This window comes from Parambassis ranga, chromosome 2, assembly GCF_900634625.1.
Source record: "Parambassis ranga chromosome 2, fParRan2.1, whole genome shotgun sequence".
Classification (NCBI taxonomy): Eukaryota; Metazoa; Chordata; class Actinopteri; family Ambassidae; genus Parambassis; species Parambassis ranga.
This window is the reverse complement of record NC_041023.1, coordinates 18413570-18615630: the sequence shown is the minus strand read 5'-3', so window position 1 is coordinate 18615630 and position 202061 is coordinate 18413570. Positions and strand designations below refer to the sequence as shown.

At 40.8% G+C, this 202061-nt stretch overlaps 10 protein-coding genes and 1 long non-coding RNA gene across 20 annotated transcripts; 5 read left to right on the top strand and 6 right to left on the bottom strand.

The window, feature by feature from the left end:
* Positions 1-3925: 3925 nt before the first annotated feature.
* On the top strand, positions 3926-38702 carry LOC114432507 (gamma-aminobutyric acid type B receptor subunit 1-like). The gene is made up of 7 exons (XM_028400559.1): positions 3926-3978; positions 4148-4227; positions 25971-26054; positions 33789-33853; positions 34258-34396; positions 38097-38282; positions 38572-38702. Exons 3-7 carry the CDS (start codon positions 25979-25981, stop codon positions 38661-38663), a joined length of 558 nt encoding a protein of 185 aa, XP_028256360.1. The 5' UTR covers positions 3926-3978; positions 4148-4227; positions 25971-25978; the 3' UTR covers positions 38664-38702.
* LOC114432506 (gamma-aminobutyric acid type B receptor subunit 1-like) lies at positions 38700-104553 on the top strand. Of its 2 annotated transcripts, XM_028400558.1 has the most exons (20): positions 38700-38751; positions 38976-39134; positions 58423-58583; positions 66146-66280; positions 70528-70698; positions 71223-71324; positions 73347-73412; positions 75265-75456; positions 79935-80180; positions 80311-80374; positions 84603-84680; positions 91214-91364; positions 92894-93026; positions 93716-93832; positions 95462-95569; positions 96119-96212; positions 96397-96524; positions 103059-103187; positions 103452-103595; positions 104266-104553. In XM_028400558.1, exons 2-20 carry the CDS (start codon positions 39068-39070, stop codon positions 104551-104553), a joined length of 2574 nt encoding a protein of 857 aa, XP_028256359.1. In that variant the 5' UTR covers positions 38700-38751; positions 38976-39067. The 2 variants fall into 2 exon arrangements, with proteins under 2 accessions (XP_028256359.1, XP_028256358.1); XM_028400557.1 differs by lacking the exons at positions 38700-38751; positions 38976-39134 and having other exon boundaries at positions 58284-58583.
* An 8128-nt stretch (positions 104554-112681) lies between these two features.
* tnfa (tumor necrosis factor a (TNF superfamily, member 2)) lies at positions 112682-114554 on the bottom strand. The gene is made up of 3 exons (XM_028399169.1): positions 114272-114554; positions 114018-114083; positions 112682-113689 (listed from the first exon to the last, which is right to left on the bottom strand). The coding sequence occupies exons 1-3, from the start codon at positions 114474-114476 to the stop codon at positions 113220-113222; spliced, it is 741 nt and encodes a 246-aa protein (XP_028254970.1). The 5' UTR covers positions 114477-114554; the 3' UTR covers positions 112682-113219.
* An 8455-nt stretch (positions 114555-123009) lies between these two features.
* atat1 (alpha tubulin acetyltransferase 1) lies at positions 123010-137433 on the top strand. Of its 4 annotated transcripts, XM_028399231.1 has the most exons (12): positions 123010-123387; positions 123817-123877; positions 125132-125223; positions 125481-125538; positions 125650-125763; positions 126232-126333; positions 127301-127346; positions 130708-130782; positions 130940-131153; positions 133719-133804; positions 135186-135270; positions 136037-137433. In XM_028399231.1, the coding sequence occupies exons 1-12, from the start codon at positions 123296-123298 to the stop codon at positions 136323-136325; spliced, it is 1314 nt and encodes a 437-aa protein (XP_028255032.1). In that variant the 5' UTR covers positions 123010-123295; the 3' UTR covers positions 136326-137433. The 4 variants fall into 4 exon arrangements, with proteins under 4 accessions (XP_028255032.1, XP_028255034.1, XP_028255033.1 ...); XM_028399233.1 differs by lacking the exon at positions 135186-135270 and having other exon boundaries at positions 136037-136227; XM_028399232.1 differs by having other exon boundaries at positions 135186-136174.
* A 764-nt stretch (positions 137434-138197) lies between these two features.
* LOC114447776 (regulator of G-protein signaling 1) lies at positions 138198-145294 on the bottom strand. 3 transcript variants are annotated; one of them, XM_028424242.1, is made up of 6 exons: positions 144989-145294; positions 143864-144392; positions 143170-143219; positions 142846-142979; positions 140354-140520; positions 138198-139047 (listed from the first exon to the last, which is right to left on the bottom strand). In XM_028424242.1, exons 2-6 carry the CDS (start codon positions 144347-144349, stop codon positions 138877-138879), a joined length of 1008 nt encoding a protein of 335 aa, XP_028280043.1. In that variant the 5' UTR covers positions 144350-144392; positions 144989-145294; the 3' UTR covers positions 138198-138876. The 3 variants fall into 3 exon arrangements, with proteins under 3 accessions (XP_028280043.1, XP_028280051.1, XP_028280035.1); XM_028424250.1 differs by having other exon boundaries at positions 143864-144354; XM_028424234.1 differs by having other exon boundaries at positions 143864-144430; positions 144989-145293.
* A 26-nt stretch (positions 145295-145320) lies between these two features.
* bag6l (BCL2 associated athanogene 6, like) lies at positions 145321-160905 on the top strand. 2 transcript variants are annotated; one of them, XM_028424222.1, is made up of 25 exons: positions 145321-145367; positions 146306-146390; positions 146482-146599; positions 147311-147522; positions 147620-147691; positions 147776-147898; positions 148813-149000; positions 151124-151253; positions 151336-151539; positions 151906-152131; positions 152489-152551; positions 152644-152951; positions 153207-153285; positions 153752-154065; positions 154166-154409; positions 154514-154683; positions 154770-154823; positions 154953-155055; positions 155205-155329; positions 155421-155555; positions 155935-155997; positions 156096-156293; positions 156402-156509; positions 159096-159242; positions 159940-160905. In XM_028424222.1, the coding sequence occupies exons 2-25, from the start codon at positions 146310-146312 to the stop codon at positions 160036-160038; spliced, it is 3564 nt and encodes a 1187-aa protein (XP_028280023.1). In that variant the 5' UTR covers positions 145321-145367; positions 146306-146309; the 3' UTR covers positions 160039-160905. The 2 variants fall into 2 exon arrangements, with proteins under 2 accessions (XP_028280023.1, XP_028280014.1); XM_028424213.1 differs by lacking the exon at positions 145321-145367 and adding an exon at positions 145814-145915.
* A 2167-nt stretch (positions 160906-163072) lies between these two features.
* Positions 163073-172104, bottom strand: recql4 (RecQ helicase-like 4). Its single transcript, XM_028397573.1, has 28 exons — positions 171884-172104; positions 171732-171765; positions 171549-171655; positions 171176-171322; positions 170909-171054; positions 169719-170739; positions 169560-169642; positions 169369-169468; positions 168936-169101; positions 168639-168749; positions 168287-168454; positions 168103-168195; positions 167891-168027; positions 167711-167794; positions 167337-167525; positions 166956-167138; positions 166177-166378; positions 165893-166086; positions 165707-165790; positions 165306-165443; positions 165106-165222; positions 164814-165030; positions 164567-164696; positions 164325-164491; positions 163940-164117; positions 163704-163857; positions 163518-163626; positions 163073-163253 (listed from the first exon to the last, which is right to left on the bottom strand). The coding sequence occupies exons 1-28, from the start codon at positions 171965-171967 to the stop codon at positions 163132-163134; spliced, it is 4665 nt and encodes a 1554-aa protein (XP_028253374.1). The 5' UTR covers positions 171968-172104; the 3' UTR covers positions 163073-163131.
* Positions 172105-173672: 1568 nt separating this feature from the next.
* Positions 173673-180539, bottom strand: c2h6orf136 (chromosome 2 C6orf136 homolog). 2 transcript variants are annotated; one of them, XM_028400790.1, is made up of 7 exons: positions 180459-180539; positions 178951-179182; positions 176968-177657; positions 176348-176436; positions 176069-176269; positions 175871-175940; positions 173673-175553 (listed from the first exon to the last, which is right to left on the bottom strand). In XM_028400790.1, exons 2-7 carry the CDS (start codon positions 179047-179049, stop codon positions 175362-175364), a joined length of 1341 nt encoding a protein of 446 aa, XP_028256591.1. In that variant the 5' UTR covers positions 179050-179182; positions 180459-180539; the 3' UTR covers positions 173673-175361. The 2 variants fall into 2 exon arrangements, with proteins under 2 accessions (XP_028256591.1, XP_028256590.1); XM_028400789.1 differs by having other exon boundaries at positions 180336-180520.
* Positions 180540-181377: 838 nt separating this feature from the next.
* Positions 181378-193147, top strand: abcf1 (ATP-binding cassette, sub-family F (GCN20), member 1). Of its 2 annotated transcripts, XM_028399014.1 has the most exons (26): positions 181378-181578; positions 182139-182185; positions 182271-182348; positions 182564-182687; positions 182777-182808; positions 182891-182989; positions 184021-184065; positions 184312-184407; positions 184523-184579; positions 184660-184755; positions 184998-185120; positions 185257-185357; positions 185493-185578; positions 185666-185805; positions 187992-188140; positions 188219-188302; positions 188690-188814; positions 188934-189046; positions 189190-189364; positions 189982-190056; positions 190350-190420; positions 190493-190525; positions 191452-191620; positions 191706-191770; positions 191847-191919; positions 192749-193147. In XM_028399014.1, exons 1-26 carry the CDS (start codon positions 181518-181520, stop codon positions 192913-192915), a joined length of 2484 nt encoding a protein of 827 aa, XP_028254815.1. In that variant the 5' UTR covers positions 181378-181517; the 3' UTR covers positions 192916-193147. The 2 variants fall into 2 exon arrangements, with proteins under 2 accessions (XP_028254815.1, XP_028254817.1); XM_028399016.1 differs by lacking the exon at positions 184021-184065.
* On the bottom strand, positions 193132-195705 carry mrps18b (mitochondrial ribosomal protein S18B). The gene is made up of 7 exons (XM_028399018.1): positions 195602-195705; positions 195154-195322; positions 194984-195081; positions 194838-194906; positions 193992-194058; positions 193844-193903; positions 193132-193440 (listed from the first exon to the last, which is right to left on the bottom strand). The coding sequence occupies exons 1-7, from the start codon at positions 195680-195682 to the stop codon at positions 193232-193234; spliced, it is 753 nt and encodes a 250-aa protein (XP_028254819.1). The 5' UTR covers positions 195683-195705; the 3' UTR covers positions 193132-193231.
* A 1725-nt stretch (positions 195706-197430) lies between these two features.
* LOC114431863 (uncharacterized) lies at positions 197431-200677 on the bottom strand. The gene is made up of 3 exons (XR_003670197.1): positions 200625-200677; positions 199711-199826; positions 197431-199312 (listed from the first exon to the last, which is right to left on the bottom strand). It is a non-coding gene; the product is annotated as an uncharacterized LOC114431863 (long non-coding RNA).
* Positions 200678-202061: the final 1384 nt, after the last annotated feature.

Genomic DNA, 202061 nt, shown 5'->3' with positions numbered 1-202061 from the left:
TGTCCCACACCTGGGACACAGCGCTGAGGAAGCCGGACTACAGGTGGCGCTGTTCCCCCCACTACCTGGAGTAGTGGGAGAATGGCGCCACAACCTGCATAAGATCAGCTGGCAGACACGTCACGTAACATCATGTGACTTCTGAGGAAGACTGCAGGAAGTAGTCGAAACATGTCAAGGTAAAACACAAGAAACACTGGTCTGACTAAAAAGAATTCTATCATGGTCTTTGTCTATGGCCAAACTCCTGTCATGACCAAATTTTTGTTTCAGCAACTGCCACCACAACCACCCACCTAGCCCGCTGATACCCAATAGGAGTTTCCTGGGTCCCAGAAGCCAACCAGGCTTGACAGGACTCCCTCTTTAGCTTGATAGCAGCCACAAAACACTCGCTGAAGGGGCCTGGCTTCAGGGTGGGGTCGCAGGTATCGCTAGAATCCTCTGAGCATGCAAACTACTCTACTATGTTAAGGTGGCAATTTCTGTCATTATTGATAATTGACTATACAGAAACAGCTTGAGTTTGTCAAAGAAATTTCTCAGTCATCCAGGACATGTTTATTTAAAAGTTGTAGTACGCTGATGAAGCTGCTTGGAGTTCAGTTGTGACGTAAAGCACTATGGGAAAAAGGCAAGCCAGCGGAGGCAGTGTGATGCTTTGGGTAATGTCCTGCTGGGAAAATTTGGGTCCTGCCATCCATGTGGATGTTACTTTGACATGAACCAAACCAAACATTGTTGCAGACCGTGTACCCCCCTCTTGTGGGGGGCTGTGGCTCAGGTGGTAGGGTGGTTGTCCACCAACTGGCTGCAGGCCAATGTGTCCTTGTGTGTATGTGTACTTAACCCTAAGTTGCTCCCAGTGGTTGCACCATTGGTGTGTGAATGTGTGTGCGAAAGGGGGAAATGTGAAGTAGTGTGAAGCGCTTTGAGTACCCAAGTAGGTAGAGAAGCACTATATAAGTACAGATCTCTTTCAGCAAGATAATGTGCCATGAAGAGCACAACAACGAGTTTGAGGTGTTGACTTCGCCTCCAAATTCCCCAGATCTCATCAAATCCAGCATCTGTGGGATGTACTGGACAAACATGTCTGATGCATGGAGGCCCCACCCTGCAACTTACAGAACTTAAAGGGTCTGCTGCTAACATCTTGGTGCCAGATACCCCAGGACAACTTCAGGGGTCCAGTGGGGTCCATGCCTCGACGGATCAGGGCTGTTTTGGCCGCCAAAGCAGGGCCAACACAATATTTATATATTTATTTACATTTTTACCATATAATGCAGCAGATTTAAACAATAAATTCAAAAAGAGGATATCAGGGTGGGATCAATATTGTACTCTAATCAATAATATTTGTTTCCTTAAAATGTTGAATGAATTTTACTGATGGTGTAGATTTAACAGAGAGCTAACTTTTGTTAGCTGTACCATCAGAGCTTATAAACAACCTCTATTTTATCCCTGTCATGCTACAGCTGAATAAATATATTGAAACAATAAATATATGATACATATGGATCGGTTCAATTCAGCTTTAACATCCAAACAGGCACATTCCGAACAGGGCAGTAAGAAGATACCGAGCTACTTCTTGCATGGTGATGCCAATTTTACAGCAGGCTGTCCGGGCTGACATTACCATTAAATGAAGCAGGAACCTCCAACCTATAAGAGGACATCCAATTTCACTATCCAATTTGTAACAAGGCCATTATTGTCATGTATTAGTGAGATAGCCTTCTTAGTCCAACCTGAGTGCACATGCACCTGTTCCGTGTCCAAATACATTTGTCTGAGGCAGGCAGTTCATCCAAAACTGGGGTGTGTGTGGAGTGTGAAAGGCAGGATTACACATCCCATTCTCCCACGCATGATAAAACAGGAGATGAGCGGAGGATAGAGACTGTGTGTTCTGTGAAGTGTCTGGAGACATGAGCTCACACAGGTCTACAAGTCTGTGCAGGAAATCCCAGACTACCCTACTAACTGCCTTCAAGGTTAGAACTGGATACAAGTCATCACCATGAAGAATTACAAACAGAACAGTTGCTTTTAATTCATGACCATCCTTATTAACTAGTAAAGGCCTTTCACAAATACTTTGCTCTTGCTCTCTTTCCTTTCTCTTATGCTGCTGATAGCTGGCCAGGTAGAGGAGGAGAAGAGGAGACAGGACAGAGAGGATGAAAGAGAGAGAGAGAGGAACCAACATGCAATAAACATCATAAATTACAGAACAAACATGACAGGACGTTGATGCTTTAAGACAAAAAACGGACAAAATACTGTTGTATTTTCTATAGCGGACACATTGTTAAGTGTAGTGTACAAAGAACAACATAGGTAGGTTTAGACAATAAACACTGGTGTTGGTGTGGATTGCAGGTCAGCAAACAGATTTGGAGACAGAGAGACCTGTAGAATGATACAGAGAGCGAGACACAGAGAGAGAGAGAACTAAGACAGGACACAAAGTTGACATAAAATGCTGGATCACAAATATGGGCCAACCTGATGAGAGGAGAAACAAGGAGAGAAGAGGCAGGCACAGGAGGAAGAGAGGGTGAGAAGAGGGGTGCCGTTAATGTTATGAATATGTATGCTTGAATCTAAACCTGATATTTACCTTTACCTAACCCTCTTTTTTAATGCCTGAGCTGAGTTTGTAATGCGTAACCCCAACAGTGAGTAGAAAAAAAGAGTTGTTTTATAAAACCAGGTTTCCATTGACTCTGGCCTTATGAGGGGTTTGTATAAAACATTGTAAGAAAAAAACATTAAAAATGTACCAAATAATTATTCAACAAACTAGGCTGCTTCTTCACATAAAAGGAGCCAGCTGCAAGGGGGTTTGGGTGCCTGATCATAATGTCCCCTGGGGGCCTCCCTTTAGAGGTTTACTACCACTGGATGGATAATGATTAAATTAAGCAAGCACATGTACATCCAAAGACACCAAGATGAGGCTCGTTCTTCATTTACCTCTGTGGTCTCCTTGCTAAAGTGTTTCAGCCAAAAGACTCAAAGGAGGGCATTTAGTTTGACTGTGAGAACCATCTTCTTTGGGTTAAACACCTCTGCTTTCTTTCCCCAAAGGAAAACACTTCCAGTCTGTGTAATCTGTCTCCAGGTTGTCTCTAGCAGACCAGTCTGTCTTGGAGGTGTCTTTTCTGCAGATGTGAAGTTATTCTTGGTCTCTGACTCTTCACTTCCAGACTTGGCTAAAGCAGTGTTCTCAGCTTTTTGGACACATCCATCACTAGTTTTCTTACCAGAGCCTTTCAAATGTTTATCTTATCCTTCTTCTGCTTTGTAGACACTAACAATATTTTTTTTTTGTCAGTCTAAACGTATTTCTTTCACTTCTGCCATGATTTGTGCACAAAATGTCATTTGTACTACATGATACCAATCCTTACTTAGAGCATACACTACATATATTTTAAAGAGTTCAATGAGGACCCAAATGCAGACACAAAAGGGGAACAAGTCCAATGGAAACAAAAACTTAACTGAAACCAACAAGATAAAAAAACACAGGGAACAACACCACTAGCAAAACAGACGAACTGACAGAGACAAAGGGGAGCATAAGACTTAGGAACCGGAACAGGCAGATCCTCAGCTGGCACCGTGACCCCAGGCTCTCTGTTTTAAATCATAACAGGCTTCAAAGTTTAATGTGTAATAAATTATTGGATGGATAAATGGACAGTCCAATTTAGAGCAGATAAACCATGTATTTTGCATGATACATTTTGGTGATCCTCTGATTGTTCAGCTACACTGATGAATATAAACAATATAAATCTGTTATCTACCAGCTGATATAATTGTACTTAGGCTTTATTTTCCTGTAGGAAGTGAATGCAGCATCTCAGCCTTCAGTCCCCTGTGACGTCACCAGAGAGAGTGAGGGAGGTGGGTGAGAAGGAGGAAGCTACTCCGTGAAACGACGTTGTCTATCAGGTGTGTATGTGTGTTCCCCTGTGTGTGTTTGTGTGTGTGTGTGTGTGTGTGCGCGCGTACGGCTCTACAACCGTCAGTCAGATGAGAGAATAACATTTCCGCGGAGCACGCGTGTTTGCAGCTCCGCTGGACGCTACGAGGACTAACACTCGACTTTTGCACTCTGCAGCAGAGACTGGAGGTTCGTCTTGTGCGCTGCCAGCAGCAGTCGATGGGAACCTGCTAATCCATCTGCCGTGTAGCAGCCTAGTGAGTATGACTCTCGTACAGGAGCCTGTGTGTGACTAACATGACATGATGAACTTTACTTTTAATGCTGAATTTCACTGACATGACAGCGACGTTATGGCACCGCGCGCGTCTCAAACAAACAGTCCGAGCGTCATTCATTCACTGTTGTTTGAGCAGCCTGTAGAGTTTAAACATAATGTTGCTACCGCGTTTGCTGACAGCAGCGTCGGGCTGCCATGTTTTTTTGTTTATTCTTCCATAATGCTTTGGAGGGAATTTGCATTTATTGTAATATAATGCATTTGCTTGCGAGGTAGTCCCCCCCTGCAGAGGCTGCTCATTGGCAGAATTCTGCGCTTGCACGTGCAGCTCTTATCGCCCGCGTCGCGACGCGATGTCACGCACGCGTGGCTTAGTCTCTCTCTCTCTGTCATCCTGGAGTACAGTAGAAGACTAACAGCATGGAGCCCTCAGTAGAATTCTGTGCCCACCTGTGAGCCATGTGCAGCTGTCACGCTGGCATCCTCTGCCTTAAAACTGCCAGCTTAATGTCTGATATAACAATAAAAACTTATATAGTACAATGAAACAATATTCCTTTACATTGAAAATGTGGCCCAACAAGAGAGGAGACGGTAGAGATCTGTTTCAGGGCCACTTGTTGTCATATACATTGCAACTTGATGATTTAGATGGGTGTTATTTACAGTAGTGAAATGACTTGGATGAACAGATGAGCCTCTTACTAACGGTAAAATAAAAATACCTTCACAGCTATAAATGGAGATTGGGACAAAGTCTGAGGACAGCTTGCTATGTAAGAAATCATAAGCCTGCACCAATTGTGCCCTGTGTGTGATATTTCTATTTATTAGTAGATCCTGTTGTGCCTAGCATGTGGAAGTCATTTGAAGTGATCAATGTTGTGCCACAAGCATTTTTAAAGAAGTAGAGGCAGATATTGCTGTTGGCATCATTGGCTCATGTCAAGAAGGTTCTGGGCTTTTTCTCACTTAAGGCCAATCTATCAGGTCTATTTGTATAGCAAGAAAACTGTGTGTGTGTACACTGCTCAAAAAATAAAGGGAACACAGGATGAGACCCTCAGACCCATTGTGAGACCATATGCTGGTGGGCCCTGGGTTTTTTTTTCTGATGCATGACAATGCTAGGCCTCATGTGGTTGAAGTGTGTCAGCAGTTCTTGCATGATGAAGGCATTGATGCTATGGACTGGCCTGCCCGTTCCCCAGACCTGAATTTAATTGAGCACATCTGGGACATCATGTCTCGTTACATCCACCAACGCCACGTTGCGTCCAGGAGTTGACCGATGCTTTAATCCAGGTCTGGGAGGAGATCCCTCAGGAGAACATCCACCACCTCATCAGGAGCATGGCCAGGCGTTGTAGGGAGGTCATAAACACTACTGAGCCTCATTTTGACTTGTCTTGAGGAATTTTCACTCAAGTTGGATCAGTCTGTAATGTGATTTTCCACTTTCATTTTGAGTATTGTTCCAAATCCAAATGGGATAATATTTTAGATTTACATTGATCATTTTTATGTTAGTTTGTTCTCAACTCTTCTATGTAATAAATGAAGATTTCAACTAGAATATTTAATTCTTTGAGATGTGTTATTTTAGTGTTCCCTTTATTTTTTTTAAAAGTGTATGTGTCTGCCTCTCACTTCTCTTGTATGTATTACTGGGGACAAAAATTATTGCTGTGTAGCATTTGAAGTAATTTCCATAAGATGCAACTTTCATAGCAGCAGGTCTGTTTGTGGACTTCTTTATTATGTTAGAGACATTATTAGTAACACCCTGTACAATTGACATTCTTCTTCTAATATTTCCCACATTCTTTTTAATAGTGCAAAGACATTTTAACACAACATTTCTAAACATATATTGTACGCACAGAACTTATTTCCTAAAACTTAAAGATAACAAGTAAATAAAATATTATGAGCCCATTAATGCTAACGGTCAATTGTGTATCATTTTTGTATTATACCAGTCTGGAATCCAGTCCAGTCTTGTCACAACAAGGTTGAGGCATGTCTCTTGAGGACTTCTGATCCATTGTTTTTTGGAGAATCACTCAAGCTCCTCCAGATTTGATAGTAATATTGACCATGTATTTGTATGGTTTGTATAAAAAAAAATACCCCATGCAAATTAAAATATTTAAAGTTTTGTTAAAGAAAATACTATGGTTAAAATTGTGTTCAAATTTCTTTGTACTATTAAGCAGCACTTGGCAAATTAAAAAAAAAAACATCTTTATGGGGGCTAATAATTTTGTCTACAACTGTAAATGTTAGATTAACACATTTAGAATTGCCACTTTTTTCACTTTTTTTGTCACTTTTTTTTAATGTGGCAATTTTCTTCTCAATGGGAAAAATATGAATCACAATATTTTAGAATCAATTGGCCAATGAAGTGCAGTATCAAAAACAGAATCATTTTGTACATAGAGCAGCACATTGTCTTTGATTGCTTTTAAGGCTTTCTGAACTATCACGATCACTCTACGAGCTTGCAACTTAGGCACCGATTCTGTGGGTGCTTCGGGTCAGAGCACCGACGGAGATTGCCGAGCACCCACGTGTGCCAGCCTACACTTGTCACTGATTTGCTGATGACCACTCACCTGCACTCACCTGCAACGCGTTGCATAGACTGTGTGTGTTTGTGAAATTGTACCTTGTGCATGCGTGCACACCATGTGGAATAGCATACGTGTTTTCATTGCAGCTGCTGTTGTTAATTGATTGATGTGTGTTTTACTGTGAGATGAATGTTCGCGCATGTCAAAATGGCAAGCACGGTGAGCACAGCCTATACAGCAAAACCAATGGCTTGTAGATAGTTGCTAGCTTTACTTGGGCTGGAAATCGAGAGACGCTCGTAATTCTCGTCCAGATTGGGAGCGCTTTTTGTGTTTCAGGGGATGTCCTGAAATCAAATCTAAACAGAAAATGTTGCAAATACTTTTGTTGTGGAGGTAACAAAGTAGAGAAAATGAGCACACGTAACACTGAAGTCATTTAAAAAAATGAATCGCGCACAGGGATGAAATGAGATCATGATCTAACCCTAACCCTAATGATTATTCGTGCAGGCCTACTGTACATTGCTGTAATACGTTGTAACGTATTTTATGGAGATTCTTTTTATCAACATTCGATAATATAGTGGTAAAATCTAATGAGGCACTAAGATGAAAGACCGATTGAAGGTGTTGAAGAGGTGATTTTGTGCAAGCTAAGCAACTGAAGACATTGAGTCAATAGCCTTATTTTTCCAGTGATATATTGGTATTATAGTGTAATCTAGACTAACCTCATGCTGTTGGGATTAGGTGCTCGGGTGTGGACATACCAGGAGCTGAATGGCTTCAAGTGCTTGTGGCTGAAGATGCTTCTTTATGACTCTGACTGGATATTCAGACTGATCTGCGTCTGTCTAATGACATAATCTGAAGAATAAGTCCCAATATTCAAATTGTAATGGGGGACTACATTGGGTGGTCACTGAGAGTAACAGGGGTTGGAAAGTTTACCCATAACTTAACTTAATAAAAATGTAAGGGCTGCAATAAGTTTGGTGGTATTAGGGACAATGATAACACATTTAAAGTACAGCTGCACAGCAGTTGTAGTGTGATATAAGTAAAAAGGACACAGTCCGACTTCAGTTCCAAAAACCCACTTATAATTAGTATGAGAGAAACCACGGGGATGTGTTAGTGGAGGTGTGGAAGATGTAACTGAGGGAATGCTATTACCAACACTAGTGCTGTTACACTGTCGGGTGCATCAGGGAATGATCCTGGACTGAACCTGCTAAGGACCTTGGAACTGTGTAAGAATTACCATCTGCTGAAATATTTGAAATAAAGTTGCTGTGTCAAAATATGCCAATAAAATTTCAGCTGATTGGCAATGAACAAGTTATATTTTTATTTTAGCATTTGGCATTCTTGTAAATAAAAGTGTGTTAAAAGAAAGATTTGGCAGTTTGTGTTGTTTTCTGTTTGTAGAGGCAGCATTCTAAGTTTGGCCTCTTCTTCTCAAAGAGTCAGAGAGAGAGAGAGCAGCCATGCTTGAGTGAGCTACTCAGGAAGGGATGTTGGGTGTGATGAACCCTTCCAAGTCAAATCCTTCAGAGGCCAGACAAGAGTCTTTTGTAGAGCACAAAATGGAATAGTCATGTGAGTGTGTGATTGTCAATAAAAAAGCCCAGTCTTTAAGTCCTTCAGTTTACTCACATTAAAAAATCTAACATTGTGTTCCTGCTGTAGACTTTCTACAGCCGTGAGCCAATACAATTGTAACAGTGAAATAAGTTGTTGTTTCAGTCATTGGAAGAAGCTTAGTTTGCGGATGGATGGGCATGGTTGTCAAGGACTGGTCCTCAGTGATGTGAACGCCAAAGAACTTGGTGCTCTTCATCCACTCTGCAGTGGTCCGATGATGCTTAGTGGTGTTGTGAGCGGAGGATAGAGGCTTTTTTCTTTGTTTTTTTTTAAAACATATTGCTAGCGTCAACTCAAAAGGAATCTTTCAGAAGATGCTTTGTTTTTATCTGCATATTTTAAAGCTTCACTGTGTTGTGTTTGGTGGTTTGGCGATGATTTAATGACACCACAGTCACCGCCTTCATTCAATAATTCAGAATATCCATTTGGTTCAGATACTTAGTGTCCACAGTGTATTTTCAGAGGACACATGACTGCAAATGACAATCACAGGTCAGGGAAAGAAGTCAGGACAGTGGAACAACAATATGATTAAGTGTGGGAATAGAAATGACAGGGGTTTTGTATGACCACATTGGTGGAGGGGTGCTTGATTTAAATTCATGATTTTATGGAGAGGGTTTGTTTTAGTTAGGATGATATTATGCTCAGTTAGTATGTAAAGCCAGAATTGGTAATTCCTGTATGCTAGATTTTACAGATAGGTAGTGTTAAGACAGCTTTCGGATCTTAGCAGAGAGAGGACCACAGTTATATTGAGCAATTCTGTATGCATTATTTAGCAATACAAATTACAAATGTTTAAACCGCAAACATGAATTCTGTTTGTACTCACAGTTGTCATAGTAGCCTGTTAGTATTGCCTAGCTGTGCCCAGGTAGCTGTTTTTACAGGTTTACAGCAGCTACAGATGACAAATCTTCTTTTTTAGAGCTCATATGTTATTTTTTCTTGTCTAGAAAGTAGGTGGCTATTGGAGTAAATTACCAACACTGGCTTTAAATGTGAACCTGCAGAGGAAGCTCCAAGCTCTATGTCACTGTAGTGCTAGACTACATGTGTTAAGTTGTTTGTTTATATGTGTATACTGTATATATGGAAACAGTGGTGCATAGTAAACACATTTCCTGTGAAGACATTTGGCCTTCGCTTCATAGACACAGACCTATAGGATGACAGGTAGGTGCTGTCAGGACCTTTCCTGGTATTAGTAAAGCTAGTAATTTACTAAATAAATCGGTAATTTACTTTAAACAGTGAATATGTATAGCCAATAGTTTGTGTGTTTCACAAACTATTGGCTCACAAAGCAAGCACAACTGCTTCTCAATATGTCTGAGCCAGGTGCAGCTGTCCTGAAACCACTGGCACTGTGTTTGTCAGAAAGTATGGAAAGGTGAATAAAGGTGAAAAAATAATTTTACCATTTAATCTGCTTTAACTTGCTGCTAATCATTTAGAGATACTACCGGATGGGTCTTGTCTGTTAGTTTGTCTCCCTCACTAGTCACTTCCTTTGTTGTTTTTGCATGTAATTTTACTGCATTTTAAGGTTTATATTCCAAGGATTTCGCTATTTGCAGTAGTCATTGACATTGCAATATCTATGGATATGCCAAAATCTGCAGTATATGCAAATAGTGTGTGTTTATTTGCATACAGAGAGATGAACTGAAACACATGGACACACCCTAATTTTTTTTAACTTTAGTTAAAGTAGTTCACCTCTCCGCCAGATAGCTGCATTCAGTAAAGGAGAAGAATCACTTGTATATCAGTTGTACAGAAACGGCAGTTGATGTGTAGCAGCTTGTACTCACAGCCCAGTTGACACATGATGGCCTTCCTTCTTTTCTGCAGTTTTGGCAGCATCTGTCCCAATACAGTGGCACTGCATTGGCATAGTGCCACAACTGCAGTAAAACGTTGCAGAGATACACTGACTGTAACATTAATAAAGTAAGCGGGAAACCCCAAATTAAAGTCTAAATTCTGAAATTAAAATCATAATTTCTAGGTAAGAAGCCCATTTTTGACAGTGGCCTTTATTCTTCTCTGTGGTTCTGTGCAGTGTCTGCATGATAAAAGCTATGACACAGGATGTATGATGGCCCTGTCCTTTGAGTAGAAGTCTAGCACATAATAATTGTGAGATGTGTAGTGTCTTCTCCTTCTATTTAGCTATTAAGTCAAAAGGTTAATGACAAACAATGTAAATGCTTTACTGTATTTTTAGTGAAAAATGCATGAGAGCAGGCTGCACCATGTGTATGTATTTCTTCTTTTAGGGGTGTACAGTATTTGTTTATTTGGCCAGAAATTTGTGTAAATATTGCACAGCACATTATGAAAGTAGCCTCTCAGGGCTTTTTAATAGAAACAAAACAGCAACCCCACTCCAGAGAACAGTGTAGAGATTACACATTTAATCAATTGCTCAAAGAGATTGGTTCACAAACTAAGGGGTGCAGCTGCTTTAGTTTTGGAAGACAGAATGGTCAAGTTAAGGGCATCTAGGAACTGTGCCACTGAAAACAACATAAAATGGCCTCTGCTCAAATTGCCCCCTGATGCTGAAAGTAATCAAATAATTCTGCTGCTGCATGTTTTACTTAGAAAGAGGTGGACAGATGTACAAAGAGCTGGCTGGCATACTGGATTTAAAAAATATTGACCTCAACATGGACTTGACACAGTACACAACTGCATAGATGTGTGGAAACATATTTACAGGTAGTTCATGAGATATAGGTTCTCTATGGGAAAGCAGACAGGAATGGATATACTGTCAACATTATGGATCATATGCATCATTTACAAGGTTTACATGTCTATGGGAAAGTTGGGTGGAGACACATTTCATGTCTAATCATAAAGCTGCACACCTAACTTTTCAACTGCAGAGAACATTACAGGATTTTCAGTGGTCAATTCTCCAATTGATTGGTTGTTATGTTTCAGATTCAGTATATGGCATTCAGTCAGCCACCTTGTCAATGTCCCCGTGCAAAGGCTTGAGAATGTATTTGAATCAGTATTATCAGGCTCATTGCAGCACTTTGAGGCTGTGAATGTGTTGGCAACACCTTACTGAAGAAGTCAACAAATAGCAGAATCTTTCCAAAAAACAATTGGCCTTTTTTATGTAGCTGTTGTGCAGAGCTTTCAATAGAAGAAGGGGGTGATAAGAGCTCATGGTCCTTGAGTTGCTTTATAATTGTGAATGTGAGCTCTTGGAGAACAGGTATAATAGGTGGCTTTAGCTGGGAGATTTAATTTAGATTTAAACGCAGGCTGACTGATGTGCTGAACACCGTGATGTTCCTATCAGCACACTGTCAAAGGAGAAGTTGGTAAGATGAGGTCACATCAGGATGCATTTTTTTTAATTCAAGGCAACTTGATATCTATATCAAGTTTACCTTTTCATAAAATTCAGCAGTTTGTATGTAGTCTTTGTATGCAAGGTGTATTATATGTATAACAATTTCCTCTCTCTATATATATCTTTATCAGCAGTGCCCCTTTTTTAGTAATACACATCACTGCAAGTAGAAAATTGATGATGGTTTGTTATGTTGAAGCATGTTGATGAGAGTCTCCTTTAAATCATTTGCTGGCATCTTTTGCAAGTTCTCAGATTAGTTAGATTTAAAGTTAGGGCCAGCTTGTGTTATTCATAACTGAATTATGTTAAGTTGTAGATTGTTTCATTATTTTAATCAAAATCTTAACTTGCTGTTGCAAAAACACAATTTCCCCACTGTGGGACATAATCTTAAACTTAATCTTAATTTTAAAAACAACCTTGTTGACCAAAGTGCTACAACATATGTGCAAAAAACAATAAGTGAAAGAAAATATTGGATGTGAGGATTAACTTCAGGTTTTAACTAAACAATTTGGACAAGTAGAGTCATTGTTGTGCTTCAGAGACCCATGTGCCTCCTTACTGGGTGATGGCAAATGTTTTTTTAGGCTAAGGTAATCCATTTTATGCGCATATGATTGTGCAGAAGATTTGCAGATACAATCAGGTCACTTTTTTTAAGGTCACTTTTTTCTCCCATTCCAAACACCTTGAAACAAGTTTTGGACACTGTCTTTAATCTTAATCTTTATTTTTAATAATCGTATGGGGCCCTAGATGGATGTCACATCTGTTAATTTACCCACACAAACATGTTTGCAAAAAGAACACTTTAAGGAGGAGGTGTGGTGGAGGTGGATTCAAATGGGCTTGCAGAAGAGGGGTAGACAGGCTAAAGCAGTTTAATCAGACACCCCTGTGTGAGCCTGACCTGTCAGATGTGTAAAAGGGAATCAGCTGAACCATCAGCTGATGGGGGGCTGGGCAATGAGATCAGCTGCAGTCAACTTGGATTTGGACTGAGCTGGACTCCATGGCCTGCCTCAGTCCAAACGCTCACTTAGGCACACCTTTCTGTTGTGTACTCTCAAATCCACCTCAAGGCAAACTCTTTTAGTTTTTCTGCTGGAATTGTCAATTCAAAGAGGGTCAAAAGGCCAAATGGTAATTCTGGCCCATTCTGAACAACCAACTTCACCAATGATGACTCCACAAATGGTATCAGACTGTAGCCCCAATGCCGCCCCCAAATGTCTCTTGGGCACTGTTTGCTGTCTTCTAATAACCAAGGGACAATGTCAGCATACATGGAACTTGGACCTAAAGCCAGTGTTCAGTTTCACTAGGATGGTCACATGCACAGACTTTTAGCGTCAAGAGAGACTATATTAGACTTTTAACAGGAATTGATTGAAGTATTTATTGCAACAGGTTAAGTAAAACAGGCAAGCAGTCCATGTGACAAACGAATCCTAAGAGGCAAGTCGATACTCCACAAGGAGAATGCAAAATTGTGGTCAAAGTCTGGCAAGGTCAAAATACTAGGAACACACTCGGAATGAAATACTAGAAGGCTTTCCACAAAGACAATCTGACTGAGTGGTGAGGGGAAAAGCACATCATGTTCATAGTGAAGAGGGAAGACAATGGCTGTGTCTGAAATTACCCCTATTCACCGTGTGTTCGTGTGTGCATGGTGCGTTCACCTTTCTGCAGTGCTGTCTAAATGTGTCATGAGAATCATTAAACCCTATATAGTGGACTTAATTTTCCCACAATGGATTGTGAAAAGTAGTTTACACCTGATGGGAAGTATTATGTAACTGTCATCATTCTGCTCAGTATTTATTTAGCCAGTGGCAAGAAGGCAAATTGTGCAGTAGTGTGTACTTTTTGTACTTTTGTTTCTCCTTTCATTTTGCTTGTAAGGTCACTACATAGTCCCCTACAGTAAATGCCCCACTAAGTAAGTTTGCAAGTAGCGAATGTGTGATTGATCACACACAGCCAACAGGACACAGGTGCAACACATGATGGCGGGGCAGCTCAGCATCACCTATAAAATTGTCATATTGTTGTGTGAAGAGAAGCCCCTCCCTTAACACAATCAGTAGCAGCAATACTGTGCCACACACTCAGACATTTTCCTGTGCATTTTCCCCTTCATTTCCATGTGAAATGGAGTCACTGCTCATCACAGAACAAAATCCTATTCATGTTTGACCTATTTTACTGTTCATAGAAAAACTACCTGTTTGAATGGCTTGTCTTATTAGTAATTTATTTTGTAAATATTTCATTTTTATAGTTGGAAGAAGACTATTATATTAATTGAAGAGAAGTCATTTTGATAATTGCAACCTCTTGATGAAATACATTCTGTGAAAAAAAATGTACAGAGTAGCCATGAAGAAGAAGGAAAAAAAAGCACATGCGTGAGAATTGATTGGGTTTTATGTTGATGGATTTAATTGTATGTGATGGGACTATTTCTAGCTCAGCAGATTAGACTAAATCCACACTTTATCTGCAAGTTGTCTCCCTCAGAAGGAAAAGGGCTTTGGTGTTTTCTCGTTGGCTGCAAGCTTTAGAAGGTGACAGGTATTTCAAGAGATAAATGATAACCTTGGTTCTGACCTATGTCCTTCTCTCACACCCACTCTAAGCTCCCCTCCTCCATCAGCTTTGGGGTGTAAAGCAGCAGGATCAGTTTTTATCTGTCTGTCTGTCTTTGCTCATGGCACTGATTTGCTGTACAGAGGAAGAATACATGATAATAAACACAGCCACCAGTGATGGTCATTGTTGCAGTCTTTCAGTAGTGTGCTGATTTATTGTACTATGTTAGTTGACCCTGAGCTTGAACAATAATAATAAATCAGTATGTACTTGAGTAAGAATTGACATTCCAAACATGTTAGCAATGCATTGTGTGAATTCAGTTTGTTGTGATGGGAACACATTTCCATTGGGGTGATTCACTGTATTACTGTATTTTCCAGACTATAGGTCGCACCAGAGTATAAGCCAGCCAAAAAATGCGCAATGCAGAAAAAAAAAACCGGGCTATTAGTCGCAACAACCAAAAAAAAAAAAAAGGATACGCGCTCCCCTGAAAGCCTACTTTGAGACATTTAGTGGGAGCTCTGAAATATTGTTTTTGGGTCACAGGTTACAGACTTTAGATTTTCTGTACAGTCAGATTCCTGAAATAAATATAGTAAAACGTGCCTGTGCGTGTTTGTTCACTGTCGGTAATAAACACAATGCAGTGTCTATTCTGTTGCCAACCATTAGAGGCGGGCCTACATAAATCACTACGTTTTTAGCGTTACGTTGCCCTTTTGAATTTCCCTCAACTTAAGTGGTGCTCATGCATTGAGAGTGAGACAAGTTATCACGTAGAGAAATAATTAGCCTTACCGCACAGAAATTCCTATAAACTATCCTATAAATGAGTAAAAGGCAGACTACTGTGCGCTCATATAGCTGTCTGGAATTAGCGACCAATCGACCAGCCAGAAAATAGAATTTCTTATTGCCGGATGAGGTCTGAGTCTCGGCTGCAAGCACACGTTCCTTAAACGTGTATGTCACCTATGCTCGGAATGCAGCCTGGAGGTGGAAGAGCTACCATTGAATTTGTAATGGGACACAAGGCTGACTAATTATATATTTTTATATATATAAGTCGCACCTGAGTATAAGTTGCATACCCAGCCAAAGGATGAAAAAAGTGCGACTTATAGTCCGGAAAATACGGTACTCAGGAAAGCTGTCAGTCAGGAGCTGTTTTAGCCAAAGTGCAGAGAAATAATGCATTCAGAAGAGTGTTATTTATATTCATACATTTTTATATCCCAAAGTATTAGTAGTAGTGACTATAGCAAACTCTCAAAAAATAGATATTAAGGCAATGGATGACCTGGATGTACCCTGCCTCATAAGGCAAGTGGAATTACAAGAAAAAAACCCTTGAGCACTTGAAGAAACAAGGGCCTAATATGTCTTCATATAAAGCACTGAATCAGTCTGTATGGATGTCTGAAATTCACTTTTCTTGACAACCGTTCATCTATGCTTCACACAGGTAAGTGCTGTGAAGTGTGAAGTTGTTTGGATCAGCTGTTGGGTCGGTTGTTATGCTATCAGAGCTGTTTGCCTTTTCTTCAGTGAGGCAGAGAGGCACGGGGTGATGATAGTGTTCACAGAAGCTGTAGCCAACAGTGGAGCACGCAGACCTACTATGACTAACTTGACTAACTATGTACAGACTGACTTGACTATATCAGAGCTGGCTGAACAGTGACCCGTATTATAAGAAGGTAATTACATAATATTGGCATTAACATGTTGCAAGTGGCTATGCTATGCAGTTAATGACTACAGCTCGTGTGTATCAGTTTCTGAAAAGACTTAATTCATATAGTGTTTACTATACTATACTGTTACTGTCACTGAGACACTGTACATTCATACTGGTACATTCATGTCATGCTCTTTACTATGTAAAGGTTTTTATACAATAGTAAACATGTTCTTCTTTAGATACAACACAGGGATTTAAACGCTATCTAGGTATTTAGATATTTATTATATATTTCAATTTCATATTTATAATTTATCTTTGATTTCTATTTGTCTTTAACAAAAAAGAATTTTGCCTCGAGGATAAATAAAGTAATTCCGATTCTGATTCTGATTACTCCTCTTCTTATAGAGCAGAAGGTATTTAGCGAGACCTTGTAGCGTCTCTGTCACAATGTGATTGTGATTAAAAATTGCACTTTCACTGAACTGATGTCAATGCACTCACTTGACAGCTAAATTGACGGTGGTCCAGACCTTATGTTCTTGACTGATTCCAGACCATGTTCCAGACCAGACCAGTATGAGGTCAGATTTGTTCAGTTATTCAAAGGTCTATGCTTGTGACAAGGCAGGTGAGATTAATATAGTCTCTGAGCAACCGCTTCTGCAGGTCTTTTGTGTGGCCTGACAAAGGCAGGATAAATACATTTTTTGGTGCTCATTGTCAGCACAACAGAATAGTCCTCACTGTGATTCTTGTGCTTGTGTTTTTTTCCCAATCTCTTCTGTTTAGCTTCTATTTCTTTTAACAGAGATGTTCAGGATGAATCATTGTTATTTAGCATTATTGTTATGCTGATCTGGCCCTGTAATTTTAGGTCATTTATGTTGCACACACAGTCTGTTGTTCCGATGCACTTCTATATGATTATTATACTTACTATACTTACTATATACTAAAGCATATAGCATTAGCTGGTGGTCAGATTGCAGGTTGCTCACATCAAAATCATATGTATGCCAAACAATGCCTTTAAGCCCAAAGTTGACAGATGGCTGAAAAGAAAGTCGGTGGAGTCTGGTGACATAATTATGTAGAAAAACATTAGGTCTGGCTGTTATAGTTTAGTCAAAAAGTGCCAAGGTCTGTAGAACCAGGCTGCGTTCCAAACAGCCCAATGACACCCTTTCTCCTCAAGGGCCTACTGTGCATACTGTGGGTTGGTGCGTTTCCCTCCTATTTCTCTGTAGAGGCACTGTCAGAGGAAGACATTTTGCAGAGGCATTTATGTGAAATGAAAATATTTCTGGTTGTATGTTTCCTTTTTGAGGCATTATTGAAGGCTCAAATCAGAGAGACCACTCTGCCTGTAAATAGTCCTTCATGTTCAGGATGCTGCTGCTGACATGCAGCCAGGATGGGAGCTCTCCAACCCGCCAAACACATGGCCACTCTCCTTTCTCTCTCAGAACACCAGCTCCACCAGAGAATGTTTCATTTAAATACTTAACAAGCAGGAAAAGTTATAGCATCATAGTTCTAGTAATTACATAAGCTAAACATAACCTTAATTAAACACTTTATTGCTGGATATTGATAATGCATTTCAGGCTTTTGCCTTTTAGCATTTCCCTATCATGTCACATTCAGAAGTGTGAATTATAGAATTGCTTAGGTTGTATGCAGCATGCTGATTAGGTTACTGCTACAAGGATACGCAGAGCACTGAGGAGAAGAGTGATGATGGTTGTTTATTGTCTGTTGTGATAAGAACACAACACGAGCATGATGTTCATCATTACCACCCTTGTCTAATAAAATGAACTAGAGCCTGACTGCTGTATTGAAGGTGAGCTGAGGTATCTTCACCGAGATGCAAAATCAAATATGTCAGATGTTTATATTTATAATAACAAGTCTTGCTTTGGTCTTGTACCAGACTTGTTCAGCATGAATAACGCTGTCCTCTGAAATGGCGTGCACAAATACATCGATTCTTACCCATGTATCATCTGGGCCATGAACCACAAAACTGTTATATTTGTGAGACTGAACTGCAGGTTGATGACACACAGCAAATACTTCACATAGGCAACAAAACCACATGGATTCCAATATATCTGTTCTTATGTTGCATGGCCACTAATCAGATATACAGTTTTGTACCACATACAGACGTGACTTAAATCTGATTAAAAATTGGAATTCAGGATTTGATTTGATGAGCAACAAAAGCTGTAAAATCACTTTGTATTAGGATATTAGGAGGACCCAGCCTGGGGGTAACTCATTATATCTGGGAAATAATCACTGGGAAGAATGATAAATAAAGATTTGGTTCAGAATCATTCAAACTTAGCTATCCCATGTATTCCCTCTGCCATATCCCTCTGCTTTGCTATCCCTTAGTGCAGAGTATTCCATTCAAGCAAGCAGTTTTAGTGGTTATCACAACTAACCATTTTATTTCCTGACTACACAAGTAAAGTTGTACTGGTATATCAGATATCAGCTTTGAACATTGACAGATTTTATCTAAAAGACCTAAAAGTCAAACTTACTAATTTATGTGACCGTTACATCACACTGAACTTTCTTTTGTTCTCCCATATGCATTAGTAATGTGTTATCTCATCTTTTCCTGCCATGATTTGACAGTCCTGTCCTCAGCTGTGGAGTTGGTTTGCTGACTCATTTTTACAGTCCTACAAAAGAACTGATTAAAATGTAAATGGCCTTACCTGGTCTGTCCTGGAAGGCTCTTCATTTAATGAATGAGTGTTTTTGTCTGTTTCTGCTATAATTCATGATAACATGGTTTTATTAAGTCTATGAGTCTGTTTCACTTTTACAAACCAACACTGTATAGTGTGAAGCATCACTTCAAACTTCAGGTAACACACAACAAGCCATTTCTTCCTGTTGTAAAACATGCTGCATCCCCTCAGTAAGGAATAAGTTTGAGGCCGGCGAAACACACAGTGCTCTTTTTGCCCTCTGAGGGTGCTTATTGCTCGTCCTTGTTCTGTGTGTTTGAACAGAGCTGGTTTGTTCTGCTCCAGGTTGGGGACCTGTGGAGACTGTTATGGCTTTGAAGTCTTTGAGTCCTGCCTCAGGCCAGCCTGACTCTAAAAGAGCACTTCATTCAAATTTTACATTTCTCCACACAGCCTAACAGTACAAGGTTCAACCACTGTTAACCCAAGGTGACTGTTCAAGAACAGCAGAAGCTGCTGCAGAAAATAAATGATTACAGTTATTTATTAGATTTTATGCAAGTTCTTTTTCCTTTAATATTCATCATGACCAGCAGCAGTAGATGGAGTTATTTCTGTTTTCCTGTAGCTCAGTCTGTATCCTCTGATGTGGACTAGGGACTCACTGTAAGCTCTTCTGCTAGTAGTCATAACATACTAACTTTCACTAAACAACACCCTGAGGTTCCCTTCTGTTCATCTGTGTGCAGAGCAAAGCAGCGCTTTCCTTTCCATGCTGTTGTTCCTCAATCTTCATTATTTTCTGTCTTTCTGCTGTTCCCTATCTTGGGCAGCACCCCCACCCGCCCCACCCCTTCCCTTTTCGCTTGCCCTTGTTTGCATAATATTGTTGCAGGAGAGGAGATCTCTTTCATCTTTTCGGTATCAGATTGGAAGGAGGGAAAATTACATTACCTTTCCTGTCATATTACAAAGAGCTCTATCTCAGAGTTCAGCAGATTACGACTGCCGGGCCTGTTCAAACAGCACAGTCAGGAGGTTTGGAAAGCATTCAACAGGAAGGAAATGATTTGTAGCGGACGCATGGGTCAACGTTATTGGTTTAGGTACAATTACATGACATGTTCAAAAGTTAGTACTCTCTCATAATTCTATGCTTTTGTAAGAGCATCATAAAAACACATCTGATGGTAGGTGGTGTCAGGCAGATGCAACTTTAAACAACAACATATTTTGTTATTGCTTCTTTTACAGTGCCATTATTTCATTTAGCAAAAATCAAGCCCAAAGGACAAAAAATGATCATAAACAATGGTGTTAGAGAAGCAACTGTTGCTGCACATCAATCTGGAAAGACTTATAAAACCATTTCAAACCATTTGGAGTTCAACGTTCTACAGTGAGAAAGATTATTCACAAGTGGAAACATTAGAGACAGATCAGATCAGAGAAATGCTAAAAAAACCAAGAACCATAATTTGGACCATAATTTCCTCCACAATAACGTGACAGACTGATGAAGTCATACAGGAAACCATTACTTCAAGTTATTGCTGCTAAAGGTGGATCTAAAAGCTATGAGTCATGGGGGTACTTTTTAATTTTTTTTTTATTTTTGGTTTCATTTTTACTAGATAAATAATGGCACAGTGAAAAAGGTTCTACAACCAGAAGATCTTTATTATGTATTTTTCCCTACAAAAACATAAGATTAAAATGGGGGATATTAACTTTTGAACATGACTATGTTAACAGTAAAACAAGTGTGACCATGGCTTTTGGTTTGTCTCATTTAAAGTACTTGTGTGTGTGTGTGTGTTTCAGAATGCTATGTGCCACTTGGGTGTGGGTGGACAATGAGAGCTGAATCTGAACACATTATCGTCTGGCTAATGTGCAGAGTTTTATTGGATTCACGTTGAGGCCGTTTCCCCTCTGTTGCCTCATGTCTAGTCACGTCCTGGAGCTGCTCTTTCCCTCTGAACTCAGACATCCCTGGTGATTTTGATGAAATGGGAATATGCATTTTGGAGTTTTCCTCAGAATCCAAAGAGATTTATCTTCAGCTAGAAGGACCAGAGCTGTTTAAAGTTGTCTCTAGATAAAAACAGTGTTGATAAGGAAGCGAAGGTGTTGGCAGACTGAATATTTAAAGCTGCTTTCCAGGACTTTTGTATGCAGAGCATCTTTCCACATAGCTGCAAAGTCAGAGTAAAACTAAGTCAGAACTGCCTTTACTCAGAACTCAGCTTTTGTTCATTACATCTCCTTAAACAATTAACAAGTGTCAAATGACATGGTCAGCACATGTGAAGAAAAACTGGTCTCTAATAAAGAGATTTTTTTTGATGATGTCAAAATGTGAGGGCATTCCTCATTTAGGCTTCATGCATCAAAACAGTAACAATCAAAGGGCAACTGGACTCTTCTGAGTCCCTTAAAGAGGTTTCACTGCTCTTCTAAGTGGCTTCATCAGGCCTAACTGATCGGAAGAAAATTTAGGTGCTGTCAGTGTGCTGCTCGTAGATTTGGGACAACTTGTTAAGATCGTTCGATTCTCTGATCCTGACAACAAAAAGGATGCGTGCCATGAATTTTGAAGTGTTTGTTTGAAAAACTGCTGTCTGCCGTGGTACTCGACTGAGCTGCAGTGATGCTCCATGGGAAGGAGAAAAGAGAAACTTGTATCAGCCAACCTCTCCTGTACTTCTGCCACCAGGCGCTGACGTCGGCTTACATCAACAAGAGTAGCTTGGCTGCTTCCATTGGCTGCAGCATCTCACAGAACACTGGCAGCTATTGTGGACAGTATAGACACTGTGACTCACAGTGAGGTTGTATTTTAATCTCTTTCATTAGCTTTAATGAATTACCATCTCATCAACTAAAACATGGGGAGCAGCAACATTATATAAGGATTAGCAATATGTTTAAAATCTTCTGTAAACAAATTACTCTCTCTAGTGTCAAATGTGCTGTGAAACCATTTCGGAAAACACTTCCAGAACTGTTACAACAATATCAAGAGTAAACTCACGATGATAAAAAAAAAAAAAAAAAATAACAAGTAAGACTTAAAAAAATGTTTTGTTTTGTTTTCACTTGCTGCTTTCATTTCTCAATGATGGATTTAACTGAACAAGGTATATACAGCAAATTTTATATTCTTTATATTATTTTTACTTGTGGCACTAGATTTTATCTTTAGTTGCTGCTCCTAGCTGCTGGATGAATAGGTTTGGAAATAACAAGAGGAGCACACAGAATCCAGAATTTTCAGTGATCATGCTGTAAACAGTGGTCTTGTGTATATGTGTGTAAAAGAGAGAGCACATAGGACCATGGCCTCTGATATTCAGCATGTGTGATCATAAAAGCAGAGAAGAAGTGGTGTGTGATGTTTTTTCAGCCTGTCAGTGCAGGGAGATGATGTGGTGATGGTTACTAGAGGAGACAAACCATCATTGGTGGTTAAATGTGGAGAACCCTCCACACACACACACACACACACACACACACACACACACACACACACACACACACACACACGGCAGAGAGTGTGAATGGTTGCCAGGCAACACAATTATCCAGCACTAGGTTCATTTTTATAGTCAGCCTGCCTTCTTCTGTTCCTAGATTTACTGTGTTGGTGCTCTCCAGGGAAATGAAAAGTTATAGTTTGATATTTTTTTCAGAACCTCTAATTGGGGCTGTTTTAATTCTGTACTGAGATACCTGTCTAACCTGGTCAGCTTCCAGACACACTACTATATCTAATGTGGACACATTCAAAAGATAACTACAATAGTTTAATAGTGGAAATACAACAATGGAACTTACATTTCTTGATGGATATAATGGAAATGTAATGTTAGAATTAACTTTCGTACTACATTGTTTTAAATGAGGTTTTGAGTGCTGTAATGCACTTAGTAGGGTGAATGTGTGTGTATATTTATCCTTAATTCCATGGGGCTGCCTACTGTGAAATGAAGTAGTGATGTAGTGACAGAATAAGCATGTCTTAGACAAATGTTGAAACTCTTCTCCTCAGTGGCTTTTAAATGGATTAAATTTATTTTGTACCAACATAAAAACAGCTCTGTTTAGTATCTCTCTTTGAGGCTTTGCCAACTGCATGCACTGCAGGAGCACTGTAACAGTCTTGCAACAGGAACCCTTGCTATTTCAGCCATTTCACATTTCCCTTCAGGGCAGGCAGCTATGAAAGCAGTTGCACACTCCAGTCATAGTCATTTAGTCATGGAGTCAGATAGATATGGCTGCATTTGGACACTAGAAAATACGGTAGTTCTTACATTGTTTCAGATGAGATAAAGCTGAAATTCATTTTTCACCGTTTTGTGGCAGACTGAGTGATGACCAAGGTAATGAAAACATTGTTTAATCAAAATCCCCAGTCCATTCCATCTTCCATTATGTGAACAGTAGCAGGGGGGGCATGAAGCAGGTAAATGAAAAGTAAAGCAAAGCCTATAGGATTCTCCAGATTTCAGCTGTCTGAAAAGCTGTGTGGGAGCGTTGGATCATTTACATGCAGTTTCTGGAGTCTGATATCACATTAGTCAGTCACTGCTTCTGTTGCTGCTGTCTCACTCTGTACCTTTTCACCATTTCTGATGTTTTTAAATTTCTAGTCTCCTAGATGGGAAGTATTGAAAAGGGAAAACCTAAGCAGCATTTTTTTAGTCACATTCTGACCCTGCCTTTAATCAAGCCACCACTGTTGGGTCCAAATAGGTGAACAGGCCCTTTGATAATACTGTAATTACACCTGCTGAATGAAGTAATATGTGTGGTGCTATGAGCTGGCTAATGCAAACCTGTAGGTTGACAGCTTCCTAATATACTGCCATCTTGAGTCAGTGAAGAGCTCATTCAGGTTATGTGCTTTCTAAACACATATATGAATATTTTTTCAGACTGCAGTGGTCCGTCAAACTATATTGTACAGTAAGCCATTATGAGTATGACGGGTCGTTTTTCAGTATAGAATGCTGTAGCCTAATGATGCTATTGGAGAATAGTTTTATTTTAGGTGCAGTATTGGACCTTAATATTTCAGATAAATAAAATATTATACATTACATGCAATCTCACACCAAAGGCAATGAGCCCTGAGTTTTAAGTGAGGTCTGTTCTACCATACATACAGCAATGTATTTTGATCTTCTGAGTACAATATAAAAGTAGTAATCACAATCAAGGCAAATAAATGATTATATAATGTAAGTAGTAAATTAATAACATGCACCAGTCATTTATGAGTAAAGTAGAAAAATATCTTTACATTTTTTCAGTTCTTTTCTCTGCATTGTCTTCCACTTCCACTGGGATCCAGTGGCAGGGGCAGCAGCAGTGAAGCCCAGACCTCCCTCTTCCCAGCCAAATCCTTCAGCTACTCCAGGAGGATGTCAATGCATTCTCAGGCCATCTGAATATATAGTCACAGGTCTGCCCTGGTGCCTCTTCCAACGTGCACATGCCCGAAACATCTCATCAAGGAGACGCCCAGGTGTGGCTTCACCCTGTCACTAAGAGAGAATCCGGCCACCCTGTTGAGGAAACGCATTTGACCTGCTTGTATTCACGTTCTAAATCTTTTGGTCGCTGCCCACAGCTCATTACCACAGGTGAACATGAGAACATAGATAGGCCAGTAAATCAAGAACCTTGCCTTTTCTTCCTTCTCTTTTCTTTGCTCTCCTAACCACATAAGACCAGAGGAGAGCTTGCATTACTGCAGTCAACTCCAGGATCTGTGAACAAGGCTCGGAGACACTTCTCTATTTGAGACAGTAACTCTTCCCCCAACCTATACACCCTTTCCCAGCTAAGTGCCCTGTCCTCACATTTAGAGCTGCTGATTCTCATCATACCTTGCTCTCCAGTGAGGAGTCTCACTCTTCAGCCTCCCCACTATAAGTCTATGCAGTGGTGCTGGATCAGTCAGAAGCTGAATCTCACACCTAAGATGATTTCCTCCATCCTGGCTGTAGAACACTGCACCAGCTCTTGACTAGGGTTGTAGAGGGTGCATGGGAATTGGCCTAACCACACACACGTGTGCTTTGTAGATTTAGAAAAGCATGTAATTTAGGCCATCCTGCCGATGTTGCTGTGGGAGTAGGGACAACTGTGTCTGTTGGACTAGTTAGGGCTGCCTGTTGTCACCAATTCTGTTGATAGTCTTCGCTAACTGGAAGGGGTCCAGTTTGGGGACCTCAGGAAAGTAATGGTTTTATATAACCTGGAACAAGAACTTTGACATAAATTCTCAAGTTGTTGCCTGCTTTGTGGTGCTTTGCTGGTAATCTGTACTTGTCTAAACCAGGTGGTGGACCGAGGGCCAGTAGTTACAGCAGTCACACCATGCAGCCTATCAGAAACAATGGTTGGTGTTCTCAGGCAGTAGGTGCTGGAACAATTTGTCTGGGTCCCTCATGTCAGGTTAATGACAAAGTTATTATTACTATCTTCATTTTTTTCTTTTCTAACTAGAATAGTCATTTGCCACATTAACAATGTCTAGACTGTATGTCTGATTACTTTAATGTTATCTTCATTGAAAACAATAAAGATATTTCCATTTATTGGACAGTGACTTTTGTTGCCATGAATAGGGGTTTGGAATGACAAAGCAGGGGGATCGTAGTAGGGTTTGTAGTACCTTACTCTGGGAAAGACTTCTGCCCTGTTTTGTTTTTATTTGTATAGGACTGTCAAAACAAATAAATGAGAGCTGACTGCTGCTTTGTTTTTCTAATGTCAGGTACTCTGTCTCATGATATATTTGCTACAGCAGACCATCTCATCTAATATCAGAATCAAAAATATCGACAAATACCTCTTCACAGTTTAAAAAAACTGTTTATATATGCAATGGAATCATCCCAATATTAAATGTAAAAACATTGAAATCATGTTTAGATCTCTTTTAGTATGTACCATGGAAGATACCACTTACAAAACCAACAATTAAAAATGTATGTACATGTAATGAATCATTTGTTTTTTTCTGTTCTTTAGAGATCTCCTAGTTTGGTCATCTTTTGCTTTGTTTTTCAGGTAGAGGGATGGCACAGTCCTTTCTTCTCATCTTCTTGGCCCTGTCACCTTTACTCAGCGTGTCTGCCTATAATACATCTGCAGGTAATGACTTTGCTGACCCAAACACACAGGTTGGTCTCTGACTCATTGCCTTTAGTTCTTTGTACTGCTATATTTCTATAGCAATTCAAAATGTCCTCTGTCCTTGGTTGTTGAATGTGTCCACTCATCATTGATTTGTGAAAGTGAGGTATGTTTATGTGTTGACATACTGTTATGACTTGGTTCAAGTTCAAAAGGGAGACACACTACCAATTACATAATAACATTTATATACACTGAGTTAAGTCTCTAAATGAAGGGTCAATGCATACAGTCAGTGGTGTATGGTGTGTTTGCTGCTTTAGACTTTCACTTATTAGGCTGGAGTTCCTGCGCCTTGTAGCTTTCTTTTATTTGAATACTTCATAAGCCAAAGTGAATGTCGGTTGCTACCAGATATCTTCCTTTCCATTCTCCTGCTGAGGTCAGGCTGACATTTATTGAAAATTACTTTTTGGACTTATGTTATAACTATTTGGAAACTATCTGGAGAGAACATTTACATTTTTCTCATCTGCACGTTTTTTGAAGGCACTGAAAGTCTGTCAGTCAGAGGACCTGTTACTGAATGGGTTCAGACAACTGTGAAGGTACTATCAGAGCACCAAATAAATATTTGTAGGCAGGGACTAGAGCTGCTGATCTTTGTATATATTCGGTATTTTACAGTCATGTCTCAGACCCTTTCCTTTCTTTCACATCAGTCAGCCTCTGAGCATGAAATTGCTGCCACAGCTCTGGAAGCTTATACTGGTCAAGCACCATTTCCCACCTCTAAGCGGCATGACAGGCAGGCCCGGCCCTGCATTTAAAAAACAATCTGCAACCAATGGAAGCTGAAAACACTAATGAATATTTGCTGTAAAGTCTTGTGCTTATTATGGTGCTTTTATAACCCAGCTCATGCTTCGACACTAATGCTCAGAGGCAGATGTCAGATCTCTGTAATACAGGCATAAACCTGCCGTCAGATTAGTGAGCTGTCATTTCCTCTTTGTGCTGAGCGTCGGGGGTGGTGGTGTGGTGGTGAGGGTGTTTGCTATGGGAGTCACGTCTACTCGTCTTTCCTGGCCTCCAGTGTGAAATGCGTTGAATGTTTAGTAATTAGGGTTTTACAGTGTGGTTGAACCTGAAAAGAGCGGCAGGCTCCAGATGTATTATTCCAAGGGAAAGGAGGCAGTAAGAGACATAGAGACTAGAGATAATCAGACATACAGAAAAGACTTTTGCTTATTGTTTCAATGAAATGGAGCTTTGCAGTGAACTGGCAGAGCATAAGAAATGCAAGCAGAGGAGGCTGCGTAGAGCTGGTTCCTTCCTGGGACAGATTGATTTCTTCTGCTTTAATGGATTACCATTGGCCTTGGTATGAAGTAAGGTAGTGGGTGGTATCAAGGTCACTTCCAATCTACATCAAAGCTCGGATGACATCTTCATCAAAGAGTTACCTTTTCCCTTCCTGTGTGTTGTCATTTATCCTTTTGTGGGGAAGGCAGTGTCTAAATTATGAATCCACACTATGTAATCAAGTTATAAAGGCAAATAACTAAATAAACAAACTGACTTACTGCATGTTCTGTAATATTTATAGCATTATATTTGTATAGTGTTTCTAGGTTTGTTAAGCTGTAAATTTGCCAGAATTACATCTTTAGACTACAGCTCTATCAATCTCATTCATTATGGGCTGTTTTTGGGTGCTCCAAATTACTCTAAAGGTATATATACCAGTAGTAGTTAATCTGTTTGCAGTTAGGAGTTGTAAAAATCTTTTCTCAAACTAACTAACTTTGATTGATCTCTTGCAACAACATATGGCATCATATATGGGATGCCAAGGGTTTTTATTCTGGGTCAAATGTGTGACAGCCATGTGAGATAGAAAATTGTGTTGATAGATTGGTAGACAATTTTAGTGTCATGTGCTGGTAGGTGTGAAGATCTTGATCCTGTTCACTTTCTGGACACCAGTGGTGGTTCTTCCTGTACTACATAAAAGTAGGGATGCACGATAACTGTTTTTTACAACCGATAACAATAACCGATAACTTCCTGCTTCTTGTACCCGATACCGATAACAAACAACAATAGTTCCAATTCTTCAAATGAACCTTTATTGTTATTTCAAGTTAGCAAAACTCTGTTAACAATAAAATAAAGGGTTCTACAGAACCAAAAGCCTATGGCTGCTTTAAATGCACAATAGACCAATGATTTCCAGTTACTTTTCAGTTACTTCTCTGAAATCAAAATGAAATGTGTGACTGTCAAATCAGTGTCAACGTTAACCCAGTCATATTAACAAGTGCATGATATAATACAAAATTAAAGCTTTCAGACATAAATGTAATGCACTAAAATCAAACATGCAATTGATAAATTTCGGTTTCTTTTATCATCAATCACATGTGCAGCAGCAGAAAACAAGCGCTCGTTGTCAACGCCAGTGCAAGGGGCAGAGAGGTATTTACGTGCAAGATGGGCAGGGGTTGGAAAACGGGACTTGTTGCTTCTCCAGTCTGGGCTCATGGGAAGCGTGGGCCCAGCGGTCTTGTCTCTAGTCAGCTGTTCACATGGATCGACGAGTGTCCATTGGTTTGCGCTCAGAGTTGCAGGTAGTTGATAATCTACTCCATAGACTGCAAGCGCTCGCTTTTGGTGCTCCTCAGCATGTAAAACGTGCTGTTTCATCGCGTGGATATGTCTGACTGCAGCCGTGCTGTTTTCACTCCTAGTCGTGTCTGCAACTCCGCCGGGAGTCGGAGACGGGAGGTAGCGACTTGGGAGAGGTTTTTTTTCGCCCAATTGACACACACTCAGATATACTCCTTTGGCTCAGCAAAGCCTCAGCCAGCTGTAAACTTCCGCAGAACAACAATTTGCGCAAATTGCAAATGCATCGTCTCTCTCTGAAACAGTGAAAAAGTCCGTTTGTTACCAAACCACTATAAAAACAAAGAAGAAGAAGAGGGCCGAGGTTAGGAGGGCAACAGCCAATGGCAACAGCCCTTTTCTTCTTCTTCTTTGTTTTTATGGTGGTTGGCCATGCAACAGCAGCATGTATCGTGTACTGTAATATGTGCGAAATCCAAACCCTTTAGTATTACTATTTTTCGTTCTATTTTATCGGTGAAAATTTTAATTATCGGAGTTATCTGAATGACGTCATTTTTTTCAATATCGGACCGATAATTATCGGTGGCGATAGTTATTGTGCATCCCTACATAAAAGTCCATCTGGAACCTGTGTTTTCCTGTGGCTGCAGGATTGTATAGTTCATGCCAACTGTCACTTTGCTCCTCTTGACATTTCACACACATTTGCTTGTTTTAAGCAAATGTGTGCTTGTTTGCTTGTTTTAATATACTTATATATACTATACATAATATACATATATACTTAATATACTATACTATACAGACCTTTCTTACAGCCTCTTTTGTAGAGTTTTTAGTTTTTCAGTACAGGCACCATTTGTCCCCCTGCAGTAGACCCAATAAGGTATGCAGATGGTGAGATGCTGTGAGGCTGGCAGTTTGATCCCCTGCCCTGTCTGGGTGACGATTTGGTTGGTTGACAGTGCTTGCGCTTTTTGTGTGTGTGCTTTTGTGCGCACAAGGGTAAATGTGAAGTAGCGTAAAGTGCTTTGAGTACATTTGAGTAGGTCGAAAAGCTCTATATAAGTACAGACCATTTACGTGCTGAAATACAAAGAATAAATCCATTATTTTCTTTGCTCCTTGGCTGACATGACTGTACCATGATGTCAATAGAATTTAATATCTCAGAGCTTTTTGACAGGACACAGCAGCGGCTGTATTTCTTAGCCATGGGGAAAAACATGGGTTCCCTAAAACAATCAGTAAATCCAGTAGTCAGCATCTCAATATGCAATTATTAATTTGACTGAGCATTTTACTAAGACCAGCATATACAACAAGTCATTTGTAGAACATTTAAATATGTGGTGGAATATTACCATGGGCATCACTGAAACAAGTAACAAAACTGAATCAGCTCATCTGATCAGAATGCATCATTGTAAATTACAACCTGAAGTGTTTTCTGAGGAATTCAGTAGAGCCTTGATTCAGCCGGGTGCTTAAACAGCCAGTCCTTGTGGCCATTACTAATCACTAATCTTCTGATTAAACAGTTTTACAACGTATAAAGCCTGTGAGGCAGAACTAATTGGGATGGCAGAATTAACTCTGCCCCTTTCCCACATTCCAAATCTCTGCTTTTTCTGAAGTCTAAATCTTTACACACATCCATCTCAGATTGCCTGAACATGCAAATCTGTCTCTTTCCTGCTAGCCCCAGCTGGCTTCATTAGCGGTGTTTCCATCCTGCTGAAAGCACAGTTTTTTTCCATGTGAAATCATTGCTCAGTTGACAAATAAGCTCTGCTGGCAGCAACAAACATAAACCTCATATGAATGCTTTCTTACAGGAGAAAAATCACTGATGTGGATAAGGAGTGAGCCTCCTGCTGCAAGCCAGAGCTGCTCCTTTTACATGTGCTGGAAACACTAAGGTTGCCATCTAGTGGTCAACATCTGAAATAGTGAGAAATCATTTTCTTAAAAGAGGAGGCATGTCTATGTTAACCCTGTGATCGTGCCCATAGCTAGGATAGGCTCCAGCCACTCGTACTACAGGACAAATCGGGTTCAGAAGATGGATGGATAGATGTGTTTTTGCAGTATAACATAGTTCTAGACATAAATAATAAAAACACAGCATTATTATTGCTAACTTTTTTTTCTGTATATTTTCTGTATATTATATATTTTTTGACAGTGAAGTGCACAGTTCAGTAAAACCTGGTCAATCCCTGCCACAAAAAACAAATGTGGGAATAATGCAGTATTTCTATTGTCATTCTCCCTGTATGTCTGTGTTCACATAAGCTACTCTACTTTTGGTTTTGGCACACAACCTCAACCTTTAAAAAAACTCATTACATATAATACAATACAATGTATTGTATGTAATTTGTTCTGTTTTGATTGAAATCAGGACACGTTTGGACATTTTCGTTTTCACTCTTAACATGTTTGTGATCTAGATCATGCAATTACATTTAACACTTTACCTTTTGTTGATGAAGATTCTCAGTCATCCAGGTCATCATACGTAGAGAAGATTGAAGCAAGGCGTCTGGACTTGTAGAGGGACCCCACCGGAAACTACAAGAAGAAACTAGTCAGCTACCTACAAAAACTGGAGAAGGACCAAATCATCAACCGCAAGCTCTATTTTCGACTGTATCCGGGGGAAGCCACTCCACGCCTGTATGGACTCCCCAAGATACACAAGGAAGGAGTCCCCCTCAGACCCATCGTCAGCAGCACAAACTCAGTCACATACAACGTGGCTAAGCACTTGGCTGAACTCCTGACACCACTGGTAGGTGACACACCACATCACATTCACAACTCGCAGGACTTTGTGAACAAGGTGGAGAAGATCCAAATGGACCCAGATGACACCATGGTCTCATTTGATGTCACCTCCTTGTTCACCTGCATCCCTACATCAGAAGCCACAGAGATGGTAAGGACGTGCCTCACACAAGACAGCACACTCAAGGAGAGAACCAACCTAACGCCAGACCACATCTGTGACCTGCTGGACCTCTGCCTGACCACCACTTATTTCCAGTACAATGGGAACTTTTACAGACAGAAGCACGGCTGTGCGATGGGATCACCTGTGTCTCCTATTGTGGCCAACCTCTACATGGAAGAAGTGGAGAGAAGAGCCCTGAGTTCCTATCCTGGAACCACCCCCACCCACTGGTTTAGATATGTGGATGACACCTGGGTCCAAATCAAGACCAACGAAGTGGAACGGTTCACAGAACACATCAACGCAGTGGATAACAACATCAAGTTCACTCGCGAGGACACCAGGGACAACAATCTGGCCTTCTTGGACTGCACAGTACATATTGAGGAGGACAGGAGCCTCAATGTGGAAGTGTACAGGAAACCCACACACACGGACCAGTACCTGTTGTTTGATTCACACCACCCACTGGAACACAAACTGGTCATCAGGACCCTGCAGCACAGAGCACAAACTGTACCCACCAGCTCAGAGGGGAAGAAGAAGGAGCAACACCACATCAGGAAGGCCCTGCAAACATGTGGCTACCCGAAGTGGGCACTCATCAAAGCCACAAAAACAAGACCCCCCAACAACAAGAAGAAGGACAACACCAGGCGGAGAAAGAACATCTCCATTCCATATGTGTCAGGAGTATCAGAGAAACTCCGCAGGATCTTCAACAACCATGACATCCCGGTCCATTTCAAACCTATGACAACAGTGAGACAGAGACTGGTTCACCCGAAGGATAAGATTCCCAGGGAGAAACACAGCAATGTGATATATGCAGTCCAGTGCAGTGAGGAATGCTCTGATCTGTACATTGGAGAAACTAAACAACCACTCCACAGAAGAATGGCTCAGCACAGGAGAGCCACCTCTTCAGGACAAGACTCAGCTGTTCACCTCCACCTCAAAGACAAAGGACACTCCTTTGAGGACAACAATGTTCACATTTTAGACAGGGAGAAAAGGTGGTATGAAAGAGGAGTTAAGGAAGCCATCCATGTTAAGCTGGAAAAACCTTCCCTTAACAGAGGTGGTGGCCTCAGACATCATCTTTCTACCACATACAATGCAGTGATTCCATCCATTCCCAGGAAGTTTGCACATACTCACAGTAAGAACAAAGGGCTGTCAATCAGTCCCCCTCCGGCAGTTTCATAGTCGTTAGCCAGTCGTTAGACTCACCTGGCCCAGTCAGCCAGAACATCACAGGTAAGTATGGAAACATTTAGTGCTATTGTTTGTAAGTTTTTTAAAGTTTTACCCAGACCCACCCACTGAGGTCTGTAACCACATATAAACCATGTTTCCCCACCAAACAGTTAGAACTGATGAAGCTGCTTGGATGAGCAGCGAAACGTCTTCTAGAAAACTCTACAAGTCCAGACGCCTTGCTTCAATCTTCTCTACTTTACCTTTTCTCTCTTTTTTCACTTTATAAATGTCATCTCACTGCATCTTCTGCACTCAAATTAGCACAATCTCACAGGAGTGTTTCTCAACATCATGGGAGCTTGAAGCATGTGTAGTCATTGAGGTTGCACACAGAAGCACACATAATCACTTATGTTTTTCCCCAATGAAGGGCTGTCTAAATAGGGATTCTTGTATGCTGCTGTTTTAATGGCGTATAGCTCCTCTTACACTGCACCTTGTAACCACTGCATCTGCTGTATTTTTACTCAAGGGCCAGTAGCTGACTGACTTTATCTTAAAGTTTCACATTCAGCTTTCTTGTGATAGGTACTTAATAATATTCATTAATAAAAATAGAAATCATTTTTTACTACCAATTCAAACTTGAAATTATGACCCATTTCATCATCCACAGAATCCAATGTTATTCTGCTATCAGTTCACTGTAAGTGTAACCCCAACCCTAACCCTAGTGTCCATCGCTATTTCCTACAGCTAGCAAAATTTGACTAGCTACTGGAACAGGAAGAAATGGTGGCTTTTGTTTCAGCCTATTCACCAGTGGTTTAATCCACAGTTTTGAGGCTACAGCCAGCTTCAGGGCTGGACAGCAGAGTTGTTTATCGTCTGTCTATCCCCTGATTGGAGAGTTTTCACAGTGTCATTCTTTCAGTCTGACAGTGTCTCTCTTTCAGGTTGTGCTATCATCCGCCCCCCTAGAGATGGAGGGATAAGGTACAGGGGGCTGACTCAGGAGCAGGTAAGAAATGCCATCTGCTACTCTGCTCACAGTTACATTAGTCTCATATAGCCAGACTTCACCATGCTGTAGAAGGGTCTCGTATGAGGGAAATAACCTCTGTGTCCTGTTTGCGTTTTGTTAAACCATACAGTATTGTGGGTGCATAAAATCTGCCCAGCACATCCCACAGAGTCTGGATGGGACTGAGATCTGAAAGTTGTTGTGTCCCTCAAACGGTTCTGGAACCATTGTTGCTTTGTGGGAGCATTATCTTGCTTAACAAGACTATTACCTTTAGGAACACAGAAAGGCTCCAAACTAAATTAGTTCTGAGCTTTATTGCATAGCCAAATGTATTTGCACTGTGTTGTACAGAATTTCCTGTGTGTCCTGTTTCTGATTGTGTGTGTGTCTGTGTGTAGATCCGCAGTGTGCAGGTGCTCCCTGTAGACTATGAAATAGAGTACATCTGCAGGGGCAGCAGGGTGATCGTGGGACCCAAAGTGAGGAAGTGTTTGCCTAATGGTACCTGGACAGACCTGAGCCAACGCAGCCATTGCTGTGAGTTTAACCCTTTTGACTACACTCTGACGTCCTTCACACGTGTATTTATCTCCACCTGAATGCAAACATAATACTAGACAATCACTGAGTACTTGAGTGGTTGCTTTAGGCACAAAGATGTCCTCATGTTATGGCAGCCCCTTAAGAATTAGTCATGTGACAAAAATCCATTGACTGATCTGCAGGCTTCCTATGATGTAGCCTACAGAGTAAAGAGAAAAACTGGTTTGTAGAGGCTGTAAAAATGCAAATAGCACGCTTTGCTCCATATTTTTTTTTTTGGCATTGGTGTAACACCTGTGGGCACAAGATTTGCCTTTTTCAATCATATGAATACAAAAACATGAATACACACACAGATTTGAGGATTAAAAGTAAAAATGTAATGTAATTACACAAAAAAAATGTAAAATGTTCATATTAATTTAAATGAAATCTGAACGTTTTGAAATATATTTGAAAATTAATTATTGCAGGAACGCTTTCGGTTTAACACACCACAGATTGATAGATTGACAGTTTGATACACTAGTGACTATGTCATAAAGACCAAAGACCATGTGGCTTTGGATTTGCTATGGGCCTGTAGCTGGTACAGAGAAGGAGGCGGCATCTCTGTTTTCTTCTTTGCATGATAGAGTTTCAGTTTAAGTTGTGGTGATGGCATTCACTAATTTAAAGATTCCTATCTGTTTTAGAACAGGCTTGAAGAATACAGCCTTCAATATCATTTTCAGCCTTTTCCCTTGGTTTTTTTTCCCTTTGGATTTTGCAGTAGTGTAAAATTAAATATTCAACAAAATACATCACATTTCTTCTTTTAACCATTACATTATTCCTACAATACCAACTTGTAATGTGGACTGCTTTACTTAGAAAAGGGTTTTATTTACAAAGAACATGAAAAAATGTAATGTAGGTTTCCTGTGCTTACAGATATGAACATCTGTATTCACTCTGCAATATTGTGGTACAACTCAAATATCCGATCATTGAAACAAACTACACGAAGGCTGGAGAGGAAGTGGCATTCCTCTAAATCAAATGAATCCCAGAGGGTCTGGAGAGACAGTTTTCTGATGTATATGAAGGCCCTTCGTAAAGCTAGGACAACTCACTACTCATCATTAATACAACAGAACAAGAACAACCCTCGCTTTCTCTTTAACACATTAACCAGGCTGACAGAGTTTCGTATTCCTGCAGCTCCTAGTAGTGAAGACGTCATGAGCTTCTTTACCAGTAAAATCACTAATATTAGAGAAAAAAAATCAATAATGATCTCTCCGTGAGCGCTGAGGATACAGCGCTACTTCTAGAAACAGATCCTAATCTAACTCTGGACTGCTCTGTGCCCATAGACCTCCCCGAACTGACCACCAGCATCAGTAAATCTAAGCCTACTACATGCCTTTTAGACTCCATCCCATCTCGGCTCCTAAAGGATTATTCCTCTGATAGGAGACTCCATATTAGGCCAGATTAGTCTATGGCAACAGGATATGTACCACAGGCTTTTAAACTGCTGTGATATACCTATACTTAAAACTGGATTCAGACATCTTAGGAAACTACAGGCCGATCTCCAACCTCACCTTTATTTCTAAGATACTCGAATGGTTGTAAGTCAGCTAAATGACCATAAACTTTCAGTTATGCTGATGATACCCAGCTGTATTTATCCATGAAACCTGAAGAAACAGAGCCGTTAGTCAGACTACAGGCATGATTCAGATCATTCCAATGCTTATTGCCTGCACCAGTCTCTGGTTTTAATTGCTATTATTTATTAAATGATGATTTATACATCCACTAGAATATAAACACAATAGTTTCGTCTTGCTTGACACCATCAACAACCTGTCATATTTATTCTCTGTAATGTATGATGTTTGCTGCATGTTTGTTCCACTCTCTCTCTCTCATTCTCTCTCTCTCTCTCCTTCATCCTCTCTGTCCTGTCTCCCTCTTCTTCTCCTCCTCTACCCGACTGACTGGCAGCAGGAAGGTTCTCCCTCATAATTCGGGTCCTGTCAAAGGTTTCTTCCTGTTAAAAGGGAGTTTTTTTCCTGCCACTGTTGCTTTTGAGGGGGTTCAGGCTCTGGGTCTCTGTGAAGTGCTTTGTGATTGTAAAATGCGCTATATAAATAAAATGAACTAATTAAATCCTATAGATATGCTGCCTCAACATTGTAAACAACATTCACTTTTCACAACACTGAGATAGTAATGTGGGTCTGAAGTGAAACTAGATGAGGGACCATCTTTGCAGTTGTACTAGTAACACACCTATTATTTAAAGGTAGGGTAGGAGATTTTGAAAACTCAGATTTTGAAAGTAAACACACGCCCCTTTCTCTCGGAGCTCATCCCGAAGCCACGCCTCCCAACCAGTCTGTGACTTCGGCCATCATGCACGTACCTCTCTGGTGCGCGCAGAGCAGGAAGAGAGTGACAACCAGCCAATACTCTGCGCAGGGGCCCCTCGTAGGATTGGCTGATGTTTTTAGCATTTTATAGCTTCCACAGATGATTAATATTCTTCGTTTTTATCGGATTGTAAAGAGAAGTTACACTAATTTATCAAAAAGTGCATCAGAATGAAATCTCCTACCCTACCTTTAACCACTGAAAATGATCATTGTAGAAAAGCTTTTTGTTACTATTTGCCTGAGTGTGAAAAGACAGAAAGCAGTCTGTGGTTAAACTAGTACAGCATTAACACATTAGCAGAGACACACGGCATGGCTCCAATGACATAAATAACATTTCTCTTTATGTCTGGAAAACTGGGTAAACATGTCTTACAGTGGGTACGGAAATAATTCAGACCCCCTTAAAATTCTTTACTCTTTGTTATATTGCAGCCATTTCATAAAATCATTTGTGTGGCTTTCCTAATCAAGTCCAATTGGTATCATAAAACACAGCTGGACTCAAATGAAGGTGTAGAACCATCTCAAGGATGATCAGAAGAAATGGACGCACCTGAGTTCAATATATGAGTGTCACAGCAAAGGCTCTGAATACTTAGGACCATGTCATGTTTCACTTTTTCTTTTTTAATAAATCTGCAGAAATGTCAACAATTGTGTTTTTCTGTCAATATGCTGTGTGTACATTTATGAGGAAAACAAATGAACCTAAAAGATTTTAGCAAATGGCTGCAATATAACAGAGTGAAAAATGTAACAGGGTCTGAAAACTTTCCGTACCCACTTTATATTGAGCTAAGCTTAACATAAGCTATAGAAGCTGTGCCAAGACATCGGTTAGTTTCATGTCACTTGAATATCAATATGCTGGAGAAATTGTGCAGTCTTCTTTGTATAGCTCCACCTTGAAGGTGTAAACAGGTGTAAATCCTACAAAGTCATGAATATGCAACTTGGTGGTAAAACACTATGCTGTTTGACTTTAACCACTCTCCTTGACACGTTTTATAAGTTTTTGCTGTACACTCTATAAGGTTGCATTCATTATGTGTCATCATATCCCAGCACCAGACAGAACAGTGCCTCCTGCAGTAGCACCAAATAATGACACATTATGTTGACGAGGCCTGAAGTCTGGTTTGTCATCTAAAAAAAAAAAATATTTGTCTTTTAGTTTTCAAATTTTCAATGTGTAAAGTAAAAAACATGTATCAAGAAAAACACTGTAGAGAAAAGTTATAACCTCTGTCTTTCTGTTCCAGTGTTGATGTGCCCTCGTGTGTGGACGTCATTAGAAAATGGCAGAGTGTCATCTTGGCCCCTGGGGCCCCCGGTGGAGGGGACAGTACTGTACTACAGTTGTCTGCCTGGCTTCATCCTGATGGGGCGAAACACATCACAGTGCAATAAGATGGGCAAGTGGGACACACCCAAACCTGTGTGTCATTGTAAGTCACTCTTCTATGTTTATGTGGCACGGCTGAGTGTAAACAAAACTAAATGAAAACGAAGAAATCTGCAGCCTTTCCACAGTTCATGTGCAGAGTAGAAAGAAATTGGGCTGAAATGATGCAATGTTTCCTTCCCTCACATAATATTTCCAAAGTCCATTTTTGGTGATTTGTAGTATGCTTTGCTGTTTGTGGAAACATACTCTAAAAGGAAGGTGTAATATATTTTTGAAGTGTAAATGTTCATGTGGGATATTCTTGTTTTGTCTGTCTTCTCTGCCTAAAGATGATCGGCACTACAAAGGTAAGACATGGTCATTTTTTTACTCCCATGATCTTTTTTGTAGTAAAATTTCTAAATGGATTAGAAGTGTATAAACTTTATTTTATAAATATTTTAGTTGCTGGAATGCAGGGATACCTATAAATTCAAGAATTGGCAGGTTGTTGACTGTGCTTTGTGACTGTACGTTTGTTTATGGAACATACTACAGAAAAAAGTTAATTCCACAAACCTAATAAATGATTTGGTTTACTTCCATCTGTAATGTGTGTTCTAAAATGATACAATACAGGCAGTATGGTTTTGCTGTGAGTGATTGTTTGAGAGAATAGGAAAAGTGCTTTGATCAGATCTAAATTTAATGAGAACTAAGAACTAATGCTAAGACAGCATTGTTTGTGTTATAGGTATTTGTTGATCTGTCCAACCATCCATCCATCCATCCATCCATCCATCAATCCATCAGACTGAACATAGAAAAAACAGCCAGACACAATTTATGTCAACCAGCACTTTTATCAGTGGCAGTGTGAAGCGACCCATTAACTACCAATGGAAGTTACATGGTATGTATGTGTAGTAGATAAAATAACAGTAAGCTATAAAGAGGTTGTTAAAGTAAACAGTATTCTCAGTCATTCTCCAGTGACAGTACTCCCTTCAGATCTCATGGTGGCAATATTGTGCCGCTTATAACACAGGCAGCTGCTTCCATCCCTGATAAGGACTCCTGGATTGTAGTCATGGTTATTAAACTGCCGCTCTTGCTCTCTGCTATTGCAATATCCTGTGATCAACCAGCAAACAGCTGCTTGGGGTAATATAGTTTTTGGCACACTCACAATCTCAAATGAGGACTTCCTTTGTCTCACTATGAGGTAATGTTTGGCTGTGAAAATCAATGTGATATCAATTCCAAAAGGGGTTTAGAACCACAATGACTGAAACTGTCCCTGATCATTATTTACCCTCATTTTGTCATTCTAAAGATACTGACCTTCATGATATTTTACCAATAGTAAAATGCCTTACAGTACCCTGACAACTTCTGAGGCTCTGTTCAGTGGTAAGGAGTGAGTCTGCAGAGATACTTGAACAAAACATTAAAACAGAGAGAGAGCCCTAGCAGCTCATTGTGTCTGAGGGTTCATTTGAATGTTGCTGTAGAGTTCTCACACCAACTGCTGCTAATACCACACAGGATGCTGCTTGGATTGTTTGGCCACAACCTCATGACGTGATGCTTAGCAACAAGGTTTGTCAGCTCGCTCATATTTATCACATGTTGTAACCACATGTTGACACAATGGTTTCCCTTTTGTATCACCAAAGATCATCATCTCCGGTAGTGCTTTTCCTGCCTCTAGGTATGAGGTTGGTTAAAGGCAGTGAGGAGGGGTGGTGCCTTTACACCCTGCATGGTTTAGAAAGAACATCACTGTTTAGGTCTTAGTTAATGCCCCTTCTTAAATATGATTCATTACTTAAAAAGGTCCTGAAAAGGAGGGGGTGAGGTGATCTTATGGCATCCATCCATCTCTTCTAAACATCCACTGAAGTAAAGATAGAACTGCTGAAATGCTACATTTAGCTTCATATTCTCCCTTCCGATCTCACTGCCTGGATTCACCTGCAGAACACACTGCTTTTAGACCCTCACACCATCCTTCCAGAGAATATGGGGCTTGTAACACTAGATGGCAGAATGAGACTGCCCCCAGCAGCACAAGATACAGATCTATGACCAAAGCACTAATCAGGGTGTAATTTCTTCGAAATATTTTAGAATATGTCATATCTCTCGTCACACTTTTTAGGATGAGAACAGGTTCAGACCTCTCTCTATCTGACTCGTTTGTATACAGTGAAGAATTGCAGTGTTTGTGCCACAGTCTGTCAGAGATTTGCAGGTATAAGAGGCAGGATCGGGTACAGAGACAAAGAGGATCAGGAGGAACAGAGGACGCCTGAGGAGGAGGGTGAATTAAGGAGCGAGATTAGGGACAGAAGGAGAAGGAAAGAGCCTGAGATTTATAGATTTTATGCAAATGTTACTGTGTTTGGATATTTCGAATGAGGCAGGAGGATACTCACCACACAGTCCAGCTGAGTGAGTCCTCTCTGCTCTCAGGTTCTGGGGGACACACTGTCCTCCGGTCTCATTCTAACTGATGAATTCTTACAACCAACACACATTGTCTATGCTAGATTCATATCAAAGGAAAGGAACTACTTTTCAGACTGTAGCTGTTCAAGATAAACAAGTCCACTAAGTAAAACATCTGACAGCAAAGTCTACCACAAACACATTTTTGCATCTCTCTGTGTGCAGCTGTACCAGTTGAGATTACAAGATGTTCAGAAGCAATGCTTAAAGTGGAAACGGAAAGTGGCTTCACATCTATCAGTGGAGGCCTGCATGTATACTGGTAGGCTGGGATTACACATTCAAAGCAATGTTCTGTATCGTCTGACTAAATATTATCAGTAGAAGAGCCAGCTGTGTGAGTGAGTTGGGGAAGTGGGTGTATGTGTTAACCATAATCAAACATGACATGAATATGTCCAGCAGTGTTTTTATGGCTCTGTGCTGGTGACAGCTGTGGCCGAAGACATTGTGTTTTTGGGCTGCCCATGTGTCTCATTTTTGTCCTGCATGTAATATAACAGCAATGCCTCAGTACTCAGTTGGATGACAGTGTATTGGGGTCATATGCAAAAAAAGAACTGAGGCGTAAGGGCGTAAGGTAGGGGGTTAGTATTTCAAGAAAAAAAAACATCAATCATCAATTGTAAAAGCAACAAAAAAAATCTGTTCTCTCATTTTGAGAGACAAGTCTGGATTGAAGTCAGCAAATGCTTGGTGGTTATCATGCCTGAATAATAGAAATGTGAAATTTTTCCCCTCGACCGTTGCTCCATCCAGCAGCCACTTCAGCCTCATCAGCACACATGAGAAAATACCAAGAGAGAAAAACCACTGCCAGCAGGCCATAAAAATCAACAGGCGCGATAAGACGTCACACCTGTGCATGTATTCTGTGGCTGCTCCAGCTTCCTCTGACGGTATGTGAGGTTAATTGTTCTGTATGTTTTGGCCATAGCAGTTCTACTTTAAGATGGACTCATCAGATTTTGGTGGTCAAAGCTTAATATCATCGTGACAGCAGTAATTCCTCTTTTTCTGTTTAGCGCGCTATATATCAGACCAAGACCTTTGCCTGAGTGTTTGTGTTTATTATTTAGAATATCTTACTGTTTCAGTATCTATCCAGACACATTCTGGATAGATTTTGCATGCCTCATTCAGGGCATCAAAATAATGTAACTGGGGCATCACCCACGGTGTGGCATGGGACTATAATACTACTACAAATATGAATAATATATTATTAAAAGAATCAATCTCGCATCTGAGGCTGTAAGTCCTCAGCTTTAGACACCTTAGTTCTCATGTATCAAAACAATGCACAGAACAACAACTTGGTCTAAAGGATCATATATTTATTAACTCTGGAATAAAATTGAGATTAAATACAGCATAAACATTAACATATGTACGGAGAGGAAATAAAAATTAAGAACATAAAAGAATGAATGAAATGAATGGTGTTGGAGTGATGGTGATAAAGAGAATGCAGTTTATATGATGAAAATAAATAAATCCTAAACTCTAAATTGGTGTAAAAATGTAATAATTATTAGAATATCGACATCAACCCTTATCAAGGTGCAGGTGTGAGGAGGTTGTAGCCTATTTGAGGAGGTTGTGGAGCTGAATGCTCAAAGATCAGAACCTCAGTGCTGGTGCGGCCGTCCTCTCACCATGGCTCTAGGTGGGTTCTCCCAAAGGCTCGTGTGTTGCTAGGCAGCAGATGTCAATGGGCTTAGTGCCATGCAGCAGCATGAAGTGGAGCAGACATCTTCCCGTCGTAACACTGGTTGGTGTGCTCAGGTTGTAGGCAGCTGGTTAACCTGCTGGATCCTTAGTTGTGCATTGATGTGAAGAACTTAGCTTCTGTAAAAGTTCAAAAATATTTGTGATTCAGAGACAAAGCTTAAGATGATGTTAGGAAAGAGTCAAAAAGAAAGTCACAGGCATATCTTCTGGGTGGAGAGAGCCCAGGGTCAAGTTGCAAATTCCTTTTGTCTCAAAATAATGTCTTAACTCTAGAGACATATATGGTGAGGTTTAAACTAAGATCACACACTCTGTATCACCATGACCCACTGATCAATAATTAAAATGATCGAAGACGTTGTTGTTTATGTCAAAACATGAAAGGCAAATTAGGCATGAAGCATATTGATAATGACAAACATAACTTATTTTAATATAACTTCTAATAATACTTGTAAGAGGTTAAATTAATCTGTGACACACATGCTTACATAAATAATAGCATTATAGTCAGACGATGAGTTTCTAAGCCAAAATGTAATATCTCAGCTGTGTGTTGCTGCAAAGAAGCTGTTTGTTAGCATGTTCCTGTAAAATCTGTGGAAAGAGCAGTAAGAACAAAGTTACAACAATACTTCAGATAGTATAAAACGAAGATCGCATTATAGTGTGATGTGTCTCTTGAAATGCACCAGAAGGTTGGAGAGAGGAGAGAGAATTGTAATTTTGGGGCAGTTGTCCTCTCGGTTGGTTCTTTCAGAGGTAGGCTACATGATGCAAATCAATGATTACTAGCTCTCCACATTTCTTGTGTGTCTGCTTTCTCAGCAGATTAGCCTTTAAAGTTTCACATTCTAGGGCTCAGCAAGAAATCTTATTGTCAGTTAGATGGTGGTTTCTTCCTGAGAAATGTTCATTTATTACTCTGTGGAGCATCAGAATTGACAGTTTTTAAGGTTTCCCAAAACAAGGTTGTCTCTTTGGATGAAGGTAAAATGCAGCCATGGTGTTACCGCTACAACTTACAGTTTGTAGGGTGTCAATCTGTGTCTTTGATGTTGACAAAGACACATGGTGATGAACTGCAGTAAGCACATCACTTTGGTGTTCTGCTGGTGATGGATATGTAAACAGAGAAATATAAACCTTTGAAAGTATGCTGGTCCTGGTGGAGCCTCCAAATTGCTAGGAACCTTCAGGGAGACTGTAGTACCTAACAGAGGAGTGTCTCTATGTGTGAGAGCTGAAATGTTTGGTCTGAGATTAATAAAGTGGGAACCAGTGTAATGTTGAATCTTGCTGGCCCTCTGACCTCTCTGTCACAGCACATGAATAATTAATGTGGCTGTCTTAAGTCATGAGGCTTTTGCAAATTAACTGTGCAGCCGCACTCAGCCTGCAGATAAGTGCTGCCTCTCCTGTTTTTTTTTTAAAGGACTTCTTTAAGTCTTCAATAGTTACAGGGACACAACATATGGCTTTTAAAGACAGGCAGACAGACCTGCCATGCAGCCTGTACACTGTAGCTGTACCCAACATTAGATGTTGTTTGCATTTAGAAGATTTAGCAAATGTATGAAACAGAGGAGCTCATAAGCAATGCATTATGTATACCCCATTCAATTAAGTATCCTCCAGTTACCGTTGATACAGGTTCATAAGTGCTGCATTTTATCCAGTAGACAGACAGCCCCAGCATTATTCATCCTGAGTGTTTGTAATGGATGAAAAACACATGGCTCCTTTAGTTGTAAAGTACCTCGCGATGTTCACCAGCTGTGTCTGTCTGCAATTTGCTGTGGGGCAGTGGGTGTATCGTGTTTTCAACAACCATGATCAATGTGAAGGTGTAGGGAGGTTGTAGCATTCTTTTAGATGTGAGTTGAGCTGGATGCTCACCATGATTGGTGCAGGGTGCTGATGCAGCTGTCACTCTCCTGAAGCTGTTGTGCATTGCTAGGCAGTGGTTCCTCAGTGCCTGTCTCCTGGCTCAGTGCCATGCAATGGCATGAAGTTCAGCAGTTGTATCCTCCAGTTGGTTATTATTAAGTTAATTATTATTATATTAAGTTTAAAAGTAAGTAAAAACAAAAGTCACGCATTAGGGTTGCAAAAGTTAAAAAGATAAAGACCATGGCTATATGAAACGGTCAGGCACATGTTGAAGAAAATGGACTCATGGTGAACAGTTTATTCTGGACTGACGTTGATACTGTTTCCAATCTTCAAAAACTTTGAAAGAGTTAAAACCTAAAAATAGAAAACACTAATGCTGGAAGAGAGAAAGTGAGAAGTTTTATTCAGGGGATTTGACCAAATGTTGTAGGCCCTGGTCCTAGCAGTGCACAAAAAAACAAAGCCTGCATACAGTGAGAGGTGGTGTAACTATGATCTGGGAGGGACGTGAAGGGGGGTTTGGATGGAGGTCATAAAGCACTGGAGTACTGGTTTTCATTCAAGTTGCGAGGCAACTGGAGTTGTAGCATTTTGCTGCTCCTCCAAGCAGCTTCATCGGTTCTAACTGTTTGTTTGGAATTACAGGTTTATATGTGTTAGAGGTCTGTGCCTGCCAAACTGCCTAATGACTATGAGACTGCAGAGGAGCTGTGGTGGTGGGACAGGTTAACGACTATTTGTTATTGCTGGACACGTGACTTGGAGTGAAACTTCCTGGGAATGGATGGAATCACTGCATTGTATGTGGTAGAAAGATGACGTCTGAGGCCACCACCTCTGTTAAGGGAAGGTTTTTCCAGCTTAACATAGATGGCTTCCTTGACTCCTCTTTCAAACCATCTGTCCTCTCTGTCCAAGATGTGGACATTGTTGTCCTCAAAAGAGTGTCCTTTCTCCTTGAGGTTGGATTCTAACTTCTGAGTCCTGTCCTGTGGAGGTGGCTCTCCTGTGCTGTGACATTCTTCTTGCTGCACTGAACTGCATGTATCACATTTCTTTGCTGACTGGGGGCAAAACTGAGTTTTTGTCCTTCAGGTATACCAGTTTACCAGTTATGTTTTAGTGTAGTCTTGGGTTTAAAGTGGAGCGGAATGTGGTGGATATTGAAGATCCTCCAGAGTTTCTCTGATACTCCTGAAACATGGGATGGCGATGTTCTTTCTTTGTAGGTTGCTGTCTACTCTCCTATCGGTTGGTTATCTTGTTTTTGTGGCTTTGATGAGCGCCTGTTGGGATAGACACATGTTTGCAGAGCTTTGCTGATGTGTTGTTGCTCTTTTTTCTTTATCCCGTCGCTGCTTTGTACTGCAGGGTTCTGATGACTCCAATCAAACAAGTACTGCTATGGGTGCCAGCTCAAAGATGCAGCAGGATGCCTTTACACCTTTCCAAATAGCCCTGGAATAGTTCTGGGTACAGAGGGTGACTTCCACATTCATTTGAGGCATTAGTTGGGTCATTTGACTCACCAGAGCCTGGTTGCCCTTAACAAGGGCACAGAGCATCTTCTCATGTTGACCAAAGAGAATTCCCTGGCTTGAGACATCTCTCTGAAGCATAGCTGGCAAAGGCACAAAATCAGCTCTGATCCAAGAAGAAAAAAAAAGAGAGAGAGGGCCCCCCTAGGACAATATCAGCAGAGGGGGAAAAAACAATTTAGACAATAATGACTTTTAGTTAATCACATTAACTTTTATCGATTTACTTTAATAATTTTACTTAATTTAATTAATTTTAAGGTAAATCAATATTTTGAAGATGACAAATATTTTGAGATTGTATATTTAGGTGTTGTTGTCATGAATCCTTATGTATTCATGACATACATTAACATAATTTTAAATGGTTATAGAGAAAAAATATTCTCCATCATGCCCTGTAAAGTGGGAGCAGCTTCACACATGTTGAAGATTTTCACTCAACATTGTATTCCAAGTTTGCTGTAGTGGATTGTTTAATAGCATACCAGTATACGGTGGACTTGCAATCACAGAGAGTGGGTCTGAGATGATAAGCCAACCCAGAGCAGCGGAAAGATACAGCCTTTATACAGGTGGGATAAGGGGGTAGTGGGTGTGTTCACAGGTAGGGGTCAATAAGAGATCTTACAAAGACAGGACGAGGGAACAAAGGAGTATAGGAGTCACAAGGTCTGGGAGACAGTTAACAATAGACAGGAGGAACACCTCCACCACTAGGGGGTAGGAAATAGGTCCAGGTTTAGACACTTTGTGACACCATAACAAAGAAATGTATATTAGCTTGATCAATAGGGGTAGTCAACAAAAGGTTAGCAAATGATCAAAACAGATTCTTCATCACGAGACAGATTCTTCATCACCCAGTTTACATATCTGATGTTCCTGTCTCATAAGCATGAGGAGGACAGAGTTCAGTGTTCAGAATGACCTGAGCAGCTTGTCAAATACATGTCTAATACAGCTATGTGTTGGCCTGTTGCACTAGCTTGATGCTGTTATTAATGCTGTGATTTATTGGCCTGTCAGATGCCTCTCTCCTCATCTAGCTGAAGCTTCAGTGGGTCAGTGGAGGTTAAGTACCTCGCCTGAGGGCAGGACAGATGTGATCTGAGCTGCATTCCAATGTCCAGCGCCAGCACTTGCAACAGTGAGGCAAAGGCTTTAGGTTTAACTCAAGGAAAAAGAAAAACATAGCAGTTTTAAGAGGGATCGATGCTTTATGGCAGCAGGTCAGCACTGCAGCGCTGTTACGTTTGAAGTTTCAAAACAAAAAATAATTTACATTTAATAGCTGTTATAGTTGATGTGGATATGCAAGGTTGTTATGTATAAAGATGTAGTTTCTGTAAAAACATATTTTTAAGAAAATTAAATTCTACCACTGGCAACAAACTAAACATGCAGCCACACTTGTCAGAGTGCTTGATTAGAACATAGCCTATGTTAGGCTATGACTCAGATACTGCCAACATGGCAGCTGTCGGAGCTAGTCAACAACCCTGCATGCCCATTTATATGATGAAGTTAGCACATTAATGAACATGGCCCTTTGCTTATATGCACGGATGCTCCACATTGTGTGATGTAGTAAATCACCTGTGCTAAAAATAAATTGCAGTATAGGTTGCTGGTCCTGCAGCAGTCTTATTAGTCCCAATTCTGCATCCCCATCAGCAAGGGTCTGATTTGTTGATTTTCTGACACACAAATGGTCGTCTGTGACTGAAACCAGGAGAAAACGCATTCCATAGCCTGGGCCAGCAGCCACAGCGACATGCTAATGCTACAGCATAGAAATAAGCTCTTTAGTGACAACACAGTCACTATAACCAGGAGAATTGGAGGAGCCAGAAATAGCAGGTTCAACTCCATGTTCACAGACAGCCAGGGAGATTAGTTTATGGACACACCGCAGATCACATTTGCATTATTACATTCAGCGGGAATGAGCTGAGATAACCATAGAGAGACAAGCTGGAGGGAGAGAATGGTGAGACAAAGGGGTAAGAGGGCAACAAGACAGTGGATGGGCAAACTGGAGGAGTGATATAGAGCAGTATAAGTTATGAACAAGTGTGAACAATAAAAGGAGCATCACAGTGAGAAGGAGGTGAAAGGTTAAAGCACTGAAAGTGAGAATCTGAAATGCTGATAAGGAGACAGTTGGATATTAGGTGGAGGGAGAGCCTGAATCACATGCTGTATCTGATCGTCTTCCAATTAACTGGAGACCAAGAGCTGAAGGCTGAGCCTTCAGGGAGGGTGACCCTCAGATAGAGGGTGGTCAGCTCCTGCTGCCTCCACAGCACACAATGAACCGCATGGATGGACCTCTGACTGTTATTACATTCAACTAGCAGTGCCAAGGCAGCAGAAAACAACAAGTTAAGAGAAGGCTGAAAGAGACTGTGACATGAACTTAATGCAGAGAATCATGGCTGCTTAACAAGTGTAAAAAGGCCTAAGACGAAATGTATGGCCAAGAAAAGGCTTCAACTCAGACCCTGCAGGGATTAACAAATACAAATTCAGAACAATGTAGTGTGCTTTCTTTTTACTTATCAGATGAGCAGATCTGATTATTAGTACTGTGTCATAAGCAGCCAAACAAAGAGTTCACTTTAGGTGAACTGAAGAAAATAAATGCTATTTGTCATACTGTATTACACTAGTGACTTCTTCTAGTAGCTTTTCCCAGTTGTGCAGGAGACTACTGATTGATTGTTAGATTCTTGGTCACCTTACTGGTGACTGGTGCTCCCGATTTTTAGCTTAGCATCTTATTAGACCATTGCGTGACACACTATGCGACGTGAATCTAATTAACTTTGGCACGACATCAAGTTTGATGCGTGCAGATTGTACGATGAATCTCAGGCGATCGCAGGTTACGACGTATGTCAACATGCGAGGAGGAGGGTGACAGGTCATAGCAGCTTTTAAACAGTCTAGAATTTTATCTCAGATTATCTTTGGTTGCTTCTTTGAACCTGTCTAAATAAACATGTAAAAAAAAATTATTTTAACCTTGATTTTAGCCAAAGTTTATTATCATGATTTTCATGACCAGATTGTTTGCTTTAGAGTCAGTTGGAGTCTGCTTGCAATGAATGGATATTGGTTTTTAAAAAAGTAATAAATCTGACATCCAGGCTGAGAGCTGATTAGAGTGGTGATGAGCAAATGCTGGCTGGAGAGCAGGAAAAAAGGATGTGTATGGGAAAGGTGAGAGGGAGGAGACAAGAAGAGACAAAGAGGAAATAACAGGCCTTAGACGGTGTAGAGGGGCTGATCAGGATTTAGAGGGACAGACGGTTCGAACAGCAGGTGTGCTGGAAAGCAGTGGCTCTTCATATTTCACACTCCAGTTTAACAGAGCAGATTGGGGGGGTAGGTTGATACAGAAAGGGGGGGGGGGTTAAAATCCAGTACTTGATCACTGAATTTTTGCTAATGTGTTGGCAAACCTACAATGCAGTTGTAGGTAGATGACTTCATTACTTGCCAGTGAACATCTTCTCTCCCTTTTGTTTTGCCTCCCACCACAGCATACGCTGTTAAAGAGAGAACGGGAGACTAGGGCCGATGTAATTTGTGCTCTGAAATATATGAGCAAATGCAATTTGGTGTCAAATTGAGCAAATGTGTCTGGAGACTGCACTCCATGGTGGAGTGATAAAAGGATTACTGCACTGATGAAATGAGAAAGCAGCTTTTTTTTTCTTTGCTCTGTTCTGATAAGAAATGATGTAGCTCATTGAGACAAATGTGAGGGAGGTGGGGACAGGTTTCCATGCTTTTAATATTTAATAAACAAACCTGAGGAGACAAAGGTGTAACAGAGGAATTACTAATCCATTTACATTTTTATTAATAAAGTCTTGGAGTATTTCAAGAGAAGGGTGCTGAACTAATCAACTTTAGTTTGTCCTGTCAGAATGATGTTTCCAGGTTTCCAAAGCAACCTGTGCCATGGCTGGTCACGTAGGACTGCTATTGACCTCATCCATCCCCAAACCATCCTCACCAAGACAGCATAAAGCCTTCAAAGTTTTTAATTTGATTCCCATATATTCCCAATATTAGGAACAGTGAGGTTAACATAGTATTGCTTAATAATTTCAAAAACACCTTTTGTGGCTTTTTTGTGTGTCTGGCCAGTGGCTGGGGGGCAGGATACACCCTGGACAGAACCACACAACCATTCACACACCTAGGGCCAATTAAGAGTCTTATTTACCTAACCAAGTAGTATCAATGCCTTCATTGGTACGTAAAAGTACTAAGGTAAATGACAGCAATAGTCCCACAGGGAACAAGAGTCCCAGCCTAAGATCCCACTCCCTTGGGTCACAGTCTGCAGCAATACTATTGCCCATCCCCATCTACCCCTCCACCTCCTACTGGGAACCTTTGGCAGTCTCTGTACATGTATATGCCAGCCTGTGGTCAGATGTGTTTACCTGGCCATCTGGCCTACACTTGACCATCTGTAATTATTCTGAGTAGGTGAAAATGAACTGAATAAATTACTCTGTGAGGATGTGTTGGTTTCAGTACAGGAACTAAGGAGATACAAACAGATGAACTAGGTAAAACCTGGACATGCTGCATATTTGTATAGTGTGCATAATGTACAATTAATTTCAAATGACCAGGATTGAGCTTTGTTTACAGGGACCAGTCACTGAAATCTGTAGCTGGTGAATTTGGAGATGAGTGGTAATTTTTAGCTCCCACCCTCAGCCAGCACATCCCTCTGCCCACAGTGATCTTGGCAGCCTGTTGAGCCAAAAGTGCCATCCTGCAGTGATCTAGGAAACTGCAAAGCCAAAATGTGCTGCCCTGTGCGACCTGGCAACCCAGGCAACCAATCACAGCACCCTGAAGAATCATTCGAGGCCACCACAGTAGACCCGCCTGCAAAGATGCCTGCAGTGCCATTCAGGAGCAGACTGCTAGTGGAAAAGAGGTCTCAAGACCAGATTTGTCCTTTTTTTGCCCTAATATGATGCAGATGGTGTGAAATGTTAATCAGGCTTGCTGGGTACTTTTGGCTGCTGAAGAAGAGACTCGCTGACCTCAAAATAGGACTCATCTCACTTTAAAGCTGCAAGCCTGCATAAGGAAAGTAACTTGCATCACAGGTGGGCTGCTTCAGAGTGCAGTACTTTAATTGAAATGATCTGAAGTACAAAGCAATACTTGTTATTTGACAGTGATTAAAACTCCTGGTTCTGAATGTTCCTCTCATCTCTAGGTTACTGTGCTTTATTTTATAACTCAAGGCTTACTGCTGAGCCAGGGACAGAAAGCCCATGAATATCAGATGTAGCCTGCAGCTTCTTAAGTCCTATCAGTGCCAGGCACAGGAGGCACTTATAGAGCTGCTCTTACATTCACCCACAACACTTTCTAACGGCCTCTGTTTAAAACGCTGAGCTCTACCAAGCCATTATTGCCATGAATAAATGTCATTCCTGGCCAGCATGTGGGAGGTATGAGACTCACTGGGGGGGGGCACTTCCTTCTAAAAGTCATTGTCTGAAGACACAATCCAGTAAGTAATGCTTAACCTTAATTCATGTCTCCTGGTAACAGAGTCACTTTAGACTGACTTTAATGACACTGTCAATGGTGCCGGCATGTTGCTTTTAAAAGAGAGGACTCAGATGGAAGGAAGGCCTGGTATGATCACTTAAAATCATTTATAAGATGTCAGACAGTGTACAGTTTTCTGTATGTAGCAGAGAAATGTAAAATGGAAAAATCCATTTCTGTATGTGTTTAACAGAAGCCTTGTGGCAGCTCCTGACTCCTAAGAACACTACATTTTATCATCGAATTTTATTTATTATAAACATGAAGTTTATTATTGGGCTTCTCTCACAGTGCTCCATGGCCTAGTGACATCATGCATTGTGGAGAAATAGAAGCCTGGACCCTGTAGTAAGCAGAGATCATGTAGCTTATGCAGCAGATGGCTGTATGAACACCAGTAACTCATACATATCAGTATTTCCTCATTGGGGCTGGCTAGACTTGACTCACTTGAACATCTTGTGGTACAAAGTGGCTAGCAGATAGCATGCTAACTTTAGTGAATATCTCTTTCATAATACAGATGTAGGAGCCCTCTTGGAACAGCAGCACCACATGCTGTGGGTAGTGATTTTTAATGATCTAAACTTTTGTTAAACTAGATCTATCATAGCTTTAATGACACATGCGGCAGTGGGATTAAATGCTGGAAGTGCTCTGCGCCCCCTGTGTTTTGTAGACATTTTCAGAGCCACAGATAGTTGCTTAGAGGAGCCGGTGCAGTCGCAAGTCAAGAATCAGAAAATGTATCAAGTACAGGAACTGTCATCAACTATCCTAATAAGTTCACTGAGGTCAAGAGCCTTCTGAAGCAGAATGTAACCCCAGATGTTTTGCATGTGCCTCAAAACTTTTTAAGGATGTTAACATAAATCATCTTCTCATTTTCTTAGATTAAATGAGAGGAACGTCTGTTGCTGTAGGAAAACTACTTTTAATGGGTAATGGAAAACAAGGTCACCTATGTGACCATATAAAAAGATCGGACTTATCCTTTAAGGTGTGTGCTGTCCATTTAGTAAAACAGCTTAAAACTTGTATAGCTGTAGCCCCAACAAGTTGGGTCCAACAATTAATTAGAATCTGTAGCCACCACAATGTACACAAAAGTACCAACTCTTTATGTCTACCTCCCTGTGCAGACCTTGTAGCTGCTGACAGTATTAATGGCCTGAGAAGGGTACAGAAAAACATGTTTTTTTTTACATTAATTAATTTTATGTGTGTGATAGATCTTCTCAGGTCCACTCCCATCTCTTGTAAGGAAAAAGTAGACTTGGCCATAACAAAGCTGGGCAGCTCAGGCACACCTGAGGGACCTCTGCTCTACCCTTCAGTGGAGTGTCAGATCTTTGCCCCTACATCACTACTAGAACAGTAGGCTGCACAGCAGTCTGCAGCTGTCAGCACTGTTCTCCCAGTAATTTTGGTTTTTGTGTTGTCATCCCCATGGCTGACACTTTTCTCTGGAGCTCTGCTGTAGGCTGCATGCCAATGTGGTTTCATGCAGTCAACCCTGACGGGACTCAGCTTTGACAGACAGCACTGGGAAATTGTTCCTCTGTGCATGAAACAGAATTACAGACAGAGATAGACCCATTTGAGTTTTTTTCATTTTGCCAAAATAAACTCCTTAAAATCAGCTAATCTGTAAATTAATTTGCGTTCTAATCAGTGTGTTCATCCATACCACGGTCCTTATTCAGTCTACATTCCGATTTTCTAGTCAGAGAGAGATGTTCTATTTACCAAATCACTAGATTACCAACAGGACTAAATGAATAACTGCCCTCTGTAACTGTGTTTACATTATCACCTAAACTCATTATGATAAGACCATTCGGACAGCTTTGATATAAAAGGTCTGTATTTGTTCTTTAGTGCTATATATATTTTATTATAACAAACCTCATTTGGCAGAGGACATGCACAATGCTAAAAACAATGATTGTTATTGTAGTGTTACACAACTCATTTTTTGCTCTTGTAACTTGAATTGGATGCGCTGCTGTGGTTGGTCTTCTTTGAACCTGGTCTTGACTCACATTAAGCTGGCCTGTCATGGATGTGAGCTGGATTTATGCATCCTCCCATGCTGTGCATGTTAGAGTGTATGGATTAGAGTGTAGCTCCATGCAGCTGTATCTGGAGCACAGCAGCAGCGGTAACATGTCGCATGTGATTTTGTTTGGAAGCTACCCTGCAGGGCTTTAGTGCCTGGGCAAATATAGAAATGTAAAACTTGGTTAAAGAAAGAAGAAGGGGGAAAATAAGAGATGGCAAGGAAAAGACATGAGAAGAACAAAACAAAGAGAGCAGATGAAGACGAACCGTCACTGCTGCTCTCTGTTTCTTTCTGTGTTCTTAGCCACAACAGAACTGACACTTTACTTTTTTTAACCACAACACTGCTTAAAATTAGAGTTAATCTGTGAAGCGGCACTAACTATTTTTTTTTTACTTTTATTTATTTTTATTTTGTCAAAGGTGAAGATTTGCTTTAGGTGTGTTAAATGATGACACTTTTATTATGTCAAATAACATTGTGTAGGTACTTTTTAACTGACCAAAGCAACCTTAAAGGGATATTTGCTAAACAATATCAAGCAGTTTTAACTACTGTGGAGCCGTTCTGCCACACCACACACCTGTAATCCTTCACTGCTTTTGTCACAAGGTCCTGGTTTATGTATTCAGGCTCTGATAAAAGCTTCATGATGAACAATGAGATGCCATGGTAACAATATTGGATGAAACAATCTTCACCATTTAATATAATCAATCAATCTAACTGAAACTCACCCTCTGCTTTATTCAGCCCTGTATATAAATCTGCTTGCATCTTCCAGCTAAATCATGCCGGCACATTAATGCCGTTGATTCATGCATTATGGAACAGGATTAGCAGAGTGAACAATGCTAAGCTTTTGCCCACTTGATTGTCAGTGTTCAGTTTAGCAGAATATATTATTTATAAATATTATTATTTGATCATATTTATACATGCATTTATGAGGCTGGGGATTCACTTATAGGCTCTTCTGAAAGTCTTATTCAAATTTATTGAGAAGGATAGGAGTGCTACATGTCCATGAAAAGTGGTTTTACAAATTGTGTGTGCAGAAGTGTGTACTCTGAAGTCACGGTAAATGACAGCACAGTTTGTTGATAGAAGAGGAGCTGATGGGATGTGGGAGGCACGGGAACATGCCTCTCTTCTTTTAGCAGCATGGATAATCCCAGAGAGATGGTGAAACAGATAGAAAGAGGCGCAGAGAGATACATATCAGCCCACCCAGGAAAATGAGAGCCAGTCAGGTAAGGGAGAGCTGCGCCTGGAAACAGAAATGGAACGGGACGCAGAAGACAGACATCACACTGCAACGACACATTGGAGGGAAGGAAGACGAAGAGTCGAGGCTCCGTTGCTGCTGAAAATGCAAATAATGAGAGAGAAGAGAGAAAGATCAGTGTCATCTCATCACTGTGCTGATACATTATTAAAGACACACTCTGTATTCACACACACATTCAGGGACAAAATGGAAGACATCACTACTCTCAGGAAGAGACAGTAATGAAGAAACGTGTAAATGTAGGAGTATGTGGGGGAGAGGCAGCACATGATTCATTACTGCTCAATACGCTCTCTCAAATGTAGTTTGCTAAATTAAAAGGTTACGTTAGGAGGCAACAATGAAAGAGCTACATTTTTTTTAAATACAAACATCAGCTGATTAATCACGTTTTCATCTGTGAATATCAGCCTCCCACCTCTTTTAGGAACATAGACATTTTGGAATGATATTAACATCAATACAATGATAATTTATTGAGTATTTTATGTCACAGTAAATAAATAGTGTTATCTCAGTGCTATGCACCAAATTAGACTAATTATGTATTAATTATAATGCTAAATAAAACTATGCAATGTTTACCAGGACTGTTTATTGGCAAGGAACTAGTGTGTTCTTTAGTTAGTTTGACTGATATATTGCAAAACAAGACAAAGTGGGTGTGACAATAACTGCATGTTACTCAAAGCAGTCGTGCCCTCAGTTCACCCCTCTCCCATTTTTTATTTTTCCTGGAATGTTGAGCCATTTTTCAACAGAGATCTGTTGGGACTGACTTTGGGTTCTGGCCATCTATTGAACTGCAGTTTTTAACACCTATGCATTGGCTTTTTCAACCTGTTAAATGTAACATTTGCCTATGTCAGTAAAAAAGTAACAGCAAGATTCTTTTGGGTAAACAAACTAATGATATTGCATGCAAACATCAAACTGTGATAGAGCAGGGTTGTCCAATAACCGGAAGGTTGGTGGTTCGATCCCAACTCCTCCCTAGTCACTGTTGCGCGTCCTTGGGCAAGGCACTTTACCTGCCTGCATAGCCTCCAGTGTACTCACTGGTGTAGGGCGCGCCTTGCCAGGTCATTGTATGACATCGCTTGGCAGCAGCCTCAAGAAATGTCCCCTCTGTGGGACTAATAAAGGATTATAAATGAATTAAATTAAAAAATTAAATTTACCTGTATTATTATGACAATAACTGTCTGAAGGTTTACTACAGTGCAGCCCTTTTTCTACATGACTTGACATTGGACACTGAGCAGATGCTGCCCTCTGACAGGCTCTGAGACATGGTGTCTCTTGGACCTGATTGTTTTCTGCTCATTAGAGCAGGGTATGCTGTGGACATTATATGTTAAGGAGGCACTGTGTCTACATGACCTGAAGAAATCTGTAGCATTTCAGAGCTTCCATGTGACAAGCATATGCCAATAACCAGAAACTAGCAGTGTGTGGCCACAAAGCCAAGTTGCCTGTGGCACAAATGTGTGGGTGGTACACAGATGACCACCACCACAAATAGACTGTTAGTGAGCTAATATCAGCCAGTGGGTTGGGTACATTGTGAACAAAACTGGATTTCCAATTGCTGTGAAAGTCTGGCGACCTGTCCATTGACAGATGGGATATCCCTCCACACGCCTGTACATGATAAAGCAAGTTAGACACCTTCCCAAAGGCCTTAGGCTGTGTGGTTTGTGGCAGCTCAATGTTTTTTTCTTATTAGTAATAATTTACTATTCTAAAGTAAAACAGTTCCTGTGTTTGTCCTGGAAGCCATGTGAGGATTGTGGGGGTAAGACAATTGTTGTGTCTGCAGAAAAAGAAAAAAATGGTGGCCTTTCCTAATTGGAATGCAATACTGCATGGAACCTAAATGCAAGAAAAATGTACATAATTCCAGCTGCCACTGTGGCCAGTGGCCATCATTTAGCCGGCAAATACACCCAATAATGTCCCTTATAAAAGACTATCCATTTAAAGGGTCCTACTTTCCATGCAGCTGTTCTCGTGCGATTAAAAGATCAGGCAGCAACAAAGCATTTGGCCACCTTAGCAACAAAAGATGATCTATAAATTCACTGCAGCCTTACTGGCAACAGGTCGCATACATGAATATCAGGTGGAATTCAGGATCAGTGGGTGCCCATGGCTCATTTAAACTTTATGAACCATGTGTGTTAATCCAGTCCCGGTCTTTTGAATTCAAATGGCTGAATGAGTTTTTGAGTTGGTGTTAATAAGGCTAGCAATTGTAGTTGTTTTTTAAAAGAGCCCACCATGTAAGGTTACTTTGACAGGTAGGCTAATTAACATTGGCCCGTGTAGGCTGGAGGTGTGGTGCAGGATGTAAAGGCAGGGAGGAGGTGGGGCAGGGGGGAGATGGGTGGTTCTTGTCGGTGGAGCGGGAGGAGGAAAGATAAATGAGCGGGGCTGTGTTAAGAGATTGCGAATTCAAAGTGGTTTGTGAAAACGGAGGGACTGAGCATCCTTTCTCCTCCCCCCCGTCTCTCTCTCTCTCTCTCTCTCTCTGCCTCACGCTCTCTCGCACGCTGCTGCAGTCGGGCTCAATCACAGACCTGCGAGCTCAGCGTCGTCTTTCTCTTTTCTCCTCTCGGTGGTCTGACCGCATTCCAACAACGCCGAGGGCCACTTTTTCATCCTGAGATCGACCTTGCGTCCTAATCGACCGCTCCCCGTTAGACTCCTGTGGATATTTGGAAAATGACGTTTCCTCGCGCTTTGCGGTGTCCCTGCACAACATGTTAGATAGGCTGCGTTTGGTGGGAGAGACGTGAGTAGGCGGGTAGATGGAAAAAAACAGATAAATGAGGAGAGGATCGGGACGCGTGTTCTCGCGGAATGTGTGTTGTTAATTTCTCATGAAGAGGGAAAGGGACGCAGTGATATCACGCTGTTATCTCCGCGTAACAGACGGAGCACCACGCAGCCTCCGCGAGTTTAGTTTCAGCACCCTGGACAGCGGAAAGAGCCCGAAGCCTGATCTCATCAGCAGTCTCCACTTACTGGTCAAGTTCAGTTAGGAAACAGGAACTTGTGAGCTGTTCATCTCTGAACTCTTTCCCACATGTTTACTGATTACATTCAATGAGCTGCATGACGATCGTTTTCTCCAGCAGCGCGCGTTTCAGCCTTGACGTTGAGACTTTATGATGATGATCATTAGCTGGAGTAGAACTGGATGAGGCTGTTTATGTACTGCGGGAGTGTTGGGCAGCTGTTTGATCCAAATTTTCGACAAAAAAACTGTCACATTAAAATGACTTACAGCAAGTAAATAGTTTTTTCTTTAAATGTGCTCCAATCTCTGAGGAACATCAGTCTGCTCATGGGAATTCATTCCTCTTGACCCACAACACACAGCAAACCCTGCTGACTCCCAGCCGAACAGTACAGGTGGACTAACTGTCACTTGATCGAACTCCGCTCAGCCTCCAGCATCCACCAGCTATGGCTCAACTCCGCCGAATCCTCCGCTGCTACTCTCTGACCCTCACTCTCACTGTCCTCCTCTCCTGCTCCTGCTTGGCTTTAGGGAAGAAGAAGCTGTACATTGGAGCCCTGTTTCCCATGAGTGGCGGCTGGCCCGGCGGACAAGCCTGCCTCCCTGCCGCTCAGATGGCCCTGGACCTGGTGAATAACAGGACCGACATACTGCCGGACTACGAGCTAGAGCTGATACACTATGATAGTATGGTGAGTAACTGGCAAGCCATGAGCTAGTACTCTAGTATGGTCTGTTTCCAGTTTACTGCAGACCTGCATGTTGTCTGAATTATTCTGATTTGTCACACCAAGACAGGGCTGTATGCTGTATTTTTTTTCACAGAACATAAAGCAGTTTAAACAGCGTTAAATCCAAAATTTACAATATATTTAGTCTGCAGCACAGAGCAGTATTTCTTCACAAAGTACAATTGTGAAATGCTGCTGAAAAGTTAACATTTTCTCTTCACTATCTCTCTAACATAACATTGTTCTTGCAAGTTAAATATGTCAATACATCTAAAAACTGTATTGGTATTATATATAAATCCGATGACATTCAGGCTCTACTGAACCTCCGTGGAAGTGATATTAATCCCTGAGCTGATGGATGCAGCCTGCTTTGGGGACACAGTGTAAAACACTTCACACACCACATGTAGTGTTTGTTTATTTGCATCCCCATTAACTCCAACCAGCAGTTCCAAGTAATTCTGGAAACCTTATCAAAAAGTACACAAACTGCACGCACATCAAAAAACATTTAAAAAAGTAAGCAGAGATTAAACTTAAACCACATCATTCTGGACTAAATAGGACAAGATTAGCAATATCTTTTATGTGTGATCAGTCATGTACTGGTGCTTATTTATTTCTTAAAGACAGGGCTGCTGGCTAATTCTCTGCTTACAACAGACGATGCTCTTCTTTTTTTGCAGCTGTATGAGGCTGTTTGTCCATATTGAGCTCTAGAAGAATATGTGGGGATTGATGCAGTGACTGAAATACTGACTACATACTGGTAGTATGCTTAATTTAAATTGTGTAGTCATATTGTGCTTCAATACTAAAGACAGAAATGCTGGATGTGATTTATATTAGCTGCATTTTTTGTTTTGGGACTTTCCTCCTGAACAGCTTTTTGCAGTTATGCTACCTGGTTGTGAAGGTGAAATTACAACAATTTCCAAAATAACTCTGGTTTAGTTAATAAGTGAAGTCCTAATTAATAGAGAAGTGTTGGACTTGTGTAGTGTAGCTCACCATGCTGAGAGTGTTTGCCAGTGTGAAGCATGCACTGTGCACATGATATTACTCGAAACCCCGTGAATGTTCTTGCTCTTCACGATTGCAGGCGCTGAGTGTGTGTAGACAAGAGAAATGTCACATTTTCCTCCACAGTTGTTTGCTTTAGTTTGGCTATAGGTCGACAACTAGACAGACACATTCCTAGGGAGAGCGTCTTTCTTTGCACATTCTTTGCTCATCGTGTTACACATTCAGGGGGATAAATGGCAGTCTCCAGTATAATGTGTGTTTTAAAATGCAGCATTCAGGCCATAAAATGGGTCGCAGCCCCGGAGAAATGTTCTCCTGTAATAGTGGTGTAATAACAGCATTAGTGTGTTTGCATAAGTACAGCACATATATAGCCTGTAACACACTCCCTGCTATATGGCTCTCTGTTTGTTCACCACATAAATTCCTTTTGTTCATTTATTTCACCACAAAGACAAAACAATATAAGAAGGTGTTATTTACAATACAGTTATCATGATAAACAATCTGTTTTAACACGAAGGTCGATGGGGATTGACTTTTGAGCCAGCTTTAAGTGTTCACTCAAACCTTCATCTTCATGGAAATTCTATGGCACACCTCTTCCTCCCTGAACACTTTTTTAGACACTCGTCTCTCAACTGGGACCAAAACCTCACACCTCAACTGTTCAACAGTAAGACTGCCACCCATCACACCTAGATTCTCACTGAATATGTACACCTTCCAGGGGTTTTCATTTAGCACCTACATCAGGAAACCTAACAGTCTGCCTGAGCTGAGCCTGTGCAAGTGAGACTTCACCAATGTGACGTGATGTGCAGTGTTGTGATATAGCTTGACCACATAATAAGCTGAGTATGTGCAACCCAATTCTGCTAATTGTTTCCACAGATAAAGGAATCATTCATCAATGAGCAGAGTAGCGCTCAAAGGTGTTCTTCTGATTCAGAGGTCAAAGACTAGTTCTCATTTGTCAGCCATTACAGAAACACAGTCCTTTGATGGCACAAACCTACACAACAACAACACGAATCATGACAACATACTGTATGACAAAGGAGGAGCAGCTGTTACAATCTAAACCTAACCAACAGGGGCATGATGTATTTAGAAAGCCTGTATTGGCATGACTGCTACACATGTTAGTATGAGCCGCCTTTGGAGAAGCAGATTAGTGTTTGTTTAACGTGACTCAGGGTTGGCATGTTATTTCAAAGTACCAAATGATTATATAATACAGGCCAGGGATTACAGGATGCTTTTCTTTTAACATTATTCAGGTTGACTGGTCCATACTTGTTTTTTCCTCCTCACCTTTAAATTGTCAGATGTTTAAGCCTCGTTTTGAAAGCTTGACATCTACCTATGAGTATAGTGCAGTTTAAGAGGGAACTCTTTCAGTGCTGGATTAGAGCTTTGTCTCATCACTGTTTCTCACCTGAGCATCACACATATATAATATATGCACACACACTCGAATTATTATTATTATAAAGTGTGATTCTGATTGGTTGGAGCAGTTCTGCATTGGATCAGATACTTGAAAGCTGGGCATGGGGTTAGAGGGGGGTGTAAAGGTTGGCATGACAACAGTAACCGTGACAACTGCAGTTCAAACAAACACATTTGGCTTGGCAAGAAAAAAGGAAGATCATGTGCCTTATATTATTTCACAAACAGGAGCCGACTGGCCGTGCTGGATGGTCATAGTTTGTCGCAGTGAGAAATTCACATGTAGTGCAGTCAGCCAGATGCAAGAAGTGCTGGCCAGAGCACTCATCGATCACAGATCTCTAAACCCTCCACTGCTCTGCCAGGACAGCTGCACATCACACTGTGCATTTACTGATGGATCTTCCACTGATCGCAGTCCATAGCATGAAGAGAGGCCTGGAAAAAAAAGCCTGCATCATCAGATGTTGAATGGAGGAGATTTTCTTTTTCCCAGGATTTAGCAAAAAGATGATTAAATGACTGTCCGGTCCCTATGACGCTGAAAGTTAAAGGTTCATTTGAATGTGCTGGTGATTTCCCCAGAGTGCCAAGGTTAATCAATGAGTCAGCTGTGAGGATACAGCTTCAGATAACTGTGGGGCCTGCTTTACACACCAATCTATTTGATTCAGGGCTGAAGAGTGCAGCTTTCTCCAAGCTGCTTATTACTAAGCTGTTGACTCAGTGTCATTAGGTGAAGAGAGGAAATCCTGCACACCCTTCTGCAGCAACCTTTAACTGCACAGAAATTGTACCCTTACATGACGGCATGGGTCAAGGGTTGCACACTTTCAGCCCTTGATGTTAGCAAACAGAAAACAGGAAATTAACATTATAACATTCTGATAGAGCTGCATCAAGGTGGTCTAAATTACACACATATTAATCTGAATGTAGCAATTTGTTGTCAGTTTTCAATGTGAAGTGTAGTCTGACCTTAGTCAACATGCTTTACCGTAAGGATTAGATGGTAGGCCTTAACCTGACCAAGTAGAGGCTGAGAGCAACAGAAAGACAGGGTTAAGTGCAACAATACTGCCTCTAATCACAGACATTTATGGGGTCTTTTGCAGCCTCCTTGTGCAGGGTTTCATTATTTTGCATTGAAGTGCTTCCTCTTTCTCTCTTTTGTGAAATTATCTTTTCTGTAACTTTCCTGTTGCCGTAATTATGACTGAAACTCAAGTGCTTTCAAAAGCTGCCATAATGGACAGTAACCACCTGTAAGTCATTGCACGTTAACACACAAACCTGGAACTGAAGAGTCCATTTTTCTGCAGGCAACAATAATGCAACTAATGTGAAACATTTCCAATTTTCAAAGGAAGGTTACATTGTTTGTGTTTATTTGTGTAAGCAGTGTCTTTAAGTGGGCATCCCAGCAGCAGTTGACGGAGTCACAGACACATTTTTAGACCCACAGGTCCACAGGTTACTCATCATCAGTGATGTAAGCTGTCCTTCCCTTTACTGTTAAGGGGAGGCGTGCAGTGATTTCCACAAGCTGTTGACTTAACTAGCCAACTGTTCTAGTCCAGCAGTGCCTCAGTACATTCATCCTGATGCCGAACTATGGAACTACCCTGTGCATAATTCTGTCAGTATTCCATCAGTATTTTTGCAGCACTGTCAGTACTTTCTCTCCCCGTTATCACATAAATTTGCTGTGGTAAGCTAAAATTAGCATTACTGTTGATACTTGCAGAATGCTTTCAGCATGTTTTTTTTATATAATTAATACATTTTAATGTGGAAGAAATGTCAGGTTGCAGCTAGATTCGTGAGATTTCTTCAAAGTGCACATGGTATACCTCAAGCCTGACACTTGTGGCCCAGCAATGGTGGTTTGGTCAAATCTTTTACTACTGGCAGCATTGTGTGGCTACAGTGCCATGACAGATGATATTTATGACAGAGAGAAGCAATCTGATTAGTTGAAAACTGTCTGTGATAGATGGCAACAGGCAGATGGCTCATCCAATCACCTGTCAAGTATTTTTTTCTTCCTGACCTTTTCCGAGCTTTCAAGGTTGACATTCCAGTTGGTTCTGTGTTTTGTTTCTCTCTCTCGCTGCAGTGAGAAAATAGTGGTACATAACGACATGTTAATAATTATGATGATATGATTATAAATTTCAATTCTCAGTCTTCCATGTGTCCTTTTCTCATATAACCGATGGTTATCACATCTCCACCCTTATCATTTAAATGGGTCATTGATTTTTCATTGACTATAAGCTGTAAATGGAAAGTGAGCCTCCATTCGCAGCATGTGGATCACCATAATGGGACTTGACTGCTGGGTAAATGTTTTCCATCACGTTACACAGATAAATACTGTGTCTGCCGCGCCAGACAAGCCTATCAGGGCTCAGGTTGAGGTGACCTTGGAATGTGCCTCACCCCTTGGCTGCTGCCTGGTGGCTCTGCCTGAGCTCTTTGCACACATACCGAAATGCAACCTTAGTATACTGGATAATAGTATAATAACAATACATCATTATATCTGTGGATGCTCTCATTCATCCAGGTCATAGTCATTTCCAAGAGTTTAAATCCAGGCAACTGGACTCAAGGATTGTTTTTGAAGACATTTCTCCACTCCCCCCGAGTGGCTTCTTTAGTTCTGCTAGTGTTCTGGTTGGGAATCTGTGTTTTTATGTGTTCAGGACCTCTTTGTGTGGCTCTTGAAGGAACTCACATGACTAAGATCCCTTTTGTTGGTTAATAGTCAGTTAACAACCAGAAACTGTCAGGGCCATGTGCACTAGTCCTTGGTTAATGGTCGTTAACTGACCATTAACCAAACAGGGATCTTAGTCATGTGAGTAACTCTTGGAAAAGAAAAAAGACAATACATCATGTTCATCACTTATGTTGAACAGTGTGTCAGTTTTCTTCTTTCTTCAACTCTGCCATTTCCCAAACAACTTCTTTTCTCTATGGTATGTTGAAAATCAGTTACCAGTAGCATGTAGGGGTTAATGTTACATTGGCTAACTACAGTGAATTATTTTCATATTATATTTTTCATATTTATTTTATTTTATTTTTTTTTTGCAACATGTCTATTTTCTCATTTTTTTGCAGCCTCTGGGAGATGGATTTAAAAGTGTTTTAGCAAAACCTGAACTGTAGAAAAAATATGAATGGACTTATTCCACATCACCCATAAGTTTGAACTGAAGTTTTGTTGATGATGATTATCAGTCATCCAGGTCATAATACGTAGAGAAGATTGAAGCAAGGCATCTGGACTTGTAGAGTTTTCTTGAAGACGTTTCATCCAAGCAGCTTCATCAGTTCTAACTGTTTGGTGGGGAAACATCGTTTATATGTGGTTGCAGACCTCAGTGCGTGGGTCTGGGTAAAACATACAAACAATAGAACTAAATGTTTCCATAATTACCTGTGATGATCTGGCTGCCTGTGCCAGGTGGCTAACGACTATGAGACTGCTGGAGGGGGACTGGTTGACAGCCCTTTGTTCTTGCTGTGAGTATGTGCAAACTTCCTGGGAATGGATGGAAGCTGCATTGTATGTGGTAGAAAGATGATGTCTGAGGCCACCACCTCTGTTAGGGGAAGGTTTTTCCAGCTTAACATAGATGCTTCCTTGACTCCTCTTTTAAACCATCTTTCCTCTCTGTATAGAATTTGTTGTCCTCAAAGGAGTGTTCTTTCTCTTTGAGGTGGAGGTGAACAGCTGAGTCTTGTCCTGAGGAGGTGGCTCTCCTGTGCTGAGCCATTCTTCTGTGGAGTGGTTGTTTAGTTTCTCCAATGTACAGATCAGAGCATTCCTGACTGCACTGGACTGCATATATCACATTGTTTCTCTGATACAGATTGTTGTTCCTGGTGTCCTCCCGAGTGAACTTGATGTTGTTGTCCACTGCGTTGATGTGTTCTGTGAACCGTTCCACTTCATTAGTCTTGATTTTGACCCAGGTGTCATCCACATATCTAAACCAGTGGGTGGGGGTGGTTCCAGGAAGGGAACTCAGGCCTCTTCTCTCCACTTCTTCCATGTAGAGGTTGGCCACAATTGGAGACACTGGTGATCCCATCGCACAGCCGTGCTTCTGTCTGTAAAAGTTCCCATTGTACTGGAAGTAAGTGGTGTTCAGGCAGAGGTCCAGCATGTCACAGATGTGTCTGGTGTAAGGTTGGTTCTTTCCTTGAGTGTGCTGTCTGAGTGTGTGTCAAGTCTTGAAACTGTAGTGCAGGCTGCCTTATGGCCTTTCTACACTGTGATTTTTAGCAATCTTATAAGACCATTGCATGACACACTATGCGACGTGAATCTAATAAACTTTGCTACGATCGCCAAGTTTGATGCATGCACATTGTACGATGACCATTTACTGAATCGCAGGCGATCACAGGTTACGTCGTACGTCAACATGCGAGGAGGAGGAAGATGTGGATGCGGGGTGACAGGTGGTAGCAGCTGTCACACTGTAAGTCAGTCATCCTAAATTTATGACACCGCTAGAATTTTATCTCAGCTCATCTTTGGTCGCAAGACGCTGACAATGGCCGTCGTGGAACCTGTCTCACAGTGCGACTTAAGACCACCGATTTAGAGCCGCAACCAAAGATATCTCAACGATTCTCCTACGATGCCCGTCTTTCGTCTGCGACAGCCCAAAATCACACAGTGTAAACAACGTTGACAACGTTGTTATTGCAACTTGCAACTTAAATTGAATCATACAAATGCAGCATGTCTTATGCCTTTACACCCCTATTTCATTACTTAACTTTGTGTTTTAACAACTTTTAAATGCTACAGTTTACTGTAAATCATGACCATTTTGTTGTTAGATTCATTAGATTTTATTCTAATCAAATAAGTGGCAACAATGTATTGTCTTTGTTCAAGAAAACCGGTCACCCTGCATATCTCCCTTGTTAACATGGTGTGGATGGTAAACGTTAGGAACAGCAAGCCTTTTACACTAACGATCATGCTGTTTGTATTTGTGTGTCCACAGTGTGATCCCGGTGAGGCTACCAAGCTGCTGTATGACCTTCTGTACACAGAGCCTATTAAAATTGTACTGATGCCAGGCTGCAGCTCCGTGTCCACACTGGTGGCTGAGGCTGCTCGTATGTGGAACCTCATAGTGGTAAGTAAATATTTTTAGCCCTTTTCTAAATGCAGAGAAGACAAGAAAAAAAATGCTGAAAGGATTAAGAAAATTAAGAAAAAGAAAAAAAGAGAAGAAACTTGTCTATTCATCGCGCAAAACCCAATGAATAGGCAAAGAAACAGTGGTACAAAGGAAAAAAAACAAAGGCTGCCCACACTGCTAAGGTGATAAGTGATCTCTGGATGCTTCTGTGTGAAAACACTATAGAGAACACTTAGCACCATAGGTGTCAACACAATACAAAAATATCTCCACAGGAAGACACTCAATGATACACAGCCAATATACACTTGAAGACAGTGAACTGAAGGGGTGTCACAGTGAGATTTCACAGTCAGATTAGGGAGTCTGCCATGTTATGCTTGGGTGCTGATTCATTCCTCCATAATAGATGACTAGGTTTTAGATGGAATTAAGATTGTGCTCAGTATATTCAATCGGTATTTTTTTTGTTGATGAAGATTCTCAGTCATCTAGGTCATTTTCACTCAAAAGCTTGAAGCGATGCAACTGGACTTGTAGAGTTCCTCTTTGATGGTTCTGTTTGGTGGGAAAAAATGAATCTATTATTATTGAACCTCTGCGGGATCAGTTAGGGTTGCCATATACATGACACATAATAAGAAGAGAAATGTGAACACTGGCTGCCAGACCACTCACATCACGGCACTATGCAGTCAATGAATTCATGTTTATTGTTGGACACAGATCATAACTTGAAGGAAAAGCAAGTTCATTAGAGTGTGGGAGTGTTATCAGTTTAAAGATCAGAACTTATGTCCTCTGTATGTGACTCTCATTTGTAATGTCTGGCTCCTGTGTCTTTAAATCTGACAGCCTAAAACTGGTGCAAAGAGGTGATGTGATGTTGCTGTAGCATCAGACGATATTAATTTTAGAACAATGAGTGAGAGTTATTCCAGCTAATGGCTACTTTTTACATTTTACAGATATAAATAATAATAATAAATAAATAATAATGACTTAAGTAATATGACTATTTAAAAACATAATAACAATCATCTGATTGCAGTGGGTCTTAGTATTAGGCAAACAACATATAACTTAGGGTCATGTGGCATTACTGAGTTACCCCCCCCCCCCCCCCCCCCCCCCCCATGATTTAATAGCCTATGGATCCATCCTTTAGCAGCAGCAACTTGAAGTAATGGTCTCCAGTATGGCTTTACTGCCAAAACATCTGCATTTATAGAGGTCTGCACACCTGCTGGTGAATGGTCTAATGATCAGCAGCACCTACTGCAGCTTGTAAAATAAATAATGGTGTAATGAAATTAAGTTGTGTGTTATTGTTTGTCTGAAGGTGTATTTACCTAAAACTAAGACCCACTACAATCAGATGATTGTTATTATGTTGGCAAGGGTACTAATGTGTGAACACTACATATGTACTGTATAACTGCAGGACAGTTGGTTAAATGTGTAACCAGACCCTTAGTGCTTATGTATGGACGTTTTCCGTTTCAAGTAATTGTTCTGTAGTTTCTGCTGCTAATCAACAGGCATGTCTTCATAATGTACTGAAGACAGTTCAGTCTCATAGATCAATTAAAACTTCACTCACTCCTTAGCACCATCTGTTCCTGCCTGTACTTTCCTTGGTGCTTTAATCTAACACAGCGACTCTACAACAGCTGCATCTTTTAATGAGTCTGAATCCTTGGCTGATTTCGATTCATTTTTGAAACTTGTACGTTTGGGATAAGGTAAACATTTAAGAAACGGGTTATATCAGAAGTGAGCCATTAAATAACCTTGTGCAGTTTTACTGCTGCTAATGCACTTGACAGCAGTCTGGGTGATACAAGTAGACTGTTAAGAGAAAGGCCAAATAGCATGTTTCTTTTTCAGAAAAGAAAAGAAAGTCTGTCAAAATTTGATGAACTTTAAACCTGACAAAACATGTTTTGCCAATTAATTAGAACAAGAGAGTGTACATCTTAAAGATTAGCCTGTTTTATACTGTTGAATATTCCCTCTTATGCTGGGTTCAAACACAGAGGTCAGAATTTCCCAGGTGAAGCTTACAGTCTCTGGCCTCCATGTGTTCTGGGAGCATTAATGCAAATGCACTCGGACTGTCCAGGAATAATCAAGGACTGCACAGCAGTCAGAGGTGAAGCTGTTCTCTCATCCAAAACAGATTCATCTGCTCCTCTGCTCTAACACTGATGTTATATTTACACAGCCGTTTATATAATACAGTACTATTTCTTCTGCTTCACTCTAAGGCAGCAGTACATATTTTTTTACGTTGTTTGCTAACGACTGATTTACGTTTTCGGGAATTTGCAGCAACATTGCTGGTTCAATCCATAGCAGCATCCAGCAATTATCAAAACAACTATTCACATTAAGCAGCCATTTCTGCAGGTTATACCACTGGATCAATTTAGGAGGGAGGGTGTCTATGATGAAGGACTGTGTAAAAAAGACCATATAATTACCTTAAGCTGATGCTGTCCAGAAACGTTCAGTTATGTATTCAACCAACGCTGGATATGTCAAATGTGTGTGTTCGATAAAGGCATGCTCGTGTTATTAGCTTAAAAACCTTGTGTTTTCATAGAGTCATCAAGCCCTCCTAATCTCTTCGCCAAGGTCTCTTTTGTTCCCTGGTATTGTGGGTGTTGTATTCAGGTGTTAGCGTGAAAGGTCTGGGCCTGCCTCCACATTCATGACTGCATATTGTGGCTTTTAAAATTGTCATCTGTTCAAAAACTCAAAAAATCATAATGCCTCTGTGACTCAGGTAATTCAGACACAGTCAGATGATTGGGCAAGAACTTAGTTTAGTTTTAATTAGATTTTCATCCCCCCCCACCACCACCCACAAATCCCTCATGGCATACAAGTTTACAAATGAAAAAATCTTCTGTTTTTAACATCCAATACCTGGAGGCCACTGCCATGTTTACACCATGCAACAACCAGATCTGTTACACATCAGCGTGGCTGTCTGAGGTCAATCTAACATCTCTGAGCTCAGAGTAAAGCACAGCATTAATGTCATTCTGCTCTTTGGGGAATTCTAGTGAGTGTGCTCACACTCAGTAGTTCCAGACACAGTCCTTAATTTTTCATACACACTGCTATTTCTGTGTCAAGAAAGAGCTTTTCCTCCGCTTCTTAAAGCAAGACTGTGACCCACTTCTATTGTCATTGTCCATTTATAAAAGAAACCAGAGACCATCTATAAAAGTGAATAACACAGCAGGTTTGATTTGATTTATCAGAAAGACATTGAAGTATAAGGGGTAATGTGATCTAAATATGGCCTTTGATCTACAGCTGCAGGCTCCTGTAAATTGAATTCAATAATGCCTCAGCTTTTTTTATAACAATGAATTCGGACTGAATGCCTTTATTTAAGAAACTAAAGATTTATTTCATTTTGAATTGTTACTCCCACTGCAATTGCTCATATTATGTCCACAGTGTAGTCCAGGGACGCTCTGTTATTTCTAACCCAGTATCCTTGCAGGCTAGCTAAATTGCTTCTATTCATTTTCATCATTTTTTTCCCATTTGCAGTTAGCTTTGCTGCCATCCTGCACCAAGATCATTGGTTTGTTATAAGAATACATGAATACATACTGTACACTGTCGACATGTAAATAGCTCCCCTTATCCTCAGCACACACTTTATGTCTCATTCAGAAGCCCAGCAGCCGCCTCATGCTCCAGGTGGAGCGGCTGCATCCCACAGTGTATCTAATACATACAGTATGTTTTATGTATATGTCTGTAAGATCATCGTAACATTATAGAGTGGAAGGTTTATCTCCCACTCCAGGTTGAACAGAGACATGCTCCATTCTAGATAAACTGCCACAGAGCCCCCTGCCAGCTGCCCCACTGAGGTCAGTCCCTGCACATGGAATATGCTGCAGTTACATGCGCACACAGTAAGGTAAAAACCACCATTCAAGGGTGATTTTTATTAGCAGTGATCCCTTAATGGTATCTAAAAGTCATCCTTACCCCTTCAGTATTAATTTTACAGATGATGTCATCTTAATAAAGGTCTTGGGGCTGATTGTAAAATGTAGTTAAAACATGAAGAACAAGTAACTAGTAATTATTCAAAAGATGTTTTAAAGAGAAGATACAGTATTACTTGATACTTGTTATTTTTTACTCACTTGTTAACAGTTTGACCATAACTCTAACATGGTTGCTCCTGTCTCCCTGTGTCTTAGCTGTCATATGGCTCCAGCTCTCCAGCTCTGTCCAACCGCCAGCGCTTCCCCACCTTCTTCCGCACTCATCCGTCTGCCACACTGCACAACCCCACTCGAGTGCAGCTCTTCCAGAAGTGGAAGTGGACTAAGATTGCCACCATTCAGCAAACAACAGAAGTTTTTACATCAGTGAGTCACTTCAGCTGAAAAAGTTATTTTTATAGCTTTACAATTCCATACATTGTAAGTGTACATAATCTATTTTGAACCGAACAGAGCAGAATTATCAACAGATTCCCTGTCACTGGATAACAGTGAAAGAATGTCATCGCAAGTTTGAAAATATGGGCAAGATAGGAGAGGGGGATTTGTTACCTCCCACAATTTGACATCCCTCTTATGAGTCAGTGGTGTAGTAGAGGGATATATTTTATTTAGTTGATCTGTTTCTATCCCATCTCTTGTCCTCATCTCCTATCTTGCCTACTTTACCTTGATAAGGTGCTGGTTTTTCTGATGAGAGGTATCATTACCCACCACTCACCAAACCCACCGTCTCATCTTCCTCCTCACTGCTTCAGTTGTTTACTGTTCCTTACATTTCTCCCTGGGCCCCACCATTTGATTGTCTCTTTCATTCCTGTTATTTCTATTACTTTTCTTATTTTCTCTCTTTCTGCATACTCATTATTGTGTGTGTCTCTTTTCCACAGACTCTGGATGATCTAGAGGAGAGGGTGAAGGAGGCCGGGATTGAAATCAGCGTTCGTCAGAGTTTCCTGACTGACCCTGCTGTGGCTGTCAAAAACCTCAAGGTGCGAGCGCTCACATTTCTTCTTACACATATAATGAAGCTAGACACCAATCAGTCAGGACTTGTTTCGGCCAGTCCACCACAGAGAGCTCCTGGATACTCTGCAACAATAGCCCAGAAATTACAGGAGCAGTCTCATGCCCAGAATGTGGCATAAGATGCTGACATGCTGCAGCTCCAGCTGAGCTGTCAAGTGTCCTCAGATACAACACTGTTAATGATCACTAATGTCCAGCTTCATTACAGTCACATGCAAATGTTAACCTGCCACAATAGCATAGGTGGTATTGTGTTCACTTTAAATAAAACTTCAGAATTAAGAAAGGATATAATAGCTTAACTGCTGTGGTATTGACAGTAAACTGAAGACTGATTTGAAACAAATAAAGGGGGTCCAAATATTCACAAATCAGGCAAAAAAAAGCAAAGTAAACCTAAACAGTCATATAACAAAATGTAATCATTCATTAAATCAATTAAAACAATGCAGCATTCACCAGGTGGATTCTTGCATCATGTTAGGGGCATCACTGCTGGTGCAATTCCATTTCTTAACACCCCCACCCACCCTTCACACCACTTCTTTAGTCTGCTGCCATCAGGAAAGAGACTGCGCAGCCTCTGGGCCAGGGCCAGCAGACTGAGGGACAGCTTCATCCACCAGGCTGTCAGGAACGTCCACTTTCTCCCCCTTACCTCTACAAAAGAACCCTGACCCTGACACCCCCCCTCCCCAAGATAGGAACTCTGTGTACCAGCCACTTTACCAAAAAAAGGAACTCTGTGCACCAGCCACTTTACCCTGTGCATTCTCTTGCACCTTAGTCATGTCATATCAGTCTCATATAAGCTGCTATAACTTAAACCATTCCTGGACTGTTTACATTATGCCAACTGCACTGTCTTGCACTATTACATCTTTTACACTCTCACTGCATTGTGCCTTCATTTTGTGCCTTGTATTTTGTGTGTGCCTTATTGTAGGTATATTTTTTTACACTTTATATTTATCTCAAGTTTTTAGTGATATGTTATATGTTCGATTCTCTGTATGTCCAGCACATATAGCAGATTTGACTTAACACACTGTGCAATAAAATAAAATACATGTGACATTGATATTCTTATTTCTCTGGTATATGAAGCTTCTATTTATATTTTTAAATGAGGTGGAAGTGCAGGTCTGTGATGAGTTCTTAAAATCCCTCTCATCTCATACTGGTAGAAGGCTAGTTTACAGACTTACAGTTCTAAATGAGTAGTGGAGAGTGAGTGTTTTGACTGACTCAGATATACTGTACATTATTAATACCGGTAGTTTTAATGACATCTCAGCAGTCTAAGTCTCACTCATTCTATTTATTGTCCCTATTTCAAACTTAAAAAAGTATTCTTTATAATCAGGAGAGTATGTGCTGGGGGCTATGAGTTTCTCTGGTTACAGTGTAATAATATTCCACAGCACCAAAATGGTTCTGTTGGTTGCAGTGTGCCCTGTTTGTATTTAATGTGGAAAGGTCCTTTTTGATGGATTCAGATCCATTATTTACCCGATGTTTTGTTCAATGGCAGCCTGTTGCAGGTAGTTACATTGAAAAACCGTAATAAAGAAAGAAAAACAGACATTTCAGAATATGAGTCACTGTCTCTGCACACTGTGTTTTTTGGCAGCATGTTGTACATCTTGTACAAATGCCGCTCTCTATCTCCCTTCCTTCCTTCCTCCTTTCCTTCTTCTCCTCTGTCTGTCAGGCTTACTTGCTTTCTTCCTGGCACACATACACACCTTTAAAAAGACCTTGCCCAGCATGTCGGCCTAGTTTTGGTGTGCGAGATTAATTGGCCATTGCTAGAGAAACCATGGTAACAGCATGAATGTAACCAAGTGGAGAGGAAGTCTACTGCTGTGAGGTGCAGCAGGGCTGAGAGGAGGGCTGGCTCCTTTGTCTCCCACAGTGCAGGGCCTTTAGCTTATATCTCCAGCACATGTATGACTCTGTCCTTTCTCTTTTTCTCTTTTTAGCGCCAAGATGCCAGAATTATTGTCGGCCTTTTCTATGAGACGGAGGCCAGGAAGGTCTTCTGTGAGGTAATTTCTCAGTCTCGCTCCTGTTCAAGTCCATTTGTTTTTTGTTCTCATAATAAATAAGAAGTGTTATTCAGAACACACAGAACACAGAACCTGGCTGGTTCAGAAGAGTTTTAAACCTCCAGATTGTTTTCCCTTAACCGCCTGAGGTTGTTTTCTCTGTATCTTTGTAGAAGTGACACACTTAACTGGTCTGGGGCCTGTCCTCTGTTAGACTAGTTGTCACAGCAACACATCCATGAGGTCACACTTTACTATAAGCGGGTATATTCAATGTATTCCTGCTTCACTTTGTTTGGTCCTGACCCTGGGTACACACAGTAGGCTGTCCCTGATGATCTCAGGGGTCTGGATGGTTCATAGGGAACCAATAAGTCCAGGATGTATTTTGGTCCAAGACCATTCAGTGCTTTTGTAAAGTGTAAAGTTTTGAAATGTATCATTTAACTCACAGGAAGCCAGTGCAGTGATTTGAGGACCTGTGTGATGTGGTCCATTTTTTCTGGTGTTACTCAGAACTCTAGCAGCAGCATTTTGGACCAGCTGCAGCTCAATGACTAGGTTTTCGCTAAGACCTGTGAGGACGCCGTTACAATAACCTAGCCTACTGAAAATGAATGCATGAAAAGGTTTTCTGTGAAATGTTTGGACAGAAAGCCCTTGATCCTAGCAATGTTTTTCAGGTGGTAATAGGCAGACTTAGTAATTGCTTTTACATGGGTGTTAAAATTTAGGTCTGAATTGTATTACACCGAGATTTCTGGCTTGGTTTGTAACCTTTAGTGACATGGAGTCAAGGTAAGCACTGATCTTAGCTCTTTCATTTTTGGGACCAAAAACAATCATCTCTGTTTTGTCAGCACTGAGCTGGAGAACTGACTCATTCACTCATTGATTTGTTGAGTACACTTACTTAGTGAATGTTAGGGACTGTAGTCATGTGATGACACTGAAATATAAAGTTGTGTGATAAGAGATGTTGTGATGTTCTATGATCTGAGCTAGAGGCAGCATGTAGATGTTGAACAGAAGTGGTCCAAGAATGGACCCTTAAGGAACCCTGCATGTGATCTTAGTTTGGTCAGACTCATAGTTACCAATTGACACAAAGTAGTCCCTATCATGTAAGTAAGATTTGAACCAGTTCAACACAGTGCCACCCACTGCTCCAGCCTGTCGAGCAGTATGTTGTGATCAACTGTATCAAATGTGGAACTAAGGTCCAGCAGCACTAAGACGGAGACTTTGGATGCATCATTATTCAGATGTATGTCATTTAAGACCTTATTAAGTGCAGTCTCAGTGCTGTGGTGCGCTTGAAATCCAGACATTAAAAAGATTGTTTTGCACCAAAAATGCATGAATTTGTTGAACAACAGCTTTTTCAATGACCTTTACCAGAAAAGGAAGGTTAGATACTTTATTGCTGAAGCATCCAGATTTGATTTTTTTGAGTAGAGGTTTGATTACTGCAGTTTTTAGGGCTTGGGGAAACTGCCCTGACTTTAGAGAATTGCAACACATCTGACGATATGCAGTTAAAAAGTAAAAACTTTTTAAAAAAATGTGTAGGCAGATTATCAAGTGAGCATGTTGTGGGTTTTAACTGTTTAACAGTTTCTGTCAGTGCTGTATTATCTAGAAGGTTAAAATGTGCCAGCTTAAACGTAGGGTAGGAGATTTCATTCTGATGCACTTTTTGTTAAATTAGTGTAACGTCTCTTTACAATCTGATAGCAACCAATTAGTTAGGCAGTTTCGCATTAAAACGAAGAATATTAATCATCTGTGGAAGCTATAAAACGCTAAAAGGTTTTAGGTTAATATCTTCTCCCTGCTTTCTTGTCTGCAGGTATACAAAGAGAAGCTGTATGGGAAAAAATATGTGTGGTTTCTTATCGGCTGGTATGCAGACAACTGGTTTAAGATCAAAGACCCATCCATCAACTGCACTGTGGGCCAGATGACGGAGGCTGTGGAGGGTCATGTGACCACAGAGATCGTCATGCTTAACCCAGAGACAGTAAGAGGAGCTTCCAACCTGGTAAGACATGCAGTGTTATAATGTGGCTTATCAAGAGCACACACAGAGTGTGCAGGGAATTCATGCTGAAAAGACTACAGTAGCTTTGGTCATACCAGTTAATATCCCCCTATAATATCACTACCATCTAAATATGTGTATGAATTCTTTTTGCACAGGTAGAGTAGGCATCATTCAACCTTGCCACATACCCATGTAGTTAGAATGACTTTACTTTGCATAAATTAAAATTATGTAGTTTTTGGGTTTTTTTATTCACATTGAGTATTTATAGTTAACTCCTATTCATTGATTAGGTTTTAGTGAAACCTTGATTTGTAGTGCACCTTCACCGTACTGTTAATGCAGTTTTTGGCACCTCTCAGTGTTGCTAGCATACAGAGTGAGGGACTTTTTCACTTGACGTACTTCCTGATTATTCAGGAGATCCAAAGTTTCACACCTTACTTTTCAAAACAACTTAAATCGTGTTTAGAACAGATCTTGTTGGATAGGATTTGTCAGGTTAATTCTGCACCTTCTTGTTGTAGAAAGCTTGTACATAATGTGTGGAATTATTAATCCATTGCTCATCCCAGTCTCCAGCGAAAGAAAGTCAATTTATTGATGCTTTCTGACAAGGTGACTTGACAAGGACTAACACGGCTTTGCAAAATGCTTTTTGGAAGATAAATGGAATGAATTCTTATGCTTAAATAGATGATGTAGCCCAACACAGCACTCTAATTTAAGTACAAAACAGCAAGACACCTTTAGTAGGGAGACGGAACTGTGATTCTCTTGTGCTGTATTTTTCTCCTACATTACATAATAGCAATACAGCAAATCTATGCTATACTGTTTTCGCCCAGATTGCACTGTTTACAGTACAAAACTATAGTAATACAGTGAAATTTCACTGTAAATTTATAGCAAAGTTTTATGGACATGCAGTGATTGTAAAGAGACAGACATGGACAACTATTAAAATGAAAACATTTTTTTTTGGCAAATAACATCTGTTGAAGAAACCTATCATTTCACCCTGCCTGGCGAAGTGATAGGTTTGTGTCAATGACAGGGTTGCAGTGCCATTTAACTCTTGTGTCAGAAAGATAGCTGGGAATCATACACTGTCACCAGGTGTAAAGTAGAGCTGTGTATCAGCAGAAATAATACTGTTGCTAAAATGTGTGGCCTGTTGTAAGAGAACACTGGTCTTTAATAAACATGCAGAGAACACTGGTAATAAACATGCAGACATAGAAAAGTCAAATAATAACATTGGATTTTACAGATTGTACAAGGTTGTACAATCAAAGGGTTCATACTGCATATATTTTGATGTATGTGTAAAAGATTTGTGTTCGACTTTTATTAAACGATGATAGATGGATTTTTTTAATAGCTCTGTAATTAAAACTGAGGAAGATTTTAAACGCCGTACCCCATGAGACAGTCTGAAATGAAGGTGATAATTGTCTTCACTTCAGACATAGGCGTTAGAGGAGCTGACAGGACGGGAGCAGTGGAGCTGCACCATGCTGGATGCATTTCTTTCAAAGAATCCCACAGAGAACACATGTAATATAGTTTCTATGAAATGAATGCACCTTGATGGCGTGTATATATATTCTAATATATTTTATGAGAGCAATTATGAGAAGCATTATGACATTGTGAGTTGTTTTGTCCTTGCTATCTGCTGCCATTCTGAAATATGACTTTGCAGCACACTTATTAAATATTGTTATTAAACGTGGTTCAGAGTGCCAGTGTTAAAACAGAAAATGAGGCCAACCGAGCCTTACATCATTGTCTTCCTGTTTTCACTTTCCTTTGTCCTGGTGTTGCTTCTGCTGCATTTTTTTAAGTGCACATTGTCTTCTGTGTACCTTCAAGTTTTATCCTAAGAGAGATGCAATGATGAGTTTAACCAATCACTGTCTGGCCGACACCTGCCATTTTTATGGCTGCTCAGAACAATGAGAAAGAGCTTTTACAGGAGAAGTTCTGGTGATGGAAGCACGAAACATCCTGACAGAGCCCAGGAGTTCCTGCATTTCAAACACACCCAATGTTCCTAATTACCACAATGCTCCTTTGGTACATCCCCCCCCGGGGAAAATACTTCTTTGGCATATAAATTGCTATAAAACGATGACTTTATGATCTATTCCTAGTCATGTGGTCAGTTATAGCTGACTAGTAGATGTAGACATGACACAGTAGGTGCAGTATTTAGTGTGTGTCTACTCATTTCTTCTCACCTCCATCATGCAGGTCTTTCAGAGCACCTCTGGGCAAAAAGGGAACTTAAAAATACTTTCATTCCCACTTCAGAACAACGAGTCAGACAGACTGCCACAGCCTTTAATATATACCTAGTCTTATTTATTGATGGGTTTTTGTTTGTTTGTGTCTTAATGCATGAACGAGCAATCTCACCTCCACCTCATTGTTTCACTGCTGTTATGCATAATCTGTAAAAATCTGCCACACTTAAAATTCCATTTCTGTGGTGGGTTTTCTATCGATCTTAATAAGAAGATAAATCTGATTAAGGTTTATCCGTGAGAATGAAAGCTGATGACAGATGATAAATCACTGCACAGAGGTTTGTAACAGGCTTTTGTGAGCCCAATTAAAGTGTCCCTGTTTGGATGATAAAGCTTGAATCTCTAACCAGTTGTTCAAATATATTATTTAGCTGTGACCTGACAGGAACTAAATGCAGAAAATATGGATCAAACACATCACACAGATTTTACCTAAGAAGCTCTGATTGTAAAGTCTTAGTCTGACCAACTTATTTATTTGATATTATTGTAATGTTTTGCATAACTTAGTGAGTATGTGTGTGATGTATACATTTTAGAACATTCATGCTATATATGCAGTGTGTATTCAAACAAATGATCTTTCTGCTAATTAAGTCACTGTGATATGTGCTGTGTAATCGACTGTTACTGGTCAGCCATCCTAATTCGTCTTCTGCTCTTTAGAAAGAATCAGCCGGGTCTCTGTGGGTCTGAGTATTTTTTGCCCAGCGGGCTACACAAACAGACACAGAACAAACTGCCTCTGGCCTATTTGGATAGACATATACCACCAATCAGAGAAATGAAGCATATGATGTAGACACAGCAAAAACCAGACTAGTGTCAACAAAAAGCAGCCTCAACAGCGTGCAGTGGAGTAATTAAACTTGTGCTGTTTCCTATAAATCCAAGGTGTTATAAGCAATTCGGCCTACCCATACTCCACATCATTGCCTGCATTTGGATTAACATGGTGGTGGTCAGAGCCTCCATTAGAGACTTAAAACAGCTCTTCAGACATTGTTAAAATTTAATGGGGTATCCTAATCCAGTATCATCTATTTTTATTACATACCACACAGACAACAATGGTCTTATTAAAATAAATGACTGCTGTTGTGAATACAATATGACGAACAAAGAGAGTTCCTAAAGTAAATTTATGAAACGGTGATTGTAGCTATAGCAATCAAGTATTAAGGCTGCAGATGGCTCTTTCCCATTAACTCTAAGCAAATACTTAATAAGAAGCTGGTCTGTGTTCAATATTATGTCCCTAAATAGCCCATTATTACATGACTGACCATTACTGCAGACCTGTTCATAACCCTGCAAGAGATTTACTAATTTGTGCTAATTGGATGGTAAAAATTTGGAACTCATTGAAGGTCCGCTGAAAACAGGGATGTGCTTAATGGGCGCACTAGGCACCTATTAGATTAAAAAAATAAAATCATGATTAAAGGATTAAAGTGTGCATGTTGCTCTGGGGGTATGATGAGTTATGAGATAATATGGAAGATTGATGGGTCCTGACATTGCTGTTGGAGAAAGGGCTGTTTGGAGTTGAGCTCCGCTGTGGCTCAAACTAGTAAAGAAGCTGGTGCAGGCACAGTGCGAAAGGGAGGAGGTAATAAGGTAATTGGCAATGGGAGATGGAGGAGATTGAAGGTTGAATTGTAAAGGTGGAACATGAAATATGCTGTGATAGAAGAGATCCTTTGTTGATGTGACAGGCAGCCTGAGATAGTAAACAGTGTGACTGTTTGACACATTTGTTGGGGCCTTTATATTCCTTTTTAAACCATGTTTCTGCATATTTACTCATGAAATGAAGCCTAGCTGAAGTGTGACGCCATCTTTATTGGAACTCTGAACATTTTGTTTTTTTTTTACGGGACACATAAAGCATCAAATATTTGTCCAATACTGCATGTAGCATCATGCATAACATTTTAATACCAAGGTATGTTCATGCATGGAAGTGATTCATTTTTACATGGACATCTGTAGACCTCACTCTTGGAGCCAGTCTGAACTGTACTGTACTGCTACAGCACTGTTTTTGTGCTAATGTAAAACCTCTAGTAGCACTTGTGTTTTGAAGAGTCTGACTCTTTAAAAGGGCCATTTAAATAGGTCTGTAGTGACCAGACTTCTATCATGTCCTCTCTTCAGACGTCCCAGGAGTTTCTGGCCCAGCTGATGTCTAAACTTGGAGGTAAAAATTCAGAGGAAACAGGTGGTTTCCAGGAGGCCCCGTTGGCCTACGACGCTGTGTGGGCTCTGGCCCTGGCCCTCAACAAGACTGTGGGACCCCTTAAGCGCAGAGGTCACCGTCTAGAAGATTTCAACTACAACAACCGACATATTACCGCTGAGATTTACCGAGCACTGAACACCAGCTCTTTCGAAGGAGTCTCAGTAAGTACAAGAGGAAGGAGGTTAGAGAGTAGCAGCAAAAAGTAAGAAAGTAGTGCTGCATGGTAATATGAGAGAGCGAATTATGGACTCAGATATTGAAACATTCAAATTGTGCCCTTTTTTCTTTCAGGGTCATGTTGTGTTTGACGCTCAAGGTTCTCGAATGGCCTGGACTCTAATTGAACAGCTTCAAGGTATGCCACAGCACACAGCTCTGCTCTGACATGAATTCATTATAATAATCAGCTTATATTAGATATATATAATATCTGATTAAGGATATATATATATGTATATGAGAAATCGTATACTGTATGTTTGGCCTGATTGTTTGGCAAAGCAGAACAAAAAATTAGAATCTGCATTAAAATTGAATTGGTTCTTGAATGTTTAATTGAGATAAGATTGTAGAAAAAACAACTGTCTAGCCCCAGTTTTAACAGCAGAACACCATTTGCCATTTCCATCAAGTCACTCCACCTCGTAGCAAACAGTTGTAAAGAAACATCATGTGCGCAGTGGCTCTGAATTGGATGGGACATCAAGGACAAGCCTTATAACAGATTCTCTTAACGCACTGTATGGCACGGTCAGTTGGTGCCAATTTGACATATATAATGCTGAAGGTCATCAACACTTGAGAGGGCTTTTTCATAACACACAGGCACAACAGCATTTATTAGGTTACTTGTAATTAACTATCAGCAACAGCATCAAGCAGGATCATAAAACCAATGATATCTGTTTACACAGGCAACAATATAAATATCTCAACAGGAACCTATTTTATATTATAATTCTTAGTGTTTTACTGCACAAGTCATTTAAATCAAATCAGATTAAAATGGCCTCCAATATGTCCAAAGAGCGAGATCTGAGTAAACCGTGATAGTATGTATAGTAATGTAATGTCCTGTTTCATCCTCCTTCAAGCCTACAAATGAAGCCTCTCCACTCTCCTGTTTCTCTCTGTTCACTGTCAGTTGCATTGATGTCTAGAATCAATTATTTGCCAACACTGCACTGAGATATATTTAGTGTGTGTGGTAGTGTTGAATGAGCTGGTATCATGTAGTTACTGTCTGATATGTACAGATTTTTGAGTGGACGTGTGGATGGATGTGTTTTTGATGGCTTCTTCTTGTTTATCTCAGGAAACAAATCTAACACAGTGTCTGTCTGTGCTGTAGCCTCCAGCCAGTGGAGACACTTCCCTGCAATAATCATTACTTACACAGGCTGCTGTTTTATGTTGGAAGGTTGCATCACTGTGTTTTTCATGGAATGGGATAGTGGTGCCTCCATGGCTGAGTGATCACATGGTGATGTAGTGTCCTCTATCTAGGCTTTGGAAGGCTGGCTGCCTTTTGATTACTGAGCCTGTGTAATGTCCTATTCGGTGTGCACTTTGTGTCTCTGTGACAGAGCTGAGATCTGTAACTATAGGCTGTTTGTGTTCATAAGAATGATTAAAAATTAAGCTTGTTTTGCTGATTTTCTTTGCGGCACTGGCCTCATCATTCCACAGGGGGGAGGGTCAGTGGAGAGTTGTAGTTTGTTTCATGGTAATTGGAACACTTCTGGTTCTGGGCAGTTGTTTTATTATGTAAAGCTAAGTGGATAAATAGAAATGGACATAAAATAATCATTTAAGCTTCTTCTCGGCATCCTAACATTAATTGGCTTTGCTCCACTTTGCATCTCGGCAGTTGCAGTAGTAAGTAGTTGTTGTTGTGTAGCTTTGACAGGAAGAAGTAGTTTGGAATCCCTCTAAGGAGGACACTTGGTGTGATGTGCAGAGGGATGATCTGTGCATAGGAAGTTTTACAATCCACAAATAAAAAAATAAGCTTTGGAGATGGACCACTTCTAGATGTGGCTCGGTCAATTCAGACTGTTTTCCCAGCGGAGCAGATACTATTATGTCCACTCATATAGTATTTATACTTGTGATACCAGCTCAATGTAATGTAGCTACACTACAATGATTTGCTGTAGTTTTTTGTAACATTAGCTAATAAGATAAATTATTAGCTTTTTGCTATAACTGCTCAGACCATATTTTGTTAATAATAATGAGAAAATAAGCTATGCTTATCCACCTACAAAAGTAACAAATAGCATGGCTATGAAAAACTATGAAACTACCTGATGGGAATTTGGATATATTAGATGCTGTTATCCACGCTGTACCTTTGTTACAGTATGTAGCAACATAGGAACACAGGCTGCTAAGACAGAAGACTCAGTAAGAGAAGGTAAATGCAACAGCTAACCCCTAGTGGTAGTGGTGCTGTATATAAACATACAGAGTCTATGCCATGACTGCTCCACTCTGGAACCTGTCAATCACAGCTGCTGACCTAGCCATTACTTCCTCTGTTTTTTTAGCCAACAATAACTAAGTCAATACAAACATATAGAGGGGAGCATTTGAACACAAACCAGTGTGATAAATGAAAAAAAAGCACCAGGGGACAATAGAGATGTTTTGGGATCACTGGGAGGGAGCACGTCCATCTCACATACAGTCTATAGTTTGCATCAGGTGTCTACCTTATGGGAGCAACTTACAGGTTACAGCTTTAAATTCCTGATTTATATTCTGATTTTTTGTGTGTGTGAGAAAAGCACTACAGTAAAGAGAAAATAAACAGTGTGCAGTGTGCATCGGACTGATATTAGATTCCCCGCCTGTATTATTACCCCTGTCCACCTGTGACACAGGGCAGCGCACTGTGCCGCTGATGACAGAATATAAATCACATCTTAGCTGTAGCAGTATAAACACACATTGTTAAGCAGCTCTATGTGGACTTTGTTATCTTATGACTGCAGTGGATTTGGATCCAGCAGTACAAGTTTGCTTAACCAGGGAGTGAACATTGTAGAACATTAAGCTGTGCGTGCTGTAGGAACAGCATGATCCACCGCACCATGCACTGTCCTCAGCTGCAGTTACATTATGGTAGAGATGGGAAACATTTCCACATGAATGACTTGCAGGCATTGCTGTTATGGGACACTGGGTGGTTGCATGACTGCACAAATGGTTGTGCGAGGGTTAAAAGTACAGTGCATTGATGGAATAAAAATTGATGGAAAAAAGATATTTATCATATTTATACATATGGGTATTACATTTGCTGTTATCATAAATATATATTCTTAATAAATTGGGAGTCAGATCTTCCAGACAAAAACATGCATTCTTGTTTGTATGATGTCTGAGTGTTTTAAAGTAGTATTTATTATTATTAAAAAAAATGAAGGGATCATAATTACTGTAAAAAAAAAAGAAAATTATGTGAGAAAAAAAACAGATAGAGGAATGTCAGTGTAGCAGGAAGACGAACATCAGCGCGGGGCAGATGTTGCATCTTTTCACTTTGAGGTCCATCTCTTTTTGTGATCTTTGCTTCAACACAATACATGGATGTCTTTGAAATAGCTAGCTGTTGCTTGTTCCCATGCTATGACAGCATGTAATTCAAGCCTAAGAGTTGTTCATGTTTCATTCCATTGTGTCGGTGTCAGTGCATAGCCTGCTGGTGATATTTAATATGATTTTTTTCCCCTTTTTCATTAAATGGAAAATTCTCTTGAGGTTTTTTGGTTTCACATCACACTGCAAAGCTTGCCCTCCATTCTTTATAATCTCTGCTATCCCCATAACATTACATTGGTTGACTTGACTTGATAGTGACACCAATATTTCAAAAGCCTAAAGTGCAGCAAATAAACAAGCAGATAAATAAATACCATTATTCTGCTAGAGATGAATGAATTTCCTCCGAGACCAGGTGTGTTCCACTTAAATGTCCTTGTATGGAGCCACACTTGGCCTGTAGAGACCAACACTCATTATCAAATCCAAGAATGGCATGTGTCAGAACTTGTGGACTCCATCTGCACATCTTCACAAGGCTGTCTTTTTTGTTTTTTGTTCACTGCTGGGGTATTGTCTCTGTTGTTATTCCTAGGAAGGCTTTGCCCACATAATAGTACCTATTTTTCTTCACCTGCTCTCTCACACAGTTTTGCGTGTGTTTTTTTTTTTTTTTTTTTTTTTTTTTTTAATTTTAGATACTTTAGTAATCCCAGAGGGAAATTCGTTATGGCTGCTGCCAAGCAGTGTCATACAATGACTAGCAAGGCGCGCCACAGGCTAGGGTGAAGTGTCTTGCCCAAGAGCTAGCTTCTTCGAACAGAGTTTACATACTTGGGTTTACAGGCTGCTTTTTTGTCTCAGTTAGCTTACTGGTAAGGTTAGCAATAATAATAATGATGATAATATGCTGAGCGATATTCCCTTCTGCACACATTTGGTTACAGCATGACCTGGTAAAACATTATAAATAAGCAGAATGTGAACCCCCCTCTCACTCCCTGTCTCCCTCCCTCTCTGTCTCTTTCCCTCAGGAGGAAGCTATAAGAAGATTGGATACTACGACAGCACTAAAGGCAATCTGTCCTGGTATGGAAATGACAAGTGGATAGGTGAGGGACATTCATCTTCCTCAGCCCCTTTATTTTTCTCTTTATCACTGTCTGTTGCACTCCTTCTAGTTTCCAATCTCCTGTTTTGCCCGACCCTGCAGCCTCGCCTCTCTCTCCTAATTCCTCTTTACTTTCTCCTTTATTGCCTTTTCCTCCCTCTCCTCTCTGCATACAAGGTTGCAAATGTTCATCAGTCAGTCCGTCACATTTGATTTGAATAGCTACACCCTCGCTCGCTTTTTTTTTTTTTTTTGTCCAGTTATCCAAGTGATTCAGCACTAAACAGAACAGCAGTGCTAAGAGGTAACACTTTGATTCCATTTACAATCATGAAAACTAGTTCAGACCCATGACAGTAACACAGTAATAGAGGGTGCTAGCTGACATTCCCAAACAAAAGAAGAGAAAGCGATCTGTGTGGTAGTTTAATGGGATTGGGCTCCGTGACCTTGACTTTGAGGAATGAAATTGTGTTCCCTAATCAGTACACAGGAGAGCTCTGTGTGTGTCTGCATCAGTTCTGCCTCCCCGAGCACTGACAAGATGCAGATCTAACAGCGGTTAATGCTCTGAAAATGTTGCAAGGCTGTGAAAGGTAAAACAAAATGCGGTGGGAGGGGGTGATGGCTGTGGATTGACCTTGGGTTGTTTATTGTTTGCCTGTTTGTTTGACTGTCTGTCATGAATGCTGTCTCACGCGCAGCTGTTTGGATTTCCTGTAGTCCCAAAGTTGCATCGATTGGTGTTAGGAGGGGGACGGGTGGGTAACTGTCACAGAAGGTGACACAGTGGTTACTGACTAGCAAGTGCAGGCATTAGGAATAAATGCTACATTGTCCAAAAACCGGTATTGCATATTCGTATTCTATAATTTAACATATTTACTGTAAAATGACTTTGAAATTAAATCACACAGGAGAGGACCAGGGGGTTTTGTCTCCTACATATTTTCATTACATCATTTCAGACTACCTAGTCATCTTTGTGTGTGAGTTAACCTTATGTGTGACAGTTGTGTGACCTTGTGTGTTCTTGCAAGTGACACTTGTGCATATGCAAGCAACTGAGTCATCTTTGTGTACGCACAAGCAACCGTCACTCTTGTTTTAATGTGAGGTTTGTGAGCATGCGAGCACCCGGCTCACCAACCTGGAGATACCTGTGCAGGCACAACACACACACTCATGGGCTCATCTGCGTGTGTGTGTGCACAAGAAATATAGTCAAAGATACAGTCTCCAGTCTAAAAACAAAATAAAATGTATATTCTTTGTGTTCTTTGTGCCTGGAAATTTCTAGAATTCATACTTTTTCATACTATGGAGGAACGACTTTCTATTTGTCTTAAAGGAACATCTGGGTTGTTCACACATACTCTGGATTCCTTTGACTATGCTAAGCTACCTAGACACTAAAATGTGTTTGTCCACTGATCTAACTCCAGGAGACAGTGAATAACCCAATTCCATAAACTGGTGTCCTGTTCCTTTAATGAGATACCAACCCTTCATTGCTAATTTCAGTACTTAATCATGTCTTTAATCATGTGCGTCTGGTGTTAAGCTGCAGTCTGGGAAACACAATAATTGCAGCATTTTAAAGAGCTTAAACTCTGTACATGCTTTCATTCCAAGCAGACTGTTGTTAAAAGGGACAGCAAACAGACTAACTCCATAAATGGATTAACCCCCCACTCTCTGAGGAGTTTTAGAGTTACCGTTAAAGTTTTAAAGAATGACTGAAGTCTCTTTAGTATGTCATACAACCATCCTCTAAAAAAGCAGGCTGAAGATTCTCAAACATTTGTCAATATTGCAGATACAGCCTAGGCTGTGAGACCTCCAGGTAAAGTGTGACGTTGCTCTCACCGTAAGTACTGATAAATTTCTGGCTGTACTCCCAAGACCATGTTTTTCTTATTTAAGCCAACAGACAGCAAGGTCTTTTAAGTGGCCTCTTGCTCTGGCATGCCATGAACCAAGAGGGGGTTGGAGGAAGTGTTGACATCCAATGTTTTTGTTGTCTGACCCTGTGCTCATGCTGCCTCCGTTGAGCCTGTCTGGGCCATCTGGACTGTTTTCAGACGTCCAATGATACTATCTGTGACAGTCAGTCACCCCCAGGCACCGTCAAGATGTCCTCCCTCCTCTTTACCCTTATACTTGGTCAGCATGCCCTTCCTGGCGGTGAACACCAAAAATAGCTGTAGTGGTGACGTGACAGATTGAGGCCTCCTCAAGGTGACCTGGATTTTGTTGTATATTTGTTGACGTGGCGTGTTCCCTTTGTTTCTTTACAGCCCCTCTTTATCCACTCTTTTTCCAACACTCACATCTGCTTCACTCCTTTCACCTCTCCTTCCTTCCTCTGTGTTCGATGTGTTTCCTGGTATTTGTTCTTAGTCTCCTTTCTTCTCCTTCCTCATTCTTTTGGTCTCCCTGGCAACCCCAGCTGCATCGTTGCTTCTCTTCCATATTGCCATGGTAACTATTATGGAGCCAGTCGCCATGGTAACATACTATCCTGATTCCACCATCAAGGGCAGGGAGAGGTATTAGTGTAGAAGAACACATTTTCCCAAAGGACACTCGCACACACACACACATGCACACACACTTACACAAACAGAGCGCACCCGCACTCTCTTTCTATAACCCACACACATCCACAGGTATACACTGTATCTGCCTTCAGCAAACACTTACACCCACTCACATGCATAATCTTTATGAGTTATGATTCTGGCGCCTTATTGTTTTTACTGCAAAGCACTTTGCTTTATTGACAAGGCATCGGAGGATGGGGGAGAGGTTCATGGAAAATGTGAGAATTGAGGGGAATTTATGTAGCAAACTGCATATACCACACGTTTGTTATTGTGAAGACAAAGCTTGTCTGTGACTGTCTCAATTTTACATGTAGGCCACTTTTAACTTCATTAAAAATATTTGGAAAAAAAGACAGTGCTGACTGTCTGAAGCAACAATACTTCCACAATCCAAGGGAGTACACTGACTTCATCAAGGTGGCAATAGTAGAGCAATACAGCTGCAATTGACTAGTATACAACTCAGTCACAAAGGTTGAAGAAACTGATAAATTACAGTCTGTCAGCTCTTCTGTGTTTCAGGATTGTGCAGACTCTCCTAGAACACGTTAGCTGTCTGTCAATACAAGGCTAAGCTGGAGGAGCAAACCATAAATGTCTTTACACTGAACATCAAACCAACAAATCCTAGCACATGTACATCACTGTAGTTGTATTGTTGTTGACACCAAAAACAGCGCATGGACTCCAGAAGCAATAAGTCTAGTCATGGGACCGAAATACTGTAGTAAAGGCAAAAGGGGTGGAGAGGTTGATGATGAATACATTGCTCCAAACCTTCACCAAGGGGGGTGGGCTTTATATCCTGCATGTTGTTTGTGTTAAGTGCTTCATGACATGTCACTTTACTTTTGATTTCACTTGTAAGCTGGGCAGGCATTAAAACTGCTGATTAAGTTCATAGTAGAAGCTTGGATTATTTTAAAGGTGTGAAATACCTTTAAAATTATCCAAGCTTCTGGATTCAATGTCATGTTAATCAGATTTTATAGAAGAAGAGGTTATCTGGTTATAGTTTACAAACTATGTTACTTCTTTTCTTTTCAGTAATACAATTTCTCAACTCACTCACCACTGATTATTAGATCTAAAAAAGTTTGAAAATAGAAGACGTTTAATGAGATAATCGGTGTTTTAGAAAGCTTTGATTCTGTTTTTTTCTTGGGATGTGTGCATCACTTTCTTGACCACTGTGTCAAGCCAGTAGATCAGTATACAATATCAATTAATATATTGATAAACACATAAAGATTCTTTGTTTCAGTCAGCTTGTCAGCCCACGATACATATTTCAACAGATGATCTACTGTTGTATTATTAAGAGAAATATGTTGCATCATTAATAACAACAAATGATACATTTTTCAAGGAAATTCTTCAACACTGATCAGTAATAGCATTAAGCTTTTGCGATGTGTGCTGCAAATGTTAAATATCCATGTTTTTTTACATTTTTTTCCTCCCATTGCTTCCATCTGCTTTACAGTTTTGAGTTGTGTTGCCTGAATAAGATTCTGAGGTGTGACACAACTGAATATGAACCAGCAGCTTCCATAGCAACGCTGTGCTGAAAGGAGATGCTCTTGTTACTATTTTGACCTTAGGACTCCATGGCAACATGGCTGCTATTAACATCCCAGCTCATTCAAACATGCCAACACTCACTGAGCTCTGTCACTGATCAAGCTTCAGATGAGAAAAAAAAAGTTGCTAAGAAGGCTGCAACAACACACAAACACACGCGCCGGCTGAGAATCTGAGAACGTTAGGAAGAGGAGCACATTATCTCAACAGCCAATACTTGCTGATGCACACATTTTGTCACACACTCTTCAGTGACTTCATCAGGAAAATGTTCCAAACAGTCTGTGACAGGGTGCAGCTAAAAGAAAAGGGAAGTGTCGACTAATGCGTGTGTGGGTGATTTACAGTCATGGGAATGAGCTGTGTTCATGCACTGCTTTCATGATCACTCATTGTTTGCAGCTTGGAGACAGTTCTGATTGTGAAACACGCTGTATAAATTTGAATTCCATTAACTGCATTACTGTAGACTTTTTTACAATCATGTGAAGCGGTCAAATGCACGATGGGTAAGGGTGGAAGTCAGGAGAATACCAGCTACTTCCTACTTTAACCGTCGTTGTTTTTTCTTTTACATATTGTTCCTGTGGCCTAGTGTGCTAAGAACAGTTTAAAACAACAGAATTAACTTAAGGACCAAGCTGCAGGTCAAATATTGGGCGTGACCACACCTCAGAAGGACTCTTCACAAATGAGATGTGTTTGAACAGCCACTACACAAACTAGGCAAATCTTTGGTCTGTGCAGAGTTTCAAAGGAGGGTATGCGAACATGATGGATTAAAGTTTTTTCCCCGTTCCCAGAGTCAGGAACTTCAGTCTTCAAACATCAATATTTGACCCCGACACATACGGCCAATACGCTGCATGCAGACCAGTTTGGCACAAATCAAAGGCAGTGTTCAAAACAAAAGGCGAGCTGGATCAAGTCACGATGTGTTGAGCCCTGCATCAATGCTATCCCAGGCCCTCAGATCTTTTCTCTCTTTCCTCTGCCTCTCTCTGTAGTTTGGTAATATTCTTTGGAGGGGTTTTAAAATCTGTGTGGCAGGTTTCCACTGTGTCAAAAACTGCAGTGCCTGCAGTCTCTAGGGGCACTGCCTGTAGACTCCTATGTTTTAAATGTCCAACCTTACAGAAGAAGTACATTTGTTTATAACTTGGTCTCTATTGATGAGCTTCCTTGTTGTGAATTGCAATAAGGTAGATACCTTAATGTTATTATGTTTTCATTTAGTTTAAGAACAGTGAGAGGGTATCTCAGCAAAGGCACTCAGTCTGCACACACTATAAGTAAAGGCCACGTACTCCATGTTGTTATTTTGGTTAATAGTTTTGGGCAGGGTTCCAAAGTTTGGTATCACCAGGCCAGTTCTACATCTTCTCTGATCCGCAAAACAGTTTCAGCTGTGCATTTCTAATCATCATTAGCCTTTTTAACATGATTAGCTAACACAATGTACCATTAGAACGTAGGAGTGGAAAAGTGCCTCTGTATACCTTTGTATATATTTCATTAAAAATCAGCCTTTTCTAACTAGAATAGTCATTTACCACATTAACAATGTCTAGACTGTATGTCTGATTACTTTAATGTTATCTTGATTGAAAAAAATTTTTTTAAAAAGAATAAAGACATTTCCAAATCAACATGCAGAATAGTTGATTTGCCTCAGAGCATGGGTTGTTTTATTGTGTTTAGGTGACAAATGGGAAGGGTGCATTGGAGAAAAGATAAGTGAAAGAGATGTTAGCCACTGAAAGTTCTTATAAAGACACATGTTTTAGACTTTATTGACAATAATAACTTTCTATTCACAGAGATTAGCCTCTACAGGTCTACCTTGCACACAACCAGCTGGGCAGAGGCCTTGGCGGCTATGATGGCCGTATTTTTAAGCAGGTCTAAAATGAACTGAGCTGTTCATATGATAATGAATGAATGATGACATATTTGACTGAGACTTCACATTAAGCAGGACTTGCTCTTCAGAGTGCCAAATGTGCTTTGTAGAACAGTGAAATGGCTCATAAATAATGCCAAATAGAGGTCAATGAATGAAATGAACCTAAAAGTGAAAGGCATCAATTGTCTTCCTTACTCCCGAGCTGTGACTGTGCACGGCACATTGTTAAATGAACCTCGGTAATGGAGTTCCTCACAAAGTGAATGTGTGATGCATTATGAAGATTATTTGGACAGTGGGGGTGGTCAATGGCTGACCACTGCACTGACAATGTGTACTGAGGATGCACTCAACTTTTCTGCTCCACTAAGTTTTTCTTGCCCTGTCTTACTGACGTTGTCATCCTCCACATTATGTGTCTGCTCTGCTTTTCAGGCTCGGAACCCCCCGCAGATCAGACAGTGGTCATCGAAGAGTTCCGTTACCTGTCCCAGAAGCTCTTTGTGTCTGTGTCTGTCTTTGCTGGTTTAGGAATCCTGCTGGGAATTGTCTGCCTCACCTTCAACATCTATAACAGCAATGTCAGGTACAAACATTCACACACACAACATTCAGTGTGTGTTTGAGACCAATCCGCATCACAAAAAAAACACCTACAACTTAAACCATGTACAATAATAACAAAGGAAAGAAAACTGCTATAGTAATTATATCATACTCAAACTGTAAACAACACATGTTGAGATAAGAAGGTGGAGCAGGGTGGAGGTGCTAAGGTTGGATGTGGACACAAATGAAACCAAATTAATTCAACATAATACATTTTCAAATAGAAGTCCAAGGATAACACCACAGGAAAATAGAAATAAGGATGCATAGAAAGTGGTCTGAAGACCCATTAGAAATGTCTCTGGGACTGTTTGACATATATATGACTGATAAACGTCCTTTAAAGGAGGCAGATTGTGGGAAGAAGCTGCACTTGTGCTGTGTGGTTTTGGTGCTCATTGATTTTTCACACCTGCTGGAAGGTAAGCATGCAGGTGGTGTGCAGGATGTGAAGTGTCAGTGAGGACCTGAATGGTGGGCTAATGCTTATTTTTTGCAGGCTGGTTGCTGCAAATGAGCTCTCATAACAAATAAGTCAGTTGGGTGCTGGTATTAAAAAGCATAGCTACTCCCTCGCCGCTCCGTGAACCCTGTCCTCAATTCCTTCTGGCTCTAACTGCCAGACACCTACAATTATATTAAGAACCAGTCTAAACTAGAAGCTGTATGATGGCATGTGTGAGCTGCAGATTTTCTGACAGACAGCAAATATTCTGGACTGGGCGACAGTCTGACTCTGACAGCAAGACGATGGCGGCGAGGAGCTGTGTGTCTGTTTGTATGGGCACCAGGAGTCTTTGACAGACATAAATTGGTTGTATGTGTCGTGTGGGCGGATGGTAACAAGCCTGTGCAAATTCTGCCTCCGTGCCCCCTAAGTTCTTTAGTTTTGCTGTTCTATTTTGGGCCATGTGCTTGCTTGTGTGTGTGTGTGCTTGTTAAGATCCAAGTGTAACAATAAGAAAGCGTCAGAAATGCTGGTTGATGTGCCGGTTCAAGTGTGGGTTTTAAATCAATAGAAATTGAAAAATTCAAAAACAGGCAAAGCCAGCTGAAATGGAAATACAGTGATATATAAAGTTGCTTTGTGAACTAAAACACAACAATACAGTTCTATACAATCCACTGATAATCTCACTTTGATGGAGTACTCTATTACAGCAGACAAGACACAGAGACTCAGTTGAAGAGATATGAATGTTTCTAAATGTGTAAGTCAGCTGAGCATTAATAATGAAAGCAGTTGAAGATAAAGTATGTGGCGTGGAGACAGGTCAACTCACATGCTGCGGTGTCAGTTGGTTTGCAGCTGCTCATAGTACTTCACATATGACAGATGAAAGCGGTTTAAGTTTAAGTGCAATGACCACAGTTGTGTGGTAAGATAATAGCACAGGTGAATAGATTTGTCTCTGGACACTATGTGCTAATTTCACTATGGCAGCTGTAAGCCTATTGTTTGCCATGTTTGTGGTTATGATATAAATAAATCTGTGTTTGCTTCAGGTACATCCAGAACTCTCAGCCCTACCTTAACAACATGACTGCAGTGGGCTGCATGATGGCTCTGGCTGCTGTCTTCCCTCTGGGCATTGATGGCCTTCATGTCCACCGCAGGCAGTTTCCTGTCGTCTGCCAGGTACACACTGAAAGTTGCTTCAGTGGTTGAGTTTTCAGGTTTGAATACAGCCAGAACTGAAAATTAGGACGGCAAATGATTAGAATTAGTGTAGAATATGAAAATAATGACAGAATTACAGTTGTAGTTGAACTTTGTGTTGTTCTGCAAAGCTATATCCTGCAACCAGGACATAGTGTTTTATATAAACTGGGCATACACTGTACAATTGTAGGCCACTTAATGAGGCCATGTCCCAAACACAAGCTTATGCGACACGGCATAGTTGAGCCTTAAAGAAATTTAAAATGTAATTATCAAACAAAGGTTATGCAAAGTCAAAGGACACAGGTTGAGGACAGAGGGGGGACATATCAGACTTTCTCTCAGGACTCTGAGGTTCGAGTTGGTTGGTGTTGGGCAAGAAAATTAAAGCCAGTGATCCACCCTGAGTTTGCCTTTGATACAACACTTACTTTCCCTATTGTTGTCAAATTTGTGATTCCTGTCCCCTTAACAAAGACACTTACTGCTCAACTCTGTTATATAGACAGTCTCAGAGAGGGTTATTTTCATTTGAAGGTCGTTTTAAAAAAGGCCATTAAAGTCGGGGCTTAATGATGGAGAATGACCGAAGAGCTGATTTGATTTATCTGCTTGATATATTAATCAGTGTAATTATGAACCCTTTCATTTCTTCTCTCTGCTAGTTCCGCCTGTGGCTGCTCGGTCTGGGTTTCAGCCTGGCATACGGCAGCATGTTCACCAAGATCTGGTGGGTCCACACTGTCTTTACCAAGAAGGATGAAAAGAAGGATAAGAGGAAGGTAAATGCAGGGGTGCGACTCTGAGTGCAAACAACAACAATAGGATTCATGTAATTCCCTCACTGAGTGTATATTGAGGTTTGTTTTTATCCTTCTACTCTCTGCTGCTGCTGTTGGCCTACCCCCACTGTTTGCCCTTGAGCATTGTGTAGCATGTATTTGTCTTACTGCCTGGCCAGACAACTATTCCATTTAGCTTCAGCAGTCAAGGACCTCCCTCCTTCTTCATTATGGTAGTTCTTTCACTGTAAAGACAGGAACTCCTGCTGCAAGACAAGAGCAAAACTGTTCCGCTTTATCAGATGACTTCATTTCATGTTATGCTTGACAACCATTATATTATTGTGGAATGGTTAATGGTGGGTGGATGTTAGGGGTAACTTCATTACATAGACTGTGTAACAGATGTGGGGCCATACAAATTGAGAGGCTAGCTTTGGGTGCTTGTGTTTTCTCCTTTGTTTTTGCTGCAGCAACATGTTAAGTAAGGGATAAGGATTTTAACCCAGCAGAGAAATTATTACGTTACACAAAATGTAGGCTTAAGTCATAATAATCATACTTATGTAGAGGTTGAACATGACCCTCGCCTTAAGGCACCAGATTAGCATTTTGAAATTGTTCAATGTAACTGTATAGGACAGGTGTTTTCTAAAGAACACTTGCCAGGTAGATGAAGCATCAGCCAGTCTAGCTAATCATTTTTACAGCAATGGGACTACATTCATCAGACAGCATATATGTGTTTTTTTTCCCTCAAGTTTAACCATCTTACAGAGTCCGACTCTGCATCATTGACTACATTTACATGCACACCATATTCTGATTAAGGTCCTTATTCTGCAGGATATATTTTTTTAAAAATTGTGCTTTGACTGTGAGATGCTAACCTGCTATTGTACTTAAATTACAAAATTTACATGCATACTGATACACTATAATGATCTCCCTGCTGCTTAGCAGCCAGGTCCTGATCTGTATTTGAGGACATAAATCTGCATATATAGATATAGATGTATATATATATATATATATATATAAATAAAAAAATGTGTGGGTGTGCGTGTGAGCTGTGCAGATATTTGCACATCTTCCTCTACTCTGTTGCTGCTTCAGTTTACAGAGTTGGTCAAGTGGTCAGCAACTACCTTGATGTGAGTGATGTGAAAGAGGACGTCTGCCACAGGCTAGCTACTGTAACTGTAGCTGTTAGTGTGTAGATGGTCTGGCCTCATCCCACTGTGGCTGTAGTATCCCTTTTCTCTCCTTTGGTGTAGTGGAATAATGCAACAAAATCAATAACCACTTTATGGAGTTGGATCTGGTCCCACACTGTCTTTTTTTTCCAAAGCAGAATACATAAAGGAACACCTTTATTTATTGACTGATTCAGGAGGCTGTGAGCTCTCATCAGTAAGGCCTCTTTGTCTCTTTGCCTGTCATGGCCCGCTGCTTGCAGGGCAGATTGAATTGGCCTCAGTTAGTGATGGATCATTGTTTTCTCGTCCAGCTTAGGTCAATCTATTTATGGTTTCATAAATCCCTCCAAATCAGAAAGAGAGGATTTAAGTTTTTTTTGTATGTGTGATCCCTCTGCTGTATTGAGCACCTTTATCTGTTTCCCAGCAGCACCTGGAACCATGGAAACTCTACGCTACTGTTGGTGTTCTGCTTGGCATCGACATCCTCTCTCTCATGATCTGGCAGATTGTGGATCCTTTACATATCACAGTGGAGGTATGGATGCAAATCTTACATTTGGTAGTGTGTTTTATGTGTTATAAACTGAATTAGGAGAGGTATAGTTTACAGTATATGACAGGATTTGTGTAATGTTTGTGAAATCTAATGACCCTCTGATATTGTAAGAAAAGGGAGATGGTGATTCTGATGACACCACTGTCATTTCACTTGTACTGTACTTGTTTCTATGACTTGTTAGTTAACCAATTAGTTAACTAATCTATTAGAGAGTTACACAATCCAATCAGAAGAGAGCCTACAGCCATCATTTTAAACTGAAAACTAATAAGCTGGAGGCTCCTTTTTTAGAGAAATGACTTCAGTAATTAATGTGCTGAGAGTTTTCTGATGAATATTTATCTAATTTTGACACATTAAAGTGGAAGTAATGACACCATTTGCTTTCTTGAAAATAAATTCACAAGTCACAGTATCTCGGCTAAATTTAAACTGAAGTGTGTGCTGAACTGAATGTTAGCTGTTGAAATAGTATGTTGCTGCTGTCCTTCACTGCTGTGTGTTCATGTTCATTTGTGTGAGCAGAAATTCACAAGAGAATCTCCCAAAGGAGACCTTGATGTCCTGATCCAGCCTTTACTGGAGCACTGTAGCTCGGAAAAAATGAACACCTGGCTGGGTAAGTATAGGCATCCAGCCAAAACCCATCTGCCTTTTACCCATCACTAACTTAACCCTTTGGTGTATCAACAAATCATGTTAAATGACTGTAAATGTCTTTTAGAATGTAAATGCATGTGCTATGAGGGTTTAAAATGAGCAGCATCAGTCCTCACAGCAGGCGCCTTGTCCTTTTTCTGCAGGGGTGGTGTATGGTTATAAAGGCTTACTGCTGCTGCTTGGCATCTTCCTGGCCTACGAGACCAAGTCCATCTCCACAGAGAAGATCAATGACCACCGAGCTGTGGGCATGGCCATTTATAATGTCGCTGTAAGTTTAGTGTGTGTGTGTGTGTGTGTGTTTGAGTACTTACCACTAACATTGGGAGACACCAGTGCTCTATTAATTACTCACTGCAAAGAACAAAGAGTTACATTTTCAGGGGTGCCTAAAGAATTTTGTACTAATTTATTATTCATTCCAAATTATTCTAATTATTATACACATTATCTAATTAACTTTCTAAGGGTTAGCTAAAGTCCTGAAGCTAACAGTTTGCCACACAAAGTAGGTAACATTAGTGGGTTCAATGATACAAGTACTGTAAGTTTATACTGAAAATCAAATAATAATACTTAAACTAAAATAAATGTTATGACAGATGGTGAGTTTTGTGTAACATTTCAAATAAAAGATTGAAATAACAATGTTTCTAGGATTTAGGCGATCCACCCATCATTTGAAGACTTGAGCTAGTCTAGATTTAAAACAATTTGGGAGACATGTAGACACCCCACTGTGTTTAAACACATGACCAAATCTCTGAGAGTATTGCTGCACTGTATGACATACAGTGCCTTGACTTCTGCAAACAGAACACAACGTACTGCAGTAAAGTAATTGCAGAAATAAATCTGAAATACCAAATGTCTGCTGTGAACTGCCTGGGCAGCCTGTCTATATATATTCACCTCAACAAAAGGATGATTAGTGTGTGTTTAGCTGTAGCTGCTGGCAGCAGGACCCATGTAAAGTCAGCATTGTGCCTCTCTGCAGGCTGTGTTAGTCTGCAGACTTCTGCTCCTTCACTTCCAATCCTTTACCAGTGCAGCTTTTTGAGCAGGCATGTCGACACTTTCCTTGCCTGCTCCTCCTGTGTTTCACGCTCTACTGAGGGGGCTCTGATGTCCTTGGTGGCAAGGCTCACCTCGAGCTTGATGTGTAAGCTTAAAGGAAGGCGTGGCTGGCTGGTAGGCACTGCACCCTGAAGTGTGTGTAAATGATGACAGGCTGCATGATGCTCTGCAATATGCCCAAAGATGACACATCTGGGATTTGTCCTCATCATCAAGAATAAAGTCACATGTCTGAGTTCCTCTTCAGGGCTCACATTCTATCATTCTGTTATTCTAGCAGCTCTTTATAGTAGTGTCTAAGATATAAATCTGATTGTTCACTGTTCAATCAATCAGTCAAATGACAACTATTACTATCTATTTGTTTAACCTGCTTTATGCTGTACAGGACAGTCACTGACAGCTGAAACCTATTCCAGCTGTCAATGGATGAGAGTAAGGGGTACACTAGATTGGCAGCCAGTCTATCACAGTGCTACTGTGCTAACACAGAGAGACACACAAGCTTGCACTCACACTCTGGTCAGTTTAGTTAAGATGCATGTGGAAGAAAAGCCCATGCAGGCTTGGGGAGAACATGAATATTCTACACAGAAAGGACCCAGCAGTGAGCACTTTCCAGGTGTAAGCTGTGAGATGACAGTGCTAATCCCTGCACCACCATGCTGCCCCACTTTGATAAATGAATGATTTAATAATATAATAAAAAAGTCCCATTTGTCTGCCATGGGGCTGTATAATCCAGTGATAAATATTTTTGTGTTTTGGACAGTTGTTTAGTTGGATTAAATAAGTAATTTGAATATCTCACCTTAGGCTGTGGGAAACATCTGTAACACTTTTATAATTAATGGAAGGAATAATTGGCAGGTTGTTGCACAGAAATCTGTGAAATATGTGTTGCAGCTGTACCTGCAAACTCAAAGGTGACAACACTGCACTTCACACAAGGTTTTTGTATATAACTACAGATGAAGCATCCCTGACGACACCTATACCGCTGTCACAGTTTGACCTTGCTCCTTTCTCCTGCTTCCTGACATCTGTCTTTTCCACGTGACAAGTGTAATTTCACCATTTTAATGCGCACAGGAACCATATTCAACAAACATTTTGTTTCAAGCCGAGGAGCTACTGATTCACAAACACTGCTGTCCGTAAAATGATTACGCTAACATATGGTATAATCATATACAACTGACAAAGTCAATAAAACATATGAATACATAATAGATCTATAGCATTTTGCAGTGTTAACATGTTCACACATATTTGGTTTGGACTTTGTTTGCAGTTGCCAAAGAACTGATATTTTAATATTATTTTTAGCGTGGCTGTGTACCATCTTCCACTCTAAAAAAAAGATGTCTCCGTGTGGTGCATTAGGAGGTACAGTAGGCAAAGTAGACTGGTCTAGTGCATACTGTACATTTTTTCTAAATCAGTATTCGTCTGGGTGCTTTTTATATATTCCAAAGTCTGGCTTTTTCATGCATATTGCATGCTAGCCTTGACCAGCCGCACCCATTCACCCTCTGTGTAATGGGTCTGGAATCCATCCCCTTCACAGCCAACCCCACCCTATTGTACCAATCATAACTGCATATCTGAAACACTGAGTGGCCTTTTTGTGATGACTCCTTATGAAGCAAGCAGGAAGGTCCTGGACCAGAGTCTGTCTGTCTGTTATGGAGCACAGGAGTTGGGTTGGAGGCACTGGTATTAGCATTATCACTTGTTATATGATGACCTTCAGTCTATCTGTGCTGCTTTTTATGTGAGCAGAGTCACACAGTGTCTGTTATCCCAGTTTCTTGCTGTGGCAGGTTGGTCTTAAATCAGAGAAAACAAATGTAAAACTGTGCAGTCTTGTAAAACCCCGAAAGGACCTCAGTGGGCCTGTTCATGTCAGCTTAAGCCTTCACTCGTGTGCTGTGAAGCCCAAATGGCAGTCTGATATCTACTAAATCTCATGTATTGTTTAACATAGACAAACTTTTCTTAAATAATTAAATTGTGACTCATATATCCAGTGACAGGGACATTACAAAATACAAGCATCAGTGCTCTCTGGTGGAGATCCCCTTGAGAATTAAGGGAAGACATATCTTCTGTATATCTTGTGATTTATATGAGCAGCTTTAACCTACACATAATATGCTACTGGTGAGATTTAATGTGCCGTGTTTTTAAAGTTCCTGTTTAAATGCAGACAGACAAGGTGTGACTGTCTCCAGGTTTTTCAGGAGCTTCATCTGCCTCATGTGAATAATTCTGACATTCTCAGATATCTTCAAAGACACCACAGCTCTCTGTGTCTATAATTGGCTGGGCCTGTCAGTTGTTCAGCTTTTAAATATGTATTCAAAAATAAGAAGAAGCAAAAGTTTACTTGACAAAGTGAGAGTATTTTACTCCATATACCAATTTAAAAGACAGGTGAGGCATCTACTGCTGGCCACTGACACACACACAGACACACAGAAAGTGACTTTAATCAGCAACACATCCTGTATGGCTGGGTTTGTGATTTCCGTTCCCATGGTTGTATTTCAATTCATCTCAGAGGATTATCCATTATGCAGTGAACCCAATTTAAGCCTAAGCCGAGTGGGTGAGATGCAAATTGCACCAAGGAAAATTTGCATGTGTTTATTGCTGCGTTTCCCCTTTTCCTCTTGCTTTAGTCTTGAGTTTTGTTGAAGAAGTGGCCTGCCAGATGCACCTGTGTCCCTCAAACAAATTAGTTTGATCTCAGCTAATTTGTTTGATCATTCGGAATATCTGGAAAGCGATGCTCCCGCTGAATTCCAAAATGCTTATGTATCAGCAAAATGAAGCGACAATGTCTTTGTTTATGTGACATTGGTGAACTAAGCGGAGCTGCAGACATTTTAATATTAACATCGCTCTGTTTTTGTACAGGAGCAAGATGATGTGGTCAATTCTGTTTTACTTATGGGCTATGTTAGAGATCACCCACTCATTCTCTACTGCCTACTCATTATTTGGGGAATTATTTGTAGATGAGCTCCTTAGTAACATGAGAAAACCCTTCTGGACACTGCTTGCATGATTTCCCAGCACTGCTTCTGGCATCATTGCTCTTGCATTAAAAGGCTTGAGCAGTAATTTTTGCAATGCATTGTGGTATTATACATTGAACTCTGTTCCTGTTTTAACCCTTTGTAGACAAATGTCGCAAATATACAACATACCACTTCCGGTCTTAATGCAGCCGAGGCGGTGTATGTATCCCACTATAAAAGAGTTAATGCAGATTCTGCACATACCAAGAATATCTCCATCCCCAATTTGCTTTAGTTACTACAATGCCAAACCATGCCTAATGTCTGCATCGTAACTAAGTTTATATATGTACTGTATGTGATACATTCAAATTAACATTCTCTACTTAATGTTGGATCTTTAGGACCGCCAAAACAATAATCTTTTATTTGATTTTATGAAAGTAAAGAAATTCAGGCAGTAAGGGGTTAAACTGTTACAGACAGAGGCACACTTTTTGTTGGCTTGTCCTCTGTCTCTGCTGTAATTGGTGTCACCTGTGTCTCATTACCCATGCCTCTTTGTGTGTTCCCGGTGCGCTCTGCTGACCGTGTCCTTGAAGTCGGTTTCTTTGGATTGCTGTCTGTGTTTTGTCTTCTTGAACGCTGCAGCTGTTTTTTTTTTTGTTATACTTGCCTTCTGGCCACTTCTTTATATCTACCTATCACCATGCTGTCCACTGAGGGATTAAGGTCTGGTCTGTACCCAGCTAAGATGAATCCATCCAACGTTAGACTAAAGTCAAAATGTGACCATGAGTTAAGTGTGAGCATGACCGGTCATCTGTCTCTCTGTGTCTGGTGATGTGTCCATGGTGTAGCCTGCCTGTTGCCCAGTGACAGCATTGATGGGCTCCAGTTTCATCTCAGGTTCAATATTTAGTTTATATTAATCACCAGTCACTTACAGTTGTTCTTCCTCCCACACTGAAACAACACTCCTCTAAAGTTGCAGACTGCTGAAAACAGCCTGTCTGTAGATAAATGGCTTTGAAAAGCTCTATCTCAAGATGCCCATGTGCAGCGAAAATGCTATTTGTTCTAGTGAGGTGGGTGAAATGAATTGGATTGGTTGTGTGTGAGTGGAGGGCAGGGTTGTGTTTGTGCATCACTGTGTGTAAGTAATGGCACGGCGGAGAAAACATGGCTGCAGTTGGTGTCGCCTGCTGCTTCCATTTTCCAAGCTGAATGACATTTTTCAGCTTTTGTGCAGAGATGACTGGCTATTGATCAGAATGTATTGATTTCCATCTTCACCTCCACCTCTCATGATTCACTGGCTGCCATGCTCTGTCTGTATCCCTCACTCCTCCCGTCTCATCCTATCTCATTCCTATTAATCTGCTCTCTGTTGGTAGGACAGAAATGATAGTTTTGTTGTCAAGACAACCATACATCCAATTAAATTACTGGCTGGTATTAAAGTAGCAAAGTAAGAAAGATAAAATGATCAAACTGTGCATTGTGTGATGTTGAGAACATAGCCCTTTCTCTGTACATTGATCTCTTTTACACAAACAAAAGCAATAGTCACCAAAACTGCTTCCTTTGTGTTCATGAGACAGTTGTGTGCAGATATGGCCAAAACCACACAAAGCCGATGAAGCATAAAACTCCTCAAACACCTCATCTGTGCAGCGGCTTGTCTCCTGTTCCACCAGAGCAATATTATATTATTGCTGTTAATAAATCAGTATCATATTTGATTGTAGTTTCTCTACTAATAGCCTGCTCATTAACTATTTAGATGTGAGCTGTAACTACCACCATTATGCTCTGGGTCTCTAAAGATTCTTCATAGTTAATAATGTATTGAGAACTGCAGTGTGTTGTAAATACATTCATTTTATTGTGGAGATATTTTGAACACCTGGTGCATAATTATGTTGCGCAACGTGTTATTTCCAACTTGTGTCTAAAGTGTGTCAATGACCATCAGCTTCTATTCCACTACCGCTTAGTCTAGTAGTTGAAACACTTTGTAAAGAGTGAGCGAGTGACAATCCTAACATGTGACACACAGTTTCCAGTACTCCATTAAGACAGGCAGCAAAGACTCTGACCCATTCCTGTACCCAATCTGGACCTGTTCATCAGCTACATAACTTAAGAACAAAAAATACAATACATTTACTTATTTGTACTGATGCACTGATTCAACACTCCCGACATTTAGGAGTTCAGATTTAGATTGGTTCAGTTTTTTAGTGTAATTTATTTTATTTTTTTTTACATTTTAGCATTTTTCATCAAAAATATTTACATAAACAATGTACATTTTATTAATATAGGCATTGAAGTGAAAGTGAAATTGCTAATAACAGAAAACAACACATTATCAGTGCATACAAAAGAAACTGTAGAGGGCGACATTGTCCAGCTTAGTCTTCAGAGGTATAATTCTGTTTTATTACATTACATACATTTATTACACATTTTATTACATTATAAGTGTATCTTCATTGTTTTCGGACTTTGACTTTTTTTGTACTGAAAGAACTAAATTTAGCTAAATTCAGTCCTTATATGTGGTGTCCATAGTAATGTCAGTGCCTTTTACTTTCTGACTTTTGATGACCTGTCATGTATCGGCCATGATTCTGTAATAAAATACAGCTAAAACAACTTAGCATGTTGTTTCTGTTTGCTCCTTCCCTTAGGTGCTGTGCATGATCACAGCTCCAGTCACTATGATACTGTCATCCCAGCAGGATGCCTCCTTTGCCTTCGCTTCTTTGGCCATCGTCTTCTCAGTCTACATCACCCTAGTGGTTCTGTTTGTTCCCAAGGTAATGCTGACATGTTGTTTTTTGTTTTTGTTACTCCTTCCACCCACCAGTCATCCTGTTTTCCTGTGTTCTCCTAAGTCTACTGATGCTTGCCTGGCTTAGCATCAGGCAAGCAACCTAAGTACTTTGGAACTGGTGGTGTCTGTTCCTTGGTCAGCTGACACTAGCGACCAGAACAAACAAAAAGTATTTCTACCTTTATACAAAGTGCCCCTCTAGTAAGGCCCTTCTGATGCCAGTACAGTAACTGTCCTGTAATTATAGATGCGGCGACTGATCACACGTGGTGAGTGGCAGTCTGATGCCCAGGAGACGATGAAGACCGGCTCATCCACCAATAACAATGATGAGGAAAAGTCCAGACAGCTGGAGAGAGAGAACAAGGAGCTGCAGAAGATCATTCAGGAGGTCAGCCTGGCCCTTTCCTATGTTAATACTGTGTTTCATAGCTTAGCTGTCACTACACCACCAGTCAGTTTACAAACTTACTTGATACTGTTCATCTCTTTCTCATTTGAGTCTTACATTGTCCAGCACAGTCTGAAACGGCTATTTCCCAGTCTAGCTGGCAGAGGTGACCACCAAAATAATCATAACTTCTTTCCTAACTAATCATAAGCTGCTCAAAATCCATTGGAGTGGCCCATTAACGTGTTAAACTAATACGGTAGTTCTTCATTTATTCTTGTTCCCTTGCTATATGGCCCTATATTGTGCCTCCACGTGTTGTTTTATGTTTTATTGTTTTATTGCATGTTTTATTATCAGAGACGGAGGATGACTATTTTGGATGAATATTTACTTAACAAGTTCACCATTTGGTGCCCTACATTGAACACATATGGGGAGTAGGGAGTGAGTGAGTGATTTTGGACACAGCATAAGAGTGCATGTCTTGGGAGATGTCTTCCCCAGAGCAACATGGCAGGCACTTTTTGTCACATTGAGGAGGAACTTTCAGCAGCTATGAATCAGAATATGGAACCCAAACAATTTGCATGGATAGATGGCAGTAATTGAGCCATGGCATAACAACCACCAAACATTGTTAAGTCTTTGTTACAATTTGCCTCCTCAGAAAGAAGAGCGTGTGTCAGAGCTGCGGAACCAGCTGTCTGAGCGCCAGGCCCTGCGATCGAGGAGAAGAGCATCCACCATTACCAATCAGAACCACAGCCCGCCTCACCTTGCCATTACCCAGAGTGACCCGAGGTCACTGGCCCCGCCTCCAGGATACCCTGTGCCCACCTCTGACCCACACCCCATCCCTCCTTCCTTTGCCAACTCATCCAGCCTCTACCAGCCAGACAGCAAGATCAGCAGAAATAACTGCCACACCAGCCGGCTGCAGCTGCTCTACAAGTGAGATGGTGGTGAACAGTGTAGGGATGAGGATAGTCATGATATTCATAGCTCCACAGAGTTGGAGAAATCACAAGCAGCAGATCGACTATAATACATCAAAACCTGGAAACGTCATTCCAGTAATCAGCAGAGACTGGCAGAGTATAACAAGTGGAGAGGTTCATGTTGAGGGCATCATCACATCCCCATCGCTTCACTGTCTGAGCTCACTCTGTCATCTTTTGTTTTTTACTGTTTTTTTCTAGTTATTTATACACAACCTTTCATCAGCCATTGATTTCCCATGTGCCACCCAGAGTATGATAAATAGCTTAACTTACATTTGCTAACCTGCCAAACGTTTCATTGCACACTGCAATTACAGCAATGGCAAATGTACAATTTACATTCAAATGACGGTGTCATTTCTAAAAAAAAAAAGACCAAAGCAACTTTTTTTTTAATTTTGGCAACCATTATATTTAGTGGGCAAAGTGAACATATAAGTCAGATCCATGGTCCGGCTGGCAGTAAAAGGCTCTTTAATATGCACACAATGGCTACATACTAGTTTGCTAAAAGATGGAGACTGAAACTGCATGTCCCAGCAACAATGAAAAAACAATGAAACAATGATATTGCACTGAAGTATGTTGTGTGCCCAAGGATCATGGTATGGCATGAAAAAAGAACATGTTTAATGCTCAAACCTATTCTAGCGTAGAGATCAGAAGATAAACAAACGACTCAAACAAATTTGTATCCAAAACTCTTAATGTGGATGTTCCAGGCCCTCTTTCGAAATACTTATATTTTTTACGTAGTTGGTAGTTCAGGTGGTAGAGCAGTCTATTAACTATTATTTAGTAGCCAAGGGCTCAATCCCAGACCCTGGCTGCATGCTGATGTCTCCAAGTAGCTTCCAGTGCTTTTGGTTTGTGAGGCGTTTAAAGTACCTTTGAGCAGGTACAAATAGATGCCATATAACATAAAAGTGCCAAAAAAGTGCAGTTTGAGTGGCCACATGAAAAAAATGGGTTAATCCCTGTTAAAGTTGTTATTCTACAACTTCACAGCAGAACGTTATTACAATGATGTAATGGTGGAAGCTTCATCCAGCTGTATTTACAGTCTGTGGTCCACAGGATGGAGTAACATGTAGCTTTTCACACTGCCACAACAATGGAGGGTGTCATACTCTTACAGTCAGCTTATATTTGGGTGCAATGATGGCTGAGTGGTGTCAGCTGTGCTCTGCTCCCCTGTTACACTGGAGCCAAGGGTGACATCTGAACACGAGAGAACAGAACACAACACACACCCCACAGCCCCATGGGGATGGGGGCTCTGGTTTTTTTTATCCATGGTATCATGTGTGTAGCTGTCAGATGCATGTTGAAATACCTTTACATGCAGTATTCTTTAAAATGACAGCTATGGGTTGATTGGGAGGAGGTTTAATACCAAATCATTTTTCATATCTGATCTTAAGTGTGTTTCGATACAGTTTTAACAGGCTGGTAAAAAATACAGGCTACATGATATTGCCATTTTGTGACCAAGTAACTGGATGCATCCATGATATAATTTTCTGTAGTTTAGTGTGATGATTTTTTTTTTTTGGTGTCCTCAGACAAAGACTGCAGAGATTTAATAGCTAGCTGTGTGTGTGTCCTTAACCCGTCACTGTGGATCAGTTCTGTTGGTTCAAAGAATAAAGGGAGCTAGGGACAGTGCTGTCATCTATCAGGTATTTTCAGGTATTTGCCCAACTCAAGAGCTGATACAGCATTACATGAGGTTAAAGCACCTTATCTGTGTCTGTGTCAGGCTCTAGCTCTGTCTCTAGATGGAACCAGGGATTAATTAAATACAATTAAATACAATGGAACAACTGACAAACTTAAATGTCAAAGCCATCAGAATGTGTCATTTTCTCCATCTAAACGAAGATGTTTGAAACATTACAACTGAAACATTCAACTGAATTTAAACTTTAATATAAGGTTAAATTATATAAGGTTACTTCTGTACGTTTATGAGGATGTGAATATTAATCCTTGTGATACTACACAAGCGATGCTGACCTGCTAAAAAAAGGTTTTCATTTTTCATGTCTAATAATTCTCTCACAAAAACTTCTTAAAAAATACACCATAGACATGTATGGTTTCCCCTGTATGTGCTCTTCTGCTTTCACTGAAAAACAACTCAAGTTTTTGTGGACAAAAAAAGTCTTTCGATATAAAAGTAGACTGAAACTACAGCACATGCTTGACTTCTGTATATCAAAAAAATTATTTTTTCTTCGTGTCTGTTTATAGGCACTGCTCAGGTGGCATGTGATTTATAAACTGGGAAGTCGTTTTTTTTTTTTTGATTTTTTTTTTAGTAATTTCCATGATTGAAGGATCTATTTTGTTTATTTCTGTAATAACTAAATTGTTACAGGTTTGATTATTAAATTAGGCTACAATTTCAAGTAACAGTCAATACATGTAAAAAAAAAAAAAGTGCCAAAAACCAATCCCCATTGACCTCCATATTAACATGTCCGATTTTAAAGCATGTTACAGGCATTTCACTCTCACCTGCAATCAAATAACAACCACTAGGTCAAGAAGGAGGTATAGCAAGAGAGTGAGACAGACCCCATAATATTCACTTATTCCTTTTTGAGAACAATCAAAGTAGAAAATCAGATATAAAATTTACAAAATAAAAAGTAATTTTTAAGACAATATATTCTTGTAGTACTTTGATTCTCTCTGTCTGTAGATTTAAATTGAGTTCATCATTACTGTGCTGGACTCAGTTTGCCCACTTAAGCACAAGGGGTTCACAGTAAGCTTGTTTGTTTGCTGGGCTGCTGTGGACCCACACCTTTATTAAAACTACAAGACTTATTTGGTTTCAGTGTAAAGAAGATGGAGGCACACTCTAATGGGTTGTTTAAAGCAGTGTTACTGTTAAATTACAAACATACACGTTATTAGTGCCTTGCAAAGTTGTTACACATCAGTAAATAGATACATATCATAATTCTCTGATCTACCAGCTCTGGTTAAAGGGACAGTTCACTGTGCAGCGCTACTTATCCATTAAGATTGTTTTGGTGTGCAAGGTTGCAAATTTAAATTTTAATTAAAATTACTGCCTTCTCTTCAAAATAAAGAACAAACAACCCTATAAATAAAAAATAAACTACACTAACTGAATTACATCAAAATAATCTTGATGGAACACATGCTCTGAAACATCTTCATTTTGCAGTGAACTGTCCCTTAAATTTTAAAAATGTTAGACTTATTCAAAGTGACGGTTAAGGACACTTGTAGTGACATATTACCCTACTTCACCACAGCCCCTCAATAGCAGAACTCACGCGGCTAAAAAGCTGCTTCTGAAATGATGTAAACGTCATGAAAGGAAAACATTTTGCATTTCCTCTTCTTGTAGCCTTTCACATCCCTCTTTTGGTGATAGCTCCTTGTTGTCACTGAGGATCTGCCTTTTCATTTTAAAGTCATGTGTGTTTCTTTCTGTGTAAGCGACTATTTTCACCCTCATGACAAGCACTTGATGTGTGGCTTCTACTGAGCCTCATGTTTTCTCTGTGTGGTAGCACAGGCTCTGAGCACTTCTGTTGGTTAGTGACTGCAGTGTGAGGCACAGGTGTATAAACCATGAAAACATTGTGTAGTGCTCCTGCTACATTCTTTCAAAGTGACCATGTGTAGATATCTACTGTATGTTTGTGTGTGATAATGTATTTTAACTGTCAGTAAAGCAGTGTAGATGTAATGTTGATCCACATGAGAATATGCACATAGACTGTAAATAATGATGATGTAAATACTTATGATGTTCGCATATACTGTACAAGCTGTTTCATGTGGTACAATATTCAGGATATATTTCTATATGCTATAATATCTGATATCGCAGATTATTTCAAATGCAAGAATGAAATAAAACTTGTTGTATTTCTCAAATATTGTGTTCAATGTAGACGATTTAATTGCAGCAAGCAGCAATACCCCTATTATATATATATATATATATATATATATATATAATATATATATATATTGCCCAGCAGGGGTTTACAAAAAAGCCTCTGGACACCTACTCAAAACTCCCACTGATTATTATAGTATTGTTTGGTACATGTTTGGTACGTTAAATGGTACCAAAAATTACGTATCAAACAAGCTTATGTTAGGAAAGTTAACTTTGTTAGCAGGAAGTTCATACAGGTTAGATTGAAGACAGGCCAGTGTAGGTGGACAGGTGTATAATCCTCATTTTAATGGTTTATTCGCTGCAGCTACACACCTCTTGTTCCATATGTGGTCATGTCTTGCTCTAAAATGTCAAGATGCCGACCAAGAAGTAAAGACACTGAAGCCTCAAAGTGGGAGCTGACAAACCAATGGGTGGCATCATGCTGGCTACATCAATTTTTTATATACAGTCTATAGAAATTGTCAAAAACTGTAGTGCCCCAAGGGACAACTTGAGGATCTGGAGGAATGTTAACCACTTTTCACGGCAAATAGGTGCTTTTTGTTTAACTCCCAGACCCAAATTTGGAAGAAAATTGTACAAAAAAAAAATAAACAATAAATTACAACATTGGGCATCTATCTTAATATTTACATAATCTAGGCATATCACTTATTACAGAAAAAAACATATTTCAAGCATTTACTTACTTACTTTCATTTTGTACACAGTTTTTCTCAGATATATATAGTCACATTATACATTTGTCATTCTTTTTTCAAATATTTCCCAAGTTCTGTTTTTCAGAGCAAAAAAAAAACGTAATTTACCTAGAAGGCTTATATTATTTGACCTTGTACAAAGAAACAAAATTACACATATGCTTTAAGTTGTTGTCATGTTAGAGGAGAAAAAGTCAAGAAGATCCAGTTTTGCTGCATCTTTTTTTTTCAAGATTTTCCAATGTCACTATCCTTCTATTCTGACAAGATTCACAGTTCCAGACACACTAAACTTTCCCCACAGCATCATTTCACTTATTTCACTTTTGTCATGATGCACACATTGTTATTGTTAGCCGTCAAGATAGACAAAACTATGTGTTTGCTTATTTAGTAGGAACAGAACAACAACCAGGCTTAACCAAAGAACAGGTTTACATGGCAGAAATAAAAAGTACTCGACAGTTCACAGTCACATCACAGACAGCTGCAGCATATGGAGAAAACCACACTGTAAAGGAAAAAACAGATCAGTGTCAACCACTGGATCCCACCCCTGTTTCTTGTCAGGAAGGTGCTGCACTGATACCAGCTGCATCAGTTGCACTGCACTGAGTAGGTGTCTGTGACCTTTTCAGTCACACAAATTAACTGTGCGTTGATTAAAAAGTCTTCTCAATGTTTATTTATTTATTTGTTTTTACCTTTCTGGTTTGCAGTGAATTTACACAGACATCCCTATGTTTTTCATTTCAATTTAATTTTATTTATACAGCACCTTTTACAATCAACATTATCTCTAGGTACTTTACAGAGACCCAGAACCTGAACCCCCAAGCAAGCAGACAGTGACTCATTTTTAACAGGAAAAAACCTTGAGCAGGATCCGGCTCATAAAGAGAATCTTACTGCTGACAGTCGGTCAGGTGAAGGAGGAGAAGAGGTAGACATGACAGGATGAAAGAGAGAGAGAGAGAAAGAGAGGGAGGGAGAATGGGAGAGATACAAAACTACAAGGAAGACTAGACACACATTTAGTGACATAAAATGCTGGATCATGAATATGGGTCAGCCTAATAAGTGAGAAGGAGAGAGGAAGAAGAAGAGAGGAGGTGGGGGAATAGAGATGGAGGTGTTGTGGGGGTGGGGGAACTGCTCAGTGGATCATGTTTGTGTCCCCTGTCAGTGTAGGCCTATAACCACATAGCTATAATAAAGATTAAAGACTAAGAGTTAGTCAAAGTGACTGTAACTATACCTCTTAGCCCACATCATAAACCTGCACTCTGTGATCTGAATGTTCTATTAGGAATATATGGGACTATTAAATCCTGCAGGTATAATGGAGCTAGTCCATGTAGAGCCTTATATGTAAGCAGTAGAGTTTTAAAGTCTATTCTAAATTTTACTGGGAACCAGTGAAGAGAAGCTAGAACAGGAAAGATATGATTCTTTTTGCTGATTCCAGTCAGACCGCTAGCTGCTGCGTTCTGGATCACCTGCAGGCTGTTAATGGAGTAATGGGGACATCCTGATATTAGTGAGTTGCAGTGATCCAGTATAGAAGTAACAAAAGCATGGACAGGTTTTCAGCATCACTCTGAGAGGGGATGCTCCTGATCTTAGCAATATTAGTAATTAGTAATAAAGATGGAAGTAATTCCATCCAGAGAGAGAATGTTATCAGATAATCTAGTTCTGAGATGTTTGGGTCCAAAAACAATGACCTCAGTTTTGTCCAAGTTTAACAGTAAAAAATTGGAGGTCATTCAGTCCTTTATGTCATTTAGACATGTCTGTAGTCTGACTAGCGGCTCTGTTTCTTCAGGCTTCATGGATAAATACAGCTGGGTGTCATCAGCATAACAATGAAAGTTTATGCTGTGCTTCTGAATTATAGTCCCTAGGGAGAGCATGTAGAGGATGGACAGGATCGGTCCAAGCAATGAACACTGTGGAACACCATGATTAACCCTTGTACGTAAAGAGGAAACCTACGTACAACCACTCTTTCAAGTATCTTAGGAATAAAGGTGAGGTTGGAGATTGGTCTATTCAATATGCTGTGATTTTATCATATACTGATGACTCGCTTTATGCTGATTATCAACCATTTCTACTGCAGAACATTATGATAATGTAGTACAGTAGTACCCATATAGTATAGAAAACACCCACACTAAGATAAATACTTTTAGCTATTGGTGTTGCTGCCCTGTGGGCTGATGGAAGAGGAAGCAGGGGGATTACCAGATCACTACGGAGTTCCCCCCCCCTTTCATTTACTCTACTGGAAACTTTGTCACTACATAAAATATGTTTTAAAAGTATGGTATGCCAAATATGTTATTATACACCCGATGATGCTACTAAAAATGGATTGATGACACAACACATCTAATTTACTACAGCCAGGATACCCAAATTTGGCAAACAAGCCTTAGCTGAGTTGACGTTGGTTGAGTAAGAGGTATGACTAAGTGAGACTCACAGCAAACTCAGGTAAAGTGAGATAACACTGCTGTCACATTTCCTATAAGGAAATGTTTCATTTCCCTTTATTATAGAGGAAACCAAAGTCAGTTTTATCCACCGAGAGAAGATATAGCTGTCAGGCCTGTATGCCATCTGTCTGTAGACCCTGCTGGATGTAGACTTTAGCTACATCCAGCAGGGTCTACGTCAATAAACGCCTCCAGCAAGCCTCTTCTCCAACAGCTTTTCTCCTGCAGGAGAGTGCAACACAAACACACCCAGAGTACCATTCTGTCATAAGCCCATAGTCAAGGCAGTCCCTCACATCTGTGGTCCATCCACTAATCAAGCACCATCAACCCTGACTCTTCTCTGCACCAGATGGCTCCTTCTGCTGAAAAAAAACAGCAAACAAGCAGTAAGTTCTAACTTCCACATCTGATACACAACCTGACCAGCATGTGTTTCTGTGTCAGTCTGACTGACACACTTCCCCTTATCAGCCATGTTAACAATAAACGTGATATCAGCACTAACAGGGCTTCTGCATCTAGGTCTCGTGGACTCCACCAGCCCTTATCAGGTGTGCTGTGGTGTAGATGTATTGGATTGGCAACAAAGGTTACAGCATCTGGTGTTAATGATGTGACATTTGTAATGGGAAGCATTCTTCCCCTACGCACAGTAAGAGGCCACAGAGCGGTGCACTTGTTTTCCGTGGTTGGCATTGTGACCGCAGTGTGCTCATTAAATGCTGCAACTTCCGCCCTACTAGCAGTGGTGGATGCTTCCTTCCGACCGTTTGTGATCAGCATTTGACCTCTTCTCTCTCCATGTCCCTTTTAAGTGAACACAGCTCTCACAGACTTTTTTTTTTTTGCAAAACAATTTTATTTAAATATTCTATAGCACCGCCAGCAACGTGTGAAGCTTGTTTCTTATTCTGCAAATTGCATTAAACTAAATTTGCATTGAAAAATGTTGATCAAACTGATTTTCTATTTCAATAAATGAATACATTCCAGTACAAATAGCACATCAATTAAAAACCACACAGAAACACACATAAATAAATAATTCAATAAATAATTCAATAAATAAAATAATATGATAATGTTATGTTAAATAAACACATAAAATCTTTCAGCCTGTAGTGACACAGTCAATGTGCAGCAGTCATAGTACAGTCATATAAAACTCACATTGAGCAATACAATGGGTACAATGGAAAAGGTCCTGACAGTAAGGCAGTAGTACATAGTACATAACATTATAGACCCATCTAAGGTCTTTACAATTAGCTCTTTATCACTGCTACAGTTATCAGAGCGTGGCTAGTTGTTACATTAAATGTTACGGTGTGGATGTTAAGTCTATTGAGCTTCTGCAGGCACCAAACATAAATCTGTGTAGGTAAGTTCCAGTGGAGTTCTTTCTCATTTGCGTTCAGAAGCTTCAGCTGCTGCCTGCAGTCACCTTGCCTTTACAAGGCAAAAACACCAAAGAAATTCTTCCCTGAACCCTCCTCCACCATGGCCAGCATCTCCTCAGCCATCTCTGTCCTCAGTCTGTCACCTTCATTCAAGCTGAACACGGCCCCATTGTACACAGCTGAGTACCAGCTCCCATCCTCTTCTGGGTTGCTGCTGGTTGTCTTCTGACAAGCTGTGCGGACGGAGCGCAAGATGGTGTGATAGGACTGATTAGTGTCGTCATTTGCGTATGTTTTGGAGCGGCGTTGCACAATGTGGCTCAGGTAGACCATGGAGTTGGTGTCATCAGGATCACTGGTGCTGCAGCTGACCTGGAAAGATGCTTGACAGTATACAAAGTAGAGGCCGTTTCGAGGAATCACAATCTCGTTGTTAACGAGATCTAGGCCTCCTTGAGAGTGGGACTGGTCCACCTGTTTTTTCCACTCTATTGAGGTCTTAATGGCAGGATTAGCTTCCCCTGTAGAATAAAGAGATGGTGGTGAGGAATGATGGCTGATGAGTGCAATATAATGAACTTCTAAGGCATTTCTAGTGATGTGGACTACATTCAAATATTCTCATTGTGAGCCTCTACATATCCTTTTGGTAACTGGAATAAGTTCACGTATCTGGACTTCCAACTATTGGGAACTGTGTCAGTAGGTCTATAAACTGAATAAAAATATCTCCAAGAACTTCCTCCTGGACCAATAAGACTAACCATAATCCTGGCCTAGTCACCATTTAAAATACATCACTTTCATTCTATGATTACACACATATCAAGTGAAAGCTGTTGTTTTTACCTTCTAAATGGATGGCTGCTCTTACGTTTGATATCTGCCTCAAAGTATGATGAAGACCTGAAAAACCTGTAAAAAAGAGGAAACAAGGGTTTATTAAATCTGTTAACAGTGCCAGTTTTTACTTTTTGGTGCAAAATATTAGAATAACTGTAAGAATTGCACTACAGCCTATATTGGTTTGGGGAAACTCAAGACTTCTCAATAGATACCATCAACATTACTATTAAAAGTGCATTATTTAATATACTACTCACCAGAAGAGTCTTCCTTTTGTTCTTGTGCTCCCATTCTGTCCTTCCTGTTTAAGACAAGGACAGCAGCAGCAGCAGTGGCGAGGCACAGCGTGAATACCAGCAGTGCCGTGGTGAGCTTTGAGCTGGGTACCAGCCTGTGCGATGTTTCTTTCCTGGCTTCAGTCTCTACAGAACTATCCAGCATTACTTTGCATTCACCCTCCATGGCTTCAAATTTTTCCTCTTACTTCAGGTCCAGCTAAGCTCTGTGTGCGCTGTGTGTTAAACTACTGCTCTGGCAGGTTGACTGACACTTTTTAAAACAGCTTCTGTTCCTCCTAAGGGGAAACTCCAGTGATGTCGTCACTGTGAGTGAGTGGCGATTTTATGAGGAAGGAGACCCAGATCTTACACACCACACACTCCTACACACAGAATCCATATGACTGAGTTATGCCAGCTGTACACACCTGTGTAAAAAAATTATTTTTTCACCTTGGCATTCAGACACACACACACACTCACTCACTTCCTGCTGCAGACTTGCATACCAAAAGTAAACACATGTAGCTTAGCATTTTAAACCACTCATAAAGCCAAAGCACATCCAGTGAGTGTTTATGTGTGTTTTGTTGTACAGGTCATTGCTACGTGGGTCAGATGCACTGTAATCACGTCAAAGTGTGACAGGCTACAGACACATCATTCAGTTCATCAAGACCTCTGCTGTGTTTGCCAGCATTGCCAAAATGTTGTCACATTGTCAGTGTATGATATTGCACTTAATAGTAAAGTAAAAATGACCTACAGCAGATGTCGCTGGTAATATTTACAGCTTAGTGAGTCACTTCCCTTTTTAAAAATAGGCTACAATAAATGTAAATTAGCAAATCAATGGGAAAGGGAAATACAACGAAGATGCCTTGCCAGACTTGATCTGGAACCACATCTGCCAAACCTAATTCTAAAACTTATCTTTGCTGATGAACGGTTGACTAAATTTAAGCTCTACATAATATATAATGTTAAATGTTCATAAAATTTATATTTCAAAACGTATATATGAAACCATCACAGAGCAACAATAACTAACAACCTGGGATGAGTAGGAATGAGTGTACATGCAAAAGGAGATATGTGTGGGAGAGTTAGTAATGCACTCATGGAGTCTGAATATGTTGTCATAAAACAATCTTTTTGGCTTCAAGTTATTTGAACAATTTTTGTTTCATTTTCATATCTCTTTGGATGACATTAGGGCTGGGCATGATAGCAGCAGTTAAGGACGCTGTGTGGTTGCATCACAAATCAAACATGTGACTCTAAAGACACTCAACCTTCTTTAGGTTAAACTGTAAATGTCACAGCCTTGTAGCCTTGCGTGTGTGGGGTTTGTACACAGACTTTAGTTTGGGTGGAATGTCACCTTAAGGTGCTAAATTAGCTCTCTGATGGTAGATAAGAAGTTTAAATATTTCAAGGAAGCTAGTCACCAGCTAATACGTGACTGAAGAGCTGTTTGGAAAGTCCAACCCACGGTTCCATTAGTTACAAATTTTCACTTTTTTGTTTAATTTTGTGTTTTTTGTCTGTATTTATGTAGTGTGTGTGTGTGTGTCTCACTTGCCACCAGATCATCTTGTGTTCCAGAGTGTTTAAGCTTTCCAGCATTACGTGCCTCATCATGTTGTGTGAAACTGAAACTAGGTTTGGAATTGAAATATCAAATTAAATGGCTTAATAGCAGTATGACTAAAATTCCTAATCAGGCCACACAAAGTGCAGTAACAATGGCATTCTTACAGTGAGCTGGATTTAAGCTGATAACACGTGTGGTTGGAGTCATTCACACTATCTTCTAGGTGGGTTTGTGACAATGCAACATGGGTGTGTTGAGAAAATATAATATGACAGTTAAAGGGAGACATAATGTAGTCATGTTTCTGTTGAAGAGGATGACGAGCAAGGTCATGAGCTGCTGGCTCTTCTACATATCATGTGTATGAGTAGGAAACAAACAAACATGAAAAAGGTGAGCCTGTCTGGCTGAAAGGAGGCATCCAGAGCTCTTTCCACTAAGTGTAAATGTGCCAGCTTCTTTTCATACCTCACACCATGCTACCTAGCCCACATTGCTTATCCAGCATATTATCATACAGGTTGGTTGTTGGATGATTTGTGTGTTACACATGAACACTAGTAACTCTACTACTACTACAGCTGCCTTTGTTGGGCAGAATAAATGCTGGGGTTACAGATTGGGCTGAATAAATGATGAGTTTACAGATGAGGTTTGGGGTGGCTGTGGCTCAGGCAGTTGTCCACCAACGGGAAGGTCGGTGGTTCGATCCCCTGCCCTGGCTGCAGGCCAATGTGTAAGGCTTGGGCAAGACACTTAACCCTAAGTTGCTCCCAGTGGTTGCACCACTGGTGTGTCCTTGTGTGCATGAAAGAGGTAAAAGTGAAGTAGTGTGAAGTGCTTTGAGTACCCAAGTAGGTAGAAAAGCGCTATATAAGTACAGACCATTTACAGTCTGTAAATAACTTCAATAGTTGTTGATGAAGATTGAAGCAAGGCATCTGGACTTAGAGAGTAGAGTTTTTCTTGAAGACGTTTCGCTGCTCATCCAAGCGGCTTCATCAGTTCTAACTGTTTGGTGGGGAAACATGGTTTATATGTGGCAACTACATATAAACCATGTTTCCCCACCAAACAGTCTCTGCAGTACAATGCACAGGCATTTGATGTATATTATTGTTTCACATTCCTTTATAACCTGACATTAATTAATTAAGTTTCAACTTTACTTGTAATATTACATATAGCTCATTTAGTTGATTTTCAACATACACAAAGCAAACCGGATGCATTATTTGTTAGTGTCAGATGTATGAAATCAGCACATCTAAAGATCACAGCGTCGTTTACCACAAACCTCCAAAACAGCTGTGAAAGCTGAATGTTCTTTATGTCATTTACACTAATCTAACAGCCAAAGGTTTAAAATTTTAACAAACGTTAATTTATATAAATTAGGTTTTACGACAACCAACTCATTTCATTATTCATCATTGAGCCCATTTAATTCAACCGAAGGGCCTAAGCAGCCATAGTAGTAGAAGTGGTCAGACGATTGCTGGACAACACAAAGCTGTATTTAAACTTTATCCTTCAGAGTAAGTTGAAAAGCATCAATATTGTGCACAACAAAGTATACAAAAAGAATAAACCATTTGGGTTTTTTAAAGTGATAAATGAAGGGGCATTTTACAAGCACATTTATGTTTCAATCACTCATACAGTGAGAATGACTGAGAATGTTTTTCCAGTGTGGAGGAGTATAGTAAACCTATATAAACTATAAGACAGGAAGGGTGTAAAGATGTTTCCCCCAAAAAACTGCCCTGTGTGTTCTACCGCCCATTTTGCTTTTATAGTTGCATCCTTATTTGCATTAGGATTGAAAAGAACTACCGGGACAGATTTAGTAAAATAGGCTGCATCTAAGTGTATATAGTAATATCAATTTGAATAAATGCAAAAATAGTACAGAATAAAATTAAAATGAAGAATAGGAATAGCAGAACAAAACTCCCCTGTTCGTCATGTATTTCTGTTCCTAAACCTGCCACAAGAAGCAAACTCCCTTCATCTAAAAAAAGATTGATAATCTCCCACAAGACACAGAGGAATCCACAGTGCTTTCTGCAGACTGGCCACAACTCTGCTTCCTCATTACAGGAAGAGACTGAGAGAATTAGTGTCATTGAAAACTCTTAGTTTCTTAGCTCCAGATACATGAATAACATGCACAAAACAGGTTTCCAGTCTCCTTTTTCTGCCCTACACTGTTCTTAGTTCAGTCCATAACTGGTGCATTTGAGATATATCAAATAACTATCATTATTTCTGTAGATTTCTCATATATTTATGTATGCTTATACTGTGAATCAAGATGGGTTCAGTGAGCCACCAGAATCTGAGCCTAGACATTAATGAGCAAGAACTGGGAATGACTGGCAGGAGCTCGTTTGTAATGTCAACACCTGCGGAGAACTCTTTGAGGAAATCTGGGGGCTCAGAATCTGGGTACTAATGTTGAAGTTCATGTATTCATGTGTTTTACTAGTTACTGAGCCAGATGGTTACATGAAAGTGTAGCAGGGAGGCCTGATAGAATTAAATAGAAGAGCTTTACTGTCATGCAGGTGAAAGTGAAACCTAAGTGCAAAAGCGTTAACCGCTCCCAATCAAAAGTGAATCAGGTGCTCCATCACGATGTGGCCTTGCCTCCCTCATGATGAAGTCTTTCTTCAGTAATATGGTCAAGGGATTCTGACAAACCAAACATATGAACTAGGTCATGGCCCTAAATCAGCCAAAGCATTTATTTTTCCTTTGTGTGCTTTTTGGGTTTTCCCCTCTGAGCTTCATTGTTGTTCATGGTAATCCTATATCACCTTGTCAGTCTACAGAATGTATACCAGTGGCCATAATGTAACATGTAACTACAACTTTCCTTCCATTTCAAAGACATCGAATGTGAATCACTCGATGAAAAAGAGAACAGAGGAATGTTTCAGGTTGATGAGTACATTCCTCTAACAGGTTATACAGACAGGAGTAACAGGTTATTTGAGGACAACAGAGGGAAAGCCCCAATGTCTTCCCCTTCTGACTGCGATTTAACCCCAGAAAAGTGAAAATCCTTACATCTGTGTTAGTTGATTAGATCTATTTTATCCTGTGCAGTTTCAAGCACCCATTCCCAATGGAAACCTGAATACTTGGACCTTCCTGTAAGGGGCGTAGGGCCTGTATTTATCAAGTAGAAATATTTATTGAAGTAGACTTTGACCCCAGAGCCTGGGGTTCTTGACTCCTTAACACTTTATTTTAGATATGTGCTCCATGAACACCATATACTTCCCTTTTCTTGCTGGTATACATTTTCATTCATAGTTGAGATTATGTATTAAAAACTCCTGCAGTTAAAAACCAGTTTATTATCAGGTAGAGATCCTTGTATGGCTGGAAACATAAGAATTACACAGGGTCAGGTGTAAGTAAAGATGCTTTTATGGGTTAAAATTCACATGTTTATAATATATAATGTAAGTTTTGAAACCAACCCTAATATACCATGCAGGGAAGTGTGGGTTTTTACACTTGTGGCTTCATTTCTCAACCCCAGAGGTTACTGCTTAGTTAGTGAAGGATGTTTACCTCGTAGAATGTTGTTAATACTTTGAAAGTGCTAGCCAACACCACCTCTCTTTCTAACACTAAGCAAGATGTATTTGTAGGGCAACAGTATAACAGGGGACAAACATGATAAAAATGATTTAATCACTTTGAGGTCCTTATAAAGTTGACTCGCAATAGTTTCCTTTAATTAACAAAACAGGTTGCGCACAATATAACAGGCAAAGTTGCATATGTGGAGCTATGTCTGTTTTTGTCACTAAACAGGCCCACAGTATGAGTAATAGTAATACTGGATAATTATTAGATTAAAAATGCTGCTTGGTTGTCTGGCAAGCATTGAAGTCTAATTTCCATGAATGTGCATGGACCCTCTTGGACTATTTATACTTTAGTTGTTTCTTATGTGCTGTTCTTAGAAATAACAAGATGTTCACAAGCTGACCTCTTTCCAATGAGACCCAATCCATGTTGTGTTAGATATGATCTGAGTCACATGAGCCCACAACCACATGAATTTAAAGATGTGGTGTCATTCTTTAGGGAAAAAAAGGAAACACCAGAATTATGCAACTGTGGCTGATTAATGAGGCAACGCAGGACTCCTCTCAAACTTTCTACCTGTCTGGGCAAGGCCAGCGGAGCCACAGGGAGGACTGTGGAGAGTGAAAGCAGGGAAATTCTGTAAAGGTGGCTGAAACCAGGTAGAATGAAACTACAGGGACCTGGTGGTTTCCTGTCTCCTTTTCTACAGTGAACCACTAAGCTATTGCGTACACGCAGTGTTTGTTCCTGTTGTTGGGTTTATTGCAACACTAATGCATTTTCCACACAAGTGGGGGAGTGTTATATCACAGGGGGTTCACCCAAACCATTAGTGCATTTGCCTGTGATATGTGCCCATTTCACAAAAATGCTGTTGGTGACAAAATGGAAAATTGACAGGACACTTTTCCTTAAACATCTAGGTTATTCCATCACGATTACTAAAAGGACTTACTGCTTTCATTATTTTATAATATAAATATAATTTGAACCTGCGTTTGACCAAGGAGTGTCGCAGCAATATTTAAAGTCAACCTCCAGCTTTACAGTTTTGAAAAGAGATCTGTCCATAAGGCTTTCTGCTTTACAAAGATTTGGGTTTACACATATCGTTTATGTTTTCATTTATTAGAAAGCCTAGCATTAGTCTTAGAAAACTAATGCCAGACTATTAGTGTGACACTGTTACTGTTCCCAGGCCTGTATATACTAAGCAGTGACGAATAAAAAAAAAAAAATAAAATAAAACAGCATGTAAATTAGTAAATGGCTGTACATGTTATACATTACTATGCCAAAAGTAAAGCAATGTTCAACTTGACAACAGCCATTGGAGTTGGCTGTTGTCAACTCCAATGGCTGTGCACAGTGTTGCATAACGTGTGTGTAACATTTGTTTGTACTACCACCATGTGGCAACTGCCTGAAACACTGAGGGACCAAACACAGACACACCACATACAATGCAGCCCTGTATATCATTTGAAATGTCTAGATTTGACAGGAGCCCTATGTATTATAGTCACTGAATATTAAATGTGCACTGAGGCCATTTATATTTATACATATATTATTCTGTTTCTGTAGGCACATTAATAGGATAGTGCTATTGCAGTCTATACAAGAAGACTGCAATAGCACAACAAGTCATAAAGTCTCTTAAATGTTGAAACCAACAAAAATGAAATATTGTCACGGTTATTCTGCTACTGTGGTAGTGTTGCCAGACAATTTCTATAGGGAGATAGAATTCCCCATGCTGGAGATGGGAATGCTTTCAAGGCATAACCCTATCCTTTTGTGGAAAAACATAATAAAAATTGTCTGTGGGTCTTGGTATTAGACAAATCAACCTGAGACAAACAACATTATATAACCTTTTTTTCTGTGCCATTATTTATTTAGCACAAATGAAGCCAAACAGAAAAACACATGTGAGCTATACTACCAATAACTTGCATTCCACCTTTAGCAGCAATAACTTAAAGAAATAGTTTCTTGTATGACTTTATCAGTCTGTCACATTATTGTGAAGGAATTTTGGTGCATTCATCTTTACTGTGGCTGCAAAAAAAAAAAAACCCAAATCATCACTCGTCCACCACCGTGCTTGACAGTGTGTATCAGTTGTTGTTTTTGGTTTTCATCAGACATGAAGGTGAGCATTAGGACCACTCCATGTTGGTCTCATCTGTCTATAGGACATTGTTCCACAAGTGTTGTTCTTTGTTTAGATGCAGTCATGCTTCCCTGTGCTTTTTAGACAGAAGAGTCTTCTCCTGGTAACCCTTCAAACAAACTGTACTTGTTCAGTCTTCTTCTAATTGTGCTGTCACATTAACACTGAGCATGCTCAGTGAGGTCTGTATATAGGCTCTGACATGTAACTTCTGGGTTTTTTGTATTTCTCTGATCTTGGGATACATTTGTAGGGAAATCCACTCCTCAATGTTTTCCACTTGTAAATAATCTTTCTCAGATTAGAACTGTAAAACATTGAACTCCAAATAGTTTAAAATGGTTTTATAAGTCTTTCCAAATTGATGTGCAGCTGCTTCTCTAACACCATTGTCTTTCTCTCTTGTCATTGTGTTAACACACACCTGAATGCTCCAGAGCAGCAAACTGCCAAAACATCTGTTTTTACAGAGGTCTGTACACCTACTACAGCACCTGCTGCAGCTCAACTAATGAAATCTTATTGAAGCTGTAAGGGGGGAGTTATTATTGAACACATCATTATTTTCTTTTTGCTAAATAAATGATGGCACAGTAAAAAAAATATTTTCAATCATCTGACGATGTACTTGACCAAATAAAATTAGATGTTTTTTTATTGAAATAGATGGTACTAACTTTTGAACATGACACTGTGAATGTTCACTTTATTAGGTCCACCTGTTCATGGAGAAGATGACCTTGGAACACTTTGGGCCCCTAAGTGCGAACTGAGCTTGGTTTAAAGGCTATGACCTACCTGAGTATTGTTGCTAACCATGTCCATGTCCACTCTGTGAGAGCTCAGACTGCTTTCTTGAACAATGGATGATGAAGAACATCTTTGAGACAGCGTGGAGGGCTGTTCTCAAATCAAAAAGGGGTCCAACCTGATACAAGGTGTGTCAAAAAAGTGGCATTTCTTTCTTTTAAGAGATGAACCGACTCTAGGGCGCCCTCTAGACGAATTGCAGCCGATTTCGATACATTGCCAGGAGTATGAAGGAGCATGGATTTACTAAAACAGGCCTCTTCTGGTGAGCTTTGTCCATTTTACCGTAAGTTTAAAACCCATTGCTCACTAACGATTGTGGCAAGATTCCACTATAGTAAATGTTGGATAAATATACTGATACCATTCACTTCATCCTGGCGTTTTGCTTTCGTTCTGTAAAATATTGTCAGAAATGGCAAAACATGTCATATCGCTCTGTATGTGTACATAAAATAGGCGCGACGGTCTTTTATGTATATTACGGTTAATGTGCCGGGGAGTGACGATGGACAGCCAGGCAGACACAATGGAACTGCAGTGATCATGTAAATAGCAGGCTCTTGTTCCTGCAGCTCACACAAAGCGTGGTTTAATGACGCTCAAATCAATGCAATGTTTTCGTGTTGTTTGTCCTTGGGTTGCTAGCAGTTAGCTGTGGTGTTGCTTTGCTCTCGGGAAAATTCTCGGTCAGATAGAGAGCAAACTCCCGGTGCACGTTTAGCCAGCTAGCTAGCTAAGCGCCTGGTAGGGCTCTTCTACTGGGATTGGATGTGTTTCATCAGCTGCCCAGCTAATTTGCACTATGGAGTTTCCTTTTGATATTAACCAGCTATTCTCTGAGAGGGTCTCCATCTTGGACCAGACCCTTGTTGCAGGTCGCAAATCTGCAGGGAGGTAAGTGAATCATTTTTATTTCTTTGTTGTTACATTTGTATCTGCTAGCATACAGAATGGACACATTAAATTAAATACAGTGTTAGAGTCTAGCAGAAGAAAAAAGTAATTAATGCACATGTTGTAACAGTAAAAATAATAGGACAGTTTTTAGGAAATAGGTGTGTCTCAGTGTGTGTGTGTGTGTGTCAACAAGTTTACTGAGGGCTGCTGTAACATATATACCAGGAGCAGGGAAACACCCTAAGCAGACTAACAGCTACAAACAAGGGGCACTCAGAGGTCTGTATGTACAGTAGTTGTTATGCAAGACAGAGGTGGACTGACTGACTGTGCTGCACATATAGTTCAGATCTCCTTGTCTGACATGAATGCCTCTCGAGCTTCTGCTTATCAAATCCTGTGCTGCTCTGATGTTTGTCTTTTTAGACCAGATCTTCAAGAGCAAATAGCCACAGTTATTGATGGACTCGGGAAAGCCTCAGCAAAGGTGAGTGAGTGTGAAATCAGCCTGTCCAGTTAGGATCAACACTGATTATGAATCAATTTCAGCTGCTGTTGAGCAAATGGAACAGACAACAGGTGGAAATGAGGCAGTGATCAAGACAGCCCCTATAAAGGAGAGGTTCTGCAGGTGCTCACCACAGACCATTTCTCTGCTCTCATCCTTTCTGCCTGATGCTTGATCACTTTTGCATTTTGTCAGCTGTGGCAAGAAGGGTTGCTGTGTCTGTCAGCACAGTGTCCAGAGCATGGAGGAGACACTAGGAGACGTGGAGGGGGCCAGCACTGCCAGAGCCCTGCAACATGACCTCCAGCAGGCCACTAATATGCATGTTTCTACTCAAACTCAGAAACAGACTCCATGAGGGTGGTATGAGGGCCCGACGTCCACATGGGGCTTGTTCTTACAGCACTGTGAGGGCGATTAGCATGGCAAGTGTCTCAGCAGTTCCTGCATGATGAAGGCATTGATGCTATGGACTGGCCTGTCTGTTCCCTAGACCTGAATATAATCGAGCACATCTGGTACATCATGTCTTGTTCCATCCACCAACTCCACATTGCACCACGTTGACTGATGCTTTAATCCCGGTCTGGGAGGAGATCCCATGACCAGGCGTTGTAGGGAGGACGTACAGGCACGTGGAGGCCACACACACTCAGGATCTGTCTGTAATATGGTTTTCCACTTTTATTTTGAGTATGGTTCCAAATCCAGACATCCATGGGATAATAATTTTAATTTACATTGATCATTTCTATGTTATTTTGTTCTCAACGTATTCCACTATGTAATGAATGAAGACTTTAAGCAGTGTATAGCAGACTGATTAGCCTGTAATTTTAGGATTATGTGAACAAATATGTACATTTTAAATTACTACGAGCTTTTAAATACAAAAAATGACCTTAATACCTGACAGTTCTTATTAACTTTATACAGTTTGCTTAGCTGATCTGCGTGTGTCAGTGCACAGCCACTAAAGCTCACATGCTGTTAAACACCATGTGGTAAGTTTGAAAGCTTTGGGGGCAAAAAGCCATTAAGCAGACCTTGTGTTGATGTTGCATTGACTTGTATAAGTTTCAACAATGAAATGTGATATTTTGGCTGGTTGAGGAGTTTGTTGATTGAGATTACACAAAACCTAAAGTATCAATGCTAGAATTTAAAACATCCTTTTGACTCCGTGACATTACACTTTGCATCTTTAACAATGTCCATACTGTCTCCCCTCAGGCCCAGCAGCTCCCAGCACCTATAACAAGTGCTTCTAAGCTACAGTCCCAGAGGCATCAGATCTACCTGCTCAAAGATGGAGAGCACAGCGGGTACATGTCCTTTTCTCAGCTTACACTGATTACACACCCACACACACAACTTTGGCCTGGCTGTGCCGGTAATCTTCAGCTAGACCAACTAGGCCTACTGAGTCATCCTGAGAATACAGAGCATGTACTGTAGTGTTGAAAAAGACGCTGTGTTATATTCAGGTTTCACATCATCCTAATGAAAAGGTTGGTTGTTGGCTGTATGTCTTAATCATCGCTGTTTTTATTCTCCTGCAAATTGTCTATCCTGCATACAGAGGGCGTGGTGTGGCCGTGGGATTTCTGAAAGTTGGCTACAAGAAGTTATTTCTGCTTGTGAGTCAAGTTTTTCTAATTCTCTCCTAGTTCCTCCTTTGACTATAATTCCACATGTTTTTGTTTGTCTATTGAACCTGCTCAGTCATGTGTGTTGTGTTTCCTCCCCAGGACCGGCAGGGCGCGCACATAGAGGCAGAGCCATTGTGTGTTTTGGATTTCTACATTGCAGAGAACTTGCAGCGACATGGCTATGGGCTGGAGCTGTTTGATTTCATGTTGCAGGTAAAACATTCCTCATAAATTGCTGGTGTCGTAAAGATTGCTGTTAAGGTCACCTCACGAGACTCAACAAGAGCCTGTCTGTGGGCTCGGTTGTTTGACAATACAAAGTTTGTGATAAAACACAGACATAAAGATTGTTGTTACTTCACAGACATTTTGCCTGTTAAAGCTGTTATCCACAATCACAGACCAGTTTGTTTGAGGCCCACAATAATAGAGATATTTGAATAGTGTATACATTGTCCCAGCTCTGACACCAGTGTACCTTTAAATATGAGGAAAGTGAGAAGCTGACAAGTTTGTATCCTCACAGCACAGGATGAGCTCCTATACATGCACATGCAGGAGACCTCTTTTAGGTAGTTAGTCAGTAACCTTTATAGAATTTCAAACTTGTCAACAGATTATAGTCACAGATAACCACTTTTTATTTGTCAGTAACTGCATGTTTTTCCTTCTCTACTGTAGCACAAGAACTTAGAGCCAGTGCTGATGGCTTATGACAGGCCCTCGCCCAAATTCCTGTCTTTCCTGGCAAAACATTACTGCCTGACACAGAGCGTTCCTCAGGTACAGGATTTCTTCATCACTCTGCCATTGTGTGAATACTGTGCTCAGTACATAGACAACAAATGTATAAATAAAATGCATTTTTCATTATTATGTTTTTATTATAGTATAACCACCTGCTCCCACCAATCAGTGGGTATTTCTGCAGGAAGCCTGCCATATTAACCCACATATTTTTTTATGATAGCCCATAAAGGGCAAGCTAAAGGACACCCTGTCTAGTCCAGGTTCTTCTATTAATATGCACAACAGGAAATTCTGGGCATCCCCTACCCTCCTCTTTCTGCTGCAATTTTTGAGACTGTTTGGACAAAGACCGAGTTATCTAAAAGACAACGTAAACAGATTCTTTTTATATACAGTATAAAGAAGAATTGAGGTAAGAAAATGCCTGCCTGACTCTGTTTCTGAATAAAAAACAACAGTCCCCGTGTACTAAACAGTACACTGCATGCCTGCTCTGACAGGCATGCAGTGTACTGTTTATGAAGTGCTCTGTGTTGTAGTGAAATAAAGATATACAAACTGGGTGAAACTGTGTGCACAAAAGCACACAGTCATTTCTTTCACAGCAAAGATGCTGTGGCCCATGCAGGCTTTTAAATGTGTCCCCAGTGATACACTGCACGCCTACAATTTAGAGGAAATAATAACGACTGAGGTCATCCCATCAGGAAAAGAAAACGCACTGCTAAAAACAGATTAAGCTGCTGATTGTGTTCTTGGAAATAGTTCTTAGATAAGGTCAACTCAAACCTGTTCATCTGGTTTGCTGTTGGTAGTTGACACACACACACTACAGTAGGAAAAAGATTTTTCTAAGAAAGTTTTTTTTTTCTTCTTTTGGTCATCACTTGTTTCTCATCCGCAACAAAAAAAAACAGTGCGCCAAGGAATATTATGTGTTCCCACACTGAATACAGACTTCAAACTTTAGTGATGCTGTCTTTATTTTTATTCTGCGTAGGTCAATAACTTTGTGGTGTTTGAGGGCTTCTTCCACAACAAAACAGGTAACTTTTCTACCACTCTGATCCTATGCATGATTTTTTTTTGTGAAAGGGGTTCCATAGTTGTTGTAACATGAGTGATGAGGAGTGGCCAGGTGGGTGGCTTTAAACCGACTGGCTGAACCTGTAGTGGGTTAGCATTCTTAGTATATCAACACTAAATCAGCCTATCTTTGTTTTGGAAACGAGACAATGCGGTCCCAGAACAACAACAACGTTTGTTTAATAACATTGTGCATGCTACAGCTTTAAATACACTCATGACAAATGTATCCTTTTTGTTACATGCAACATAAGTCTTGGTGGAAGCAAAAAAAAAAAATCCCCTCATTAGAGAAATGTAAGCTTAAATAGGGCGTCAGACCCAGAAGAGTGCTGTTATGTTTTTCATTCCAGTTCCAAAATGTTTTGTTTCACCAAACTCTCCCAGGCTCACCCTCCTCTCCTCTGACGGATCAGAGGATGTACGGCTTTTTGTAAGGACTTTTCTATCTCTTTTCTTTTCTCCCCTCCCAGCATCACTCTCTCTTTTCCTTTGTCAAATAATTAGTTCCATATTATTCATTTGATGCTCTTGGTCTTAATTATTTTCCTTCTTTTTTTCCACCAGTTTAAGTTCCTCCCCATTACCTCTACCTATATACATTTTAGGTACAATACCCTCTAAGTCATGCATTGTGTGTCATGTCATATAGTGAACCTATCAGTTGTCAGCGAACTGCAGTATCCACACAAATCCACAACCTTTTAGACCCCCTCAGATCCCCACAGACCACCTGATTGTCAAGACAATGCCTGTTTCTTCAGCCTCTAATGTCACTAAATGTTTCAGTTGTTGTTGTAAAAGGTGTTTCGTTGTCAAGACTATAAGCAAGAAGACTGGACTACTTTATAGTGCAAAACTGGAACAGGTGTCGCTCTTCCAGCAAAGTACAGAAGAGTCTGTTTCTGCATGCAGCTTATAGAACAAGGCTAATTCAAAGCCCATTCAAAGTCCCTGCAGGGTACACCCACAGTCTATCATTTAATATGTCCTGGAATAGAAGCTTAAAGCAGAAAATAGGACAGACTTCAAGGCAGGATAGAAAGGATACCACACTAAATAAAGAGAGCTGAAGTCATCCCCTATGTATCAAATGTTTTAATTCAGGTTTATTTGTATAGGATCAGAATGGTCTCTAGGCAATCTATAGAAATGCAGAGCCTGTCCCCTGAGCATGCAGTTAAAGCAACAGTAGCAAGGAGAAATCCCCCTTTAACAGAAAGAAACCTTGAGCAAGCCTAGGTTCATACGAGGGCACCAGGTAAAATAGGAGAAGAGGAAGGAAATGGCACAGAGAGAAAGAGGAAAGCATACATGCAGTATGTTATATATATACGTGCATGAGTTACAATGTAAAAAAAAAACAGAGCTGACATTTAAAATATTAAAACTAATTGTAGTACAGTTTAGTGAGCATACTGTTTGTTTGTGTGCCAGGTTACAGGTTACGGATTTCTGTAAAAAAACAAGCAAAGGTCTGTATCTGAAATCAATGATGTAGTTATTTATGACAGCTGACTGCAGATTAGCAAATAATAAACTTATAAAAGCATCACAACACTGTTTACTTAAAATGGAAGTGTGTAGACAATAAACATTGGGCAAGTCAGTGAGCCCGGGCTCTAGGTCAGCGAACAGAGAGCGCAGAGACAAACAAGCACAAGACTATGGTATTAGTAGCCGTAGCATTTGGACCCATAACCTCGTTTTGTCACTCCCCTTAGTTGCTTCATCAGTTCTGCTGTTGCTGTTGCTGTGTTGGGGGTTCTGTGTTTTATGTGTTTAGGACCTCTGTGGGTAGATCTCTAGTGAAACTCACACAACTACACTGCCTTTTGTTGGTTGAACAATAGCACAAAACTGCCATGGGGCCATATCCATTGTTGGGTTGGCACAATGTTGTAAACACCTGTTCACAAGTCAGTCCTTGCATCTAAGAGGTTTTCGTGAGAGGTTTTACTTTCACATGGTGATAACAATGTGTAGTTCACTAGAAGCCGACTATTATAGCTGATGATTGTCCTGTGAGTTTCACTAAAGATCCACCCACAGAAGTCATAAGCTCATAAACTATAGACCACTGCAGTAGCAGAACCGATGAAGCTGCTTAGGGAAGTGGTAAAATATTATAATATACAAATTGTCCAGTTTGTTCAATTTTAATAATGAAACATCAGGATGAAGGAGTCTTCACAGACTATACATCAGATATGATGGTGCATTTTGGATCATGGAAGCAGAGGGAACACAAGTAGTTGCTGTTCGAATTACAAACCTTCATGATCACAGTGGCTAACCTCTGCAGTCACAACAACATCGATTTTCTTACTGCCCTGCTGTTGTAACATCTATTTCGGGGGCCGCCACAGTCCTTTGTCTGGTTTCTTCTGTTAAACTGGTTTAAGCTGCTTAAGGTTATCAGTGATGGTGCACACTAACACCTGATTAGAGTAGGTTTCAGACTCAGTTTACAGTAATTCAGATAAACTACTGCTGCTGATTGCTTTTTATTGCATTGGGTTATTTGCACCATTATAGGTTAGCAGGATGTGTGGTTCATTTGTTCAGTTACTCAAGGAGCTGTGCTGCATTATTCAGTGAGCCAGACAGATGACTAAAGTGATGCAGCCTGAAAGCAGTGGCAGGTGGTGGAAAAGCTAACATGTTCTTATTTGAGGAAGATAAAACTGGGGGCCAAAATGACAGAAAACAAGTGAATCTGATGCATGTTGTAAATGTAAGAACAATTAACACTATCAATGTGATTGAGGCTACCAGTCATTTTAACCTGCGCTCTGTGTGCCAAAGGCAAGTCATCTAGTTTGATTCAAAATTATGGAAACTGTATCTTTAGCCCATAAATCTACTTATAACAGAAGTTGAATGTTAATTCTGGTTATTTTAGATCATTCAGGAACCACTAAACAAAGACAACACTTCTGTTTAAAGTGTTGTCCATTGTGTTCTGTCTGTATGAGTTTAGTTTAGTTCCAGTTTTAAGGGAGCCAGACCATCAGCTGATTTTCACACAAAGCCTGAAAACAGACAAAGAGAATCTAACAAGATAAATGGAAATGCCTCTCTCACAGTGGTAATGTTAATGTTCATGAATCCACCATCAGGAGAACAATGAACTATTTAGGATTGTAAGGGAAAATACTGTATGTAGGGCATTGTGGTGAGTCCTTAGTTTAGGAATTTTATTGTGGTTATGGTTTTTGTAAGTTGTAATGCAAAGTAACTGGAGTTGCTTGAGTGAAGACATTCACTGGACCTGCCATGTTCGGTTGCTGGCTCTGATCTAAGTATGTTCTCCTACAGCGGCCCAGTTGAGAAAGGTTCCCCCAAAAAAGCTGGAAGGAGAGATCAAGCCCTACTCTCTAATGGAAAGGGAAGGTAAACAGTCATTAACCACATGGCAAAAGAGATAACACTTGTGTAACATTCATATAAATTAAAATAAAATCTGTAAGCAAGACTCCACAAATCATATGACTCAAATACTAAAGAACTAAATAAAGAAATAGGCTGGGTTGTACATGTCCCTCTGCAGTGGTACGTCAGGAGCAGAAGACTCTTCCTTGGCCGTTTGCACCTCCTCAGTCCCCCCAGCGATCGGTATCCTCCCAGTGCTCCCACTCCCTCAGCGTGGGATCGTCCCCCAGCAGAATGCCCCCACGGTTCGCCCAGTCAGCTTCCCCTGGGGGCAACAGGGACCAGAGCCCACAGTCACCTCACATCGATCGCTGCAGGGCAAGACGCGCCAGGTAAGAACTGACAGGTTTGGTCTCAAAAGAAATATCTGTATCTGTATCTGTATCTGGACTTGCCATCTTTAAAATACATTCTCATATTAAGGCCCAATTGGCACATTTAGATGTCTGCTGAGATGTTGGTGTCAGTGTGGAGAAACAAAACTTTCTTTAGAAAAAGATGTCTCGCCACAATGTACATTTTCAAATGTTATCACTATGCTGTCACTCAAGGCAGGATTAGTAAATTATCATTTGTTAGGAGTAGTTTGTGGTTTAGTCTCTGCCTAAGTTGAAAGTTAAGCTCAGCGCAATAAATAAAGAGTGCTGCCTCATGTATAAAGCTCTGCCTGAGCCAAGATGGAGTGTAAAACTTACATGAATAGAATAGAATAGAATACACTTTATTAGTCCCTTCAGGAAGGTCCCTCAGGGAAATTCGGGACTGACTTCTACCAGTCTGTTGGAATATCCTTTGATTATAATGTTGAGCATCAGCCACTGAAAAATCTGCCAGTACATATTCAATTGTGACAGGTGGAAAACGTCCTTACAAAATCACCTCTTTACTCTTCATATTGACAGAAAACTCGTTTCTAAATAACAACTGTGAATCGTGTTGTTTTTTGTTGTTTTTTTAAACCGTGAACAGCTGTTCAAGAAACATTTCATAGTCCATCCACTTATTTTTTAAGCAGTTATCTGATGGTGTGGGAGGGTTCCAGACAGACCCAGTAAGCCCATATGCACAGCGAGGGATAGTCTGAATAGTCCGCTTTACCTTTGTCAAGGCACAAGTGCAGCTAGGGCAACAAGGTCAGTGCCTGTCGTGGCAGCAACCCTTGAATATGGTGGTAGACACATCAGGTGTGGGAAGCCTTCAAGCTGAAGAATGAATCCTGTCAAACCTGGCTGGCTTGTGGGTAGGGCAGTTGATGGGCTGGCCAAGCAGGCAACAGTATCATCGGCAAAAAACTTGAGTTTGGGAGAGGTTTAGCTGTATTAATGGACAAAAGTTCTCTTCTAAGTGACGGAAGGGGTCAGCTTTGGTGACTTCAGGACCATGTCTCTCAATTGCTTTGGTCCTGTTGGCTTCATTCAGGGAAGTCCTTCAGCTCTTACTGGATTGGTTTGCAGCTGTGTGGGGACAAGTATACATGAAGTGGAGAAGATGACAGATGGATCAGTGTGGTGTCTGCACTCAATGATACACACACTGCTCTGGTCTGTTGTGACAGAACTGAGCAAAAAGGCAAGGCTCATGTTCTATGTTCTTACCCTCACCTATGGCCACCACCAGTAGGTAGAGATCTAAAGAATTAAATCTTAAATACATGCAGCTGAAATGAGTTTCCTGGTCAGATTCTTGAAGTAGCTTGGCGTAGACCTGCTGCTCCTCCGCATTGAGAGGAGCCAGCTGAGGTGGCTCGGGCCTGTTGATTAGGATGCCAGCTGGGTGCCTGCCCAGTCCTTCCAGCCATGAGAAGGCCGCAGGGTAGACCCTGAGCATGCCAGAAGGATTATATTTATTGGCTGGCCTGGGAACAGCTCCATATTCCTGTGGATGAGCTGGAGGTGGTGGCTGGGCTTCCCTGCTTAGGCTGCTGCTCTCACGACCTGACCCTGGACAAGTAGAAGTAAATGAATGTAGGATGGATGGATGGAAGTGTTACATGTAATAATGTTAGCTGCAGTTAAAAAATGAGGCGTCACAGTAACCAAGTAGTGTTCATAGAATTCTGCCTGATGTCAGTGCCATTTCTGCTCAGCCTGGCAGAGGGATGCTACATTCCTCTCATTAGTCACTTATTGTGTCCAGCACAAAGAGGCCTCACTCTCTCCTACTCATTGGTTCTGCTTGACCACTGCTTTCTAAACACTGTCTCTTTCTCTCTCTTTCCCTTCTTTTTTGTTTTGTTTCATTCCACTCCATTTATCTCCATTACCTCTTTGATTAATTTGGTGTCTCCTCCTTTTACTGCCATGACTGTGTGGTAATAAATAGTTCCCTTAATAGATCTCAGCTGGGTTTTCATTGACCAGCCTCTGACTGGCACTGTTGCCCCTTCCCTTTAAAGGAGTGGCATTTGCATCTGACTTTGATATATGGCCCGTTTCTGTAACTGAGAAAGGGAGATGACAATATGACTCAAACATGAAGCGAAGAACACACTCCCTTAGGTCTTTTAGTAATTATGTACCCAGCAGAGGAGACATGATGGCTCTGTGTTATCTGCTTGCCTTTTTTTAGAACCCATTAAAAATATCTGCCACAAAACTGCACGTGAGATGGTTTTTTTGTGTAACACACGTTTGGTATGCAAGTTAAGGCTGCATCCTCAATCTTATGTATTTGATTTTATTTATGCATTTTTTCTGTTTGTTATACTTTTAGTTGTGTGATTCAGTCTCAGTCAAGTCATTTTTATCCTGTGTTATTTTTTTCTGTTCTGTTACTCTGCTGTCCCCTGGCTTGTACCTCCATCCCCTCATGTTACCCCTGTCTTCTCTCTTTTCTACCCTGCTATCTTTTGGTTTGCTTCTCATCCTTCTTGCTGGCTGTTGCCATTTCTCTGGTAGCCAACAGGGTCTAGCTGCCAGATGCAGCCTCTACAGTCGGCACTTGGACAGCAGAGCTGTTGGACTGCTGAGCAGACAACTGCCAGGTAAGGTTTCACAAAATTGTTGAAAGCAATTAAAAACCTTTGTTACACTGATACATAGAAGTCACATATAATGGCCATATTATACTGGGTATATTGGGATTTGTTCAGGGCGCATCACATTTTTCCACTGATTCAAAGTCACACAGAATAGATGGCAAATTACAGCAAGGTCCCTTCTTTTTATAAGGAAACATTGTATTCTGCTTGTGTTATGATATTATGTAATGTAAGCTTCAGTTGCAGCCATTAGGAAAAATAACTACTTCACTGGTTGACGCTGGAGAACAAATGTCTTCCTATGCTAATGCTTTATACTTTTTTTGTATCTGGCTCTAGGTTATAAATGCAGGCTTGTTTTAATAAGTGGTGATCAATATTTCCTTAGTGGCTGGAGCATACTAAACAGCTATCAGATTGCAATATAGTACAATATAAATTAATAAATCAATACATTTAATAGATTCATATAGATACTGCAAATAAATCCCAGAGGATGTAAGGCTGTGGTTGTGTGTATGTTATACAGTTTACACCAATAATAATCTGACAGCTTTTCAAATACAAAGTACGGTACAGGACACACCTGTTTGTTAAGAGGGTTAATTTCCTGTTTTCTATAAACAAAACTGATATGACTCTCGAATAACATGTGGCCTAGAATGAAAAATGTGGAAACAAAATTAGCACACCTGTGTTGATGACAGCTTTGAATGTTATTGGCTTAACCAGCCCAGTGAGGTCATCAGCTGGAATGCTTTCAACTTAACAGGTGATTCTTCTTAGAAAAATAACTAAGAGAAAGATGTTCCCCTTACTTTGTGACAGGTTTTTATCGAATCAAAGCACTGCCCAAGTACGCACCTGTTAACTCTCAGTGGGGCCATCATTTGTATGTTGAAAATGTCAGTGCTCCAGACACACAACGGGTGTGAAGAAAAGAAATGAGGCTCAGCATATTGTACACTGTTGGAGGAGCTCCAGTTGGCAAGCTCATGAAGCTGGTTAAGAGAGGTGGAGGTTACTTTGAATCATTATTTTAGTCTTTTTAGCTCAGTAGTGAAGAAAAGCTTGAATGGTATCTCCAAATTTAACTTTTAATGAAAGTCACTGAGCTGTTTATCTCTTTTCAGGATTTATGATTTTGCAAAATGATTGCAGACTAAGTATCAATTTAATGAGCTATCTTGTTAAGGTGTTGCTGCCCTGGCTTTTAAAGGGTACATTCAGCCAAAGTGAAAGTCATTATCATTGGAAAAGATGCTCTGGGTTTCTCTCTCATAATAATATAGAGCCAATCTGAATTGAATACTTGAGCTAGGTTTAGTCCAGCCAGGCAGTTCTGCTCTCTTTCCTCATGTTTAAGTACCTTGTGCCTCCTCAGGTCTAAGACTAGAGGGGGATCAGCCATATGCACTGGGATACACAGACACACACAGGTTGGCCAGTATTCACATACCACAAAGCAGGTATTTATACTACAGCACCAGACATGTTTGATTGTATATCGCTGGGGAGCTTAACAGGCATAACAAGAAATGACTGACTCACCCTGGGTGCAGGCATGTGTGGATGAAACGGTTCATTATATATATTGTACACACTTAAAACAGTTGTTCAGATACTATGCAAAGATATACGCAGGTATCATTGTGATAGATCACTTAGATAGATCTGTCCGATTTTGAAGGCAAACATTACGGTACTTATTTCTCCCGCTAGCAAAGGTTGCAAAGGGTGGATCCTTCATGACCCAATGTATCCAAGACATGCCAGTGACATTTACATTTTTTTCTTTTTCCGAGGGCGCAGACGTAACAGACTCTGAAGGGAACAGTGAGAAGTCCACTTTTGTGGCAGCCTGAATTATGAATTACAATACTGCCACAGCTAAATTGTTAGACAGCAGTCAACACTAGCCTCTGACTGTACAGACATGTAAACATGTCCACCACCTGAGCTGAATGACAGGGAAAAATGTACATTTACAGGTGCAAATAGCAGCACATCAACCATCATGTCATCACTTAAGGGAAAAGGAGCAGTTATGGCCCTTGAATGTCACGTGGAATGACCAAAGAAGGGTTTTTTTTGTTATCTTATCTGAACTTTAACAGTATTGGTGTGTTTCAGTCACATGTCTGCACATAGGGTGCTTTTGCTGCAAAGTTTTATTTTGGTCCACAGTATCCCCTTCCAATAACTGATCTTGTGTTGTCATGCCCATTCATCCAGGCCTCTCTTGCTTCCACCTCTGCCTTCATTCAAGAAGAATGACTTCTGCAGCCAGACCTCCTTAGATAGCAGAGACACACACCTGGATACAGATGCTAATGCCTCTGGTACTGGAGAAGAGACTAATGTGATCAACCGTCCAAAATGTCCTGCAGGTAGCAGCCAGAGACCTATGATGGTGAAGGAGACTAACAGAGACAGTTATGGCTCCTGGACAGTGGGAGAGAACCTTTACACAGCCCAGTGGGTAAAACAGAAGCAACAATACAGGAGCACCCGCCCTTGGTGAATTTGGAGCTCCATTTGCAATGATTACCAAAGATGCTGCTGCTTTTAGAGAAGTATGTGCTGACTCAGTGTGACCTTCAGGTGTTGGGTAACCCTGAGACAAGGTTTCTGTCAGACTTCACTGGCCAAACTGTTCCAGGAAAAAGACACTTACGGTCTGTCTGGTTCAAAAAAGGGTACTGTAATGTCAGTCTTGGCTTGTCTCCAAGATAAGTCATGTGTCAACCAGTTCCTCGTATCTGGTTAACTGGTGCTTGCTGATTGTTGACTAGGGTGTCATATCTTCGGCCATCATGCACATACCTCTCTGGTGTGCGCAGAGCAGGAAGAGAGTGACAACCAGCCAATACTCTGCGCAGGGTCCACCCGGAGGATTGGGTGATGTTTTTAGCGTTTTATAGCTTCCACAGATGATTAATATTCTTCGTTCTAATGCGAAGCTGCCAAACCAATCGGTTGCTATCGGATTGTAAAGAGAAGTTACACTAATTTAACAAAAGTGCGTCAGAATGAAATCTCCTACCCTACCTTTAATGGTAGAATGTGTGCACCTGTAAGCAAACTCTAACCCATATATATGCACAATTTGGATACATAAGGAAACCAGTGATATATATTATCTGGTGAGGTGGTAAGTTGAGCCAGACCATAGAGACTGAATGTAAGGGCTCATTGAATAATGATGCCTCTCATGAAGGCAGTGTGTGTCAGGAAAGTCTGCCTTAATTATTCATCCTATTAAAACTCATCGTGTATGAGAGCCCACTGGCCGAACAAAAATAGAATCTGTGCTTTCTAATCTTTCTTCTCTCTTTCTCCTCCATGACAAACTATAGGCACTCGCTCATCAGCAGCTTATTTCTGTTTGGCAGTGTTCATGAGCTGCTTTGCATTGGTGATTTATGGTTAAATGTGGGTGTACAACATTTCCTGTTTTTATGCATTAGTACTTGTATAGATTCTACCCAATGTTTCAAAAGTGACCCCTAGACTCTTACAAATGGAAATCTGCTTCCTACTTATGCCATGTTTTGTGTTACTAAAGGGCAGGAGTGGTGGTGCATATTGTAATGTTTTACATTGCATTTCTATTGAAAATAAAAATAAAGTAAAACTGGTCTCTTTTTAAAGTGACGCAGATTAGGGCAGCTAGTTGGCTGCAGTGCTACCAGCTTACACATCACAAAGACTTATAAACATCCTCAGTGCAGCTTTGATCCTTCAGTGGTGCAGCAGCTACTCGCAAATGTTCCTCTTTGTTACAGAGGAAGAGATTACAGCTGCATCTGGAGGGAGTGGTCTGTCTAATTGGTGTTGTGTGGCCTGCAGAAGACATTAAAGACAGACAGGAAAATTTTGTGTCTGTCTCTACAGAATACTACCAATAACACCTGTTCTTATAACTTATTTACAAATAAATGTAACTTGTTAAACAAAAAGAATATTTGAAAAATGTCCTTTCATGTCCTGTCAAAAGGATCAGAAATGGTTGTGTGTGTAGAGTAAACATTTCTGTCCAACACACCATTGAATCAAGGACATTATGTGTTAGTGTTCACTCTGATCCCTGACACATCCTGCACCTCCTCTGGTTTAAAGCTCTTAATACTGCACACACACACAAACTCAGCATATCTGCACAGCCACTGAGGAATTGACAAACATCACATACAAAAACAGGATTTTATTTCTATGGAGATGTCTACAGGACCAAAGTTCAAGGGAATGCTACTGCACACGCTAATTACATTTTCTGAGGATAGGTATTTAGAGGGATACTGAAATCACTCTTAGGACATCAGAATGAACATGATGTCACAGCACACTGCACTGACTTTTACAGCAAAGAGATCATTCTTGCTGTTGTTTTTTCCTTCCAGAGAGCAGAGGAAACTCAGACTGAGCTTAATGGACCATGGGGACATTAGCTGTTCTCATGGCGAGGGTTTAATGATTAAAACAAGAGCTGCATAGTTACACAGCTGTTAATGGGAGGGAAAGAAAACAGCCTCTAGCATGTCAGTGCACATAACGGCTGCCAACGCCACAAACGAAGGATCTCCAAAACAATTTCCAAAAGTAAAATCCATGTTTGGATCTTAAGTACAGATCTGAAAGGCAGGTGTGGCTGGTTTAGCTTATCATAAAGACAGGGGAAATGATAGCATGGCTCCCAACAAGCTTTCAAAAATACCCTGTCATTTACTGTAATGTGATCTGAGCTGTGGGGCAGTGTAGCAGTTGTGACATCACAGTGTGAGTTGTCAGCTACTGGTTAACGTGTGGGCTGTATAACTGTTATTTGAACTGGTTCTCTTACTGGACATAAGCAGTTAAAGAATAAGATCCCTTATACAATGTTTAACTAGCAGTGTGCTACCTGCGCCTACTTGCTAAACTAGCAACTCTAGCTCTGTACTGAATCTGTGTGTTGACAACACTATGCTGGAACACTCCAAAAACATTGTACATATACTTTCTACAAAATATTTTAAAGAGATATGTTTTACAAGTCCTGGAAACCACTGAGGCCCTGGCACTGACCCCAGTTTCTAGTCAGACTCTCTCAGTAAGGAGAGGTAGATGTTAGACTGGAGGAACCGTGGGTAACAGTCCGTGTCCAGCAGAGAGTAGATACGTTTCTGTGCGTGGGACAGGGAGGTGTGAGAGGGAGCCTGCAGCAGCTGGATGGTCAGATCTCTGGTCTTACTGTCCAGGTTCACCTACAAGACAACACAAATAAATTTGGGCAATCGTACTCACAGACGCATAAAGAATATTCACATAAAAAATCAAAAGACAATGCTACATCTGCTGTTTAGTGTTATGCCAGGTAACTAGTAGTAAATGTAAGAATTGGAATAAATGTATAGATTTGATATAGTGGTGTAAACGGAGTATAGACAGACTTATAAAATATGACCTTCCCTGACATCTTTATCACACTATGGACTGTTTTCCATTATACAGACTTGCTAGTATTATTTTTGTGAGTAACTGCTTGTGCAATAGCACCATAAGCCTGTTAATTATGATGCTATTGCACCTTCTTGATAGTCACAGTGAATGGCAGAGTATTCGTCCTTATGCCATCTGAGGTGGCACAAGAGGTAGTTACAGCACTTAGTAAACCACAGTGAGCCTGAGTGAGATGGCATAACACATACACACCTCTGATTGAGTAACGCCGGCATGTGCTTAGAAAGTCTGCATTAAAAGCACATACATTTAAAGGACCTTCTCAGTATAAGGAAGGGTTGTACTTCTTCCAGCCAGATGCTCACTTGGGCTACTTTTGGAAGGTGCTAACCTCTGCCTACTACAGTTGTGGTGATGCTATGACCCCCATCAGTTTGACGTCTGTCAGAGTCACTCTGATTCTGACCCATGTGCTGCCTCATAAAACCTTCTCTTTTAAAGATACCGCAGCAATGACATTATAACCGTTATGTACTCTGTATGTACATCCTCTGTCAGTGGTTATGACAACATACAAACCACAAAGAACACTAACAATGGCCATGCTTGCTTACACCAATAAGAAGGGTAAGCATGTGACTGCTAGCTAATAAGATGACAGCATGTTCTTTAACAGCTACTATCAACAAATGTGTATAAGCAACCTGTAATATATGGCAGTCAATATTGGCAAACCTTGGGGACTGTGTTGACTTTGTTGATTTTTAATAAACAAAAGTTTCATTATCCTACAGTTAATTTGTGGATACAGAAGTAGCCTGCAAATCTTCTTTTTAAAAATTGCATGTATAATTGGAGCATGTGCAGGAGAGTTTTTGGCTGTAACAGTTGCGGTGGAAGAAAAAAACACACTGCATGAATGCAGCTATTGATGGAATGCTGTGACGTCAAACTACAACCACCCACACATGCTTCCAAAACACTCGCACAGGGCATGGAGAGGGGAAAAAACTACACACAGAGAGAGATAGAGGTGTGTAACAGGGTTTCTGTTATGCTTCCTGTTACATGAAGAGAGATTATGTTGTAAGTGTAAAAATATTAGTGTACCTCTCGTGGAGCACCTGGTTGGATGTAGGTAGCGCTAATGTCCTTAGCTCTCCTATGTAGGCTAAAGTTGTTGGATGAATGTCTGTATTGCTCACAGGCCAGATAGAACTGTAGATTCTCCTCGCTGAACTCAGAGCGCAGGAATGCTCCAAACACTGAAACACCAGCTGAAAAGAGGAGGAGATAAGAGGGGTTTACATCCGCATGCAACATCACATTATACACATTACAAGAGGAGGACACACACAGCACTGACACAACAACTCCTCAGGCCTAATAAGGACATGACACGTTTACTGTAAAGACCTCAGCACGCATCGCCTCTGCTGTCTTCTGTCAGGGCACGTTGCTTGGTCTCACACACGATGACTGCTTTGTACAAGAGGAAAAACTCAAACTGCTGACACCATATGCACAACAAGACACAGTTCACACATGTCAGCTGCAAAATTAGCATGGCACTGATAAAGAGGCCAAGTCACACAGAGTGCTGAGGCCAGCTCTGAACAGTACACAAAGTTAGTAAGGTAAGTACACCAAAGTCAGCTTCAAATAAGATAAAAACTTTTTAACAGCATGCGACACAAGAGGTCTGCCCGTCTAACAACATCAGCACAGATGCAGGAGAGAGGAAATACGACATTCTTCCTCTTCAAACACGTCCGGGCTTTTACCAGTCTAATGCTTTCTCTGAGATTGTGATCATGCAAACTGATTGCATAAATGAACTTGTACGTCACAATGAGCCCTCCCTCCTGTCTTGACAATCATCTTACACCGTGCTTGAACGTCATTACTGGTCAAAAAGCTCAATTCAGACTGCATTATCATTAGAAGGCAATATGAGGTGAGAAATATTGCTCTCTAATGAGAGTCATAATAAAACAATGAGTTGAAGCTCGTACTAAATCACATGGATGTTTGTCAGGGGACCACACATTCTCCAGCTTCCCATACCTAATGTCAGTTAAATGAGGGCTCGCAGACATTACAGCCCTACTTGTGCGATCTGGTAATGGCTTTTTTTGTTTGGGCCTCCAGCTACAGCTGTGTGCTTCAGTAAATTGCTTTATATCCATTTAGTTAGAATGTCTCAGATTCTTTCATTAAACTGTGACAGTAGATGGATTTAAAACACACACAAAGAACACTTCACACAAATTAAAACAGAGGAGCCCTCTTTGGGCTTCAGCAAATCTGCATATTTAACTAGTTTGTCAATTGGAGGTGTACTGAAGAGTGATTGGCAGAGCTCCTGAGTGTTGTCTAGACAAGGCTGAGGATGATAAGTCAATGAAAACATCCTGTGGAATCTAAAATATCCTGTAGCACCGTCTGTATTATCAGACTGAATCAGGGTCTGCCCCGGTTCTGTTGATAGGGGTGATACCGTGTCATTAGATACAGGAGGCTACGCCACAGAAACTACCAGGAAATACAAGGTGACTGAGGAAACCTTCAGTGCATAAAAAAAAAATGCCAAGCTGGAGTGACTTTTACACAAACAATGCTCCAGCAGTGATTTATAACACTACTGGTGTTTACCATCTGTTCTATTCATAGATATAGTGAGGTCAGGGGAAGTACTGCTCTTTCAGCTTTTATTGCACAGCACGCTGCCGGTAGTGACGTCGGCTCGGATGTCAACATCACTTCGGCAACAAGTTCAGATAAATGCAGGAGGAACTTAGGACAGATGTGACTTTTTGTTGCACGAACATTTCTCTGGGGCAGAAGTGGTTAGGTTTTCAAATGTCAGGGTGCAAATGGTTCAAGTCCGGCACTCAAAGGAAAAGGGCAAAAGGTAGAAGAAGACAGCCCACTGTCTTTAGGTGAAGGTATCCTCTTAGTTTATTTCTGCCCAGTCTCAGAGACAAATGTGTAACAGCTACAGTATGTAACCAGGAATGAGGCACACTTAACCTAAAGTACAGTGCACTTAGTAGTAGGAGAAGATCTCAAATGTAAATATTGTCTTGACGTAAAAAAATACAGAGCAAAAATGCGCATATGGCTTCTGTTCATGACATTTTTGTATTTCCTCTGTATATAAGTAAAGTTTCTGCCTGATGGTGGTGCTAGAAGAAGGGTCAGTGTGTCACCTAAATATTAGGATTCATCCACTGGACTGTAAATGAAGCCTCAGGAAAGGTTTAGTTAAGAAGAAGGATTGTTTCTATGCTTTTTCAGCTTCCTCTTTTACACTCACAATATCCCTTTTATTCATTACTGAAATCTTTATGCACACGTTCCCCAGGACAGAGATCAGCTTCCTGCAGCTGGCTCTACTCCAACACCTAATCTCCATCTTCCTAATCCATGCCGCACATTTCCATGTCACACTACTTTGCTGTCAGACATGACTTATGACATGAGATAGACACATGCAGTGCAGTTAAATTAAAGTTAGCTAACTACGTTTGTTTAGCATTATATAATTAGCAAACCGCTGTCTGAGGCAATAACTGATTCTGATTCACACCAGGACTTACTTTGGCTGGCCAGCAGGGCATTCAAGGACTCGGCCCACTTTTCCAGTTCTTCTCGACTGATTCTGCTTTTGTTACTGTGGCCCACCTGACTCCACTGACGCATGAAGTGCAGACGAGATCTCCTCTCTTTGGCACTGCGATCCACATAATGAGAGAGACGGCATGAGGAGAAAGAAGCTGTCATTAGAAGAGGTGTTGCTGCATGCAAGGCTAAGATTTGAATCCAATAAACTTTAAAGACATTCTGTATTTGTACAAGGAATGAAAGTGAAGTGTTATTTGATGTAAGATAATATCCACCCAGAAAATAATCAGGGCTCTCACCTGTCTTTCTGTTCTGTATTATGCAGGTTGGAGTTTGAGGAATGAGGACTCTGAAACACAAATGATCAGAAGAAATGATCAGGCTTTAGTCTATGACACTGCAGCTTTCTGTGGAGAGGAGTTAAGAGTCATGTCCGTAACGTCAAACTGTATAATTGTCCTATAACTTGTTCTCAAAAGATCATTTTATATCAACTGCACTTTTAATACAGGACATTTAGTCACTCTATACAAACAGCTGATTCGTCTCATTGTTTACACCGTCTGAATCATACAGGTGCAAACAATCTTTACCTATCAAACTGAGGTCATTCATGTTTCACACAGCACAGATTACCCACCTGTATAAGGAGTGGTAATTTAAAAGCTAATCCTAATTTGATCAAGCAATTCCAACTCTGAGTGAAGCAGTAAATTTTTACAAATCTTTACACCACATGGTTTTTTCAACAGATGTTGTCATGGTAACTGATCTATTTAGATGGGAACTCAATTTTCAAGGTTTCAGCTGTTGACTCAAAATATCTCACATTAACAACAAGTCATTATTGAATTTAACTATGCCATAAGTTTATCATCTCTTTGTGCAGGCCGCAGCTTTACTGCTGTGGATCAGTCAGAATCACCAGAGAGTCACCACAAATCACAAACTGTCTGTGTGGGTCAAACATCTACAACCACAGGACAACCCCACCTGCCCAAACAGACTCTTGAGGTGCAGTTTAGCAGCTGACAGTTTAGTTCTGTGCTGGTGCCTGTGATGGAATTTGAAGGGGTTGATGGAGGATGAAGGTGACGGAGGCAGGGGGTTGTCTCTCTCCATGCTCTCAGTGATGCCCTTGGCGGCTGGGGCCAGCTGACTGTCACTGTACGCCCTGCAGCCTTCGTTGATGACACACGCTCCCAGTTGGTTCTTGTCTAGTTTCCCCATCGTGCCCAGGTTCTCTACACTGATGCTGTGCTCCTTGGTCAGCTCTTTCCTCCCGGCCTCACAGGCTGTGGGCTCCTGGATGGTGGGAGCCAGGCCGGCTGATCTCCCATTCAGTTCATCGTCCTCAAAATGAGCCGTGTAGGTTCCAGACTCCCTGTTGTTCCCGTATTCTGGGTTCTTCAATGCCACCCTCTTCCATGGCAGGAAGTCTAGATCCAGGAGGGATCCCTCAGAGCTAAATCTACGCATGATAGCTGAAGGTGGGAAAGGAAGGGATGTAACAGAATGAAGGCTAGAGACAAGGTACAGAAAGGGAGGAAGAGATCAGAGCTGCATGAAGTAACAGTATGAGAAATACAGAAGAGAGGAGTGCAGTTAGGAGCAGAGAAAAGAAACAATCAGAAAAATGGGCCAGTGACACCTTCATTTTTTTATTTTGAATGCATGATCTAAATGAGTTACTCTTATTATAGTCAGAATTCAAAATCTTTTAATGTCACAATTGTCTCGGTGAAACTAAAATCTGATGTAACCTAAATATGTCCATAGTAAAGCCTCAGTTTTGGATATTGGAAATACTATTTTGTAAACAAATGTGTTTTTGTAAGTTAAAAAAATATTATCAATAGGATAAACAGTGATATAAACACTTTAGTCTCTGAGATTTTTTACTGTCTCATATTTTTGCCTTTAAAATGTGTGGTGCTGTCATTGTATTTGACAACAGAATGCCACGCTTGTGCTGTGTTATGCTGCTTGATGACAGTTTTGCCATCCAGCCCTTACAGACCTTTGCTCCGCGCAGCTCTGGGAAAAACAACACTTGGCTGATATATGGACTCATTAAGCTTCTCGCGCTGTACGACGCCTGATGAACGCCAGGTTTACCTTTCAGCCAGCAGTTACTGAGCCTCCTTCAAGGCGGGTCGGTGTGTTCCTCCAGATCTCATGGGCACAAAGTCCAGAAGAAACTGACACCTGAAAGGAAGACTTCTAATTCCACGACAAAGCACCGCTCCTGCGCCGCTCTCTCAGCCCGTCTGTCCTCCAACAACTCCTCGTCTTCAATAGCAGGAAGCAAGCGGACCGAAGACGGTCACCGAGAAAAGTTCCATAAAGTTTTCTCGTGACACTTGAGTGGCACAGAGAGGGCTCCTCCTCGTAACTGCTGCCACACCTTCACTTCTGCCTCAACTTGCCCGGCACACACACTTATAGCCACGGAAAGGAGCTGCCGCCGCGCACACCAGCGCGCACACGCTCAGCGGTAGATCTGCATAATTTGACATATGTCATAATTTGACCCTGTGGAAATATTCCACTTGAGACAAGAACTGTGAGCTCAGCGTTGGTGAACAGTGTACTAACAGAACCTACCATTCCACTTTTAAAGCGACGACAACAAATGCATTTAAACATTAATATTACTAACTAATGGTAATTGTTAATAATAGTGGTGATGTAATTATTAATACAAATAACATTTTGTTCTATGAGACTTTAGAAATATTTCTTTGGTAATGTTTTAACGAGAACGTATGATTCTGAATCAGTTGTATGGGGGGTAGACGCTATCAACAGATGTTGAGATTAATCTTAAAAATTGTAAACACTGTAAACGTTTTTAATGAACTGCAAACCTATGACAAAATGATGCTTTAAAAAAAAGAAAAGCGCTCAGGCACGAAACAGACGCTTCTAGTTCCTACGTCACTGGGGCCCTATGACGTTGGCACCATTGCGTGTTTTGGGAAATTAAGCAAGTTAGCTTACGGATCATAATCAAGACAGGATCTTCCTTAAAATAATTCCAAGGTTGTGGTACCGGTTAGCAGACATTAAATCGAAAGCGAAGTATTTCAAAATACTTTTAAAGGCGTTTTAACTTAAGGTAGAGAAGCTAGGAAGGATTACTTAGCAACGCTAGCTTCCCAGTAATTGGGATTAGCTAACGGTAGCTAGCTGGCTAACAAGCTAATAACAACAACAAGGGGTTCTGAGGCTGTCTTTTAACCAGCTGCTGCCTAATTATTTATCACATCTATTAGTTTGATGGCGGATATAGCTCATTAGCCGTGTAAAGGGGTTGCGTCTTGGTTCATTCCTTCCCCATTTCCTGTACTTAAGATATTTCTCAATGCACAACAGTGAATATTAGAGAGCCAACTCTCAGTGTATAGGTTTATAATTATTTCGCACTTTCAGAAATATGACTGAGCCGACCGGTATGGTTGAAGTCACTGTGAAGACTCTGGACTCACAGAGCAGGAGCTACAAAGTCAGAGGCGAGGTAATGCTCCTTGATTTAAGTACTGTTCTAGTTAGGCTCCCCACTGGCCCTCCCTTTCAGTGACAGGTTGTGTTTATTGTGTGTCTCCTAGCTGACAGTGAAGCAATTTAAGGAGCACATAGCATCCTCAGTTGAGATCCCGGTAGACAAGCAGAGGCTGATCTACCAGGGCAAAGTGCTGCAGGATGACAGAACGCTGACTGAATACAGTGAGTAAATGACATCTATAGTATCTGCTTTTCTGTGCACACAGTTAAAACAGCACATGAGATGAAGATTGGCTGTGTATATGACCTTTTTACCTCAAAACTATGATATTTGTAGTAGAGACCATTCATATACCACCACTCTTAATATGGAGACCCAAGTCATTGTTACCCATCAACCACAGGTTGTGACATATAACAGCAATTACAGCATTGTATACTGGAAGCATGCCATTGTTAATCATCATTTTCATCTGTATTTATATTAATACAATCCGGTATGTTAATTATAAACAACAGCTCTTAAATGTAAAGGTTCGTGCACACTGTTTATTAAGTGTATCAGCTTAAAAAATCCAGGCTTTTTTCCCCCGTATTGTCACAGTGTCATTGTGAAGGTTTGGAAGGGTATTGTCTACAAAGCCTGCTGTACAGATTGTATGACAGAGGAGAATTGCTGTTTTTTTTTTGTAATTTTTTTAACATTGAGCTTTTGAGTGCATGTTGAGAATCTGTAGACTATAGTTGAGAATCTGTAGACTATAGCTGACTACATGTTATTTTAACCTGAGCTGCTGATTGAGACAGGGGAAGAGAAAAAAAACTAGATTAAAGTCTGTTTTGCAGTATACTGGAACACATGAAAATGCAAGTCAAAGTAAATGGTATATTGAAAATGTATGTTAAAGCTCATTTTTTTCCTTTTTCCTTTAGATGTGGATGGAAAAGTTATTCACCTGGTGGAGCGGGCCCCACCTCAAGCCAACATGTCCTGCTCCGGGGGTGCTGGTGTTTCCACCGGGGCAGCAGACACTGGAAGCAGCAGCCACACCTCTTCCCAGGGTGCATCACACGACCGCAACAGCTATGTGATGCTAGGCACCTTTAACCTGCCTGTCAACATCATGGACCCACAGCAGATACAGGTGGGGGAACAGCTTGGCGCATGCAACTCAAAGACTGTGTTGTATTTTGCTGAATGGAAGTCCATGCCTTTTTTGACGGGTGGAATTTGTGTTGCAGATGTCAGTTCAGCAGATGATGGCTGGTGTTGGTGAAGCTGGAAGAAGTGCCAGGGTCAGCACAGGCTCAGGGGTACAGGCTCATTGTTTGCCCAGATTTCATCAGTCTGTTTTCTCTTACTGTTTCTGTTAAGCTGACACATGATTGTGTTTGTAGAGCAACGGCTCAGTGGATGTGCAGATCAACTTAGACCAGTCAGTGCAGAGTGAGCCCAGGATGAGGCTGCAGTTGGCTGAGAATCTGCTCAGAGACGCACAGTCCCTGATCCACAGGCTGGAGGTACATGTGCTATTTTTTATATATACAGGCTGACAACATTGACACAACATGTCATGTGTTAAAACAACCACTAAGTTAAGAACAGAATACCAACAAAAGGGGAAAAAATACCCCAAAAACTGTAAATTTGTGTTCAGCTCTAAATGTAACATCACCTCAGTGCTGGGAAAACACATGATCCTAAAAGTTTTTTATAGTTTGGTTAGATAATATTTCAGATCACAAAGTGCAGTGATATGACACATAAGATTGCCAAGAGGACTAAACAGCTGAGCCACACTGCAATCACCTCAGTTCATTGATTTCAAAATGAACAAAATAACGTCAAAAAAATGTAGTTCTTTAGAAGGTAAAAGTTGTCAGTACAAATCATGGCTGCTGCCAAGTTTCCATCATAAAACATTTCCTCAACCATCACCTTCTTCACACTACCTACGTCACACATTGCTATGCTGTCTTTTCTGTTCTGGTTCTGTCATGTCACAGCCTATGGCTCCCTTTTATACAGTCTGACTGACTCTGGAACGTATCAGCTCATGTAGTTTCATAGCCTGGCAGCCAATAATCAGTGCCAAGAGGTGACCATTACATATGTTATAACTGAAAATATATTTTTGCAGTCACAGTTAGTGTGACTTGTGAGTTTATTCAGATTTTTTAACTTATCCTGAGTAAATCACTATTGAATTATCTTTATTGTGAACAAAACAAAATACCATGACTTTATTCTCAAATTCACTTAGTTGAAGACATAACATGCCACAGTTAATGCCAGATTTTGAATTCTTAAAGCATGGGTTAAAAAGATTTAATCTAAAAGAAAACATCTGGCCTGTTTCTATGGGAGCACAGCACAGTACTGAGCCTGCATGTGAAGTTGTATGCTGTATGTTGTGATGTGTTATGTGTTGTAGGGTGTGTCCAGTGACAGCAGCTCCCACTCAGAGACAGAGGTACCAGAGACCTCTTCATCTTCCATGCCATCTTCCTCTTCATCTGTCAGAGGGGCTGTCACTTCACAACCCATGGACATCAGCTCCCCTCCTGCTGCATCATCCTCTACCTCCACCCAGACTGAGAGACCAGCTAACACTGGCAGCAAGTAAGTTACAGCTGTGGACTGCTTGTGCCAATCAAACACAAGGTGCACAGCAAAGTGTTAAACTACTCTGAGAGTGGTAATTTAACACTAGAAAGTGTATTTTCTAATACCCATTTAAAGCAACTATAATACAGGTGAGAGAACACCGTTAGTAAAAGCCATAAAAGCAGTGAAGCTACTAAATTGTATTACACAGGCAGTGAATTTAAAATCTTATCTCTTTGGGACCTGCTGGGTTCAGTTGGGACACGCTTGAGTTTTGCTGATTAGTGTCCCTCATTCTTTAGCAATTAAGTTCTGTATTTACAATGACGTAGATTTTCACTAATTCAGTGAATAAGCTTGATGTTTTGATCTTCTGATGACGTTGTCACATTTAGTCTTCATAAATGTGCATTGATATGATTCTGTTTTCACAAAATGTTTTCAGGGTGTAAACTGAGACTGGTTAACATACAACTGTACAAATGAGTTAACATGTCAGAAGCCAGACAGTTAAATATCTTTGATGACCTAGAAATAGTAAAAACTTAATTTGTTTATATTCCAAAATATGTGTCTTGCATTAACAATTCAATTCAATTGAGTTTTATTTATATAGCGCATTTTACAATTATAAATTGTCTTAAAGAACTTCACAGAGAGAGAAACAGAGCCTGAACCCCCTTAGGAGCACTGTGGCAAGGAAAAACTCCCTTTAAACAGTAAGAAACCTTGAGCAGGATCCGGCTCATAAGTAAGAACCTTCCTGCTGACAGTCAGCCAGGTAGAGGAGGAGGAGGAGAGGGAGACAGGAGAGAGCGAGAGAGAGAGGAACAAACATGCAGCAAACATCATACATTACAGAACAAACATGACAAGCAAGATAAAACGGTGATTAAATTATAATGGATAAATTTGAAACTTTTATTAGTCCCACAATGGGGAAATTGCTTAAGGCAGCCCAGCCCTACGCCCAGTCTTGCCCAAGGACACACAACAGTGACTAGGGAGGATCGAACCACCAACCTTCCGGTTAATGGACAACCCTGCTATACCACTGAGCCACTGCTGCCCATATCTATATCTATATGTATCGTCAGTCCATAAGTAGTAATAGTAATTTGATAGTAATTAAAACAAAGATGAGCAGCAGAGGCTGGTGTAGTCAATGAGCACTGGAGAATTTAGGGGCCGGACTGCAGGTCAGCATGCAGGTCTGGAGACCTGCAAAGAGAGAGCAAGGCACAAAACTACAAGGAAGACAGCAATCACAGATTATGAGATGAATTACCAGTATGAGCCAGACTAATGAGAAGAGAGGTCAGAGGGTGAGAGGGAAACTGCTCAGTGGATCATGTTTGTGCCCCCCGACAGCGTAGGCCTAGAGCAGCATAGCTGTGCTAAAAGCTAAGATTTTATCGGCCCTATGATACCTGTTATACCTGAGGTCAGCCCTACACACTATGTTTAAGGCTAACTATATGCTTTACTAAACAGAAAAGCTTTAGGTCTAGTCTTAAAGGTGGAGGCAGTGTCGGCCGCTCGGACCCAGATTGGTAACTGGTTCCATAGTAGCGGTGCCTGGTAGCTAAAAGCTCATCCTCCCATTCTACTTTTATGAATCCTAGGAACTACAAGTAAACCTGCACTCAGAGATCTGAGTGTCCTATTAGGAACATACAGGACTATCAGGTCCTGCAGATATATTGGAGCTAGTCCATGTAGAGCCTTGTAGGTTAGGAGAAGGATATTGAAGTGTATTCTTGAGCCCACTGGGAGCCAGTGAAGAGACGCTAGAACAGGAGAGATATGATCTCTTTTGCTGATTCCTGTCAGAACTCTTGCTGCTGCGTTCTGGATCAGCTGCAGGCTGCTGATGGAGTAATGTGGATGTCCAGACAGTAGTGAGTTGCAGTAGTCCAGTCTTGAAGTGACAAAAATCAGCTTTTCAGCATCACTCTGATGGATGCTCCTAATCTTAGCAATATTATGCAGGTGAAAGAAGGCGGTCTTAGAGACCTGTTTAATATGAGAGACAAACGATATGATCAGGTAACAGCGGTTTCTTTGTTTTCCAGTCTCTTATGAAAAACTATGGGGTGTCTTTGTAGTGCTGACTATTGTTAACTGTTTGTCCCTAGCCACCCAAGCCCAGCTGAGTTTGTGGAGGTTCTCTCTGAGGTCAGGAGGGTGGAGGAGCGGTTACGTCCATTCATAGAGAGGACTCACTCAATCCTTGGAGCAGCCACATCAGCTGACTATAATAACAATGTAAGGAGGGTGTATTTTAAGTAGTAGTAAGTAGTAGTTTTTTTACTATAACAGTCCAAACATTGCCTGTGATTATTTACAGACCCAGGAAAGAGAAGAGGATCAGCGCATTCTTAACTTGGTTGGAGATGCTCTGCGTCTCCTAGGAAACACCCTGGTTGTCCTTGGTGACCTACGCTGTAATCTTGCAACTTCTCCTCCACGTCACCTGTATGTGGTTCGCCCCATGGCCCATTACAACCACCCAGTCCTGCTTCAGACTGGCCTGCCACACATGCCCATTCCAGTAGGTTCAACCCACACTGAGCCACTTTATAGAATAAAAGATGATTCAATCTGTTAGGAAAATATACATGTGAATAAACACAGAATGCTTATTTCCTGGTCATAATGCCCCAGTAGTTGTAGGAAAAATTTGCTTTTATAGAATAATGTCAGGTGCTGATGAAAGAAGACAGCATTCCTTGACATTTTTTCTGAAAATACTGTTGCAGCAATTGGTTGAAACTAGACTGTCAATCAAACCATGTAAGTGTAAGGCAGTTAAATTGTGCATAGGTTGGTGTAACCATAATATAGGATTGACACCTGTAATGTTAACATTTGTTGTTTACAAAGTTTGTAACAACATAAATCTGTCTTTCTCCTCTAGATAAACTTGGGGACAACAGTAACTATGACATCTAATGGGAGACAGGCAGCTGAAGGACGTCCTTCCTCTCAGGCCACAGGCCAGTCAGATCAGCAGACTGCAGGACAGGCACCCCCTCTTCAGGCAAATGGGATAGCTCACCATCAGGGCCAGGGAGGACCCAGAGTGATCCGGATTACCCATCAGACTATGGAGCCCGTAGTCATGATGCAGATGAACATTGATGGTATGAGTGCTGCTATATCATAGAACAGGCTATACATGTTTAGCTGTGGTCACATGAGCAAAACAGAGAGTATTTAAAGCTTATGGATGGCATGGACTGGGAGAAAGTGATCCCCACTATGTCACGTCAATTGATTTGAGAAGATAAAATGACAGGACATTAGGCACACATGATTTCATGAGCTAAGATTAGTGTAGCTTTGTAGTTGTTTACCTGGTGACTGCAGTGCTGTCAATGACCTGTTGCTTGCAAAGTAAAAACTTTTTTTTTCTTGTTGCCATTAAATGCCAGCCACATTTCGTATACTATAATTCATAGTGAGTAAATAGATGACTGTCTTGCTGCTGTGTTGAACAGGTGAGTCTGCTGCTGCTTCCCAGGTTCCAGGACAGCCACATGTAGCAGATCCTGGACAACCAGGTGAGTGGTGTGAGCGGGTGGATTGTTGCTATGGTAATAGCTACAGCATCTGTTGGATTGATTAATACATATTTGGAACAACTTGTTTCAAGGAGCAACAGCTGCCCACTTCCCAGGACTCCCCCCGGAGTTCATGCAGGCCATTGTGCATCAAATCTCTCACCAAGCTGCTGCCATGGCTGCTGCAGCCTCAGCAGGCCACTCAGCACAGATGTCAGGCCCTGACTCAACATCTGGTGCTGAGGGAACTGCTGCTCCACAGGCCCCCCACCCTGCTCAGGGTAGGGTGGTCATCACCAGACCGTCCTTCTCCCCACGTATCCCTCAACCCGTAGGAACCAGGGGAACCACCATCAATGTGAGGGCTACAGTCCCCACAGTTGGCCAGCAGCCAGGACAGGTAACACCAGCACAAAGGGGTGACAGGCTAAACTATATCGGTAGCAGTTAATTAGCAACACACTGACATTTCCTAGAGCCTTGGATGGTATCCATCTAAAACAAAATAAATTTACTCTAGCAAAAACAAAAACATAATTTCATTTTCTTTAACAGAACAGTTGAAAAGCTTCCAGTTGATTGTTTGTTTTGATTGATTGTTGGATAATTGGCTAAAATCCAAAATCAATTACTCTTTCCCTCTTTACCACTGCAGGGAACACCACTGGCTCCCTCCTCTCTCACCCAGATGATCAGTGGTCTGGTTGGACAGTTGCTGATGCCAGGCCAGCCAGGTCAGCCACTGATTCTTTCATATTATCACAGTTTTTACAGTATAGTTTTCATGAACCGTATAGTTTTGACTGACTTATGCACGCTTAAGTCAGTCAAAACTGGTGTAAAATGCTTTGTACTATTCCTGCTGCCAGACATACATGTTTATGAACCAGCTCTTATCATCCAGTGATTAATTGATTGAATATTATTGTTAGGAATTTAAACTCCTTCTTATATATAACTACCCAGAATGTACTTCAGTTGTGTAATGATGACTTGTAAGACTTATTTGAAAGATTGAACACAGTGACTCAAAGTTAATGTAATACCAAAAACGTAAAAACATAATATAAATGTATATTTTGTTCTCTTCTCTGAAGTAATTATGCAATTTCCCCATTGTGGGACAGGTAAAGGTTTTCTTAATCTTTTAATTAAATAAAAAACTGGTTATCCTCCATCCTGTTTTTCTCACCCCTCCAGGTGGTCCCTTGACTGTCCCCTCCTCAACCAGCTCTCAGTCCTCCTCTACCTCTGCTTCTTCTGACCCCTCCACGACATCACCTCCCCCAGCCACTGCTAACACCTCTGGACAGACATCTACACACACCACCAGCACTACCTCCATCGGCCAGCCAGCAGAGGGCGGACCTGAGGCAAGTGTGGCTCAGCTTTTGAGCTCTCTACTGGGAGGAGCAACTATGCCAGGGGGAGGTGGCTCTGGACTGCCCCCATCCATCACTGTGACATTGCCAAGGGTGCCTGACTTTCTCCAGGGCATGTCAGAGTTCACACCAGTGAGTAAATATAGTGTACATCTGTAAAAAAAAAATAAAAAAAACAGTCATAAAGGCTATATTTTTTTCATACCCATCACTGAGTGTTGTTTTTACCCAGCCCGCTGCTACGGGCCAAGGTACAGGCACCGCAGGACCACAGCCTCAGACACCTCATGCTGGGAGTGCTCCAGGTGGAGACTCTTTGAGCCCAGAGTTGTTCACCGGCATTGTGCAGGGAGTGCTGTCCACCATGATGAGCTCTCTGGGAGCACAGCAGGGCAACGGTGAGAGCATCGCCCAGTTTATCCAAAGACTGTCCCAGACCAGCAACCTCTTTACTCCTGGCTCTGGAGATGCTGTGGGTGAGTCTTACAACAGTCACATTTAAATGACATTTTTCAGTTACCGATCTCGTGAATCACTATAATTTTTATGAATATACTGATGAAGTGGTTCCTGCTGGCAGGGTTCTTTGGTGACCTACTGTCCCTAGTGTGTCAGAGTTTCTCCATGGTGGACATGGTGCTGCTGCTTCATGGGAATGCCCAGCCTTTAAGCCGCATCCAGCCACAGCTCACTGACTTCTTCACTGAACACTACCTCCAGGGCAGAGAGCCCACTGATGCTAATATAGCTGTGAGTACTGCTCAAGTGTTTGCCTGACAAACAGTTAACTTATGAGCAGTGTCTCATCTGCTGATTTGTGTGTTTCCTTACTGCAGATAGCAGCTGAGGACCTCATCAATGGACTGGAGGAGTACATAGCTGAGAGTTTTGTAAGGACATCCTCTGTCACACCCAACATTTATCCAGACTACTACAGTGTCTCCATTGTTCTCTGCTGTATGCCAGGTACAGTTTGTGGTATGGTGTTGGACATAAATGAGTTTTTGGTATTTGTCTAGGCCACAGTGACTGTGCGAGATGGAGTGGACATTGTTCAGACCAACCTATCATTTCTGAGACAGCAGTTCACTCAGATGGCCTCACATATCCTGCGCTGCAGTGGTAAGTTAATGTTGAGTTAATGTCAGGTGCTGATGAAAAAGAAAAGTTGTTTAATTTTGAGGGGATTGTGGTGTTTTTAGTATGCTTCAGTAACTTGTAGATTTCCTAATCTGAAAATGAGGAGGTGTGATTCATGTTTTTCCTTTCAGACCACATGTTCGGTCCTCGTCTGCTGTTGCTGTGCACTCAGGGTCTATTTGAGTGTCTGGCTCTAAACCTGTATTGCCTCGGAGGGGAACAGAGAGCCCTGACTGCCGTCATCAACCACCGCATTGTTAGTATACGTCACTTCACTCCCCAGCATCATACTCCATTAATATCACCAAATCAGCAGCTGTGTGTCTCTCCATATTTGTGTTTCACAGAGGCGGATGTCTGCAGAAGTCAATCCAAGTCTGGTTAACTGGCTGACCAGTATGATGTCTATGAGGCTGCATGTCATTCTGGAACACAACCCAGTTACTGAGGACCAAATCCAGCGCTACGTCATCTATACACAAGTAATTAACACAGTTATACAAACAAGAAGTATTTGGGATGGCATTTACTGACGTCCTTCACACCTACTTACCCTATGTCTGGTCACGTACAAAGAGGTCATGAAAAGTACACATTCTTGTAATGGTCATACAGGGTACAAGAGACAGACTTCATAATAATCACACTATTTTCCATTACAACACACGGTCACTTATTACAATGGTTTGTTTCTTTTTCCAATAATAGTTCCATCTACCTCTAAACTACAGTGTCCTGTGTTTAAACAGAGTCAGAATGATCCAGTATATCTCAAAGGAGATTTACAACATCAGTTTGATTTCAATATTGAGGTCCAGAATTATTTAAAGTTACTATTGCTAAACCACATTGTTATTTTAGGGTGAGCTGAACCAGAGAACAGAGGCTGAGGTGGAGCAAACCCCAGAGAGTCGCAGTGTGGAGGTAGGTTATTTTCTTAAAGGTTCAGTTTGGTGTAATGTGTTAATTACCAGAGCCCACTGCTTCCGGCTATAGTGAGTCAGACTGTGCTCCTCTCACAGATGGAGGAGACTCTGTCTCCAGCTGCAGCCACCACAGCTGAGGAAGCCATGGTTTCATCAGGTGACCGTGGAGAGAGGGGGGTGCCTCCTGGAGAAAACACCGCCTCATCAGGGGACACTCAATATCGTCTAGACGCCCCAACAGGAAGAGAGGAGGCAGCCCCTGAGATGGAGCCATGGGCAGCAGCTGTTCCGCCAGTAAGGAGTCAGGTTTTACATTAATTTGGATCAATGCAGTGTTAATATTTGCTTCAGAAAAAACATGCTGTGGCTCTGTTTTAATCAGCTGTAAAAATGTCTTGTTAGGAGTGGGTTCCCATCATCAGACATGATATGCTGTCTCAGAGGAAGATCAAAGCCCAGCCCCCGCTGTCTGATGCCTACCTGCACGGGATGCCCGCCAAGAGGAGGAAGGTGAGCTAACAGCAGACTGGGTAACACCTTGCTTTATTCTGTCCAAAATCTGGTCTAACAAACAATGAAATTACAGTGAGTACATTCAGACCCCCTTAAATTTTTCACTCTTTGTTACATTGCAGCCATTTGCTCAAATCATTTAAGTTCATTTTTTCCTCATTAATGTACACACAGGATTCCATATTGACAGAAAAACACAGAATTGTTGACATTTTTGCTGAAACTAAAATATCACATGGTCATAAGTATTCAGACCCTTTGCTCAGTATTTAGTAGAAGCACCCTTTTGAACTAATACAGCCATGAGTCTGTTTGGGAAAGTTGCAACAAAGTTTTTGGGGATCCTCTGCCATTCCTCCTTGCAGATTCTTTCCAGTTCTGTCAGGTTGGATGGTAAATGTTTGTGGACAGCCATTTTTAGGTCTCTCCGGAGATGCTCAGTTGGGTTTAAGTCAGGGCTCTGGCTGGGCCATTTAAGAACAGTCACAGAGTTGTGAAGCCACTCTTAGCTGTGTGCTTAGGATCATTGTCTTGTTGGAAGGTAAACCTTCAGCCCAGTCTGAGGTCCTGAGCGTTCAGGTCCCCAGTCACCACCCCCACAGCATGATGTTGCCACCACCATGCTTCACTGTTGGGACTGTTAGATAGGTGATGAGCAGTGCCTGGTGTTCTCCACACATACCGCTTAGAATTAAGGACATAAAGTTCTATCTTGGTCTCATCAGAGAATCTTATTTTTCACCATCTTGGAGTCCTTCAGGTGTTTTTTTTTGGCAAACTCCATGTGGGCTTTCATGTGTCTTGTACTGAGAAGAGGCTTCCATCAGGCCACTGGTGGAGAGCTGCAGTGATGGTTGACTTTCTACAACTTTCTCCCATTTCCCAACTGCATCTCTGGAGCTCTTCTTTACCTCTCTCACCAAGGCTATTCTCCCCCGCTCAGTTTGGCTGGATGGCCAGCTCTAGGAAGGGTTCTGGTCATCCCAAACTTCTTCTATTTTAGCATTATGGAGGCCACTGTGCTCTTAGGAACCTTAAATGCAGCAGAAATTGTTTTGTAACCTTGGCCAGATCTGTGCCACAATTCTGTCTGTGAGCTCTTCAGGCAGTTCCTTTGAGCTCATGATCCTCATTGCTCTAACATGCACTGTGAGCTATAAGGTCTTCTATAGACAGGTGTGTGTCTTTCCTAATCAAGTCCAATCAGTATCATCAAACACAGCTGGACTCAAATGAAGGTGTAGAACCATCTGAAGGATGATCAGAAGAAATGGACGCACCTGAGTTCAATATATGTGTCACAGCAAAGGCTCTGAATACTTAGGACCATGTGATATTTCACTTTTTCAATAAATAAATAAACATTTCTGTCAATATGGGGTGATGTGTGTACATTAATGAGGAAATGAACTTTTTTTTAGGGTGGGTGCATAAAGAAATAAATACACTGCTCAAAAAATAAAGGGAACACTAAAATAACACATCCCAGATCTCAACTAATGAAATGTTCCAGTTTAAAGTCTTCATTGATTACATAATGGAATACATTGAGAAAATAACAAATAATAGTAAATGTAAATCTAAATTATTAACCTATGGAGGTCTGGATTTGGAACCATACTCAAAATAAAAGTGGAAAATCACATTACAGGCTGATCCAACTTGAGTGGAAATTCCTCAAGATGAGTCAAAATGAGGCTCAGTAGTGTGCGTGGCCTCCACGTGCCTGTGCCATGGCCTCCCTACAACAGTTTAAGCAGTTTGAGCAGAAAGATGCATATTAGTGGCCTGCTGGTGGCCATGTTACAGGGCTCTGGCAGCGCTCCTCCTGTTCCTCCTTGCACAGAGGAGGAGGTAGAGGTCCTGCTGCTGGGTTGTTGCCCCCCTACGGCTCCCTCCGCGCTTTGGACACTGTGCTTCTGGACACAGCAAACCTTCTTGCCACAGCTCTCAATGATGTGCCATCCTGGATGAGCTGGACTACCTGAGCAGCTTGTGTGGGTTGTAGACACCGCCTCATGCTACCTCTAGGGGTGAGAGCACTGACAAAATGCAAAAGTGAGCAAAACATCAGGCAGAAAGGATGAGAGCAGAGAAATGGTCTGTGGTCAGCACCTGCAGAACCTCTCCTTTATAGGGGCTGTCTTGATTATTGCCTCTCATTTCCACAACAGCAGCTGAAACTGATTCACAATCAGTGTTGATCCTAACTGGACAGGCTGATTTCACAGAAGTGTGACTGACTTGGAGTTACATTGTGTTCTTTAAGTGTTCCCTTTTTTTAGAGCAGTGTAAATAATGAATTTTACATTTCCAGACATCAACCATTGTTTGGGTTGTCAATGTATTTCTGCTTTATTTATTCAATTGCCCTTGATGATCAATAACAGAACACTATCGGAGGATCGCTGCAATCCAAGGCACTGAACAAATGATCTGTCAAGACTGCTCCTGATGTAGTCTACAAAAGCAATCAATACATACATATATAAAGAATAAATAAAGGACTACGGTACCTTTACTTTAGAAGGCAGCTCTGCACAGGTTCTTGTTGTCAGACAGGAATGTGTTTTCTGTCCTCAGACCAGTCAGTGTGAAGGACCACACCTGTCCCTGTCTGACGCAGTTAGTCGAGCTGTTCGTTCTGCAGGAGTCTTGCCTGTAACCACTCCAAACAGCCTGCAGGGGGAGCTGGAGAGGCCAGAGCTGCAGGAAGCTTACACCAAACAGGTAAAATGCAGAGTCCAGGGTAGCACCCTGATAGATTTTATGAAACTTAAAGGTGCTTGACCTGTTATATATCTAAAGTAACCTATTATTTTGTGTCTGTTGAATTAACCCTAACTCAGCCAAGCCAAAAAATGCCCCTTCCAGACACAGACAAGAGTGAAGTGCACCAGCTGGGCATACATCTGGCTGTAACCTTATGTCTGACTGACTGCACTTGACTAGTGCACCACTGAGGCTGAAGCCCTATATACATTGTGTCTGAGTGTAACGTTTATTCGTTATGTGGAGCAGGAATAAGCAGGTGGTGGTAACATTGAAATGATCCCACAACCTTAAAAGAACAACAATGGCAGCATATGTATTAGTATTAATTCCTATATAGCTATTAAGCTATAGAGTTATAAGCTACTTTATCCCACCCAGCTGGTGCACTCCTCTATTGTTCAATTTAATTTAAGGGCACTAAAGCCTGTAAGTGTAAAATTTCTGCTGAAAATATTAAATCCACTATGTAGATTTCAGTCACAGGTCACTAATAAATCCTAGTCACCTGGATAAAAACCCTGTGTTGGATCTGGAGTTGTCCCTTTGTTACTTTGTCTCCTCTCTTTGGATAGATTTATAGCCAGATATTGAGTGACTCATATACCGTGTGTTGAACAGACATGTATTAATAGCCAACACTTTCTCGTGCCAGGTGAAGACTGACATTAAGGAGCGAGTGAGAGACGATCCAGACTACAATGCCCAGAGATTCCCCAACACACATCGAGCGTTCTCTTTAGAAGACTCCTAATCCTACAGACACCTACACACCTTTGCAATGTATGAAACATGGTCTGATATCACTGAATGATTCCTCTTCCTCTTATTCCAGCTTAAACATTCACATGTGAGGTGGAATCCGTTGGTGAAGTATGGGGAGCGTTAAACAGATCTCTGATTGGGCCTCTTCTATTGGTTCTGAGGCAGTCTGAGATACCATGTAGTGTAGGACCACTGCTGACAGTTAAGTGAAAACTTCTAGAAAAGTTGTGATACTGTGAGAAGAAAGTTCAAATGTATAAGAAGCAGTTGCACTAAGAATGTCAGCCATTGTATTGTTGTGACAGGATCCTGTCATGTTATGAGATTTAACCGTCTTGTAGTAAACAGTCTAAAGTCAGGAAAATACCTGAACATAAATTTATATTAACATGTGCATACAATGTTCTGTGTCCAGCATAGTCATAGACAGTTGAGTCTTCTGTCCCTCTTGTCTCCTAAAATGATGACATTATGATCTCAGTGTGGTCCCAGCAGTGCTCCTTATCTGGTGTCATACAGCACATGCATTATATACTGTTTGTATAAGACTGTAAATGAGTGCTAGTTGTACATAGTAAATGAGCAGTGATTTCATAATGATTTGACAAGTGTTGCATTCCATCATATTTGTATTATTTAGCATCATGATCGTAGATATCACAATGAAACACATTTTATTTGTATTTTAGAATGACAATAGTGTTAATTTATACCAGATACTTCAATGATGTGGTGTTAAGCTGCAGTATAGTTATCTGCTGAAGGACCAAGACAGTGTGTCATGTTTCACAGCTGCAGTCAAACTGAACAGTTACTCTGCTTGTAATATCACTGAAATAAATGGACTTCTAAATCAGTGTTTCTATTCAATTCAATTCAGTTTTATTTATATAGCTCTTTTTACAATCAAAATTATCTCTAGGTGCTTTACAGAAATCCAGAACCTGAACGCCCAAGTAAGCAGACAGTGGCAACAAAAACTCCCCTTTAACAGGAAGAAACCTTGAGCAGGGCTCACAAGAGAGAACCTTCCTGCTGACAGTCAGCCTGGTAGAGGAGAAGAGGTAGACAGGACAGAGAGGATGAAGGAGAGAGAGAGAGATACATACAATAAGCATACATTACAAGGATAAAAATGAGGGGTTCTTGTAATCAAAATGCTGAAAAAGTTAAGTTAATTATACTAGTACTACATAGGTGAACGTCAGGCAGGTGTTGACAGTAGACACTGGATTTGTCAGAGGGCTGAAAGCAGGTCAGCATGCTGATCTGAAGAGAGAGACCTGCTAAAAGATACAGAGAGAGAGACAAAACTGGACACACAGTGACATAATGGATAATAGTTCGGTCTGATGAGAGTGAGGAGGGGAGAGGAAGAAGAGGAGGAGGTAGGGGAACTGCCCGGTGGATTATGTTTGTATATAAGGAATATATTGAACTGTTAGAACCTGAAGGTATAATGGGACTAGTGCATTAAGGGCTTTATATGTAAGAAGGAGAATTTTCAAGTTCTGAATTTTACTGGGAAGATGGTCTTAGAGACCTGTTATTTTATATAAGAGATAAACAACATGTCTTGATCAAAAATAACTATAGGGTTCCTCACAGTCGTACCAGAGCCCAAAGTAATGCCATCCAGAGAGAATGTTATCAGATAATCTACATCTAAGATGTTTGGGGCCAAAAACAATAACATGATCCCTGGTTCAGTTGGTGTTGTTTTCATTGAAATCCTTGTTTTTCTTTGTTATTTTAGTGTAATTGTATTTTTTTTGTTTCTTTTGCCGTGTGCCCTGGTCTGCTTTATTTCCTCCTGTGTTTCCCACCATTTGTGATTACCTGCCCCGCCCTGATTGTGTTCACCTGTGTCCTGTTAACCTCACATATTTATTTGTGCGCTCCTTTGACTTTATCAATTCATACTGTTCTGCTCCAGTGTCTCAGCCCATGTTTGTCTGTGCCTGTAGTCCTGCTTCGTCAGTGTCTCCAGTGTTTTTTTTTTTGATTTGTTCACTTTTTGACTTGACCCTTTTGCCTTTTGTTGGAGGTCATCCAGTCCTTTATGTCCTTTAGACATGTCTGTAGTCTGACTAACGGCTCTGTTTCTTCAGGCTTCATGGATAAATACAGCTGGGTGTCATCAGCATAACAATGAAAGTTTATGCCATGATTCCCTAGAGGGAGCATGTAGAGGGTGGACAGGATCACTGTCCTAGTAATCCTAATCTCATGTTCTAATCTGTGTTAGCTGCTGTGATCTATGGTGTCAAAGGCAGCACTGAGATCCAGTAGAACGAGCACAAGTACAGAGACAAGTCCACGGCCTGATGCCATGAGGACTTTAGTGACTTTAAGCAGTGCTGTGGTGGGCTCTGAATCCAGACTGGAATGCATCAGACTGTTTCTATGCAGGTGGTCATGTAGGTTTACAACCACTCTTTTAAGTATCTTAGAAATAAAGTTGAGGTTCAGTGAAGGTTTTTTTAAGTATAGGAATGATCACAGCAGTTTGAAAAGCCTGGGGTACATATCCTGTTGCCACAGACAACTCAGTTGTTGAGACAAGCTGATCTGATCTAATATAGAAGCAATAATCAGAAAAAAGACGTCCTTGAGGAGTTAGTTGGTATAGGGTCCACATGTTATTGTTATGTATATTGGCTATGACAGGGAGATCTTGTGCTGCATAGAATCAGTGGGAGCTGAGTGGGTGGATCTGTAAGGGGCTCTATTTCTCCATACTTAGCTGTGTTCTTCTTGCAGTCTCATAGTTGTTAGCCAGTCATTAGACACACTTGAGCTTCATAAAGGTCTCTGACAGTTAGTGAAATAGTGAAATAATGATAATGCTAAGGTGTTCCTAGATATAAAATAAATATCACACAAAGTTAAAAAAATATACTTTATTTATGTCAACAAAACACAGATATTTAAATATATGTATAAAACATGATACTAGACAGCACATCAAAATGTAAAGAGGTCAGCTAGTGTGTAAAATACACTATTTAACTTGACCTGACGTGTGTAAACATACACAGTTGAGACCAACTGACAAACATATATGTGTGTGTGTGCTCTGTCACTTAAAGTGTATGATCTCCTGAGTAGCCAGTCTGATGAGTTGGTTAAAGTCGAACTGGATGTACTTCCTCCAGTAACGCCTGTCTTTGCCGTAGACCTGAGCAGGATAACACGGACTGCCTAAAACGAACAGAGGTGTTAGGTCTGGTTTATGCAAGTCTTTACCATGTGGAGCACAAATTAGACCATTTCTAATAAGCAGAGTAATTAAGAGGCTATAAGGGTTTTTAATATAAAGTTTAACATTTTCAATCCTCTCTCAAAACTGCTCACAATGTCAAGACTGGTTCTCTACTGCCCTCTAAAGGTCTAAAGGTTGAGTCCTGGCTGCAGACATTTTGTCATTTTTTGTTATTAATTGCAGATGTGTGTGTGTCTCCTCACCTATGCCGTGCAAGATTCTAGCAACAGCTCTTCCTGAAAATTTCTCATCACTTCGGTTGGCAAGAAAACCTCTGATGTCAGCTCTGATCTGATTCTCCCAGTCCAACAGCTAGAAGCACACACACACAGATATGAACCACTGTATACACAGACATGACTGAAGCTTGTGAGATGTTTGTTTTCTACCTTGTATTTGTCAAGTTCCTCGAGTTCTACTGGTTTAAGTGTGTGGTCTCTGTCTCGCCTCCTATCAAAGTACTCAGAGAGGAGGTTCTTCAGCAGCAAACTGCGACTCACATCCAAGTCATCTACACAGGGCAACACACTGCGGAAGGCAACACTGGGACACAACGTAAAAGTGTGTTTTAATTAGCTGCATCTAGAGCTTCACAGTAGGAAACACTTTTAAAATGTGGCCCTACCTCTTGAAGGCCTTAAAACAGGCTGTCAGCTGGTACAGCTGCATCCTCTCCTGGTCCTGCACTCGATTGTGGAGGAACTGACACACTCTGTCCATCTCTTCATCACTCAGGTCGCCATAGGAACGGAAGTAGAAAGAAGGGGAGGAGAATTCCACAAGCACACCACTACGCCCGCCAGCTGAGACATGAAAATAATTTTAAAGCAACTGACCGACAACTCAATTCAAGCTGGGGATGGGCAGTGCCCTAAGAACTTTCATTTGGAGTCATGACTGCTCAGTATTTTCAGTCTCTGTGTGCTTTTTAGTGGTAAATGTATGCATATTGTGGTACTATAGCTTTATCAAAGTTTATTGCAAACTGTTTCCATAACTTACAAACCCACCTTGACCGGTGCTCCACTGGAGCTGTCTGAGTCCTCTCTTTACAAGAGGAAGCTGCCATCCCATAGTGTCTGCTACCTCGACCACATCAAACTCCAGCTGGTCACATGACTCCACTCGTTCGCCTGCCATCCGCCTCCGTGCCAACACCACAGCAATAGGAGGGCAACTGCAAAGAGGTGACGCATTTTTAAATATGTTGTTCAACTTGTACACATCCTACGTACTCACAAACACTTTGTACATTTTAGTGATTCTCTGCAGCTGTTTTGGTCCATCATAGCAGCTGACTTTACACACAGACATGGTGGGGTGGAGAAGCTCAACAAAGCTCTGTGGGTGCAGCTCCAGGTAGCAGAGCAGTGTTTCCACACCTGAAGAAAAACAAATCACACAGATACTTCTGTTGTTTACTGTACATACTGCAGAGAAACACAGCCTGACTGATAAGATCAGACTCAAATTCTTTTTCGTCATAGGTTTTCTCTGACCTTCTTCTGTGATGTCCAAGGCCTCAACAGTCTCTTGGATGGGAATCGCCCTCTCATGTGTGTGACACACTCGCTCCATGGGCCAATCAAACTCCACTTGTTGGTCCTTAAAACCGGCTCCCTTGTCTGTAACAGTCTCGTCCTCTCTCCTCTCATCCTTCTCCCCTCCCACTCCTTCATCTCCCTCTTCTTGCACAGGGAGCTCTGTTGACACCTCCTGACAGTACAAACACACTTTTCTCAGACAATTTTTATGTAAAACACAGTAAAACAAACAAATGTGTTTTTCTACCTGTGCATCAGTTGATTCTGATTTTTCTCCGTGCACCATGTCTTGCTGAGTGGCAAAGTTTATGCTGCTATCCTCATACACATCCATCATCTCCATTAGCTCCGAGTCCTCAACATCCTAAACTCATAGGCAGATTCAGTTTGAGAGCCACACACTTTTCTTCAGTTCCTGGAAGGAGGAATGCTTACAAGTAAAGTTACCTTTAAGAGCTCCTGTTGTTTTTGGTGTATCCGTTTACATTTGCATGCTGGGAAAACTTTCTGGACCAGTCTCTTTACTGTGTAGTAGTCCACTGTGTCTGCATAGATATGGCGACGGAGCTCATGGAGGTCCTCCCCCTACAAACATAATCACACACAACATTATAATTCTTATTACTCTATCAGGGAGGTCATTCTTAGAAAGAAAAGGGTACAAGCACACAGACCAAAGTCAGGACAGAATCTCACAAAAACCCTAAAGTGCTTTGTATGTAAAGGATGTAAGTGAGAGCCGCAGAATAAGAGATTTACACACTGCAGTTTAAAGTAGTGTTGCCTAAACATGTTTGTGATAACTAATATTAATAACTAATATTTTCCTAAATGGTCTGAAGCCTTACCTCAGGGTCCAAGAAGAGGTGACAGTGAGCTGGTTCTCCATCTCTCCCTGCCCTCCCAATTTCCTGGACATAACTTTCAAAACTCTGAAAAAAAAAAAAAAACACAAGATCGTTCTCATTAACAAACAGATATAAACAGAAAGAGACATTTTAGCAGTTACCAGATACTTTAGTTCCACTACTCACCTTTGGCATGTTATAATGGATGATGCCACGAACGTCAGATTTATCCAGGCCCATGCCAAACGCCACAGTGGCCGCCACAATTCTGAGCTCCCCACACATAAAGTTGTTCTGGACACGTCTACGCTCGGATCCCGACAGGCCAGCATGGTATGCCTCAGCCTGCCATTTCAACGGTTTACGGATCTTCTTCCGTGCTGAATAGAACCATATATAATGTGAAGGTAAGGTACATTACGTGTCACCATTTCCCCATTGGCTTTCTTTAGGTAAAGTCCCACACTTACCCATTTCTTTCTTTCTCTGCCCTATAGGGTTGGCTGGTGCCTGGCTGCTGCCACTGCTTTGTTTGTTTTCTTTAATCAGCACACCCTGCAGACAGGTCCTGAGTAGCGCTGCCACACGAACAGTCTCCTCTCTTCTGGTGCAGTAGACAATGATGGAGTCCAGACAGCCAAAACGTTCACCTTTTAACAAGGCAACTAAAGCCTGCAAATATAAGGACAGCACAGGACACAGAGCTTGAACAGGAAAAGCTATACATGTACACAGACCAAGTGTATATCTAGGAATGAGACCACAGTGCCTAATAACAGCAACATGTTGATGAAGATTCTCAGTCATCCAGGTCATCATACATAGAGAAGATTGAAGCAAGGCGTCTGGACTTGTAGAGTTTTACTCTACAAGTCCAGACACCTTGCTTCAATCTTCTCTACCTAATAACAGCAATAACCTCTAACCCTCTGTTTGCTATGCAACGCCCCTATGATTGCTGCCCTCGGTTGTACTGACAGAAAATATATATATATATATATATATATATATAATTTAGCAGCATTATCAACAGACATCAGCGGTAATAGTATTTCTTCCACATCCTCTAAAGTCCAGAATTGGAAATTCAAAAATTATTAAAGAATGGTCTGACGCCAGAGAGTTCGGAGGAAATATTAAAAAAGATGTTCTGTTTTTAAGCCAGACTGTGGGTATGAATAAAACAGGAAGTTGGTTCGCTTGCTTTTTGGGAGAAGCCAATAGAGTCTAATGGTGAGAGACATCAGACCTGATCCTTTTCTTTATCCATGGACACAGACAGATTCAGGTTCGGAGGCACAGCTGCAGATCTGACGGCGACTCCATCTTGATCGTGGATGCCCAGATGTTGAGCGATGTCCAGAGCAGTAGACAGAGTGGCTGTGGCAGTGAGTCCTAGTAAGCACTGCACTCCCAGACGCTCCCGCAGCACCTACGCGTCACCACAGAAAAATACCTGTTAAAGTTCTATGACTGGATACACACCAAGAGAAGGCTGCTAGCTATTTCATTGTTTCAGACCATGGTAAAATTAATGTACACCATTTTGTTTTCTGACCATATAATATTAAAATAATTATCTTACATTAAGACACATGATGAGGTCTAAGATACAGTCAACCATTATTACCTTACAGAGCCGTAGGTAGCATGGTCTGAAGTTGTGTGACCACTCAGAGACACAATGAGCTTCATCTATACAGGCAAAGGCCACAGGAGGGAGTTCCTGAGCAGTAGGCAGACACCCTGAACCTGAACCTCCTCCACCAACCAGGGCTTCAGGAGAGAGCAGCAACAAAAACACCTGTCCTGCCTTCACCTGGAGAAACAATTTGAGTCAACAAAACGATTCATTAAACTACTTTCAGGACGTTCCAGAGGGTTTGTCTGTCTATCTATACAATCCATGCTACTGGGACAACTTGTAGATTCGATAACATCAATGACATTAGATGCTCTAATTAATGTGGATGGAACATGCCATCACCAACATTGTTATGGTACCTTTTCTATTGTGGCTTCTCTCTGTTTCATCGTCATGTTGGAGTGGATACAGGCTGCTTTCAGCTTGGCTGACAGGCCAGAGACCTTAACACACACACATGCAATTCACAAAACAATCTGTCCACCGGGACACTGTCCTGAAAACAACTGCTGCTGCTTGCTCAGATACAACAAATTTACCTGGTCATCCATTAGAGAAACTAGAGGTGAAATGACCAAAGTGATACATTTTGATCGCTGAGCATACAGATAGGCTGGGAGCTGATAGCACAGTGATTTACCCATCCCAGTTGACAACACTACAAGAGTGGAGAGACCTAAAGACGGAGAGAGAAACATGTGATGAATGATATGCAGAGCAGTGCAGGTGCATGAGTGTGTACTGTTCATACCCGACAGGATCCTCATGATTGCTTCTTCCTGTCCTGCTCTAAATGACTTATAGCCAAGGTCTCTTAGACCTGCAAATACATCTTCAGGTGTTTCTGAAGACCAGACAATACAAAACATCAATAATTGGCATAAACACATAATACTTTTATGTAGAACTTATTGAGACTAGGGAGAGCAGTTTACCCTGGACTTTGCCATTATCTAGGAGATGGTAAAGCGGTTTCATGGGTGGTGGGGGAGCAGGCCGTTCATAGTCAGGACGTATCACATTCAGAAGCACCTCATCACCATGTCTGTTGTCCACTTCTTTTTCCTGTTGGTGCTGCTCCCTGTTGACACCGGACGATGCTGCTGCAATGTCCAAACAAGGCGTAATATTCAGAAAAATGTGAGTAAATACTCTGCTTATTAGGAAATCTAAGATTTATTTCTGCAACACAGCTGATGCTGGCACATGGTAGGAAAACAACATAATGACTCTCTCTGTCTCTCCAAACTGGAAAATGTAAGTGTATGCTCATGAAACAGGCAGTACCTAGTGGCTGGGGCTGCAGTGTTCCCGTTGCCCGGGCAACATCCTCCAAGGTGGGCAGTTCAAAAGGCTCCTCTTCAGCAGGTTTGTCCTCAGGAACAGGAGGCGGAGGGGCTACAAAATGAGATCAGAGCAGAAATGGTAACAGTATGTAGTTTAAATTAGATGTTCTAACAACAGCACTGGATGTAGCATAGGTGAGAACATGAGATGATTTTACAGTTTTCTGAAAAGCAATCTGACTTGTGATCAGATACGGTTTATTAACAAGTGATGTGTTTATATGCCCTGCTGTGTCACCTCGTCCCTTGCAGTCAATAGCCCAGTGTCCCGTCCCTCCGCACTTGTAGCAGGTGTCACCCTGCCGACTGAAGCCTCCTCTGAAACTGCCCCTCCTTCCTCTGCCAAAATATCCACCACCACCACCAAAACGCTCTCCTTTCAGCTGGAACTTCTGCATGTACAGCTGCAACACACGCAAAAGAATCATGACACCAAACACAAAAAAACACATACATTATTCCATATATTGTTAAACAAGGAAACGATGCAAAAACCATTTACCACAACAATATTAAAGGTACCTTTATAATTAAGAAAAATTGTAAGATTTGCACTTAAAACATAAGGATCCAGTTGTCCTATTACATTCTGATTGTGTAGCTAACAAGCCATTAGTTCTATAAAACTTCATGTATGCACTGACAAATTCACACACACACACACAACTTACCTGTTTGCGGAGAGCCATCCCTCTCAGTGCATATCCTTTGACGTGAGACTTCTTCTTCAAATTAATTTTTACAAAGTTACCCTCTGCACCTTTAGTGACTCTATAAAAATGAGAAAATAAACATACATAAAAACATACTGCCAAAAACAAAGATCTCTCAGTACCATTCTGCATTTTAAGGAGACACTTACCTGCCTCTGACAGACTGCGACCGATATATTTTGGTAAGTTTGAATTCCTCCTCTACTTCTCCTAACAAATTCTCTTGAAGCACCTTCATGGAAATAATATCAAATTATCTTGTATATGCATTCATACTATGGCATGAGATGAGTGTAAATTCTCCTTACCTTTTTTGGTTCTTTTGCTTCTTTCACTGCTTCACATTCTTCATCTTCCTCCACTTGTTTCTTGGTTCTCCTTTTCTTCCCTCCTCCTCCAGAAGCTGGGCTGTGGTTCACATCAGAACTCTCTTTCTTTTTAGTATTTCTTCGTCTCTTTTTCACTCCTCCATCTTCTGTAGCACCTGCCTCTGTGTCATCCTTCTCTCTTTGCCTCTTTGTCCCCCTCTTGTTTAAAGCTTTAGATTTAGGATTCTTCTCTGTGCTGTCTTCTGGTGTTTTCAGTGGGGGCGTTCCTACATCCACCTGCTCATCCACCATCTTTCTTTCTTTGTCTTTCCTTGCTCCTTTAGCTTTTCCAATGCCTGGTTGAACTGATTTCACTGATATATCACTATATATTTCACCCCCTGTGATGCTTTCTACTGTTTTATTTCCTTCTCTGCTGAGTGAGCACGTTCTTTCTCCAATTTCTTCACCTTCCTCTTCTCTCTCTGCTCCTTTCTCCACCCTAGGCTCGTGGTTTCCTGCTCCAGGCTTTTCCTCAGCTTCCATTTCTCCAAATACCTGACACCTCTCCAGCCAGTTCCTGTCAACAAAGCTCAGTCTGCTGGCAGGAGAAGGCCTACCTCCAAAGCCTTTGCCAACAATTGCACCTCTGAGACCTCCAACAATCTGTGGGCTTCCTTTAAGGCTACCTGGAGCTCCAAAAGAGTCAACAACAGGGTGATGAGTTTCTAAGATTTCCGGGTTCTCTTTTTTGTCTTGTTCTGATGTTCTTTCAAAGGGTGGTGAAGATAAAGATGACAACAGGGCAGAAGATCTGGCTGGGGAGGAAGCTACTGTGGAGGTACTGATTTGTAAACTGATTTCTTGAATAATATTGTCACTGCTTTTACTACTATTGCTGCAACTACTAGCAGCATCAGCAGATTCTGCTCTGACAGGTTCAAATGGTTTAAATGGCTCTTGAGGCTCCACTGGATAGAGAGTCTTTGAAGCTTGGTGTCCACGGATCAGACTCTCTCTTCTGTTAAGAAAGACGACAGTAACAAGAGGGGCACACACAGCTGTATGACTTAAAAACAGTACACAAATACAGTGTTTTGTTGTTCCAGATAACATGGATACATGGATCATAAACTATAATGAAATCTGTATCTGTGCACTATATATGTAGTAATTTCCTGTTTAATTACCTTGGGGAGGAAATGTTGGATTTGGGGTTCGTTTTTATGACAGCCACAGAAATAGGACACTTTCTTTCTATACTTTGTCCATCATTTAAGGAGTTAAGAGGCATCCGGCCAGGAAGGTGTGACTTCTTCAATGAAGCAGGTCTCTCCTGCAATAATACAGACAATACAGAAAATAACACAACTCAAGAACTGTGCTCATCATGACACTGAAGGAAAACGCTACAATTCTTGTGTTACTCTCATGATCTTTTTCCAAGTGATCCTCACCTTACCAAATGTGGCCAGGTTGTTTTTAAGTTTTAGGCCATAATACTGGGATGAAGCTTTGAGGCTGTCTCTGTCCTGGGGTGTCAGTTTGGGAGAATGCACTGGCATTGCACTGCGATTCAGGTGGGCGCCCCAACAGTCTGACTTCTAAGGAGACACATGCCAAAGGATGGTTGATAAATGGAGAGACAGTCTTTACATTTACATGCATAGTATATATGTCTCTATGGTCATGTGCCAGAAACTGCAAATCATGTCCCACAGTTACTATACACATTTAGACTATTGTCAGACTCATTAATGTGCATGCAAACGTACTGAGTGGCCAAGAAAAACAAAGCCATTAAGGCCATAATCTGACTTTCTAAAGTACCTTCTGCGTTGTGCTGGGCTCAGCTGTAGGTTGAATATAACCGCTGGCTGCATTGCTGCTGCTGTTGTCTTTGGCTTGTTTTAAATCGCGGTACTCTTTATACAAACCTGTAATACAGACGCACATATTTAATAAAACATATTCTGTATATTTACAAGAGCAATTATGGGATTTAGTACTCACCTCTGGTCTCGTGTGGGGCCTGGTCAATGTCCTCCTGTGAATTTAAGAGAATGAAAGTTCTAACAAAACGACAGCAACAACACCTGCTACTACTGTTACTGACAGTGCTGTGGCTGCTGGCTAACTACGTGCTATAACAACAGTTCAGTCACCTTGGTAGGTTTCCTCTGGTGCTGTTGGACGAATCCTTGCTCCCAGTTTTTCAGCAAAAGTTTCACTTCGTTGTAGCGATCCATATGTACACCAAATACGAGACCTGTTAAACGACTTGACTTTGTTCTTGCAGGCACAATTAGCTCACGTTAACTTGCGATATTAATGTAAAAGAGCAAACGACGTGACGGTACATTTGTAGTAATGCATCCTCGGAAAAATCTCCTTCCGCTTTGTGTTGTTTACGATTTTCCCGCGACGGAGAACGTCACCGTGGGTTGCCAGATTACGATCTGCATCCCCCGATCACATACATTGAAATATTGGCAACACGTTATTTTCTACATATATACTCATAAGAAACTTAATAGCTTTGTCTTGGGTGTTCTTTTATTTAAATAAAGCAATTTTACATTCAAAATATAATAATATACTAATAATAATAATAATAATAATAATAGTTGTTGTTGTTGTTATTATTATTATTATTCAAAATTCTTAAAGAAACAAATACAAAAGAATTAACTAAACATTGAATAAAGTATTTCAGATTCTGATATGCAATATAGAGATGGCAAATGTTCTCCTGTTGACTGCTCTGCCACAAGAAACCCCAAGAAATGCTCTTTTACTTGAGGAATGTCTTCTTGTGACACTATCCTGACTATGACAAAGAGCTGCTCCTTATGACTCAGATCAGGGGTGCAGACTAAAATGATGGAGAAAAATGTGGATATTTTGATCTCTGTTACAATGTGTTCTATTATATTAGAACTGGTGGACTCTATCAGTTCATTTTTGATTGTTTTGCCAGGATAATGTACATGATTGCCACCTCCACAGCTGCTGCTGGGTTGTGCTGCTGAGATGGAGCACAACCCAGCAGCACAACCCATCAATGCAGAACACATCAACGCAGTGGACAACAACATCAAGTTCACTCAGGAGGACACCAGGGACAACAATCTGGCCTCATTGGACTGCACAGTACACATTGAGGAGGACAGGAGCTTCAGTGTGGAAGTGAAAACCCACACACACGGACCAGTACCTGTTGTTTGATTCACACCACCCACTGGAACACAAACTGGGAGTCATCAGGACCCTGCAGCACAGAGCACAAACTGTACCAACCAGCTCAGAGGGGAAGAAGAAGGAGCAACATCACATCAGGAAGGCCCTGCAAACATGTGGCTACCCCAAGTGGACACTCGTCAAAAAAAAAGTTCACAAACATCTATGTTAAGCTGGAAAAACCTTCCCCTAACAGAGGTGGTGGCGTCAGACATCATCTTTCTACCACATACAATGCAGCTTCCATCTATACCCAGAAAGCTTCACCTCAAGTCACATGTTCACAGCAAGAACAATGGGCTGTTACCAGTCCCCCTCCGGCAGTCTCATAGTCATTAGCCAGACAAATCAGACACAGCCAGACTAACAGACTAACATTTTGTGAATGTTTCTTATAAATCCACCAACCAGGTGGCTCTATAAGTGTGTGTAAAGGTCTGTATGGCTACCATGCTTTTAATCTCCTCAGGCAACCAGTGGAGGGCCGACAGCTCAAAGCTGCCTAGTGACGGGAAGACTGAGACCCTTCTCCCCCCCCACCAGGGGGAGCAAGGAGGTCCAGGACAACTTGAAGGGCTGCACCAAAAACATCCTGACATCTCAGGTCCTGGCCATAGCCAGGGCCTGCATACACACTTGTGAACAGTGTTATTCACTGCAGGACCAAAGACAGGCTGAAATCACCAGAGAAAATATGATACAACAGGACTCATATCATTTATAGGGTTTGTTTTATTCACACAACATTGCCATACATTATTGCAGCAGGATATGAACCTGGTGTTACTCTAGAGAAAAATACATAACGCAGATTCTCTTACAGTGTGTGTCTACAGCTACTGTTACTGCATGCTTATATCAGCTGTTGTGAAGCTTTACAGTGAAGTCACGATGAGCATGTACAGCTAATCAGTCATAACCAAGTGTTGCTCCTTGTATTTAACATTGATGACTAACGGGGGTTACCCTTTGAGGCCACTGACAAGCTACCACAGTCATTTGGATCCAATAATGAGAATATATAGTGTCATCTTACAACAATAGTAGGTACCACTCTGACTGGTCAAAGTGTGTCTATCCAAACCCTCTTTGTTATAGTGCTGTTCTTATTCTTTATGCTCACTTATGTTCCACAGCCCTGCGTTTCCAGTCTGGTTTTTGTTTGCAGTGCAATCAAGTGTTGCTTTTGTAATATTTTATTTAAATGGACAGCTAACTAAATTTACTGAAGTAACTGATCTCATTCACCTCCTTCATCACCTCCTTTTCACTTCCACATCCTCTTTCTGGCACTTTGCTTTTTGCAGCTTTAAATGTATCTGCAGCATCACAGTGCAGCAGCCTCCATTGTATTCATTACCACTGATACAGAGATGAGTGAGCTGTCAGTCACACTAAACTGCAGTTAATTTACTTGTAACAATGCACAGGACCTTAGACCTTAACCACACTATTGGGATATTTCTTTCTGTAAAAATAAATATTTTCTTTCTGAAAACACTTTCATTAGGAATAATAATGATTTTTTTATTTTTCCAAATTTGATAATGCCTTATGATCCTGTATTATTGTAGAACTGCTGTCTATAGGGGCGTAGTGTAATGCCAGTAATTGCTTTGTTTTGTTTTAAGGTTGAGACACTGAATCTGCAATGCGTCGTTTATATTTAGTTGTAAACAGCCATGTTTCATGTGGCAAGTGTGTTAAAAGTACCGGTACCTTTTTTTTTTTTTACAAAACTGAAATATCAGCATTTCCTTATTTGTAGTATTGGTTGCTGATAGACACATCATTAATGTTTTGTAAAACTAGTACACACTCTCTCCTCACCACACCAAACAAGACTTGTTTCAAATAGTTTCTCCAACAGTCCACCTTCCACAGGGTTCAGTATATACAGGGCTAAAGCAATGAGCTAACAGGCCTAACCTTTGCTAAATTCTTTGTGCTGGAGCTGTGACTATACATACAGGCTGAAGGATGTCCCATGTAAAATGCTGGCATGTCCAACAGGCTAACTGAGCATAGATTGGAATATCTTTGTTGTGATACCTGTGAAACAGACTCTGGAAATCACAACTATACAACTTATAATCTTTGTGATGTTACACCATATGCCACGTTGAACTATTAAATATTACACAGGTAACAGTGGAAAAGCAGAGTTTTAGACATCCAACATCAGTGTTTTAATGTACTGATTCTTAAAAGCTGAATAACAAGCAGTCACTTGGTTGTCAAATCCCAGTTCTGTGTTAGTTTAAGAAATCACACTAATGAGGAAAAGCAGTGGGAAGACTTGACTTTGTATTTAATGCAGGGGCAAATACATGCGATTTCAGAACAGAGTTTAACCTTTCAGTGTAATGTGTTCCTATGCTGAACTGAATGAAAGTTACATGGTCATGCGGAGACGCTGCTTTTCCACTGGCCATTTTCCAATAATGGTGTTCCTGTTGTGAGTTTCTGCTCTGTCGCAGACAGGGCAAGCCACAAGTTGAGAGCAGGTCGATGCTCCTGCACTCCCAGTGCAACCAGAGCCCCAGCCAGGAGGGAGGTTACTCTGGTCAGGGTAGGGGACTGAGCAGGCATCACCTGCAACGCAGACATGAGGACAAGCAAACAGGAACATCAGAATACTTGTGGGACACTGAAAAAGCAGCATTGTCTTGTATTGTATTGTATGTCTAGTATTAGTAGTAGTATAGCCTTGCTCATGACAAGAAGATGTGTGTTGGTTAAGGGGACAAAAAAGTTGAAACTAATAAACTATATCTTAAGAAGGAGGCCTGCAGAGCTAAAAATGCTGGCCACAATAAACTTCAAAACCACACTTAAAACCTATGGGTGATGCCATTCAAATTTACTGTTTACAGTCTGTGGTTAAAATGCAGAGGGCAGTAAACCATTACCTTTTCAACTTTGTGACAGTGAATGAGTCCATCTGATCCAATGTAAAATGTGGAGAATGCATCGTATGATCTGTAAAAGTTAAAATTATTATAACTACTGAGACAAAAACTCCATAATCAAAACATTGTGTGGATGTTAGAAACACAAGACAGGAATGTAAACCAAGTAACAGGTGAGCCACAGTTTTGATGTGTTACCTGTACAGTTGAGATTTGTCTTTGCGATAAAAGCGCAGCAGCAGAGAATGAAAGGGAAGGCCTTTGACCCTCCAGCGAGCCTTAATGGTCCCATCTTCTGGGTGCTTGGTGAGCTTCAGCACTTCTAGCCGAGTCTCAGCGTAGTAACACAAACACAAAAGGCGCCACAAGGAGAGGATAAGCTGGTACGACGCGCGGCCTCTGCATCCAAACAACATCAATCATAACTCTCAGAATGAGTCTGCCTGGAATACGGTTTCATAAGCCCTGCATATTCACCTGGTCCTCATGTTTATGAGGCCGTTGATAAATTCCACATCATTTGAGTACATGGTGTAGTCATGGTTCTGCTTGAAGAAGTTTGGAAGCTGTAAAACACAGAGTACAGTAGGCATACAGTTAAAAGGTGGCCAAGTTATAGTTGGGATGAGTATGTGGCTACTCTGTCATATCCAAAAGTTTCAAGGCCCTGAAAGGATTGACAACTAAATACTTTCCACTTGTGAATAATCGTTCTCACTGTAGAACATTGGACTCCCAATAGTTTGAAATGGTTTTATAAGTCTTTCCAGATTGATGTGCAGCAACAGTTGCTTCTCTAACACCTTTGTTTATGTCTTTCTCCATCTTACTAACCTCTGGACATAAGGACAGATAATGTTTCATATGTTCATATGTTTTAGCACAGATAGATATAACTGACATTTGGGGCCATCTGAGGATATTTAATACTAGTTTATCTCCATTGCCTGAATCTTTAAATGTTATGTTGTACTACAGAAGACTTGAGAAACATTCAGTCATAAGCAACTGACCTTATATTATTATTACTTTATACATTTAATTAGTTATGAGACATCCTTCTAGCTATCTTTTGATCATTAATCACTGATTCTTACCTCTATCCTAAGTCTTTCATACATCAGGACCAAATTCTTCTCTTCTTCACTGTCTCCTTCAGCGTCCCCCTCTGCTCTGTCCACATAGCTGCACCATGAGAGTGATGGCTGCAGAGGGAGCTCCATCAGCTTCTTGTCAAGTCTACTATTCAGGCTGGATTTTAGCACACCGTCAGGCCCCAGGTGTGTGCCCGGACAATGAAAACAATAAAATGTAGAACCATACATGAATGGTGCAGGACACCCCTCTGTTTCAAACAGGCTTCTGAAGCAGTCATGTTCTCTCTTTACAGCATTTCTTCTGATGCCCTCCACACTAATGTCATCTTCTCTGCTGCCATCCACTGTGGTCAGTGGAAAGGAGAACTCTGTGGACTTCTGAGTTCCCAGAGGGAGGAGCTCTTTTGGTGTATTGTGACTGAATAGAGGGATTTCCATCAATGTGTGAACGCCGTTTGACTCGTCCTGCTGCACCAGCACACACACGCTGAGCGACTCCTCCGCCTCCCAGTCCTCCTCCTCCTCCTCCTCCTCATAGTTATATTGTCTCTGAGGCTGGCTGGCATGGTGCAATGGGTGGGACAGCATTGGCTGCTTAATGTTCTGATATCTCAGGCTGTTAGGGGGTGCCAGGGCCCATGATGCACTGCTCAGAGGACGCGTCTGACACAGCCGCCTGAGATCCACCACCTAAAGGAGAAATACAGAGTTGGTGGTCTTTTGAATTGTGTAAACAGGCACATTTTCAATGCGTGAAGTTGTATGCAGTGTTAATTTTGTTGACGAATCATTTTCGTCATAGTTTTCGTTAACGACCTTTTTTTGCTGATAAAAACGAGACGATAACTAAATAAAAACTAACGCACGGTGCCAAAAACGAAGACGAAATGTATTGACACTTTCGTCAACGAATAAAAACGAGACGAAATTATTGATGGAGACGAGATCCAATCAGAGCAAATCTTGTTTGTGGAAGGGAGGGACGAATCAGGAGACGGCGGCAGAGAGCCAATCAGAAGTGATCTCTCTGCGTGAGGACGTTGCCCCACGATGCTGGAAGAAGGCGTACTCATGCGTGGTAACACAAAACAGGAGAAGAACAAACACACGGACACGTCTGATGTCAAGACAAACAAGACGGTTCACACCATGTGGAGCGACTATCAGCGGTAAAAACACAACAAACCTGAAGCGACGTTTGCAGACGAGTCATCTTAATTTCCGTTCAAAGATACACGTGACAAAATCTATAAATGAAGACACCGCTGCTGATGGTTTTACAGCATGCGCACTGTTTCTAAGTTGTCACTGAAGTGTTTTGCTGTAGTTATGGAGGATTCATGAAGAAGGTCATGACTGAACAGTGTATTCAGGGAGAGCAGCTCACTGTTCACTGGTTCTTTTGTGAAAAGGTAATAGCAATTAAATAAAGAGGTGTTTGTTTCAAATAACACAAGTTAAAGCTGTGCCTGTTTTTATTGCACTTCAAACCTTAATTATTTCATGAAAAAATATATATCAGAATTTTAGTCGACTAAATCCACGGCAGATTTAGTCGACTAAAATTCTTTGATATTTAGTCGACTAAAACTAGACTAAAACTTTAAAAATGTTGATGACTAAAACGTGACTAAAATCAAATGACATTTTAGTCACAAGACTAAAATAAAAACTAAATCAGAAATTGCTGCCAAAATTAACACTGGTTGTATGGCTTTGCTGTCATTTTGCATTTTGCCTTAAAGGAGCTTACTCTATATTTCTTTAGTTTACTGTACTACTATACAATCTTTTGAGGTCTAACCTTTTAATTTCATGTTAAAATGGCCCAGCACAAATAAGAATGCACCGAACAAGAATGCAATGCAATGCCTAACATGCTCAAGTTGAAGCTGAAGTACCCTAACCCACCCACAAAAACATGCAAACCTGACAGAGAAAGGCCTCAGAAATGTATGCTCATCCACAATTGCAGCAAATTACCTGACCACGACTCCAGCTCCATTTTTGGATGGGTTGCCATCTGCCATGACTGCAGACAAAACTCATCCAGAAAGCCACACCTCCTCTGCTCACAGCCATTTCCCACAGGGGTGAGGGCAACCCCAGTCACCAAATGACCATCACCCACTGCGCAAACACTCTTCTTGGAGACTTGATTTATGCCTTTGGGATGATTCCCAACTACCACAGCAGGGCCTCTACCTTGACAAACCTAAGACCACAGAGAAGAAATGGCTTTAAAAGGATTTCAATGAATAGGGGACCCTAGAATTTAAACACTTCATTAGATTCCATTTTTTTTCTATTTTACCACATAAAATAGCACAGAAATTCTTAATGCAGTTATCTAGCTGTCCCTCAATATGTAAAAAGCAAAGCCAAGAGTGGCCTTGTCTTGGTCACAACAACCATTATGTCTAACATTTTGTCATGCTATAAACTAAATGACTAAGAAATTTATTAGCATATGATGACCTGGAACATAGGATATAACTTTTATATGAACTGACGTGTTGAACTCAGAAAAACAATCAGTTAAAAGATGTTAAAATGGTCTGTAGAGCTAAAGAAAACAACAAACATGGTGATGACCCTTTGTGAATTAAATAAATGTCGATTCAATACTGATAATGAATGCTTTGTTATCTGTATGGGAAATGGCAAAAAGTCTAGTTGAAAGCAGTGATGGCTTGTCCCCTATCTAGGGCTTTCCATTGAGGGTTTGTGCCAGGAGCGCATGACCTGCAGCAGGCCACAAGTTTATAATCAGAGTCCATGGTGACAGCTGACACTGAGTTAAAAAGACATGAGCTGGACATATCTCAATGTAGAGTTCTACTCATACAACTTTGATTGTTAAAGTGAAATATACAAGAACTGAATCAGCAAGTTTAAATGATCTCACCACATCTTGCAGTTGACCAGTTATTTAGACAAGGTTGTACGCGTTCCTTTTACGCGTGTAAAAGGAACAGTTTATTGACTAGAATTTCTAATTTCTATTAAATAAAAGAGCAATAATTTATTTACATAGTGTACTGCTAGTGCCACATATGACATTGAACATTCTCTGACTATCCTGGTGTCATACATAATCACTGCAGCTGGAAATTACTGTTGTAAACACACAGCAAACAGCAGAGGTTACCTGGGTTGTCTATCAAATTATCCTGATCATATTCAGCCGGAAACATTCCATATCCATACTTTCTCAACAACTACTAGAAGATAATTCCTTTGACTATTGACAGAATGCACATGCTCCTCGAGTAACGCTTAATGATAGTTGCTAGCTTACTAGGCTAACTAGCTACCAGCTACTTGTGGGCTAGCTACCGGTTCGACAAACGCCCTCGTGATATTACCTTTTATAGACGAAAGCCTGGTTTATGTAAAATCTTGTACGCAGTTTTCCTGGTCAGGTTTTGCAGAGTCGTCGCAAGTAGACTGACACTTGCAAGCTGATAAGCGTTACTTAGGTAACTTACGCAAATGTCATTTCAGCCCTATGTGTCCTTGCCCGGCCAAACACGCCTCACTCAGCCCGGCTGTCGTAATGCTGCGTTTACGGCTGTGGGAAATTTTGACTACAATCAAACATCACAAATCACCCATCGCTGTGACAGGACAGGAGGGACGCACCTGTATGTATGCGTTTTAATATCCCGACACATCAACAGGAGTTGACGTCATCCTGAGTTTTAATATCCCGACACATCAAAATGGAAATCAATATCGGACTCTTGTCACAGTCAGATTAATCAGAATCAGAAATACTTTCTTAATCCGAGGGGGAAATTGCTTGCAAATGTTGATTAAAGCCAATTATAGAGATTGTATTAATTACAACATTAAAATTAATTGGCTAAGATCCTTGTTGAGAGGTAAAAATAGCCAGTGGTTCAACATCCCAAACCATATTTTTATGAATTTAGTTGGCATCATTTTCTGTTTAGATGATTTTGATCTTAAAAAGCTCCCCATCAAATTATCTGTCTTAAATCAACAAGTTTTACTATACTGAATTATTTTCATGTTTAATTATATTTTATAAATATATATTTTTAGTTAATTATATATATATATATATTATAAATCACGGACCATTTATTCTATGATTACAAGTTTACTAATGTCTTCTGGGGAGACATTCCCCAATTTAGCCCATTTATCAATTTCACTTATTTAGGTAAAGAGAATATCGTATATGGTATACAAGTAAAGGATCCAACACATGTCATGGGAATTAATACAATCATCATCGTTGCAAAATTCTTTATAGATAAGAACATATTCATGAATATAAAACCCCAATTCTATGCCTCTATGGTTGTATAGCACACGGCCCTGCCACCCTCCAGCGTGAAGGTGGCAGTATAGTCTCGTAAACCACGTAAAAGACCGTAAAAGAAGAGTCAAACTTTGTTGGTGACCCGGCATTTGCATCATCACATTACTGGGCCGCATGACATGTGTGTTGGTATATAGCTGGCTGTATAGAAATAAGAGAAATTTTGTCGAATCGTTTTCGCAGTTGAACTAACAAAATGCCTAAGAAAGCCAAGGAGGAAGCAGAGTGGGTGGACGATGAAGCCGCCCCGGCAGCTGGTGAGATAACGTTATTTTAGAGTGGCAGATGCTAGCCAAAAGGCTATGTAGCATTACAGCTAACTAACGAGCAGTAGCCTGACTGACTGTCATCTTATGCCAAACTCCATTGACATTCTCACAAAATAATTTCTGACATCTCCATCAGAGATAATTAAGTTAAAGGCATTGATTTCGGTTGAGGTTGTTTAAGATAACCGTGCATCATAGCATATGTTTAGCTTCTGTGCATGTATGCTAAATACATGCTATAATGATGATGATGGCCAGCCATTAAATGAATGTTAGTGACAGTAAATGTAAAGAATAGGTTAGGCTTAAATTAAGTGTCGCCAGGTTTTATTTGGTAGTTAAGGTGACGTCTTATTGCTCTATGTAGGAACTGCATATAATGTAACACTACACACAGCCGCAGACATATTATCTGTCAGCATTGTTACCATTAACATTTATAACAAGCAATAAACTGAAACCCGATGATGAAGCTTTTTGTCTCACAATTTGGCACAATGTAGGTTAACAGCCGCCGTTTTTGTGAAAAAATCTCTTTATTCCATCAGAAAAAACAGTGAAAAAGGGGAAGAAAGATAAAAAAGGGAAAAAGAGTGTAAGTATGTGTTTATTTTTAAATACTTTATTGCTAATGGCTCGTTGTTGCAGTGTGTGTCATTGGCTCTAATGTTTTCCTCTAGTTCTTTGAAGAACTTGCCACAGACAGCAAACCAGAAAAGGAGGAGGAGGTGGCTCCGAAAGATACCCAAGGAAAACAGGTAATCATTACTGTGAAGGTAGAAAAAGTATTTAAGTATTATTTACCAAGCAGAGCACTCTCCTTTCCAAACTGTTGCCTATGTGTAACAATCCATCTGATGCATCTCCATCTGCCAATGAAAATATTGAATCATATAGTAAACTGTATTGCATTATCATCCTGTCATATGTTGACAGACTTATTACATTTACGTTACATCTGACACTCTTTTAGCCGCAGAGAAAGAAGAAAGACCGGCGGAAAGGAAAAGGTGTTGATGATGAGGATGATGATGAGGATGTCATGCTGAAGCTGAAAAAGCTCTCAGTGCAAGCTAGTGATGAGGAAGATGAGCCAGGTAAGATAGCGCAAGAACATATTGGATTGTCGTATGTAAAAGTCATACGTGCATTTATCATTCAGCGTGCTTGCTTGTTATTTCCACAGTCATCGCCCCCAAAAAAGGAAACAAAAAAAAGGTATGTCATTAGTCTACAATGGCACATTGTACATGACATTGTGAGCCTTCACTTGTTGACATGTTGTTTTGGTGTCCATCAGGGTGGGAACATCTTTGCTGCTCTCAGCCAAGGACAGAGTGATGAGGATGAAGATGAAGATGAGGATTTAGATGAAGATGAAGATAAACCTGCAAAAAAGGTGCAGAGAATATATCAATCTTAAATCTTATTGGATACAGATTGGATACTTTAAAACATAAAACGTACATTTGATAAAAATCAAGGTTAACTACAACATATAATTAACCCATGCAGTATCTACACTATTCCAAATCATAGTCATCAACTTCCTTAACTGCTGGTGTATTTAAACATGCCTTTACACATATATTGTGTTTTAAAGCTGCTCTGACGACCCCTTCTTTATAAAGCTGGTGTAATTTACTTTAGTGCATGCTTTCCAGGTGCATGCTGGTGTAACATAATCAGATGTTTGGCTTTGTTTCAGTTGTCTCTAGAAGCATATATCCACCATGCCTTTTTACACAGCGTATTTAGCACTGTTTCCACCTGTAGAGCTTCTCACAAGTACAACAGGTGAGCGGATATTCTGCCTTGAATAGCAAGGCACATTAAATTAAATAAGTCTGATGAACAGGCTGCATGTTTGTTAAATACAGTCAAAAGGCCCTTTCACTCAAATGGTATTAAGTACAGAATGCAATGATTTGCAATGCAATAAATGCAGTTAAAAATGCAGTTGTATGGACTGTGCTCCTAAAATTTCAGATGAAAAAAGTTAGTCTGATACCCTTGAAGGGTTTGTTAATATGAACATTCCATGAACCATTATGAACCATTACAACAGAAAATGGTCAGTGTCTCTGGCTTTGGGGCCCCTGGGATTGTTATCCATCCAAGCCTCCCACCCAGCTTTGGTAAATGACGTATCTGTACAATAGCTTGCTGAATGAGCAGTTGTCAGTGTTAAACGCATGTGTCATTTACTCAAGTAGAGAGTGAATCCCATTGTATTAATTTAAGAGAAAACATTTGATAAATCTCTGTAAAGAGTCCTGAACTTATTAAGTCAAGATTCAAGAAGTAAATGGAGATGAGAAGGGCGTCCTGAAATACCTTAAATTATAATAAAATGTCTGTTTTGATGGCAGAATCTACATTCTCAAAATTGTGGGTGTATCTGTCTATGTTTGTGCGTCTTTAATGCAGGATGTTGAGAAGGGAAAGAAAAAAGATAAAGTTAAGTCAAAGAAGGTGGGTCTTTTTTATGTCATCAGTTTTTCATCTTTTTTTTTTTTTTTTTTTTTTTTTTTTACATCTGGCTCATCACATTATGAATCCATGTACATCGCATGATTGTGGGATACAGAGTAGTAAAGTGTTTTTTCTCAAATCTCTTCTAACTCTTAACTTTTCTGTCCCACGCTTGACACTTGGTCTATTCCATAATTTTCTGTAGCCAAAATAACTTACGATGATTTCTGTTTATGACACTGTCAGGATGGCTCTCAGGAGAAGGATGATGATGAGGCAGAGAGAGACGATAGTGATGAGAAACATTCAAAGAAGTCTAAGAAGGTCGAAGCCAAGTCCAAGGTGTGTGCTGACCCAAAATAAAGCATATTTACCACTTTGGTAAACCTGCCCTGGGGACTGTCTCTGTATCCAAGCCTTCAACAGGGTTATGACATGTTTTCCTCTGTCCCTGTAGAAAGGAAAACCAGCTGAGGATGAAGATGAAGATAGTGACACAGGAGACATGATGATGGTATGTCTCTTCTCCACTGTGTGGCCTCTTCTTTTCTTTTGATCGGATCATTAATTTGTCACTCTGTCTGTAACCCTTAGAGTGCTGAGGATGTCATTGCGGAACAGGCCGCACAGCAGGACGACGACCCGTATGCTAACCTTAGCAAAAAGGAGAAGAAAAAGAAGAAAAAACAGGTGATCACTGTGTGCAGTCATATGAAAAATGTCTTCCATGGAAATACTGGGAAAACAAGTTGACCATTCATCTTGCACATGTATACTGATTTTTACAAACATCATACTTTGACACTTTGCCCTCGAGGCACTGCAGGGCACCACATTACCCTCTGTGGGATCCAGAGGTAAAATGTCACCTGTGGATTTGCAGTGCCAGTTCTTGCTCTAATCTGTGTATGTGGGTGTGTGTGTCTTTACAGATGGAGTTTGAACGTCAGGTGGCCAGTGTCCGAGCTCAGAATGCCATGGAGGGAGATTTCTCGGTTTCCCAAGCTGAGCTGTCCTCCAGACAGGCCATGCTGGAGAATGCCTCTGATATCAAGGTGACATTCTGCACAACTTGTAATTTTTAGTAGAGTTGATGAGGACTGACCCACTATAATAAGCACACAAGACAACACAGCTATTAGCTGGAACAGAGGAGAGTGTTCTTCTCTTAATGTTTTTTTTCTCTCCTAGCTGGAGAGGTTCAGCATATCTGCTCACGGCAAGGAGCTGTTCGTCAATGCTGACCTTCTTATTGTGGCAGGAAGAAGATATGGTTTGGTTGGACCAAATGGGTAAATATATTTGTTGTTTGTTTTTTTACTTGTGCCTTTTAACACCACTCTGATAACCTGGGTGAATGTTGCCATCACAGGAGAGTTAGGTTAGATAGGATAATAATGTTCTCTTGTGTTCATCTCCTATTTCAGCAAAGGAAAGACCACATTACTTAAGCACATAGCCAACAGAGCTCTCAGTATTCCCCCCAACATTGATGTGCTGCTGTGTGAGCAGGGTAGGTGACCTGGACTTCTTCATCGTTTGTCTTTGTGTCCATGCCGTAATAGCCTACTGACCAAGTCGTATGCTTGTGTTCCTGTAGAGGTTGTTGCTGATGACACACCGGCTGTGCAGGCGGTATTGAAGGCAGACACTCGCCGTCTGAAGCTTCTGGAGGAGGAGAAGCAGCTGCAGGCTCGTCTAGAGAAGGGAGAGGACAGCGTCGCTGAAAGGCTAGAGAAGGTGAGTGTGTGTCAGTATAATACTAAACAGAATAATAGAGTGTAAAGTTAGTAATGTATTTTTGCTAACCAACCTGGTAGGTATTTACCATATTTTCGCGACCATAAGGCACACCGCATTATAAGGCGCAGTGTCAGTTACACGGTCTATTTCTGTCCTCAGCGCATACACAAGGCGCACCGTACTATAAGGCGCAGGTTACGCTAAAACATACCAGTACGTAAATTCAGTAAAAACCGGCTGGATATCAGCGAGGAGCCGGTGCAGCCTCTCTCTCGATGGTGGCAGGGACAGAGAAACAGCGTGTGTTTCTATGGGCAGAGCAGTGGCTGCTGCTGAATGCCTGTTGTGATTCCAACTTTATCTTTACACTTCATTAACAAATAAAGACTATCTTCGGATATAAATTGCACCACAGTGATTCCTAATTCATTATTGCTCTGAAATTATGCCGGCTTTCACAAAAGTTTGGACAACGGTCACTGAGACGCTAAGACGCCAGATACCAGTACGTACGGTAAATAAAAAGGTAACGGGACAAAAACATAGAGTTAAGTCGAACTTTATTACAGCTATGTACAATACACTCACATTTTAATCAATCCTCTCCCGCAAACCCATCAAAGTCCTCATCTTCAGTGTCAGAATAAAACAACTGTGTGAGTGCTTGCATACCAGCTTCCCTCTCATTGCTGTCAGAGTCACTGTCGTTGCCGGTTGGCTGTTCTGAAATCATGCCGGCTTTGACAAAAGTTCGAACAACAGTCAATGCAGAAACATGAGCCCATGCGTCCACAATCCACTCACATATGGTGGCGTAACTCGCCCGGCGCTGCCTCCCAGTAAAGCTGTGCTCGCCGTCTGCCATCCATCGCTCCCACGCTGCTCGCAGCTTAGCTTTAAACGCCCTGTTTACTCCGATATCCAGCGGTTGAAGTTCTTTGGTTAACCCTCCCGGGATAACGGCAAGCTCCCAATTCATCTGCTTCACCTGGTTTTTTACTCCAGCGGTGAGATGGGCGCGCATGGAATCACAGATCAGCAGCGAGGGTGATACGTGGAAAAAAACCACCCGGTCTCTTTACGTAAACCTCCCTGAGCCACTTCTATTTTCTCCTCGTCCATCCAGCCCTGATGTGCGATCGGACTTTTGCATCTCAGCTTTAAGATGGAGAGTTACGTTGCGCTGCAGAAGTGAAAACCCACTCCGCATCCTCCGCAAGCCGCTCACATCTCTATCAGCAGCGATTCAGTAAAAAGCGGCTGGATATCAGTGAGGAGCCGGTGCAGCCACTCTCTTGACAGTGGCAGCGACAGAGAAACAGCGTGTGTGTTTCTATGGGCAGAGCAGTGGCTGCTGCTGAATGCCTGTTGTGATTCGAAGTTTTTCCACGCATCCACAATCCATTCACATATGCTGGCGTAACTAGCCCGGCGCTGCCTCCCAGTAAAGCTGTGCTTGCTGTCTGCCATCCATCGCTCCCACGCCACTCGCAACTTTACTTTGAACACCCTGTTTACGCCGATGTCCAGCAGTTGGAGTTCTTTGTTAACCCTCCCGGGATTACGGCAAGCTCTGAATTCATCTGCTTCACCTGTTTTTTTTCCACGGGGATGTCGAAAGTGAGGTGGATTCATCCATGTCGGTGACGCGGAAGCTGGCCAGCGTTTCTTTGTAATCCGCTGGAAGTTGTTGCGCCAGTACCGTAGCGTTCAGCTGATTGGTGAATTGCTGCCAGCGTACACTGCACGCTGGCAGCAATTCACCAATCAGCTGAACGCTGTGTGTTACGTAGTATCCATCTGATTGGTTCATCGCTGCTAGCGTACGTAGTGTACGCATGGCGTACTGTTCAGCTGATTGGTGAATTGCTGCCAGCGTACGTAGTTTACGTACCACGTCCCCGTGTCTGGTACTCAACCCATACACAAGGCGCACCGCATTATAAGGCGCAAGGCCAACTTTTGAGAAAATTTTAGACCTTTAGGTGCGCCTTATAGTCGTGAAAATACGGTACTAAGAAGATCTTACATGTTAGAGACTAGTCTTGCGTGCTAAACTAATTCAGAAGACAAAACAAAGGCATGTGGTATAATAATTCTTAGTTGTGTGCATTTCCCTCTGCAATAAAAATCATTGAGATTTCAAGTGCTTTTAACTGCAATTTATTTCTACTTTTGGACAGGTCTATGAAGAGCTTAGGGCAATTGGTGCAGCAGCAGCAGAGGCCAAAGCCAGAAGGATCCTGGCAGGTCTGTCATTTACCCCTGAGATGCAGAATAGACCCACTAAGAGGTTCTCTGGAGGGTGGAGAATGAGAGTTTCCCTGGCCAGGTACATCTTACTAACAGTCATGTATAGAATAATATCTCCTAATTTTCCACTTACCCTTTTTACCTTCTATACCCACAGAGCTCTGTTCATGGAACCAACACTACTAATGCTGGACGAACCAACCAACCATTTGGATCTGAACGCCGTCATCTGGCTAAACAAGTATGGAACTTTTTATCCTGTGTTTGTTATTTATGTTGCAGACGATTTAACAGTGCAATAAAGAATATTATTTACTCCTTTAGTTACTAAGCCATTCCTGATATTCTGACATTTGTAGTCACTCTGAGCTTAGTTTTCTTTGCATATAAGACTTGCACCTCCATGGAAACGGCACAGACATGGCTGCAAGTAGAGAGAACTCAAAGATGCCTTTGGCAAAAACAGAAATAACAAATTGATTTTTTTTCCTGGAATCAGTATACTTACGCTTGTTACCAAAAGTGGAAAGAAATTGGTACTGCCACATCTGTTGGCATGTTTTCAGCCCCTATAAACTGTCTAACAGTAAACTTTGCTTTGGTAATTTGTGTATTTTTCCCTGTACAGCTACCTTCAAGGCTGGAAGAAGACTCTTCTTATAGTATCCCACGACCAGAGTTTCCTTGATGATGTGTGTACAGATATCATCCACTTAGACAACCAGAAGCTCTACTATTACAGAGGGAACTACTGTAAGTATCCAGCTTCCTAGTTTTTTGCTATAGAGTTAATTTATTGTAAGTAGGACAATATTTTGTGGAAAAATTAGATATCTCACTGCCTACTTGACTGTTTCTGCTTTTCTTTTAAGTGGCCTTCAAGAAGATGTATGTGCAGAAGCAGAAGGAGCTACAGAAACAGTATGACAAACAGGAGAAGAAACTCAAAGAGCTTAAGGCTGGTGGCAAGTCCACCAAACAGGCTGTAAGTACAACATTCATACCCCCAGAGTTCATTTTCATAACACTAAAACACTAATTGCTAAATAGTTCTCAAGCTTAACTATAGCAGGTGCCACATTTTGCCATTTTTATTAATCACTATTCTTCACTAATCTTTCCCCTCAGGAGAAGCAAACTAAAGACGCCCTGACAAGAAAACAGCAGAAGGGCAAGAAGAAGGGAGGCCAGGAGGAGGAGAGCCACGAGGCCACCGAGCTGCTGAAGAGGCCCAAAGAGTACACAGTCAAGTTCACCTTCCCCGACCCGCCTCCTCTCTCACCTCCTATACTGGGACTACATAGTAAGAACCCACACATGAGACTCAACTCAACACAAACTGAACAAGGCAACAAATCATAATGCTGTCTAGGTCTTTTATTTATTAGATCGGTTTTGAAAAGAGTTAAATATTTAACATATTTCTAAGATATTATTGTTGTTTCAATCATTGACCAGCAGGGGGTACAATAGCTGAGCATCTACAAAATCAAGTATGATTTGCTTAAATTCAGTGTAGATGCATAGTTGTTACATGTACCCTTGTTTGCTGTAAAACAAATTTGGCAACAATAAACAAACAGGAAGTACAGACAGAGTTCTCTATTTTACTATTCCTATTTTTTTAAAGACTTTAAAATGACAGCACATAGGTTGCAGCTGGAGACTGCAGCTGTGTTTTAAAAGAATGCAGGTAATATTATACATTTCTCCTTCACAGGAATGAACTAATAATAAAAACAAAAAGGAATTCTTCTTCTAGTTCCGCCCCATGCCTTAATGTGCTGGGTGTGGATCTTAGGCTGTATAGATAAAGCCTTGGCTGTGAATGGAGTAAACACATGACAAAATTCCATGGTTGGGAATGGGGATGGTTGGGTAGATATTTGGATTTGACACCTTGCTTTCTGTTATATACAGGTGTTGACTTTGGCTATGACAGTCAGAAGATTCTGTTCAGAAATGTGGACTTTGGCATTGACATGGACTCTAGAAGTAAGTGTGCTTCTTCAACATGAGAACAGTAAATTTCAATCGACAAATGGATACTTAATATACCTTAAAATCAGGGCTGAGTAACTACATTGACAACAGCAAAAGGTCTTTCTTGAAAACATGTGATTTTACAGTATAAAAAGGCACTGGTGGAAGTAGCAGTATGGTTAATGAGGCAGAAATATCTGCACTGTGGTGGACTGTTTTCTTCTCCAAACACCCCCACCCCCTTTTATTATTATTTTGTCTTGTTTATCACTCTTCTGATTTCTGATTTTTCCATCTTTGTGTAGTTTGTATAGTTGGACCTAATGGAGTTGGGAAGAGTACCCTGCTGCTGCTGCTCACAGGAAAAATAAATCCTGTAAGGGTATTCAAAATGAAGTCAGGTAAAACACTGTATACACTGAGTTAACACAATCTTTCCTTTTTTCAGACAAAAGGTGAGATGAGGAAGAATCATCGCCTGGTGAGTAACACTTAAAAGTACATGTTATACGCACACTGCTCACATTAAAGGTAGGGTAGGAGATTTTGAAAACTCAGTGAGAGTCAGTCAGATTTTGAAAGTAAACACACCCCTTTCTCTCGGAGCTCACCCCGAAGCCACACCTCCCAACCAGTCTGTGACTTCGGCCATCATGCACGTACCTCTCTGGTGCGCACAGAGCAGGAAGAGAGTGACAACCAGCCAATACTCCGTGGAGGGGCGCCTCGTAGGATTGACTGATGTTTTTAGCGTTTTATAGCTTCCACAGATGATTAATATTCTTCGTTTTAAAGTGAAACTGCCGAACTAATTGGTTGCTATTGGATTGTAAAGAGAAGTTAAACTAATTTAACAAAAGTGCATCAGAATGAAATCTCCTACCCTACCTTTAACACGACTCCTACTTATGTGTTTCTATTAGGTTTCTGTAGCACAGTTCCATGCTTTTTGTCACAGTATATATTGTGCATTTACTGTCTAGCATAGGTTTTTATAATGTGTTTATAAGTAACATTTTACAGACTGTTTTGCAGACACCTACAAATGTAAAAAAAAAAAAAAAGTATTATTCATGCAACAAACTCATGTTCTGGTGCTGGTGGGCATTGATGGGATGATGTCAGTTGATCATGGGGATACTTTTAGTTGGCGTGTGCAAAAAAACTTGTGATCACAGTTTAGAAAGTTGGCTAGAGACACTAAATACCAACTTATCCAGGAGCAGTAAAACAATTCATGGACACTTGGCTAAACTGATACATGTTAAATTCTGTGGCAAACGCTTTAAGATAACAAATTTGTGTAAAGCCAGCAATGCAGTATTTTGACCAGTGAAATGATATTTCACAAGCTATTGATTGGTTTCCATGAGTAAAGCTGAAGCCTCATGTTTTGTATGCCTGCAGAAAGTGGGCTTCTTCAACCAGCAGTATGCCGATCAGCTGAACATGGAGGAGACAGCCACAGAGTACCTGATGAGGAACTTCAACCTTCCCTACCAGGACGGCAGGAAGTGTTTGGGACGCTTCGGCCTAGAGAGTCATGCCCACACCATTCAAATCTCCAAACTCTCTGGTATGAACATGAGCTACTCAGCAGAAATGTTCACTTCATGTTGTCATCAGCATTTTCTAACACTGTCTGGGTCTATGTCTAATAGGCGGTCAGAAGGCCAGAGTAGTGTTTGCTGAACTGGCCTGTCGCCAGCCTGATGTACTGATCTTGGTAAGGGCCATTTAGCCTTTTTTCCAGCCATATTCATGAATGAATTATAGGACTAACTGATTTTTATCTCTCACAGGATGAACCCACAAACAACTTGGACATCGAGTCAATAGATGCCTTATCAGAGGCTATCAATGAATACAAAGGAGGTAAGAAGACTTATTGTATGCATGAGTGACACCACTGACAAAGCTGTCGGGACATGCTCCATAAGCATGATGGCATTATCCTCTAAAGAATGAACTCAGTCTAGATAAAACAGACCCAGTCATGTGACTTAAACTTGTTAAATACTCCACTAGAACAGAGAAATCTATTGGTGCTTCTCAGGTGGCAAGAACAAAAACAAAATTTGTTTTGGCCCAGACTTTTCATAATTCACAAGAAACGTGTGCAGAACTCCTCATTCAGTCCTCTCACTGTAGCGCACACACATAGGTTTTGCATACGACAGAAGCAGCAGTTTGGGAGGAAGATGTTGCTATAATTTGGTATTTCTTGGTTTTGCTTGTTTCTGAAATATCTCCGCTTCAAACATTCACGTAAACTGCTGCTTCTGCCGATGTTCAGCAGCAAAACGACTTCAGAACCTGTATGCGTGTGTGCGTGCATGATATGCGCTGCACGCTGCAGTGGGAGAGCCATATGAGGACTACACACATGTGTAGTATGAAAAGTTTGTTATTGTTCTTGCCACCTCTGGAACACCAACAGATTTCTCTGTTCTCTAGATATGTAACAAGCTCTACAAGGCACTTTTATTTGATTTTTACAGCAAGGGGACAGCAGAAAGTAATCGAATTTATCGTCATGAGTAAAATTATGTTGGTTAGAGGGTTTTGATCTATTTTCGGTTAATTGCCCAGCCCTACATGATTTCCAGTTTTTATTTATATTGGTGCTGATAGGAGATTCATGTCATATACCAGCCCTTTAGATCAAAGTAATGATCAAAGTTATTTTTCCCTTCCTGTCCAGCTGTCATGATCGTGAGTCACGATGCTCGACTTATCACAGAGACTAACTGCCAGCTCTGGGTGGTGGAGGACTACACAATCAATCAGATCGATGGAGACTTTGATGACTACAAGCGTGAGGTGTTGGAGGCTTTGGGAGAGACCATGGTCAACAAGGTCAACCCATGATGGCAGTCAGAGCAGAACACCATCATATCATATGCTTGCTACCCTCCATGTGAACTGGCTGGCAGCTCTCATGCTAATTGTCATTATAGAAACCTTAGGATTTGCTGAGTGGACTGTAACATCTCGGAGGAGTTGCACAGATGTGGAAATGTTAATCTGGCCATCACATTCTACATATACAAATGGAGAGAAAATACAGCCAAACAATAAAATAAATACATTTTTAACTGTGGTTTATTGAACATTTATGTGCACACCTACACAACATGAACATATGGTACTGAAAACTCATCCAGTTTTGATTATGAAGACGAGATCAGTCAGATGGCGTCTCTTTCAAGTAAGCCTTGTAGGTCTTCTTGACTTTAGCCACTTCATTCTCATCAGGTGTTACTTCCTTGTACCATTTATACCACGCATCACCAGAGGTTAATGACGAGGGAGGTGGTGTGGAGCCCACAGCATCATGGGCATTGGAGTAGTCTTCTGAAAAATTCACATATGGAATCTGGAAGGGAAGTAACCCTGAAAGAGGAAACAAGGAGGCAGAAAGGTTTAATAATTTGAGCCAGTTATCTGCTATAGGTGTGGTAACCTAACCACTTACAATTAGTAGTAGCAGGGGTCTGCTATTGTTGCTAATCTATACTTGTGGCCAGATCTTAACATGTCTACCTGTGTTTTTAAATCAAAGTTGCTAATATGTAAAAGTACAAATATAACATTGGAAAAATGTTCCACAGGGAATGTGTCTCAATTTATTTGCATGGTAGAGTTTTAAATTATTTGTGGCTGTACCATAGTAATAAAATGGTTTAAGAAGCGAGCTCATACAGCCCGAAGGCCTGAAATCCTTTCCAATAATATGCCATGAAGCATTTTTAATTGAGCCACCAACACATTGCACATTCAGTCTTGTTTTACCTACCGTGATCTTGTGCCGTCTTGATCGCTTCATTGAGCTTCTTCTGCTGTTTCATACACACACCTACATCAGAACCACCAGATCATGAAACACCTGCTAATTAAGAGGAAGACATTTTGTGTTGATGTATGTGGTGATGTTGATGACTTACCAGTTCGAGTGGGATCATACACTATTCCAGTGTGAGGACTGATGAACTGCTGCAGCAACTTCACATTCTAAGAGAGGAGATACATGTGGGTCAGCAGCAAGGAGGAAACCAACAACTAACCTAACTACAGTATATAAGCAAGACATTTTTCAAGACAGCTAATTAATGAGTGCACATAGTCATGTTGACTACTTTTTTGTTTTTACTATTACTCCTTTATATACACGTCTATTTTATAATTCACGTCTGTACTGCTATTGCGGTTTTTATTATTAAGATTTGGGAAACTAGAGTATTTACATATTGACAGTTAAGCTATATAATTACACATTAATTTCATCAAACCAATTTATGACTATATATAAAAAATATGAAATAGTGTAGTTGAGTCCAACAACAATGTTGAAACGTTTCAACTTGGAAAGCTTGGAACTTTGTTACTTTCTTCACCAAATTTCACCCCTGAATCCCAAACAAGTAAAAAAGGGCTTCAAAAAAAGCTCCCTCTGGTTATGCCCAGAGCTCTAACTATGATAAAGGAGAGTTGATATTGTAAGAGCTAGTGCTCAGGACAGTCAGTTATGACATTTATGCAACTTTTAGGTGTGTATTGTGCCATGAATTGTGTAATTTGTGTTACAATTAAACCTCTACATATTTTCCAAATTAAGGTCCCATAGGGATTCACTGAAACCGGAGGGGTTAATTTTGTTCTCTGCAGATGAGGAGTAACTGTTGTTTTTTTCAACTAAATTAAAGAAAGTGGCAAAAGAATCAGTGTGCTGTAACTCATTTGCATATGCATCAAACAAGCAATAAACCCATCAGACTGATTGCTTAACCTACCTGATGGTGGACAATAATGTTTTGATCCCGACAAATTGGACAGGGGTTTCCAGATGTCTTGTCTCCTCTCTACAATAACAGGAAGAGTTAATATGACAGGACTAATGCAAGCTCTCGAACAAAAACAAAATACTATTTTTACTTACTATGCAAGTCTTGCGTGTTTTCTGTGGGGGGATTCCTCCTTTGTGGTTCCTCCTGTAGCCTGCCCACACTGGGTTATTCCCATACTTTTCAATGTATTCTGTCAGGGCAAAAGGAACGCACTGTAAATTGGAACACTTGATAGTTTGAGGTCGGACTTTCTTTTGAGTACCTTCGCTCTCCAGGTAATCCCAGGGTCTTTCTTTGTAGCGGGACTGAGCCTCTATAGAAAGAGAAGCAGACTGATCCAGCAGGGACGCTGCTTTGCAGTAAGACTTTCTTGGATGTACAAACACGGAGAGAGGCGGACATGTCTGTACACGAAGCCTTAGTAGACAGTTCTAAGTGGAAACACAAAACCATCCTATCAATTTCTGACATGAAAATCCTCTTAATAATAACATAAAATCATGTACTACACAGCTATACTCAAATGTTACGTCTGGCGTAAGCAAAACGTAACATTTGAGTATAGCTGTGTAGCTAGCTAGCTAGCTACTGTACAACACAAGGGTAGATAGCATCCAGCGTTTCTTCTTCCTAAATTCAACATGTCCATACTAGCATTAACAAATACGTTATTTGGAAGTGCATAATAACAGGAACATGAAATACAATACCTGATATTGACGCAATGGATGTGAAATTGTAGGTGATAATCGGAACAAAACCTTCGTGATCAACTGCATGGAGGCAGCCATTTTTTCCCTCTACGTCATTGGGGTTATTGGTTAAAGGTGAAAGGTCGGGCGTTTACTTCTGTCACTTCAAAATTTTATTATCATATTATTATATGATGATATTAAATCATTAGGAGTGTAGGTAACGCAACACCACGTCATTTTGTATTGCTCAAGTACGGAAGCGTATTGCATTCACTTAAGTAAAAAATAAATCCTGTTTTCATCCTAGTAAATCCTAGTTTTATTTTATTTTTTCTGTTTTTACGAGTTATCTTTTCTCTTCTTACGAGTTATATTTTCTGTTTTTAGTTTGGGAAAAATACCTAATTATTAACATGTTCAATCCAAACAGAATGTTGACTTGTTCATGGAAGCAACAATGTCCCATCTGTTCGTTTTAATCCGTTTTTTTTTTTTGCTTTGGGGTTAAGACACCGGGAGATACTGCAGTCTTTTAATCAATATTGATGGTATTATTATAAATTTATCGACTTTGCGCAGGCACCTAAAGACTTTACGGCTGTTCACTCGAAACGAGCAGTCTGGTCTATTAGATATAGCAGTGTTTCTCCAGAATCAGAATGGGATGCTGCATGGATGCAAGATGATGCATTTGAAATTCATTCAGGCTGGCTATGTGGTGACTCAAGAGACGATCAGGAATTTGCTAAAAAAATACTGGATCCTGATGGGGTGCAACTGAGACACAGGAATCGCCATCATGACATGATGATGCGGACGAATTCTCGCAAAGATGTTATTTGTCTGGCTCAAGCAATTACAACCAACGCATAGAGTCCTGGTAGGTTCTTAAGGAACATGTTGATGAAGATTCTCAGTCATCCAGGTCATCATACGTAGAGAAGATTGAAGCAAGGCGTCTGGACTTGTAGAGTTTTCTAGAAGACGTTTCGCTGCTCATCCAAGCAGCTTCATCAGTTCTAACTGTTTGGTGGGGAAACATGGTTTATATGTGGTTACAGACCTATGTGGGTGGGTCTGGGTAAAACTTAAAAAAAACTTACAAACAATAGCACTAAATGTTTCCATACTTACCTGTGATGTTCTGGCTGACTGGGCCAGGTGTGTCTAACGACTGGCTAACGACTATGAAACTGCCGGAGGGGGACTGGTGGACAGCCCTTTGTTCTTGCTGTGAGTATGTGCAAACTTCCTGGGAATGGATGGAATCATTTTCATCAAATATGGCACATTATATTGTCGCCAGGAGTGTATGTCTATGACATAAATACACATCTGACCACAGTTCAGTTTTAACCTGCATTGGGCAATATACTATCCAGAGACAGCATCAGTGCAAATTATTTTTCTATTTGCATTATGTATATTAAGCATTATGTCATTAATTATGTTTGTTTCAGTTGTTGTCAAATAATAACATGAAATGTGACTATATGATTTATGTGTAATTTACCCATGTTACATTACAACAAAGAAACTAGGTAACAATAAAACTAATAAATCTAAATGAAAAATTCTGTCGACTTATGCTGGATTGACACCACCAATAATATAATATGTCATTATTCGTTATTCATGTCAGTGAATATTTCAGCACTATTTGTGGTGGTGGCTACTTAAACTTTTGCAGTGAAGACACAGTTTAACACAAAATAATAGAACTAGAAATTTTATTTATAAAATTCAGGAAACTTATAGAAGTACTTAGAACAACTCCACCCACCCACACACACATTTAATTAAAAGTGTAAACACAAACTTTATGTAAACACAAAAGGCTGAATTGATGGTGGGTGATAATTTTGTAGAGTAACAGTATTCAACAGAGGAATTGTAAGCACTACCTTTGTAAAAGGGATCAAAAGCCTTTCAAGGTTTTCAAATGTGAACATCTGTAATCACATCAGCTCTGGATAGCTGTTGAAAGTTGATGGCAGTTCCAAAGTAGGGCCACACGTGTGTGCAATGGGCCGTCGTGCTAGCCCTTCCACATGGGTAAATATGTCTTCAATTTCCTTGAAGAATATGACATCAGACCCGGTCACAAATCGCAACATCTTCCAGAGGCCAACATCATCCAGTCCCCTGATGTATTGATTTAAGGACCGGAGAGATTGGTTCTCGGCTGGAGTAGCTGGAGAGGCTGTAATCAGTTTTAATACCTTATGTGTTGTTGGTTTAAGATCATCATACATCTTCTGCATTTTCTTGCACACTTCTGAAACACTGCCTCAGAGGTGGTCCTGCAACTGCTGCTATATTATCCAGTGCATATTTTGGTTGCTGTATTATTTGTTTGTGGGCCACATGGAGAAGCACAGCTTTCAGGTTGTCTTGTGATGGGACTGTTCTTACTCCCATGCGATCCATGAGATCAAGGAGTTCATCTTGATCATCACCAACTAGAGTCTCTTGCAAAGCAGTGGACAAGAGATCTCGCTCAGACTGGTGATACAACATCAGGGAATCAAACATTAAATCAGGAGAGACAGAATGTTCCCCAAATGTGACAGCAGCTGTAAAGGCCGGGGCCAGATGAGAAGGAAAATATCCATGTCCTTAAATCCCTTCACCAATATTCTACCAACAGATCCCCACTCTTCTTCTTGCCATTTTTGGGATAAGAATGGAACCCTAACATCTGCACCCTCTGCTGCAAAGTCCAAAAATTCCACCCAGAAGGCAGCATACCCTGGACACACCATCAGCATCTGCACCCACTTCATCAATGAAACTGTATTTCAAAGAGTAGCTTCATCATTGCTTCATCCTTGAACTGTGTAACCATTTCATCTAAGAGATTCACTCTGTGAAGTTTCACTGTCACATGTAAAAATTCATAAGAAGGACTTGGTGGACCAGCAGGTACCACCTCTGAATGGAAGGACACTGAGGTGTTGGTGTTGGTGCTAGTTTGTGTCCCGTCTATAATGACAATTGGAGTGTCAGCTGCTTCAGATTGGATAGTTGTGTTTCAAGAACACCTAAAATGGTCCACTCTAAGTAGTACCACTTATGACCTGTATGTTATATCAAAAACATCAACAGCTGGCATATTGGTTTTACCTTGCCCAATCACCTCTACAGTTGTCTGCAGTTCAATATCTTGTGTGTTCTGGAGCTGTTCAAAAATGTCTGTTGTGTTTTTGTTAGTAAATCAAATCTTAGCATCCCTAATTTGTATGTTTCATAGAGCTCTCCCACACTAATATGCTCATCAAGGTGTGCTTCCTGAAAGTCAACAATACTGTGACTAAACTCTTCCCACTTTCCCTGTCTAGATCGCTCACGGGAAAAATAGCATCTTTGCATGTGTCAGATGTGTCTTTTTGGTGGCACTATATATGGAAATATCAATAACTCTGGTTCCTCCCCCATTGCGTTTTCTCACCGGTTTCTTATCATGTATCCATCCCAGCTCGATGTCGGCTTTGAAGCCCTTTTGTTATGTTTTAGATGAATCTGTGGTAATGGCCTGGGAGGCACCTCCTCATAATCCTGATCTTTGTTGCTTTTAGTTTCCATCTTTCTTTTAAGTTTTTTGGGTCAGCTCCACCTTTTCTCTGCTTTTCCATACAGGAGAAACGCCTTGTAGCAATCCTATCACCATATGCTGGAATATAAGCAGCCAGTGTTACATCATCATCCAAACACTGAAGAGTCAATCTGTAAAGTGAGAACAATGACGTTAAGACATGCTGCCTGTCTTAAGTACAACAGGCATAAAATATACTAAGAATTATTCATTTATGTACCTCCAGAACATTTATAGCTATCATATAAACATCTGTAATGTATTCATTCTTATACTACAGCAATTATGAAATTGGAGGGCAGTTTGTGAGGTTAGGTGTTTGACATAAAAATGGAAACTATTGGAAAAAAATGTGAAAATATAAAGATACCTAATATATTAGGTTAGGCTGGGTTTATTTAATAAAGGAACAGTACAATTTTATATAGACAAATATATATCAGATTCGGCAAAATATAAAATAATGCAGTTAAGCCTAACAAAACATTGATATTTAATACACTGCAGAAATTATTGTGCAGAGACTTACATGTTCCTGCTGCATCTTCAGAATATTCTCCTCAGGAACACTGTGACTCTTAAGAAATTTCCACAGACCATCATCTTGTGGCAGGGGGTTATTTGAACATGTGGCCATAGCATACTCTGTACAAATTTAAAAAAGAAACAGGCAGACTTTTTAAATATCTGTTTTGCATCAACAAATACAAACAATTTAAATAATGTATATTGCTTTAAATATATTTAAATCTCCACTTAGATGTTCAGATATGCCTAACTGGTTTGCTATTTAGTTTAATTGCTGATAGGCAATCGAACTCTTGTTCTTCAACCTCTTTCTTCTTCTTCTTTCAGCCATTCAACTATCAAAATGTTCATCTCACAGAGGACATTCCGGGTCAACTTCAGTTTTTTTTTTCAAAAAATTATAGTTTTTCAAATATTAAGCATCATTTTTAACATGGGAGTTTATGGAGGAGCCTTCAAAACCACCTTCAACTTTGACATGTAACTAGTTCCACATGCTTTCAGCTACAGAAACAGTTCAAACATCAGTCTGTTCAGCTCTTCGAGGGCTATGAAACTTGTATTTGGATTTGTTCAAATAAGTTTTGTTTTCAAAATATTAATAAAAATTCAAAAGCCGTTTAACATTGAGGTCTATGAGAGAGCCCTTCAATGAGGGTCATCTGCCATATATATCTCCTCCTACAAATTTCAAGCTACAGATTCCATTTTAGTCTTAAAACGCTCACGAGATGCTGCTCTATTAAACTTGTATTCAGAATTTTCTAATTCTGAATCTTCCTTCTATCGTCATGGGTAATGTTAGATCACTGGGTAATAAGATGGAAGAGTTAACATCTCTCACAAAGAGCGAGTGTGTGTTTCGTGAGGCGTCTGTAATGTGCTTTACAGAGACGTGGCTGCACGCAAACATACCGGACTCTACCGTGAGTTTAGCCGGCTTTCAGTTGGTACGGGCGGACAGGAACTGCACCGAGAGCGGCAGGAAGAAAGGAGGGGGACTTGCGCTCTACGTGAACAACCGGTGGTGCAGCCCGGGACACGTTACGGTAAAGGAGCGTGTGTGCAGCCCGGACATTGAACTGCTAGCGGTATATCTACGTCCATATTATTTGCCCAGAGAGTTCTCTCATGCCATTGTACTCGTTGTTTACATTGCTCCCTCGGCTGAGGCGTCGCGGGCTAATGACGTCATCAGCTCTGTGACCGCGAGGCTTCAGACCCAGCACCCTAATGCCTTCATAGCGATTTCTGGCGATTTTAACCATGTTAATCTGAAATCATCTCTGCCCACTTTCAAGCAGTTTGTGGACTGCAAAACAAGAGAAAATAAAACTCTAGATTTACTGTATGCTAATGTTAAAGAGGCATACAGCTCCATAGCTCTCCCTCCCTTGGGCAGATCAGACCATAGCCTAGTCCACCTCAAACCCCAGTATACCAGCAGTACAGCGGCAGCCGGTGACCACCAAAACTGTACGGAGGTGGACACCGGAAGCCCTGGAGACCCTGCAGGGATGTTTTGAGGTGACTGACTGGGATGTGTTCTGTGACACCCACGGTGAGGATGTAGACACACTCACAGACTGTATCACAGAATATGTTAATTTTTGCACAGATTCTCTAATCCCCACCAGGTCAATACGCTGCTTTCCAAACAATAAACCATGGGTGACAAAGGACATCAAGGCATCACTCAACAGAAAGAAGACAGCCTTCTTGAGTGGAGACAGAGAGGAGATGAGGAGGGCCCAGGCAGAGGTGAGGGAGAAGATTGGAGAGGGCAAGGAGAGCTACAGGAGGAAGCTGGAGAGCCAACTTGCCCGGAACAACTTGAGGGAGGTATGGAGTGGTATGCGAACCATCACCGGCCACAATAGGATCTCCGACCAGCTGATGGATGGAGATCTGCAGGAGGCCAACCAGCTGAACCTGTTTTTCAACAGGTTTGATAGTCCACTCCCTGACCACCCTCCACCTCCCCTCCCTGTGATGCACCATTAACACCTGTCTATAACAACAATGTACCTCCTCCTCCTCCCCCTCCCCCTAACCATACTAACCAGTTTCAACTCCCCATCAATAACATCACCCTGCCCCCCTTACCCCACCTTCCATTAACAACCCCCCACCCTCCCCCATCAGATCTCTCTCTCTGCTCTTCTGTGTCCACAGTTACCATCACCACAGAAGATGTGAGGAGGGAGTTCAGTCGCCTACGACCGGGAAAAGCTGCAGGACCGGACGGACTCAGCCCCAGAGTACTCAGGGACTGCGCCACACAGCTGTGTGGGGTCTTCCAGCACATCTTCTCCCTGAGTCTGAGGCTGATGACTGTCCCTGCCCTGTGGA

Excerpts from the sequence above, each read along its gene's own strand:
- abcf1 (XM_028399014.1), top strand. The coding sequence starts at position 181,518 with ATGCCTAAGAAAGCCAAGGAGGAAGCAGAGTGGGTGGACGATGAAGCC. Across the intron at positions 185,358-185,492 it reads GGTTTGGTTGGACCAAATGG|CAAAGGAAAGACCACATTAC; the intron begins GTAAATATATTT and ends CTCCTATTTCAG. Across the intron at positions 185,579-185,665 it reads TGTGCTGCTGTGTGAGCAGG|AGGTTGTTGCTGATGACACA; the intron begins GTAGGTGACCTG and ends GTGTTCCTGTAG.
- LOC114432507 (XM_028400559.1), top strand. The coding sequence starts at position 25,979 with ATGGCACAGTCCTTTCTTCTCATCTTCTTGGCCCTGTCACCTTTACTC. Across the intron at positions 26,055-33,788 it reads TGCCTATAATACATCTGCAG|GTTGTGCTATCATCCGCCCC; the intron begins GTAATGACTTTG and ends TCTCTCTTTCAG. Across the intron at positions 34,397-38,096 it reads GAGCCAACGCAGCCATTGCT|TGTTGATGTGCCCTCGTGTG; the intron begins GTGAGTTTAACC and ends TTTCTGTTCCAG.
- c2h6orf136 (XM_028400790.1), bottom strand. The coding sequence starts at position 179,049 with ATGGCTGTGAGCAGAGGAGGTGTGGCTTTCTGGATGAGTTTTGTCTGC. Across the intron at positions 176,270-176,347 it reads CTCATAAACATGAGGACCAG|AGGCCGCGCGTCGTACCAGC; the intron begins GTGAATATGCAG and ends GTTTGGATGCAG. Across the intron at positions 175,941-176,068 it reads GACAAATCTCAACTGTACAG|ATCATACGATGCATTCTCCA; the intron begins GTAACACATCAA and ends TAACTTTTACAG.
- recql4 (XM_028397573.1), bottom strand. The coding sequence starts at position 171,967 with ATGGATCGCTACAACGAAGTGAAACTTTTGCTGAAAAACTGGGAGCAA. Across the intron at positions 166,087-166,176 it reads GCAGAGAAAGAAAGAAATGG|CACGGAAGAAGATCCGTAAA; the intron begins GTAAGTGTGGGA and ends GGTTCTATTCAG. Across the intron at positions 164,492-164,566 it reads CTGCAGAGAATCACTAAAAT|TTGCCCTCCTATTGCTGTGG; the intron begins GTACAAAGTGTT and ends ACCTCTTTGCAG.
- mrps18b (XM_028399018.1), bottom strand. The coding sequence starts at position 195,682 with ATGGCTGCCTCCATGCAGTTGATCACGAAGGTTTTGTTCCGATTATCA. Across the intron at positions 194,907-194,983 it reads AAACACGCAAGACTTGCATA|AGAGGAGACAAGACATCTGG; the intron begins GTAAGTAAAAAT and ends CTGTTATTGTAG. Across the intron at positions 194,059-194,837 it reads ACATTATTGTCCACCATCAG|AATGTGAAGTTGCTGCAGCA; the intron begins GTAGGTTAAGCA and ends CTCCTCTCTTAG.
- LOC114447776 (XM_028424242.1), bottom strand. The coding sequence starts at position 144,349 with ATGCGTAGATTTAGCTCTGAGGGATCCCTCCTGGATCTAGACTTCCTG. Across the intron at positions 140,521-142,845 it reads TGCCCTGCTGGCCAGCCAAA|CTGGTGTTTCAGTGTTTGGA; the intron begins GTAAGTCCTGGT and ends TCCTCTTTTCAG. Across the intron at positions 139,048-140,353 it reads AACCAGGTGCTCCACGAGAG|GTGAACCTGGACAGTAAGAC; the intron begins GTACACTAATAT and ends GTTGTCTTGTAG.
- tnfa (XM_028399169.1), bottom strand. The coding sequence starts at position 114,476 with ATGGAGGGTGAATGCAAAGTAATGCTGGATAGTTCTGTAGAGACTGAA. Across the intron at positions 114,084-114,271 it reads ACAAAAGGAAGACTCTTCTG|GTTTTTCAGGTCTTCATCAT; the intron begins GTGAGTAGTATA and ends TCTTTTTTACAG. Across the intron at positions 113,690-114,017 it reads AGCAGCCATCCATTTAGAAG|GGGAAGCTAATCCTGCCATT; the intron begins GTAAAAACAACA and ends TTTATTCTACAG.
- atat1 (XM_028399231.1), top strand. The coding sequence starts at position 123,296 with ATGGAGTTTCCTTTTGATATTAACCAGCTATTCTCTGAGAGGGTCTCC. Across the intron at positions 125,764-126,231 it reads TGTTTGATTTCATGTTGCAG|CACAAGAACTTAGAGCCAGT; the intron begins GTAAAACATTCC and ends TCTCTACTGTAG. Across the intron at positions 127,347-130,707 it reads CTTCTTCCACAACAAAACAG|CGGCCCAGTTGAGAAAGGTT; the intron begins GTAACTTTTCTA and ends GTTCTCCTACAG.
- LOC114432506 (XM_028400557.1), top strand. The coding sequence starts at position 58,338 with ATGGCTCAACTCCGCCGAATCCTCCGCTGCTACTCTCTGACCCTCACT. Across the intron at positions 84,681-91,213 it reads TGGAAATGACAAGTGGATAG|GCTCGGAACCCCCCGCAGAT; the intron begins GTGAGGGACATT and ends TCTGCTTTTCAG. Across the intron at positions 103,188-103,451 it reads TGGTTCTGTTTGTTCCCAAG|ATGCGGCGACTGATCACACG; the intron begins GTAATGCTGACA and ends CTGTAATTATAG.
- bag6l (XM_028424222.1), top strand. The coding sequence starts at position 146,310 with ATGACTGAGCCGACCGGTATGGTTGAAGTCACTGTGAAGACTCTGGAC. Across the intron at positions 147,523-147,619 it reads TGGACCCACAGCAGATACAG|ATGTCAGTTCAGCAGATGAT; the intron begins GTGGGGGAACAG and ends TTTGTGTTGCAG. Across the intron at positions 149,001-151,123 it reads CCAGCTAACACTGGCAGCAA|CCACCCAAGCCCAGCTGAGT; the intron begins GTAAGTTACAGC and ends GTTTGTCCCTAG.